Source organism: Natrix helvetica (genome assembly GCF_964273705.1).
Source record: "Natrix helvetica genome assembly, chromosome: 3".
Classification (NCBI taxonomy): domain Eukaryota; kingdom Metazoa; phylum Chordata; class Lepidosauria; order Squamata; family Natricidae; genus Natrix; species Natrix helvetica.
In genome coordinates this window covers 84,440,993-84,671,116 of record NC_138549.1, presented here as the reverse complement: position 1 = coordinate 84,671,116, position 230,124 = coordinate 84,440,993, and the positions used below count along the sequence as shown (strand labels likewise).

The 230,124-nt window shown below is 39.9% G+C and overlaps 3 protein-coding genes across 3 annotated transcripts; 2 read left to right on the top strand and 1 right to left on the bottom strand.

Annotated features, from left to right (window-relative positions):
• The first annotated feature begins 16,804 nt into the window (after positions 1–16,804).
• On the top strand, positions 16,805–57,189 carry ALG14 (ALG14 UDP-N-acetylglucosaminyltransferase subunit). The gene is made up of 4 exons (XM_081947207.1): positions 16,805–17,161; positions 19,581–19,732; positions 27,563–27,694; positions 54,658–57,189. Exons 1-4 carry the CDS (start codon positions 17,023–17,025, stop codon positions 54,886–54,888), a joined length of 654 nt encoding a protein of 217 aa, XP_081803333.1. The 5' UTR covers positions 16,805–17,022; the 3' UTR covers positions 54,889–57,189.
• Positions 57,190–84,135: 26,946 nt separating this feature from the next.
• On the top strand, positions 84,136–123,881 carry CNN3 (calponin 3). The gene is made up of 7 exons (XM_081947203.1): positions 84,136–84,642; positions 115,428–115,549; positions 116,131–116,197; positions 117,161–117,298; positions 118,269–118,385; positions 120,918–121,064; positions 122,747–123,881. Exons 1-7 carry the CDS (start codon positions 84,586–84,588, stop codon positions 123,092–123,094), a joined length of 996 nt encoding a protein of 331 aa, XP_081803329.1. The 5' UTR covers positions 84,136–84,585; the 3' UTR covers positions 123,095–123,881.
• A 3,640-nt stretch (positions 123,882–127,521) lies between these two features.
• On the bottom strand, positions 127,522–171,959 carry SLC44A3 (solute carrier family 44 member 3). Its single transcript, XM_081946297.1, has 16 exons — positions 171,641–171,959; positions 167,913–168,020; positions 165,114–165,256; positions 164,569–164,705; positions 162,390–162,483; positions 161,674–161,843; positions 160,021–160,110; positions 157,678–157,802; positions 155,923–156,109; positions 152,786–152,951; positions 140,524–140,680; positions 138,254–138,337; positions 131,655–131,792; positions 130,613–130,849; positions 129,432–129,527; positions 127,522–127,721 (listed from the first exon to the last, which is right to left on the bottom strand). The coding sequence occupies exons 1-16, from the start codon at positions 171,665–171,667 to the stop codon at positions 127,716–127,718; spliced, it is 1,965 nt and encodes a 654-aa protein (XP_081802423.1). The 5' UTR covers positions 171,668–171,959; the 3' UTR covers positions 127,522–127,715.
• Between the last annotated feature and the right edge of the window lie 58,165 nt (positions 171,960–230,124).

The following is a 230,124-nucleotide window of genomic DNA, read 5'->3' as shown; positions in this document are numbered from 1 at the left end:
AGAAACAAATTATATTGATTGTATTGATGACGTGAAGAACAGTAATGGTTCACAATGTAAAAGGACTGAATGGCCTTCCACCTCTGGAACTAAAATGATTTTTTTTTTCATCCAAATTGTTTAATTAAAACAATTGGCTCTGACTTCAACTGGTAGGTTCTAGGATTCTACAAATAGGGAAGCTTTCTGAAGCTTTTATACCATTATTATAATGAGTAGAATTTGTGCTGGATATATTTGATGGGAGAAACAGGGAGACACAATCAATATGCTTGGCTTTTATTTTGCACATTGGAATCAGCTGCTCTTATGTCAGTTAACGGAAATTTTATTTTGCACTACTGTTCCAGTGAATTGCACAAATATTACTATATTAAAGAATCGGCTCAACCACCGATCCTCTAAAATGAGTTCTTCTTAGCCCCATAGGGTCCAGGCAATCCTTTGTGCTTTTAAAGAACTGAGAAAATTAGGATTTTTCTTTTTATTAGTGTGTTGGGCCAAAATGGTAGCTCTTTTCCAGTTGAGAGAATGCAAATTTGTTATTCACAACTTCAGTTATGTTTTAGGGTATGGGTTTATTGGTTTGTGCCTTCAAGTCAGTTTTGATTCCTGGCAACTACCTGAATCACTCCCTTCAATTTTCTTGGCAACATATTTGAAAGTGGTTTTTATGTATGAATACAGTTTGTTAATTTAGTTTTATATTATTATTTCATCTGGTTGGATTGTTTTTTTTTTTTTTTTTACAGATGTATGCCACTCTGAGTCACAAATTATGAGTTGGATGGCCTTAAACATTGAAGGAAGGAAGGATTAAACAAATAAATACTCTTTTTATTTTTAAAACTTAGTAGAAACCCACTTTGGGCATAAACTCTATTGGATTATTTTAACTCCAATGTCAAAGTAATCCTGGGTTTGCCTTCCTTGCTTCTCAGTAGACAGACTTAACAAATATATCTTTCTACCAGTGCTTGAAGGCTTCAGTTTCTTCCTTAGTTCCTTCATCCTGTAATTGCATTCAAATGTATTAATATGAGAGTAACCATGCCTGTTCAGATTGCTCTTGGCTTAGTTCTCTAGACCATCCACAAGGATCACAACAAGATTCTTTATTACCACAATATTCCAGAAAACATCAGGGACACACTGCCTCAGCTTCAAGGTAGAAGAAAAATAAGACACTAAGAAAAATAAGGTAGTGATTCCATACAAGGTTCCTAGAAGGGAGAAAAAGGGAAATATCAAGGTCTTTAAAAGTTTTGTTCCAAAATGTAAACCAAGGCCTCACACTGGTCCATTCCCATCCCCCTGCCCGAATACATGTGTTGCATTTTCCTAAAGCCTTTGGAAGGGAAAACTGGATGTCATGAAACCAGAAAAATAGAATAACAGAAAGGCCTCCTGCACTAACCTGGAAGCCAAAACGAGGCATGGGAGTGCCTTATGCAGCCCTCCCGAGCTCCATTTTCACTGGCAGAGGGTTGTATGAGGCAGCCAGAAACAGAGCTCAGGAGTCTGTTTCCGCTGGTAGAATGCTCAGGTCACCACAGGCACACACACCCCACGGCACAGGTGACATTGAGCTTATCACGCCCACCCCGACCACACCCACCCCAGCCCCCTGAGGTCAAACACAACCCTTATGTGGCCCTCAATGAAATCGAGTGTGACAGCTGTGCTAGATGCAACACCTTAGTAGATAGGACTTACTTACTTTCTTACTTTATTTGGATTTTTAGACCGCCCCCTCTCCCAAAAGGGACTCGGGGCGGTGTACAGTCAAATTAAAACACAAGGAATACCCAGGAATAAATATAATAAATACACAGATCCTTAAATACTTAGATGAGGAGGCTATAAACTGTATCTTAAAGTAAAGCGATTAAAAACAATATTAAAAATAACCCCTAAAAATACCCCAAAAAAAGTTAAAGTTAAAATAATAACCTAAAAATTCCCAATTAAAAAATATCTGCCAGGAGGTGAGATAAAACTATGAATGGGCCAAGCCGGCTAGTCGAAACAGGTGAGTCTTTAGTTTTCGTCGAAAGGAGAGAAAGTCGGTGGTGGTTCTGATATCGGGGGGGAGGTCATTCCAGAGGGTTGGGCCCATCACAGAGAAGGCTCTACTCCTAGGCGCCGCCCGTTGGCATTGCTTGGTGGACGGCACCAGGAGGAGTCCCTCCCTGTGAGAGCGAATTGGTCGCAGGGATGTGTGCGGTAGGATGCGATCCCAACCTGCAGGACCTGCAAAACAGTTCTGCCCCATCTGGTGGGATGGGTAGATGTAATCAGGAAGAGTCCCTCAAGTAACCCAGCCCCATGCCATGAGATTGAACTGGATTTGGAAGTAAACTGATAATATACTTGTGGAACAGACATATAAAGTGTGCAATTTTAGGAGCATAGCACTAAAATTGCGCATACTACTGCATATTGCATCTGCCGAAGCTTTCAGATACTCTTCTAGGGTAGCTCCATGCAGACTGCAGTGCATTGCAATAGTTCACCTAGAACAGGGCTGTGAAACTGGCGGCCCACAGGCCGGATGCGTCACACACTGGCCACACCCATGCCCGGTTTAGCAAAAGGGGGGGGAGAAGTTGTGGTATGTCATGTGACGATGCTGTGATGACCTGACTTTTGACACCCCTGAGCTAGGAGAAGGTCATGAATGACCATGAGCAGAGCCTCCCAATCAAGTGTTGGAAGAAATGTCCATCTGGGTTCAGTTCCAAATAGGGGAAAAGACACTGGATTCATGGAAGTTGCTTGGAGATAAGGTTTTAATGGTGGACAGGATCACATGCCTTGAAGATGTTGGGTGAAGGAAAAAAAGGGCAGAGATGCTTGAGAGTGCTTGAGTTGAGCCTTGCTGGGTGAGGTTATCTTTACAGGTGCCATGTGATGAGATGGGTAGAGGGCTAATCCTATCATGTCCTGAGGGCCATGTCTTAATCCCATCACCCTGGAGCTGAAGAGGGGTGAGGAAGGGAGCTGCAGGAAGCTGCATTATCTTAAAAAACACGTTTCTCCTTTTCTCATCCAGGGAAATATAATATTCTGCCTTTTTAATATTTCCTATAATGTTTCATTTTTCTAGGAGAGGGGTGGGTGCTAACTTCCTACACAAGGAACAGGAACAACTGGCACACCATAGAACTGTGCAAAAGTCCTCCTAGGCCCTCCCTCATGAAGCAGGAATCACAAGTTTAGGAAGACCCTAGGTTGTGCATAAAAATGATCTCAAAAAGAGCACATACCAGTGTTCTCCCATCTCTAAGGTGCAGCAAGCTCTAAGCCGTGATAAATTATCCAAGAAGTGGTCAGGCTCATTTCCTTCCTGTATTCTGAATCCTAGATTTTTCCACAAAAGGTGCTGCAAGTGTTGGATGAATTGTGGCAGAAGCTTTCCACTCTCCATTTTCTCTACTTGTAATCTCCTCTTAAAAGGACATGGTGGCTCAGGGGCTAAGACGCTGAGCTTGTCGATCAGAAGGTTGGCAGTTCAGCGATTCGAAATCCTAGCCCCGCATAACGGCGTGAGTTCCCGTTACTTGTCCCAGCTTCTGCCAACCTAGCAGTTCAAAAGCATGTAAAAATGTAAGTAGAAAAATAGGGACTATTTTTGGGAAGGTAACAGCATTATGTCCGCCTTCTGCATTTAGTCATGCCAGTCACATGACCACAGAGACGTCTTCAGAAAGCTCTGGCTCTTGGGCTTAGAAACGGAGATGTGCACCACCCCTAGAGCTGGAAAAGACTAGCAAGTATGTGAGGAGGAACCTTTACCTTTATCTTAATCTCCTCTTCTGTTGTCTGCACCTTCAACCCTTTAAATGCCAGTTCGTTTTAAAGGGTTTCCTCCATTTTTAAAAAGATGTGTCTCCAGTTCTATTTTTTTCATCATTCTACAGTTCCATTCTTTTTTTTTTTTTACTGCAACTATATTTCCAATTTTTTAGTTCAAGAGAGGCAGTAAGTCCAATTGAATGATAGTCTCAAAGTTGGACATACTGGCCCTCAAGATGTCTACTGCTAACTGGGCATGTTAAGATACTTTTTCCATTCCCAGCAGCATAAAGGATAACTATCTCAACACTAAGCTAGTTATCTTGCCAACCTGGAACTTACAAAAAAAACCCTATTATGTGTGCAAATCTGTTAAAAACAATTTAGAAGAAAGAAAGAGAACGCGGGGGAAGGCTGCCAAAATCTCTTAGGTCCTTTACCTACCTCTATCCCAGGCACAAAACAACAGGTGCTTTGAAAATGTTTGAAGGAAAGATATTTTTTTTAAACTCCAGAATGTCTTATGTTGTTCACATAACTTACCTCTGCCACCATGTAGTAGACCAGCTGAGCCCAGAAAAGAGAAGATGTTTAAAACATCCTCTCCCCAAAGGCCTCTAGGCTACAAACCAGGCTGCCATCTCCTGCTTTGGGATAGTTAATTGCTAGTCTCTGCTATCACCTTTTTTCCCTGAAGCATTTCACTTGGGATCCTTTGCGTAAGCCCAGTGTGGGAAATAAGGCTTTTGCAGCCTAAGTTATTTTTTATGACTAAAAAGCCCCCATAAAAAAGAGGGTTTTCTCCCCTAAAATACAGTCATCTATCTATATAATAAACAGGCATGTTGTTCTAGAGCAGTGATAGTGACCCTTTTCGGTACCGAGTACCCAAACCAGTATGCACATACTGGAGTACTGGAAACCTGAAGACCAGCTGGTTGGCACGTGCATGCCTGTTTTTTGGCCATTTTTCAGGCTGTTTTCAAGCTGTTTTTCAGGCCAAAAACAACCTGAAAACAGCATTAAAATCACCTGAAAAAGGCCTGGAAACGACCAGAAAAACAGCCTGGGTTTGTTTGTTTATTTATTTATTTATTTATTTATTTATTTATTTATTTATTTATTTTAGATTTCTAGACCGCCCCCTCTCCCCGAAGGGACTCGGGGCGGTCTACAGGCATAAATTTAAAAAACCATACAAACAATAGTATACATAGCTAAAATTAGATTAAATAGCCCCTGTACGAATTTATAAAAATTAAAAACTTAGACCATAAAACCAATCATAAAAATTTAGAAATAAAACTGAGGTGGGAAAGCTGGAATTAGGCCAGGCCGGCTAGCTGAAACAGGTGGGTTTTGGCTGTTTTCAGGTCATTTTCCGGTGCTCCGGCACTCCGGCGCTCACAAAGACCAGTTGGCTGCACCAGAAACAAGAAGAGCAGCTGGCGATGGCATGCGTGCCCACAGAAAGGGCTCTGCGTCCCACCCCTGGTACGTGTGCCATAGGTTTGCCATCACAGTTCTAGAAGTTTTGTCCCTTCTTTCTTTCCCCACAATATCACAGGACTTCAATGAAGAATTAAAAGAAATGATAAAAGCTTTTTTATCTTTTGATTTCTAATATGTAAGCATTCAGTCTTGAAGGAGATATATACAGAGACGCCTTAATGACAACTGCTGCTTCTGAATTAACTGAAAAAGAAGAAAATAAGATGCAGTGCTGCAATCATACCACAAGGTGGTATCACATTAAAAAAGAAAGAAAAAAGGAACCAGCTGTAAAAAACTTTGCAATAGGATTTCAGGTTCTTATTCCAAATCAAGATTTTAAAGAGAAACGATTTACTTAAATGTGCATCAAGAGCTAGAATACACACACGCTATAGAGGAATGTGGAGCTCACCTTGATGAAAGAATGGAGGAGCCATTAAAAGAAGAGAAACGACACTGTCCTGGGAAAGGGGTACGTGTGGGAAACAGACTTAAAATAAACCCATCTTGATTCGGTTTGATACAAGAAGGCAATTCGGACAGGCTTTCCAGACTTGTTATGGTAGCAATCCTAATAAGACTGAGCAGCTGTGGGTATTTGGACCAAATCTGGAGATATTTCAAGGTTGACTTGGAGATGCAGCAGGTCCCCATTAAAGAGTAGGGCACAATTTGGTACTCTTCCTGGACACACAGCTTCTACTTGATGAGCATATGGCAGCTGCAGCCAGGATGGCTTGTGCTGAGCTATATCTGGTGCTCTAGTTGTTCCTCCTAAATTAGGGAGGGGGGTCTTCATTCAGTCACTCACACCTTGGTTACCTCGCTGCTAAATCTAGACCACCTGGAAGCTTCAGCTGATGCAGAATGCAGCAACAAGAGCAGTGACATTTACTAACACAAGCTTTTTGCTAAGTTGGACAAAAGTGAATTTGGATTATTAGTTGGGTGATTAGATCGCTGCACAAGGAATACACATGGCTCCTGAAAAAGTACAATCCACACTTTCATGATTGTCCCCAATTCAGGTCTGAGCCTGGTGCCGAGGCCGATGAAGGATGCCAGACACAAGGTGCAGGTTTTTGTTTCCTTTTATTGAAGCACTCCAAGAAAAAGGGCCCTGGCCAAAATGCCAAGGAACCTCAAACAATAAAATTTAAAAAGCTTTACACATTTTCACTAAAGCAGAAGATTGGATAAGGCAGGATATGTAAGAAATATTATCTGATAAACATTTTAGTAATGATCTAACAATTATTTTATTGGTCTCTAGCTGTCCCTATTCCTAAGCCTTGGCTAATGAATACTATCTAATACACATTCTATTTGCTCCAGGCCATCACTATTCCTAACTTTTAGTTGAGGTCTGCAAGATGCCCAACTCGTTGTTACTTTTATCAGCTTTCTAACCACCCAGGATTGTGACAAGCTTTACACGTGCACGTTCCCTGTAAATAAGCATTCTTTGTTCTTGCCAGACAGACTCCACAATTACAGGGTTCCTGTCTCCTTTCAAGTGTATGCCATAACCTTGCTCTGTTTTAACAGACAGTCCATCAAAGGTACTGATAAATATAAAAGATATTTACACAAAACCTCTCTCTCAACTTTTTTTTTAAAAAAGGACACAAATTTGGAGTGTCTACTGAAGAACAATCAATTTTTCAGAACTTGAAAAACCCTTCTCCCTTCCTAGGCAATGCTCAGGTGTGCAAGTGACCATTCAAAGTTACAATGGACTCCTCCAAAGGTAAATTACAACTCAGTTTCAAAGTAATGATGGCCATACATACCTTGTAGCCCCACAAAATTGTATTTTGGATGCTTGGCACCTGGCTTATCTTTACAGCATCCTGCAGTGACATGACTGTGATTTTTGATGTTTCTTTGAACTTTCTGGCGTTTATTTCTAACTTCTAGCAAAAAAGGCCCATTGGCAGAGGTGGTATTCAGCCAGTTCCCTCCAATTTGGGTGAACCGATAGCAGTGGCTGCGGGAGGCTCCGCCCACTTGCCCCAACGTAATGTGTGAGCACTGCACATTCGCAGAAGGCGATGGGCATGCGCAGACAAGGTGTGTTGAGCGAAGTGCACTCACATTTGCTAACCGGTAGGGAACATAAGTGAATCCCACCTCTGCCCATTAGATAAAATTGATTTGATAATGTGCGATGTTCATTGAATGACTGCTGTGAAAAACTAGGCATGATCATGTGGTGACCCACAGAACAACTGCAATGATTTATGACCATAATTCTGGGCCCAGTTACGACCATACATCAAGGATTATCTACAAAAAGCATTATATTTCCATTCCTTGAAAGGCAACATACTGTAGTAGATAAGATAAGCAGAGATAAGATATAGAACTTATACCAAGGCTTTATGTGTTACTCCCCCAAATAATCCCTGTATGGAAAGAGGCAGGAAAAAATATTATTCCTATTGCCGAGACAGTCTTTCTTTCTGAATATAAATAAAGATATGAAACAATTTATTGTGATTATGGAAAAGCAGTGGAAAAAGAGTAAATTTCATCCTCCTCAGTCATAATACCTTCCATTCCTTAAAGAAAAAAGAAGCTTCAGATTGTTCATTGACTCCCAGACATTCATTATAGGAAAATATTTAATTAATATGTTAATTCATAGAATTATTATTATTATTATTATTATTCATCGCACAGTCAGCCAGATGATCAGACTGGGTTTGGCATATTTGTCTACTTATCGAGTCCTTAACAAGGACCTGGGATAGGCAAATTTGGATGTTTGACGGTGTTACAGATACCATCGCAGGATGGAAGCAGTTCCAAGTAAAGCTGCCTTCTGCAATTGACAGATGGCAAATTTGTCAATGCCTTTGGTGTTCAAGTGGTGCTCCAGTTGTTTTGGGGCTGCACCCAAGGCACCTATTACTATTGATACTATCCTTGCTTGCCTTTGCTATAGTCATTCTATTTCTATTTGTAGGTCTTTGTATTTTGTTATCTTCTCCAGTTCTTTTATCTTCCATTCTGTTGTCTCCAGGCACTGCCACATCCACTATCCAGACTTTTTTGTCTTTCTATTGACAACTGTTAAGTCCGGGGTGTTATGTGGCAGGTGCCTGTCTGTCTGGATGATGATATTATTATTATTATTATTATTATTATTATTATTATTATTATTATTATTATTATTATTATTATTATTATTATTACTACTACTACTACTATACGATTGTATCACAGCAGCCAGTTGTTTCGCCGGATTTGGCATTGATTACTAGTTGGGCCCCACCCAGGGGCCTAGGACATCGTAACGTATTTTCGTAATATACATGCAGATCCAAGCAGTGCAGCTTTTTGCATTTGACTGATGGTGATTTTGTCAAGTTTTAACTGTTTTAAATGTAATTCCAGTGCTTTTGGAATAGCACCCAGTGTGCTGATTACCACTGGAATTACCACTGCTGGTTTGTGCCATAATCGTTGAATTTCAATTTTTAGGTCCTGGTATTTCACGATTTTTTAATGTTCCTTCTCGTCGACCCTGCTATCACCTGGTATTGCGATGTCTATAATTGTAACCTTATTTTTCTCAACCAGTGTGATGTCTGGTGTGTTATACGCCAGTATAACCAGGATTATTATTATTATTATTATTATTATTATTATTATTATTATTATTATTATTATTATTATTTGGTTAATCTTTGGTGAGATTCACAGCCTTTGGGGCTGGTTGGTAGCCTAACAGCTCGAATCCTAACCAAGGACCTAGGAACTGTTAAGGTAACGTCGGAGGATATAAGTTGTTCCAAGTAGGGTGGTTTTTTGTAGAGTCAGAACGTTCAAGTCAGGTAAATTTAGAATTTTCAAATAACGAGGTAGCCCTTTAGGTATTGCTCCAAGGGCCCCAATTACAGTTGGGACAACACATGATTTCTTTTTCCACAGTCGCTCAACCTCAATTTGCAAGTCCCGGTATTTTGTGATTTTTTCTTGCTGTTTATCTTCAATTCGTGCATCACCAGGTATTGCAATGTCAATGAACCATACTTTTTTCTTTGCAACTATTATTATGTCAGGTGTGTTGTAGGCCAAATGCCTGTCAGTCTGAATTCTGAAGTCCCACAAGATATTGACTTTCTCATTCTCTAAAACCTTCTCAATCTGATGGTCCCAGTAGTTTTTGCTGTACTCAAATCCAAACGTTTGGCACAATTTCCAGTGAATGATCTTAGCAACGGGGTCATGGCGTTGTAGGTAGTCAGTTTGCAAAATTTTGCTGCATTCACTGATCGACTGTCTCATCTTTCTCATTACAGAGGCGACATTTGCTGTTGGTGCTAACATGTTGAATTTTTGCCTTCATGCAATTTGTGGCTAAGGCTTGTCCTTGAGCTGCCAAAATAAAGCCTTCTGTTTCTTTTTTCAGTACTCCTGATCTTAACCAGTTCTTTTCAAGTATTGGCCATGCATAGCTCTGCTTTTCCAATTTTCAGCTCACTTCTCAATTACTTCTTTCTTATATTCAGCTTTTGACTTAGTTGTCTTCAAAAGGCCTCCTTTATTTACTTCCTTAATCATTGGTTCTTCACTTTTCTGGATGTAATCATTCAAGCTGTGTCTTTCCTCTTCCACAGTCTGCTTTACTTATAGGAGTAATGCATTAAGTCAGAGGTCTCTAAAAACCCCAAGTACTTGTAGCCTTCTTCTAGTTTTACTCCCTTTATCAGTTCTTCATTCACAAGTTCTATCCCATCATCTTCTATGACCTTGCCTGCTTTGGTTGCCATTATTGCACATTTGTCAATTCCAAACTGCATACCAATGTCTTGGTTAAATTCTTTTGTGCTGTCAATTAATAAATTCAGTTCAGCTTTTGTTTTATCAAACAGCTTCAAATCATCCATGTATACCAAGTGTGAAATTTTCAGTCCTTTCTTGGCAAGTTTGTATCCACAGTTCACCTTCTTCAAAATGGTTGTCAGTGGTAGCATTGAGAGTATAAAAAGTAGGGGTGAAAGGGAATCACCCTGGAAAATGCCTCGTTTAATTTCAACTTCACCCAGTTCTTCTCCATTAGCCATAAGCCTCGTTTTCCAGAGGTTCATTGATGTTTCCATGAATTTTTGTATGTTGCTGCTGATGCCAAAGATTTCCAGGCATTTCTTGATCCAGTTGTGGGGAACTGAATCAAATGCTTTCTTATAGTTATCCAAGCCATGAACATGTTGGTTCGTCTTTTCTTTGAATTTTTTAGGATTAGTTTGTCAATCAGCAGATGGTCCTTTGTTCCTCTTGAATTTTTTGCAGCATCCTTTCTGTTCTACAGGAAGCAAGTCATTTCTTTCCAAGTATCCGTAAATTTGGTTTGCAATGATATCAGTAAGGAGCTTGTATGTTGTTGGCAAACAGGTGATTGGCCTATAGTTTCCAGGGTCCTTTCCTTTTTCTTTATCTTTTTGGATCAAAAATGTCCTTCCAGTTGTCATCCATTCATCATTTTCAGGTGTTTTTAATATCTGGTTTATTTGGGCTGCCAATCTTTCGTGCATACTTGTAAGTGCTTTTAACCAGAGGCCATGTAGCTCATCTGGTCCAAGTGCACTCCAATTCTTCACTTTTCTTGACTGCCTTTGTACCATTTATTTTGTTGTTGTTGTTGTTATTATTATTATCATTATCATTATTAACAGATTGTCCAATCAATGGATAGTTCAATCAACTTGCTGGTCCAATCACTTTGGAGAACCCTGCTCAAGATAGAAGAGGAAAGGCCATTGGAAGTTGCGAGGACAGCTTAAAGTTGGAAACAAAAAAGAATGAGGAAAAAAGCACTCCAGTTGCGTGAAATTGAAACAGCCTGAGTGTGATTATTGTACTGCCTTGTGAGATCAACTGTGATAATACATTTAGAAATACCGTACATTTGTTTGCAAAAGGCACGCCCTGAATATTTATAAGTTTGCTGGGAGGATTAGCTATAGGCACAGACCTCCCAGTCAAGCAAAAAGATAAAGACAACTGATCTACTACTTCAACTAGAGTCACACCAGGTTGTCATGCCAGCTGACTACTTTATTCAATCAACATAGTCAGCCCTGATGCAAAGGCAGCCTTCCAGGGAGGCTGTGCTTGAGAGTTCACAACAGTCTCAGGCAGAGTTGTTGCAAGGCTGAGATCTGAAAAGGGGAAAGGAGATATTGATCGAACAGCTCACAGCCAGGAATGGAAAATGTTTGAACCTAAGATCTAAGAACCCAGCCAGAGGTAAACCTGCAGGAAATTTTGGGGGCTTTTGCAAGATCATATACTATGTAAGGAAGGCAATAACACACAAGAAGACTTTTCTTACAGTTTGGGAATACTGATTTTAGCTTTTTTTTTTTAATCTGAACGTAATCGAGCTTGTAGATGCTAAGCTTGTAGGGCTGAACTCAGCTTCCTCCCTGGAATCAAAGAGACCAAAGCTTTCCTTGTCTTGAGAAGACAACTATTAGAATGCCTTTGCAGCTTTGGGATCTCAGCCCAGAAGGGGTTCCTAGGGGCAAAATAATAACAATTCCAGGGATCTCCAAATATTCCAGAAAGGACAGTGTGATCAGTAGTCAGGATTAAAAACTAAAGGACAGGACAGGTAAGTTATAGCATGGTTGGGACATCAGGAACTTACAGTATAAGAAAAATGGATGAGAGAATATGCTAGCACTCAGAAAAGTATTTTCGGACTAAAATATATATATTACATTTTCCACTCCAAAGACAGAATTAGTCTTCACCAGGGATCCCCATACTTGGCAACTTTGAGACTTGTTGAAGTCCACAAGTCTTAAAGTTGCCAAGTTTGAAGACCTGTTAGAACAAATGTCCTTCTGGGTTCAACTCCAAGTGGGGAAAAAGACACTGGAGACATGGAGGCTGCTTGGAAAGATGGTTTAATGGTGGACAGGACCACATTGCTTGAGTCCTGAACAGAAAAGGTGATCACATGCTTCAATGTTGGCTGAAGAAGAAGAAAAGAGACAGAAGGGCTGAGAGTTCCTGGCTTTATACTCTCTGTTTGGCCCCACCTCTCTGTTTCCTGTTCCTATGTAAGAAATGTATTCTGATTGGTTGTCAGACTCCCATGGTGCCATGCAGGGGCAACTCTCTAGGCTTTGTTTTGAGTCCATGTTTGAGCTTCCAGATGCCATGTGGGGAGAGAGGTAAAGAGCTCATACTATCATGTGGTCGTAAGTCAAGCACTGCCTATACTATTTTTCCTGAACATTATGTAGGATTAGAATAGATCAGTGTTTTTGAAACTTGACAACTTTAAGATATGTGGATTTCAGTGCTCAGAATTCCCTAGCCACGATGATCCTTATGGGGCCCTTTTGGTCCAAAATTCCATGCTCCTAGGGATGCAATGGCTCATTGGCTAAGATGCTGAGCTTCTCGATTAGAAAGGTTGGCAGTTCGACGGTTCAAATCCCTAGCGTCATGTAACGGAGTGAGCTCCTGTTACTTGTCCCAGCTTCTGCCAACTTAGCAGTTCGAAAACACTTAAAAAATGTAAGTAGAAAAATAGGAACCACCTTTAATGGGAAGGTAACAGTGTTCCATGCGCCTTCGGTGTTTAGTCAAGAAGCCACATGACCACGGAGATGTCTTCGGACAGTGCTGGCTCTTGGCTTTGAAAGCGAGATAAGCACCGCCCCCTAGAGTCAGGAATGACTAGCACATATGTGCAAGGGGAACCTTTACCTTATGCATCCTTTGATGGAAGCCATCAGTGGTCCCTTTTTGCATCATCAAGCATATATATACAGCAGCTGGTTTTAAAGCAATACAAAAAATCTGAAGAAGATACACAAAATATAGGCTAATGCCCAAGGCACAATTATACTCTGCTGCGAAACCTTATAACCTACTTTATGGATCACAGATTTTGCCAACTCTCATTAAAACAATTAAAACGAGGCCTGGATGTGTGCCTGAAAGACAAAATCAGAGAACAATATGGTCCCAGGTTCATGAATGTTAAATGATGTATAATTGGGTTTGATTACTAGGCACAAACATCCTGGTACCGGAAAAAATTAAATCCACCAGATGGTCAATAAGTCAATACATACACATTTTAATTACCAAAGAGGTTGAAAGAGGCTGGTGCATTTATAACACAGATAAGGAAAGAAGCAGAGCAACAAAGGCTAGGCTTTAGGTCTGATGTGGAAAAGCAGGAGCAGAGGAACTGGCTGAAAGAACAGCCTACTCATATTTCTCTACAAACAACATGCCAGGTCTGAAGAAACAGATCACTTCAAAGATGAGGAGCATTCTCATCCATCATTTATCAACACTGCTTGCTGTCAGGGAGCTGTGGGTACTGTTAAAGCCCTGTACTGTTGAAACTACTGTTGCTCTGTCTGTCACAATCCAAAGAAATCTATGGATAGGGATCAAAGTTAATGCAGTGGGCCAGGAGGGGGCTGAATTCAAATCCAGACTACATTTAGAAGTGTCAATCACATCCTGCATATTCAGTTTGATCAAGCACGTTAACTAGCAGAACTACTGAGGTAGCTTTTAATCAATTTGAAGGAGGAAAAAGAGAGAAGAATCAAAAGAACCCCCGGCTGGTTGTTGGTTTTCCTTTTAATTACATTCTAATTTCCATGGATTATACCATGTCTGAGCATGTACAGACAGCTTTGTGGCAAATCTACCACTATAGGTAGTTGAAATGTCAAGCAGACAACAAAACGAAAAAGAAAAGTCAAGATAGTGGATAAATAATAATGTTTCCCTATTTCAAGATCTGAAAGGTTGTTACTGCCATCATAAAACAATAACAAAACACCTGTAAAAATCGAGCCTACCCAAGGTTATTCTTATTATATATGGTTTGCACGGATCTGCAATCCAAAGCATACAATTTATATGGAAGAAGAGATCCGAAATGCTCAATGCATATCAAAATGTATATTAACATATTGCATAGGTTTTTTAAAAAATCCTTGTAAATTCAGCACCATCAATGAGTAGGTAACTTTAGAAGCTTCAATTATGAACAAATAATTCAGGTCCCTTCAAAAAGACAAAATAATTTCCCTAATTTCATGCCCACTTGTATTACAATACCGAAATTCACACACAAACTGGGTCCATGTTTGGTAGCCATTATAGAAGCTTTTAATGCAACATATCAGAAGACAACTAGATATGGAAGGGAAGATAATTCAACAATTTCAGTTTGAGGAAAATAATAGAGATAGAAGTCCTTGAAAAAGAGCCACCCAGAGTTGCCCCGAATAGTAAAATGGGTAATATATAAATTTAATGAATGATAACAATAAATAATAACAACATAAGATCAGAGGTGGGTTGCTCCCAGTTCAGCCCGGATCAGCCAAATGGTGGTAGCGGCGGCGGGAGGCTCCGCCCACCCACCCAGACGCTTCTGTGCATGTGCAAGCATTAGCGAACCTGTAGCGTCGGGATTTGAAGCCCACCTCTGATACAGATACCCTGAAACAAATAAATGAAGTATTCTATCCAAACCAAACTCGTCTCTACCTGACATTTATATTTTAAATGCAATTGCATTTTAGACAACATTTTAACCACTTTATATTAATTTTGTGCATAAAACCAATTGACCTTTGTTTACTGGCAAATTTGGCCCTTAAACCTAATGAACACAGGCAAAAGTATTCTCTTTTGATAGCAGCACTGTTTATGCTACACCAATAGGAATAGGAGCTTAAAAGTTATCTTAAAAGCCTACTTCTAATTCTCTGGTCCCTGTTTTTCAAGATTATTGAGAGGAAATACAATTAAGCCTCACCCAGTGCTTCAGATTAAGTTAAGGATTAGGCAAAGATTTTCTGAGAAGTATAAATTACAGGTTTAAGGGGAAAAAATGCATTTGTTCTTTGAACCAAGGGTTGCCTGGGCCTTGAAAAGACTGAGGCAAAAAAATAGAGCAGTCCAAACAAAAGCTGTACTTAATTAAAACAATATTTCAGTGCATTAATTACAATAGAATGTATTTAATTTTAATTAATTTAAAAGATTTAATTCTCTCATATTTAATAATTTCTGTGTTGGGTAACTTAAAAAGAACAATTCAATAGCAAATGTGGGAGAGCTCTGGGGCCATATCTGAGGCTTTTGAGGGGATCATGTGGCTTCATAGTCTCAAATTATGGGACTGTGATTCAGACCTTAGAATATTGAACTAAGATAAAAGTATATAGTTATGAATCATCCCTTGGCTATGGAAGATACTATACACAGCATGAGTCTGTCTAATCTATTTATCTATCATCTCTCTGTCTCTCTCCCGCCCCTCTTCCCTCCCTCTCTACAGCTCCTCTCACTAATCTAGCTAAGGACAATAAAAATCCAACCTAACACACCAAAAAATGTTGATAAAGGCTGCATTTCACGCATATAGTTCCAATTACTTCATTTCAAATGTTCATATGTCTAGCCAAAGTATTCATTGATCAGCTATTATAATGCATTAAAATTTCTGTTTTCCTATGTGTATATGTTGTGAATTTTTGTGAGGAAGAGATATTGAGTAGATATATTCTGAATACCACAAAGCACTTCCTATTCCAGATAATTCAGATAATTTTGTAATTGCATGCACCACCACTGGAAGATTCGGAGTGGGCCATTCCAAAGAATATCAGAACGCTGTTGTTGCTGTTGGGATTCTGGTGTTGGATTGCTTTTTTATATACATTCAGAAGAAAGCTGCTCCTTAAATAGATATAAATTTATTACTGATTGATTTGAATGTCTAAGCAAAAAGAAGAAAAATATTAACCAGGCCAAATTATGGTCAGACTTTCCACGGAGTTGAAAGAAAGCCAATTCATGGAGAGGAAGTGAATGCATGCATTCCATCCAGGCTTTTAGGTCAGCTATAGATTTTTCATCAATATAAAGTAATATTTTTAGCAGCATCCCAAACAGCAGAGTCTACAGCAAATCTTAATGATGCCAGAATTAACACCCCTTTAGTGACATTGTGATTCAATAGCTACCTCTGAATTTGCTGTTTTTGACACAAGTATGTGGCCATAGTATTTGTATTGATTTCGTGATGAACTTTAATCACCTGGCACCTTGGCATTATATTTAAAAAGGAAGAGTCTGCCTGTCCACAATCCATTCCATATACCTTGTAAATTATAATTTTTTAAGATACAAGAATATATGCAGTTTAGTATTGCCTAGCAAAAAACAAAACCAAACACCAAACACTAGGACAGTCATATCTTTAGTAAACGGACCTTCTTCAATCTTAGGCTCCTATTAAGGTTGTTTCGTTTCACTAAACACAGAACACAAAAATGATGACTGCCATTCTCACCATAAACTAATAGAAAAAAAGCACCTCTGTCGTAAGGGTAAAGGAGTCCCTGCGGATTTTACTCCGCTAGTCGTTACCGACTATAGGAGTCAGTGCTCATCTCTGTTTCACCTGTCGTGCACTTAAAACAACTCTAGACCGTGCTGTCTCTTTAGCCATTTCGAAAATATTTTCGGTTTTTTATTTAGACAAGCATTGCAACTATATACAATCAACGGTTGCAAAAACAACAACAACAACCCGGGAACGGTGACGAAAACACATTCGACGAACGAACGTTTCTGCCGTATTTTGAACTACTTCGGCTCCCGTAACCCCCCTCCAGCTTCCTACAACACTGGAGAGGTTTGTCGAATGACGGTCTGGATATGGAATGGTCGTTTTGGGCAAAGCTGGGCGTCTCCATCTCTTTTTTCCCTTTGCTGATTCTTTTCGTCCTGCGGTTTGTAAAACGACGTCCTGTCACTCCTGATGCTGATGTCAAACTCCTGGTGGTTGCCGGTTCTGGTAAGACCAAAAGCTAGAAACCAGTCGATTACCATGGGTTGCTGTGGCCATCCGGACTACATTACCCAGAAAGCAAAGCAAGCCGTTACAGCAAGGAGGCGTTCTCGATGCTGATTGCTGTGCTTGCTAGATAGGCTGGGCATTGTAGGTGATTGGAAGAAATTTTGCTCGGAATTGGGTGATATATATTTGGAGAGGAATCGAGGGTTCTCCGGCTAATATTGTAGAGGCAGAATATCATGGCTCCATTCGTGATTTTAATTCTTCATTCCAATTGCTTAATTCTTCCTTGACAATAATTGTTAAAGGCAGGAGATTCGCGTGACCCAGGGTAATCTGAACCTGGTTGTCCCCAGTTTTATACCAACCCCGGTTCTTTGGTGTAGTCCAGGGGTGTCCAAACTTGGGAACTTTAAGACTTGTGGACTTCAACTCCCAGAATTCCCCAGCCAGCTGCTGGGGTATTCTGGGAGTTGAAGTCCACAAGTCTTAAAGTTCCCAAGTTTGGACACCCCTGGTGTAGTCTGATGGAAATATTACAATGGTGTCTTAGTAGAAATATCTTTACCTACCTAAGTGTTTGAAAAATCATTTTTAATACTAGACTTGCAACAGTTCGTTTAGTGAGAGTTCAAAGTTATAACAGCACTAAAAATATGATTTACGACCACTTTTCACACTTATGACCATTGCAGCATCCTGTGATCATGTGATCAAAATTCAGATACTTGGCAGCTGACTCATATTTATGACCTTTGCTGTGTTTCCGGGTTGTGTCATCCCCTTTTGCAACCTTCTGACAAGCAAAGCCACTGGGGAAGCCAGATTCACTCAACAACTGTGGTAGGAAAGGTCATAAAATGGGTCAAAACTCAACAAGTATGTCGTTTAACAGAAATGTTGGGCTCGATTATGGTCGTAAGTCAAGGACTATCTGTAGAGCCACTTTAGAATTCCAGAGAGAGTTCTAGTCTGCTTTTTTTCTTTGCTCTGCAGCCAAAATTATAAAACAACAAAGCTCCTTCCCCCTCCCATTGCCTTTCTCTTGAGTTTGGGAACCAGGAAAACCCATAAAGAAAAGACAACCTACCTCAACCAATTTCGTTGTATACATGATGTACAATGACAATAAGGCTATACTATAATCTTCTCTCTTGCACTGAGACAGGGAGAATTTTCCATTTAGAAGCAGTGTTCTGACTGGTATTTGGTCCTCTTTTCTTGCTGGGGAGGGGAAAAAAAGCAGCTAGCTCTTTTATACTTGCTAGTAAAGTTCACACATCATATCAAATGTGGTTGGTTGGTTGGTTTGATTTTGATTCAGTACCTAAATTCAGAATTTGCCTTTTGTAAACCATGGTTTATGGTTTAGTTTGATGTCACACTAGGCCAATATAATGTACTGAAACTGGTTAAAACTAATCACAGCTTAGCACTACACTGGCATTCACTTGCACTATCTCTCTGTAAAACAAATTACATCTTAGTACTACATGGGCATTCACATGCCCTTTGAATTGGCTAGTGTTCCACCTAGAAGTTGATGGTGAGCAAAGGGAAATCTGCTTTGCCACCTCTTGCTTTCTCTTCCTTCCTCTCCCTCCCATACAGTGAAATAAAACAGGTAAGTTGGTCACTCTCTCCATTTCCTTTGGTGCAGACATTCTTGGTCCAGTCATTCTGTTCCATTAGCCCTGTCAGGGGAAAAACACCCTGATGAAAAATGAGGTTTATGGACCGGGCTGATTCCCTTCAGCATATCATTGAGATGTTAAGAAAATAAAATAAAAGTCTTTGAGAAGTATATTCTAATTAATAAACAAACTTTAATAAAAGTAAATAAAACAGAAAGTTAACTAAATTGTTACATTTTGATAATGAAAGCTCCGTCTGCCAACTTGGCAGCCGGACAAAAGAACAAAGGAATAAGTTCTGGAATGTGTGAAGCATGCGCAATTAATCACTTTCAGATAACATTTATGACCTGCGCAATAAAGCTTTCTTAGTTTAACTCTTGAGTGTCAGTTTCCAGTCAGTTCATGTCTAGCAAACTTTTTAACATCGTGACAAGCCCAAGACAATATTCTAGCAAACAGAATTGGATTGGAAAGGTGAGTAGCTGGAGACAGTGGCAACTATTACTTGCCTGGTCTTGTTGTTCTAGATATCATAGTGAACCACAAACTAACAAACTTACATAGTTTAGCTTGTTGAACAAGCCCTTGTGGTTAGTTTACCGTTCAGTGGTCAAGGAAAGAAAGGATTGGGTTAATTAAGGAAACTGTATTTAAGTTAATTGTGGATAAGTATGGTTTGTAAAACCCAGCCAACAAAAGGTACATACTCAAATCAACAGCATGAGTAAAATTCTTACTCTAAATCTGTGGAACTTACAGAATTTAACTCTGTGTATTTTCAGGAGGACATACTACAGAAATCTTAAGGCTGCTTAACAGTCTCTCCAAGAAATACTCTCCCAGGCATTATGTTTTGGCTGATTCAGATAAGATGAGCGAAGAAAAAATCCGTTCTTTTGAACAAAAAAGAGCTGCAAAATACCCCAATTCCTCGGTGAGTTTTTATACCTATTTTTCTGATTATTCATATTTTATTAAATGTCACATTTCCTATTCAAATACTGTAGCTTTCTCCAGTTTGCACTGAAGTTCCGATCCTAATTTTTTTACTTTTCTCACTAACTTGGGGGGGTGGGGGTGTCTTCCATGCAGGCCAGATAAAGCTTCACTAAGCACCTAACTCCAGAGGAAGGGAGCTGGCTTTGAGATAATCTTGAAGCATCTATATCAGCGATGGCGAACCTTTTTTGGCTCGCGTGCCATAAGTGGGGGGAGCACAGGGGGGTAGTATGCGGGCGTGCCGCACCCATAATGCAAATCGCGACCCCCCCAGTGCGCATGCACACACTACAGGCACTCCCCCCCATTTTTTTCATGCTTTTTTTGCCCTCCCCAGGCTCCAGAGGCTTTATAGGAGCGCTCCGAAGGCTTCAGGGACCTTCAGGACGTTCCCTGAAGCCTCCGGAGCAGTCAAAACGACCCTCCGAGCAAACCGGAAGTCCGTTCCCGAATTTCCGGTTTGCCCATAGGGGCGGTTTTTTGCACTCCGGAGGCTTCAGGGAGGCTCATGAAGCCTTCAGAGGGCCTGGGGGGGCGGGGGGGCTCTTTTCGCCCTCCCCAGGCTTCTATAAAGGCTCTGGAACCTGGGGAGGGCGAAAAATGACTTTAAAAAAGGGTGAACTCAGCTGGCCAGCGCACGCATGCGTGCTGGCCAGCTGACAGGGCAGCGCCTCGTGTGCCCTGACAAATGGCTCCGCGTGCCACTTGTGGCACACGTGCCATAAGTTCGCCATCACTGATCTATATCCTCCAAATATAAAACAACATAGAAAGGTAGAAAGAGCTGTCTTTCTAGAAAAGGGGTGTCCAACTTTAAGACTTGTGGATGGTGGGTCCTCCATGGCTGATTGGGGAATTCTGGAGTTGAAGACAACAGGTTTTTAAGTTACCAATGTTGAACACTTTTGTTCCAGAAATTTTGGCTCTGCCTTATACATCTAATCCGTACTGTATATTGAAATGGGATATGTTTGATCACTAGGCCAAATGGAGTGAGGTTTCCTATTTCTTCCCAAGTTCATGAGTAGGGAGCATTTTCTTGAAAAGGTTGCTGCTGGGCGACATAAATCCTTTTCTCAAGTTGGGATCCCCTTTATGCTTCCATCTTTCACCGTGCAGTGAAGCTTTCAATATACATGGTGGCTATTTAAAATATTCTCTGAAACCTAGAAGGTTGGGACATTTTAGAACAACCTAAGGGTGAAACTTCAAATGAATAGAATAGAATAGAATAGAATTCTTTATTGGCCAAGTCTGATTGGACACACAAGGAATTTGTCTTTGGTGCATATGCTCTCAGTGTACATAAAAGAAAAGATACATCCGTAACGAATCATAAGGTACAACACTTAATGATAGTCATAGGGAACAAATAAGCAATCAAAGCATACTAGGAAACAATATAAATCGTAAGGATACACGCAACAAAGTTATAGTCATACAGTCATAAGTGGGAAGAGATGGGTGATAGGAGTGATGAGAAGATTAATAGTAATAGTAATGCAGACGTAAATAGTTTGACAGTGTTGAGGGAATTATTTATTTAGCAGAGTGATGGCGTTCGGAAAAGAACTGTTCTTGCGTCTAGTTGTTCTGGTGTGCAGTGCTCTATAGCATCGTTTTGAAGAAAGGAGTTGAAACAATTTATTTCCAGGATGTGAGGGGTCTGTAAATATTTCCACAGCCCCCTTTTTGACTCGTGCAGTAAGCAAGACTCAATGGAAGGCAGGTTGGTAGCAACTGTTTTTTCTGCAGTTCTAATTACCCTCTGGTCTGTTTAGAAAATACATTTCCCTATTAATTATATTACTGAAATGAAGGGAAAATAGTAAATAAAAGTTGGGTTCTGTAAGGAGAGATCCTCAGTTCCGTCAGTCCAGTTATTTAAAAAAATCCTTGGGCTTAATACTCTATAGTTCAAGGGTCTATCTTTTTTATCAAACTGCTTGATGAATCCTGGGTCCTCATTTAAAAAAAAGATTCCACAAGCCTGAGATCTGCTTGCCTTTATTCTAGCAATACAAAAAAAAATGTTAAAAGTGGCATAGCCTAAGCATCAGAACAGATTGGCTAAGCATTGGGGGTTTGCAATGTCTTACATTGTTGAACTGGCTCATGAGTAATTTCCATTAATTTCTCATTACACATTTGTCACTGTGTATTTAAGATTCTTGAGATAATCACTAAACATATTCAGATATTTTTTTTCCTTAAAATTTCCAGACCAAAGTGAAACACTTGACAGGGCTTCAATTGCTCTGGGTTTGGGTTTGGAGGGGAACAGGATGGAGGGACTGTAGCCATAATCTTTTATATGCTTCAATTTGTTTCCCAGTTATAGTTCATTATTCATGGGGAAGGAAAGTGAACTATTGGAAGTATTCCAAACCACAAGGTTGCAATCCTATATACATTTCTTGGAAATAATGTCCCTTGGAACTCAGTGAATCCAAGTAAACTATGTAGGATTATTATCTGGCTCTATTCAAACATCATGATTCACAAGATAAATTAGCATAATGTGGAAACCCAAAAGCACCAGATCACGAGAACAAGGCAGATCAGTTTCCAATCCAAAGCAACCTCACATTTCTTTAGGGCTCAACTATCCTGTTCAACCATAGCTCTATAACAAAAATATGGGCTGACATAATGTGAACTCTCTCTTCGGACTGCTTTATATAGAGATAAGAGTCAAGAATGCTTTCCCTCAAATAATGCTTTTCTAGCTCTTGCAACTTCATTGTTTTGTTCGTTTGGATTACTCACCCTGGAGATACATAGAATATGCCTGCAGCTTATGCAGAAAATTACATTTGTGTCCTGGCATCATGATGCTTTTCTACTAGCAAGATTGGTAGCCACATTTCAAAATTATGTTCTCCAGCCTGACGCTTCATAGAAGCGCTAGACATCTATAATCCACCAACATGACTATTAGCAGATGTTTAGTCCAGACTATTGTAACCTGATGAGTTCCAGATGAATTGAACTCCAACTGCTATAATCCTCTAGGCAGCACAGCCTTTGGCCCTGCTGGCTGAAGACTACATTATCCGATCCAACCCATTTGAAGAGCGAAAGATTGAGGAACTCCTGTGTATATTATCTAGCAGGCCGCTGGAATAGGATGTTACACAGACATCTCTAGTTTTGTACCTTGTTCAACTCACATCCAAACTTGTTCTCCTTACAGCTTTGCCAGCACTTCTTTCTTACTTGAATTAATATGGGACGTAGCTAATTCCCAATTCTGCTTCTACAATGAAGATAAACTGGGAGGCTTGGAGGTTGGTGAACTGAAGATCCATCAAAAAAAAAAATTTTTTAAAGTCTCAGTGCAGAATTATAAAAAAAAAATACCCTTTTCATTTCTTTCTTTTTAATTTTTTTAACTCCCTAGCAGGATAGGTGGCAAATAAATTTGACAAATAAATAAAACATCAGAAAGAAGAATAGTGTTTACCTGATAGCTTATTATATATATATTATTCTGTTTTCTTTTATGTTCAAGGTATCAAAAGGCCAAGAACATGAAAGCTACAGTATGTTTCTATGGGACTGATTTCTAAAGTTTCCATTTTTACTGAAACATTTTTGTGTTTGCTTTCCATTGAGCAGGCATTGTCTCTGACAATTGTCTTTTGTAGGATTTTGTACTGTCCCTAAATTTGAGTCTCAGTGTCATAGCACCCTCTACTGATCAGGAAATAAGTTACTGCTGTGGATAATGTGTACACATTCTGATTTTAAATCAGTGGAAGCTGTGAATGTGTGTGGAAAGCGGGGAGTGGGAAATGAAGATGAAAAATTCTTGATTCATACTTCATCACATGCGCATGTAGGTTTCTTGAGGGTTTCACAGATGGATGTAGTTTTCTTAAGGGAGTAGTAAAGAACTAGTTTGCCACTGCATTCTCCTGAAATGTTTTTTTTCAACTTCCCTATCTAGTCTTCAGTGCTGGTAATTACCAGTCCAAGTAGCAACTAAATCTAATCCTGTTTCACATTTTCAGTCAACTATAGTTGGATACATGCTGCCACCTGCAGTAAGTTGGGGAAAAATAAATTATTTTTGAAATTATTTTTAAACCCAAACAGAAGTGGAGTAGTAGCATGTGAAAACTACTTCATAATATCAATGTAAAAGTGTCTGTGAGGAATGTGTGAATTGTTTACTTTTTTAAAAATTTAAACGATTGGGTTCTTTTTGGCCTAAACCAGGGCTGTCAAACTCCTGGCCCATGGGCCGGATGTGTCACGCACTGGCCACACCCATGCCCGGTTTAGCGATACATCACGTGATGCCGCTGTGACAACGTGAGTGTGACACTCCTGGCCTTAAGCCACTCATTTTTGAGTATAGCCCTTGGACTGCCACAAAAGCTAACACGGCCTCTTTTCCATGGGAATCAATATTTAAAGCAATTGAATAACAAATAGTTGAAATAGAATTGTATAACTATCAATGCAACATTCCGTTGAGACAATTGACTTATTACTGGTCACTTAGTGAGCTTCAAAGTTATGAAGAACCCCTGTAAAAGCTACTTACGACTCAGTTCTGAACTTTCTCAGTGGTCACATGACTGCATTTTGGGGCCTCAGCAACTGGCTCATGTTTACAACTGTGTACAGCGGTCTGCAGTCACGTGGCTGCAATTTATGACATTTTTCCAGAAGTTGGTGTTTCCTTCTGGTTTCTGGGGGGGGGGGGGGGGGAATGCTCCACAGTGAACAATGGGTTTGTTTAACAATCATGTTTGCTTTAAGACCATCACATTTGCTTAACAACCACTACTAAAAAGGTTGTAAATTTGAATCTGGTCATGTGATGACTGAGTTTACAACCATCACAATGTATGATGGTAATTGCCAGTCCCATTTATGCTTATAACTAATAGGGCTATGTGTGTTACCTCTGAAAAGAACAAAATCATAACAATCCAAAAAAGATACCTTTTATGCAAGGCGCTGTCTCCAGAACAAGCTCTGAATGTTGATGGTCTCTAAGTAACCTTCTGCCGGAAGGACATCTTAATGGGCAAGGTGCACCAGCCACATTTTCTTCTGATCAGCTGGAAATGATGTAGACAGAAGACCAGATACCTGTCTCATGAGACTGTCAGCTTGTGATAGTTATTCGTTTTACAATACAATACAATATACAATACAATAGCAGAGTTGGAAGGGACCTTGGAGGTCTTCTAGTCCAACCCCCTGCCTAGGCAGGAAACCCTATACCGTTTGAGACAAATGGCTATCCAACATCTTCTTAAAAGACTTCCAGTGTTGGGGCATTCACAACTTCTGGAGGCAAGCTGTTCCACTGATTAATTGTTCTAACTATCAGGAAATTTCTCCTTAGTTCTAAGTTGCTTCTCTACTTGATTAGTTTCCACCCATTGCTTCTTGTTCTACCCTCAGGTGCCTTGGAGAATAGTTTGTCTCCCTCTTCTTTGTGGCAACCCCTGAGATATTGGAACACTGCCATCATGTCTCCCCTAGTCCTTCTTTCTATTAAACTAGACATACCCAGTTTTCCGTAGGAACTTCCCCAGGCTAGATCTTGAGTAATAAAATATGGTTTTGTGGTTTCGTCTGACTGTTATTACGTATGTATGTTTGATTCGCTTTAGGTCTGATTGCAAAGATGTGTTTTGATATGGTTCTGTTTTGTACTTATGGAATCTACCTGAAACAAATCTAAGATTAAACAATTAAACAATAATGCCAAGTAATATTCAAAGCGTGGCAGGTACTTCTAACAGGGTATGAACTCAGAAGATGTAATTTCATATTGGTAACCCAGAAAATGGACTGAGAGATGCGGTGGCCTAGAGGTGAAGATGCTCGACACACAATCAGGAGGCTGAGAGTTCAACCCTAGGCAACAACAGATGTTTCTCTATCAGGGCACAAAGAGAAAATATCTGCTGCGAACTTCATATAGGTGTTAGGAAGGGCATCTGGCCAGTAAATGCTCCACCCCAATAAAACGGATTATAGGGTCATAAAAAAAAAACCAAGTGGACTAAAGGTAGATCAGAATCTACAGACAGTTATTTGTAATAGCTCAAGAAGATCTTAAACTCCCATTTTACACTAAATACTCATAGAGTTAGATGGGTAGATGCACAAACAGATATGGATGTAGGTGTGTAGTGGGAGGGAGAGAGGAGAGACTATTGAAATGAAGAAAATTCATGGTAACTCACATTAGGATTTTTTTTCTGAAAGACTGAATTCAGTTCTGAAAACAAATTCTTAAGCTCAGTGTCTGCTCAGAGATAACCAAATGCCTTGATTTTAAGTGTGTGTCTTTGGATGATTTGGGGATTATAAGAGGAAAAGCCTGGAGTCTTGCTAACAGTTGTCCACCAGATGGGGCACTTGATCTAGTGCTGTGTGATACATCTATGCCAATCTTCCCAAAACCACTCAAAACTGACTTGTTTTTAGTAACCTGGAGAGGCTGGTTGCATGCTAGCTACAGGAAAGGTCACAGCCTCCATGGCCCTACAGAAAATGAAATAGTCTACCAGAAAAACAAACATAGATTCCTGCCAAGGAAGCTGTGGGAGTTATTGCAATAAGTTTCTGAGAAACAGAATCATAGAGTTGGAAGGGACTTTGGTGCAGGATAGTTTTTTTTTTAACCTGTGGAAATTAAGCAAACAGCAGGATATACCAGCCTGGCTACTCCTTGTAGAGATAATACTTGTAGTTGCAAATGAGCTATTAACTATAAGATTGGTCTACTCTAACTGCCTAGCTCTATGTTTCTCAAGGTCTTACCAAAAGATTTTTCCTGTATGCTGTTTTGAAGAAAGAAAAAAGTCTTGGCCACAAGAAATTCAGCACGGATTATTATTTTGGTTACCTGAAAGGAAGATCTGTTTCTTTTTCAAAGAATTTACCTTCGAACTGGAAAGGTTGTCTTCAATTAGCTGAGATTCTTGCCCTGTTTTTGGGAGGGTGGGGTGGGGACCTTAAATGTGGATTCTTTCTCCTTTGGGTTTTTTTTTGCAGAATTTGTTGTGGCTCGCCAGCAGCCAGCCGAGCAGATTCGGACAGTGAGGAGGTTGGGGAGGAACATGGGCCAGTCCTGGAGTCTGGGGAAAGCTCTGATGAGGGCTCTGTGTTGGAGGCATAGAGGGGGCCAGAGCCGTATGCCAGTTATCAGCTGCCTTCAGAGGCAGACGAACAGCTGGAGCCTGTTCTCAGTGTGGGAATGTGCAGAGTTGCCAGACGAAAGGATCAGCTAAAGAACAGGGGTCGACTTGGACAGATGGACGATGAATGGCCCTCCCAGAAGAAATAAAAGAGGAGTGAAAGGGGAGTGGAGTTTGCAGGAGAAAATTAGTTGGCTTAATTGGTTCACGACAAGAGACTTCTTGCCAGGTTTTGCAGATATCAGCCTGGCAGCTCTCCAAACCAGATAAGGTCTGTGATTGTAAACCGTCTCTTGAAAGACTTTGCTGGATGTGAATGAGCAGAATTCACAGTAAATTAATAAAATATTTTTTTGTCAGAACAAGGAGTTTGCTTCATACTCTTGGGAAACCTAGGTCAGAACAGAATTATCTTCCGTGGCTCATGACAATTGGATGCTAGAATGCAGTGAAAATAAGCAGGAGCCGGTTCAAGTTGGCTTGTCTTCTTTATCTATCATTGTTTATATTCCCGCGAGTTTTACAGTACAGGAAATAATGTTTAGTATATCCGAGTGATTCTTATCTGCAAATCTGTCAATTCTCCCCAGGAATTACAGTTTGCCCTCCATCGCATTCCCAGAAGTCGAGAGGTCCATCAGTCCTGGAGCTCTTCGCTGCTAACCACCATTCGTTCCTTATTTTATTCTCTTCCTTTGGCCTTCAGGCTCAACCCAGATGTGGTATGTAAAGTCACTAATGTAATGAAACAGTAAAGAAACTAGCCAGTTCCAAAAGATATGGCTAATTGAAAATAACAGGTCTTTGGTACATGCAATCCTCAATTTACGGCCACAATTGGGTCCAACATTTATGTTGTTAAGTGAAAAAATTGTTAAGATTGTTTTGCCACATTTGTTAAGTGAATCACTGCAGTTGTTAAATTAACAACATGGTTGTTAAGTGAATCTGAATTCCCCATTGTCTTTGCTTGTCAGAAGGTCACAAAAGGCTATTTACATGATCCCGGGACACTGCAACAGTCATAAATGTGAGTTAATTGTCAAGCATTCAAATATAAACCATGTGACCACGGGGATGTTAAAACAGTTGTGTGAAAAAGCCACTTTTTTCAGTGATGTAAGTTTGAACGGTCACTAAATAAATTAATTTAATTAAATTAAATAATGTAAGTCAAGGACTACCTGTACATATATGAATATATTTAGGACTGGTTTTTTTTAGGATTTTTTTGCTATATTCCATTTTATGTATCTCCAAATTATAAATTATCACAGGACCATCTGTCTTCAGGAGGTTCCAGACCTTTTTCTCTTGCCTGTAGACATGCTTATCCACTACAGAAAAGTAGAAGCAAATATAGAGAAATAGCCATAGCTTTGGCCTATCCCTCTCCAGGTCTCTTCAGAATTGCCTTCTCAACTCAAACAACTGCAAAGCAAAGGAATGGTTTTGTAAAACCACCTCTGTTCTATTGCTTTCCTCCCTCTATATTGATTTTCCCCTGTTCATTAAAGAGGAAGTGAAATGCCTTAATTCTGATTTTAAAAGACACAATATGAGGAAAGTACATTAGAGCATTGGCTTGTTAGAGAGATGGTTTCATTTCATTAGTATTGACTCTATCGAGTTTTCATCGTAAGAGAAATTGTCTGGAAAATCAAACAGAAAGCATCACTAAGATAGGCGGAAAAGTTTAAAGAGAAGTAATATAACTCTTAAAACAATATTTCGTTTAGAGGAGAATACTCTTGTGGCAGATGCAAGGAATAGTGACAAAAGTTTGCTCCCTGGTAACAGTTTAACTTTTATGCATTTTTTTTTTCCATTTGAAATAACAGTGCCAAAAAAAAACCCCTCCCAACCTCAGAACAGTTTGCCAAATGTTACATGAACTTTGCACTGAAATTTATTTTATGATTTAAAGAGGTATATAGCCACACAGTAAATCTGTATCTGTCGTTGTGGCAAATCACGGGTTTATCAAATTATTTTCACTTCAGTTAGTGAGTCAATCACACTCGGGGACCTAGATTTAAATAGATAGCGCACTGGTTTGTGAGCTGAATATGGTAGAAGTCAGCCTGAGCTGCAGTTCATAAGCCATAATTAATTTTCTCTTCAACTATACTCTTTCAGGAATGGGGAACCTATAGTTCTCCAGATGTTCTGGCGCTGTTGTTTCTAATATCCGTCACTAATAGCCATCTTGTATGAGACTGCTAAGAGTTGCAGTGGAGGCAAATCAGGAGAGTGCAGGCTGACTACTCCATACAACCACTCCATAGTTTAGATCAGGGGTGTCAAACTCTATTTCATTGAGGGCCGCATCAGGATTGTGTTTGACCTTGGGGGCCAGGTGGGCGTGGCCAGGATGGGTGTGGCCAGCTCACCGTCACTCATGTTGGAGCTCGGGTCGCATGCTGCCCTCCCGAATTCCCTTTTCACTGGCAGAGGATTGCAGGAGGCCATCACAGCCTCTCGAGATCCGTTTTTGCTGGCAGAGTCACCACAGGCTGGTCCTTCGCTGTTTCCAGGGTGGCCCTGTGGGCCAGATCTAAGCACCCAGCAGGCCGGATTGGGCCCACAATCCTTGAGTTTGACACCCCTGGTTTAGATGGTAATTGTTGAGAGATGAGAAGAGGAACAGTGAGCAGAATCCAAACACATTTGCTTCATTCATACTTCCCAGTTTATGGGCAAGGGTTGACTTCTGAATGAAGCTGAAGCTACTTTCTTTCTTCTCCAAAAAATAGTTGCCTGATGTATTTATGATTGTAAGGCAGCCAGAGTTACCCAGAGATAAGATGAGAGGCCAATAAATTTTGTAAATAAATAGATAATATTTATTTCCTAGCAGCAATAGAAAGTGTTCCCCAACATTTCCAGCTTTGCAGACTGGTGGGAAGGGGATGGTTCCACGCAAGCAGTGGGGCCACCACTTCCGCAGCTCCATTCCAAATGGCTCGTTTGGATTTAAAATGAACCCAAAGGACTTTATGTAGCCCAAGACACATCCAGCTTGACGTGCCCATCCCCACAATTTCTCCTTTGCTTTCTCTTTCGCCTCTTGCTGCTAGATTAGGAAATCAGTGCCTCTGTTCCAAGAGGCCGTATCCTTTAGCTAACGATCTTTGATTAAAAAAAGAAATCATTAATTTGAAAGGTCAACTGATTTGCCTCATGGGAGACGTGAGCTACTTCCTTTGACTCAAGTCTCTCTGGAGACAAGCCTCATAATAATGGAAGGAGAGAATTATGCAACATTTGATCATACTTTCCCCAAACAATTTGCTTCATTAACTGTGCTTTCTTTAATCTCATTATCGTATAGTTTATCAGAATCAGACCAGAGTACTAGCTTTGATCTTAAAACAGCCCCCACAGCCTCATATATTAATCTGCCTTTGGGTGAGAGTGTGTTTACAGAGCCACTAAGCACCACATTCTTGGCAAATCACCAGGTCCCGTAGGTTTGGAAGAGAGAAACAAAAAAGCCAGTGCTGAGTTGACAACATTTGTCAGAGATGCCTGCCAGGGAATTCGACAATTAAATGTTTAAAATAGGAAGTACCCAGAAAACCGACAGACAAACCCAAAATTACATAGCTGCCATGATGGAATTTATGGAGCGTTTCTGGCATTAATCAGCGTAGGCAGAGTCATTTTCCTGTTCATGTTTCTACAATATTGTTAATAAACAACAATGTAGGATTTTTGGAATGCTTTTAAGGAGTTCCTTGTATAGATTAAAAAACTGATCTTGCAAATTCTTGGGTCCTCCCAAACTGCTTTTTTAACTGCAGACGAGAAACCCTAGGAACCTGAGAAATGTTAGAGGGAGATAATAAATTAAAATTTCCATTGCTTTCACCTTTTAGGAACTGGGGGCAGAAAGCAGAGGCCATCAGTTTGAGCTTTGCTGGTGGGCTAAGATAATTACCTAAAGATAACCGCTAAAATTAGGCTGTTGCACCACCATGTTTGCGTTCCAACCACAATAGATGAGCTACATTTAATGCTGTAAAGAAGATTGGTAGGCCTAGTATTTATTTTGTGTTTTAATTTTCAATTTTCATTGTTTTAAGCCAAAACTTTCAATCACTTTTATGACTTGGTTGGTACAACATATGAGCCCATCCAACAATTGCCCCCAAATTACCTTTGTATTGCAACATGGTGGCCCAGGTCTTTATAGGTAGTTGCTTGCTCTTTCTTTTGTCAACAAAGTAACCAGTCAAGCAAGAGTGCTAAAGTGATCTGCCGAGCTATTTTACTAGCCTGCGTTCTCCCTTGCTCCATCCTTAACCATGTGTAGTTTAATAAAAAGGGGAAGCGTGAAAGAAAGGTGAGATCCTTTGAGAGCTGCATGCAACGAAATTTCATTTTAATGTATGCCAATTAGCGTACGTTCAAAATGACAATAAAGTTATTTTAAGTTCTAAGTTTAAGAAAGAAGATAAGGACGAAAACTAACATTGGTGTTTTGCTGCCTGATGATCAAGAGACCAATCATTTTCAAACCGTCTCAGTAATTGGGATCTATTTTGGCACAGAAAGTAGATCTCAGGAGGTTTTTTATTTTTTAAAAACCCCTAGAAAAATCTCATCAGAACTATACCGGAAATAAGATTGGATTTACTTTTAAAATTAATTTCCTGGGTAGCCAAAGATTCTTTTCTCTTAATTTCAGGAGGCACCAGGATGAAATCTACACACCTCAAGTGGGGCAGGTGCTCCTATAATTACAAAGGGGTTTTTTAAAGCTTAAAAAGATTTTTAAAATCCTCCCCCAGCCACTTTAGAAATGTTAGAAAAGAAATGCCACCTCCACCTGTTTCTGCCATATTTTGTTTCCTGGGAAGGGCAAATGCTAGCTAGGTGGATTTCATTTTGACTTAAGCGTTCCTCCTGCCATGGATGTGCTAGCAGCAAACATCCCAGTTCTCTTCAGACATGATTTGGTGTAGAATTACTTTTAAACTCTTTTTTTCTGGAACCAGGCAAAGGCTCCAGAGAGTGAAGCAAGAAGTGGAAGAACCAGTGCTGTACGAAAGGTTGTGTGCTTTAATATTTTGGCTGTCTAGGTGCTTTGATGACATTTTTAATCATCTCAAGGGATCAATCCTATTTCTTCTGTTTTCTTTTGTCTAATTCTTCCTGTTCCATTGCTATGCCTGAGTAACAAGTTAGGCATGCATGGTGAGAGACAGAAATGGCCCAGAAGCCAGGATGATGGTGATATGAAGATGATGATGATATAATCCTTATACTTAACATTTAACATATTTTAAAAGGAGCCTAAATATTGAATCAACGATGTTATGACAGCTTTGGCAGCTAGGCCAAACTGTAATTGCACAAATGAGTAGGCACAGTTGAATTCAGTGACACTGTCAGAGGAAAAGATACTTGGCTCTAGGCCTCCACAGAGGTTTCTAACTTAGGCAAAATTTAACTTTAGGGCTTTCTATCTCTTAGTCTTTGTGTGATTAATTTTTAAAAATAATTTAAAAGAAATTCATTCCATTTAGGAAATGCCTCCACCCCCCCCCCCATACACAAAGACCTCATGTCCCTTTTTCTTCAAAAGAGCTTTTTAAATAACACGTGTATATTTGCCACCCAATTTGCTAAAATACAAGAAAAGATGAAAAGTTTCTCACAAATCTCTTCAGAGTTTTCCCACCTCATGTATCAGAAAAAGTCTGGTAACACCTTTTCAGAATAGCACAATTATGTTTTTTAATCAAATGGGTTAATCTGAATAGGTGCTATCAGATTCCTTCTAATTTTTGGCTACTATAGACTAACACACACTCCTCCTACAATGTCTGCCTTCAGTAAGTGAAAGAGTAATAAAGTAAGGATTGCATTTTGTCCCCTAAACTTTCATGGGTTTCAGGCTTGTTTACAACCAGATGGGTAGAAATAGCCAGCTGACTTGAGTCTGACAACAATAACGATGATAAAGGATGCAGCCAAGTCATTCAGGCCACGTGATTACTATATATCTTAAAAAACATCAGATTAGGTATTATAAATGGAAAGTTGAAGGAGGCATCCCCATATTTTTATAACCTACTTTTGGAGGTAAGTAAGCTACATGCCAAATTAATGTGCTTACAATCACTGTTACAGCTACATTTTGTTACAGAAACATTCAGACATTCAGAACTATATTAAAAGAGGTCTTTATTTCACTTAGCTAAGACTTTCCATTCTCTCTCCAGCTTTCAAAATGTCTTAAGTTCATTGCACTTCAGTAGCGTGCTAGAACAGATAATGTGGCATTGTTCCTTTCTATTACAATTCACATTAGACGGTCCTTTCTTTTTAGTGGTAGGGTAAGACCAGTATGCTGAGTTATATTCCAATATATTTTCACATTCTTGTGATATATATATATATATATATATATGTGTGTGTGTGTGTGTGTGTGTGTGTGTGTGTGTGTGTGTGTGTGTATATTACATAGGTAACTTAGATAGGTTGGGTTTTTTTTCAATTGAAAAAAACACAAATAGCAATTGCACTTAGACTTACATACCGTTTCACGGTGCTTTACAGCCCTCTCTGAGCGGTTTTTACAGTCAGCATATTGCCCCCGACAGTCTGGGTCCTCATTTTACCGACCTTGGAAGAATGGAAGGCTGGATCAACCTTAGTTGGCGTAGTGGTTAGAATGCAGTACTGCAGGCTACTTCTGCTGTCTGCCGGCTGTCAGCAGTTTGGCAGATCGAATCTCACCAGGCTCAAGGTTGACTCAGCCTTCTATCCTTCTGAGGTGGGTAAAATGAGGACCCAGATTGTTGGGGGCAATAGGCTGACTCTGTAAACCGCTTAGAGAGGGTTGTAAAACCCTATGAAGCAGTATATAAGTCTATTGCTATTAAACCGGTGAGGATTGAACTGCCGAACTGCTGGCAGTCAGCAGAAGTAGCGTGCAGTACTGCATTCTAACCACTGCACCACCCCGGCTCTTGATTATATTTATTAGAGGGAATGCCTAGTGTGAGATTCTTCCCAGAACCTCTGGGCAATACCTACATTTGATTTGATACTTCTTTTTCTAGATGGAGCAGGAGCAAGTTGTACTTTTTTAGAGAATACACATTTGATATGTACAGTCAAATAATTTTGCATTTATAAATCTTGTAATTTTAATCATATTTCTATCTAATGCATGGGTTTTCTCTGGCATACTTGATTTTTCCCCCCTCAACAGAAAAAAAAATCTATTTTTACTAACACACAACATTTTGGCAGTAGTAGCCCAAGACATAAAGGAAAGTCATCTGCCATTTCCTCCCGTTACTTCTCCCTATGACCTTTGGCAGACCCATCACTATTATGCCTGGGTCAGGCCAGCCAGCTGATCCCCTTATCGTGTCACTGGAGAATATCCTCAAAATAACTCATTGTGAGGTTGCTGTAGTCTGCACAAAGTGGATTGTGATCTTCTAAAGATTGTTACTCTTACGTTCTTCTCACAGTGGCACATATTGTGTAATCTGCTATGGTAGCAAGCCACTCAGGAGTTTTCCACATTTTAGGAACAAAAGCATCTCTTCCAGATGTCTTCAGGAACGTAACAATTTCAGTTTTGGCTGGTATCCAACACCTGACTTCTTCCATTGCCTGAAATTGGGAGTCTATTGAATTGATTGCCAGTACTCTACTATGAGACAATAGCCCATAACAAAATGAGAAATAACTACAAGAGAGCTTCATTCCACCTAATTATAGAAATGATCCTGTTTTTCTAAGCAACTCTTGATCATTGAATTGCATAGTTCGGAAAGTAAAGGCAATTACCAGGAACACAGTTGTATTTGGGTTTCCATATTGGCTTGAGAAACACGGATTAAGTAAGCCTGCATTAAAATGCTAAGCAAACACATTCCTAATACCGAAGGCGCACGGAACACTGTTAACTTCCTACCAAACGTGGTTCCTATTTTTTCTACTTGCATTTTTACATGCTTTCAAACTGCTAGGTTGGCAGAAGCTGGGACAAGTAACAGGAGCTCACTCTGTTACACAGCACTAGGGATTCAAACCACCGAACTGCCAACCTTTCTGATGGACAAGCTCAGCGTCTTAGCCACTGAGCCATCACATTCCTACCGTGTTTCCCCAAAAATAAGAGACTCTTGTGACCCATGAAATAAGCACTCGGCCTTATTTTCGGGGGGGGGGGGTCTTATTATTTTTGAGGCACAGGAGGTGACGAGCCTAGTCACCTCATGGCTGCTGCTGTGTTGCAATATTTTTGTGGAGGGCTTATTTTGGGGAGAGGGCTTATTTTAGCCCATGCGCTCAAAAGCCCAATTGGGCTTATTATCCGGGGAGGTCTTATTTTCAGGGAAACAGGGTAATTATAATAATCATAAGGCATTATTAAAACCCAGTGGTAAAACTTACCCTCTGTTAAGTAGGCAATAAAGCATTTTTTTGCCTACTGATAAAAGCATCACAGTAGAAGCTACTATTTTACATTCCCTTATCAGGGAATTTGAGAACCAATGTTGAGCATTACAGAACTACAGGTGGGTTTCTGTAAAAGCTTCCATTCCTTTCTTCTCTACTCACACAGTGGCAGCCTGCTCTAGTGAAACTTGTAATCCCAGCAAATTAGGAAATCAAAATTCCATTGGTGGATGGACACAATCAGCTACAGTTTCTATTTCAAATGAGCATAATTTAAAGGAGTTAAACTGTCCCATTGAAATCAGTGAAACGTCAACGTATTTCATCATCATAAAATACCAACCAATTTTAGTTGTTGAATTAAAATAAATTAGACAACCTGCACTAATTTGCAATATCAAACCATGCAATACTGCACAATAATACAATAAAACCTAGATGAAGAATACAACAGCTAATGCTGAAAACTATAAATACCGAGTCACTCATTTTGTTCTGCAGAGAATCTGTTTATGACAATGATGGTGAACCTTTTTTGGCTCGTGTGCCAAAAGCGGAGAGAGCGCAGGGGGGTTGTGTGTGGGTGTGCCACACCCATAATGCTTTGCGCATGACCCCAGTGCGCATGTGCCCACGACCAGCCCTCCCCCCCATTTTTGGAATGCTTTTTTCACTCTCCCCAGGCTCCAGAAGCTTTATAGGAGCCTGGGGAGGGCGAAAACAGCCTCCCCCCCCGGAGGATCTCCAGAGCCTTCAGGGAGCCTCTGGAGCGCAAAAAACAGCCCTACAGGCAAATCAAAACTTCCTGTTTGCTCGTAGGGCCGCTTTTAGCCTTCAGCGGCCTCCAGGAGGCTTCCCTGAAGGCTCTGGATAGCAAAAAATGACCCTACGAGCAAACCGGAAGTCACTTCCGGGTGGCTCGGAGAACCGGTTTTATCCCTCTGGAGCGTTCAGGAGCCTTCCCTGAAGGCTCCAGAGGGCAAAAAATGACCCTACGAGCAACCAAGAAGTGACTTCCGGTTTGCTTGTAGGGTTGTTTTTTGCCCTCCGGAGGCTTCAGGGAAGCCTCCTGAATACTCCGGGAGGCTAATACCAGCCCTACGAGCAAACTGGAAGTCTGTTCCTGAACTTCCGGTTGGCCCGTAGGGCTGGTTTTTCGCGCTCCGGAGGCTTCAGGGAAGCTCCTGAAGCCTACGGAGGGCGAAAAATGGCCTCAAAAAAAGGCATGCGCTGGCCAGCTGACACGGTAAGCCTCGTGTGCCCTGACAAATGGCTCCGCGCGCCACCTATGGCACCGTGCCATAGGTTCGCCATCACGGGTCTATGAGATCATTAAGATTTAACTCTGACTTGGTAGCAATCAAAATCATCTCTCTCTCTCTCTTTACCTCCCTCCCTCTCCCTCTCCCTCTCTCTCATAAAGCTCGGATATTTAATGTTGAAAGATACAACCAGTTTACAGTCATCCTTATATCTTACTCAGGTTATTACTAATAATAATTATATAGTGTTTCTATTTTGGCAGGGACGATTAAATTTTTATTTGACTATATTTTAACGCTGAACTTCTTCTGAACCATTTAACCCAGTGCTACCATTTCAAGCACCCCTGTAGCAAACACAAACATGGCTAACTGCAGTTCTGCGTGTGGTTTTGGCTCATTACCTCCCAGTACTTCCCTGCCGTCCCATGCTGTTTCAACTGGTTTTGTACAGTGCTCTCCTGAAGTACAGAGAAGGGAAGGCAATGATACAATCTCCAGAATTCAGAAAGTACACAATGTGGCTAACAATTTTCTAAGCAAAGATATCTGATCATGTAAGAGGGAGCTGTGTGTTCTTCGTTTTGTCAATAATGGAGAGTGCATTCTTTTGAATGTTTGCTTTGGAAATATTTAGGCTTCCTTTGGCTAGATATTTTTTTAAGGGGAGGAGGGAGCAAGCAATATTTAATTTCTCTGGTCATAGTGCACCCAGCAATTGTGAATTGATTAGCCAAAAAAGCAGGGTGATAACAATATAGTAGTAAGCAGGGGTGAAATCCAGCCAGTTCTAACAGGTTCTGGAGAACCGGTAGCGGAAATTTTGAGTAGTTCAGAGAACTATTGTAAAGAGTAGTTCTGCAAATACCACCTCTGACTGGCCCCAGAGTGGGGTGGGAATGGAGATTTTGCAATATCCTTCCCTGCCATGCCCACCAAGCCACGCCCACAGAACCGTTAGTAAAAAAAAATGAATTTCACCACTGGTAGTAAGGTACCTTTCTATCTCCACAGTGCTCCCTTGGGGTCTGGCACAGTGCATTCTGCCTAGTATTCTGACATGTGACGTTGTTAAAATCCAGCCAGTCTCTCCTCTTAGGCTGGTTCCAAGTTCTTCTCCTTGTCCGTTGAGTGTGAACTTTTAGAGGGGGACATTGTGAGTAGCATGTTTTTTGGCTTCAGGTACCTCAGGCTTGGCAATGGTAATGTGCATGACCGAAAGGAAAATATTTGATTAAAACGGCCCTTAATTTGATACATTTGACCATACTCCAAGAACAAGATCCTTTCTGGCTAAGAGCAAATGGTAGTTTAATACATGTAAGAAGGTCTCAGCTTTGGGAAGGGTGCAACAAAGTTGTCTATGTGTACAGCACAACTGAAGTATTAAAGCTTCCCCATCTGACTTATACCTACATTTGCTCTGACTTCTATACAGCTGTTGAGTTTTTCCCTAAGCAATTGAAGGAAATCCAGTATCCATCTTGCTTTTCTTTCTGTTAATGCCTTAGTTTTGATTATCTTTCTGATGTTGATATGAATGGAGCAATTCTGATATGAACGGAGCAATTCCACATTCTGAGCAAGGTCTTTCTGATGCCAGAACAATATTCTTAACCTTTGTTCAATACGGGTAGTTCTCAACTTATAACCAGTTGCTTAACAAGCCATTTGGAGTTCTGATGGACTCAAAAAGTTATTGATGACTCGTCTTCAAAGTTACAACTGCCACGCCATCCCTGTGGTTATGCGATTCCATTTCAGGCACTTTTCCATTTCATCTCACGTTTATAACTGGTTACAGTGTCCCCCAGTCATGTAATCGCATTTTGCCATGGGTTTTTTTGATGTTTTCCAGCACAAAACAACAACAAAAACACCCATTAGATAAGCTAGATCCAGACTTATGACCATGTGATTTGCTTAATGATCATATGATTCACTTAACAACCGCAGGGATTCCCTTAACTGTCATAAAATCAAGCCTGGTCAGTGATTCAACTTATAATTGCAACAACCTATAATTGCAACAACGCACAACCAAAATTCTGCACAAAATTGAGAACTACTTGTATGTATACAGTATTTATGATGCCTGGAAAATTTATTCAGAACTTTTTCTAACATATTAGCCTGTTCATTAATACCAATGTAGAAAATGTAACATTCATTGTGACTTGCCTTGAACATCGTCACTTTAACAATCTGTATGTTTCCTGCTTGTTTCATATATAGGTTAGGTCCTCAACCTAACAACAGTGCAGTTAGTGACCAGCTGAAGTTACAATGGCATTGAAAAAAGTGACTTGTGAACCATTTTTCATTCTTAATCACCATTGTAGCATCCCCATGGTTATGTGATCAAAATTCAGATGCTTGGCAAGTGACTCATATTTGAGAGGTCCCTGGTGCTCACTGAACTTGCTTGTTTTCTTGCAGATGTTGCATTACGTAGCACGGATGATGTGACCTAGTTTGGGTAATGCAAACTCCAAGAGAACAAGCAAGCTCAGATAGCACCAAGGACCCCTCCCGTCAGCCTTGAGCTGAAAATATTCTCCTTTATTAGAGACTCATATTTATGACCGTTGCAGTGTCCCAGGGTCATGTGATCATCTTTTGATGGCCTTCTGACAGGCAAAGTCAATGGGGAAACCAGATCCACTGAACGGCCATGTTGCTAACCTAACAACTGCAGTCATTCCTTTAACAACTGTGGCAATAAAGGTCGTAGAATGGGACAAAATTCACTTAACAAATGTTTTGCTTAGCAACATAAATGTTGGGCTCAATTGTGGTCATAAGCCGAGGACTACCTGTAAAGTTCCCACAAACTCAACCTTAGGTGTCTTTCATGAAAAAAAATAATATAAGAAAATAAAACTGTCCCTTAGAAAAGACAGGATATCTACATAGACCTAATATTTTTGTTGCTCCTTCAATTACTCTTAAAGTGGTGCATAATTTGGATGCTATTAATATGGGATTTTAGTTTGCAATTGCAGAGAAGTCCTTGAGGAATCTAAACACTTGAGTGGCATCTTAATTTCCTAATCTTCCAGAATTCCCGACTTCCTCTGTATGACCTTTTTCTCTTTTGTTTTTGAAGAGATAAGTTATAATTGTGTGGTTTGGTTCCTCCATTTCAAGGTAGCTCTAGCTTATTTACACAAAGCACTGAAAGAGTATAGAACTGTAAACCAAAGAAATTAAAAGCATGAAATGTGAAAAAAAGGAACAGAAACAGAGTTAAAACTGGTTTACAACAACATTGTTCACTATATCTCTTTGAATCCATTTAAATCTACTTCTGTCATATCCATATATCATATCCATGATTCATATATTGCCTTTGGTTCATTAAACTTCTCTTTTCCATGAACTCGTCAACTTCATCCAGTGACAGTTTTGGACTTTCCCTTTCTTTCAACCATTCACTCTTCACATATTTCTTTGCACTTTGAGCCTAATTTACATTCTGCATGACCAAAAACCCCTCATTTTCTTCTTTCTTATTTTTGAATTCGATCCACATTTTCTCAGCACCCATTCCTGGCCCTATCTCCTTCCTTTGCAATGCTCAGTTCTTAAATAGCCCATCCCTGTTGCATTCAACTTTGCTTGATGTTTTTCCTAATTGTACCCTTCTCTCACTTCCACATAACAAAGTAGCAAAAGCACATACCTATCATTTTTCACCATTGTGCGTAAAACCTGCTGTGGGTTCATTCCTAATTTCCTGTGAAATACCCATAATCTTAGCATTTGAACCCTTCAATACATCATGGCCTCTGTAATGTTTGGATTCTGATCTAGAACCATAGCATCATCTACATACCAAAAGACATGTATAATACATCATCACATGTACCAGAAGTACCGTATTTTTTGGAGTATAAGACACCTTTTTCCCTCAAAAAAGAGGCTGAAAAACTGGGTGAATTTTATACACTGAATACAGCATTTTTTTGCCTCCTGAAACCCCGCTCCTTCACCAAAATGGCTGTGCATAGCTTGTAGAAGGTTTTCAGAGAGCTCCTGGGGAGGGCAGAAATGAGCAAAAAATGGGCCATTTTTTGCTCATTTTTGCTCCCCCCCCCCCGAACACTCTACAAGCCTCCTAAGGGCTACTCATGCCCTTTTTGGGGGGGAGGGCCCATTTTGGGAGGTTTGCAGAGTGCAAAAACTTTTTTTTTTAATTTGCCTCTTCAAAACCTTGGTGTGTCTTATACTCTGGTGCGTTTTATACTCCGAAAAATACGGTAATCCTTGAATTACTACCATAATTAGCCCGGCAATTAACAATTGTAAGTTGTGATGTGGCTCACCATGTAACTGGACCTGATTTTAATTCCCTTTTTCAGCGTGGTTGTTAAGTGAAAACCCCAACCTGCGGCCGATTCGCTCTCACAGAGAGGGACTCCTCCGGGTGCTGTCCACTAGGCAGTGCCAGCGGGCGACGCCCAGGGGTAGGGCCTTCTCTGTGATGGGCCCGACCCTCTGGAATGACCTCCCCCCCGACATCAGAATGACCACCGATCTCCGCTCCTTCCGCAAGAAACTTAAGACCCACCTGTTCAACTTAGCTGGCCTGGCCTAACCGTAGTTTTAATCTTTCTAGCCTGTATTTTAAATTTTTAGGGGTAGGTTTTTAGGTTGTTTTTTAATTTTTATCACTGTACAGCCTAACATTTAATCTGATTTTAGGGGTATTTAAGCTTATTTATTCTGTATATGGTTTTTATCTTGTCGTCTGTACACTGCCCCAAGTCCCTTCGGGGAGAGGGGGCAGTCTATAAATTCAATAAATTCAATTCAATTCAATTCAATCATTAAATGAATGCCATGGTTGTTAAACAAAGCCATTGTTCTCTATGGGTCAGTTTTGGCTGGAGAGTGGAAGAAAACGCCAGTTTCTAGCAAATCCATCATAAATCAGTCACATGCCTGTGGGGTGCTACAAATAAGCCATACATGTGGGCCATTGACAAGTACCCAAAATGCAGTCACATGACTATAGAGGGGCTCCAAGATAGGATCTTCAAAGCAAATTGTAACTAGCTTTTTTTTGGGGGGGGGTGTCTGTCATAACTTTGAACTGTTGCTAAGTGATCGATCATAAGTTGAGGACTACCTGTATGCACTCATTTCTCCATACGTACATTAGGCAGCCATTACATAGCCTTATCTTACTTTCTGCTCAACATTGAAGCATTTCATTGAGATTCGTGCATGTTTTATTTCCATCTTATTCTGCTCTTACATTCAGTAGCTGATCTACAACCGTTTTGTCTCACAATGTTTCCATAATATACAGCCATTCATTTTGCCACATGCTTTCTCAATTGACATACAGTAATGTTTTTTTCTCAATCACACAACTCTCAGTAACCTTCTGAAAATAGGAATCTGATGTACACATCCATATACCCTCCATAAAAGTTGCAGTTACCAAATTTTGCTCATTGCTGTCTCTTGTTCCTTTACAACTAGGATTCTACCAAATATCATCCCAGGAATACTTAACAAACCGTTTTCTCCTAGGTTTCACCTTCCCCACTAACTCTAAATGGCAGCCTAATCCTACACATGTTTATTTGAGCTAAATTTCCTTTAAAATGCATGGAATTCATTTGTATTGAGTTTAGAATTTTAATGCCATCAGCTACCACAAACGTAACCCTGAAATTTGACCCATTCTTTTTACTTGAGGTTACTTTGTTGTAGGCCCAATGCCACTCTTACCTGAATAAGCTTTAATTTTCCCAGTAGGACTTGTTTTTCAAGTAAGACTATTTGTAATTGAGCTCTGTGTGTCAGCCTGGACAAAAAAATATTCTTTTCTATTTAGTATTTATCTTTCAAAGAAAAAGAAAGAAGGAAGGAAGGAAGGAAGGAAGGAAGGAAGGAAGGAAGGAAGGAAGGAAGGAAGAAGGAGAGAGAGAGAAAGAGAGAAAGAAGGAGAAAGCATTTCTTTTCTGAAGAATAGCAGATATGTCAACTATTTCTTTGTTCTTCAGAAGATCTGCTCTTAAAGATATGAAATTAAAGGACTCGTTTTAATTTGTAAATCTTTAAAAATTAGCAAAAATTATTTAAACAGCAATCCCACCCAGAGTACAGTGCAAGCATAATTAAAATTAACAAGTTAAAAATTATCAACAATTAAAATTAGAGATAAAGCAATAAAGTCGGTTATAACATGATACATTTACAGTTACAGTATTATCATTTATAAAGTATAGAAGTACCAACTAGTATTAATATTGATCTTTATGGCTGAATTTATTGAGACTATTGAGAGCCAGTTTGGTCTGGTGGTTAAGGCCCCAGGTTAGAAACCAGGAGACAGGAAGTTCTAGTCCAGTGATGGTGAACCTATGGCACGCGTGCCACAGGTGGCACGCGGAGCCATTTCTCAGGGCACACGAGGCGCTGCCCTGTCAGCTGGCCAGCGCGCATGCCTTTTTTAAAGCCATTTTTCACCCTCCCCAGGCTCCTATAGAGCCTGGGGAGGGCGAAAACAGCCTCCCCTGCCTCCCCGGACGCCCTCCGGAGGCATCAGGGAAGCCTCCGGACAGGCCCTGAAGCCTTTGGAGCGCTCAAAACGATCCTCTGAGCAAACCTGAAGGGTCGCTTTGAGTGCTCCGAAGGTTTCAGGGACCGTCCGGAGGCTTCCCTGAAGCTTTCGGAGTGCTCAAAACGACCCTCCGAGGTTTGCTCGGAGGATCATTTTGAGCACTCTGAAGGCTTCAGGGACTGTCTGGAGGCTTCCCTGATGCCTCCGGAGGGCGTCCGGGGGGGTGGAGGAGGCTGTTTTCGCCCTCCCCAGGCCCCTATAAAGCCTCTGGAGCCTGGGGAGGGCGAAAAAAGCATGTAAAAATGGGGGGGGTCGCGCCTGTAGTGCGTGCATGCTCACTGGGGGTCACGCATTGCATTATGGGTGCGACACACCCGCACATGACCACCCTGCGCTCCCCCCACTTATGGCACGCGAGCCAAAAAAGGTTCGCCATTGCTGTTCTAGTCCTATCTTCAGCATGAAAGCTGGCTGGATGACTTTGAGCCTGTCACACTCTCTCTCAGCCCAATTCACTTCATAGAATTGTTGCTGAGGAAAAAAAGTAGGACGAAGGAGCATTAGATATGTTTACCGCTTTAAGTTATTTATAAAAATAATAAGCACAGAATTGAAAAGTACTTCACCTATGGCTTAATGAATTCAGTCTTAATTGCCTGGCTTTACTTGTTCATTATTGGTCACTATTTACATGGGACGTGTTCATATACAATACTAGATGAAAATATGATTGGCTAGTTGGTTGCTCAGCCAAAATGCAATGAATAAAAGAGATTAATATGTGCTTTCCTCTCTGCAAGCCATTTTGCAAATTTATCTGCCACGGCAAATTTATCTGCTACGGCAAAACAATCTTTATCTCCTTAAATAGATTATCTTTCCACCAGAAATCTGCTGGTAAGGATGCCACCTTTGGGGGGGAGGGGTTCCACCTTTGCATTTGTTCCACAAATGTAAATGACAGATTTGTTCTTGGAGACAAAGAGAGTCTGTAATAAAATTTTGGAGCCACTCAATCTGTGGCCTCTGCCTTATTTGATAGACCCTAAAATTAGGCACCCTCTAGGCCAGTGGTCTCCAAAGTCAGCAAAGTCGGTTGAGGAACTCTGGGAATTGAATCCACAAGTCTTAAAATTGCCAAGGTTGAAGACCTCTGCTCTAGGCCACTTTTCTTTTTGGCCTCCCCTACACGTAAAAATTAAAACAATACTGCCTAGACAGGTTACAGTAAATCTGGTCTAAATGATCAAAATTGGTAAGGGTAGAATTGAGAGGATAGATGCATAACTCTCCTAATTTCTCATTTTTCCTTGTGCCTGCAAAGTCATTTATGCATTTAGTATCCTACCTTTATTATTTTTATAGACAACTCAGGACGGTGAACATATATAATACTCCTCCCTCCTCCTGTTTTTCCCACAACAACAACAACAATCCTGTGAGGTCAGTTGGGCTGAGAGAGACTTGAAGACTAGATCAAATTGACTCTCCAGTTTGGGACATGGACAATTAGTAGTCTCACTTTTGCTCTGGGATATCCACATCCTCCCCACCATTCCACATATTATCAAGACAATCTAGGTAGGACATTTGGACTGTGTAAAACTGTAGGTATCCATAAGGAAATTTCAGAGTGGCTGGTCACACAGTTTGGGAAAAGTTTTCAGTGACCTTAGCATAGCCAACAGCAATGGGTGGCTGCAGCTGTTTGCACGCCCTGTTTACAATGGAAATAGGATTTGACCAGTAATCCATGAGCAAAGAGAAATGACTGGTTCTGCTACTTTCAGTTTTTTAGTCCTCTTTAGTGCAAGGATCAGATGTTAAATGAACGCTTATTGCTCAATGTAGTTGACGGGTTAGTCATAACATTTGCAGCGCAAAGCAGGTTTTTATGAGTCTCATCGCACTTCCCTTAAAATATAAAAATACCTGCCTGCCTATCTGCTGGGGCATCTTTGCAAGGCTGCTAGAAAAACTTGTTTTTCTGCATCACCAAAGAGGGTGAGAACTTTTGATTTCTCTAGAGTTGCTAGGATACCTCTTGTTATAATAAATTGATTACCTCGGTGTCGTCGCTGGTGTGGTGGCAATAGAAGCAGACATCCTGTCTGTCTCCTTGTTCTTGAAGCTGCCAAACTCATCAGGGTTTAGAAGAGGGCACAGCAAAAACTAGCAGGCAACTGGGAAACAGAGAATATAAGGCAGTGGGGTGTACGGTAAGTACAGTAGAGAAACCCAGAAACCAGTTGAGTTATTGGTGCTCAGGTTACTCGGTATTTTATTTTATTTATTTATTATATTTTTGTCCTGCCTTCATTAAGTTATAAGTTACCCAAGGTGGTGAACATACATATTATTCCTTCCTCCTCCTATGTTTACCCACAACAACAACTCTGTGAGGTGGGTTGTGTGAAGAGAGCATGACTGGCCCAAAGTCACCAGCCAGTTGGTATAGGATAGGGCCATGATGTTAAACCTATGGCATGCGTGCCACAGGTGACACACAGAGCCCTCTCTGTGGTCACACTAGCCATTGCCCCAGCTCATCTCCACCACGCATTCGCATGCGCCTCCCACCATCAATGTTCCCTCTAATTTTTTTTCAGTGTGAGCAGAAAAGTATAGTGTTTGAGCGGCACATTTTTATGCCTGAGCACCTGAATTTTTTTCACAAATGTCACCTAAGACAACAACGAAATCAGTATTATTTGTAACTCAAAGTTATGTTTCTTCAAGGTACTCGCTTAATTAAAAGTGTTATATAATGTCAGTGTCACTTAACAACGCTCCTGCTTAGCAACCAAAATATTTGCTCAGGAACTCTGGCATTTGAAGCACGCAAGTCTTAAAGCTGTCAAGTTACAAGACCCTTGCACCCCTAACCCTTTAGGAAAAAAAACCCCCAGGGGTCTTCAAACCTGACAGCTTTAAGACTTGTGGACTTCAACTCCCAGAATTCCTCCTCCAGTCATGTTGGCTCAGGAACTCTGGCATTGAAGTGTGCAAGTCTTAAAGCTGTCAAGTTGCAAGACCCTTTGCACCCCTAACCCTTTAGGAAAAAAAAACCCAGGGTCTTCAAACCTGACAGCTTGAAGACTTGTGGACTTCAACTCCCAGAATTCCTCCTCCAGTCATGTTGCGGCGACGTCATCTGCGTGGATCCATCTTCGGCTTTTTTCACAGGGGGCAGGGCTGCTGCTGAAGAAGCCGACGAGCCCCTGCCGCCACCAGAATAACAGCTGCCTCCTCCTCCTCCTCCAACAGCACCACTACATTTGGAGTGAAGCCGCCAAAGCTCCCGCTGGCGTCCCCCTCCACTCGGAGCACCGCGTTACCCCTGCTGCCTTCTCCGCCGCCGCCATGCTTTTGAGAAGCCATGAGGCCTTTTCCCCCTGCTCCTGACCCCGCCGCCGCCTTCCTACTGGCTCCCGCGGCCTCATGGCTCCTCAAAAGCACAGCAGAGGAGGAGGGGGCAGGGTAACGCGGGGCCCAGCTCAGGTGCTCCGAACGGAGGGGGAGGCGCCGCTGCCATGGGCGGGGGCGCCGGCGGGATCTTTGGCGGCTTCACCTCTGCCGCAGCGTCGGGTGCTGTTAGAGGAGGAGGAGGCGGCAGCAGATATTCCGGTAGCGGCAGGGGCTTTACTTTAGCTGCAGCGCCGGGCGCAAGCAGCTAGGATTGGCCACCCACAAAGGACCTCCTCCCCGGGCTTGCTTTCCTGGCGTCAGTCGCCCCGCGCTCACCAAAACAAGTCCGGGGAGGTCCTTTGCGGGCGGCCAGTTCTAGCCGTCTGCAAAGGACCTCCCCAGCCTCCGGCGCCTGTGACAGCAGAAAGCACTGTGCAGCAGTTGGAAACTGCTGCGCGGTGTTTTCTTGCCACCTGCGCGGGCGCGCAGCCGCGCACCTTAGAGGGAACAGTGCCCACCATCCAGCTGGTCTGCAGGTCTTGGCCAGGCATGCACAGGGGGGGCAGGGATGCATGCATGTGGGGCGCTCGCATTGCATTTTGGGGCCTTGCACAGTATCCCTGCGCCCCGTTTTGGCTTCCAGGTTGGTGCAGGAGGCCTTCCAAGGCCCAAATGGGAAATGGGGGAGGGGGGCATTTGGGACCTGAAAAGCCTTCTGCATCAACCTGGAAGCCAAAAATGAGCAAGGGGGGAAGGCCGCATGCACAGGGTGGAGATGGGGGTCACGTGTGTTGCATTATGGGTGCAGGTGTGCTTTCTGCACATGACAACAAAAAGGTTAGCCATTACTGAGATAGGGCGAAGGCACCATATACTAATTATTCTGATTTCTACTCACATCAGAAGTTCAGTGTGGCTAAAATGATGAGTTTGTACTCTCCCATCTTATTTTCTGATTTTTTTCCTTAGTTGATTTTTCTTGATGAGTTATTGCATCAGCTCATTGTCTGTCTCACAACTAGCAATTTTGTGCATTATCTTATTACTGTCTGTATATTCTTTTTTTAAAAAAAATCTTGTTGTGGGCGGTTTGGCTTCCACCCAACCACAGGTGTGTTATAGATAAAGCACTTCTCTCAACATAGTATTGTGTCTAGCCAAAGTGGCCTACAGTCACTGACAGCATCTATCCAGAGCTTTTTGCTGATAAAAAAAAAGTGCTTTGGGGCTGTGGAGGAGCAACTAAAGCAGGGATTCGTTAAAACATCCAGGGTTTTCCCCAGGAGTGCACAGCTGCCTTGTTAGTCCAGGACAAGAGGCATTTCCAGACAGGTGTGACACACATTTCCTTATGCACTCCAAAGCACTCCCCCCTCTCTTCAAATTTGCATTTATATTCAATTTGCATATCCTTAGAAACATGTTATGTTTATGTTCAATATGTCTCAAGAACAATTTTAATTAACAGGGCGAAAACACAGACATATACACATACCAGAACATCTTCATAGAACCAGTTTGGTCTAGTGGTTAAGGCACCAGGCTAGAAAGTAGGAGACCAGGAGTTCTAGTCCCGCCTTAGCCGTGAAAGCCAGTTGGGTGATCTTGGGCCAGTCACGCTCTCTCTCAGCCCAATTCGCCTTACAAGGCTGTTGTTATGAGGAAAATTGGAGGAGGAGGATAGGTTGGATGTCTTCGCTGCCTTAACTGATTTGTAAAAATAATACGGGTGGGATTCAAATAAATAAATAAAATTGAAAGCTACTGAGGATTCTGAGCACAGCCAAAATATCAAAAACAGGAAACAACTCAGCGGAAAGTTGCAGACAATGAAACATTCTCTACCAAAAATATTAGATCTGTGTTTACTAACTGGGGATTTAGGCCAGTGGTGATTTTGCTTTTACACTTAGATACTTGATTTGATACTTGATTTGATGCGTGATTTGATACTTGATTAGAACTACCTTTTGGGTGGGAAGATAACAGCGTTCTGTGCGCCTTAGGCGTTTAGTCATGCCAGCCACATGACCACTGAAATGTCTTCAGACAGCGCTGGCTCTTTGGCTTTGAAACGGAGATGAGCACCGCCCCCTATAGTTGGGAACGACTAGCACATATGTGCGAGGAGAACCTTTACCTTTACCTTACTTGATTCTTGCCTTTGCATTGATTTAAATGCACACTATAGCACATTTAAATGCACAGCTTACTGTAAATGCTGCTTAATACAGCTTGAGCTGCTGTAATGGGCTTTTAGAAAATATTAAAACAGATATAGAACCCATAACAAGCATACCCCTTTCCTAAAGTCTGAGAAAAGTTTGGCCAGACTTGCATAAATATCCTAAGACCCATTGAAACTGGACATGCATAACTAGTAGCAGGACTGCCTTTTAAGCAACATAGCTACATACATACCCAGCATTGTAGTTATTTTGCCACGCTGATTCCTTCTTGGGAGGGGTGGGGTGGGGGAAACCCTTGTAAATTGAGCTGTGTCCTGTAGGCAAAGAGGGAATACAGAGATGTTTGTTAGGTGCCTTTGTGACTCGCTGCCAGAATTCAGGCAATTACTGAGCTACAAAGAAAGGCTCTGGCACAGAATGTGGAAATAGATTGTTGCGCTAGCCAGGATTTTGCTCACAAAGACCAGCCTCACTAATAGGCCTCTGCTCCAATGAAGACCTCAAGGCTTCCTTCAGCAAAATGGCAGGGCATTCAAGACAAGTCTTTGCTGGAAGGATTTGGGAACAATGTCATTTTCCTGTTTCATTTTACTTGGGAACATCTAGAGATCTTCAATTTGTAATTAAAACGCACTGGTTTTTTCTTTTTTTCCATCACCATGATGTGTCTGAAAACTGATGTTTTCTTCCACGTTTAGCCTCTTTGGCTGACATTTAATCCCTTCGAGGCTGGAAATTCTGTTTTTTTCAGTGGAACCAGTAAATGTCAGTTGAATACATTTGCTATATTCAGTAGACTGAAGCCGCTTTCATCTGGAGAGAGTTGAAGTTCATAATCTGCCATGGTTGGGGGCGAGGAATGAGGAAGGAAAAATGATTTCGGGTACTTTTCTCCGGTCTTCCAGGCAAGGATTGAATATATGGTACATTAAAGAGCTGTTTTGTCTCTTGGTTTTTAGGAAGCACATTAGATGTTCATTTGTTTGTACAAAATTCTGCTCTATCTTAAGGAGGTTGCGTAATTAATTATTTTGGAATTTTGGATGGCTCAACTCTTGTGCGTGTTTTTTGTCAGATAAGTTCCCTGGATTCACTAAGGCTTACCCCCTGAAGTTTTGGGTTGCACTTTTAAATGTTCACACATATGGTCAATGCTGTGCGTCACAAAGAACACAGGGCTTCAAGAGAAGACATATGGATGATGTGTAATGCTCTGTAGGTAGATGTTTTCACAATTTGTGCATCCTCCTTGGATATTTAGTCAGCAGCATGTGCCTTAAAATGCATTTTAGGAAATCAGGATCTGAAATTCAGAATTAGGATCTGGATATAGTCAATGTTGTTACCAAAAGTCAAGCTGAGCTTGAGGGAGACTTACCATGTGTATAGAGGTTTTATTAAAAATAGGAGCATTGCCTGGTAAATTTAATTAGTTTAAATTTGCATCAATCTTCAGACTAGTGTTTCTGAAGATCAAAGGATATTCTTTTGTATTTATACACTCCCTGGACTTGTCACTACAGGTGAGTGTTACAAGAAAGATTCCTTTTGGTGTGAGAGCGAGAATATGTTTTCCCAGGTAGTCCTTCCACCTGCAATTTCTACATCTATGTTTACAGTGTGTTGCTTTTTTACTTGGGGTGCTTCCTTGGTCTATTTAAAAGATTTTTTAGCTTTGAAAAGAAGAAAATACTAGTCATTTGGAAAAATATCTGGACAAGGTCCTGGAAAGTGGCAGTGGATTTTTTGGGATAGGAATTGCTAGAGCCGCTATCCCTCTCTCTCTCTGTCTCTGTCTCTCTCTGTGTGTATACATACATACATACATACATACATACATACATACATACATACATACATACATACATATCCTTATATGCTGGCAACCGAAGATGGGGTGGGAATAGTTGGTATACTTGCAGAGCAAGATCTGTCTCATATTTTGTGAGATTCAGTCCAGGTGTTGCCAGTTTCTGTTTCTTAGGGTAGATTGTGAAAGTCATTCGTACTAAGTTATATTTAGGAGAAAATGTAATATAGAAAGGATAAATAGCACAAAGAATCCTGAGATAATGCTCTGTTGAGTTAAAAATAATTCTCAACTGAGCCTACAGAATAATAATTATTGTAGAATTCAAGAACTGTTCCCATTTATTGCCATTAGAGACTGTTATACAAGAGTCTAAGGTAGACTTAAACCAGACCACTGCTGTTTTTCTTTCTAGCTATTTATCTCCCCCATGACCTATGAATGTAATTTTCTAAGGCCAAATTATAACAAATTCATGGATGACTCATGCTAACCACATTCTCAATTCCTCTTCTTCCCACAGAAATCTTGGATGGTCCCAATGCACTCTGTGCTTTCCCCTGCTTTTGTCTGAAAACACTGTAGGAGGAGAAAAGTGTTAGACCGTGGTGGAAAAAAAACCCAGGCATCTGGGAATATTTTCCCCCAACTAAAAAGGATATATTAAAAGGCATAAGCTTTTTGTGAGCTGCATCATCAGATGAAAAAAAAACGGCAGCTCATAAAAGCTTATGCTTTTCAATACAATTTGTTAGTTAAAGTCATCAAGCAACCATATCCACTCGTGAAAGGTTCAAGTCAGCAATGTTATTGTGTTATGCCTATATTACAAGAATCTTCCCTGGGCTGTTTGCCTTCCCTTGAGAACAACCAAACAAGCTATGCCCAGGCATGAAATCCGCTTACCTTCGCTACCAGTTCGGACCGGGAGCTCTCACACGTGGCGCTTCTGTGCATGCACAGTGTCCATGATGACATCTGGGCAGGTGGGCGGAGCTTCCCACAGCCTCCACTACCGGTTCACCTGAACCGGGGCAAACCGGCAGAATACCACCTCTGGTTATGCCATTCGTAGATGCGCAAAGACTCAAGGCTAGTTCCCTGCTTGACCCCTCCTCCCTGCCTGGCTGGGATTTCACAACAGTTGGAAAAGGGGCTACCAGACTCCTTCTGAGGTTCTGTTTTTCCTGATTTTTTTTCAGAAATTCACACGCATTAGGCTCTTATTGAGGGATACATTTTTCTTATGTGTAAACAGTTTTAGGAAGGCCTAGTTTTTTTGTTTTTTTTAAAGTGGGGAAACATGCCGTTCGTCAAATCTTCAGAATTTATGAGAGAACCTGAATTGCATATTAAGGGAAGTGGATCTAAGAGCAGACATCGCATTCCCTTTTTAATCTGTTCACCGTCCCCCTCCCCCCAAAAACTCTTCATCGAGTACCTAATAACTTTGACCATCTGCCACATGCGGTGTGATTAGAAAAGATTGGCTGCAGTCTTGTTGTTTATCTTTCTACAGCTCTTAATAGTGATTTTCTTAGTTTTATTGCGTGCCCCCATCCACTTCTCTTTTTCCACATACAGTGCCTTCCTCCTTTCAGCTAAGTTCACATTGTCTGTCTTTCTATAAGGGAACGGAATAGGATTTTTTTGCCTATCCCAAATTCCTTACAGTATATCACCTTATGTTTTTTTCGGTAAAGAAAGGCAGCTTCTTTTTAAATCTTTCTTTTATGGGAGTGTATACAAGTACTCCTCAATTTCCAACCACAATTGGGAATCAGAATTTGATTGCTTGCTAAGCAAGGAGGTTGTTAAGTGATTTTATGCTTGATTTTATGACTTTTGGGGCATAGTTTCTAAGTGAATTACTGCAGTTGTTAAGTGAATCATGCAGTCTTTAAGTGAATTGGCTTCCTCCATTGACTTTGCTTGTCAGAAACAGGCTGGGAAGGTTGCAAAGGGCAATTCCATGACCCCAGGAGGCTGCAACCATTGTAAATACATGCCAGTTGCCAAGCACCCGAATTTTGATCATGGGCATTCTGTGACAGTTGTAATTGTGAGGACTGGTCTCTTGTTTCAGTGAGGTTGTGACTTTGAACTGTCGCTAAATGAACGGTTGCAAGTCGAGGACTTCCTGTACTCAGAAGCTATTCACCAGGGATCAGAATGCAACTGAGATATTTTAATTAAAGGGGAATTAAACACGACATGTCCTAGAGCAGGGGTGTCAAACTGGTGTCCTGCTGGCCGGATGTGTCACACACAGGCCACACCCTCCCCAGCTCCGCGAATGGAAAAATGTCGTGAAACGTCGCATGAGGGCAACGTGACGCGGCAAGTTTGACACCCGTGTCTTAGAGTAAATACGGACCACAGAAATAGCAACCACATATGCCTCAGAAAGGAGATTTTAATTTACTGAGGGAGAAGACAACCATCCCATGAAAAACATTAGTGGAGAACTCAGTGGGTGGCAAAGAGCAATAAAAGGAGAGGTAACTTTCATTGGAGAACTATTTATTGAGGGATATGGCATTGAAAGGAAGCACTATTAAGGGGACAATACTATGAAAATATGAAAACATTCACAAAGCACTCAGTAGTGGAACCAACGGTCAGTGGGAAATAGCATTGAAAGGAAATGTAGCTTTCATTGGGAAATAGCACTTAAAACAATAAGCAGTATTGAGGGGTGGAAGTGAACAGCCCTGGGGGGGGGGAGGTAACAGTGGAACAGCCTGTACAGTGCACTTTTAATAGGAAGGGAGAGTTCAATATATGTTCTGTATTGTGGTAGAGAGGGAAGGAGAGAGCCAAGTGTGATTTTTGGAGAAGCCAGATAAAGGAGAGGTACAATGTCTTAAATGTGGTGATTGGGAGTTCAGAAGAAAGAGGGAGGGGGAATGGGGACTGAGGACCTTATGTTATGTAACAAATCAGGGGTAGTGGAAGAAGACAACCATAAGTTAGGACAGATAGTCAATTAGAAAGGAGGAAGGAAGCGAAGAGACAGGTGTTCCTTTTATGGTGCAAAGATGGAGAATTGGTGATGAACATGGCCTCCAGACATTTACAAGAGGAGGAGAAGGAAGGAGGTCTTATAGAGTACTTATCTCTTCATTTGAATCAACTTAGGACTCTCCTTGCCTTCCTGAACTCACAGGATCTAGGAGTTTGGATTAGTTCAGGGAGTAGATATTGGTATGTTGCTCCTTTGTCTAATCTGGATCCAACTGATCAGACAAAATCAGCTACTTCTTCCAGGCTGTGAAGTCCAATTAAGCTACATCTGTGCTAGGAACCTGGAAAGGTTGTACGCCTGAAGTGTAAGGAAGCATAGGAAGGAGGAAATTAAAGTGGGAGGGCTTAGACGACCATCTTGAAGATGAAACTGCTTATCCAACTCATTGGGAAATCAGAGCAGGCCTCTGCCCATAGTCACCAGCCTCATGTCCGCGCAATTAAGGAGTGTGAACCTCAGGCTGCTCAGAGAGTTCCCTGGAATAAATCGAGTTTTCAAGGAGGAAATAAACTCAAGACCTTGCCGCCCAGCTTCTACATTTATCTCAAGTAACTTCAACTAAAGCACGAGGTTTCTCTCTTCCTAGTTGTCCAAAAATTTGGTTTTTTAAAACTGCATTTCCCAATGTGTTATTCAGAAGGGCAGTGAATCATCTCCTTGCTTAAGCCAAAGTACATAAAAGGCATCCCAGTTCTGATTGGCTGACAAATCTGCTTTGGCCTGCTTAATTCAGATGATGAACATTGATTAAATCTTTGATCCAGGCACCTTTTCAACTTAATGCTAAAGTGCGTCTTTCCAATGTTTAAGCGTTACTCATATGTCAACATTGCCTTTTTTTCCTTTTCTTTGTATTTTGTGTTAAACCTGGATTCATTTCGAATGTACTGTGCATATCTACTAAACCTACGTGTTGCTAATATATTTTTAAAGATTTCTGGAAGGTTTGATGAGCCCTTTTTTTTTTCTTTTTAGGTGCTGTGCAATGGCCCAGGAACGTGTGTCCCCATCTGTCTATCTGCTTTTTTACTCAAAATACTGGGACTAAAGAAAATAACCATTGTGTATGTTGAGAGCATCTGCCGTGTTGAAAACCTATCTCTATCAGGAAAAATTCTTTACTACTTTTCAGATTACTTCTTTGTCCAGTGGCCTGCTCTAAAAGAAAAATACCCCAACTCTCTGTATTTTGGGAGAATAGTGTGACATGTTACGGACAAATACAACTAGTGCCAGTATGACCACTAAACATTCTTTGGACTCTGAATTTCTTGAATTTCTTTCAAGCTAGACCTGATGGTAAATCAAACAGACCGTATCAGAGGTGGTATTCTACCGGTTCAGACCAAATCACCTGAACCAGTAGCGGAAATCGTAGGTGGCTCTGTCTACCCGCACCTGCCTCTATTGCATCCCATTTAGGCCCTTTTTTGCCCAAAGTGCATACGCGGAAGGATCTGCGCATGTGCAGAGATGACACGTGTGAACAAAGCGAGCGTGCATGCACATTCACATTTGTGAACCGGTAGGGAAGGTAAGTGTATACCGACCCTGGACTGTACGTGTGTGCCATCCAAGGTCATATAGTTGGTACCCTGGGAATACTGCTGCTTTGATGCTAGTTCCTAAAGGCTCTTAGGGTGGAGCTGAAAGGCAAAAGGGAAGCAGTATGCTCCCTCCCATATTTGGGCATACCTGGTGCTTTGACATAACACTACACACACACACACTCTGTGTGTGTGTGTATGTATATACATACATACACAGTATATATGTGTGTGTGTATGTATGTGTGTGTGTATGTTTATTTTTGTACTCTACTATAATTGCTTTTAATTTTTTTTACTATTGCCATCCAGAGTCACTTGTCTGAGATGGGCAGCTGTAGAAATTAAATAAATAAGGATGAATCAATTAATATGACACCAGTACTGATGTGTTGTGACATGGCATTAAAATATTAAAACAAAGCTTGGTATGTGATGTGAACTGAACTAGCATCTCGGAATTGAGAAATTACTGCTACATTCCCATTTCTTACTCTTGACTAAACTTTTCCCCCACGAAGTTTGCAAAGTTTTGACAACAATAGTTAAGAAGGCAGTATACAGTCCCATTGAGCTTTATATGGAAAAACTCAATTGAGAAGATGCTAGTTGGAGCAAATAGAGATTCTTCCTGCCGATTATCCCTTATTCCCTCCAGAAGACTACTATGTTTTAAGATTCAGATCATACAACCTCATTTCAGAAGTCAATGATATAGATGTGTGTGAGAGAGATTCTTGCTCTGGTGTAACAGTGCTTGTTTCTTGTACTCAAGCAATAAAATATAGGTAATCCTATACAGTTCATTTAGTTACCGTTCAAAGTTACAACGGCACTGAAAAAAGTGATTTACGATCATTTTTCACATTTACTAGCATTGCAGCATCCCCATGGTCATGTAATTCCCATTCGAATGCTTGACAACTGACTCACATTTATGGTGGTTGCAGTGTCCCAGAGTCACATGATCTCCTTTTGCAACCTTCTGACAAGTAAAGTCAATGGGGAAGACAGATGCACTTAATAATCATGTTAAGTAATTTAAGAAATGGAAGGGATTCACTTAACAAATGTGGCAAGAAAAGTCGTAAAATGGGGCAAAACTCACTTAGCAAATTTCTCACTTAGGCAATGTAAATTTTGGGCTCAATTGTAAGTTGAGGACTACTGTATCTGTTGGCTATTTTAAGCATACAGGAAACAAATTAACTGGGCCCCACAACAGTTTTCACTCTGCTGCTGCTTTTCCCAAACTCAAAACAATCTGCTATCCTTTTCTTTTTATCTTTTGGCCTAACAGTGGCCCTGTGATTTAAAGTGCAATTCTTAAAGCCTTGTGTTGAATTGTTAAGAAATAAAAGAAGTACTGGATAACACAAACAGAAGCATCATTTGTTCTCAAGAAAGGCAGATTTTCCAAACTAACCATTACATCTTTTTTACCGTGTTAAATTTCAGACAAGATACTTTCATTAGACAAGCAACAAGATTTTTTTTAAAGTATTCTTGGTAGCTTCATGTATAAATATTTAAATGATGGTTAACAATGCCAAAAGAGTGAGGATGAGAGAGAAATTCAAGAAAAATACTACTTTGTCAGCAAAGATGAGTTTTGTGTATTTAGGTTTTGTTTGTTTAATACTTCCAGATGTGGGTTAGTACTTGAAATCCTTTTCCTTAAATCAGAAATGGCATTAAATATCAAACACTATTGAAAATAATAGATTTCAGGGGGGACTGGATTTTCTGAAATGTGTTGTAGTTGTCTGAGATTGTCAGGCAAATTCTAGTCCAATATTATTCTGTGTATATAGCACACTAAAAACCCACTATTCTGTGTATAAAGCACTGAAAACATATCAGTCATCGGTATACAGCATTACGTAAGTGGACAGATTTAGCAGAAAGACAAACATTGGAGAAAATAACAGAAAGAAAAATAAATGTGCTACGTGATCCATCTATGAAGCCTAACAATAGTCTAAACCAGTGGCGGGCAACCTTTTTTTTCAACTGAGCCAAATCTCACCAAAACCACGATTGAAATTTACTTTGAGAGCCACATTTTTAAAACCGAAAATACATAGGATGGTACACTGTTTTTAGTTTCAATAAGTTTTTATTGAGAATATTCTGCATGCAAGTATCCACATAGGTCGGGAGGATACAAATAACACAACTAATAAAACAAAAACTTTAGAACGATATTATTTATCGATAACGTTAAATTCCGTAAAATTTGCCTTACAATGTAGAGAAAATTACATCCTGACATTGACTGACAAAGTCACAACCACTAATGTGAACATTGGCCTTGCATTTCCTTGGATAGTTTGAGTAAGTCAGGTTTGTATGTTGTTGTTTTTAATTTCATCTCTCTCTCCCACTTTCTTTCTTTTTTTCTTTTTCTTTCTCTCTCTCTCTCTCTCTCTCTCTGGCTCTTTGTCTCTCTCTCCCTCCCTCCCCCATCTCTGTCACTCTGTGTGTGTGTGTGTGTGTCTGTCTCTCACTCATTCACTTAATCACTCACTCTGTGTGTGTCTCTCTGTCTGTCTATCTTTCTCTCCCTCCCTCCCCCTCTCTGTCTCTGTGTGTGTGTGTGTGTGTGTGTCTGTCTGTCTGTCAGTCTCTCTCTGATTCCCTCCCTCACTCCCTCTCTCTGTTCCTCTCTCTGTCTGTCTTTCTCACTCACACACACACACACACACACACACACACACACACACTATGGTCACCTTGTTGAGTGTTCCAATCACATTTGAAACACTCAACAACTGGCCTGCATTTATGGTATTTTGCAGCATTCTGCAGTCATAGGACCAAAATTGGTTGTCACTCGCCCGGGCTTTTGCAGAAGCTTCCCTCCGAAGCCCGAGAGGAGGGAGGGGAGCGGGCACCCGGCACACAGAAGAGCCGCATTAAAGGGTGTAAAGAGCCGCATGTGGCTCCCGAGCCGCGGGTTGCCCACCACTGGTCTAAACTGTATCTACACAAGTTTGCTACTCTTATTTCCTTCTCTGATTCTTTTGATTGAGCTAGAAAGACAGTTTCAAAGTGTGCCTGCACTTTACCCATGTGATAAAATCAAGATGTGTACTTAAAAAAATATATATGCATTTTTAGTATGCCAACTTGATGCTGTTGGATGTTTGTGTGAAATTGGCTGGAGAAAGAATATTTTCTGAAGGCTTTCCTTAGTTTGATTGCAAAGTAAGTTTAATATCCCGTGAGATTTTTTTGAGCAGCTCCATTTACATTTTAACTGAAAAAGTGGAAATTGGCATAATTATGATGGCACCATAGTAATCAAATTTGGCTTGGCAAAGTCTTCTGATGACACTGACTATTAAAACATAAAAAAATAACAGACATATATTTCTGAATTTTGTGGAGAGAGGGTAACTGAACAGTTGAATGGAATTCAGCTAGGACCAGTAGTGTAATTGAATCTCCTTCCAAATGTGTCTTATGGAATAGTACAACTGAAGCAAGCAACTCAATAATCTCCAGATATTGTGGATTTCCACCCCCATCAGTTCTCCATTAGCCTGGTCAATGGGCTGTTTGATTTGTAGTTCAGTCTGATCTGCATTGTATTGAATATTTGTAACCCCTATATTATCCCCTAACTCCTAAATGTATACTGTATGCATATAATTTGGTTTTTTACCACTTCCATTCAGTTATATCTAATTCTCAGAGACTGCTGCAGTTGTCTTGGAATACTGTAATTTCTTAACAAGGTTTTTCAGATGTGGTTTGCCATTGTCTCCTTCCTAGGGTTGAAAAAGAGTGACTGACGCAAGGTCACCCAGCTGGCTTCGTGCCCCAGGTGAGACTAGAATTCATGGTCTCTCCATTTTTAGCCTGATGCCTTAACCGCCACACCAACCTGGCCCTTTATTATGTGATAACCAGAATTCAAATTAGACTCATGGGGATTTTTTATCTTTATAAACAGTGAGTTCACAGCATTGTATTATGGCATGTGTATCCCAGTGCAATGCATACATCTGTGCAAATACGTCACCTCTGGCTTCAATAGAATTTATTTTCAAATATGTGATTATAGGACTTCATTTTTATTCCAATAACAGATTATTGTAGGGAATTCTATGAAATTTGATAATTTTAAATAAAATATTTGACATTTTTGCATCTTCCCTTTTTAAGCTAAAGTACATAGTTTTTGTTCATTCCCAGTTTATCTACACAACAATCGTGTGAGGTAGGTAAGGCAGAAGAATGGTAAATTAATTGTGATGAATGAGCCAGGATTTTTGTTAGCTTCAGTCTAATCCATGAACACAAATAATGTTCAGGGCTGCAAATCTAGGTAAATATCACTTTATCTTTCCAATAAATTTTCCTACCTGAGTTCAGTTCTCTTCGTTGCCACTTTTTTGTTTTGGTGGGCAGTTTGCTGAGATGTGAGGTAATGAAATATTAACTAATAGTTTAGCTAGACCAGAACCATTTTCACTAATGAATTCCTTGTGAAAACTGAAGGATTTTATTGAAAGCAACTTTGTGGAATATCTGTGAAGGGCTAAATAACCATGGGAATGACCTGACCCCTAGTTTTGATTCATGTGTTCTAGCTTGTTTCCTAGTGGCTTAGATGAAGGTTAAACTATCAGGACTTTTTGTAAAACTGTATATTGTTTAGTAAATAAGGAATATCATCCACTGATTGTTATGACTGAAGCTCTTTCAGTTCCTAGGAGCATTCATTTTTGAGGCAAATTTACTGCTACTTAATGTACTGTATTCTGCAGTCTAAAAAATTCCTCTCCCATACTACAACCTTTTTCTGCTCAGTGCCCACCAGAGCATTTGGACCGATATTTTCACCATTCCAAATCAGCATGGCAATTGGATATAGTAGGTATTTTTAAGTTTTTCATGTGACCAAGGGGCTACTATGGCAGCTGCAACTTTGCAGATTGATACTAAATTCCCCTTATTTAGCACCATCATAATTTGGAAAAGTTACTGAAAAAGTGATTGTAACTTGAGGAATATCTGTAGTTCTATGAAGAAATATTTCAAGCTTCAACCCCCTTCTCAGAATCTTCTCCTCATTGTTTCTTGCCCTATTCTTGGGTGTTACAGAGAATAAATCCACAGCCTCTTCCCTATGACAAGTACTGGGAGATGGTTATAATTTCCCTTAGCTTTAAGATTAGGCTTAGGTTTAAGCTAAAACTATCTAGTTCTTTTAACTGTTGTTCAAAATTGGAATCCAGTTTTGGTTACCACAATACAAGAAAGCCAAGGAGCTGGAAATAGTGCAGAGAAGACCAACAAGGATGGTGGAGCAGATCCACCACCATCCTTGTTGGTCTTCTCTGCACTATTTCCAGCTCCCTGGCTTTCTTGTATTGTGGTAACCAAAACTGGATACAGTAATCCAGGTGTAATCTGACCAGTGTAGCATAAAAGCAGAATTACCACTTTCTGTGATCTTGATATTACACCTCTACTAATGCAGCCTAAGTTTGTGTTGACCCTTTGGGCAATTGTAACACACTGCTGACTTACCTGCGATTTACCAGGACATCCAGATTCTTTTCACAAGTATTATTGAGAACCAGGTGTCACATAACCAGATGTAACTTTACCTCTGATTTTTCCTATCTAAATGCAGAGCCCTGACTTTCTTGCCACCGAATCCAATATTCAAATCTTTCCAATTCGTTTTGAACCTTGGTCCTATCTTCTGACGTTTTAGCCTTCTCTCCCAGCTTTGGGCCACCTGCAAATTCAAACCCAGCCAAACATTCCTGAAAAGCACATCCTTCTTTTCATTCCTAGCCTATAACTGAAGCCAGCTGACCTTATTTTTTCTGTTCCATGCAGAAGGCATGATATCTATCATTTTTCTAACACAAAGCTTTCTATTACGTATGGCCCATGTCACTTTACAATGACGACAAGAATGTTATATCCCCAGCATCTGTTTACTCCTTTTGGTGACGTGTCTTTCCAGTTGCTTACTTAATTTCCTTCCATTTACATGGCCACCCATTTCAAATTCATGGCCCTGGGCAGCTAACAATATTTTAAAACAGCATGCAAACATAAACCCATAAGAACATAAAATCAATAAAAAAATAACATCACAGATATAATTCACATCTGAAGAGGTTAAAAACCACCAACACGAATCAGCACAACTATTGGATGGAATCTTTCTGGATCCCAAGGCCTAGTGACTTCCATCCATGGTTACTTTGTTTTGTCCTGCTGGGCTGATTTGACACTAGAAGAGAGCAGAAAGCCCATGTTGCTAGAGAAAGCGATAGGACAGGGACCCTAAAGCAAACAAAACATTCTGACAGATGGCTAAACCCACCACTCTAGCTATCTGTCAAAACCTGCCTCCTCCCCATATCCCAGTCCACATTAAGGGAATGATTGATTTTTGTTTATCCCAGCAGCTGGGAATTCCACCAATCCCCTGCACCATAACCTGCCCTGCAAGCTAACTTGCTGGCCTCATTACCAAAGCAGAGTAGAGACATAAGCAAATTTAGGCTGGCCTAACTTACCGGTATGTTATCTCATGGACTGAAATAAATCTTATTAACTGTCTGAATGTGTTTTAAATAGGGTGGATTTTTTTTTTGACTTAAGTAAATGGATCAGAAAAGTAAGGACAATTTGCATTTCTGACAAGGCAGTGAATAGGAGATACTGGACGAACAGAAGAGAATGAATCAATGCATGGGTTCAACTGTTGAAGAAACACAGCTACACAAGTTCACATAGAAACCAAGAGTTGCAAGGAACAATGAAGAGGGTTCACAGAACATACTGTATTAAAACCAAGTTCACATCAAGACTTGTTCGAAATCAGCTACTGATTTACCTGATTGCAGAATGTCATTTGCTTGGAATGCTGGTTACGTGCTTCCTGGCTCTACAGCAGGTTATCTGCATCCCAGTTTGGTTAAAACCGGTATTTCGGAGGTTTCGCAAACTTGGAGACTGTGGGCAATCCCTTTCAATTGGCTGGAAGTCTGTCCTAATACTACCCCCGGGGCTTCTGAACAGTATTTCCTTCCCCATTTCTAAGGGGCTTCAGCAGCCTATATTCAACTGGCCTCCTACTTTAAATGCCTAGTCACGCCTGCAGCTACTGAGAAAGGAAAGAGTTTGGTTGCAGAAAGTGCAGATATTGCATTTTTTCCCACTACTCTAGCTCAAAGTGAATTCTACATTTCATGGAGTAGCAGTGACTTTCAACCAGTCCTATATGCTGCTCTGGTTTTTCAGCCAATGGCCAAACAAATGCACCGAGTTTGTCCTGAAAGGATAGATGGAAGAAGCAGATCTACCATTTATTTCAATTCTTCTTCTCTGTAATATATAGTAGTTGTTTCAGGATTGGGCTGCCTAAGCAAGGCAGCCTTTGATCTTTATGCTCCCCACCCCCAATCTCCAAGATGATGGTTCCACAAGAGCCATATGGGTGGAGAGATGAGTTGTGGGGAAGCAGTTGGGATATAAGCTCTAAACCTTTTAACCTTATTGTCTTCACTTCATTAGTAGATTAAAGTAGAGCAGGGATCCCCAAACCCTGATCCATGGACTGGCACTGTGCCATGGCATGCCAGAAACCAGGCTGTGCAAAGAAGCAAAGTTCCATCCGTGGGATGCAGAGGCAGCACATGAAACCTCATCCTCTCCAGTCCAGGGGAAAAAAACCTCTCTCCATGGAACTGGTCCCTGGTGCCCAAAAAGTTGGGGGCTGTTGTAGTAGAGGAAGGGACCAAGTCAGGAGATCCTTTCTTGCTTCTTCATTTTTCTTCACTGCAAAGGAAAAGTTGGAAACCAGGCATGCATACATGCATTTCAGAGTTACATCAAGAAATGTGGGTGGAGGAGGTGAGAGAGATTACAAAAAAATCCAGATCCTTGAACAACTTGGAGGCAGGGTGGTGTAGAAACGCAGTGCAGGCATGAGACACTGGCTTAGTTAATTATACAGGAACATATATTTTTCACCTTCTGTAATCATGCTCCGTCAATGGGTGTACACTACGCAACTTGATTGTCCCTAGCAGGGCTGCCCAGGGCACGTTTTTTAAATTCATAAAATCAAAACCAGACTTTGATGAGCGCTTCAGTTTCATAGGCAGGTACTTTACTCACAATTTTTAAAACAGGTTTCTTGGAATTAAAGGAAATGACTGGGACTTGTTTCAGCGTGTTTAATATTTGGTCTTGAAGATCTTTGATATTTCAGGGCATTAGCATTTTACCCAAAACTGAGAAAACGTTTCATTATCAGTGAGATAGTAAAGCTTTACGAATGGAACCAGCTGCTTCACATCAAGAAGTGGCCAGGGCAATCAATAATACAGTATAAAGTAATAGCTGTGCAAATACACCAACACATTTAACTCAGAGAGAAATTACCTTAACCTAGCTTTGATTAGGATGACCCAGTTGCTGCTGAAACCACAAATCACAAGGGGACTTTAGACCCACAAAAGGTCATGATGTTAATTTCTGTTAAAACTCGAGAGGGGATCTGGGAGCTCTTCAAATATTGCTGAAATAGCACTTCTTGCATCTCACCATTGGCTGTACCGTCTGGCTGCTATCGGGAGCACTAATCAGCGACAATTGATAAACTCTTAACTATTTAAGTTGTATAAAATATCATTTCCTTTGAATCTTTCAGTGCAGAAGTCGAAAAATTAGCATTCATCCCATTATTTTCCACGTCTGGCTCTGTTTTTGGTCAAAAGAATACAAAGCTGCTGTGGTTATTTTAAGTGAAAATGCATTCCTTTGCTGAAATCAATACCAAAGAAGAATATAGCTATTGTGATATATGATAGGAATAGTCAATAAAGTAATTAGCATGGTATTAATTGAACTCAGGAAGCATGGGTTAACCTCTGAAATTAGCTGAATGGCCTTGGAGGTTTAATTAGCAAACTCGCAAGAATGGCTTTTTCTTAGCACGGTCAACCAGAGGTGGCATTCAGCCGGTTTGGACCAGTTCTGGAATACCAGTAGTGGAATTTTTGAGTAGTTTGGAGAAGCAAATACCACCTCTGGCTGCCCCCCCCATTTCCTATCCTATATTCCCTTGTTTTTTACTCAGTTGATTTGTGTGGCAGAGCGGATTGCTGCACCTCAGCTGAACTAAACAACAGTGTTCAACTCAACAGTGCTGACACCAAGGATGATCTTTGAGCGCTGTGCGCATGCAGCCGCGAAGCGTTCTCTCATAGAACTGGTAGGAAAAGATTTGGAATCCCACTGCTGCGTTCAACCAACCATTTACCAAACAAGCCATTTTGATTCTGATTGTTGCTTTCCTCTTAGCTATACACTGTATCACAACTGGTAGCAAATATAAGACTCTAGTAGAGTCCAAGGCGTAGAGGCAATCTAACAAATCAATTTTAAAAAAAACCACACCCTTTGGTTTGCTGTGAAAAAAAACCCCCATGTTTGGCTTCCTCTGCAGTTCTCTGCTTCTCACGTAGGTGTGACACAACTTGATTCTTCAGCAAACCAAGAACAACTGCTTGAAACTTGACTTTTTACTGTCTTGCTCTCAGAGGTAAAACCAGGTGATTCTAGATCTTAGATTTAACATTCTCACTGCAGAACAGAGGGGATTTAGATGATCAGATATATTGCTTCAGCCATGGAAAGCTTTCTCTATGTGATTTACAACTACTTCTTTAAACACAGTGTTAGAACAACACAAAATAGAAATGCCAGGAAGGAAGAGCTTGCAGTAGGATCTCAAGAATAAACGTTAACTTCTGCTGCTCCAATGTGAAACACATGGCTATTTTTTTTCATAGCTCACTCAGTAAGGGTAGCTTTTAAACAATGATCTGTTGAACAAATTACTATCCTGGTGTTCATAAAGCACTAAAAGTATAGTAACCGCTCTTGGCACCAGCATGCCCATGTTGGGCACTTGACGATGCAGTTGCTAACATCTTTGTCATTTCCTGTACTCTAGGTGGTCATTTGGGAGACAGGATTCACAGTGGGTGCTTTAGGCTCTGAGGTCCAGCCCTCAAGCACCAATTTTGCTTCTGAAGATAATAAACAATATCAGCAACTAGCTTCCGTTCCCAAACGGAACCACAATCCAGTGAATTTGGATTTGTTCCTTTTTGCAGGGCAAATAAGAGACTGTTCTGCAGCAACCACCAAATAATGGCTTATTCAGTGCCATTTCTTTCTCTACCTTAATAGATAGATCACATGTGCTAAACTATCCTAGTTTACATAGAGTCCCAGAAGGAAAGATGTTTCAAAGTAATTGATCATGAAAAGTCATCTCAAACCAATGATTCTGTCTTCAGGAAACTCTCTTCTGCGAGTAGCTAAATAATAGAGCTGTTATGGACTAAACATGCCAACAAAGCCATTTGGTCATTCAGGCTTTTGTTGAAAATTAATCCAGAAAGCAAAGATACATTAGAAAATAGATGCTTTCAAGTGAGACTTTTATCATGATATTACCCTGCCTCAGCCACAGAATGATATGAGGGACCATAACCAATGGTGGGATTCAAAAATTTTTTTACTACTGGTTCTGTGGGTATGGCTTGGTGGGCATGGCATGGCTTAGTGTGCATGATTTGGTGGGCATGGCTTGGTGGGCGTGACAGGGGAAGGATACTGTAAAATCTCCATTCCCTCCCCACTCCAGGGGAAGGTTACTGCAAAATCCTCATTTCCTCCCGATCAGCTGGGATTCAGGAGGCAGAGAATAGATGGGGGTGGGGCTAGTCAGAGGTGGTATTTGCCGGTTCTCCAAACTACTCAAAATTTTCGCTATCTGTTCTCCAGAACTGGTTAGAACCTGCTGAATACCACCTCTGACCATGATCCTCATATGTTGTGTCATTCTCTGCTGACAGCAGCCTCATCCCGACCGGGAAATTTTCTACCATGTTTGCTGTCATTTTTGTTCCCAAAAGATGGAAAAGTTTGATTAACTACAGATACTATCCCATGATATCTTAACGCATCTCTTAGTCATCACTGTGGCAATATGAGTTATACAGTATACAATTTTTATTGTAAAACTCCCAGAGTCACCCAGTTGAGATTGATATAGCAATGTGATTGATATTATAATGTAATAATGCAATATAATATGTTATAAAACAATACGTACAAGAGCAATCCTCAACTTATAACCATTCATTTAGTGACTGTTCAAACTTACAACAGCATTGAAAAAAGTGACTTATGACCAGTTTCCACACTTATGACCATTGCAGCATCTCCAAAACAGGATCAAAATTCACATGCTTAGCAACTGGCATGTACATATGCAGTTGCACTGTCCCGGGGTCATGCAATCACCGTTTGTAACCTTCCCAGCTGGCTTCTGACAAGCAGTTAATGGGGGAAAGCAGATTCACTTAAAGGCTACATGTTTCACTTAACAGTAGTGATTCACTTAGCAATTGTGGCAAAAAGGATTGTAAAATGGGGCGCAATTCCCTTAACAACTGCCTCACTTAACACAAATGTCAGGTTCAATTGTGATAGTAAGTTGAGCATTGCCTGTAATATTGTATTATATCGCATAGCATATAATAATATGGTATGGTAATGTATTTTAATGATTTATTGCCTTTACATTGGCTGGGTAAAATTAGAAAACATTCCTGGTGAGGAAATAGACAAATAGTGGAATACTAGCTGTTTTAACCTAGGTTTTTTTATCAAGATGACCCTAATTTTGATATTTCCATTACTTTTTAAATGCTCAAAACATTTTCTCATTTGTGTAGATCAGGGCTGTCAGACTCCTAGCCCATTGGCCCGATGTGTCACATGCTGGCCACACCCATACCCAGTTTAGCGAAGGGGGTAAAAATCCTGATACATCACATGGCGACCAGAGGTGGGTTGCTCCTGGTTTGGCCCAGATCGGGTGAACCAGTAGTAGCAGCAGCAGGAGGCTCCACCCACTTGCCCGGACACTCCGCCCACTTGCCCGGACGCTTCTGCGCATGCACAGAAGCGTTGTGCACCTGCACGCGAGCGAACCGGTAGTAAAAAAATGGGAAACCCACTACTGATGGTGACGATGTGACAATGTGAGTTTGACATCCCTGTGCTAGATTAATTCAATACTTGACTTTATTTTCTTTTTGGGGAGTTACTGCTGACTAAAAACATATTCTACTGAACTGTAAAAAAACAAAACAAAATAGGATTATATAGATAAGACTATACACATCCATTGCCTTGAAATACAGGAAATACTAAGAGAGACAACTCCTTCGCAAGGCTCTATTTGTGCTTTGGCTATATAAACTGACTGTATCAAGACAGATAATGAACGTACTCTAAATTACGACATTTTAAGGGCAGCTTTCTTGATAAGACATTGAAGGACTTGAACAAGGGCTGTTGCACAATCTCTTCACAACAATCCAAGTATTGCCAGGGATGTTCCGCTTAGATTCAACCCCAGTCTTGTCTTAAAAATCCTAAATTCCACCACTGTGCATGAATTGTATTAAATGACCGCAAAATTATAATCTGCTTTGTGGCAAGCCTTCTAGGGCAAAAAAAGAACTAGGAAAATGCTCTCACCTATTTCATCTCTGAGATTGTTTTTTATGTTATGAATTGATATTCATCCTTCTCTTGTTTTACTGCTAATTTCTTAATGGAAACATATTGAGATAAATGAAGTGATACATGTACAATCCATTAATTAAATGACAATTGGATGGATTTAACAAGACATGTGTGATGTAAGTTTAATCATTCCCCATTTAATTAATATTAGGGACTTACTGCTTTCTCTGTTATGTCCCCAGAGCCATTTTAGTAGCCCAATAAGCTGAAACATAACTTAATTTCTTCTCCCACTGGGAGAAAAACTCAACACAGTTTTTTCTTTAGAATAGAGCTCAGATTTTACTTTAAACATTAAAGTAATGATTGTTCCAATACACTTAAGAAAAAACTGATTAAAAAACTGTCAAAAGTCTCATTCAAGGCCAATGTTCTAATTAGCCATTTTAAAAAAGTTTTAACTATCTGCTTAGAAAAAGCTTTAATTTTATCAAGCCTGAAACAACTATTCATTATAAGCAGTTATACAATGTTTGAGCCCATAAAAAAGCTAAGTCACTTTCAGTTTATTTTTTTTAAGTTCAGTTTTTGTTGCCTGTGCTTTTTCAGATTCCTACCTTTTTGTTCCTCTATCCTAAAGAACTGCTAGCATAAATTACTACATTCTATTGTAAATAAGGATTTTTAGAGAAGCTAGCACTGCAGAATTTGCATTCTGTTATAAATTAATCCAGCTATGGCAAACACTTAGTGGCTGACCCTGGTACGTTAGATAAATCAAGGTTAATCACAGGATTATCTGATTTTGGCAAAATTCAGAATAAAAGGAAACCACAAACTAATTTCATTACTGCACTGAAACAGCCCGTAGCCTATCAGCCTGTGAAGCACTATCAGTCCCTAATTATAGTGCCAAGTAGAAGTAATTTAGATAGCCAAACTGAAGCTTTCCATTTTTATTTAAGCAAAAGTTTGGATAGAAAAGTCTTATTCAGTATAAATAGCGGCATGCAGTTTGTTGTTTGGTTAAATATAATAAGAGGACCAAACAATTGCTGTTTGGCAATAATATCTAATGCAGCATCCAGAAATATATCAGTTCAATCTGCCTTTGCTCCCTTGTAAGAAAAAGATTCCAGTCACAAATTAACCAGAGAAAATAAAATACTAGTGGAGAGTGAGCAGCTGCAGTATTCCCAATGTCAACTCTAATGCGTACAGTGGTGGCTAGCCGGCGGTACGCACCGGTACGGGTGTACCGGTGCCTGTCTGGAGCACCGGATACCATTCTGATACGTTGCTACAGAGGCCCACCTGCCCGCCTGTCTTTACCTGTCTTTAAACTCTTCGGCACCTCCACGCACAGCACGTACAGTGCCTGCATGATGCTCCACCGAGCAGCTGGAGGCTCACGGAAGTGTCACTGGAGGGTAAGATGCATGCGCAAGCTGCACGTGTGTGCGCATGTGCTGCACACGTTCATGTGGAGGACGCCAGGCCCCGTTGCAACCGTACTGGTTGCAATGGAATCCGGAACCCACCACTGAATGTATACTATTTGTGCCTCACTCACCTGAGAAGTAGCTACAGCATTATTCTTTAAAAAACAAAATAAGAAATCCTTCCAAACTCAATTCATTGGTATTATTTTAAGTAGAATTTTCTACTGATTTAGCAATTAATATTTCCTGCTCTATCATAATACTGTCCAACTATTGTACTAAAGTTTGCAGATGGTACAACAGTCATTGGTCTCGTTCGAGACAATGATGGGTCTGCATGTAGACGAGAGATAGGTCAATTGGCCCTTGTGGTGCAGCTGGAACAATATGGAGCTGGACACTCTTAAAACTGTAAAGATGATAGTAGGTTTTAGAAGAAGCTCTCCTATTCTACCACCTCTTACAATATTAGGCAACACAGTATCAACAGTACAGACTTTCAAGTGTCTAGGTTCTATTATCTCTAAGGAAATGGTCACCTAACATTAGAGCCATCATTAAAAAGGCACAACAAAGAATGTTCTTCCTGGTTCAACTCAGAACGCTCAGATTGCCCAAGGATCTGCTGATACAGTTCTACAGAGGAATTACTGAGTCTGTCATTTGTACCACAATAACTGTCTGGTTTGGAACAGCAACCAAACAGGACAAGTACAGACTTCAATGGATAGTTAGGACTGCTGAAAGAACAATTGCAATCAGCCTGCCTTCTCTTAAGGATCTGTATATTGCATGAACCAGAAAGAGGGCTGAGGAAATATTTACGGACCCTTCACATTCTGGACATCTATTTCTACTTCTCCCCTCCTGATGCCGCTATAGAGCATTGCATTCCAGAACAACCAGACATATCGTTCCCCCCCGCTTCCCATGCTATCACACTGATGAACATTTAATTCTCGCGGCACTGTCTCATTTCTCATCTTTTCTCATCTTCTCATCTTTCCTACTATCTTTTCCTATTGGTTTCTAATTATTTATCAGTTGTTGTTTGTAGCTAATGATTAATGATTTAACTATGATTTATGATCTATGACCTATTATTTGCTTCTATATGTACATTGTGAGCTTATGCGCTGGAGATACATTCCATATGCATCCAATCACACTTGGCCAATAAAGAATTCTATTCTATTCTATTCTATTCTATTCTACTCTACTTCTATAATTCTATTCACTATTTTGTGTCATGCCTTGTAACCTTGCTTGCAAACTATACTAGTATAGATATTCCTCAACTTACAAACCTAATGGAACCTGCCCATTATGGTCACTAAGTTATGACAGTCATAAAGTGAATCATCATGTGACCAACCCCATTTTTGTCTTTTTATGGTGGCTGTTAAGCAAATCTATTGTTCGCTAAGGCTGTTTTTGCCAAAACCCAGACATGAACACTGGTTTTCAGGAAAATTATTGCAAAGTATGGTCATATGACCATGGGAAACTGCAAACGGCATAAATGCATGGCGAAGCAACCAAAATGTGGTCACATGACTGCAAGTGGGGGGGCAACCACTGTAGCTTCAGAACTAGGTCAGGAATACTTTTTGAGGGGTCCTCCATAACTTTGAAATTTGCTAAGCATAATTATATTGGGGAAAATCTTAAATCTTCATAATATTCTACACTACAAAATTAATTTGCCCACTGTGCTGTAAGAAAAAGGAAAAAAAATCCAATGCAATCAATGTTAATCAGAGGAGCTCAGTAGCAGAACAGATCCAATGTATCACTGACTTTCAGCAAGATAATTGGCTGAAGATTATCTGGCTATTGTCTACTATCCTGAGATCTAGCAGAAAAAGAGATTTAAATTGATTTGTTCTATGCACCATTTATTTGCTTTCTTAGCTCCATAGCATTCTCCATCACCAAAGTTCAGAATCCTCAATATATGGTATTTTTTGACATGCCCCCCCCCCAAAAAAGTCAGTTACTTTTATTGATACATTCTCCCTTTCCTTTCCATTCCATTTCTATTCCCAGCCACTAGCCACAGTTTAAATATTTGAACTTTGCAACTATCCTGAGTAATTGTGGTTATTTCTATTTGAGTCCTAAAAATCATACCTGGAAGTCTAAATCAGAAATAGCGCCCTGCTTTATTAGGCTTCTATTATGGATATATACTATCAATTGTACCATTAAGCATGTTCTTACATTTTTATCTACCAGTCTGATGTAATAAGTAAGGCATCACCTTTTCAATGTTGTGCTAGGTTTATTGTTGCTGCAACCAAATTATATCTTAGCTAATTGTATCATTTCTGCTTATGTTTTATAGAATTATATCTAACAGAAAAGTCTCTGGTTTCGGTTCAAATGTGTTTTTTTTTTAAACATGTTTTACTTTCTAATATTTTTGGATTTTTTTCTCTGTGACCACAAGATGTGGTAAAATATTTTTTCATTGTTATGCCACTTCCAACATTCTTGTTTTTGCTTCATTTATCTTAACAATTGTAGATGGTGTTATATACCACCTTTAGTACATTTTATACTATTTCCCCCTAAATTGTAGCTGGAGTAAATGTTCTTGATTTTTTCCCCCAAATCCTTTTGATTGGATCATTGAAATTATTTCTCTCAAATTTTGCATCACAAACTATCACTATTTAATTTGTTCTGCCTCTGGATCATATTCAGCAACAATTTATAAAAAATAATAATATATTTAGTTTTGTTTTGTGTAAGCATTTCAAAGCTAGCTTGGTCTAGTGGTTAAGGCACCAGGCTAGAAAAAGGGAGACTATGAGTTCTACTCCCGTCTTAGACATGAAAGACCAGGTGGGTGGCTTTGGGCCAGTCACTTTCTCTCAGCCCAACCCACCTCACAAAGTTGCTGTAGTATTATAATAATAATAATAATAATAATAATAATAATAATAATAATAATAATAATAATAATAATAATAATAATAATAATAATAATAATAATAATAATATTAAGTAAGTTATTATTATTATTATTATTATTATTATTATTATTATTATTATTATTATTATTATTATTATTATTATTATTATTATTATTATTATTATTATTATTATTATTTATTAAATTTCTAGACCGCCCCCTATCCCCGGAGGGACTCGGGGCAGTGTACAGGAATAAATTTAAAACATACAGACAATCATACAAATAGATAAAAATCAGATTAAACAACCCCTGTACAATTTATAAAAATTAAAAAACAGACCCTAAAACCAATCTTAAAAATTTAGAAATAGAACTGAGGTGGGATAGGTGGAACTAGGCCAAGCCGGCTAGCTGGAATAGGTGGGTTTTAAGTTTCTGGCAGAAGGAGCGGAGATCCGTAGTCATTCTAATGTCGGGGGGAAGGTCATTCCAGAGGGTCGGGCCCATCACAGAGAAGGCCCTTTTCCTAGGCGTCGCGCCCTGGCACAGCCTAGTGGACGGCACCCGGAGGAGTCCCTCTCTGTGTGAGTGAATCGGCCGGAGGGATATAGAAAATAGGAGGAGGAAAGTGGCATTGGATATGTTCGGCAGCCTATTTGTAAATATAATAAAGACAGGTTGCAAATGCATCAATAATAAAAACTCTGATATCTTTCTCAAAGTCCCTTCTTTTTTGAGATAATGGTTTTTTAAAATTTTTCCAGTTTGTAAATTCAATAAGCATGGTAAACTACCCCTTTTATTGTGCAGTTCCTGATGTATCTTTAATCTGTTTCTCAAATCCAGATATATCATGTTAAGCATATGTACTTGAATCTTTTTTTACTTAAATTAGCCTTCAAAACCATTTGTTAGTGAGGCTAGAAGTTAAATTGCCGGACTTGAAAAGATGTATTTTCAAGTACTGACCCAGTACTTTTCAACATCTTCATCAATGATTTGGATGAGAGAATAAATGGGGAACTCATCAAATTTGCAGATGACACCAAGCTGGCAGGAATAGCCAACACTCCAGAAGATAAAGATACAGAAGGATCTTGACAAACTTGAACATTGGGGACTATTTAATAAAATGAAATTCAATTGTGAAAAAAGTAAGGTTTTACATTTAGGCAAGAAAAACGAAATGCACAGGTACAGTATAGGTGGTATCTTGTTCAATAGTAGTAACTGTGAGAGGGATCTTGGAGTCCTAGTGGACAACCATTTAAATGTCAGCCAGCAATGTGCAGCAGCTGCCAAAAAAGCCAACACAGTTCTAGGCTACATAAACAGAGGGATGGAATCAAGATCACGTGAAGTGTTAACACCACTTTATAATGCCTTGGTAAGGCCACACGTGGAATACTGCATTCAGTTTTGGTCGCCACGATGTAAAAAAGATGTGGAGACTCTAGAAAGAGTGCAGAGAAGAGCAACAAAGATGATTAGGGGACTGGAGACTAAAACATATGAAGAACGGTTGCAGGAACTGGGTATGTCTAGTTTAATGAAGAAAAGGACTAGGGGAGACATGATAGCAGTGTTCCAATATCTCAGGGGTTGCCACAAAGAAGAGGGAGTCAAGCTATTCTCCAAGGCACCTGAGGGTAGAACAAGAAGCAATGGGTGGAAACTAATCAAGGAGAGAAGCAACTTAGAACTGAGGAGAAACTTCCTGACAGTTAGAACAATTAATCAGTGGAACAGCTTGCCTCTAGAAGTTGTGAAAGCCCCAACACTGGAAGTCTTTAAGAAGATGTTGGATAGCCATTTGTCTGAAACATTATACGGTTTCCTGCCTAGGAGGGGGTTGGACTAGAAGACCTCCAAGGTCCCTTCCAACTCTGCTATTGTATTGTATTGTATTGACTTATTCTTGGTTTTTTTTAAAAAAATCACTTTTTAAAAGGCTGCGTCTTACTGCATGTACTTTCAAATTCTTTTCTTCTTTTATTTCTTCCTATCACATAATCCATGAAGTTTGACCTGCCCCTTTCTTTTAATAATGTTCAGTTCTTCAGGGATTTTATCTGTTCTGTTATCCACGATAGGGAGTTTTCTCTAGAGGACAGTCTTGGATTGGAGAAGGCTAGTCCGCCTCTTTTATTTTTTTAATCCTGTATAATTTTATGTCTTCCTTTTGTTGGGGCTTTTTCCCCTTCTCCATATGAATCTGTTGCTTGTTCTTTAGCAATTCTGCAAGTTTTTGTCTGAAACTGGAAATGTTGCCGTTTGGAATAGAAAGTTCATTTGAGGTAATATATTCATTTTTATGATTGTATTAAATCCTAGTCAGGAAAGTTTCAGACCTCTCCATATTTTTAGAACTTTCTTTCTTTCTTTCCATCATTTGTTGTAATTGCTTTGAAATATATCTTTATTGCTTCCTGTCAGATGGAGTTCTTGGTTAACCAAAGCTTTTGTTATCTCTTTGCAGGTCTGTTTTTTTCCACAGCATTTTCTTCACCAGAGGTTAAGTGCCTTAGTTTTCTTTTCATTAATTTTGGATCCAGGAAAGCAACCAAAGTCATTAATTACTTGTTATTAGCCATCCTGCAGAGCTCCGTAATTGCATAATTCTTAAAACTATATCACCAGCATAACATTTCACCTTGTATTTTTCTCCTTTGATTTTAATCAAAGTTTTTTTAAAAAAAAATCCGGTTTGCAAGGACTTGAAAGCAATTACAGATAAATAAGGGACAGAGTGGGCACCATTATACTTTACCTATGGGAAACTTAGAGAGAATATCTCTTTCACTATAATCTTCAGTATTTATTGTTCATATGCATTCTCCTCCCAGGCTTTTAATTCTTCTGTGGTTTCATTTTGTATAAAAACCTTCAGTAAAATAACTTTTCCAAATTCTCAGAACCTTTTTCTTTGTCTAAAATTATTGTTGTTGCCTTGTTTTTTCTTATTGAAATTGTCTAGTGCCATGATGGTGAACCTATGACATGTGTGTCCTAAGTGATACGCGAAGCCACATTGCCTGGCATGCATGGCATCACCCGTTCTTCTTCTGGGTTTCTGGTGCCCATGTGCCTGTGATGATCAGCTGGCCTTTGTGCGCGCGGCAGTGCCAGAAACTGGAAGAGCTGGTCTTCCGTTTTCTTGCCTGAGCATGCATATTGGCAGCTGATTGTCGCGAGTGCATGTGCACCAGAAACCTGAAAGACTAGCTGGCATGCATCCATGTGCCGAAAACCAGAAGTTTATTTTTGGGCATGGGCATGTGCCCTGGGCAGCTCCTCTTCCAGGTTGCGGCCTAGACGAGCGTGCACACTCGGTGCCTAAAAGGTTTGCCATGACTGGTCTAGTGACCTATCTTGGCGGCTGAACAAACATAAAAATACAAATACTGCTCACCGTTGTGTGCTACCCCCATTCCTCCTCTCCCCACATGCCCATATTGGAAGGAGTTCTACAGGTATTTATTCAACCCCTGCCCCCAAACAGATCTTGGGAAAGCACCCCTTAATGTGGGTCCAGATTCCAAGCTCAGTACAGCCAGAGTCATTGGGTAACTGAGTCCAATGGGCACACATGAAGTCCAGGAAACCAATTCGGGAATTGAACAGGTCAGGATACAGGGCACAAGCACATAAGGCACAAAACTGGGCACATTGCTCCAGCAGCTCTCAAGTCTTCAGGGCGGGGTTAAGTAGACAATGCTGGTGCAGCCCTTCCTAATCGAGGTTGCCTCCTCATGAATTATCTAGCTGATCAGTATTGTGCCTGTCTCCTCTCTGCTCTACATGTCCTTGGATCAGGAGGAGGTGTGGACTCCACCTCATTGCCAATGGGTGGCAGCTGCTTCCGGTCCTGGCCTGCAACCTGGTAGCCAAGTTGCTGCATCTGTGGCTCACCTACCTCAACCTGTCACTGGTCCAATTGATCCAGCTGAGGTGGCTCCATCAGGTGAACATTCTCTGAGTCCCGATCCTGACCAATACTCAGCTCCATGGTTTCCTCTGCAGACTCAAACTCTCCCTCCTCTGAACTCCCATCTGGAGAGAGGTCCAGGGGCAGATCCATGACACATTGGCACTTGGAATGTCTGTATATTTTTGTTTTGTTTATTTATATATCAAAGCCCATCTTTCTCATGGATGATTTTGGGCAATCCTACAGCAGACAGGCCAGAGACAAAAATAGCTCAAGTTACCAAAGAGCTTGCAAGGTTACACCATTCACTTTGCAGCCCTGAGTGAGACTCATCTTGCCAATGAAGCTCAGCTGGTTTAAATTAGAAGTGGACCAGAGGTGGGTTGCTACCAGTTCGCACCAATTTGGGTGAACCAGTAGTGGTATTTTGGCCTTGATCACAGAACCGGCAATGACCCAGGCTGGCCATGCCCCTGAACTGGTTCCCTGGTCGCTGCTGCCATTGCCAGCATGTTTTTTAGTAATTTTTCCGTGTTCTGCACATGCCTATTCCCCCACAAGGAACAACCTGGATGAGATGAAAGGCAGGTTCCATGAAGAACTAAATGCCCTACTATCAACAGTGAACAGCACCAATCAGCTTGGTGACTTTAATGTAAAAACAGGGTGCAATTCTACAGCCTGGCAGGGAGTCACTGGGAGACGTAGAACGGAGAAGTGTAACAGTAATAATCTACTCTGTGTAGCATATTACCGCTTCACTGCTAGAATGTTCTGCCTACCAAGTCTGTAACATGACTTCCTAGGACGGTGCACTGCCACTCTTAGCATTGGCATCTTAATGACTATGTCCTTGTCAAAAGAAAAAAAAAACAGGCAGAATGTCAGAATGTATGATGCTTACTATTGGACAGATCAAAGACACATTGTCTTCAAAATGAAGACATTAAGAAGCAAGAGGTGACCATGAGGAAGTAAAGCCATGAAAATAATGAATGTGGGCAAGCTAAACATCTCCACCCAGCACAGCTTCAGCATCAGCTGAAGGCTTAGAAACTAAGCTTGCTTACCTACACCTTGCTGGCAGTTCTGAGGACAATTAGGAATGCTTCAGGGATGAAATCCATTTATCTGCATTGAAGAAGCTAGAGCCCTCTACTCATAAGCAGCATAACTGGTTCAATGAGAATGAAGACACAGACTTCGCTACTTGTAAAGCATCACATTCATCACGTCCATCAGAATGATTTATCATTAAATGACAAGAAAAACATCTTTACCAGTACTAGTAGGTTAGTCCAGAATAAATTGCATAAAATGCTAGATGTCTTGACCAAGGCAGACATAATACATGGATATGCTGATAGAAATGACTTGAAAATGTTCTATGAAGCCCTTAACGCACTCTATGGACCTCAGACTCTTGGGAGTTCTCCTCTCCTGATCATAGATGACACAACTCCCATTACACAGTAGGCTCATATCCCACAGACATAAGCTGAACAATCTGTAGCAGTCCTCAAGCAACAGTCATCTATTTACAATGCAGTGATAGACAGAAGTCTATAAACGCCTTCAAAGATAAAACAAGGAAGCCCAGTTCCTGAAAAAGCACCTTTGGGACAGTGATATAGAGGATTTCCCCCATTCAGTATCAACAGCTCCATGGATGATCCACCAATAATAACTGAAGCCATGGAAACTGTCAGTCAGCTATTCAATAGCAAAGGGGAAGATGCCTTACCTTTAGAGATATACAAAGTTGGTGGTCCTGTATTTCTAGAGAGAGGCATCATTCTGCATGGCAGTAAATATCAAGCTGGACAATGTGGGTACAAGCACACAGCACATAACCCTATTTAACACTATAGGTGACTGGGAGGATTTTCCACCATCCACCATTCTGGCCATTGTGCTTTCATGGGACTGGCCTACCATCTGAATGAATCTGATGGGGCAGCCAAACTTTGATACAATCCTACACAGGCCTTGTTGATTGATGGTATCAAAGGCTATCTTGAGGTCTACAAAGTTGTATAGAGGTCACAATTGTATTCTTAATACTTATCCAGAAGTTGGTACTCTGCAAAAATGTTCACCTCTGTGGAAGCCAATAGGACTGGGGTAGCAAGGCCAGCTCCAGATGATATATAACTCTTACAACAACTTTATTTCCCTGCAATAGAGAGCAGAGATATTCCTTGATGGTTATCACATACTTTTTGGTTACTCTACTCTTGAGGTGCACGATGGATCCATCATTAAGTTCTTGAAGAATGAATCCTTGTTTCCAGAACGTTGGGAATAACACAGCGAATTTCTCTAGTCAACTTATTTCATGTTTCACCGTATTGTGCTTTCCTAAGTACATTCTTCTTGTTCTCCACTGTAATTGTTTTTGACACTTCAGTTTTTCTTTTACTGCAGGTCAACTTAGGGTCCCAAAGCCTTTAGTCCAGTGGTTCTCAACCTGTGGGTCAGGACCCTTTAGGGGTCGAACGACCAATGTTCCCTCTAATTTTTTTTCAGTGTGAGCGGAAAAGTATAGTGTTTGAGCGGCACATTTTCATGCCTGAGCACCTGAATTTTTTTCACAGATGTCTCTCAAGACAACAACAAAATCAGTGTTATTTGAAATTCAAAGTTATGTTTATTCAAGATACCCGCTTAATTAAAACTGTTATATAATATATGACTATGTAATATATATAGTAAGTTGAGGACTACTTGTATTCAAGTTCAATGGATGACTCTCTATGGGAAAAGGATCTATCCACATTTTCATACTATGAATTACTTTATATGCTTCATACTTTCCCCCTTACTATCCAATAGTCTGCAGTGATATTAGCAAGTGATGAATAAATTACTAATTGATGTAGATTAGCAATTGGGGTACATAAAGAAACAAACCTATTATTTATTGAGTTGCATGTATACAACATTTATATATTGGCTGGCTGTAAAATATATTTAACCATTTGTTTTTATATGATGATCCAAGAACTGGAACCATTTGCTGTATCAATACTATGGATGGTATCACCTAGCTGACCATGGCTGATCCCCCCAAAACTAGTAGAACAAACTGCCAAAACAAACTACATGGAGGTTAGCCAATTTGAACTTGCTAAAGAAATCTGATCAGTCACCTTTGAGAGGATGAACCAACAGAAAATAAAGTTGGTTTTCAATATATTAAATGGCTCATTTAATATACAGCCTTTTCATACGCAAATGATATAATAATGCATGGAATGTGTGATGAAATGTTGATTTGTAAGTACTAATTTTCAGACTTTCAGACAAAGATGCATAAAAGAGGCAAACCAATACATTAGGTCAGTTTTCTGTTTCCTGAAAATTATCCCTTTCTTCTCTGGTGCCATTGGTAAAAAAAACAGAAGACTAATTCAAAGCATTTAAAAAGAAAATAGATAATGACAGCATGCAAGTGTCAGCAAAGCCTTCCCCTGATAGATAAGGGAAAGAGGTATATGACCCTACACTTTCAGAATCAAACAGAAAGAAATCCCCTCCCAGACTAAATGTGTGTGTGTGTGTGTGTGTTACGCGCCTATACTTTTCAATAGATATGTGCAACAGACCGATCGGTAACCTGAAATCCAACCGCTTCCCCAAAGGCAGAGTGCTCTAATGTGCTTCCAGCAGCCCTTCAGGGCCGGTGGTCCTGTTCACAGCTATCACAAGGAAGCCCCTCTCCGTTAAGTGGAGATTATTTTCAGGAAAACAATTTGCGGACTCGCTGCCTGCCTTACACGCTCAGAGCTTTAAAAGCAGTCCTGGTGCGGAGGCCGAGTCTATCCCCGAGGGCCCGGGAGACACTTATTATTCATGACCGCCTTTAAGTTGCTCATGCGGTGATTGGCTGGGCCTGCTGAAAGACAGAACTGGCAGTCACTCCGCGACAAGCTTGAACGGAGACAGGGGTTGCTGCCGGTGGTGGCGGCGGCAGGTGGGGGGGGTGTTTACCTGCCCAGCTTGTTGATTCCTCTTGGTCCTGAATTGAATGGTATCATTTCGGCTTCGTTGCTCTCCCCGGCTGGGTAGTTACGTTTCGGGGGAGGAAGGCAGCTGGCAGAGCCGAGGATTTGGCTCTGGATTCATCATGCTAAAAAACACTGCACGGAAGTTGGAAGCTACTGCGCGGCGTTTGTTTTTCAAGTGCGCGCTAGCGCAGCCGTGCAGCTTAGAGGGAACGTAGCGAACGACCCTTTCACAGGGGTCGCCTAAGACCACCAGAAAACACATATTTTCGATGGTCTTAGGAATTGAGAAACCAATTTTATGGTTTGGGGTCACCACAACATGAGGAACTGTATTAAAGGGTCATGGCGTTGGGAAGGTTGAGAACCACTGCTTTAGTCTATTCATGTCATAAACACCAATATTATTATGATAGATCCTCAGCTTTTCTTCAGTAGCATGTTGAGTGCCACATGACCTATGGCAAGGGTGTCAAACTTGATTTCATTGAGGGTGGCATCAGAGTTGTGTTTAATCTTGGGGGGCTGGGGTGGGTGTGGCCAGCATGATCTCACTCATATCAGGGGCACCTGTGGTGGCCCAAGCTCTCTGCCAGTGATAACAGGCACCTGAGCTCCGTTTTCGGCTGCGAGGGCCTCCTGCAGCCCTCTGCCAGTGAAAGCAGCTCGGAGGGTGGGGGCTGTGCGTGGCTCTTATGAGCTCTGTTTTTGGTAGCAGAGGCACTGCGGACCAATCCTTCGTTATTTCCAATGCAGCCCCTTGGGCTAGATCTAAGCAGCCGCAGACTGGATCCGGCCCCTGGGCCTTAAGTATGACACTCCTGACCTAAGGGGCCTACCATCTAGTATTATATCATTAGTTATTTATCTTATCTGTCCATGTGCTTTTCTTGATCAAATACAGAGGTGGTTAACCCCGCCTTCTCTGACCTGCACAGTATAAAACATTACTGTTCTATTGTCATTGAAGCAGAGGTGGTATTCAGCAGGTTCTGACCAGTTCTAGATAACCAGTAGCAGAAATTTTGAGTAGTTTCAGAGAACTAAATACCACCTCTGACTGGTCCCGCCCCATCTATTCTCTGCCTCCCGAGTCCCAGCTAATCAGGAGGAAATGGGGATTTTGCAGTAACCTTTCCCTGGAGTGGGAAGGGAAGGGAGATTTTACAGTATCCTTCCCCTGTCACACCGACCAAGCCATGCCCACCAAGCCACGCCATGCCCACAGAACCAGTAGTAAAAAAATTTGAATCTCACCACTGCAATGAAGTTACCATTCATTTACAGTTTCTTTTTAAAGCACTGCAGCCAACACAAATGCAAAGTTGCTTTAGCTGGACTATTCATACCTTGAATGACCCTGCTGGGATTAAATAGTCTTTCCATAGACACGTGGCATTCTTTGCTCATCCCTGCAAGGGACATCCACCTACCAGGATAAGGCATCACAATAAGAGTTGAGGAGATAAGATTTCATATAGCACCTTTTAATGGCCATATACTTTATCCAAATACAGTACTTCAGAGCACCTCTTTATGTTTAACAATCTCCATGCCCCACATGATTTTCTTCATTTATAGACTGTCTAAATGATAAAAATAAACGGGAAGTACTGCACTTTGAAACAAAGTTATGGTTAAGCACACACTTTCTTTTCAAGGATGCTTCTCAGCCTGCAAATTTATTTTAAAAGCAGTCTCGGAAAACAAAAACAACAGGGAGCTGAAATTTAGTCTCTGTTTAAAAATGCAGGTAGCAGAAATTATCCAACAAGATAATAGATGATGGCCAGCAGGAATCTCTTAGTTCTGGTACTTAGTGATTCACCAATACTATGATGGTAGCCATGTTGTGTGTGTTATGTGCTCTCCAAAGTTAAAATGTGACAAATGTGGACTTTTGGCTTAGTAGGATTTGGGTTACGTCACTTTTTTTTTTTTTAGTTTGGCTTTTCAAGTTAAGAGTTTTATAAGTGAAAGAATCCAAAATAAACAGGATGGTGAAGTCTAAAATTATTTCAACTGAACACATTACAATAGTGGAATCCAAGTAAAAGTCCCTCTTTATAACTACATTTGTGAAGAACTAAATACATTGCTATCAGAAGACTTCTCCTCCTCCTCCTCCATCTCTCTGGCATCCAGGTAAAGGAGACTTTACATATTACAGACAAATACTTCTGATCTAATATTTTATGATGTGATAGAAGCAAAATAGTAAATACTGCACTCTTCTAAGTTCTATGTTCTGAGTCTATCTGGGCCTTCCTTTATTAAACAGAAAAGTGAAATAAGAGAAAGGAGAACCGATGATCTTCAGCTCTTTTCCTGCAACGTTTAGTCTCTCCTTGAAATTTCATTCCACACCTTTTTTCCATGTTTCACGGTCACATTTCGGAAGACTCCAAAATAACAATAGGAACATTTCCTATAATAGATTTGTTTTACCATAAAGGCCCAGCAAATTCACAAAAACAAATAAAAGTTAGCATTCCACGTAAACACATGGGAACTCAAATAAACTTAGAATTCCATGTAAAAACACAACCACCCACACACCTATATCCACACACAACAAACCTAGATAAGGAGACATTTTCGGCCTTGAGGTTTCCCCCTGTAAAGGCTGTATATAAATTCTATTCGCATACAAGACATTTTATGGCAGCTGACCAACAGGACATTATCAAAACTTTTTAAAAAATTTTGGCAAACAAAACCCAATACACTACATTTATCCAAATTATATGCATCTAAGAGAGGCAGCAACAATCAGTTATGGGGTGCATTTCTGTCTGTCAGAAGTAAAGAAACCCTGCTAAAAGGACAAAAAGAAATAGCAATCTTATTTATAAACCCATAATTCCTGTGATCCAGGCAAAGGACAGTCTAAATACAGAGGGATTCACATGTGTATGCTTAGTTTATATACAAATATTGTATAAGTCCGGGGGGGGCGGTGGGGGAAGCTAACCCAGTATTGATCCAGTTGGGAAACTTTAAAAAAGATTCTATCCCTTCTATAGCATGTGTTAAAAATTAGTGGCCATTTCAGGATTCTTAAAACAAAGTTTCCTGCACATTATTTTTCCATAATGTTGCTACAAAATTCTGAACAGCAAGTAATTCCTTCCTGCTTTCTTTGATGTTTCTCTCTTGGCAGAAGCTAAGCAAACTCCCTTCCAGTCATTAACAACTGCCAATTCTCCCTCCAACTACCCTGAGGCTCCAATGATCCAAATGCACAGCTTTCAATAGATTTTCATAATAACTTTTTGCAGTTATCCATAAGAAAAAGTTATCTTCTATCCAACTGTACCATCTTTCTCCCAGCAACATCCCAAACTTTCTAACAGCCCCTTCATCTACAATACAGCTTTTGTTAAATGCATTCCATATAGCTTGTTTATAATAGGAATAATTCCTCCAAAAGATAGATATAGATAGAAAGGGGGGTAGATGATAGGTAGGTAGGTAGGTAGGTAGAGGTGGATGGATGGATGGATGGATGGATGGACAGACAGACATGTGTTGGTGGATGCATGGCTAAAAGAGAATAAAGCACAAATAATATTTCACATGTTTAATTACATCCATGTGCATTTTAAAGACTTCAAATGACGAAGTTTTCCCATGATAACTTATGCTAGTTTATATGATTAAAGGAGCAATCCTAAACATACTTGCTAGGTCCTTGCTCCTTCTGAATCAAAACACTTAGCAGTTTGCATTTAGGATTAGGAGAACGAACCACCATTCTTTTAATCTTTAACAGCTTTCCCCATCAGGTGCCCTCCAGTTTGGTGCTACACCACAACACCCATCGTTCCCAGCCCACATGGCCAGGCAAGCCACTCAAGGTAGGACTAATAGCCTACCACCCCGAGCGCAGCGCACCCATCCTTCAGCGAGTGATTGACCTGGCGCATCATTAACGAGCAAGCTGCGATTGGTACGTGAGAGCGGGCCGTAAATGGATTTATTTGACACGGGATTGATGAACGGGCTTCCACGGTTTAAGCCAGCATTATCAGAGGTTTCGTGTAGAGCTCACGCGGGAGAAACGACTGGTAGCAACTGGCCGGTCCTTTGAAGGCTTTTCCCAGGACTCCAAAAGCGGGAGACGCGGCAAGAGGAGCGGGAGTTCCCCTGCCCTCCCGGGTGCTCCTCCCGCGGCCGGGAGAGGAATGGCTGTTGTTGGGCTTGGAGAAGGGGCGCCAAGGCTGCTCTCTGGGCCGGGGCGGGACTAGAAGTTTCGGAGGCCGATCTAAGCCGCAGCGGGCGCCGTCAGCCAGCTTGGCCCCCACGTCCCTCCCTCTCCAGGCCGGCCCGCCCTCAGCGCGCTCGCTCGCTCGCGCCCCACTGGCAGCCCCGAGCATCCAGTCGAGCGCAGACAGGAGAGCTTCAGCCGCGTCCCCACCTCGGACACCGACCCGGCGCTGTTCCCACCGCCGCCATGACCCACTTTAACAAGGGCCCCTCATACGGGCTCTCCGCCGAGGTGAAGAATAAGGTAAAAGCACCGCCGAGGTGGGGAAGGGAAGCGCCGCGGTCAAAGCCCAAGCGTCAGCTCCGCGGCTGGCTTTCTCTCCCGCTTTGTTTGCGTCGGGGAGGGGAAGGCGTGGGATGGAGGCAGGCGCGGGAAGAGTTGAGGGAGGGAGGGAAGGAAGGAAGGGGGCCGCGGCGGCGCTTCCCTGCGCGTTCCGTTATTGGGGGGGGGAGATTGGAGTCCGGCTCCTGCCCCCCCTCTTTTCCCACATAGTTTCAGGTTTTGGAAACCCTACTCCTGTTTGGAGCGTCTTTGATTTTCTCGGCCTCTTCCAGCCCCCCCCCCCCTCGCTCCATTGTTTGGTTTAAGTGGGGTGGGGGCGCAAAGAAAGGGAGGCTTCAGAGGAAGGAGTTTCTCACGTACCCTAAGCTGGTCCTTAAAAAGAAATTGGCAGCTTGGATTTGGGGAAGGGGGGGAGGGAGGATATCGTCCCGGTCTTATCCCGTGGGTTGGAACCTGGGTGAGAAATGCCCTCTCGCCTCTTACTCGGTTTGTGAGGAAACATTCGCGCAGACGCTGAGGTACGCGGCCCGGGGTCATAGCCAATGCAAGGGGGGAAAAAACCCCAAACCCTACCCTGGTCTTTCTGAGGCTTTCACTCCTGGACACACGCGCACAAAAATGGGCTCCCTTCTCTCCCCCCCCCCAATAGAAACCCTGCCGGTCTTTCTCGTTTGCTAAACGTTCTCCCTGCGGGGTTTACTCATAAGCTAGGACCAGGCGCACCTTTCTTGTAAGAGATCCAGGACACCCAATAGCCGCCTCCCCTTCCCTGGTCCCTTTTAATGGAATGCATAGCGCGCTCCCCGCGTCGTCCTCTTCATAAGAACATTTACGCTTACCCCGCGATTCTCCTGGCGTCCCCTGGCTTGCCAGCCCCCTCCCCTCCTTTACTCGGCTTTCTCTTCCGACCCTCCCCACCGCCCGCTTCTCTCTCTCTCTCTCTGTGTGTGTGTCTCTGTCTCTCTGTCTCTCTCTTTCCCTCCCTCCGTGTGTGTTCGTGTGCAGAGAAGAGATTAGGGTTAGGGTCTTCCCTCCCCGGGAGGTTTCTGTTGGCTTGAGCGGGGGTTCCTCTATTGCGGGTCGCTTTTCCTCGTCACTTCTGCATGGGCTGGAGGAGACCTGTTCGTCGCTTGTCGGGGTCGACCTGAGCGGGGAGACGAGGAGGCCTTCTGCTTCGCTTTAAACTTTTTCTTCTTGGCCTCTGCGCTGCCTTCCTCCCGGAGTGGAAAAGTACTTTCCCAGAAAGGAAAGGCGGGGAGAAGAAGAAAAAAGGGGGGCCCTTTCCCTCTCGTCCCCTCCTTTCTTTCCAACCACTCAACACTGCAGATGCCGAGGGTTAATCTCAGTCCGGCGAACCGCTGAAGGACAAGCTCCGACTGCTGGAAAGAAGAGAGACAAAGGCAGCGAAATGCTTGCTTGCCCAGTGGCGTTTTTTTGCTCGGGACTTGTGCACTCTTGAGACGGACTTGACAAACGGGGGAAGGGGGTGGGTGGGTTGGGGAACCCCCCCTCTTCCTCCCTTGTTTGGAGGACTGGCTCTCCTACTGCTTGCCTGTGGGACCCACCCAAGCTCGGGACATGGCGGCAGCGGGGGGAGCGGGAGGTGCTCTCAGCCTACGTGGCTCCGATCGAGCGCTAGCGAGCGCCAGGCGAGGATGGTGCGTTGGGGAAAAGACGGATGCGCCGCCTGCCTTTCTGTCCTCCGATTCTGTGCTGCAACGGGCTTTGGCTCGGGGGGGGGGGGGACCACTCTTCCTGACGGCCAAGGAAAGCGATCCAACAACACGACGGAAAGAACGAGCTCCCAAAGCCCACAATAGTGATTTTAAAAGCCCCCGAAACGGTTGTATTGAGGGCAGGCTGGTTTCTACTTTCGAACCCTTGCGGTTTTAAGATTGCTAGATTAAAATGCCAATAGAGTAGGGTTGTTGTTGTAAACTAGTAGAGCAGATCTGCAGACAACAGCAGGACCCTGAACATCCTGCTGGCCCCCTCCTTTCCCTCCCTCCCCCAGCACTGTAACTCATTTAAATCCTTCCATCATAGCCTGCTAGTTTAGGGATTTTTTTTAAAGCAACCACTTTTTTTAAAAAAACCACTTATTTGATATGTTGCCTAATTTATATTCATTTCCTGTCTTAGGCAACAATATTTTCCCAGATAACAGTGATGTACTGATTCAGGAATTGGAGCGTGTTCTCGGGGATTTAAAATGAACCTTTCCATCCTAAATAGAGCATATAGGAAAAGGTAATGAAACTTGGCAGATCTACCCGGCTCTGTCATGTTAATTTGCTGAACCTCTTTGCTCTGCCAAACAGATGAGAAGTGTCACCTAAATCTCCCTCCCCTCCCTACACTTCCAGCTCAAAACCCCAGCACATTCCAATTGCATTACATCATAGGGTATTGGGGGGGAGACCAGCCAATCCATGTGGGTGTTGTGCACAGAATATTCATTGTCTCCATACTGCTCTGAAGTCCAAAGTGGTGGGGAGGGATGGGGGAAGATACACACAAAGGAAGCTTCTGCGACTTGGGCTTAAGTTTCCCTTAAGTCTCCTGGGAAATGAAGTATATTGTGAGATATTCCCAGTCTTCCTCTGGAAAAAAGTGCAGTGTGCATGCGTACCTACTTCCTACATGGTAACATACTCCTGTCATAACAGCAAGGTGACCCAGAGGCATAGAACAGTATGAATTTCACAAGTTTTTTAATGTTACAAAATGTAAGTCTTTGGTGATAGAACAGAAAACTTAAAAAAAACCCTACTTATTTTATGGTTCTCCAATATTGCTTGATCCATCTTGTTTTATTCTTGGATCACCCAATTCTGTGCATTTTTACTTGTAATTCAATCCCAGCTATTTCAATGGGGCTTCCTCCAAAATAAGTATGGATAATTCTCCTTCCTAATTAAACTTCCCAGTGTAGTTCTTTCAATTGTTACCTGTTTAGGATCAGCTGTTTTTGTTCGTTTTGTTTTGTTTGCGTTTTGCTTTCTGGGCTACCTGTTGGAACAAACATCACTTCTGCTATTGCTAACTTTTAAGATGATTAATTATGTATCTAAGTTTCTAACGTGGCAAATAAAATGGGTTGTTTCCAATACTCATTCCAAAATATAAAGTACTTTCAATGATTAGTAATGTAGTCTCATAAACCCTTAATTGAAAAATAATTTATTTGTTGGCATGTATTGGAAAAGGAAAGATATGTACTCAAAACACTTTGTAAAGATTAATACACTTTTGAGAATTGAATGAACGCTCTTTATTATTAAGTGCAGTAGATACCTAATACATAAAACATTTAGAAAATGATACATGTAGTATTATATTTCTCCTTTAAACCTAGGCATAGAAATTCAAAGCAGCTACTACAAGAAATATAAAACACAAGTAGGTCAAAATAGATCAATCCATTAAGTCTTTCTCTCCTGTAGACAGATGGACAGGTAGCAAAGTTAGGACAACTGCTCAGAAGAAAATAGTGTAGTTCAAATTTTCTCTCTTTTAATATACAGGGATTGGCATGATAAAAGAGCCAGAAAGGCTTTATTATGGTCTTAGATGTTTTACCACTCAATTATATGTCCTGTTTTCTTCAATAGAATATAGTTCTTACTCTTCAATAACTTGATGGTCTTTTCCCATTTTCTATGATATTGCACTATTGCATGTTATTAGAAACTAACCATAGAAGGGCAACTCTTGAATAAGGTCAATATTATATGCATAAGCATTAGCAAATTAAAAGGACAAATTCCACTAAGACTAGTTTCTTGCCCATCTGCTTCTAAGTTCTGTTGACATCTATTTCTAACTAAGTCCATTTGCTCTGGGATTCAAAATTCCTCTTATTCAAAACCAAAAATTATGGGAAAAGCTTATTATTTGTACAAAGTATCTAACAACAGTGCAACAAATATTGTCAAAATAGCACAATCAGTTAAATTTCTTAAGATTGCAGCCCTTTATGTCACAAAGCAAACTATTCTTCAGTTATGAGAAGACTTCAGTTAGAATTTATATACCAGTAAAAATATTGGGAGGTGCTGATTAAAAGTTTCCTACTTTCAAGCAGGGACAAGAAAATTTGTTATCATATACTTTGCTTTCTTATTTCAATATTTTATAATTATTAAACATGCATTATTAAAAATTATATTTAAATATAGTGATGGGTTGCCAACCACATTAATCTTACGAATTCTCTCCTTTTAATAGAAAATGATGTCTAGTAGACAAAATTTCTGCCTTTATCCATTTGTAAAGGCTCCTTCAGCAGGATAAATGTATATGCTAAAGAAACAGAATGTATAAATCAAAGAATAATTTGGGGGGGGGGATTTATAATTTATACCTTAAGCCAATGCAGACTGCAGTGTGTGGAAATCATTAATTTCAATAACATTAGCCAGATCCCCTCTGTCAAACACACACACACACTCACACAAATGATACAGTAGATTACAAAACAGAAAGGGTTTCAAAAACCCTTTCCAAATATCTCCTAACTTCAGTAATTTGGAAATCCAGTTTCAAATATTGTTACAAGCAGTGGTGGAATTCAATTTTTTTTACTACCCGTTCTTTGGGTGTGGCATGGTTTGGTGGGCATGGTGTGGTGTGCGTGGCAGGGGAAGGATACTGTAAAATATCAATTCCCTCCCCACTCTAGGGGTAGTGTAGTGCAAAATCCCCATTTCCTCCCGATCAGCTGGGACTTGGGAGGCAGAGAATAGATGGGGACAGGGCCAGTCACAAGAGGTATTTACTGGTTCTCCAAATTATTCAAAATTTCTGCTACCAGTTCTCTAGAATTGGTCAGAAGCTGCAGAATAGCACCTTTGGTTACAAGGATAATCATTTGAAGTATGGTTATGTTAGTATAATGTTAGGCCATATGTCATAAAAGGACAAGGTGAATCCAAAAAAGAGTTTTATATACAACGTAGGCTGGAGTTTTTTAGGCTAAACTGTGTGTCAAGCTTATTAACTGTGATGAGTATTTAAAATATTTCCAGGACCATCTTCTTCAATAAAATCAGCTTGTCCAAGCTTTCTTCCCTAGAAAAATTGCCAGTGGTTATTTTTTTGGTGAGGTGAGGAGGAATGAGTCCTAGTTGTGTTTCCTGTTGTATGGAGCAGCCTTCCTCCAACAATTAGATAAGTTTTGACTGTCTTCCAGAAAATGTTGAAAACAGAGTTTTTCCAGAGTGTTTTCACAATAGGATGACACCATCTCTGTGTTTTTGTGTTGATGAAGCTGTATTACATTTATTTTGATTTGAACTCTAATATAATTATGTTGCTGTCTCCTGCAGATATTTTTATTTTCTTGATGTATATATGTAATTGTTGTTAATTGTCAGGAGTCCAAGGAAATTGTGGCAGTTTGCAAGCTTGATAAATAAAATGAATATTTTTTCTGAAATGTTGAATATATGAGCAGGTCAATAAAATACCCAGTACATTTAAATAATTGTAATATTAAACTAGGATTTTCCCCCCTTTCCTTTCCTTTAGAAAAACCCTTTCTAAATAACAGGAATGTTAGGGAAAGTATTTGCTAGCAACTTATGAGGGCTCTCTAACATTTTTTCAGTTGAATCCATATATTTAAGTAGCGATAGCACTTAGGCTTATATACCACTTTACTCTCTAAGCAATTTACAGAGTCAGCGTATTGCCCCTAACAATTTGGGTCCTCATTTTACCCACCTCGGAAGGACGGAAGGCTGAGTCAACCTTGAGCCTGGTGCGATTTGAACTGCCAAATTGCAGGCAATCGGCAGTCAGCAGAAGTAGCCTGCAGTACTGCACTCTAACCACTGCACCACCAAGAACTCTGTTGAGTGGTGTAATATACAATACTTCATTTGGACAATTATGTAGTTTTCTCTTGTTTTTATATATAATAGTTGAAGCCTCCTCCTTGATGATTATAGAACCAAATATCAAAAATAATTGTAGAACTAAAAGGGATTTAAAGTCTAATGGTCCATTTCAACTGTATTATAATGTACAGTGAATAGAGAGCCTGTCATAAATAAATGGAATGAGAGAGGTTTGTACCAGGAAACATCCCACAGTATTTGCTTGATTGAATAATAAAGGAGTGTCTTCCAATATTATTTAACAGGGCTCTAGAAGGACCATGTAGCTTGCTTGTGGTTGGATGATTAACCAGAAGAAGCTGAGACTAGATTATATCAGTTTAGGAAGTAGCCTGTCCTGAATTGTTTCCAATTTAGGAAGTTGAATCCAGAAAATTGAATTCTATTTGCAAAACTTTTAAAAAGAGCTTTTCAACCTAAAAAAAAAAGAGAAGCTTGTCAGGATTATGTACTTTTTCTTGGTTCTTTAACTGAGAAAATAGCCAAGGCCAAGCACCGATAGGCTACTAGGCCTCTTTTCATTCTCCATTCCAACACACACATTTTGCCAAGCGGCCAGCTCTTCAAAATTTCTGAAAAGTTATTTTGGTATTGAGATGCTGATATGGAGTTTTTGTTTTACAATTTGTCTTTTCTATTTGACTCTGTAACCTAACGAGTTCCAAGGCTGTACAGGTTGGGCATTTTCTGAGGGAAGGAGCAAAAGTTATATTATGATACTACCTGCATGTTGTTCTCATTTAGGATAGCAATAGCATTAGCACTTAGACTTATATACCGCTTCACTGTGCTTTATAGCCCTCTTTAAGCGGTTTACAGAGTTGTCCTTAACAATCTGAGTCCTCATTTTATTGACCTCAGAAAGATGGAAGGCTGAGTCAACCTTAAGCTGGTCAGGATCGAACTTCTGGCTGTGGGTAAAGTTAGCCTGCAATACTGTATTCTAACCACTGCTCCATCAGAATATCCCATACCCCCCCACCAGCACCTGGATGTTGTTCTGATTTAGGAATAATAATCTTGCAGTGTCCCAACCAAAGCATGGCCATTTTCCCCCTCCCACAAAACAACAACAAATGAAAGAAATATACGGTACTAATTTAATAATAATTTATTTTCCTCCAGTCAATTGGTTTCCTCTTTATGATTGTTTTTCTGTGCTTGATATTTATTTATTTGTTTATTTATATTTGGTGCTTCTAGACCGCCCCCTCTCCCAGAAGGGACTCGGGGCGATACTAGGACTGGAAGTGCTGTAGAGTACTGATCATATCAGAACTTGTCTAAATAAATTTTCCAGGTTCTGAAGTTAATACAGAAAGGACATAAGAAATTGATTATAATGAGTGGTTGACTCCAACTGGGAGATTCATAAGATTCAAGTCACCAGTCAGTTATGAAGTTTACTGAATGGCTTTGGGCTAGGATAAGTGGATAAAATTAGAGGGGGAATATTATGTGTGTTGCTTTTAATTCCTAAGGAAAGGCAGGATATAAACACAACAAATAGATTAGCTCATTAGAAAGCTCAGATTATATCCTCCTTGGACATCCCTCAAGAACTTGCAATTACATAAGCTGTCCTAGAAATGCTCTTAACAGTATTAATAAACTTCTGTCCTATCACAGGTAAGCTGCACCACATTTTGGACACTCACATGTCCAAGGGAATAAATAACTATTCTTGTAGTTTCAAATGTGCATTTAAAGATTAGTAGTGATAACCTTTTGTAGTTTTAAGCTTCACATCCACATACATTTACCCCAGGAAAGATCTTTGCTCAGACTAGAGTTCTAAAGGTATTTTGGTGTGTTCCCACTCAAAATAAGAGAAAACAGAATAACAGAATTGGAAGGGACCTTGGGGGTCTTCTAGTCCAACCCCCTGCTCCACAAAACAGAATAGAAAATGGACTTCCGAGGCCCCAATTGGATTCTGAAACAGTTTCACAAATTTATATCCCAAAAAGAAGTTGCTTCTGAAAGAGGGACTAGTGAATAAGGACCAGTGACTCACTTGTATAAGAAAGAAATTTCTTTATATACTTCAATCTCAAAGAGGAAGAATGCAGAAACAACACGATGAGGCCTGACCATAGGCAGTCTTGATGATCATTATTAGTAATCTTTTCTTCCCATGGATTTTAAGTACAGTAGCTGACTGTTCAAAAGTCCGATGTGAGCATAAGATCTGAATAAAAAATCATGGTATTTCACTATTGAAAAAGGAAATCAGGAAAGGAATGGGTGTTAGCTTGATTTTATTTATTTGCCTCAGGTGTATTTATGACATACAATGTCAGAGAAATCTACAACACTAGACACGATGCAGTCCCGACAGGGTAAATTGTACTTCATTCCTGTTCTGTGCTTAGTGCCTATCCTTGGTGCCCTGCAGTGGGGAAAAGTAGCTTATCCCAGCTGGCTAGCGGTGCTGGCTCCTCTGGGCTTCTCCACTGGTCTCCTTGCTTCACATTGCATTGCCTCGGGTCCAGCCAAGTCCAGGGCCAGCTTCCGCTCTCCACACACACAAACACAGCTAGGTTTTCCCCAGTGAAATGGAACCCATATATCAACTCACAATATTGCATACTTTTGAACTGCTGGGTAGGCAGGAGCTGCGGAGCGAGAAGCAGGAGTTCACCCCTTCTTGGGGAGCCGGGCTCAAACTACCGGAGTGCAGAACATTTCCGGCCACAGTTACAGGATCATCAAGCCTCTGCACCACCGCATCCCCCAGGACTGCAGAAAGTAGCCATTAAAGACAGTATCTCTTCCCTCAAGAGGTACTTTGTAGATTCTGAAAAGTACAAAATGAAGACAACAAGGAAGAACAGCATTTTCCAATTATCTCTTGGAATCAGTGATGGGTTCCTACCGGTTTGGCCTGGTTCGGCCGAACCAGTAGTGGTTTGGCGGCCTGGGTTGCTGTAACCGGCAGCAACCCAGGCCTGCCACACCTCTGAACCGGTTCCCCGGGCGATGCTACAGGTGGCGCCATCTTGTTTTTCAGTTTTGCGCATGCACAGAACAATTTTAATTGCACTGCACATGCACGCACAGCGCACATCAAGTGCATACATGAGCGAACCAGCAGTAGTGCATGCCGGGACCCACCCCTGCTTGGAATGACATGATTTGTGAATTACAGGGGTATGTGCTTAATGTGTAGCTTGCAGGTCTGATGTCTACTGGTGGGAGAAAAAAGGGGTGGGCACTACTTTGCAAAACCCTATAATAAAAATGAACCTTCTGTTACAGCAATCAACCAGCAAATCTTAATTTGGTTCTCTTCATTTCCTATAAAGTACCTGCTTTTACACTACCTTCTCTCAAGCCAGTGAAAGCCATCAAGCTTCAAACTAAGAGAGTGTAAAGGTAGCTTTCAACATACAGCAGTAATTGAGCCCAGAATTGCTGACCATAGTAATAATGTATGGTCATAAGTTGAGACATTATGTCACTAGAACCATTTTTTTACATTTTTTTGCAGCAGTCATTAACCAAATGCATTTTTCCCAATGGGAATCCCCCCCCCCTGAAATTGGAAGTAAATGCCTGAAACTGGCCAGAAAACTTGCAAACGGCCATAAAGATGAGCCAGTTGAGGGGAAAAGTATTATATATATTGATACATACATACATACATACATACATACATACATACATACATACATACATATATTATAATTATAAATGAGCATGTTAAGGTTAGAAATTAGAAATAATATATATATTATAATTATAAATGAGCATGTTAAGGTTAGAAATTGGATGATAAAAACTATATTTAATTGTATTATTGTTAGCACTGAGGAAAAAAATGTATTGACCCAGTCATTACGCTGTCCACAAAATATGTTGGTTTTTAAAGGAAAACTGCAAATAAAACATATACCCCCCCCCCCCCAAAAAAAAGATGAACCAGTTGTCAAGTGCCCCAAATGCAGTCACGTCACCACATGGAGAGTGCAGGGTTTGTAACTTCAAAAATGGGTTACAAGTAGCTCTGGGGAGATACGTTGTAACTTTGAATAGTTGTTAAGCGAAGAGTCAAAAGTTGACAATTACCTGTAGTTCATTTTTAAACCGCTAAATATTTGTACTCAGTTTATGTATAATATATCCTAAAAGAAAGAAAGAAACTCTGAATAAGAGCTTAAAAAAAAGGAATGCATTCTGTCAAAATAAATGGCAACCCATCACTGGCTCAATTAAATTATTGGTTTTACTTCTATTTGGTGACAGTCACTAGCACTTGATTAATGTGGCTACCATGCTGCAGCTGACTGGATTACAAATTATGCACACCTGAGATGTAAGTATACACTTATTTTACACAACAGCAATTGTAATTTGTAGTTATCAAGATAATTGTGTGGTTGCCTACATGCAGTAGTGTCCCTAAGTGCATTTGCGGTGTATCTGCCTATTAAAGTAATCACATTTAACTTTACATAGATCCACTCTGTAGTAGTTTTTTCTGTGCTGTTGAAGAGAAACACACGACTTACTTGATATACATGTTTCTGAACTTCAGGAGGATTATCCCTCTTGAATTGGATTCTTTTGGCTAACAGTTCTATATCTGTTTATACTACCCATTTATTCTGGTTTCCCAAAAGATGGCAATGGGTATGTCTGGTGTTCATACTTTCAGTGTAGCTTCAATACAGAAATCTCAAAAGAAGAATCTCAAAATTAATAGAATGTACAAAATGGTAAAAAAGGCTTATCTCAAATAAAATGTTACTTCCAAAGTCATGATGTTGCTTGACTATACAGGAGCTAAAACACACTTTTTAATTTTTAAAAATAATTAAATGTAATAATATTTTAATACTTTTTAAAAATTATTTATTAATTTATGTAAACTAATAAAAATCTAGTCTGCCTTGCCCCAGTAGCTTGTTTATATTCTTTATATAGCAACATTACATTCATAGACCCATTTCTGTATTTGTTTCATTCCTATTATGTGAGCCAAAGCATTATGGCCAGCTTCTCCTCTGTCCCCCAATGTACCTCTTATCCAGTCCAATGAAGCATTTTTTCTTGTGTTATTAAACTCAAAAATAAGGGTGAGAAGATCCGTGTTGTATAGTATCTAGGCAGGATTAAGGCGGCAGAGGATTAGCTCTCCCTCTCGGCTATGGACTTTTTGGGTTATCCTTAATCAAGCATATTTCAAAAGATTGTTGTAAAGATAAAAGTCAGAAGTTGTCACTGGAGGTTTTTAAGAAGAGACTGGACATGGTATATTGGCATTTGTCTGAAATGGTATACTGTTTCCTGCCTGAGCAGGGGGTTGGACTAGAAGACCTCCAAGCTCTATTCTATTCTATTCTATTCTATTCTATTCTATTCTATTCTATTCTATTCTATCCCATTCCACTCCTACTCCTATTCCTATTCCTATTCCTAAATCTAATCTAATACAAAAAGAGACCTCCATGAATGCTATGGGATAAAAGACATTGTGATATAATTCTAAAAATAATCATAATTTTTAGAATTATTTAATAATAAAACATAAGAGTTGGAAGAATTCAACTACATGTCTCTGTTTTTTGGTATCTCAACTAATTTTAATAAAGATAGCCCACTAGATAAGGGGTGTCAAACTCAATTTCATTGAGGGCCACATAAGGGCTGTGGTTGACCTTGGGGACCTGGGTGGGTGTGGCCAGCTGGGTGGGTGTGGCCAACTGGGTGAGCATGACCAGCTTGATACCACTCCCCAAACTGCTGACATGTTTCTTCTTCTCATTGGGTAGACTGGGCTGAAGCTACATTGGCCTGATCACCGGGCCGAAGCTACGCTGACCTGATCTTTCCTCTTCGCACAGCATAGACTGGGCCGACTGCATTGGGTAGAATAGGACGGCCTGTGGACTGGATCCGACCACATGTAGCAATTATATTGCTACATATTGATGCATTTGGGAAAAAGACATTCTTATCTAGTACAGGGATGGCAAACCTATGACATGCTAGCCCTCAGTAATCCTCTGGAAAATCATGCGCGAGAAGGCCCTGCTCTTCTGCAGCCTTAGAAGCCCCCCAAAAAACATGTGAGAATAGGACTTGCTTTCCTGTTCTTTTTTGGAGACTACAAGGCCATAGAAGAGCATTTTCTGAAGTTCCCAGGTCTCACACAATCAAGAACTGCCTCCGATAGGAACATTATTTACAATTATTTAAGTATTTACATATTAAACAATAAATTTGAACAATTTATTACTCTTTATTGTCAATTGTTTCTCTCTCCTCCCTCTTTCTGAGAGGAGAGAGAGAAGAGATGGAAATGAGAGAGAGAGAGAGAGAGAGAGAGAGAGAGAGAGAGAGAGAGAGAGAGACTGAGTCCAAATGGTTTTCCATCATTCTAAAAAACTGAAATGCTTACACTTGACTATAGTCTAAACCTATAGGCCAGCAATGCTGAGGGAATATTGGGGTTTGTTTTTTTTGGGTATGCAAATCAATACTTTTTCTTGATTAATTGAGGTAGATTAGTTATGAGGTGCTGTAGTTCCCAGGAGTGAAGTGTTGAGCTATTTGTAGCCAAGGATATTGCTTAATATTTATGGCCTCAATGTGAGTAGAGTCATATCACCCCAAAAAAGTAGCGTTTGTTCCTTTTCAGTGATTTTGGGACTTTTGTTTGTTTGGGTTGTTTTTGTCTCTCTCTCATTATGCCTATTTTGAATTTTATACTGCATTTATTTCTCATCCCAAAATGATTTTTAAAAATGGTTTAATTGGTTTTCAATATTTATGATTAGGGAAGCCAATATGATGAGAACTCAGAAATATGGTTACATGAATATCTTATTTTATTTTAATTCATTTTATTAACAAGTCTTCATCTGTATTTCTCTCTATTGCTTGTGCATCATAAACATGCCAACATCATAAAAGCACGCTCTGCATAATATGTTCTTCCATATTTTAAATGTTCAGTAACCTCAGTTGAAGGGCAGTAATAATTTAATAGATGTAGCATCTGTAAAGGATACGAAGCCCTGAGAAAAACTTGGTATATGGAGCCAGATAATCGGAAAGCTGAATTATTATATCTTGTACAACATAACTGGGATGGGAAACTATTTTGTTGGAGAAAATTTCTAATATTTTTTAAAACCCACAAGTTATTAACAGCAGCATTTACTACGATGTTGAAAAGTAAAATTCAGAAACATTTTGCTTTAAATTTGATGTCTTGTGTTATATTTGTGAGGAAGGTTTAGAATAAAATATAGGCATCTGGGAGGTGTTGGACAAAAATAGGTAAAATGGAAAACTGATTGATGGGGAAGATGAGAGGTGATTTTGGCCAACACCAAATCATAGGAATTATGGTAGATGGTCTAAATCTAATTGTTTTAACTCAGTTGAATGTGCAAAGATTTTACATTTTCTTGTTCAATTTATACATAACGTATTGGTTAAATTGAATGGTTAGGGCATCTCTATTTTTCCTAAGTCATGTTTAATTTTCAAAGCCAACATCTGTAGGTTAGTACTTGAAGATAATAATGGGATGCATTTTGTTTTTCAGTGTCCCATTTGACAAAATCATGTTTTAAAGTTATCAAATGATCTGATCTTGGATATTGCTATATGTGATTGTCAATTAATGAATGTTGGTTTGTTGCGGATATAATCAATAGCAACCTTAATTCTTAATTGTGATTAAATGTTAGCTTTATAAGAAATTGTCATCTTTCAATCTTAAGAGGAGAAGAAAGGAACTGAATTCGGACTTGTAGCCCATATGTTCAGTTTTTAATTAAATAATGATTTGTGCATATTTTTTAAGGTCATGTGATGATATCATAGTAATCATTTTTGGGAGCCAAAATGACAGATTTTCATTTTAGAAGCCTAGATTCTTCCTGTACCCTCTTTAACTACTTGTGTTTTGTATCATCTTCCCCAAAATTCCAGTGCTGTTGGGTGTTACCTCTTATTGAAGGGTGATATGGGAGAACCTATGCTTGAAACTTTATAAGAAGTTACTGTTGAGTGTATCTCCTCCACTTATTTTTAACAATTATTCTGGAATGCAGTGTTAGAGATGAGATTTGAGATATAGAGATCTCACCTCAAATGCTTTCCATATTTGGTCGGCACACATATACACACAGAGCGATTCCATCCAGATGCTTGATACTTTTATAAGAGAAGATTATGTTCCTTTTTCACACACAAATTGAGAGAAGTGGTCATTCTGTTACCAGTTACATGGCAACTAGCTCATATGTTTTTGGCAGGATTATTTTGACCCTAGCTCTTTTGAATGTCTTTCCACTTGTCATTTGAGGACAATTGACCCAAAATTGTATGAGGAAAAAATAAAGGGAAAAGTCTGAAATATCATAGTTCCGTATTCTGAAATATAATATAGAAAGTGTTTTTTCCTTCAATAATTTCAGACTGTGATTGACATTTATAGATCTACATAGATATCTATATAGATATAGAAGCATTTGTCTAGAGAGAAAGCAGAGTCCAGCTAAGCCTGGGAAACTCTGATTTCAAGAAACTAATAAAAAGTAGTTTTATTTTTTCTTAGGCACTTTTAAAAAAAGAAGGAGGCAGATCTATTTTTCTTTTAGATTTGAGTCGTGTTGTGTTGCTGACTACACTAGCCCTGGAGATTTGCGCTGCTTTATATACTCCTTATTAGATATTTTTGGCTGGATTGAATCTGAGACAGAACAGTTTCTATTAACATGCATTTTTCACTGAAATCTTTAAAAAATGTCACTGAGTTCAGTTCTTTTGCAAATGTCATCAGATACCAATTGGTTTAAACGTTTTTTTTACAAAGTCTGGAATGGTATGTCTGGCAGCTTTTAGGTGAATTAAATGGGTAGCATTAATAATCACTTATTAAATTTATATGCTACCTGACTTCCACTAATCTTGTGTGGGTTAAAATTGTTAAAACATTTAAAAGCAAAGGACAATGCAAAAAAATGTAAAAATAGCACAAGAAAAACAACATTGTTGATTACCTGTAGCCATCCACAAGTAGTTTAGGACAGCCAAAACCTGGGCATCCACTAGATGTACTAGAAAAGATACAGAAAAACTGTAACTCTTTGTTGCCATTTAAAAAAAGATTATCTAGATTTTTTGCAGTCCAGATCTGATGGCGAACCTATGGCATATGTGCCACAGGTGGCACGCAGAGCCCTCTCTGCTGGCATACGAGCCGTCGCCCAGCTCAGCTCCACCACACGTGTGTGCCTCCCGCCCGCCAGATGATTTCCAGGTCTCTGCTGCGCATGCGGGAGACATGGGCACATACGTGCGGGTGCAACAGCCCTCTGCGCCAGGTGTTTGGTCCCAGGAGGCTTCAGGGAGGACTGCTAGGCTCAAAATCGGCTATGGGGGGTTTTGTCACGCGCATGTACAGGGTGGTCACATGTATGTGGGAGGGGCAGGAGTCATGCGCACGTGCACAGGCGGCAGGGCACATTGCATTGTGGGTGTGCACAATTTCAGCATGTGAGGACAAAAAGGTTAGCCATCACTGTGATAGGCCAACGTGATTAGCAAACAAGCTTTGTGGGATCTCTTCTATGTGCTAAATCACTAATTATCTATCATTATGCACTAACTGTAACTGCCTGCAATGTAACATTTAACATGCAAAATAATTGATATTTTTTGTTTTTTTAGCCCAGCAGAATCATAAGTGAGTTATAGAAAGTACTTCATCAAACTTTTAATAAAGTATCTGAGTGCTTCATTTCAGGAAAAAAATAAATAAATCTGGATATACCGTAATACAGTTTAAGGGTTTACAATATCAAACAAAGCAGGAGTTGAGTGCATAACTCTTTTAGCTACTAATTAGTACTATTGTGCATATGTAATATACCAAATGATGTTACTAACACACATGATTTTCTATATTTAGCAGACATTCAGGAGTAATGGACCCTTGCTTTACGTGTCTCAGAATGGTCTGGTAAAGCAAAAGTTTACTGTATTTTCAAATAAGTTATCTAAAATATTTTTATCACTAGAGATAATGAAGAATTCTTCAAATACAAAACATTCTGGCTTGAAGGTGGCCACTTTGAGTATTCCAAGTATGAAATAAAACAGCTAGGAGTGGGGGGGGGGGAGGTGCGCCAAATACTCTTCAGGTTATTTTTCAATCTGTTTTCAACCTCAGCAGCACAACAGCAGGAGTGGTCTTGTCCCTGTGTTTGATTGAAGTTGATTGAATGACTGATAAAGGCTTTGACAGAAGACACCTGCTAAAGCAACTGCAATTTTAGCAACTTTATGGGAAAGTTAGAATTTATGTGGGGGGAGGGATGGATGGATGGGTTGCTAGTGTTGTATTGTGGAGTTTTCTCCCCCTCTCAGGCAGATAGTGCAAAGATGTTTGCATGCATATACAGCCATAATGCACACTCAAGTGTTGCTGGTATGTTCAGGGTTAAATTTTGAAATGCATGTAACATCTCTGCATGCTTTTGTGTTAATTGGATATTGAGTTTCAGAGTACATTAAAATACAATGAAATACATATGAATGGGACTGGTTTATTGAGATGCATTAATAGGAAAGAATATTAAAGTGACTAGCTTGTTCTGTAATCTGCTAGCTGAAAGGGTTTAAAGAAACTGAAAAACTTGCCTATGCTCTCTTTTGAGAAGGTGGGGAAAGAAAGATTGAGAACAGTTTCTGACCCAAATAGATGATTTCAGTAAATGAAAGCAGAACTATACTGTAGTATTAAAATTGTTTTCTGTAGGGGTTATTTTGGTGTTCAGAAATGTTTTTAAAATAATCCCTCTGGCCAAAATTTATGATTTTCATGATTTGCAATGGACTACAGTTCTACCTACTGTTTCATCTAGGTTGAAAACAATGAAGCTGTAACTTGCCCCATGTTCCTATTTCTTCATATGGAACTCAAAATCTTGCCAGTTTTTGTGAGGTAGGCACAATCCTATGGACAGAACTAAATATGTTTACCGTATTTTTCAGCGTATGAGACACATCAAGATTTTGAAGAGGTAAGGTTTTGCACTCTGCAGGCCTCCCAAATCCTCTGCAGACCTATTTTTTGTGTGAAAAACAGGGCATGCAGAGGGTTTGAGAGGCCTGCAAGTGCTCTTGGGGGCTGTGGAGGAGAAATGAGCAAAAATGGCCCATTTTTCACGAAAATGGGCCTGTTTTTTGCCCCCCAAAAGGGCACGCATAGCCTTTAGGAGGCTTGTAGAGTGCCCCTGGGGGTTGCGGGTGGCAAAAATGTGCAAATATTGGACCATTTTTTGCTCATTTTTGCTCCCTCCAGTCCCCAGGAGTACTTTGCAGGCATCCCAAACCCTCTGCACATCCATTTTTGTGAAGGGGGCAGGGTTTCGGGAGGCCAAAAATGCTGTATTCAGTGTATAAGGTGCACCCAGATTTTCACCCTCTTTTTTGGGGGGGGGGAAGGTGTGTCTTATATTCTGAAAAATATAGCAGTTTAAAGAAAAGAAGAGGGTGGGGTGGGGGATAAGAGGAGACATGGTAGCAGTCTCCCAATACTTAGCCACCAGTGGAAGGAGAGTGTGGATTCATTCTCGGTAGCACCTGGGGGTAGGACAAAGACTAGCAGGTAGAAATTTTCCAGAGATCCAAGCTCAAAATAAGGAATTGTTTCCCAATCACAAGAGCTATTAAACGGTGAAATAGACTGCCTTCTGGAGTTGTTGGTGCTCCATCACTGACGTTTTTGAAACAATGGGCAGCCATTTGTCTATGCAGGACAGTGGGTTGATTAGAACAGCAGTCACCAACTGGTGGTCCGGGAGAAAATTTTGGTGCAGAAAAATAATTTGCATTTTTTATATTGCACTAAATCAGGGGTCCTCAAACTACGCCCCTCAGGCCAGATGAATGTTTGTGTTGCTGCCCCTTCGGGGTCTTTTTGTGTGGGTTGGAGGCGAGAAGAAATTCTGACTTGGGGTCTGCTTCAAACTCCTGGTGCAGGGCTTTGGGCAAAGGCTGGAGGGAACTGCCACTTGTGGCGAAGAGCTGGAGGGCCTTGTTCCAGTGGGACTGTATCATGGCCTGGAACTGGCTGACCATCTCCAGGCGCTGGTACCTGGCCTCTGCTTGGAAAGCCTATGCTCATAGTCCTCAGTGAGGTGCTTCTGCTGAGCCTCCTCGGTCAGATCCAATTTGAACTGTTTTGCCAACTCATTCTCATGGTGGCTGCTTAGCTCCAACAACTGCTTCCTGTTGGGGCCCTAAGGAGCCCAGGTGAGGAGGCAAGGAGTGGCTGGGAGGGGAGGGGTGACTAGAGGCCAGTGAGGCATCCTTCGACATGAGTGACATCATGTTGGCCACACCCATCCAGTCACGTGACCACCTAGCCACACCCACCTAGCCGGTCATTAGGCAGATCATATTAGTGGTCCATGGGATTTAAAATTATTAGTGGTCCATGGGATTTAAAATTATTAGTGTTCCCTGAGATTGGTGACCCCTGGATTAGAAGATTTCCTAGGTGGTTTTGATTTCATGCTTTTAGTTGGCTGATCTTGAAATAAGTGAAGAAAATTTTGACTTGGTTAATACCACCATAAATTCAGGGCTGTAGACTAGAAGAATCCTGGAAAGAGTTAGTGCTTAATCACTTCCATATTGTTGTCAAGAACACAAGTTGGACATGCCCAGCTTGTCACTAGCAATTCAGCTTTAAGAGCTGAATTTAAGAGTTTACCATATTTTTCGGAGTATAAAACGCACCTTTTTTCCTAAAAAAAAAAAGACTGAAAATCTGGGTGGTGCTTATACATCTAATACAGCATTTGTTGCTTCCTGAAGCCCCGCCCCTTCACCAAAATGGCCGTGCATATCCTTATGGAGGCTTTCAGAGAGCTCCTGGGGGCTGGGATGGGCAGAAATGAGCAAACAATGGGCTGTCCCCCCCCCTCCCCCAGTCCCCAGCAGCACTCTATAAGTAATGGTGGGTTTCAAAAATTTTTGGAACCTACTCTGTGGGTGTGGCCTGCTTTGTGGGAGTGGCTTGCCAGCCATGTGACCAGGTGGGAATGGCTCGCTGGCCATGTGACTGGGTGAGAGTGGCTTGCCGGCCATGTGACTGGGTGGGAGTTGCTTGCCAGCCATGTGACTGGGTGGGAGTGGCCAAGACGATGTCACTGAATTCTTTGCCCCAATGGATGATCTACAAAAAGAAGATATAAAAAAGGAAATTGATTATTTTGTGCACTTACTACTTAAATAAGATTAAAATAAGTGCACAGAACAATAAAAGAGCTACTTACAGAAGGTAAGTAGCTACTACTTACTACTTGTATTTCAAAGGGAATTCAATACATATTTAATCTTACACATGTTAGCAGCTGCTGGAATTGTGTTTGCACAACAGTGGAAAAACAGAGATATGAAAATGAATAAATATTAGAATGTGCAGGAATAAATAAATTGACAATTAAAATCAAGAAGGCTTTGAATACTTTTTCACGTGGGAAAAAGCAATTTAGCAATTGCTAACTAACAGAAACAGCAATTAGAAATCTAAAAGTATGAAAGAAAACACCAATTACGTAAGGAAAGGTCACTAAAATGCATAAGGAAATATTATTAGTACTTGATCATTATTAATGTGTAGATAACTGCGGGACATTACACACCCACACACACAAACTATGACAGTGCCAGGAAAACACCAAAAATCAACAATTTCCCCCCAAAAGATTGCAGATGAAACCAGTTTCTTTCCCTAACCCGAAGGACAGGAAAGACAAAGCCACTGGAATAAAAACCATCAAGGCATTGTGGGAAATTATAAAGGACAGTGCCAGGAAGCTCACAGAACCAGCAACCACCTCACAATTACCTAAACAACCAGGTATCACACAGAAACACACAAAATCTGGCAAAGCTGCCTTGCACCAACCTGGCCTGCCCATAGAAAAGCAGCCACTTTGAGACACATAAACCATGCACCAACCTGTACACTTAAAAGCAACATATTGCATCACAAAACATTTGCAAAAAGGAATAACATTTCTTGTAAGAAACATTCTATAAACAATAAATAAATAAAAATTCCCTAAAATAATTTTAAAAAAAGATACACATAATAAATTAAAATAAAACCATTAAAAATATTCTATACACAATAAATAAAATTTGAGATTGTGGAGATGTAATTCTAAGGCTGGTCATTGTGGAAGGTCCTGATGAGATCGTGATGACCACGAGGCAGGAGGCATATAAATTTAATAAATGAAGAAATAAATGCCCTGTGGTCTCGATGGCTTGCTTGCAGATATTTTATTGTCATTGGTGTGATATACCTAGCTGGGTCATGAAATGTCTGCAAGAAAACCACCAAGCTCAGGAAACACCAAGGACCCTACTGTCGTCTCCCCCCACCTACCCCTCTTCCACCTCTCAATATATCCCACTCTTTCTAGCACTGATGATGCTACCTAGTTTGGTAATGAAATGTCTGTAAGAAAACCACCAAGCTCAGAAAGTAGCAAGGATCCCACTTTCCCCCACATCCTCTTTCTTCTTCTCTTTCTCCTTTTTGTCCTTTCTCCTCCCCCCCCCCCACTCCCTTCTAGCACTGATGATGTTACCTAGGTTAGGGTTACTGGACAACGTGTGTGTGTGTGTGTGAGGCTGGAGTTATGCCCCCCCGCACCCTCCCTCCTGGGGGTCGAAGCACCTGAAAGGGACAGGCAGGCTGCCACAGTTCCACTGAGAAGACATTTGTGAGAAGAAAAACTTCTCCGGTTGGGCTGCACCGGAGCTGGTGGAGCGCCGGCAACAGCCTGCCAGTCCCTTTCAGGAGCTCTACTGAGAAGACATTTCTGAGAAGAGAAACTTCTCCGGTCGGGCTGCAGCCATGCGATCGGAGCAACCACGCGGCTCACCTCACTGACTTTTTCCTGGCGACGGGCTGGCGGTCCACCAGGTTGGGTGCAACCAGAGAAGTTTCTCTTCTCAGAAATGTCTTCTCAGTGGAGCTGTGGCAGCCTGCCTATCCCTTTCAGGCGCTTCGACCCCCGGGAGGGAGGGTGCGGGGGGGGTGTAACTCCAGCCTCACACACACACACACATGTTGCCCAGTAACCCTAACCTTCGCGCTCTTATCTGTGCTCTCCTCGGCTCCTCACGACTGCAATAGATGTCCAGAATCTGCTTTTGGGGCTAGGGTTTCCGGGCCCTGCTGCTTCTGGACATCTATTGCCGTCGCGAGGAGCCGACGAGAGCGCAGAGAAGAGCGCAAAGGTTCTTGGCGCTCCAGGAAGACGGGAAAGTGGCTGGGAGAGGCGCGCGACTTGGTTTAGCCTCCCTGGACATCGCAGCAACAGCCCCAAGTGCACCGATCTCGGCATTTTTTGCATCAGGGCATGCTGCAAGAGGGGGGGGGGGTGAAGACCTTTTTCAGCTGGCGCAAAGGACTTCCTCAGACTTGCTTTAGTGAGCACGGGCCCGCACCTCCACCACCAACAATCTGTAAAAGGTCTTTACTCCCTCTCTCTTGCAGCATGCCCCGATGCAAAAAACGGCAAGGCCTTGCAAGATCCCCGAACTTGGGCCAGCCGCGCCGCATAAGCTCCCACCGCAGTTCCCACCCCCGCGCTTTCTGGCAGCCCTGCATCCCTGCGCAATAAGCGAGCCCTGGATCCTTGCAAGGCTGCAAAAGGTCACCGGACTCGCTTATACTGCAGGGCCACGGTAGCCCCCCCCCCGCCCCACATTTAGTTGTAGCTTATTTACCTCCTCGGAGTTGGCAGGCAGCAATAGAGTGCCAAACAGGAAAAAAAGGTAAGTGGGTTTAGATAGGGTTCTTAGAGGCGGGCGTGATGATTGGTGAGGTAGCCAATCAGTGAGCGGTGGGCGGGGCTAGGATAGTGCAGACGGGCGGGGGGAGTGAGCAATGGAGCGGCTTCTGGACAGGCAGTGGCGAGCGAGCGAGTGACTGACGGGCGGGGCAGGAACTTACTTCCGGGTCCATTGACCAACCGGTTCGCCTGAACCGGTGCGGACCGGCAGAAAATGACCACTGTCTATAAGCCTCCATAAGGCAATGCATGCAATTTATTTGACAACGGGCCCTTTTTTGTGAAAAATAGGCCGTTTTTTGCTCATCCCCCGCCCCAGGAGCACTCTGCAAGCCCCCCCCCCAAGGCTATTCATGCCTTTTTGGGGGGGAAAAGGGCCGGTTTTTGTGGAAAATGGGCCGTTTTGGGGTGGTTCGCAGAGTGCAAAAACGTTTTTTTTCCTTTTGGAAAGCTCTTTAACTGATTGATGAGAATTACATTGATCAAGTGCTGTGCCAGCAGAAACACCTACCTATCTACTGTATTTCTATCTATCTCTATTTCTCTCTACATATCCCTCTACCTCCCTACACACACTCACTCTCTCCCTACCTACCTACTGTATTTCTCTATCCCTTTATCTACCAACCTACCTAACTACTCTGTCTCCCCCTACCTATCTACTGTATTTCTCTCTCTCTATCCCTCTACCTACCTACCTACCTACACACACTCTCTCTCCCTACCTACCTACTGTATTTCTCTCTCTCTCTCTATTTCTCTCTCTCCTATCCCCTTATTTATCTAACTACCTACCTACCTACCTACTCTCTCTCCCCCTACCTATCTACTTTATTTCTATATCTCTATTTTCACTCTCTTTCTCTATCCCTTTATCTACCTACCTACCTAACTACTCTCTTTCTCTGCCTACCTACCTACTGTATTTCTCCCCCTCTATCCCTCTATCTACCTACCTACTTTTTTAAAAATTGGCCTCTTCAAAACCTTGTTGCGTCTTATACTCCGGTATGTCTTATACTCTGAAAAATACAGTAATTTTTGTAATGAGAAGATTAACAAAATATGCTGACTACAACAGGGCAGTTGGATCTTATCTGTGACGTTGCCAATAAAGTGGAATTATGTAGATTTCAATAGAAGAGAATATTTGTAGCTCAGAATTAAATTGAGTGCTCTTTGCTGCTCTCTGAGCTTGGTTGTTTTCTTGCAGATATTTCATTACCCACCAGGTATCATCATCAGTGCTAGAAGGGAATGCAGTTTGCTCTATGACAGAGAGCAAGCCCCATTCTTCTAGCACTGATTATGTTACCTAGTTGAGCAATAAAAAGTCTACAAGAAAAAAACAAATTCAGAGAGCACCAAGGACCTCATGCAGATTTATTTTGCTTGTCTTTTATAACAATACAACCATGTCATAATAATTACATTTACAAGGGCTTCAGCTTAAATCACATCTCCACGCTACCTATTGAAGTTATCAAAAAAATTTCTATCATTGTCCCTGCTTAGTATATGTGTACTACTTTTGATAGGCATTTAAACACCATTGATTTGAAATTTGGATCCATTACAGAATGACAGTCATTTAAGTCTAAACTGAATAGAAACGAGTATAGTTTCAAATAAATATAATTCTGCAAACAGTTCTAATTTTGTATGAAAAATAATTGAATAGTACTACCCGCATAACTCTTGGAGACTCTTAAAAGAAACATGTTTGTTAATTTTTCCTAATCTAATCTAGTTTGTTAGCATTGAAGACAAAATAAGCTTAGAATTTGCTGATCTTGTACTTTCAGACATTGCAAATTTTCTCAATTGTCTGAGATTACTTAGAATCCATTTATACTTGTTACCTCTACTCAGACCTTAATAATAAGTAATAATAAGTTTGAATTTATTAGCCGCTCCCTTTCCAAGTAGGACTCGGGGCGGCGTACAATGGGGCATATAAAACACAGAAAATATATAAAACACATAGGCGTACATACAGAACATACATACAGATACACAAACACGGACTCGGAGGAGGTAAACAATTTACATCATATAGACAGTTAAAAGACCCGCATTAAAATACCCCAATTGTAAAAACCCGATATAAAATTAAGATTTAACGTTTAAAATACAATTTAAAAACAGTTAGGAGGAATAAGAATAATTACGATTGAGCCAGGCCAGATAATTGAAAGAGGTGGGTCTTCAGCTGTACACGGAAGGAGCGGAGATCGGAAGTAATCCTGATGTCACGGGGGAGGTCATTCCACAGGGCTGGGCCCACCACAGAGAAGGCTCTGCTCCTGGGTGTCGCCCCCCGGCACTGTTTGGCGGACGGCACCCGGAGAAGTCCCTCTCTGTGTGAGCGAATTGGTCGTAGAGATGTGTGGGGCAGGATGCGATCCTGCATATAACTAGGCCCTGTGCCATGAAGCGCTTTAAAGATCATAATCAAAACCTTGAAACGCACTCGGTAGACCACAGGAAGCCAGTGCAGCTCGCGCAGGAGAGGTGTTACAGGGGAGTACCTAGTCCTCCCCATAATCACCCGCGCGGCCGCGTTCTGGACCAACTGTAGTCTCCGAGTGCATCTCAAGGGAAGCCCCATGTAGAGAGCATCTTCACAGAGGTGACCCCTGAGAGGAGAGAGAAGTAGGCCTATGTCTACAATATGGTATATCTTGCTTGTTCTATTTGCCAATCGTGTAAAACTGGAGTGAGCAACCTGTGATCCTATGTACTTTTTTCTTTCAACCTCAAATCACACTTTAATTATGTAGAAAACTGGCAGTGAAATTTTCTGCCATGCTGAGAAGAAACTTATTGGAGATATATAGTGAGTGCCTAAAAATAGGTCTGTCACAAAACGAATCTCCCCTCCCCCCCCTAATGATCCCTGAAGCTATGCCTATATAGAGGGTGTACTCCTACCCCCCTCAATTTTAAATTTGATCTTTGGCCACCAGAATTGCACCTTCTGTTGTTGCATATGTACAACAATATCCAAATAGAGCCTTTTTCAGACTTTCATAGGATAAAATAGGAATCAGAGAGATTGGTTTCATTCTACTTCCCTTCTTCTCAATATATTCGCTATACATATACAACACGCTTTGAAATACTTTATGCGTGTTGTTGCAATCATAAGATTTAAAAGCAATGAAAAATAGAATCTCAGGTTTTGCTCGCTCTCTCCCATAGAAATATGGTATGTAAGCAACCCATAAATTGGAATGCCATTTGGGAGACACATTCACTAATTTATTGATGGAACTTTCCCCTTGTTTTCCATCTTATATTGAATCATGAATAAATATGTCATCCTCTTGACGTAATCCCATACTATATTTCTTATTTGCAGATTAAGCTTCTTGATAACATACCATGATTACATCCATTCTATATATCTGGGAATGTACTTAAATTCCAGTATAATTATTTTTTTAAAGATCTTGTGCATGTATATAAGCATCCGTATATTGGTTATGACAAATAATATATTTGGAAGAAAATGTGAGTTAGGTGGGACAAGTATTGAGAAATTTAGCATATATGTTGTCATGACATAACAACATGTCAAAACAGCAAAGAAGTATCTACAGATGATGAGCATAATGGGAATGGATGACTTGAGTGTTATGTTGTAATTTCAGAGAAAAAGCAGCAGTTTAATAATAATAAAAAACACATCTTATGCCTAAACAATTATTTTGTGTACATTTGAGTCTCCGAAGCTCTAATCTATACATGGAGAAAATTTAGAAAAATGAGTAAAGTTTCACAACACAGCTTGTCTGATATTGGAATTACTATATATATATATATATATATATATATATATATATATATATATATATATATATATATATATATATATATATATATATATATATATATATATATATATATATATATATATATATATATATATATATATATATATATATATATATATATATATATATATATATATATATATATATATATATATATATATATATATATATACACACACTATATAAAGGATTTTTTAAAATCCTTTAAAAACATTTCAGCAATATTGTAGAAAACAAAGAAATTAATATATAAAATTAAAATACATATTTGCAGCTTTTGGTAGTATTTCCATATGTTTAACTCAGCATTGTTCTCTTTATTTTTTATATTTAATTCATTTTATTGTAATTGGATAGTTATGAGCCACCTAAAGACATTGAGAGTCAGATGGCATACAGATTTACTAAGCTACTATTATTGCTTTTATTGTTGCTGCTCTTGCTGGAACACTGGTGATAAAATGCATCTCATCTAATAAGCATTTTGTTCCATAATGGAAATATTGAAATTCATATGCATACCAAACTAGCAACATGAATATTGAAAAAAATCATTTTCCCAATAGGTAGGAGAGTATGTACTGTATTTTTCGGAGTATAAGACAGACCAAGATTTTGAAGAGGCAAATTTAAAAAAAGTAGGTAGGTAGATAGAGGGATAGAGAGGGAGAGAAAGAGAGAGAAATACAATAGGGAGGTAGGGAGGTAGGGAGGTAGGGAGAGAGAGTAGTTAGGTAGGTAGATAAAGGGGGGGGGAGAGAGAGAGAAAAAATAGAGATAGAGAAATACAGTAAGTGGGTAGGGAGAGAGTGTGTGTGTGTAGTTAGGTTGGTAGGTAGACGGGTAGAGAGAGAAATAGAGAGAAATACATTAGATAGGTAGGTGGAGAGAGAGAGAGAGAATAGGTAGGTTGATAGGTAGAGGGATAGAGAGAAATATATATAGAGAGAAATACAGTAGATAGGTAGGGGGAGAGAGAGATTAGTTAGGTAGGTAGGTAGATAAAGGGATAGAAAGAGAAATAGAGAGAGAAAGAAATACAGTAGGTAGATAGTGAGAGTGAGTGAGCGTGTGTGTGTGTGTAGGTAGCAGTGGTGGGTTTCTGCCAGTTCGCACCGGCTCGGGAGAACCGGATGGTGAAAGTTACCGATCCGGTGAGAGGAGGTTTGACCGGTAGACCCAGAAGTAACTTCCGGAACGCCTGCCCCGGCCCTCTCGCTCGCTCACTCGTTCTCACTATCCTAGTCCAATTAATGTCGAGTCCAATACCTGGGAGTGGAGGTAGTGAACTGAGAAGCATGGAGAGGTCCAGCGGCACAATCCACCAGACAGCAGCGGCAAGCTCAGGAGTTTTCTCCTGGATTCCACTCTGTCCTTCCAAAGTACTTTCCCTAACGTGTGATAGCTTTCTCCTGGATTCCCCTCTGGCTTGCCTCCTCCGATATCCCAAGGTTCTTTCCCCAGCGTGTGATAGCTTTCTACTGGATTCCTCTCTGTCCTGCCTTCTCTGATCTCACTAATTTCAGTCCTTAATCCTCCAGTTGTCTATTTGTGGGAGGTTTTCCCTCTCTACTCCCCCCCCTTCGTAGGAGTCCCCAAAAATGTTGCACTCTGCAAACCTCCCAAAAATGGCCCGTTTTTCCCAAAAACGGGACCTTTTTTTTTTTTTAAAAAAAGGCATGAATAGCCTTGGGGGTGGCTTGCAGAGTGGTCCTGGGAGGGGGAAAAAGTAGCAAAAAATGGCCCATTTTTTGCGAAAACTGGCCCTTTTTTGTCAAAAAAATTTGCATGCATAGCCTTATGGAGACTTATAGATTGCTGTTGGGGGCTCGGGGGGGGGGGGACAAAAACGGCCCATTTTTTGCACATTTCTGCCCTCCCTAGCCCCCAGGAGCTCTCTGAAAGCCTCCATAAGAATATGCACTACCATTTTGGTGAAGGGGCGCAGCTTCAGGAGGCAGAAAATGCTGTATTCGATGTATAAGATGCATCCAGATTTTCAGCCTCTTTTTTGAGGAAAAAAGATGCATCTTATACTCTGAAAAATATGTTAAGTAAATAAATAGGGATAGAATTGATTATTGGGTTTGCTTTACTAACCAGATGAAAATATTGCTCTTTGTGGTCTTCAATATGGAATTAATCTCCTTCAAAATGCCTCTTGTGTTGACATTCTCTTTTAGCTCTGTATCTCTTTTATTAAAAAGATTCCAAGCTGACAAAAAATGACATTGATTTATAAAAGAATTATACAGTAAGGTTTTGTATTACACTCAAGACAGAAACAGAGATTCATTGACTCTGAATGCAGCTTTTTAGTTTCTATATTCACCCTTTCTATATTCACTGACTGTTTTTGTCCCATATCTGTGCATGTAGAGAAAAGGCTGGTAATGATTCCCTTTAAAAGACAAAGTGAGTTCAAGATCAACTGTAGAGAATGCAATAAACTGAACTGAATTACTTGTGGGACTTAAATATGAACAACTGGCCGGCTTGTTCTATGCAAAATATACATTATAATGAAATGTTTTGAATATAATGGCGTGGCTGTAATTTACTTCCACAGAAATCTTGAGTAGTGGAGAAATAAAAAGCTGCTTCTTGGCTCCAGTGAAAATCCATTTTGTCTGTGCAGTTCACTGAGGAAGATATTTTGCTATAAAGAAGCTCAAGTATGACAGCTCTTTGATTACCTAACATTTTAATTGAATTATTTTTTTTGCTTAGACACTGGCCATAAACCTAAATTCAAACTTTTTAGTTTGCCGTGGAGAAAGCATCTCAACTGGGAGTAAGTTGGCAGAATTGCCAAGAGTGAAAGGTGTTGATTGCTATTATGCACGTACCTCAGTTGTGCATTAAATTAAGGATGTGCATTTCAATTTATGATAATTTCAAGGTGGGATAGCAAAATCTTAATTAAATTGAAAGGTTTTCCCAGTGGGATAGATATGCTGTGCCCGATTCTTATTAATTAAAAGCAACCACCCTATCTGTGAACCCATTAGAGGATCTTCTGATTTGCTTAATCCAACTTTTCACCAGCTATAGAAAGAAATATCAATCTTAAGCCATCACAACTTCCTAACAGTCATGATATTCAGTTTTGATGTTTGGAATAGTATTTGATTGTCACAGTGGTTTGCAGTGACATTTTTCTTGCATTTGGCAAGTATATATATATATATTCACTTTTCAAAATGGTCTCCTACATTATTTTTCTCTTGGCCCAAGCGTGGCATTGCCAGAAATAGAAAGTCCTTCGAAAGGTCTGTTATATTTTGTGACCATTCCTTTTATCCTGCTGAATCCATTGTGCCTGGTATAGACTGTCAGTAGTTTGTTTGTTTTACTTATTGAAAACCTGCTGTGTTCTGGGCCTAATCTTATACAGCAGGATGTGATTTAATTGCCTTTCTTCTGGTTGTTGTTTTTTGCTGCCTGCTATGGTGCCTTTCCGTAGTGTATTGTAATGATCCTGGTAGCCAGGAAGGCAAATCATGATTACAGTACTACTTAAATTCTTAGCCAATAACCATCTTTTGTCCATTTTCAATCAATATAAAGCAGATGTTTAGGTCAAAGTTCTGTAATAGTATTTAGCCTCTGCTTAGCTTCCTCATCACTGAAAGTGTTGAAAGGAATATTTTTTTCTAAATACAAAAATACTGTATTGCTCTCAAATGTGGTTGAACTCAGATAAACATTGATTCTAGAACAGTGGCTAACCTTTTTGCCATCGTGTGCCAAAAGCGGGGTTTTTTTGTCATGCGCGCATGTGTCCACACCCATAATTCTATGTGCCCATCCCCCGCGCATGCATGAAGCCTCTGGAGGGTGAAAAACAGCCCAACTCACAAACCAGAAGTTTGGGAATGGACTTCCAGGTTGCCTGTTAGGCCGTTTTTTGCCCTCTGGAGGCTTCCCTGAAGCCTCCAGAGGGTGAAAAATGGCTGAAAATGAAGGTAGAAATCAGCTGGCCAGTGCGCACATGCATGCTGGAGCTGACAGGGCAACGCCTCGCGTGCCTTAAGAAAAGGCTCTGCGTGCCACCTGTGGCACACGTCCCATAGGTTTACCATCACGGTTCTAAAATCTATATTCTAGAATTGTGGGTAATTACTTTTTGCCATTCGAAGCATTGCCTTGATAGTCATTGGAAAGGGATGATACATTTCCACTCTGTTTTTGATATATACCCATCTTAATGCCTGAATGCTTTGTAATCATTTGTTGTTTTCTCTCTGTTAGATAGGGTGAACAGATGAGACAGGACTCAGGCTTCAGTGACAACAACAGCTCTTTATTCAGCAAGCTATGTACAGATCTAGCGCTGGCCTTTTATAGGGAGCTGTCAGACGGCTCAGCCAATCGGTTTTGAGTATTTTCCCGCCGGAATGGAGCCTATTGCTCCAGTCTCAATATGTAACTCTCTTCCCATTGTTTCTATGTAGAAAAATAGAGGTTTTTGAAGTTAGGCTAAGAGTCTTACGTAGCAGCAGAATAGCAGTTATTTGTCATTAATTTAATTCAGCTGAAGGGTGGAATTGCTTATCCAAATAGCCACTTCTGATTTATGCACGCTATCAACTCTTCAAAGCCATAGCAAGAACATATATGGATTTCATTTGATAGTGGTTTTTATTTCATTTTATTTGAGGATGGTACTCATACAACCTCTTGAGAATCTGACAGATGCTTTTGCCTTGGTAAGAGGAATGGATCAGAGCCTCTGGTTTTGCATATTAAGCTAAATACACCATATATGTTTGTTAGTCATGCTTGCTTGTGACAGGTTCCTCTGGGTATATTCAGAAGAGTTTATATCATCATAATGCAGACTGGTTCATTGTCATACAGTCTAGAAAGCCTGATTAAGAATGAAGTGCAAGGAAGAATGATATGTTATGTTTTAAACTCTTAGAAGAAAATCACATAAATTCTAAAATATCCATTAGTTTAATTCATAATTTAGGGGAAAAAAACTTTAGAGATAATTACACATTTATTTTTATACAGATTAATAAAGTCAATGCTTAAAATAACATCTATCCATAAAAGGGAGCATCTCAAATATAATTGCTTAAGCAAATGGAAAAAGAATTAAATTTAGAGAAGAGACATTAATTCTTTTTTTCCCTTTTGTTTTGTAGATTGCTTTGAAATATGATCCACAGGTAGAAGAAGATCTCCGCAACTGGATTGAAGAAGTTACTGGCATGAGCATTGGCCCAAATTTCCAGCTGGGCTTAAAAGATGGCATTATACTATGCGAGTAAGCAATGTTTTTAAAATTCTCCTTCAGGTAGATCTGTTTAAATCTAAAACACCAGCTGCTGGGCGTAGATCCAAATTTATAGTTTCCATTTTTAAAACGTTATGTACACATGCCTGTGTCTTAGAAAGGCTATACATGTTTTTCTAGAGATGTTATGTTACATAATTGTTGAAAGTGCAGGTTTGAAGAACTGAACCTACCAAAATAACTCTGTAGTTCTTAGAAACAACAAAATATAGTTCTCCTTTATAACTGTCTCTTCAGCTGAATCAACATTATCAACATTTTGTGCATTTTTTGTTCTCTATGAAATAAGCTTCCCTATACCCTATAATTTTAATGTCAGGTTTTTAAAAATTGGAACTTCAAGAAATTTCTTACATTTTGCATACAGGAATATGCAGTATAATGGTTGAACAAAATTATAAGTTAGCTTAGTCCATGGAAAATATGAAACTTATGCAGCTTGATCATTTTCTTATATGAAGAAAACATAAAACCCCTTTGATGGCAGGATTAATAAAATAGATTATGGCTTTGAAAGTAGAAAAACGCCCTTTACTTCATCACTTTTGCAGGCTTATCAACAAACTCCAGCCAGGATCAATAAAGAAAATAAACCAGTCCAAGTTAAACTGGCACCAGGTAAGCTACGGTTTATTTTTTATTTGTCTTTTCTTTAAGGAGAATTGCAATGAATAAATGTTAATGGCCAGTGGTTTTCAAAAAGAGATTTGTTTTTCAGGAACCACAAACAGGTTAACAGTATTAACTTCTGTAAAACACCAATGTTTGTGCGACAGGATTACTAATTTTAGAAAGTATCATCCCTGTACATATATTTCCTGCAAATGGAAAAGCAAGGAGGAAGGTAGTTCTTAAGAGAAATCAGAGAAGCAGAAGTTTTGTTAAAAGCTTTCTTGGGATTGGAGAAATTTCTATCTCTTGGCAGTTTTTCTCTAAATTTTCATAGCTGAAGGAATCTGATAACGTGCACTCACTTTCCAAATAGCAGAGCCCTGTAGTAGTACAAGAATGAAAATCAATAACTGCATCTTCTTATTTCTTATCCCATTTTCTAAAGGAAATGATTTTTCACATTATATGTATCAGGAAAAATTAAATGGATGAATACCCACATCCAACAAAGCAAACCTTCAAATGCAACAGATGCTGAAGCAAAATTATTTTTTGCAACAGTAGTATAAATATTATGGGATCATGTAGCTGGGCACTTCAAGATCGAAGTTGAATAAAATAAAATTACACTGATCTAATGCCATGTTAGTCACTGAAATATTCTCTTCCTGTTTTCTGTTATGCTCGTTATGCAAGCTTCATTTAAGTACTATTTTCCTCAATTTAAAATATCTTATTTACAAATATATGCTCCTAAATCATAACTATCATTAAAAAGAGCCAGAACAGTGATTTGAAGGAGGTTGCTGGCAGGTAGCATTTCTCCCATCGATGTGAATTCCACCTGATTTATTTTCTCAAACAATAGACCTCCACAATTACTGGTTCCAAGTAATGTATAATAGCTCCACTTTAAGTAAACAAATGGTAACAAGTCGTAAAAATGTGACTTCCTACATTTGTTTTTAGCTGGAGAACATTGGAAATTTTATCAAGGCCATACAACAATATGGCATGAAACCACATGATATTTTTGAAGCAAATGATCTCTTTGAGAATGGAAATATGACCCAAGTTCAAACATCATTGGTCGCTCTAGCAGGCTTGGTAAGTACATTGATCCATGGAGTCCAATGCACAATTTACAATCCTTAGTAAATAACAAACTTTATAACATTGGTTCACATCATTTGTTACCTAAAGAAATGATAAACAGGCATGCCCATGAATTTCACAGTTTGAGTTTGTATTATGGCTGCCTTAAGAATTAAATTAATGAATCCCATTAATTTGTCTGCACAAAAATCATTACCTTACCATGTAACGTCAACAAAGCAATAGGTCAAAATGTCAAATCAAAGACCTGATCATTGATTTTGAATAAACATTGCAAACCTTAATTCTTTCACAGAGCCTGACAATCATACAAATGCCATGCTTTACTTACTGAAGTTGGCTGTTGTGCGACTAGGGGTTTTGGGGGACATTTGCACGATGCCTTCATTTATGCCATAATTCACCACCACTATATTGGATATTTGTATCTTAACAATAAGTGATTAGAGAAAAGTGCAAGAAATACTAAGGGGGTCACTGATGCTCTCTGAGCTTGGTTATTTTCTTGCAGACATTCCATTACCCAAACTAGATAACACCATCAGTGCTAGTATGGCATGGGCTTTGCTCTCAGTTTATGTTCTAGTGGCTTGCCCTGTCCGTGTTGGTGGGAGAGGCCTTGGAGGTTCTTTGGTTGGGCTCTTTACTGTTAGCATATTTGGAAGTTCCTTGATTTGGATATTGTTTATTACTTATTGTTGGCCTGAAGTTAATCAAGATTAACATTAGACCAACAATCAAGAAGTAAACAATACCTTTGTTTGGGGTATTGGATAATATAAACTGAGAACAAGCCCCACTCCTTACTACCGTAGCACTGATGATTTTACCTAGTTTGAGTAATGAAACATATGCAAGTAAACAATCAAGCTCAGAGAGCACTAAGGATGCCTCATTTCAACTCAAATATTCTCTTTTATTGGTACAAGAAGTACTAAGTGTAATTTTAACTTATACCTAGGCAAAAACCAAGGGATTCCACACTACAATTGATATTGGTGTTAAATATGCAGAAAAACAAGCAAGAAGTTTTGATGCCGGAAAACTGAAGGCTGGACAAAGTGTGATCGGTTTGCAGGTAAGCAGCAAGGATAAAGGCACTAAATTAATATGCAGAGAAACCTTTTGGCATGTAATTGCCTATGATTTATACCATAGCCCCCCAAAAGTAATGAGATTTATATTATCACGGAACAGTTTTCCAATAGTTCCAACTTGAGCTACTTTTAGGCCATACTTGGCAATAAGGCAACTTTTTATAAAAAGGTGCTCCAGGTAGATTCTTCACCTCAGAAAGTACAAGCCACAGTAAAGCAGTGATTTATTCCAGCATACACTATTTTATTAGGAATCCAAAGTTACGGATGTTAATGTTACTATAAAATTACAGTAATAGAATCTTGCAAGTCCCCCCCACCCTTATCTTCATGAGAACTAGGGGTCATGTCTGGGGCACTTTCTTGAATTTCTGCTCTAGACTAAAATTTCTGTCATCTGAACTGTTTTCTTGGTTGTTGCTTCCTCCTCTTCCTCAAGCTTATTCCTTATGCTAGTTGCATTTACAATCATGTTTACCAGATATTAGACTTTTTGCATATGTAAGATTGGGACCGGGAGGGTGGGGAGAGCAGAAAATGCAACCTGTGTTCACAAGGAGACAGTTGACTAGTCCAACATGGCTTTTGCTTCATATCAGATGTATAGATATTATCAAAGTACAGGGGTGGGCTTCAAAAATTGCAGCAATGGTTCGCTGTCCTGTTGCTGGATGGGCGTGGCCTAGTCGGCCTCCTGCACCATGGCGGCAGGGAGGGGAAGTGTTTTTCACCTTCCCCAGGCTCCGGAGGCTTTCCTTGAGCCTCCATGAGGGCGAAAACTGCTTCCCCCAGCTTCCGGAGGCCCTCTGGAGGCCCAGAAACAGGCCCGTTTCTGGACTTCTGGAACCTCCGCTAGTCCCATTCCCCGCTCTCCAAGTTGGCATGATGAACTGGCCGCGTGAAGACTCCTGGGAGGGGAGGGGAGAGGCAGGGTGGGAGAGGAGGGGCAGGGTGGGCGGGGCCAGCCAGGAGTGGGATTTGGGGGTTCACTGAACTGCACAGAATCTTTGCTAGAGAACCCATGCGAACACCCAGCAGCCCACCCTTGCCAAAGTATATCCAAAATTGATTTTACCATAATTTGGAAAAATTCCAACATCATCACAGAGACATGGAGGTTGATGGTTTTTTGTTTTAGTATATAATTAGGTAATGTTTGCCCATGAATACCATTTTTGTGAGCTGCCAAATATGGGAGGCAGCATAGTCCATAACTCTAACTAAACTAATCTAAACATAAAGTCAAGAATGTTAACTGTACCAGGGAACAGAAACGCTAATGGTATAAGACTTTGAGGTAGAGGTGAGAACATCCTGAAATTTTAAGATGGTGGATATGGCAAGGGGCAGTTTTTGTTTCTGTACAGTATATTTTGTTCTAAGCCTTATTTTAAAAAAGGCTTTTTTAAAAGTATATTTTGTCTTTTTCCTTTATATATATTTGGCATCCATGATGATCTATTTTGTTTCTATTACTATAGGTACATGTTATATTTTTGCTGAATTTTTTCTTGCCTTGTTTTTTTAATGGATATCCATCACATGCTTTTGCATTCTTTTTCTAAACATCAGTTTCTGTAATATAAATTTTTGGGCATGGCTACTATTTATGTATCATTTGGGACTGCAAGCCATCCCCATCCTAAAGTCAAGTTCCTTGGCTTCAGTTCTTTTACTATAAAATAGTAGTCCTCTACTTAACAGCAGTTCATTTAGTGACCAAAATTACAATGGCTCTGATTAAAGTGACTTATGATCATCTTTCATATTTACGACCATTGCAGCATCCCCACGGTCACATGATTTATGTTCGGATGTTTGGCAACTGGTTCATATTTATGATGGTTGCAGGGTCCGGTGTCATATAACAATCTTTTGCAACCTTCTGACAAGCAAAGTCACTGGGGAAGCCAGATTCACTTAACAACCATGCTACTAACTTAACAACTGCAGTGATTCACTTAACAAATGTGGCAACGAAAGTTATAAAATGGGAAAAAAACTTAACAAATTTCTCACTTAGCAACATAAATCCTGGGCTCAACTGTGGTCATAAGTTGAAGACTACCTGTACCACTTTACTCTCTGTAATTCATGCTTATTTGGATATTAGTCATACTTATCCAGTGGTGGGTTTCAAATCCCGTTCCAACTGGTATGGTTGGAACAGGCCGACGGCGTTCTCATGGACGCGTGCAGTGCGCATGCACATGCGCGCAGCACCCAGATGCATCTTAGTGCCTCTGTGATGCGCCGCAATGCTCCAGTTGCTCCGCGGAGCTTTGCGCAGGCGCTGTACACGCCATACCCGTGTGCAGCAGCGCAGAAGCTTTAAAACACAGGTGAGCTCGGGTGGCCCTCCGGAGCAGCGTACTAGAATGGTATCCAGTGCTCCGGGCTGGCTCCGGTACGCCCGTACCAGGGCGTACCGCCTGCAACACACCACTGTACCTATCACAACAAACATTTGCGGAATTTTTTTCTTTTAAATTGTATTCTCTGATTGATTATAGATGGGGACTAACAAATGTGCCAGCCAGGCAGGAATGACAGCTTATGGAACTAGGAGACATCTCTATGATCCAAAGATGCAAACAGACAAGCCATTTGACCAGACAACAATTAGCCTGCAGATGGGGACTAATAAAGGAGCCAGTCAGGTAAGGAATGTCTTCTCTCTGATCTAGATTTCCATACCTTCTCTATTTAATAGTCTAATTATTGGAAAGGACTGACTCTGGTTTAGTCTCAGTGCGTTTTTTATCCTTCAGTTAAATCTTGGGGAAAAGAGGTGGGATGGCTGTGGAGAACGGACAGGAAGTTGGCCATGCTGAGAAGGTAATTGCAAAAGGAATTAGGGGAAAGAGGTCGAATAGGAAGTCAGCCATGCTGGAAAGGCCATTGACATAGGAAGAGGGACAGACTGGAAGTTCAAAGAGTCATGCAGTAAGTCACATGGTTTGTTTGGTGCTCATTTTTAGTACCCATCGCACCACCGGAAACCAATTAACAACAGGTACCAAGGTACCACTGTGTCTTTAAATGGTACAACTAGGATCCATGTGAAATACCATAAAACTAAAGTTCATTAAACAGTGCTGTTAAATAGCTCTACACAGAACACGGGGAAACTAATTTGTTAGGACTCTTGTTGCTTCAGTACTTAACAGTATAATGTAAAGAATACAAAGAAAAGCCTTCGGACTATCCTGCTTCCGATCATAGAGTGTCAAGTACCAAACAAACGATGAGTACTGGGACATTTTCGCATCAAAATGTGTTGAATACCAAATTCAGCAAGTTTTGAAGCAGTAGAGTACCGAGGTACCACTATAGTCCTCAACTTACAATTGGGGGCCCAAATCCCAGTCAGAGTAAAAATAAGATGTCACATAATTACTTCACTCATTGACCACAATCTCAGCACTCCTGTTATGATCATTAAGTGATCTTGCAGATTGTTAAGCAGAGTCCCAGGTAAGTAACGTGGTATGCCTTGTGAAGGTGGGAGAGGTCTGTCGCAGGCCGCTTGTGTTTCTCCTGTCAGGAGCTGAAAAATCTGCTAAAACCTAAGCAGAACTTTTAGCCCAAGCAGGAACAATTCATGTACAACCTGCACTGGATCAAGGCCTTCTCCACCCTCCAGCACCTCACATGCCTTACCTTACTGCCTTGCATCTCCTCTCTGGATCTGAAAATCCTCCCACCAATCAAGCAGGATTTTTAGCTCAAATGCAGAGATTTCTGCACGTGCTGGGCTGGGCTTTCCTCACCCAGAAGCACCCACATTCTTTACTTTAACATGCTGCCTCTCCAGTCAAGAACTAAAAACCTTGCTTAGATTTCAGCTCGCCTTTCTCTCTGAGGGCTGGCTGAAAGAAGATCATCCTATAGGATTTCAGCTCTGTGGCTGCTTGGATTTGGCATGGAGGTTTTCAGCCAGCCCCCAGAGACAAGAGGAAGTCATCTTGGCAAGTGGCAGCAACTTGTATTGACTTTTTGGGGAAACCAGAGAAGTTTGCAAACGACAATCAATGTGATCGCAGGATGCTTGGCAACCAATCTGAATCGCCAACAGGTTGTCAGGCACTTAGATTGTGATCATGTGACCAGGAAAGTAATGCAATAGCAGAGCTGGAAGGGACCTTGGAGGTCTTCTAGGTCAACCCCCTGCTTAGGCAGGAAAGTGATGCGGTGCAACGTTTTGCGATTGTTAGAGAAACCTGTAACACTCCCTTTCTTGAGCTAAGGTTGAATCAACCTTAAGTGGACAGTCTTAAGTAGTAACTATATTGCTAGTAGTTACTATAATCCCTGAAATATTTTTGTGTTTGTTTTTTAGGCAGGGATGCCTGCACCAGGAACAAGGCGAGACATCTATGACCAGAAGGTCACATTACAGCCCATTGATAACACTACAATTTCACTACAAATGGGCACCAACAAAGTGGCTTCACAGAAGGGGATGAGTGTATATGGGCTTGGACGGCAAGTGTATGATCCTAAGTATTGTGCTGCACCAACAGAACCTGTCATTCATAATGGAAGCCAAGGAACAGGAACTAATGGATCAGAAATCAGTGATAGTGATTATCAGGCAGAATATCCAGATGACTATCACGGCGAATACCAAGACGAATATCAGAGAGATTACCACGGTCAATATAGCGACCATGGCATTGATTACTAGATTTGCCTCAAAAGCTCAGTATTAGTTTATTATTTTATTCAAGAAAAACGAAACTAGCCTTGTGGAATTGTTACCCATCCTTTATCCATTATGCTTCATGTACTTAAGGAAATATTGCCTTACATAACATTCCTTTTTCCTTTCTTTGCCCTTTTCTTCTCTAGTTGCCTTTAGTGCTGTAACATTTGCGGTCTACAGCATAACCAATAACAGCATATGAAGTAAAAAGGAATACTGTGAAAGGGAACTTCTCGTATACAGCCAGGTCTTTTAATAATAAGGAACTATGCATTTTTTTTTTTACAATCTTGTTCTGAAATAGGCATTTTGCATACTATACCAAGCTTTTCCTTTAAACTTTTTTTTATTTACAGCTCCAGTCTGTGGAAGACTGTAAATGCTTTCATTCATAAATTTAATTCTGGACCATACCATCAAAATAAAGGTTTTAGTTAATAGTTAAAAATGTTGGTTTTGTACTTGCTTGCTTATCTCCTGAAGTCATAGTAGAAATAATAAATGTGCATTTGTGATTGTGTATGTTTCATCACAATGTCTAAATTCACCAAAATTCTAGGAAAAGCTTTCTTCTTTTTTTTTAGAAAGGAACTAGTATTAAGTTCTGAGCCCACAAAAATCTTTACATTTTGAAAGTCATTGACTTTGTTTTCTGTGCCATAATATATCCATGTAGAATTGCCTTTCCTTTGAATTGTATTTATTGCCACATTTCTCATCATCAACTGATCTTGTTGTATTTTTTATAAATAAATGTTGTTTTCTTGAAGACGTAGAACATGTATTATTAAAAAAACAAATTCTAGTGACAGAAGTCATCAAGGAGTCATATGGAGACAAGCAACTTCAAAATCAAATTAAGTAAAATTATAATAAAGTAGTAGAAGGCAACTGCCTACATTATGGGCGTCAAACTCGCGGGATCACGTTGCCGTCACGTGATGTTTCAGAATGTTTTTTTCCCTTCAGAGTTGGGGTAGGCGTGGTCTGTGTGTGATGCATCCGGCTCGTGGGCCACCAGTTTGACATCCCTGGCCTCCAGTAACAGATGCCCAACCTGAAAAATAGAAATTCTATGTTGCTAGAAGCGCATCACTGAAATAGGATTCTATTTAACTAATATTGCTGCTGATTAAGATGTCAATTTTGCCTATTAGAAGATAGTACCCTAGTTAAATCACTTCTTTTAAAAAAATAGTTTTTCTACTAATATTGGGTGTAGCGGCCACACCAGAGGTGGGTTCCTACTGGTTTGGCCAAACCAGTAGTGGTGTGCCGGCCTGCGTCACAGAACCGGCAGCGACCCAGGCTGGGCATGCCTCGAGACTGGTCCCCTGGTCGACACCGCCTTTTTTTTTAGTTCTGCGCATGCATGGAACAATTTTCATTGAACTGCGCATGTGTGCGCAGCGAAGAGAGTGCACGAGCGAACCGGGAGTAACGCTTGCCAGAAACCTCCCCTGGGCCACACTATCAAACTTTATAATGCCATTTTCTATTGCTACCAAATGATTTCTCCGATACAGCAACCATCCTTTGGGCTCAATTGCAGGTTTAATAGAAGACACATTTTATTGGATTCTATTGGTAATTTTTTTAGCTTGCCTGTTATATTGAAAATTTGAAACTAATATCCCAGAATTTCTACATGAAGTACTAAGGGGCTGCAAATACCTACTTTAATTCAAGGGCAATTTTGATACCCTGGGCATTCCAAATCAGTTTTTCCCCCAATGTCATATTAAAGTATTTTGTGGGTAAACAAGTATCTTTTCTCCAAATCAAATCAGATTCGACTCACATAGATCTATAAACCCATCTTTCATGCAGAATTTGAAGAAAATTCTATCAATCCCCTTCAGACTTTATATTTCATTTATCAGATTGTCCAAGGGGGGGGAAATGGTCAATCTGTTGGGAGGAGTGGATTGGATTTATGAAAGCATACATGTGGGGCCCTCACAAAATGGCTGTTGGGTGTGTGTCAGAAATTACCTGTTTATTAAAAGCCAACAGATTGCATTTTTGTTCAGTTTATCACCCTCCTTGCCACTGGTGGTCAGATATGCTTAATTTAAGTGGTTAATACCACTTTATAATGCCTTGGTAAGGCCACACTTGGAATACTGCATTCAGTTCTGGTCGCCACGATGTAAAAAAGATGTGGAGACTCTAGAAAGAGTGCAGAGAAGAGCAACAAAGGTGATTAGGGGACTGGAGACTAAAACATATGAAGAACGGATGCAGGAACTGGGTATGTCTAGTTTAATGAAGAAAAGGACTAGGGGAGACATGATAGCATTGTTCCAATATCTCAGGGGTTGCCACAAAGAAGAGGGAGTCAAACTATTCTCCAAAGCACCTGAGGGTAGAACAAGAAGCAATGGGTGGAAACTAATCAAGGAGAGAAGCAACTTAGAAATGAGGAGAAATTTCCTGACAGTGAGAACAATTAATCAGTGGAACAGCTTGCCTCTAGAAGTTGTGAATGCCCCAACACTGGAAGTCTTTAAGAAGATGTTGGATAGCTATTTGTCTGAAACGGTATAGGGTTTCCTGCCTAGGCAGGGGGTTGGACTAGAAGACCTCCAAGGTCCCTTCCAACTCTACTATTGTATTGTATTGTATTGCTTCCAAATATAGTAAAACTTCAGCATAATGAAAAAGTCATAGGAAGGCTATGTAAGTTAACTCTGTGTATTAAATCTAACTTTGTTTCCTTCAATTTATGTCATTTGCCTAAGTATGGGGTTAAGTAAATAGCATCACTTGTTCTAAAACATTTATGTAACAGACAATGCTTTCATGATATCTGAAATCTGCTAACCCAAGGATTTATTTCAGAGAACTTCAGTCATCCATCCTTTATTTTCTATAAGTGACTTTGGGGTCACCAAGGGTCCCATGACATTCTGGTAAAAAACATCCTTGGTATCATACCAGGTTAGCATTTATTTTATTAAAAGAATTTTTACAATACACAGGCAACCTCCTACCCTAGGCATTCCTACAGTGTCTTCAATGTGTACTCAGCAGATATACATATGTACACTATTTTTGCAATTCTGCAGTTTCTGGTGCTTCTACAGTGTCTTAGAACACATTCCTTTTCAATGAATAGAGACTTAAGAAATGATTGCACAATCGTCTTGATTCAACTTGCTGCTTAGCAAGTTTTGACCAGGACACTACATATTTGAGGTGGACAACTCAAGGGGTCTTCCCAACCACATAGCCCACCACTTTTTGCTGTTGCCAGACCTGTCTTTAAGAACAGTCACTGATATTCAGCCTCAAGTCATCAGTTTTATGTACTACTTTTGTTTTTTAAGCTTGTATGTAGCCAAAGGCTTGAAATTCCATACTCTCCAAAGATGTTACTGTTCCAACACGCTTACGATCTTTAGAAACACTAGAAAGGCTGTCTATTCTAGACCCATAGAGCGGGATTACTCCCGTCTGTCTTCTGCATAGTTACAAATAAAAAACGTGTCACTCTCGTAGCCTTGAAAATTAGGATATGATCAAGTTGAAATAAATAGTGAAGTACAGAAAGTCCTCAACTTACGACCATAATAGAGCCTGCTATATATCTCACTGTTCCCTACAGGCCATTTTTGCCAAAACCCAAAAGTGATGCCGGTTTTCGGCAAAAATATAAAACACGGACCAGTTGTTGAGTGCCTGACATGCGGTCGCCTGACGGGGGGTGGGGGGGGGGCACATCCACCAGAACTTTGGAACCAGGTTGTAAGTCCTGGAGAGATCTGTCGTGACTTTGAACAGTCTCGAAGTGACCAATCATAAATCAAGGACTACCTGTGCAGAGTTACATCTAAATATTCAGAAAAAAGGCATATGAATAAACATATTACCTTTGTGATATTAAAGCACATGATCCTCCCCGTGCAATCTCTCTTTTGTTCATACAATTTATAGCAAACTGGTTACATTTTCTATAGGTTCTCTAATTTATATCTGCCCATTTCACCAAACAAATGATTCTGGGCAGGTGCAACACGTTCTTGGTTTTTAACATTAAAAACCTCTGAATTAAAGTTTTCATTTTTGGGATGTCTGAAAATAAAACCAGGGTTCCTACTGAGCTGCTCTTCACAAAGGATGTGCAATTAAAAAAAAATCTACATGGTCATTTAAAAAAAACCATCTTGATCTCCCCAATGCATTCTTTAGTAGAATAAAATGGTTGCTGAGCCACTGTCTGAGAAAACTGCAGAACCTGTGTAGCAACGCAATCCCCGCCTCTTATGCACTTGGATGCAACATTTCAACTGAAACAAGAGAGAGTGGAACTTGTGACGCTGGAACAGATGTGTAGTCATTTTGGCAATGTAGTTAAGAATTGATACCAAAGATCTAAATGAAATATACAAAATGGGACACTAGAGTTGATCATTAATATACTTTAATAAAATATCTTAAATAAATTCTTAACAAAATCATAAAAGCTGAAGACATTTTTTTGCACAAAGTGGACCAAATCATTTCTTTTAGTGCAAAATATACAAATCAATACAGGGAATTTGTTTTCCCTGATCTTCACCTTATCTTTGCTGCGTGTAGTTTTAAAGCCATCTCAATTTCAGCTCTACAAATAAGGAAAATAAAATATGAAATTAGCCATAATAAGAAAAGCATCTGTAAATAATGGGGGGGGGGAGTTTAGTATAACAATATTTTTGCATTCTGTCACTGCATATGTTAACTTTTTGAAGATTTTTTGGATGTAGGCAAAATATACAAAGAGCTACATATGATAAAATAAGCCAGAGGCATATATAAACCTAATCAACTTAAAACCACAGATTCTCGGCAGCACAACCGCCTACTGTATACTATTTCCAAACTTCTAAAAAAGGCCCAAGGACCTAAGCCTTCCACAGTGTGCAGCATGAACAAAAAAATAAAATAAAATAAAATCCAGAAATATGACCCCTACGTGCAGATTGTCTTTTCTGGCATGAATAATTTTGGCAGAAAAATGATGACTGCTACTGGAAATCCCCTGACAGCAAAATGATACTTTGGAAGCATCACAATGACTTATTTTGCTCAAATGCCAAAAAATAAAAAACATTCTGCACAGATGTTATTTTAAAGATTATATTACTATTTTACAGTGAAATTATGTATTTGAAGTGGACTTTATGACACTTGGGAAAAGATTAATGCAGCCAGCAATGCAGTGATCATAGCAGTGTTAATTTTAACAACTTGATACTACTGGAATCTTGTTATTTTTGCCTTCTTGTATTAATATATCTCTCATAAATTTCCAAGTAACAACTTTCAAAATCCCCAGAAATCAAGGAATTCTGCTTCCAGTTCATCCCACTGTGAATTCTTTCTACCAGATACTTAGGTTTGGTCATTCTGGTTAAAAATGTACACTGGAGCAATTTATTTTAAAACATACACCTATGTTCTATTCCTGTGATGGCGAACCTGTGGCATGCAGCGCCCTCCTTGTGGGCACGTGCACCATCATCAGCGGCTCTTCTGGTTTCCGGCACGAGCACACATGTGCGTGCCGGCCACCCGGTCTTTGGCTTTTTGGCACTCCGGCAAGCACAAAATCTAGCTGGCCACCGCAACGGAAACCAGAAGACTGGGTGGCTGGTGCGTGTATGTGCTCCACTCAGCTGGTCTTTGGGTTTCCAAGGGTCTGGCACAAACATGCGCATTCCGGTTTGGGCACTCAGTGCCGAAAACGTTTGCCATCACTGTTCTGTTCCATCCAGATTTCAGATGAAGGGAAGTAATACAGGTAAGTCCTCAACTTACAATCGCAATTGAGCCCAAAATTTACATTAAGTGAGAACAATGTTAAGTAATTTTGCCCCATTTTATGACTTTTTTCACCACATTTGTTAAGTGAATCACTGCAGTTCTTAAATTAGTAACATGGTTGCTAAGTGAATTTGTTTTCTCCATTGACTTTGCTTGCCAGAAGGTCGCAAAGGGTGATCACATAATTCGGGGACACTGCAACCATCATAAATGTGTCAAGCATCTGAATGCAAATAATATGACCATAGGGATGCTGCAACGGTCATAAGTGTGAAAAATGGTCATAAGTCATTTTTTTCAGTGCCATTATAACTTTGAACGGTCAGTAAATGAACGGTTGTTAAGACGAGGACCACCTGTACCACATATAAGAACAGATTCTCCTCTCTGCTACTGACCCACATTTGACTGAGGGGTTTCTGTTATCAAATGTTTAGCTATAATAGAACAGTGCAACCCAGGGCAATCAGCAGTATCACCTGATGTTTAGAATTGGTTTGTCTCTTACCACAAGCTGCAATTCAATGCTGTATTCATTGTTATAAAATATTCTTCTATTTCTTTCTTTGATCTTTGCAAGCTTGCTGTTCTGATAGACAAAGTTCTAAAAATAATAGCAATGCATTATCCAAACTTATTATATTTAATACTATTATTATTTGAGCAACCTCAAATCAATTGATTGTCAAGCCAATATTAAAATTTTAACATTACTAAATTTTAACCAAAAGTTCTTTGTATTCTGGGATGAAACATATATCCTGTAGTAAATGAAATTATGTATTCTTGATGGGTAAAAGAATACATGAAACAAAAACAGTAACAACTAATTTCCTATAAAATGCTGTTTTATTTGTCCTACAAAACAAGTACATATGACATATTTTGTTGCACAAATTTAAAATTAAGATAACTTTCCATCAATATAGAAAATATATAATTAAGCCACAGTTCTAGGTAGAATGATTCTTGAATTCTTAACCTATAGATTGAATCTATAGGTTAAATATAATTGAATCTATAGTTTTGAGAGCATAGGGTAAGGCTTTAAATCAGAAATCCTAAGCATACTTAAAAGAAATCCCACCTCCCTCTGGTTAAATGGGAGTTATATGTAATTAATGCTATTTAGCACCACAATTATCATGCAGTTTAAAACAGATGTTTAGAAAATCACGTTAAATGCCTAGTCTATAAAGACATAGCATTTGACATCAGCAGGAAAAATCTTTTCATTAATACATTTTTTAAACCGTTCTAATAAAAAATGGCTCAATTATCTGAAAAACGTTAAATAAATTCTGTTAGAGTATAATAGTAAGCTTTAGTTTTTGGGGAAAATATTTAAAGGAATATGAGATGAGAAGAAAATAGTTGTGACAATTGTGACTGATGGGCTTTTTTAAAGCTATAGTTTAGTAGGGAACATTCTTGAAGTTTACCTTTATATCACTGAAGCATCTATTCAACTCTAAAAATCTAGAATACATTCTAATAGAAACTCCTATTAGAAAGTGGAATACGTTTCACAGTATATTTTTCACCTTTCACCATGTTTCAACTGGAAAATAGAACACTAAACTCGATAAGAATGCAGGTGTTTCCTAAAAATGTTTACTATCAACTTTTGACAGAACTACCTCATTTTAAAGAATTAAGGCGTTATAAACTGCTTTTGGGAGTGCTTACCATTAAATCTTGATCCATTAGGTAGGGTTTATCTGAAGAGCCATCATTTGTTTCTACATCAACAGCAAAGCAAAGGAAAAGAACATCCACTGTAGTCTGAAATACTGATAAGAAGTTATGGGCAATGAAATAAGCCAAAACAGCAACCAGCAGCAGTGGCAAGGCCCAAACTTTTAATTCCTGGTGGTAGTTAAATGCCATCAAGCCCCCAAAAACGGTGAAACATGCTACGAACACCTATATCAGGATAAAATCAAATATGTTTTAAAAGGTAACTCATCCAAAGAAGGTACCAACTGTATGCAAATGCTTAGTATTAGGGTTGCTTGGATAGTGAGATGGACGACATATAAATTTAAATAAATAAATAAGTATTAAGATTATGACTATTTTAAAAAAATCTGCTGGGACATTTTCACCTAAACCTTCTACGTTGTCTCAATAAATATTGGTCGACTATTTTTTTCTCTTTTGTTTGGCCTTTCAGTCCTGCCATATGTTGCTTTAATTTAACTGAAGAAAATATCTTCACTGTTTTATTTATGAATGAATCTGGCTTTCCCATGAAGAGGCATCTCTTCTTCCCATCACTTGAACAACTGGTTATCTTCTTTGAACTCCCCATCCCCCCCAAGTCACAGATTTCCATAGTGATGGAAGCGGCTACACTGTGGTGCGGGACCCACTGGATGCCACCGTCAACACCTGTCTGTACCAACTGTAGGTCTAATTTGGCTATAAACATATGTAACGATCAGATGAATAAAAAAATTAAGAGAGGGTTCTGCCAATAGGGGGATCCAAAACTAACATAACACCCCAATGCACACTATACTTTGACACAATTACCAACCCAAACAATACTTTTTTGCTTGCTCAGTAATCAAGTCCTAAACATGGTCATGGATATCGTACATATTTACTAGCTTCCAGAGAACAATTTAATTTCCATAAAATTTGAATTTAACCTTGAATTTGACTGATCCACCATATGGACTAAACAGGATTTATAATGAGGGGGAAAAGGTTAATAAAGTTTTACCTTTGCAAGAAAGACAGCAAAGTCACTGAAGCAGTTGATTGTCATGGTGTTAGTTACGTTTTTTGATAAAATAACACTGGCATCTTTAGCCGAGGTACAAAAATTTGTCCCATTTATGATAGTTGCCACATATGCGTTCTGCAATCAGAACATTAATTGGTAAAATAGCAGAAGTAACAAGACAGAAAATAGGATATCTAAATTCATCATACTGTGGAAATTAAATTACTTGCATAACTTTTAATCTAATTGTCCAATCCTACATATCATTCAATTAAAAATATTTTTAATATGAGGACAATCTTTTCTCTAGTTTATTTAGAAGTGTGGAGATCAGTAAGCTTCATTCCTCAAGAACCAAACTAATTAAGCATATAAATAGGAACACCCAAAAGTCTACAATTACTTTTCCCAATAAGCTATAAACATCCTTATTTTATGTAGTGAAAAATGAGCCATTCTTGTCCTCTTTAAAAGAAGAAATTTCATGTTGGCATATTAATAAGTACACAACTCTGCAAAAGTTATTCTTAAAAAGAAAAGGTCTGCAAAGATTATTCTTAAAAAGAAATGTGTAGTCTTCTAATGCTTGGAATTAAAATTCTGATTGTGGGCATGAATGGGACTGAAAATCCTCTCAGCATCTGTTTAAATACATCCTTCAACAACCTAAGATTAATATTCTGTTCTTACTTTTTTCCTGTGCTTAGTCCTTTGGAACCTATGAAAATTAAGTCAATGTACACAATGATTTATTTTCACCAGAGAGTTGGGAAATATTAATACAGAAATATAAATCCAGATGTCTATAATAAATCAAACCAAAATAATACAGTGTAAAACACACATACATGAAATCAGTTGTAATCCATGAAACTTCTACATAATATTTATGCTGCCATAGGGGGTAATATGACAATGACTTCCTGAATATAGGATACGCACAACATATCAACAATAAAAAAAACCCAATCTCCCCCACTATGTAGAGAGCTCTCCTAGAGACCTAATGGAGCAGCAAAATGAAAAAAACATCATCTAAAATATTGTACTATTAACCAGCTCAACTTAATTATTTTAGTACTTTAAAAAAAATACATTCCAACATGGAGCTTTAATAGATATTATTCATTCCACAAGGGATGATTTAAAAAAAAAAAGAAATTTGTGGGGGTTTTGTCTTCTTCCTAATACAACTGCTTGCAATTTACTCCCAAGGACTGAGAACATCTTATTATAGAACGGGGCAGAGGATGAAACAGCAAACAAGGGATCTCTTCCCATTTAAACTAATTTTCTTTTCTCTCTAATTGCCTTCTGCATCCTAATTCAGGCTCCCAACCTTGGGAGCAGATTCCAGGTGTGCATAGTCAGAAGTCAAGAAAAGCAAAATAAATAAATAAATAAATAAATCCTAGCATACAAATCCTTGAACTCTAAAAAGCTATCTAGTAATAATTACAATTCTCTAGAACTAATACTTAAGTACAATCTTTTGTAAACTGAAGCAGCAGTCAAGATAAACACTGAAAGTAACAAACATTGATTCACCCAATAATTGGCTAAGTTAAGGATATTTTGTTAAGATTTAAATCTTTCTCTAATTTATGTATCATAAACTAAATATCTTGATTAAGGGAACATCACAAAAAAGTAAGCTTCAGATATTGACAGCTTATATTTCAGAGTAAATTACTCTGGATTTCACTCTGGTTTTTTTGCATTAATATGCATGGGAACCAAAGAAACAGATAAATAAGGAACAGGGTTGTTTACATACTTCAAGTTTAATAGGCGAAGAAAATGTTTAGGAAAAAATACGTCTACACTTCCCAACACAGACAGAATGTCAAAGGTCTTGGAAAAACTGACCTGACAGCTCCATGAGAAACGCTATATGGCACAGGTCCAGCACTTTAAAAATCCTACTTGTGAAAAATAATTGCTACTTTGCGTCACAGCCAAATTCTATCTTCCATTCTAAGATTCTAAAAATTATCCCAGTGAGAGGAAGAGCACCGTAGCAACAGAATCTTCTTTGGAAAGAAACCGAAAACAAACCAGGCACACAACTATGCCCAGCATCCAATCCACAGCCTGTCTGCATTTTTAGAGTGGTTGGCCATTTCCCACTATGTAGAGAGCTCTCCTAGAGACCTAATGGTGCAGCAAAATGAAAAAAGTAATGATCCAGAGACTGTGACAGATGGAAGCTGTAGAAGGAAGTAGGTTTTTTTTTTAATAGCAGTAAAGGAAATATTAATGGGATAATAACACAACCTCTTTCAGATACGCGCAGGGAATAAAACGGCTTTAGCTGGAAATAGCCGGATTATTTGTCTTGTCCCCTGCGTACAATGTGAACATATGCACCTATGGACAGTTCTTAATTGCATAATGTGGCTTCTTTTAAATGTTCCTTCCCCGAGTTTGTAGAGATGCCAGAAAGTAGAGCTATTTGGAGTGTATGACACTGGAAAGAATACCAGACAATACAGCTCCCCAAAGTACTCATAAATTGATACATCCCTGCGGCCGATTCGCTCTCACAGGGAGGGACTCCTCCGGGTGCCGTCCACTAGGCAGTGCCAGCGGGCGACGCCCAGGAGTAGGGCCTTCTTGGTGATGGGCCCGACCCTCTGGAATGACCTCCCCCGACATTAGAATAACGACTGATCTCCGCTCCTTCCGTAAAAAACTTAAGACCCACCTGTTTAACTTAGCTGGCCTGGCCTAACTGTAGCTTTGTGTCCCTCTAGCCTATATTTTAAATTTTAAATGTTTAGGGATAGATTTTTGGGGTTATTTTAATTTTTAAATGTAACTGTACAGCCTATCATATATTTTGTTTTAATGGGTATTTATAATTATCTAAGTTGTATATTGTTTTATTGTGGTCTGTACACCGCCCCAAGTCCCTTTGGGGAGAGGGGGCAATCTATAAATTTAATAAATATACATAAATATATAATATATATATGATAGACTGACTTTAAGCGTTGTCAATAAGCAACCCCTCAAATTAAGAGAGAACAAAATAATTGTATCTCTAGAACAGAAGCAGGAAAAAATTATACATAACCTACAAGGTAACAAATTTCTGCTCTAACCTTAAGTAGGTAATTTTTTTCCTCTTTTGTCTTAGAGGGTCCCCGATGCCTTCCAGACATTTAATCACCATTAATATGTAACCTTCCCTTGCTGATGCCTGAGCTAGGCAACTCCAGGGGCAGATGGAAGGGCTATAAATTAAAGTATGCCTAATTAAAGTATCCCCCTTTGTGATTCAGATTCCAGAGACAGTCCCCACTGCTTGGATTCACCAGGTTGGGATTTGAAAGAAAACTTGGTGCAGTAATTATTGGGAAAAGTTTTATTAAACAGGATTCAGTTTATGGGCAGTCCTGGTGTTTTCTTTCATGTCTTCCAGCTTCAGTACCTGTTCTGCAAATTCTAAATTTTCCAGCAACATAGAAAATTCAGAAAACAAGATTAAATGATGTAACTCATCGGGCTGGTACTGCTTAGAGTAGGCCAGGGGTCGGCAACCTGTGGCTCTAGAGCTGCATGTGGCTCTTTTATCCCTCTGCTGCGGCTCCCTGTCGCTAGTCGGCTACACAATTGATAGGGCTTTCGATTAGGATAGGTAGTGGAAAAAGGACGCCGCGCTAGGAGGAGACTCTATGGTGGGGGACCCGGACTTCCGTTCGGCTCCAGAATTGAACGGGGAGGGGGGGGGCTTCTAAATAGGATCTTTGAGGGTCTTTGAGTGTTTAAGGTTACTGACCCCTGGAGTAGGCAGTCTTGCGGATATCCACGGTCTCAGCCATAAACCAGCTTAAACCAGCACCTTAAATTGTATCCAGAAACCATCTGGTAAACAATGCAGGATCTGCAAACTAGGTATCATAAGGTCCTAATGGCAGAAGCCAGAAAACATGGAGGCCATACATTTTGGACCAACTGTGGTTTCCAAGTTTTTAAAGGCATACTCAAATTGTGCAATTTACAATGGTCAAATTAGGTGGTTATATCATGCCATATATGTACATAAAGTCCCATGATGATGGATCTAGAAGCATCCCCAAGCCATGAAAGTCATTACTTGTGGATGGGGAGAGCAGCTGGAACCCCTTTATAAAAAGCACCACTCCTCCACACAAACCACCCACTGTTTCAGTTTATTGCCCTGTATAACACGGCACGGCACAGCACGGAGACGGCCTTGGTCGCATTGGTTGATGATCTCTGGAGGGCCAGAGATAGGGGTTGTTCCTCTATCCTGGTCCTATTAGATCTCTCGGCGGCGTTCGATACCATCGACCATGGTATCCTGTTGCACCGGCTAGAGGGGTTGGGAGTCAGGGGCATCGTTTTACGGTGGTTTGGCTCCTACCTCTCTGACCGGACGCAACGTGTGTTGGCAGGGGAGCAGAGATCGACCCGGAGGCCACTCACATGTGGAGTGCCACAGGGATCGGTGCTCTCGCCTCTCCTGTTCAACACATACATGAAACCGCTGGGCGAGATCATCCGTGGTTTCGGGGTGGGATATCATCTGTATGCTGATGATACTCAGCTATACATTTCCACCCCGAACCACCCCAATGAGGCCGTCGAAATGATGTCCCGGTGTTTGGAGGCCGTACGGGTCTGGATGGATGGCAACCGACTAAAACTCAACCCTTCCAAGACGGAGTGGCTGTGGCTTCCGGCCTCCCGGTTCAACCAGGTGCTTCCATCTCTGGCCATCGGGGGCGTGCAACTAGCCCCCATGGAACAGGTGCGCAATTTGGGCGTCCTCCTAGATGCCCGGCTGTCCATGGATGACCATGTAACAGCCGTGGCAAGGGGGGCGTTCCATCAGGTCCGCCTGATGCGCCAATTGCACCCCTTATTGGACCGGGATGCCCTACGCACAGTCACCCATGCGCTAGTGACGTCTCGCCTGGACTACTGCAATGCTCTCTACATGGGGCTTCCCTTGAGATGCACTCGGAGACTACAGTTGGTCCAGAACGCGGCCGCGCGGGTGATTATGGGGAGGACTAGATACTCCCCTGTAACACCTCTCCTGCGCGAGCTGCACTGGCTTCCTGTGGTCTACCGAGTGCGTTTCAAGGTTTTGATTATGATCTTTAAAGCGCTTCATGGCACAGGGCCTAGTTACATGCAGGATCGCATCCTGCCCCACACATCCCTACGACCAATTCGCTCACACAGAGAGGGAATTCTCCGGGTGCCGTCCGCCAAACAGTGTCGGGGGGCGACACCCAGGAGCAGAGCCTTCTCTGTGATGGGCCCAGCCCTGTGGAATGACCTCCCCCGTGACATCAGGATTACTTCCGATCTCCGCTCCTTCCGTGTACAGCTCTTTCAATTATCTGGCCTGGCTCAACCGTAATTTTTCTCACTCCTCCTGACTGTCTTTTTAAATTTTAAATTTTAATTGTACATTGGGTTTCTTACAATTGGGGTATTTTAATGGTGATTTTTAACTGTCAAAATGTTGTAATTTGTTACCTCCTCCGTGCATGTGTGTCTTTGTATATATGTATGTTTATGTGTTTGTACACATGCTTTATGTTCTATATGCTCCATTGTACGCCGCCCTGAGTCCTGCCTGGAAAGGGAGCGGCTAATAAATTCAAATTATTATTATTATTATTAACAACTATCATATGGCCAGATATTAATTAACATTTCTACAGCTTCAACTGAAAACAGTGCCTTCCACGATATAAGCTAAAATTACTTCTAAGCTTGCCTTCATCTTCCAATTGTCCTCTCCCCTACTTTCCTTATTGCATTAGAGAAGGAAATGATGTTTCATTCACACGAATACTGAACATGCTGCCTCAGTGATTTTAATTTCTTTCCCGCCAGAAAAAGCAACATGAAAATGTTTCCTATTATATCAAATAATGGCAAGCACCAAACTTTGATCAAAATAAGAGGAAGGCCTGCAACAAACCAATCTGCCCACTTGTAAAAATCAGGACTCAAAGCAATAATTATATCACTATATTAATGTGTATTCCACCAAAATGTAAAATAATTCTGGGGAAACACACCTGAAAAAAATGTATGGAACACTACTATATATTCCCAGATTAGAACAGTTAAGGGTATGATAGAAATAATGCCATGAATGACATTGATTCCAATGAAGGAGTTTCCTTTTAGATTTTTACAGAAGCTGATTATATTCGCATTTTGCGGACTATAATTCACTAGGTGCTTATGTCTGGCAGAATGAAATAATAAGATTTAGATGCATTCTAGTTTCGTCACATTAGTTAAATCGGTCGTTATAAATCACAGTAATTATTCTACCTCCCATGTACCAATGAATAGGCCTATTGAACTCAATGTGATTTATTTCAGCTAAGATTTAAAGCACAGTCCTGCATGCTTTCTATAAAATCAGCTGGAATGAAAGGGGCAAAGGGTTCTTAAATAAAGATCATCTTTCTTTGCGCGTTGTTACAAAACTGGGATAGTAACTGCCTTGGAAACATTACTGATCAGCATAGCATTTCTTTTTCATGTGACTTTCATTTTTATGCATGTGATATTATCCAATTTATATAATATACCTGGTTTAAATATCCAAGAAATCTTTCTAGGCACCAGAAACTGCAAAAACAGCATTTGAAAATACACCTTGCACATACATTCTCCTGTGGAAAAAAGCACAAGTTGTAAATTAATTATCAAAGATGCCAGAATTTTTAAAAAAACAAGTGTTTCAGATTCTTCTAACACTTCACACTTCCCATGCACAGAATACAAGATTCATATTCATCAATTATATTCATGATTCATGAAGTAGCTTGAAAGGACCTTGGAATCTTGGAATTAAAGTTCCTGCAATGATAAATAGCAGCTTTGGTGTTTTATTTTATTTTAGAAATACAGGATATTTTTCAATCTCGGAAATACATACCTAGGATTTTCAAATGTAATTTTCCCTTATCACAACCATTTTCAGCAACAAGTGTACAATTTCTTTGACATAAATTAATTAATTAATTTTACTTATTTATTTTTCCACATTTCTGTCCTCTCTGTCTCCCTCAAAGAGTTATAATCTTCTTTACCATTCATCACCCAAACTAGATATGCGTCTACGTTGCAGCGATACCAAAGAGACTTCTGTTTTAATTTTTAGATTAATAATAAGCCTTGAACTATAATATATAACATTTCCCCTTTCTCACTGAGAAGTTTTCTTCTTTTTTCCCTTTTCACTGCACGGTTTTTCTTTTCTAAGGTGCTTCTGCAATATTAACATCTTTTATTTTATTGCTTCTTTCTGAGGAAGTAAGATAAGCAATTAAGTTATGTTTAAGTGAAGTAAAGTCAGATTTAATAATGGGAACATCATTGATCAGAAATCAGAAAAGTTTGATGATAGGATGTTTAAGTATGTTTAAGTGAAGTAAAGTCAGATTTAATAATGGGAACATCATTGATCAGAAATCAGAAAAGTTTGATGATAGGACACTATATAGAAATGTAAACAATTGCACAGTTATTCTTGAAATACATTTAAGGGATCTTTGAAAAGTTCCAGCAATATATAATGAATAATTTTGGTTCGTCTACAAATCATTTCACTCATTTGCTAATGAACCAGAATAAAGAATACAGTATCTAAAACACTAAAGGGAGTTTTTGAGTTAGGATCGTAATGGAGTCTGCCCATTATGGTCACAAGTAATGATTGTAACACAGGTCATTCATGTGATCAACCCAATTTTACATTTTTTTGCAGCAGTTGTTAAGCAAATGCAGGAGTCGTAAAAAGAACACTGTGTTCATTAAATAAACAGAGGTTTGCTATGGGGGTGTAGTTCTGACAAAAACCAGAACTGCTGGTTTTCAGCAGAAATGTCACAAACTTCATCCAAGATTTTGCAAACAACCATAAGTGTTCTGGTTACGTAACTGGGGGTGGGTGGGGGTTGTGGCCCTCTTCTTCCTGACTGGCATCCAAGTAAACTTCATGAGCTCTGTCCAGCAGCTCTCCCACTTAAGTTTTTTAAAACCTTAAGAAATAGATGCAGAGTACCCCGATTATGGCCAAAATTACCAAGAAGGAAAAGCAAATGTCTAATCCTCCCTTTGCTCTCCCCCCTCCCCCCACCCAAGTTAAAATTCCATCATTTACACTTATGGAAAATGCCAATGATGAAGGGGAAGAACTAGTTTTGATTTGTGACAATGATACAACCAATCGAACTACATCATTATTTGCAAAATATTATCAAAGCATACTTGTCTTTCCTTGACACCTAAATTATAGCAACATGAAGGACAACATAAATGAGAAGGATGAAAGCCTGCACATTTTCCTGCTACTTTCTGGTTAATTTGATCTATGCGTATAAACCTAATATTGCATACTTGTCAGCCTTCCATTTTAATATATGAAGTTCTGGAAATTTCTTTCATTTTGTCTCACTGGAAACTTAAGCACTCAAGGGGTCATGATACCTTACGAACAAAGTTGAAACATCAATCCACATACCCTCCATTTCTGACTCACTCATAATATACATTTTCATCTTCCCCTCAAAGATAGTTAGCCTTAGCCTAAGTTTGTGCAGTATTTTTTTCTAGCTATCAGGGATCAGGAGCAAATCATGAGGATATGAATGCTTTTCATAGTAAATCTGTTACAATGGAATTTATTGCTTTTTAAGTTGTTGCCTGCTGAGATAAGGCTAAGTAATAAAGTCCAATATAAAAGTAAGCAAATAAAGAAAGACTGCATTTGCATTCCTTACTTAGATATTACATTTCTACACTTATTTGCCCAATTGTTATGCTGCAGTGTTAGAAATCAAAAGTAGGAGCCTACCTTGTTTTTCAGAATGTTATAAACAGACAATAAAAAAATCCTTGGGACTCTCATGATAGAGATTATAAGGGACCCCTTCACAACAGTTCCCAGATGATAACAAAAAAGAACTGATACAGAACACAGGATTGGATGACTTGATAGTTTACTCTTATTTCTACAACGAAAAATAAGCAAGCATGAAAAACTGTACAGAAAATGAAATATAAACACAATATAACTATCAGAATCTTCTTCCAATAGTTTGGAAATACTTTCAAGTGTTTACAGTACTCCATTTTCCAATACACCAAGTATGAACTGGAGTTTTATCCTTGCAAAAAAATCAAAGTCACTAAGAGTAAATTGGGCGACCATATACATTTTGTTAATAAATAAATAAAACAGCACTTTTAATTTACTTACATTTTGTATCATTTTATCATTTCTGTTCATTTGTCAATTCAGAAGTTACACTATACAGGTAGTCCTCGACTTACAACTGTTTATTGAGTGACTGTTCAAAGTTACAACAGCACTGAAAAAAGTGACTTGACCATTTTTCACACGACTGATGTAGCATCCCCATAGTCACATGATCAAAATTCAGATGCTTCATATTTATGACTGTTGCTGTGTCCCAAGGTCATGTGATCACTTTTTGTGACCTTCTGACAAGCAAAGTTAATGAGGAAGCCACATTCACTTAACAACCATGTCACTAACGTAACAACTAAACTGATTCACTTAATCATGGCAAGAAAGGTCATAAAATGGGGCAAAAGTCACTTAACCAATGTCTCACTTAGCAACAGAAATTTTGGGTTTAATTGTGGTCAGAAGTCAAGGTCTACCTGTATACTCCTATTATACTAATATTCTTCCCCTTTTTCAACAGACCGAAAACAAACCTCAAGATATATGAAAACCTGTTAAGGCAGATTTAGAGGCCTTGGAGTGAAGTTAGATAGCTAGCAGTGATTGAGAAAGCAGGAGAGTTGACTGTCGAAGGTTTACTGTTTCCACACAAATTATCATGGGGCAAATCTATTCTTTACAGACAGCTTTCATGGTAAGGCTGAAAAGAGAGAGAAAGTAGCCATATGCAAAGACAAAACAGCCAAGCCAAGAGAGAAAATGCCAACTAGTGTAATTTCCACTGCACCTATCATCAAGTAATCTCACGTTAGTCATGAACAACTGGGTAGCTGTGAGAGCCAGTCACTCCCACTCAGTACAATTCACCTCACAGGGCTATTGTTGTGGTAAAAATAGAAGGAAAGAGCTTCTCAGAGTCACCTTGAATAGCAAGATGGGCAGCAAATAAATTTAATAATTAAGAAAACATGCCCTTCATCCTTGCAATAAATTTAATATTTACAAAAGAAAATAGGTGAGCATGGAATGTTCCAAATACATCAGAAAAATAGAGTAATAGAAAATGAAGAAGTGCTCTAGGACTTTAGAATTCAAACAGGCAGCACCTGCCACATAATACCCCAGACTTAACAACTGTTGACAAGAATGACAAAAATGTTTGGAAAGTGGTCATGGTATTATCTGGAAACATGAAACAGAAGAGAAAGAACTGAATAAAATCATGAAATACAAAGACTGCAAATAGAAATAGACTGACTGTGGCAAAAGAAAGCAACAATAGCAGCAATATGAGCCCTGGTGGTGTAGTGGTTAGAATCCAGTATTACATGTTGACTCTGCCCACAGACAGGTGTTCGATCCTGACCGGTTCAAGGCTGAGTCAGCCTTCCATCCTTCTGAGGTTGGTAAAAGGAGAAGCCAGATCGTTGTAGACAATAAGTGACTCTATAAACAGCTTAGAGTGCTATAAAGCAGTGGTCCCCAACCTTTCTGGCTCTATGGAATAACAGCGGGGGCAGGGATGGTTTCATGTGTGGAACCTAATCCTGTGCATGCGCAAATGAAGCTTCACGCACTCGCCCGCTGCTTGTGAAGCCTTTCAGAATATTTTTTATAAAAATGGTAAAAGAAAAACAAATTAAATAAAGTTAAAAAAACCAGAATTTAGAATTAAACACCATCCTATTTAGCCAATACTGAATACTGCAACATAGTGAAGTTAACTAAACTAGATTCAAGAAAACTTATTTTGCCAGGGCAAAAGAACACCCACTAAAATGCCTGTTCTAACATAAATTCCCAAGGACCCACAAAAATTTCTTACTGCTACACTACAGCTAAATGGCTGTACTGCTTTCCTGTGTTTCAGTATTTTCAATAGGAAATACCATAAAAGTGGTATGCATATATTTTAGTTATCCAGCCTACAAGTCTATTTAAGGGTAATGACTGGATTTTTGTATACAATAATTATTAACATATTTCAAATGGTTCTCTGTCTGAAATAAGTTTTTTTAAAATCTCAGCTTCAATGGAGATAAATCAAAATGCCTCTTAATAAGCACTCACATTTGAAATTTCATGTAACATCTGAAGGTATTATGATTTCATAGTTAAATTAGTATAGAAACCAAGTGTACAATATTTGATATATATGAGGGATTATGCATTCATTAGTAGTTAATTTCTTACAGACATTAAAAGAAGAAACTGTCTTTGCTTGATTACCTTTTACTTGTAAGATTAGATAATTAAGGTGCACAAACCGAATGTTCTGAAATGTCTAGGAAAAGGTCTAGAAATTCTTTGATTCTAACCAATAATTTCTTTGCCTCTTTCTTGGCAAGGAAAAACGGGAAAAGACCTGCTATTATATTATTCTTTGTATCTAAAATAAAGCCAAATATACAAAAGGTATAAAGCACCCAATCTTTAGCAAAAATAATAGGGACTTAAAGAATGCCATCAGCTGGTCTACTGACACATATAATCTTCTCCAGCATTGCGGATTCAAGGTCATATAATATGCTGAGGCTAGAAACTAGGGCAATTCTCATGGTGTTTCTAGTAGTGCAATCATGTAAATATTGTATGACATTTAAGAGGGATTGAAGGAAACACCACTTTGAGAAAATGCTTCGGGGCTGCTGTTTTAGCAACATTTTCCTAAACTGTCCTCATGATTGATATAGCACAACTACTCTTATATGCGCTTTATTGTTCTTGCTGTTACAATTTTTAAAAACACATTAGTGACGTTTGCTCTTTGTTTAAGTCTGAGAGGTACCTAATCCCATAGCAGCAACTTTACAAGTTTAAAGCTAGCGCCCAGCATTTCTACTACTGATTTTAGTAGAAGAGAATTATACAGTGCTTATTTTCCTCCTTAACAATCAAGCAATGCTTTTGCTACAAAATAATACTGGGAAGAATACTATTCACATTTTAGAAATGGTGATATAGGATAAGAGCCTCCCCACCCCCCACCCCGAGAATCAATGAATTTGATAGCTGAGTTTGCACCTCGGTGCATGTTTATTGAAGTACTCTGCCAAACAATCAAGTTTCCAAAAATGTATTATCTGTTAAAGTAAAATTCTAGCTATATATTTGAATATTCAAAGCCTATTTGCACAAACTATATATATAGCATACTGTTATCTGAATCCCTTGTTTTCATTACCGTTTTTAAGGAATGCATCTTTCATCAAAAAAAATTTTTTAAAAACAAAGCATGTTTCATTACTATTGTTTTAGGTCAAACAGATGTCTCCTGCAATAGGTAATCTCACAACCCTCCCCAGTTTAATTCTGCTTAGGAGAAAAGAGGAGAGTGACTAATGGACTGCATAGTAAGGAAGCAGATTTGCAAAACTAAAGTCTCTCCAGTTTCCTGTAACTGTTTACTAGCTAAAAAGGAAAGCTTTATACAGACTGATAAACAAAGTTCTTGTTCACGTCCCTCCCACAAAATATGTGAATAACATTGTTGTTTTTTTCTTTTCTATATTTATAACATTGTTCTACTATATTGATTCATCTCATTTTCTACACGCTGACAATGCAAATAATAGGAAGAGAGATCAACACCAGGGGGACTTCACATTTCCCTCTGGAAGTGTAAGGTTTTCAATTCAAACGCCTATCGTGTAACTCAGGGGTGTCCAAACTTGGGAACTTTAAGACTTGTGGACTTCAACTCCCAGAATTCTCCAACCAGCATGGTTGGCTGGGGAATTCTGGGAGTTGAAGTCCACAAGTCTTAAAGTTCCCAAGTTTGGACACCCCTTGTGTAACTTTTACAATTATTAGTGGTATTAAGAGAGTCAAGTTTAGTTCTGACATGATGCAATCATATTTGAAAGAGATTCAAACAAATGGCAAAAACAGAAAGGTATTCATTAGAGGAAATATTGGTCAAATCAACATTTCTTGCCGAAACTAGTCCGAAATTATTTATCCTATACATTCTGGTTAAAAGGATTTAAAGGATGCAGTGTTAAAAATTAATGTTTTATGAAAAATTTTCTATAATTCTGTGTGTTCTAAAAGTATCTTAAGCAGTATTTGTCCTGTGTAGATGCTCAGAATCCTTAGTTATGTTCTAAAAAGAACGTGTCTGAAAAATGAAACTCTTTTTCAGACACAAGACATAATATTTACATTTCTTTGCAAACTGAATACAAATCTAAATTACATATTTTGTAGCAAAACAAAGCAAAAACATTACGCATCACTGGATATAATTAGTGTGAATTCCTTCTTTCTCTCCTCACCAAGCTACTGAAAGTAAAATAATTACACCATGTTGACATTTTATGAAAATTATGAAGTGGAAAGAATTTAACCAAAATCCTTCATATCTAACAGGGGTGAGACATCCCTGCTATAAAAATAACTGAAACTTATGAAGTAGTGATTCTGTAATGCATGAGCTCAACCCCTAGGGCATTTTGTACGGAAGCAGACAAATAGCAACAAAACTTTACCAGGGTTCTCTTTTGCATCTTTTCTTACTTCCCAAACTTAGTTTACACTCCTGGGATTGACTGGTGATTCCCACTCCTGGGATTGACTGGTGATTACGAATGAGCTATTGTGCCACGTAAGAATATTTAAAGACAGAACCACCTGTCAAATGAACCTAATATTCCTAATCCAACAAATCAACTCCCTACAGACTAACTATTCTGTGTAAGCCAGGAAAGTTAATTCAAACACACAAATCTGTTTACCTATGCAAGGGGATGAGAAATACAAGAGAAAATCTAAATGTATTGTTTCAAAACACATTGTGCTATTAACCAAATAGTAAAACATAAAAATCAGAATTCCAGTTCTAATTGTGGATAATCTCAAAGTTTCATGGAAACACTGGAGTACTGTGAAGCCAGAATATTTCAGTATTTACAATATTTAATGAAAAAGAAGCTTTTAGGGACTGCTATCTGATAAATTCTTCTGATAGTACAGGTAGGCCTGGAGATATGACCATAATTGAGCCCAAAGTTTCTTTTGCTAAGCAAGACAGTTGTTAAATGAATCACTGCACTTGGTAAGTTGGTATCACGGTAGTTAAATGAATCTGGCTTCCCCATTGACTTTGCTTGTCAGAAGGTGGCAAATGCTGATCACATGACCCTGGGAAATTGCAACCATCATAAATACATACCAGTTGTCAAGTGTCTGAATTTTAATTACATGACCATGGGGATGCTACTATGGTCATGTGAAAAATGGTCATAAGCCACTTTTTTCAGTGCCACTGTAACTTCAAATAGTCACTAAATGAATAGTTGTAAGTGGAGAACTGTGTATAATTTCTTGCAGGCTGAAACTCAACAAACCGTTGCTTGGATTGTAGCTTAATTGATGCCAAAGGCACTGATTTCCCTATTCCATTTTGATAGAATTTCTAAAACATAGAGCCTTATCACACACATTCACTCTCTAATAGATATACACACATGTAATACACATGCTAAAAAAACAAGCAACTTATCGTACATTAAACAGACCATTAGAAATAATTTAGGTTTTTAATTTTTGTTAAGCTTTTATATAGCTCTTTTAAGATATTAAATGTGCTGTGCATTCAGTGACCTGGTTTATGCTTAATATTAAGCTCTAATATGTTTGATTTGTTTTGGCTTACTGTGAACCAAGCTATTATGGCCTATTCAAAAAACCATGGCCAAAAAATAAATTCTTGTTTAATGTTATGTGTGAACCATGCCACATCACCATAATCCCAACAAATCTTATAGATTAGTTAAATATTATTATTTCAAAATGAAACAGCAAGCTTGATTGATTTACCGGTAATTCTAAATAACTGCATGTATTATTTATGAGTCTGAATTCTCACTTGTAAGTTAAAAGCATCTACTTTGGTTTTCTACTAATTCTTGTTATGTTTCAAAACAATATGCAATTATTTTAGATGAGAAATGATAAGTAAACATGAATGGCTAATTTATCATACTAGAATTTTCTCAAAGAAAGTGAAATATAAACATAGAAGATTTGGCAATAAAAATTTTACTTATCACTGGTCTTCTTAAACAATTATCAGAAGTATCTGAAGTGAATAAAAGATTTGATTGTTTGAACATAGGATTGAGTTTGAAATAGAACTATGTATTAATGATTAAAATGTTATTGCTAAAATGTATAAACTTTTGTTGAAATATGTGACAAAAGAACAAGTAGAAGAACATTTGATAAAATTGATTAAAATGTTTGGTTATTATATATTAAATGAATCAATTGGAAAATACGTGGTTGAAAGTACTGAAATTTGCATTATTCTCTAATATTAAAACAGAATTTTATAAAATGATTTATAGTTGGCATTTATCACCACCAAAATTATCTAGAATGTATAAAGGTGTTTCAAATGTTTGCTAGAAATGTGAACAATGTGAAGTGACATTTTATCATTTGGAGGATATGTGAAAAAGCTAAAAAACTTTTAGATATGAATAATAATGAATTCAAAAGATTTTGAAGATTAAAGTATTATTGAAACCAAAGATAGTATCTATGGTTGACTGGAAACACTTCACAGATTTTTTTCATGAAACAGAAAAGAATGCACTTATGATTTGTTGATTTGATTAGAAAAAATGGGTAAAAGAAAAAAGTAAGCTTTTTTTGATAACTTTAGAGCAGAGGAAATCAAAAGCTTCCTCATATTTTCTAACTTTTGTTTTTTCTTCCTTTCTCTCTTCTCCTTACCCTGTATAAGCTTGTTAGTTTTATATTCTTTTAAATTATATATACTGTATATATGCTGGTCTTGTTGTATTCGGGTCTGTTCCCATGTAAGATTGAGATTGTCTTGGCAACGTTTCGGTGAGGTCTCACTCGCCATCTTCAGGCTGGGTTTTGGGCTTAAAGCGTGGTCGGGCTGCCATCTTTCTATAACTCTTGGTGGGGTGTCTGCGGAGTGCTGGCTTTGTTTCAGTAAGTGGAATGATTGGTTGTGTGGTTGTATCATAATTGGTAGATTGGTGCTCATTGGTGCTGGCTGTGTGTCCGTTGTTGTTTCGTGTTGTAACGGCCTGGGTGGTGGGTGGAGCTCATTTGTTGACTAGGGCTGGTAGGCAGGAGGTATCGTCACGTTTATTCATGTTATGGGAGTGTTTCTCTATTTCGATAGCTTCCATAATTATTCTCTTGTTGAAGTGTTCAGTTTTGGAGATTAACCTGGTTCCTTCAAAATTAATTTCATGTCCTGTAGCTTTAAGGTGCTGGAAAAGGGAGGAAGTTTTTTTTTCTTACTGCATTCTTGTGTTCTGCGATGCGTGCATTTATTCTCCTGTTCGTTTGTCCTATGTATGTTGCAGGGCAGATTTTGCATGGTATTTCGTAGACTCCTTGGTTTTCTAGCTGGATTTTGTCTTTGGGGTTTCTTAAGATGTTGGCTATTTTTGGTCAGTGTTGAAGGCTGTCTTGATATTGTGTTTGTGGAGAATTTTGCTGATTTTATCTGTGGAGCCTTTGATGTAAGGGAGGAGGGTGATGCCATTGTCCTGTTCTGTGTCTCGGTTTTTTGGGGGAGTCTCCCTTTGGATTAGGTTGGTAATTGTTTTTCTTGTTGGTGAGTGCTTTTTCTTGTTGTTGTTGTAAGTTGCTTCTGGGTGGATTACTGGAAGGCGTTTAGGGACGACTGCAAAGTTGAATCCTCTGGAAAGGACAATGATTTCAGCTGTGGTGAGGGTTCTGTCTGATATGTTGTGTACTGTTTGTTTCCTGAGTTGCTGTGGAGGGGGGTTGGGCTTCTGTTGTTTTTCTAGTCTGTGGAGTTTGTTGGTGTGTTTGTCTGTCTTGTAGGAGGTTTCTGTTTCAGCTCTCCAGAGGGCTAGTTTTTTCGATTTGTCCCAGAGTGCTGGGTGGATTTTGTTGCCGAGTTTGAGGTGAAGAGTGAGTAGGTCCCGGTTGGTTTGGTCTAGTAGGAAACGAGGTCCTTTCCAGAGGATTCAACTTTGCAGTTGCCCCTAAACGCATTCCCACTGAAGACATCATATGTGGAGTTGAAGCTACACTCACCAAAATCAACCCAGATGAAGCCAATAAAATCAGACTGGCAGTCAGCAACGTCCTTTGCTCCAGTAATCCACCCAGAAGCAACTTACAGAAAGAAGAAGAAATAGCACTCACCAACCTGAAGAAAGACAACAACATAATCATTCTCCCAGCAGACAAAGGTAACGCCACAGTGGCGATGAGCACATCTGACTACCAAGCCAAACTATCCAACCTACTCCAAGGCCCCCCTTACAAACCTCTAAACAGAGACCCCACCACCTACCTGGAAAAAACCACCAAATCCAAAATAAAAGCCTCTCCCATCAGTGAAGAGATCCAGCAAAGAATCATCCCCACAGAGAATTCTTGCAGATGCCCCAAACTCTATGGCCTCCACAAGATACACAAAGAATCGATATAGTTCACTTGGACTTCAGTAAGGCATTTGATAAGGTAGACCATAACCTACTACTAGATAAAGTAAAAGAATGTGGGTTGGACAACATCACCACCAGATGGATTCGTAACTGGCTGACGAACCGCACTCAACGTGTAGTCCTCAATGGAACTGCATCTACATGGAGGGAGGTATGCAGTGGAGTACCCCAAAGCTCTGTTTTAGGGCCAGTACTCTTCAACATCTTCATCAATGATTTGGATGAGGGAATAAATGGGGAACTCATCAAATTTGCAGATGACACCAAGCTGGCAGGAATAGCCAACACTCCAGAAGATAGGCTAAAGATACAGAAGGATCTTGACAAACTTGAACATTGGGCACTATTCTAACAAAATGAAATTCAATGGTGAAAAGAGTAAGGTTCTACATTTAGGCAACAAAAACGAAATGCACAGTTACAATATAGGTGGTACCTTGCTCAACAGTAGTAATTGTGAAAGGGATCTTGGAGTCCTAGTAGACAGCCATTTAAATATGAGCCAGCAGTGTGCAGCAGCTGCCAGAAAAGCCAACACAGTTCTAGGCTGCATCAACAGAGGGATAGAATCAAGATCACGTGAAGTGTTAATACCACTTTATAATGCCTTGGTAAGGCCACACTTGGAATACTGCATTCAGTTTTGGTTGCCACGATGTAGAAAAGATGTGGAGACTCTAGAAAGAGTGCAGAGAAGAGCAACAAAGATGATTAGGGGACTAGAGACTAAAACATATGAAGAACGGTTGCAGGAACTGGGTATGTCTAGTTTAATAGAAAGAAGGACTAGGGGAGACATGATAGCAGTGTTCCAATATCTCAGGGATTGCCACAAAGAAGAGGGAGTCAAACTATTCTCCAAGGCACCTGAGGGTAGAACAAGAAGCAATGGGTGGAAACTAATCAAGAAGAGAAGCAACTTAGAACTGAGGAGAAACTTCCTGACAGTTAGAACAATTAATCAGTGGAACAGTTTGCCTCCAGAAGTTGTGAATGCCCCAACACTGGAAGTCTTTAAGATATTGGATAGCCATTTGTCTGAAACGGTATAGGGTTTCCTGCCTAGGCAGGGGGTTGGACTAGAAGACCTCCAAGGTCCCTACCAACTATGCTATTGTATTGTATTGTATTGTATTGTATTGTATTGTATTGTATTGTATTGTAAGGAACACCACTCAGACCCATAGTCAGCTCCATAGGGTCACCTCTACAGAATCTTGCCAAATTCCTTTCCAAGCAACTCCAACCCTACGCAGAATCCCTTACCTCACACGTACAAAACTCACTCCACTTCATAGAAACAATAAAGAAACAAAACCTACCACCCAGCGACCTACTCGTGAGTTTCGATGTCATATCCATCTTCACCCAAGTGCCTATAAAAGAAGCCTTGATAGCTATCCAGAACAAACACAACCCCTCTAAACACATCCTGGACCTGACCAACCACTGCCTAACCAACACATACTTCATCCATAATGGACAAAGATACAAACAGATAGAAGGAGCACCCATGGGATCACCCCTCTCACCCGTCATCGCAAACTTATACATGGAACATTTTGAAACTAATGCCTTAGATAAATTTGAACACAAACCCAAACTCTGGCTTAGATATGTTGATGACACTTTCATGATTTGGCCAAACGGGAAAGGAAAACTGGACAACTTCCTCACACATCTCAACAGCCTACACCCCAAAATACAATTCATCACGGAAATAGAAGCAAACAACCAACTTTCCTTTCTGGATGTCCTAATCTACAAAAACCCCAATGGCTCCCTAGGACACACCATCTACCAGAAAAAAACACATACCAACCGCTACCTAAACGCACAATCCCATCACCACCCTGCACAGATCAACTCTGTAGCCAAGACCCTCATCTCCAGAATCAAATGCCTAGCCGACAAACACCACCTGAAAACTGAATTACACACTCTCACAAACGAATTAATCTTCAACGGATTCCAAAAAAAAAAACCAATTACCAACCTAATCCAAAGGGAGACTCCCCCCAAAAACCAAGACACAGAACAGGACAACGGCATCGCCCTCCTCCCTTACATCAAAGGCTCCACAGATAAAATCAGCAAAATTCTCCACAAACAGAATATCAAGACAGCCTTCAACACTGACCAAAAAATAGACAACATCTTAAGAAACCCCAAAGACAAAATCCAGCTAGAAAACCAAGGAGTCTACGAAATACCATGCAAAATCTGCCCTGCAACATACATAGGACAAACGAACAGGAGAATAAATGCATGCATTGCAGAACACAAGAATGCAGTAAGAAAAAAAGAAAAAAACTTCCTCCCTTTTCAAGCACCTTAAGGCTACAGGACATGAAATTAATTTTGAAGGAACCAGGTTAATCTCCAAAACAGAACACTTCAACAAGAGAATAATTATGGAAGCTATCAAAATAGAGAAACACTCCCACAACATGAATAAACGTGACGATCCCTCCTGCCTACCAAACATCTGGAAACCAGCCCTAGTCAACAAACGAGCCCCACCCACCACCCAGGCCATTACAACACGAAACAACAATGTACACATAGGCAGCACCAATCAGCACCAATCTACCAATTATGATACAACCACACACCAATCACTTCACCTACTGAAACAAAGCCAGTACTCCATACCCCCCACCAAGATTTATAGAAAGACAGCAGCTCCGATCACACTTTAAGCCCAAAACCCAGTCTGAAGATGGCGAGTGAGACCTCGCTGAAACGTTGCCAAGACAATCTCAATCTTACCCGGGAAAAGACCCGAATACAACAATATATATATATGTTGTTGTATTTGTACTGATAAATATATATATATGCTGGTTTTGTTGTGATACACACACACACACACACACACATCACAATCTGCACTCATTTAACTATGGTTTAATAACAACCTTGGATTACAAACAAGATTTGAGCTTTCTGGATAAAAACAAACCATTAATTTAAAGCCCATTCTAATTTATATCCAATGTAAAACTACTATTAGTTGAAAAACAGCAAACGTTTCTCATCTTTTCTCCAAAGTCATGCCAGAATAGCATAAGTAGTGTGGGAAAGTCCAGAAGTCTGAACCCTGTTGATGTACTACTAAATTATACATTGTGTTAGGCATGAATGCAGCCACTAAATTAATGAGACAAGTAAGATTTGAAAGAAAGCCACTTAGTTCACAGAATAGAACATCAACCAATAAAGATCAACTGCTCTCATCACATTCCTCAATAATTATATAATCCTGTTTTACTTACAGGGAAAGGAATCCACTGACTTCAAGAGGGCTTGTTTATATATGCTTACAGGATTGTTTGATCTCCCTCCCCCCGTCCCCCCCCCAAAATCTCTTAAAAATACAATAAAAGCAAGCTAAGAAACAAGGTTTTTAGCAATTAGATTGTTGTACATACCGGTTGAAGAAGCAAGTAACTACAGTCCCAGCTACAGTCATTTGCTGACATGCTAGAATAAATTCACTTGTCCAGATAAGCCCCAGTAAATGATACCACCACATGTAGCGGATTCCAAATCGAATTTTGTATTTCACTTGGCCTCCTGGAATGACTTGCACACTGCCTATAAATTTAAGGCACAAAGAATAGAAATCAGTATTCTTTTACTGTCCTTTTTTAGCTTACCCAGCTGTTATTCAACTGATCATTTATTATATTTTAGAAACAATTTGTAATGAAAATATTTGAAACAGATTGTAGATAAAAAACAATCGACAATAAAAATGAATAAAAAGATAAATGTCAGACTAAAACACGATGTTTATACTAAAATTAAAAAAAAATGGATAGATTTTTTAAAAAGGAATGAAGTGCAGCCACAAAATGTTTAAGTGACATCAAAATGAGCTACAATTATAAACTTTTAAAATGCTGAGACAGCTTTGTACCTATATAGGTAGGCCTCTCATAACTATTAGGTGAAGTGAAATAGCAACGAAATGGTAATTAAATAAGAACTGCCTGTATCAATTATAACTTAAGATATTAAATACAGCTAACATAAAGCTCAACATTCCATGGAGAGAAAACAAAGATTTATAAAATTAAAAAGATTTCAAAAGCTGACAAGAATATGCATCTGTACTAGAAAATACAGACATAGAGAAAAGGGTAATGTATTCATGTTGTACTTTTTTTCCCCCTGAATATCTTACCCTGGGAAAGAAATGCAAAACAAACAAGAAAAACTTTCTAACAGATCTAGTGGCTGTTACCGTTCTATCAATTTCAGACATAAATGTGTCCATTATGAATTAGAAGCTCTAACTGCTTCCTAATTGATGCCTGGGCAGGGACTGAAAGAGAAAAAAACTTTCACTTAGTATTCTAAGTGAAGCACATTGTCTAGGAAATATGTGACCTTCAAGTCACACTCCTACATATAAAGGTTAGCCAGCTGTCTTTTCAAGGTTATAGAAAGTGTTTCCTTGTAATCTAACAACACAATAGTTAAGGTCAGCTAAAGGAAAACTGCACATGACCATTGATAATGCTAATTTTCTTTTTCAGTCACACATATCTACTAATTGTATTTCCATCTTAGAGTGACATAACACAATAGTGTTATATAGTCATTTTAAAGTACCTACTAGAGCAGGGGTGGCGAACAAGTTCGACAAAAAGAGCCAAAATTTTAAACTGTGAGAGTCAGAGAGCCACACCACGCGCTCCCTTTCGGCGCTAAACCTGGAAGTACGGTCTTGCCCCGCCCCTGGTGACGCGACGACGCTTGCCTGCGCTCCACCAGCTCGGCTGGGAACGGAGACGTTTCCTCAGCGGAGCGGAGCGCCTGAAAGGGACGCAGGCTCAGCTTGCCAGGCTGCCACCACTCCACTGAAGACATTGCTGAGCAGAGAAACGTCTCCGTTCCCAGCCGAGCTGGTGGAGCGCAGGCAAGCGTCGTCACGTCGCCAGGGGTGGGGCAAGACCGTACTTCCGGGTTTAGCGCCGAAAGGGAGCGCGCGATCCGGGTTTAGTGCCGAAAGGGACAAAATCCAAACTTGGCAAAGAGCCACAGTATACAAAATAATGATAAGAGGCAAAGAGCCGCATTCATTTTGGCCGGGAGCCGCATGCGGCTCGAGAGCCGCGTGTTCGCCACCCCTGTACTAGAGGTTTAAGTGGTAGAACATAAAGAACAGCTTTAATGTTATATTTCAGAACCCCCATTTCAAGCAATGGTTTGGCTTAGATTCTCATACAAGGAGCAAACAACATCCATTAGGTTTGTGGGCCCTGAGTCCAGAGCTACTTGAATCCTGAAACCTAAACCAGCATCATCATTAGATTTGGATTGGATCAGAGCAAGGTCACTTGAAGATAAAGCTCACACCCACCAAATGACTAGTTTTGTGCATCAAAGTCCACATTTTTTTTCAGCCGGATGGTATCTGCCAGGGAAACCTACATAGATATAGGTTTCACTGTAATATGGACAATAAATGTCCATGCTATTTTACAAATCACCCTATTTTCATTATCTTAATAATTCCCAGATTGTAATAAAATAATTATAATGCTTCACTTCAATCCATAGAGTATTCTAGAGTCATTTTTAAATATCAACAAATAGTTTCCCTCGTGGCTTTTATTCTTGCAGAATGGTTTTATTATTTAAATTTGGTATTTAAATCCTAGCATTGGCATTCCTTTTGGAGAGGGACACAGCGGCAGCATATAAAACTAACCTGCATGGATCAAGATCTATCTCACACAATGTAATTTTAATAAGCTGGGGAAAATGAGGAAAATTTCATATAGCAAAAACAATACTAATGGGCGTATCTGTTCAGCTGCAAATTTTTGATAACAGAAGAGCATCATTGTGACTTTATCCCTATGGTTTTTTAAAATTTTTGGGAAGGTTTGGGGATGTATCTACATCAACTGAATAGTTTTTCAACTAATTTTTCATTCTAAAGTTTTGCAAATAGAAACAAAATTAAGTAATAATTGTTTCTTCGTACTAAAGAGGCACTTAGTTGGCTGACTGTTAATTTTTGCATTGATATTGTATTCTCATACAATTGTACTCATACTAATCCTTACCTATATGATCTGTGGACTTCTGACCCTCTCCTTTATTTCCATAGTCGAAACAAAATACTGCCTTCGCAGGTGTATTAAATTATAGAATTAAAATTATTAAATTTCCTTAATTCAATACTATACTATTGATGAACTATGGGTTCATCAATTTAACATCTTGACTTAAGACCATAAACACCCAAGCCTCCTTAATCCCAACTATTTTCTCTTTTTGCAGGAAATGCAGTTTCTATCTTAAGGTCAAATAACAGGAGACCAAGAGAAGAAAATACACATGGCTAGGATATGCTGTTGATAACATGACAACTTAAGCCAATCTATGATAATCAGGTAACAATCAATGTAGGGTCCAGCTTGGTTCTAGAGCCCTTGAGACAATTTGGGGACACCTTGTCCCACACCTTGGGAAAATTTTAATAACTCTTGATCATCAGGGAAAAATGATATATTTATGTAGCAAAGAGAGTTGATGTAACATTACTGACCTGCAGTTCCTAAGCTAAGGAGCACAGCCACCCAGTACATCCAGAATAAAATAAGTATTACAAACGTCCAAATAGGCTGAACATACAAAAAGGGGGCTTTGCCAATTATTTTATTGGCAGCCTGAAAAAGCTGAATAATCAAGTGAATCTTCTTCCTTAATAATACTATCAGGACAATAAGAATCACCTATATAAAGAAAAATAATGCATTAGAATGTTTCTATTACCAAATGAGAATCAAGTCTAGAAATTGTACTTAATTTTTCATTTGTCCACTAACCAAATAATTTTTAGATGGTAGTCTTACAAATCTACATTATAAATGCACCACTACAGAGATAAAAATTTCAATACAATTATCACTGTTTTGCACCATACTTCTGCCCAAGAAAATGTGTAGAAGATACACCATGAAAACCACAGATTCTATACAGAAAAGGCTCAAACATAAATTCAACAAATGAGTAAGTTCTGTTAGATACTTCTTTTTTTAAAGTTTTTTAACTGATCTAAATATAAACAGCTACAATTATACCAGTATATGTATGATTAAAAATGAGGTGGTTTGTTTGATTTGTTACTTCTCATATGCTGCAAGATACAGTGCTAAAAATGTTAAGTAAAAGTTTATTCAAAAGATATTTTTGTGTAATGTTAATGCAGCTGTCTTCCTTGAGATATCTGCTGCCCCCTTGTGCCAGCAACTGGGTATAGTGGTTAATGAGGCAAAAACATTCCTACTACTGATGTTTGGGCCCACAATTCTCTATTAATTGAATCTGATGATTGACACAAAAGCCTAATTCACATTGGTACAATTCACAAGTGCAGCAGCTGTGTGTTTTCTCTCTCTCCAACTTAAATATGTCCTATTCCATTGTACCCTGACATTCATTAACTGGTAGAATCAAGAAATTTGTTTTTAAAAATGAATACATTCCTAGCCTGATTACTACAATGTTCGAGTCAGTTGTGTACAGTGTATTTTACATCAAGTTCCATTACTGAACAACTAGATCTTCTGTCTTTACTAAAGATTCTGAAAATTATAGATTGATTTTTTTTAAAAAGCCGCATCCAGGCATCCCTGAAATCTGACTTATTTGGATATTATGAATGATGCTATTAATTTTCATGTATCAGTCCTCTTAAATAATTAAATCTTAGCAGCAATTATTATAAGAAAGGTATAGTAAAAACAAATGTGTCAATCAAATATAATTTGAAAAGTTTAGATTGATGTAGATGAGATGTGTTTATGACTTAAAACAGCAACACCTTAGGTCAGGGGTGTCAAACTCGCTTCGTCACGTATTGGGACTTTCCCCTCCCCTTCGCTAAACCTGGCGTGGGTGTGGCCAGTGCGTGATGCATCTGGTCTGCAGGCCACGAGTTTGAAAGCCCTGCCTTAGGTGGATCCGGTATTCACAGCAGGATCTAAGGTAACAGGACAGCACCATCTTCCCTAGCATTCACTAGTGAGCAACAGATAGAAGACAGAAGGTGCATGTTTCTATGTTATTGTTGTTCAATAATAGCCATATCAAGGAAGTATAATTTATCTGCAGCAAATGCAAATGTATGTTCAACTGCACTAACACTGGCTTCTACAGGTTATGTAGATCTATTACAATCAATTTAATTGCTAGAAGTAACTTAGGCTTTCAGTTTAGCAAATACTTTTGATAAAGTCCTATCTTATCCTATATTAAATAAAGTATCCATAGAATATTAATGATAATATAGATGCCTTACCGCAATAACTGTAGATATAATAGAAAGTCCATATAATAATTTCATATTTTCTTTTTCAGTTTCTAATTCTAGGATGGGCCCGCTGCTGTTGTTGTAATAAAGCCACCACATAACACCTGAGACAACTAGAACAAACACAGAAATCCAGCAATGTTTATTTAATTTAAAAAAGAAAAGAGCAGCACTGACATATTAAGCTTATCATCAAGCATTTACTCAGCACAATTCAACTGCAGTTCCAAAGAGAGAAGAAGAATAGGTTGATACAAAAAAAGGTAACACAAACTAAAATTCTACTCTAGTTTGCATTTTTGTGAGATAATAATGTTGATGCATATTATCTTCTACTCCAATTACCTGCTAAGGAAGTTTGATTGTAACTGAGTTCGTATGAAGGCACATGGGTTTGCATCTCCTTAGAGAAGGGGTGTCAAACTCGCGGCCTGCGGTCCAGATGTGTCACGTGCTGGCCACGCCCATGTCGTTTAGCAAAGGGAGGGAAAGTTGTGATATGTCATGTGACAACACCGTGACGCGAGTTTGACCCTCCTGCCTTACACAATCTTCAGCTAAGGAATTTCTGCCATTGAAGTCTCAAAGAATATGCTTTTCTGCCATGGCTCCTGCCCTCTGGAACATCTTGCCCCGTGAAATCAGATCTGCTCCTCCCCTTTTGGCCTTGAACACCTGGTTGTGCCAGCTAGCCTGGAGCCCCAATTGGGGTGCGGCATTTTGGAGGTGACTAATGGAGTAGATAACATCCACTCTTCCCTGTGCACACTTTGTTCCCTCTCTCTCCACCCTGCTTAATTTTAATTTAATTGATTTTTTTAAATGTAAGCTCTTTAGGTATTGTTTTAATATTTTATATTGCATTTTAATCAATGACTGTAAGCTACCCAGAGTCACCTTTGGTGAAATGGGTGGCATGCAAGTTTAATAATGAATAACGGCAGTTACAGATCATTATTGAGTGGTAGAAAGATTGTCGGAAAGATGGTAGGAAGAACGACTAACTGGTTTAAATGAAAATCAAAAACAACTTTTTGAGAGGAAACTTTAGGCAGAAAATCACGTCCTCTCTTTAAACTGTGTGGAACTGAATGTCCACACAAGAAAAACTTGCAAAACTGATGTGAATTTCAATAAAACAATTTCCCTCAATTTCCTACAGTTCTTACTGTAATATGTGGTAGTTAGGTAAGATTTCAGGTTGTTGGTAATGTAGCATGTTTTTTGGATGCTGAAAAAGCTGATCTATTATACCACAATTTAGCAATAAGGGAAAGGTTCAATTTGTGCCCCCCCCCATCCCATTTTATTTCATAGAATGGGGCAATCTATCCCCAGTGATAGCCCAAGACTTATCTTATCCTGTATTCTAAGAGACAGAACAGTCAATTGTCTTGAATGATGGAGCAGAGGGTTGGACTAGAAGACCTACAAGGTCGTTTGGTTTTTTTGTAAAATGGAACAAAATAAATATATAAATAAAAAGTGAAATAAATAGCTTGGTTTTTGGAACTTTGGAACTAGGTGTCAGAAGAATCAGATCTATTTTTTCATTGAATCACTTTATTTATTAATGGTTTTTGAATGAAATATAGAAAGAACTATGAATGTCCAAGTATTTTCTTCTGCAAGTAGCTCTTTACATAACATAATTTCTGATTACGTATTTTTCGAAGTATAAGACGCCCCAAGATTTTGAAGAGGCAAATTAAAAAAAAAGTTTTTGCACTCTGCAGACCTCCTAAAAACAGCCCATTTTTTGCGAAAATGGGCCCGTTTTTTGTCAAAAAAAGGACATGCATAGCCTTTAGGATGCTTGTAGAGTGCTCCTGGGAGCTGGGGGGGGGGGGAGGAAATGAACAAATAATGGCCCATTTTTCGCAAAGATGGGCCCGTTTTTTGTAAAAAAAAAAAAAAAAGGTGGGGCATGCATAACTTTTAAGAGGCTTACAGAGTGTTCCCAGGGGATTGGGGGGGGGGGGGGAACGAGCAAAAACCAGTGCGTTTTGCCCTCCCCAGCCCCCAGAAGCACTCTGGAAGCCCCCTAAAGGCTGTGCACGGCCATTTTTGCTAAGGAGGTGGGGTTTCAGGAGGCCAAAAATGCTGTATTCAGTGTATAAGACAGACCCAGATTTTCACCCTCTTTTTTGAGGGAAAAAGGTGTGTCTTATACTCCGAAAAATACAGTATGTTTTTTCAGGGTATGGGAGATTTTCATCAGGATGAAAGGAAGTGAAAAGTCCTTATGTTAATGTAATAGTTGATAAAAGAATTTGGCATGAATGCCAGGTTTGCTAAATTGTCCATTAAATTATAACTATAAATACTTACATAATATTCCGAACACAAATAGTGTAAGAAAAATATGGACCACAAACATATTGATGCATCTGAAGGCTAACATCATTAGGGCAGACAAAACTGCAATGAAAATAATGAAATAGATTGCTTATTTTAATAAGACAATTAAGTGGATTACATGGAAAATTTCTTTGTATCTAGAGATGGAAATTGCATTCCTTGCCAACTTAATTGCCAAATATTACAGGATCCAATGGCCACCTCACAGTGTACATGCTGTCTTTGATTTTAACAATAAATTCTATATATCTTCATGCAGGTCTTATCATTTTGAGATAGGAATTAATGCAATTTCTCTCCCAATTCAGTACCATATTTTTATTTAGATTCTACTATACTCATTATTATTGTTTATTTTTAAGGATACATGATCAAGTTTCCAAGTTTCTTATGCTGTTCATTTCATTTTCATTGCATTTGCAGAATTATTTCCCTTTGTAAAAACTGAATTACATACTGTAATTTTAAAATGTCATGTATTAATCTTTCTGAATAAACAAAAAGTGTACATGATAATCATTCATAAATATATAGGTGCATATGTGTGTGTGTAAGAAACATGTGAGTATTTACATTAGCAGATTATCAATTGCTAAATTCTGAAAGAAAGTAAAAAACATAATTTAGAAAAAGGGTCAGTATATTTTAATAATGATTAAACTACAGATAGTCCTTGTTTACCAACAGTAACTGGGGCTGGGAATTGTAACAAATGCTAGTTTACCATCAAATGAGTCTACCAACTTATTATAGCATTTCTGATAGTCTCAGTTGCAGCTGTTAGGCAAATCCTGTGTGTCACAGCTGATAGCCATTTGTAACCTCTTGTTGGCTTCCCCCTTGTTGAAAGCAATCAGTGAAGGTTACAAATGATGTTCACATAATTGTGAGAATTATGTGAACATCAAGAAATTTAAAAACACAACACCCAGTTCTTGAAGAGAATTCTTATTATTAAGAAGCTTTTGTTTTTTTATTAATTATATCAATTAATATTGAGATGTGTTTTCTTACAAACTACTGAATGGAACTATATGCTTGCAAGCACTTCACATATATACCTGAATGTCATTTGCTTCTCATTTCTGAATGCGTTAGAATGAAACATTTTGACTGGTAATTATTATGCACACCATATATGGTGTTTTACGAACAAATATTGAAAAAATTACATCAACTCCTATTCTTCGTTCTCTACTCCATTTTTTAAAAATATACCATTCAGAGAAATTTCTGCAGAATTCAAAAGTTTGCACAGGCTTCTGGGTTCATCTGGTCAGTCTTATAAAGGCTTGGCTATGATTTTGAATAGATTTTATCTCATTTGTGCAATGTTAATATGGGTATTTTTTCTTTAGGATAAATATTCTCTACCTTTTATATACTTTAATAAGAAAATCCTCTATTACTCATTGAAATACATATTGATATGGAGAATGGAGAATTTTTCAACTAAATATATGATCAGGTATATTTTCCTTCGTGGGGAATTTTGCCTTTATTTGTTTGAGGATAAATAACAGAGCAAAATAGCATATTTCTTGTAATGCACTAATAACTTTTTAAAAGATAAATATAAATAATAAATAATGTTTACATGAAATAAGCTGAGACTCAACTTACCTAATGAAAGGATGCACAGTCCCGTTACTGTATCTCTTCCTGCCATAAGCCCACCCAGAATACGATGAAAGAAGTCTACCTCATTTACCACATCTATTAATACAGATGCGAAATTGGAATAGCATTTGTGGTTCCGTGGAACACATCGATTAAACAGCGGAAATGATAAACTGGGACAATTAAGAAAAATATATATAATAAATGTTAAAAAGTGAACACACTGGAATGAAAGTCATACACTTCCTCGTACTTTCATATACAGTTTCCATACTATGCACAGCTTCTCATGCACCCTCAACCTTCCCCTGCACCCCTTCTCAATCCTCCCCCACCTGGTAGCAGCCACTTATTGCCTAAGAACCTGGGACTTGCAACTTCCTCCTGGGTTTCCCATTGATTGTGGGAAGCTGGCAATAAGTTGTTTCGTCTAACAATTGTAGAATTCAATGAACGATAGCAAGTGGACTGCAGAGGTTGCCATCTCTAAGCAATGTAGTTCGATTGCTAAGGAATGTTGTACAACCACATTACTTAACGATGGAAAATCCAGTCACAAGTGCCATTGGGAGTCAAGAAATACATGTAGAGTGCTTAGAATATGCAGAATATGTTAAATATTCCTTCCTTGAATACTAAAAAAGAGCAACTTTTCAATGCAAAACTAGTCAACTGAATGTGTTTCATTCTATGTAAATAATACCCACGGTTGTTCTTACCTTGGTGGAACTGGTAGGGTGGGACAAAGTTCAGATGCTTTGGATCCGTGTATACAACTACTAGCATTCAAACTGTAAACACAAAGGCAAGATCCTACAGAAAACAAATCCATAAAATATGTTCACAATCATGTCCACAGTATTGGAATTATTTTTACTGATTTGTTTCAATTTTTTTTAGGAAAATATAGATCACATTTCATAATTTAGTAAGATTAAACATATAGCAAAACTAAAATATAATTAAAATTCACACACACACACACACACACACACACACACACACACGAGAAAGCAGAATCAGTAAACTGGGCAAAATATTCATTTTATTACAAAAATCTATATAAATTGATAATTTTAAAGCCCATTTTAATTTTTGGAAATTTTAATAAGCAATTGGTTCTATAACTCTGAACATCTTAAAGAAACTATTCTGTGTGATGTACAATGGCAATAAAATAATGTGGAAGGGCAGAAATTATTTTCAAACATGTTTATATGAAATCAATAATTTTATTCAATCTTTTATTAATTAATTATATTTTACATATATAATTTTATATAGAAGTGAGTACACCCCCTCACATTTTGTTGCCAGCAGTTTAGACATTAATGGCTATGAGTTGCATTATTTTGAGGGGACAGCACATTTACATTCTTATACAAGCTGTATACTCACTACTTTACATTGTAGCCAAGTGTCATTTCTTCAGTGTTGTCACATGAAAAGATATACTTAACTACACATATTTACATATTTACAAGATGTGAGGGTGTGTAGTCACTTCTGTGATATATCCCATATTTTTCGGAGTGTAAGACGTAACTTTTTCCCTCAAAAAAGAGGGTGAAAATCTGGGTGCATCTTATACACTGAATACAGCATTTTTTGCCTCCCGAAACCCTGCCCCCTTCACCAAAATAGCCAAGCATAGCCTATAGGAGGCTTTCAGAGTGCTCCTGGGGGCTGGGGAGGGAAAAACTGAGGGAAAAACTGGCCGTTTTTTGCTCAATCCCCCCCCCCCCCCAGTCCCCAGGAGCACTCTATAAGCCTTCTAAAGGCTATGCATGCCTCTTTTTTGACAAAAAAATGGACCTGTTTTAGCAAAAAACGGGTCGTTCTTTGCTCGTTTGCGTCCCACCCCCACCCCCACCCCCCAAGAGCACTCTACAAGCCTCCTAAAGGCTAGGCATGCCCTTTTTTTGAAAAAAAAGGGTCCGTTTTCACGAAAAACGGGCTGTTTGGGGAGGTCTGCAGAGTGCAAAAACTTTTTTTTTCAATTTGCCTCTTCAAAATCATGGTGCATCTTATACTCCCAAAAATATGACATATGGTATGTATATGTATGTGTGTATATGTATGTATGTATGTGTGTGTGTGTAAGTATGTGTATGTATGTGTGTATGTATGTATGTATATGTATGTGTGTATGTATGTATGTATATATACATATTTTTGTATGTATACATACATATGTATGTATGTACACACACACACACACACACACACACACACACACACATATATACATACACACACACACACACACATTTGGGCATACCAGGGGTTGTAAAACAAATACATACCTATTTCCCTGGCTCAGCTGATAAGGAGGAGAGCCTGTGGCTTAGTGGCTAATACAACTGCCTAATATGTAATACAGCCCTGGTTCGAATCCCAGTAAGGGTATGGCTAGCTGATGAGAGCTAAATAGCTTGAAATAGATCTATACTAGTCTCCCTTTATTTATTTATCAGCACAAATACAACATATATATATGCTGGTTTTGTTGTCTTCGGGTCTTTTCCCGTGTAAGATTGAGATTGTCTTGGCAACGTTTCAGCAAGATCTCACTTGCCATCTTCAGGCTTTGGGCTTAAAATGCGAACGAAGCTGCCATCTTTCTGTAAATCTTGGTGGGAGGGGATGGGGTGCTGGCTTTGTTTCAGCAAGTGGAATGATTGGAATCATTTTAAGCCCAAAGCCTGAAGATGGCAAGTGAGATCTTGCTGAAATGTTGCCAAGACAATCTCTATCTTACACGGGAAAAAACCCAAAGACAACAAAACCAGCATACCTACACCCGTGAAAATCTACGAAAACATATATATATAAAGTAAAGATAAATATATACACAAAACCTTGCATATAAAGGAACTCATATATTTGGCCGCATACCATTGTTATTTGCAAATAGCTGGATATCTTCCAAATAATTAAGTTGCTCCTGCGGACAGCTTGATACACATAATGCAGTTGAGTTGATGTTAACTTTTTTTGTTTCCAAACCACATGAATTCAAATAGAACACAAATCTAAGGATGGGAGAGAAAATTTATATTTAAGAAGCAAATATGTGTTTTACTTTACCTACAATTTTTACCTAGGCATCGAAAGCAGATTTTTAAAAAAACTGAAACAAAAAATGATTTTTTATTTAATATGTTTCATATTGCATACTACTTCAATTTTAGTCTGACCAATACTGTATATATATATAAACTCTAATAATATATTAAACAAAAAGATGATTGTAAGGCTTAAGAGGATTTCCAAACATACTGAATGTTAGCAAAATATTGTTGTTGCTTTAGGATATTCATGCTTTTTTTTCTTTGCGCAAAATACCTGTAGCCACACCAATTATGTATTTCTGAGGAATCAAATTTCACTTCAAATATAATGAGATAATTTTAAAATAGTATAAATAATAATTTGCTCACTTTCTGTTTCTCATATCTTGTCCTGACAAAGGTGCACCAACCACAGGTGTGTTCCTCCGACCACAAACATTTCCATAGCTATCATATCCAAATATAAGCCTTTCTGTAGCTCCAGCTGTTACAGCATAGCCTGCTATAAACATCTGTAAGCACATGCACAATACTAAAGTGACCAACTTTTTTACAATGAAAAGGAGGACAAAACACGTTCTATTGTCCAAAATGCTAAGGTGACCAACTTTTTTACAATGAAAAGGAGGACAAATAAATTGGAAAAAATATATCGTAAATAAATATTTTATTCATTGCAACAATAATACACTAAAATATGATATATACATAATAAAAACATTTGCAACATTTTATATTGTAATTATGCTTACATGCCTGTTAATTATTATTTAAATGAGTACTTTTCCATTTAATTAATATTTTTTGTCAATGTATCATCTTCTAACAATATATTGGAAATATCTGAACAAGAAATATCCTTCATATTGAATTTTACGGTAAGTGCTGCAGCTAGAGTATCAACATTCAATCTCGATTTCTCACTTGTCGAAAAATCATTGGCAATTGAAAAAAACTCTTTCAACTGCTGCATTAGTTCCAGGGCAGCACAACGTAAATTGAACAAGTATAAATAAATGTTCACATGAAATATGTTCATTTTTGAAATGGCTGAAAATATCCACCCATCTTTTATCAATTTCAACATGTTGATATTCCCATTTATTAATTTTTCAGAATTTAAATATACATTCAGTCTTCTAATTTCTTCAAAGAGACAATTGTTGTCTATTTTAATGTCTAGCATTTCTTTAGATAAAAATTCAACACAAGATTCAATATCTGTTCAATATATTTGCGATGAAGTAAAAAAAACACCATTAAAAACTGTTTAATAAAATACGTCACATAACGCACAACAGATTAGCCTTCAAATATCAAAAAGGAGGACATGTAGGAGGACACTTTTCGAGGGAGGACAGAACTTACAAAAGAAGGACTGTCCTCCCTAAAGGAGGACGGTTGGTCACCTTAACAATACTTTATTCTTGGAATTCATATTGATCTGCCACATTTATTTCATTTCTTCTAATGAACATTATGGGTTAACTATTTCAACCCTTAAGTATATGTACGATTCCTTTATAATGCAATTATGTCAAGTGAAGCATTTATCAGAAGCTGTAATCAGAATATTATATATGTATTTGGTGTATACTTTTCCCTTACCTTCTGGTTTCTTCAGAAATATACAGTGCTTTTTCCAACTCAAATTCACAAGCCACTTAAGTGACCACAGTAACTGATAAGATCAGATTAAAGAATCCCAGATAATCACAAACAGTAAAGTTACTGACAACTGGATTCTCAACTATTTCCAGGAGTCAGTGATTATACTGAAAAGCAATTTTGCTTTACATACTTAGTGTTTACAATTCCATAGACATTTTGGGAAGAAACCAGAGAGGAAAGATAACAAAAGTTCTGCTTACATAGGGAGACATATGATAAAGTTAAAACATTTTCTTCTCTGCTAATATGGAGAACTTTAACATGCCAGGAAAGGCAAAGAATATTTATTGATACCCACAAAATCTCTCCTCCAAATGAAAAGAGAAATAAAATCTTCAGATTAGTAACCAGGCCCAATTTAACAATAAGTGACTGCCTGTTTTTCCTTCCCTTCCTGAACTTGCCCCAAACATGACCTTAATATAACTAATGAAGGAGAATATCTCCTTTATTATATTAAATATGATATTAAAGAATACCCCCTTTATTGGTAAATTTAAGGGGGGACAGCACAATGGAGATTGTTTATTGAGTAACAGATTCCACCTCTCCCCACTCTGCCCTGCCCTTAATTCTTGCTTTTATTTTTAGGCATGTATGTATAATGACTGTAAAGCCACCCAGAGTTATCCTTACCCAAACTAGGCAACATCATCAGTGTTAATTAATAGTAGGGTTGTTCTCAGCTAATATTCTAGTGCAGGGTGTCAAACTGGCCGGATGTGTGGGCCGGATGCGTCACGTGCAAGCCACTCCCACCCTACAAATGGGATAAACATCACGAAAAGTCAGGTGACGGCAATATGATGTCACAGGTTTGACATCCATGTTCTAGTGACTTGCCCTGTCAGCATTGGGAGAAGGACAGTGTTAAAAATTAATTTGGTTGGGCCGTTTACTGTTGGCTTGTTTGGCCGTTCCTTATTGAGATATTGTTTACTTGATTGCTGGTTCTGAGGTTAATTTTGGAGTTAATTAATCATGTTTTCTGACTGCTAGTTGGGATTCATAGATGCATTCTGTCAGTCTTCTGCCTGTTTGTAGTGAGTGTTGCAGCATTACACTATATCACGAGTGTCAAACTCTCTGAGTCACGTGACATTTTGGGACATTTTCCCCCTTTGTGGAGCCGGCGTGGGTATTGCCCGTGTGTGATGCATTTGGTCTGACCGCCAGTTTGACACCCCTGCACTATATTTTGTAGATGACGCCAGTTTTTTCTTCTGGGGCTACTAGGTCTTTTGGCTTACTTAGGATGTTTGAAGGGCTTTAGTTGGCTTGTGTTCTATGCTGATTCCATGTGGTTGCAGTCAGAAGACATGATGAAAAATCTTTAATTTCAAAACATATGGACAAAATTAACCAAACTTTCAATTGAGAAACTGTGACCATCCTACACCAAGCCAAGTCCAAAAGTGCTATAAGTCTCATACCCTGACAAATTCAATCACATCTCATTCTTTTCAGCACATTTATTTCAAAGGGAATTCTACTTACCAAACCTGCCCAAAAGAGGAAAAATATTAGCAACCAAAATTTGTCTGTGCATTTCCTATGTATCAATGGTCGCCACTTTCTCGATTCAGGAAATCTATCTTCGGAAACCTAAGATTCACAAATAGGACATATTTTAAGATACATTAAACATTAAGGATATTTAGATAGACAATCTATTCTTTTGCATGGCATCCAATGGATAGACCTTGGTCACTTGGTCATTTTAGTTTAATCTGCCCAAAGCACACAAGGATCAGATTATAATCATTTTAGTTTAATCTGTACCAAGCACACAAATATCAGATTATAAACTTAAATGTTACGGGTATTAGCAAAGAAATTAACTTTGCGTCCCTAAATGAACTGGAGGAATTACCTGAAGAAGTAACTTCTCTAATAGTTATCCTATATCTGTAATGGCGAACCTATGGCACGCGTGCCATAGGTGGCACACAGAGCCCTCTTTGCAGGCCCGTGAGCAGTTGCCCAGCTCAGTTCCACCGCTCATGTATGCGCACCTCCCGCTAGCCAGCTGGTTTTTGGGTCTTTGCCGCGCATGCGTGGGAGACAGGATACACATGCAGGGTCATGCGTGCATGCGTGGGAGGTCTAGGCATGTGCATATGCATGGGGGTCATGTGCACATGCGCGGGGCACAGGGCTCATATGCACCTGCATGTGTGGGTTGTATGCGCGAAGTGTGCAGGGAGCGCATGGATTGCATTATGGGTGCACATGCATTCTAGCCATTTCATTGTATGCCTTAAGAAGTGCTATTTAGATATATAATACATATATAAATGACCGATAGTCATGGTTACTTAGAACTTTTTGTGATTGTTGTACATAAGGCTAAGTAAAACATCAAAACACATGCTTGTAGTGCATAAACTGAGATTTGAAAGAGACACCTCTAACAGCAGAAAAAGAAAGGGAGAAAGGAGGAGAGAATGAGAGGAAGAGGAAGGAAAGAAGAAAGAGGTAAGGAGAGGAGGGTGGAAGGGGGAGAAAGAGACGGAGAGAGGGTAGGAAGGGGAAGAGGAAGAGTAGGAGTAGGGGAGAGGTAAGGGAAGAAGGAAGGCGAAGGAGAGGAAGAAGGAAGAAAGTAGAGACGGGAGGAAGGGAGAAAAGAAAGGGAAAATAAGGTAGTGTTATAACAGGCGGAAGGGATGGTAAATAAAGCAACCCAAACTGTATATTATAACCTATTAAATGGAATAACAAACATATAAGAATGACAAATGTAAAGAAGAATAACAATTATGTGAATGTATACTTACAATGGTATGTAAGAGAATAAGAAATAAAAAAAATGGCAAAAAAACCCCACATGCATGTATACAGCAAATATTTTGCTTTTCTCTCCTGCAAGAGCAAAGTAGCAGTGAATAGTTATCCAGTATACTTTAAGCTCCTTGTCTCCCCTGCATGCATGCAAAGACATATGGGAAGTACTTCTAAAACAGCCTTTCAAAACATGTAGCTGCTATAAAACTTCAAAGGTTTTGTTGTTGTTGTTCCTACTGATGTTGCAAAGCACCTCTTTCAAATACTGTGAACAGCTTTACTGAGTTGTATTGCATAATTGCTCAATACATGTTACTGGAACAAACAAGAACTTACAAGTAGTCCTTGACTTATGACAATTGAGCCCAAAATTTCTGTTGCTAAGCAATAGTTAAGTGCATTTTGCCCTATATTATGACCTTTTTTGCCACAGTTGTTAAGTGAGTCACTGCAGTTGTTAAGTCAGTAAACACAGTTGTTAAGTGAATCTGGCTTCCCCATTGACTTCACTTGTCAGAAGATACCAAAAGGTGATCACGTGACCCCAGGACATTAAAACCATGATAATAAATACATGCCAGTTGCTAAGTGCCTAAATTTTAGTCACGTTACCACAGGGATATTGCAACAGTTATAAGTGTGAAAACGGTCATAAGTCACTTTTTTCAGTGCTGTTGTAACTTCAAGGTCACTAGACAAATGGTTATAAGTTGAGGACTACCTATACTCTTAGGACAGCATTCTCTAGGACACAACTGATATGACATCATAAGAAAATGAAAATAAAATTACAGTGATTACATGGCATGTAAGTGTTTGGACTAAAGTTTCAGGGCAAATCACTCCACTTCCCACTCGTGACCAAAAAGAACTAGAGATCCTAGTTCAGATTTCTCTTTATTTTTATTAATTTTATTATATTTATATGATGCCCACCTCATTCTGAAAAGCAACTCTGGGCAGTTTACAATTAAAATTTAACTGTGGGGGGTTCTTGGTGCTCTCTAAGTTTGGCTGTTTTCTTGCAGAGGTTTCATTACCAATCTAGGTAACATCATCAGTGCTAGTAGGGAGTGAAGTTCGCTCTCATTTTATATAGTCTCAAGACCACTTCCACCAACACTGACAGGGCAAGTATATAAAACGAGAACAAACTATTCTTACCAAGCACTGCTGATTTTACCTAGTGTGTTAATGAAAAGGTAAGAAAACAACTGAGCTCAGAGAATACCAAGGACCTATAGTTCAACTCTGAGCTACTAATACTGTACTCTCTTTTATCGGCAAAAAAATACTGTGGGGGTAAGACACCGCTAACACCCCTCGGGGGTGTGTGGTCTGTTAAGATACAACCTGTTGTGCCTTACAATGGCTTCTACTGTTCTGCCCTAAAACTTCTACTGTAAAGCACAGTGGAGTTGCTGTACTCCACAAGTGGGCTCCCTCTGGTAAGGGGGAAAATCCAACATTAGAAATTACATTTGGTCGGGACATTTCCCCTATAAATAAATGGCCAGGCAACGCTGAATTATTGGCTAGTGGATAAATAAATAAGCTACACAGGTCATGATCTGAATGGAGTAAATGCAAATGTTTACCAATTACATTATTTTTATACTGTGCCTTCCCCAAAACAAGGCAGTGTAAGTGGTACTTAACACAATACAATAGCAGAGTTGGAAGGGACCTTGGAGGTGGTCTAGTCCAACCCCCTGCCTAGGCAGGGCACCCTATACCGTTTCAGACAAATGGCTATCCAACATCTTTTTAAAGACTTCCAGTGTTGGGGCATTCACAACGTCTGGAGGCAAGCTATTCCTTCTTCATTCTATCAGCACAATTTTGCTGAAATGATTCGTTTGAGCACTAACGACGGACCCAACGCCATTCAGCGACTATCCCAGCTCAATGGGACCTAATCACAGATCCACCGGGGTGCAAGCAGACCAAACCTTTTCGCCCCGGGCAAGGCAGGGCTCCTTTTTTAACGATCCCTGAAAACAGTCGATCTTTGCTAACTGCACCCAATTCAGATACGGGAAGAAACTCTTGCTTTTCCTCGCATTGCAACTTTTTTTCCCATTCAACTCGCCAACCGAGCTGAGTTTCCTTGCAAAACCAACGGGGCTTGTCCCTTCGTCCCGCGGTACGAATGTATAGGGGGGGGGGGGGAACCGTCGCCCCGGGAAAACGGTGGCAGCGATACCGTCTTTCCGTGCACCTGTCGGCTTGGGAGACACCCCAGTCCGCTTTCGAGGGCAGCGCCGCCTCACCGGTGTGTGTGTGGGGGGGGGGGGGAGAGAAAACGCCACTTTCTCGCGTCGTTAGCGACGTCCCGACCTGCCTCCAAAGGTCCTCCTGCAAGGGTGAGGGGGGGGCACCACTCCATCCCCCCACCCCTCTAAGCTCCCCTCAGGGAAATACCTCGCTTGGTCTCTTACCGAATACTCGCCTCTGTAGCACGCCATGCTGCTCCCTCCTTTCCTACCCCCGCCGCTTTGGGTGCTGGGGCAACCTGGGCGGCTCCTTCCTGCTTTGCCAGCCCCGGGAAGCCAGGTCGGGAAGGCTGGGCTGGGCTGGAGCTGGGTGAGGGCCACAGGTTTAACCAAGGTATCCCAACCTCGGGTTTAGCACGCTGCAGTCCCGGTCCGCAAACCGGTGGCGAGGGGGGGAAGGTCGGAAGTGCCTCGCTGCAAGAGTCGCCGCGCTCCTTTGCGCCTGGCCTTCCCCGCATGCCTTGCCTTTGTTTGCCTTTCCGGGAACAAGGTGCTCGCGGCGAGTGTGCAAAGTTTTTACCACAACTCCGCGCTGGAGGGAGGCGCGCGGCCGGAGCCAGCTCGGCTCGCCACCGCGAGATGCGGCGGCGCGTGAATTATAACGCATAAAAGAAGAATAAATGGAATCTTCTTGGCGAAGGGCAGAAGGTTGCGCCTTTCCCATTCTCGTGTGTGACTGGACTTCAACGGGTCTGTCGTCGGCGAGCAAGGCTTTTTTTCCCCGCGTGGAAGATTCCCACGTTAGGTGTGTGTGTGTGATTGAAGCACCTGAGCAGGTGATTTAAAAAAAAAATTCCTCTTCCCGTGCAAGCGGCGGAAAAAAGGAAATGCCCACCCAGTTAGTAAAGAAAATCCTTTCATAGCCTCCTTAGCATTTCTCATTGCACCCTGGGTCAAAACAAGCATTCTGGCGTAGTGATTCAGGTGGGCAATACAGAAGGAACGGAAGTCACCAGAGCTGCCGAGTTTTTCCTCTTGAATGTTTTTATGGTTCTGTGGCTCTTCTGTAATTGGGTAAGGGGAGACAGTCTGCTCTGAACTGTTCTACAACTGTCCATGTGCCTTCTAATCTTTTTATTTTATTTTATTTATTTTATTACAGGCGGTCCTCTTTAGATTAACAGAGTTGGAAGGGACCTTGGAGGTCTTCTAGTCCAACCCCCTCCTTAGGCACACCACTACACCACCCTATACCACCCTGCACCACTTCAGACAAATGGTTATTTAATATCTTCTTCAAAACTTGAAGCACTTACAACTTCTGGAGGGAAGTTGTTCCACTGATTAATTGTTCCAACTCTCAGGAAATGTCTCCTTAGTTCTAAGTTGCTTCTCTCCTTGATTAATTTCCACCTGTTGCTGCTTCTCATTGCTTGACTTACAACAGTTTGCTTAGTGACCGTTCGAAGTTACAACAGCACTGAAAAAAAGTGACATGACTATTTTTCACACTTATAACCATTGCAGCATCCCCATGGTCATGTGATTTACATTCGGATGCTTGAAAACGGACTCACATTTATGACGGTTGCAATGACATGGAGTCATTGCTTTTGCAATCTTCTGACAAGCAAAGTCAATGGGGAAACCAAATTCACTTTACAACCAGGAAACCAGGTTCACTTTAACAACTGTAGTAATTCACTTAACAAATCTGGCAAGAAAAGTCATAAAACTGACAAAAATATTCTCACTTAGCAACATAAATTTTGGGCTCAATTGTAGTTGAAAGTTGAGGACTACCCCACAACAACCCTCTGAGGTCGATTGGACTGAGAATGATTGGCTCAAAGTCACCCAACCAGCGTTCATGCCTCAGGCAGGACTAGAACTCATGGTCTCCCACTTTCTAGCCTGGTGCCTTAACCAGACTGGCTCTCTTTTAGTGCTTCACTATTAGAATAGTCCAGAGATGGCGAATCTTTTTTGGCTCGCGTGCCACAAGTGGGGGTAGCGCAGGGGGGCGTGTGCGGGTGTGCCGCACCCATAATGCAATGCGCTACTCCCCAGTGCGCATGCGCGCACAATAGGCGCAACCCCCCCATTTTTACATGCTTTTTTCATCCTCCCCAGGCTCCAGAGGCTTTAAGGAGCCTGGGGAGGGCGAAAAGAGCCTCCCCCGTCCCTCCAGAGGCTTCAGGGACCGTCCGGAGGCTTCCCTGACGCCTTCGGAGCGCTCAAAACGACCCTCCGAGCAAACCGGAAGTCACTTCCGGTTTACTCGGAGGGTCGTTTTAAGCGTTCCGAAGGCTTCAGGGGCCGTCCGGAGGCTTCCCTGACGCCTTTGGAGCGCTCAAAACGACCCTCCGAGCAAACCAGAAGTCACTTCCGGTTTGCTCAGAGGGTCATTTTAAGCGTTCTGAAGGCTTCAGGGAAGCCTCCGGAGGGCCTCCGGGGGGGGCGGAGAAGGCTCTTTTCACCCTCCCCAGGCTCCTATAAAGCCTCTGGAGCCTGGGGAGGGCGAAAAAATGGCTTTTTAAAAACGGTGAACTCAGCTGGCCAGCGTGCACATGCGCACTGGCCAGCTGACAGGGCAGCGCCTCACGTGCCCTGACAAATGGTTCTGCGTGCCACTTGTGGCACACGTGCCATAGGTTCGCCATCACTGGAATAGTCCTTGCAGTTTTCATGACAAGTTTTTTGCCTCCTTCCTAGAGTTGATAAAAAATGACTAGATCAAGGTCACCCATACTGGCTTTGTTCTGGTTTTTAGCTTGGTCATTAACCACTACACCTCTCTTCTAATCTTAGTTTGTTATTTTAAAGTTTGGCAGGAAAACATTTTGCACCAGAATTATTTACTGAAGATCCCACTGTACTTTTGCACTTGGAATAAAAAGTATCCTAGTTATGTTTGGCTCCTAGTGACTTGGTGGACATATCCATGTAGTTTGAATGTGGATCGCCATTGCTTTCTTGAAACAAAATGTTCTTAAGTCATGCTGGATTTCTTACAGTTTTGTTAGTACTGTTCAGAAGGGAGTTGCCATTGCCTTCCTCCAGGATCTCCCCACAAAGAGTCTCCTAACCACAATTTATGATGAGTTTTTTGTCCAGAAACCAATGTTCACTTCTGATTTCCAGCAAAAATGCCCACTGTAAACAATGGGTTCACTTAACAACCCCAGTGTTAGCGTAACAACTGCTGAAAAAAAGTTTTAAAATTAGGTCAGTCAGGTGATGACCTGCTTAATGATCGACATTATCTATGACCTTAATTATGGTTTAATTATGGCTGTAAATCAGACTACCTGTAGGCAAAGTGGTGAGGTAAATCTAGTGTGAAGTTTGATAATATTCTTGTAAGCCTGACCTGATCAATTAAAAAAAATATTATCACCCTTCTCAGTTATTTACAACACACAGTTTGAGAATCCCTCCATATACTTGGATTCTGCATAATATTTTTAAAGGTTTTATCTGTCTAAATATCACAACTGACTTTACTTATAATTGCATTTATCACTGGAAGTTTTTCTCAGAAAGTTAAATTTTAAAAAGCAAAGTAAGGAAAGTGTTCTGTAATTTGAAATTATGTAAGTTGATTGTGAAAGCACTTACAACATGTAGAGTTCTCTCCCTCAGAGCTAGGATCTGTCTTGTCAAGATACACACTCCCCCAACGTAAAACATTAAGATGTACTGTATATTTATAACCCCAAACTCGATAAAGTGCATTTTCTTTTTCTGAACTTTGACATCATGTAAAAGAAAGTGGAATAGAGGCAGTCCTAGAACATTCAAACTGCAATCTGGTTTTAACCTCTCCAGCTAGAGCAAAGGTGCAAGATATGCATTGCTTGATAACATGAATCTTTGCAGTAGGAAGTAAGGTAGCAAAACAATCATCTCTGTTTGTTTAGCATCAAGTTACTAATCATTCATGCAGTTTAAGCAGAAACCAAACACTGCCAATTATAAAATTAAGCATACTTCATTTAAAAAACTTAATTAATATGCATTCATTTTTATGTGCATTTTATGACTATAATTTTGCAACATATCTAGCAATGCATGTTCGGTGGTATAATCCAATGTTTTCAGGAAAATGAGATTGTATACTGCCCAGTCCTTTTTTGAGTGAGATGGGCAGAAATATGAAAAAAAAGAATGAATAAATAAAATGGAAAATGTTTTTTTTTGAATATGGCAAAAAAAAAAAAACCCAAAGATTTTAAAGAAAGTAGAAAAAGCTTAATGCTGCAAAAAGTGGAGAATGATCAGCATCAAGGAAGATGGACTCAGTTACACTAGCAATAAGTATACAATTTGGAGATTTGAAACAACAGATTAGGGACAGGTTGTCATGTGGGGGAAATCGATGTGGTCACTAAGAGTTAAAAAATGACTTAATGGCACATAATAATAAGCAGAAGAGAAGAAAAACTGGAGAAAATTGCAAAATACAAAGACCTGCAAACAGAAATAGAATGACTGCGACAAAAGAAAGCAAAGATAGTACCAGTAGTAATAGGCACCCTGGGAACAATCCCAACATTTCTGGAGCACCAGTTGAACAGCATCAGCATTTTTTTTTGTGCGGCGAACTGGCAGTAATGCCAGCAGCAAACCACTCCTGCTCCCAAGTCCTTAGGAAGTATTCAATAGGTAAATAAAAATGTCAAATCCAATCTAAACATCTGGATGACAGTGCAGTTGAACCATAATAAATAACAAGAGTGGTTATCAGCACACACTGATACCAAAAAATGTTGAACAGCACTTAGAAAATCTGCATTGACAACATCTATGCTTGTCAGTTACAAAATGCCATTCCGCTTGGATCTGGAGATATACTATACCAATACATTATGACATCCTAAATTCTTGGGAAGAGTTTGATGTGTATGAAGGCTAACACCAGCTAAAGAACTGACCAGTGGATTTCATGTTGTGTATATTATAATAATAAAAGGTAAATGTTTGCAGCCTAATATCCATTGAAATTTATGAAAATATAGTTATACATGCAAGTCAAGTTGATTTCTATTGTTTCTGCACAGAACTTTTTTTTTTATCTTTGCAAGCTTTGAATTCATATGTAGTGAAATGAAGTTTAAATATATGAAATATTTTCATGTTAAAAACATACCTCATTCTGACTCAACCTTGTAGAAAACTGGACATTTCTAAATAGTGCACTTTTATGTAAAATAATTATTACCATGTGTTTATTAGAATATTTTTCTGCTAATACCATTATATTAATGTATTCCATTTGTATCTCCCACTAGATTAAGTGTGTAGAAAAACTCAGGTTTTGTTAAACACTTGTATTCTGGGTTTTCTTCCACAAGATGGTGCTATCTATCATAGAATATCTAGCTGTTAAACTAGGTTGGCAAAAAAAAAAAAAAACAACAACCCAGCAAAGGTTTTTGTTCCACTAGTTCCACTAGAATTATAGGACTACGTTCAACATATTTAGGAAGGATACTCCTTTGCAAAGGGAAACAAATTCATTTTGCTGACAAGTGCTGGTCCATGATAGACATATTCCATGATATTTCATAATCCCCAATCTGGCATAGAATTAAATAGACATTTATTTGCATTGATTTTGACTCTCCTGGGTAATGGACAGTTATTTGAAACTAATTTTCTATTTGCCTCTGAGTTCTGAGTAATGGAAGCAATTTAAAATGCTGATGTCTTTCATAGAATTTTGAAAACTTGTCCCGGATTTTATTTGCCAGGTTATTTTTGAATCTGTAAATATCATAGCAGGTGGTAGTAACAAAGTTCAAGCATGACTTGGAGAAAATTCCCAAGTAAGTTTTATGGCTGAAAAGTAAATACTTCAGCAGGAGTCACTTTTGCAAACACCGAATGTTAGGATTCAAGATTTTATTAGCAATGTAATTTGTGTGGAAGAATTTTATCTAAGCAAGTGAGCAGTATTGAAAGTGCCATCGAAGAATACAACAATCTGTGAAAAAGCAAGCAGCTTGCCTTTCAAAGTTCTCATCTCTTTGTAACATGAAAATCTGACCATGTTCATATTTTGTTTCCAGGTAAAAAGCTGTTCAGTAGATTAAAGAGGTGGTGAAATTGCTCCCCAACATCTTCCCCAAGGTTACAGATTATCTAATTGTGCCCAGATGTCTGTGCATGGATTTGGGGATGTCTGCCAAAAGCAATTAGTCTTTATACCCTCATGGAAGCTTACATGGCCAAAGTGTGACAGAGCATACCAAAATATGAATATGAAGTTTTTCCTCTGTGGAAATTGCCCAAGATCTCAGAAAAAGATGCTACTCTTGCAAACAGGAGCTACATTCATGGTCTTCATGTTTGAAGCATGTTTTTGGAACTGACTTCAAAATACTGTGCAGCTCTGAAATGCACTCCCTATAATTTCCCATCTTTGCAGATAGCATGCATCTGTCATAATCCTGCATTTGAACATGACAGTAAATGTGTTCCAAACAAGCTAAGAGGTTTGTTTTTCTCTTTCTCGTTTGACACTCTACTCATTTAACTGTTATCACTTTTGTTTCTAGAAATCCATCATGTCAATATCCATTTTAAAACTGAAAACGCTAAATGGGAAGAGAAATCAGCATGCAGGCAGATGACACAGTATCCAACTGACAACTACAATTGGGACTGGAATTTCCATCGTTAAGTGATGCAGGTGTTGAGTCGTGTCTGATTTTGCCACCTTTTTTTGCTGCAGTTGTTAAACAAATCCCCATTGTCTTTCTTTTAAAGTAAAAAGGGGGGGGGGGAAGCACACGAACCGCAGATGCCGCGATCATCAAAAATGCATACGGGTTGCCAAGCACCCAAATTTTGATCGTGGGGACACTGCAACTCTTCTTAAGTCCCAGTACCAATTGCAACTGAAGGACTGTCATAACTTTAAACTGTCATTAAACGAATGGTTGTAAGTTGAGGATTACCTACAAATACAGTTAGGGGACAAGTGAAATACAAATCTGTACCCTTGGAGACAGCATCTTTCTTTAAATCCTTAAAGACTGCTTTCTCTCTCTCTCTCCCCTCTCTCCCCCCTGCCTCTCTGAATGAAAATTGGAAGCTAACCGATCTTTAATATGCAGAGGTGGACATGGGAAAGTGACCTAGAAAAGAAGCCAAAACAGGCTGCCAAGTGCAGACCAGCTACCCGCACATTCTCTGACTATATCCATGATACAGGACAAGGGGTTCTTGTCTGATAATTGAGTAGAGCTTCTGTAAGCCAGTACCTATATCAATAAGTATTCATCTCAAAGGAATGCAGCTGAACTGGACAGGCACCAGCCATTCGGTGACTGCTTCTTAAGTAAGAGAACAGAAGAGGAAAGAAGTCGTGTACTTAAATGTAATGGTTTTCATTCTTCGAAACAAATTATTTTCCTTTAGGTGTATTCATCCAATGTCTTTTCACACATAAAAAATGGAAAATTCAAAGCAATTACTTAGCTTATAAAACATTTGTGTCAATAGAAACACCACGTACCACAAACACTGTGATTACAGACTTTCCCCAGAAGGAGCCAGCACAGGGTAGCTTTAATCTGTATTAAGACGATTTTGGATATCTATTTAAGATAGAATAGAATAGAATTCTTTATTGGCCAAGTGTGATTGGACACACAAGGAATTTGTCTTTGGTGCATATGCTCTCAGTGTCCATAAGGAGAATAAAAATACATTCATAAAAAATAAAAAGATACAGTACTTAGTGATAGTCAAGCTTACTAATAAGCTATCAAATCGTACTAGAAAATTAAAAAAAAAATACAAGCAACATGGTTATAGTCATAAGCAGGGAGAGATAGACACTAGGAAGGAAGATAAGAATAATAGTAATACATTCTTGGTAAATTATTGACAGTGTTGGAATTAGTTGTTAAGCAGAGTGATGGCATTCGGGGAAAACCTTATTGTGTCTAGTTATTCTGGTATGCAGTGCCCTATAGCCACAGGTGGCACACGGGGCCATATTTTCCAGCATGGCAGCCCTCAGCTTGCCGCACATACCGTACTGGCCATTTTCTCCCTCCCCAGGTTTCAGGAAAGCCTTCGGAGCCTGGGGAGGGCAAAAATCCCCCCGTATGAGGGTGCACGCACATATGCAGCTGGGTGGGGCACATGTATACACGTGCGATAGCGCATGCACAGACAATTTTGGCATGCCTTTAGGAAAAGGTTAGCTATCACTACCCTATAATGTTTTGAGGGTAGAAGTTGAAACAGGTTTTGTCCGGGATGTTAGGGGTCTGTAGATATTTTCACAGCCTGCTTTTTGACTTGTGCATTAACATTTAAGAAGTACTTCTTAAGGTTTTTCCATTTTTGAAAACAGAACTGAATTTAATTTCAGGAACAATGCGGTGAGAATTTCACAATTGCTAAACAAACAGGAACTCACGGGGGTAAGGAAGGGTCACTTAAGAATCAAGATTAATGAATAAAGAATTTAACCACTCTGGCTCTCCTAAAAATTACTGTTTCCCCAGGCTATTGTTTCAACAGGTAGACTAATCTCCGATCCAGAGACAGTACCTGACCAGAGTAGTGGGAAACCTCTCTAAATAATTACTAGAAGTGTCCCTTCTTCCTTAGCAACCAATCCCCTGATTGAGATCAGCAACCAAGTCCTACTTGTGATTAAATTTGTGCGTCTGAGCTGGAATGTGGTGATTCAAGATACTTTTCAAGACCTTTCCATTCTCTATTAGTAATCAATACTAATTGTAACAGGCAAGGACTTACCTTTCACATTTCGGCAAGAAAAAAAAATGCACAGGTACAGTATATGTGGTACCTTGCTCAATAGTAAGTGTCTGTGAGAGGGATTTTGGAGTCCTAGTAGACAACCATTTAAATATGAGCCAGCAGTGTTCAGCAGCTGCCAAAAAAGCCGACACAGTTCTAGGCTGCATTAACAGAGGGATAGAATCAAGATCACGTGAAGTGTTAATACCACTTTATAATGCCTTGGTAAGGCCACACTTGGAATACTGCATTCAGTTTTGGTCGCCACAATGTAAAAAAGATGTTGAGACTCTAGAAAGAGTGCAGAGAAGAGCAACAAAGATGATTAGGGGACTGGAGGCTAAAACATATGAAGAATGGCTGCAGGAACTGGGTATGTCTAGTTTAATTAAAAGAATGACTAGGGGAGACATGATAGCAGTGTTCCAATATCTTGGGTTGCCACAAATAAGAGGGAGTCAAGCTATTCTCCAAGCACCTGAGGGTAGAACAAGAAGCAATGGGTGGAAACTAATCAAGTAGAGAAGCAACTTAGAACTAAGGAGAAATTTCCTGATAGAACAATTGATCAGTGGAATAACTGGCCTCCAAAAGCTGTGAATGTTCCAACACTGGAAGTTTTAAAGAAGATGTTGGATAATCATTTGTCTGTAGTGGTGTAGGGTTTCCTGCCTAAGCAGGGGGTTGGACTAGAAGACTTCCCTCCCAATTCTATTATCTATTCACTCAGTTTTTTGTTGCTATGCTTTTGGTTATGATTTTGTCTTATTTTCTGAAAATGCCTTTTATTTCATATGAAGGATAAGTAAAAATCTATAGCAAGATGGGCAGCATAGAAATCAAATAACTAAATAAACAACAAGCAAATATTTTTACTCTGTATTATAATCTACTTTATGATTATTTAAAAACAACTTAAAAGCAAATAAATGCAATTATAGCGAATAAATTGAGTCTCATAGTTATTCTCAGTAAAATCTTCCCCAGCTTCTGGTTAGTGGTTGTATGGAAATGCAGAGTTAAGGACCTTGTACTTCACTGCTAATGTTCTGTCCTCCCACCTAGGATTCCTTCAAGATGGTACAACTTCAGTGAAGTTGGTTGTTGTAGTCCTAAGGATGCAATAAGGCATCATGGTCAAATCCTTGGATGCTTTACAGGTGTTCTTTATCATTCATATTTCAGAATGGAGGAAAGAACAAATGCCTTGGACTACCTGTAAAAATGTTTATGAATTTGAGGAACATAATTGTGGTTCCACTCTTAGGTATTTCTTCTTAAAAAGTCAAGTCCATACCTTGACACTTAGGATATTGGTATCTGTTAGATCGGGTAATGGAGAGGCACACAAGGCTTAAGGCAACAACAGCTCCTTATTGTAACAGAACAAGTATGTACAATCCAGCGAAGGTTGAGTCTGACAGCAGCCCTTTTATAGGGAGCTGTCAGACCCTTCGACCAATGAGATTAAACCTCTGTTCTTGCTGGAACAGAGGACCTTGGTGGAAACCATTATAACTGTAGATAGTATCTGACAGTATTCTCCTTGGTATAGTCCAAATAGTTTGGACTATAACTCTCATCATTTACTGTCAGCAACCACTTTAGCCCAGACTGGGGAAGGCTGCCATATTTACTTATGTATGAATCAGGGATGGGTTCCTGCCAGTTTTACTACCAGTTTGCAACAAATGTGCAACACACATGCGTACTGTTCAACTTAATTGTTCTGCGCACATGCACAGAACAATTTACAGTGAACTGTGCACGCGCAGTCACTAAAATCCAAAATGATGTTGGCCCAGCGATGGTGAGGGAACTGGTTCGGGGACGTGGCAGGCCTGGGTTGCTGCCGGTTCTGCAACCCAGGCCTGACTTCCACTATTGGTTTGACCAAACCGTGCCGAACCGGCAGCAAGCCACCTCTGGTATGAATGCAACCTAGTAGCTTCCGTTAGAACAATGAAGGCGTGATTGAGACTGAATAGAAATCATATTGCAGAGAAGCAAAAACCTTATCATTTTACACTGCTAAATTTTCATACGGTTTAAATTTCCATTTACTGATTTGTAAACTAAACTGAATATTAGTTTTGCATGTTTCTAACAAATCCTCATCTTGGTGTGTGTGATCGTCTGTGTGTGGTCATGAATTTTACACAATATATTTTACAGGAAATCTATCCAGAGAGTAAGATTTTCTAAAGAGGAAGCTCTTGCCTTCAGCATAACGTGCTTTTTAATAGATATATTATTTTTGGTAACAGGATGTTGCATTGCTTTTTATCCCGTTTGTTAACCCATGGCAGAACATTAGAGCAATGGGTACTGATTGCCAAGATTGCCACAGTCTTGGTTAAATCATCAGAAAATGACGCTGATAAGCTCCTGAGAAAATTCTGAAAAGCAGTAACAATATAAACCTCATAAACCCCCTGGACTCTGTATTCTTAATCATGCTAAAGTTTATTATGAAGGAAACCACTCCATTATGGGAAATGACTAGCCTTCATGAACTCATTCACCTGCACAAAATGTTAATCATGGGGATTTTTCCCAAACATTCTACACAGGTTGCCTACTTTAGTACCCCATTGGGAGGGTTATCACACAACGGCAAGCGCAGGACAGCTGCTTCCTCATTATGAATGAGGGGTACGAAAACAAGGGTGGGATGGAGGGCCTCCATTAGTCACGGCTTTGAAACATTATTCTGTCAAACGGAGAAATTCCAGCCTTTTTGTAGAGAGAGGATTCAAAAGAAATGTGTCAAGTCGAACACTCCTCTCTTATCTCTTGATGTCAAGCATTTTCCAGGAATCTTCAGTGAAGCAGAAGGGTTGGTTGGAACATCTCCCCCATTTGTCCATCACATTCTCTTATTTTGAAGTCATGGTTTCTTTCTTTTTCTCTCTCACTCAACCCAGTTACCTCTGCATCTTGCCTCATCTTTTTTTTTCTTGTTTTCCTTAGCGTTATTTCCCCCCCCTCCCCCAATTTCTTCCCCTCACTCACCCCATCTCCATCCTGATTTCTTTGCTACTTCTGATGGAAAGACAGAGGGGAACGCATGAGGATATATCTATGTGGGAGAGAAAATGGTTTGTGTGCATATATCCAAATGGCAAACCAATTTTACAAATCTGGTATCTTATTTTATTGGCAAATATGATTATTCCTTATTCAAGCATAGATGGGTCTCGGCCGATGACTGTAATGGAGCCTGTCATAAATCATGATGGTTGTAAAGCAAACATTATGGGACCAGATGATAAGTGGATCATCATGAATGTTAAATGATTTTATGATCATTAAGCAAATCTATTGTTCACCATGAGGCATTTTTGATAAAAAATGAAAGTAAATGCCACTTTGATAAAAATGTCACAAACTGTGGTTACATGACTTTTGAATAGATAGAGTATTCTAGTGTTCTTCATTAGGATCATAAGAAATATGTTAATTGAAATAAACACAAATGTAAGAAAGTCCAAGAGCCATGGCTAGTGGTAGTTGGCTATGAGGCTTTTGGTCCAATATATTTATACTCAAATAATGTAATTTATAAATTGTGTAATGCAATAATGTTATGTATTAGGTAATGTACAATTGTGAGCCAGTTTCCTGTAGTGGTCAATGTCACTGGACTAGAAACTGGGAGATGGTGATCCTAGAACTGTCTTAAGCATGAGTGACCCAGGGCTAGTCATTCCCTCTCAATCCTAGGAAGGAAGTAAAGCACTTCTGAAAATATTGCCAAGTAAACTGTTTGCATTTACTTATTACTTCTATTTAGACTCAGTAGACTTTATGGGAGCTAAAGTTGTACAGCACTATTGTTTTTCTAAAACTGTTCAGCATTAAATTTAGTATCTATACATTACATCTGATGTTGCCCAAGTGTATATCCAAGAACAGGTAACATGGCAATGGGACATGTTTTGTTTCTCACAGTAACAAGTTGACTGCTGCTTCATCCCAACCACCTGAAGGAACTATGCTAAAAAAAACATCATGCAAAAAATGAAATCTAGAATAAGACATGACATGGAAAGACAACAAGAAGATGACATAGATGTCAAGATCTAAATATAGAACATAGAATAATAGAGTTGGAAGGTACCTCAGAAGTCTTCTAGTCCACCCCCCTGCTCAAGCAGGAGACCCTATATCATTTCAGACAAATGGTTGTCCAGCATAAGTGGTATTCACTCTGAAACTGCCTGAGAATATGGCTCTAGTACTCTTGTGCAAGTCCATACATATGTAAATCAGTTTACATATAAAGCTGCGCCATATCAGCCTTTCACCAATAGGTGAAAAATAACAGTTCCCTTATCGAGGTGCAGACTCCTATTGATTTTTGTCCTGCATCCTCCTATAGAGTGTGAAGGTACAGATAGCATGGAAGGCATACCTCACTGCTTTGTAAAAGTGGTAAAGCAGCCTCCTATGCTTTGAGAATCCAACTCTTTCAGGGAGAAGAGAATGGGGATGGAAATCATCCACGAACTAGAGGTGAGAGGATACATCTGCATCAGCCTGAAAGTTAGCTGATCCTACTTGCTACAAGTCATCTGGACATTGATGGTATGGTCGATGAAACACATACTATTTTATAGGCTTTGCAACTGTCACTGAAGAGCAATAGCACTTAAACTTATATACCATTCCGTAGTGGTCTACAGCACTCTCTGAGTGGTTTTTACAGAGTCAGTATATTGACCCCAAAATTTGGATCCTCCTTTTACCAACCTCATGGAAAGCTGAGCCAATGTTCAGCCAGACAGGATGAAACTCCTGGCAGCGGGCAGAGTTAGCCTGCAATATTACATTCTAACCACTGTGCCATCATGGCTCATGCTGTTAAGTTTAAGAGAGAAAACGGTGCTTTGACATTAGTACAGCTAAGAATGTTTTAGGAGAATTTTCTTCTCTGGTTAAAAGGAGTGTCATGAGAACAAACCATAAAAAAAGATGTACTAGGCACCTTTGTACCATGGGTGGCAGAGTGACAAATTTGCAAAATTTAGAGTATGTTTGAGAACACGGAAGCATTATATTGTCCTATGTATCTTTGTAGCCATTCAGTAGTTATTGGATTTATACAGCGCATATATAGTAGCCTTAATGGTTAGCTACAAGTGAAGAGAGTCCATAAGCACAATTAAAGATAGTTTAGGGGGGTTGTCCTTTAGGAAGACCCTTAATACATAAAGCCGAAGGTTACAAATTCCCCACTTCCACATGGAAGTATAGTATTAAGGAAGGACTGTTACCATAAACAGATGACTATTTCATTTCCTTTCTCTTAAAGCAGCAGGCAAACCACTCCTTCCCAAAATTATCTTCCCACAGTCAAAGAATCTAGTGCAACAAGACCTTAGGGGAACACATCTGGTGTGGTTAAATATGATGCTTTAGTGTTGACACAGCTGTGATTCCTGAAAGAACCAAACACTCTACTCTTTTCATCACGCTCTTTATTCAATGATTGTGCATAAGCAATAATCAAGGCAGGGTCCAAAATAAATATATTAGCATCTCTTCAGCAAAACATATATTCAGTATGTAGGAATCTAGCTGGAAGAAACTCAGAGTTCTGGTATCCATCTTCAGTACCTTTGCTAAACACGACTGTGCTTCTGATCTCTGGAGCAGCAGTGTTCTAGTACCATGTTTTCACGAAAATAAGACAGGGTCTTATTTTCTTTTGAGCCCCTCTTGGCCTTATTTTTGGGGAGGTCTTATTATTTTTGAGGTGGAAGAGGCGGTGAGCATGGTCACCTCATGGCTGCTGCTGTGTTGCTGTATTTCAGGAAGGGCTTATTATCCGGGGAGGTCTTATTTTTGGGGAAACAGGGTAACCTCTTCCTGAAATGGTCAAATGTTGAATATTTTTACATTTTTCCAAAAATAAATCCATCCTACAATTTATACAATACAACTATTGCAATGGGAGCACTCTGACCAAACAATTATAATGTATTTAATTCACTTAATAGGTTTTCTTGGAAATTCATTTTTCTTAATTTGATATTTGAGTAAATAATTTAGCAGGTTAGGAGAGCATAAGTGCTGTTACTTCTTGATCATAGTAAAGATATGCCTTGTATGGCACAGGATTAATTCTTCAAACATTATACAGTTACAATTGTTCTTTTGTTCTCATATCAGATGAAAGAAGCTCATGTGTGTTAATAGCTTGTTAGAAAAACAATGCTCAGTAATGTATACAATTTCAGTAATTTAAGAATTCTGTCATAAATGACTACCATGTGTGATGTGCAAAAAAAATCCAGATTATCACAAGATGAGATCAAAAAGATTTTTTTGCAAGAGTAAATCATACTGTAGTTATCTCAGAACTCTTAACGATAGAAATGTTAGACATTACTAGGTTTTGTTTACTGCAAAATCCAGCAAACACTAGAGATTAAAGAGGTACAGAAAACTTTGCCATTATCTGATGATCATCCAGATTTTGTATTTTTATATATAGTAACCCTAAATTTCAACTATGACCAAAAATGTTTTCACATGAATGAATACAAGCATGCCAACTCTGTCCATTCTTTGAAATGATATACAGGTAGTCCTCAACTTGTAACCTTTCATTTAATGACAGTTTGAAGTTGCAATGAAAAAAGTGACTTATGACCGTTTTTCATGCTTATGACCATTGCAGCATTCCCATGGTCACCTGATCAAATTCAAACTCTTGGTAACTGGCCCATTTATGATGGTTGCAGTGTCCCAAGGTCATGTGATCATCTGTTGTGACCTTCTGACGAGCAAAGTCAACGGGGAAGCCAGGTCCACTTAACAACAGCGTTACTACAGAATCTAGTGTTCCCCTGGTCTTTCCCCGCAGCCATCCCATTCCCAACTCGCCTCCAAAAAAGCTCTCTAGATCTTGGACATAAACATTTCCAAAAGCCTAAGATGCAGCAAGTTTCAACTCCTCTAGGAGAGAATTCTTCAGATCCATCTTTCTCCTGTGGAAGGAAGTCATCCTCTTATCTGAAACGACTACCCTGAGCACAGCTCAGTTCTAAGGAGTGTAGGCCACAGAGAATGCAAACATAATTAATGGCTGGGAAAGGCATGCCTATCTGAAAAAAAATATGTCTTTGAGAGTATTTATTTCCTCAAAACTAAATATTTTCTTGTCAGTATACAGTAATTTCGGCAGATGACCCATAATTAAACCTTGGTGGTTTCAAGAGTTCAGGAATGAGCCTTCAATTTCAGACTAATAAAACTATCCAATTTCTCTGCCTTATCCAGCCATTTTACTCATCGGGGGAAACAGAAATCTGTACAATCGTTGAACGTTTTTCTTTAGTCTTTTACTTTTATCTTGTGATTATCCTGGATTAAGCAGCTTTAGACCTGGTAGCCTAGCTTTGCCATTCCAAATTTTGGACTTTTCTCCTTATCAGACATGGTTCTGCCCCAATCCCTTCAGGTTTAGCATCTAGATTTTTAGCATCTGCCACCTTCATGAGGTGGTTTCCTCATGAAGAGCTACCCCACAAAACACAGTAATTTGGAAATATATTCCACTACTTTTGAACTGGCTTTTCTTCTTTTATTGTAGACTAGCAGGGTGTAGTCCTTCTGCAAAGAAGCAGAGACAGCTCAGCACATGGACTTATTAAAGCTGGCCAGATGATCAGTGCCAGGATGAAGCCCTATACTAGAGAGGGAGAAGTTGGGCAGTAGCAGGGGTGGGCTGCTATAGGTTCATCTAGGTTTGGGAGAACCCGTAGCTAATGCTATGGGCCGGAAAACCTCCAAATCCCATCCCTGGCTGGCACCACATGACCCACCCCTCCCTGCCACCCCACCCCACCCGTCCCAGGAGTCTCCATTTGGCCCGTTTTTGATGTATCAGTGCAGGGCCCACATGGAGTCTTGGGGAGGGGAAAAATTGGCCATCCAGAAGGCCTCTGGAGCCCGGGGGAGGAAATTTTCGCCCTCCCAGAGGCTCAAGGAAAGCCTCTGGAGCCTGGGGAAGGTGAAACACCCCCCCCCCCCGCCATGGTGCAGGAGCCAACTAGGCCACGCCCATCATGGCCAGGCCCACCCAGCAACCGAGGAGGGAACCCGTGGCTGAAATTTTTGAAGCCCACTCCTGAGGTGTAGCATAGAGTCGGTATTCCCCTCTGCTTTTGTAAACGTATCTGCTTGCAACTTTTCATTTTACTTTGATGGCATTGTCCTTTATATTATGTATGCTTCCCTGAGAGCTTTATATATAGGGTGGATCCTGTTGCATGGGGGGTGGGGGAGACTCTCTCTGTGTGTTTATACATGCACTTAGGAAAACTCGGCTGCCAGTTTTTGACTCACTAAAGTTGAACTGTTTAGTCTGCAAAACAACGTAAATTAAAAAAAGAAAAGAAAAGAAACAAGAAAGTGGGCAGATGAATGGTGGTCTTCTCAGCTTCCTTTATATTCTTTGAATTGCATTCTTCCTCTGGTGAGGTCTTTTGGAGCTTTCTGTCAAAAGAAAAAAAAAATAATGATGCAAGGGAAACAAAGGAAGGGATTGGGAGTGAAGAGGGGAAATGGATACTGATTCATCTCCAGTTGCATAATATCAAAACTTTCTCACCCTCCTCACTCTCCCCTTTTCAATAAACTCTAAATGCAGATAGTATTTTAAGAAGTAAAACTTGAAAGTGCTGAATAGTCAACGTGATATTCTGTAGCTGATTTATTCACAGCAAGACAGAAGAGCTTGAGTTGAACATGCAATCATACATTCAATGTTTAGTGTGTCTTCCTTTAAATAGTTACCCGCTAATGATGTGCACGTACAGCAAAGTTAAAGCCTACAAAATCTAGACAGGGATGGGATACTGTGTAAAAATCCCAGTCTTTGTACAACGCTAGTAAAGATTTCCCACCAGAAATTAGTGTTTCTTTCCAGTGAAGGGAGAAATTTCAGGGAGGCCTAGCATAGGCTGAAAAACTAACCCTTTGTTTTTGTTTTTTTAAACTAGGACTGAATCTTAACCTATGTTTGGAAATGGATGGACTGTACGGGTGGCCCTTGACCGATGGCCACAATTGAGCCCAAAATATCTGTTGTTAAGTGAAAGATTGGTTAAGTGAGTTTTGCTCCCTTTTGCAAGCTTGTTTGCCACAGTTGTTGAGTGAATCACTGAACTTGGTAAGTTGGTAACAAGGTTGTTAAGTGAATTTAGGTTTCCCCCATGGCTTGTTGGGAGGTTGCAAAAGGTGATCACATGCCCCCTGGGACACTGCAACAGTTATAAATATGAACCAGTTGCCAATCATCTGAATTTTGATCACATAATCGTGGGGATGCTGCAAAGGTGGTAACTGAAAAAAGGTTATAAGTCACTTTTTTCAGTACCATTGTAACTTCGAACGATCACTAAATGAACTGTTGTAAGTCAAGGACTACATGTACTATATTTGTTTGTTCCTCAAACTCCTATAATATCTGTGTACCTCTGGGTGGCTTACAGATAACAGTAAAATGATATAAAAACTAAAGTTAAAAATCAGGTTAAAACAAAGTTAAAATGAACAATTGCAAAATTAAAAGGCAGAGGAGGTGTTTTCAGCCCACCAAGCACCCCAAGGACTGCATGGCACCAGGCCAGTTGGCAGAGCCCGGTCTTAATGCTCTTCCAGAAGGCCAGGAGAGTGGGCCTTCTACTTCCAAGGGCAAGTTATTTCATAGGGCAGGGGTGATAGCAGGGAAGGCCCTCTTCCTAGACCCTGCCAATTGAAATTCTTAACCAACTGGACCAAGGGTGGGCTGCAACCAGTTTAAATACTGGTTCAGTGATTGCGCACTTGTGCGCCTAACACGCTTGAGCACAGCATTCAAAATACAGCAATTTGAAGCTCAGCTGCTTACCTTCTAAGGAAGCTCCGGTAAGGAGAACAGCAGAGGCGCAGAAATCAGCTGAGCCAGAAAGAAGGAAATATAGGACAGGATAGGGCAGGCGGGCGGAGGGGGGGAATGATTGTTGGAACTACTGGTTCACCCGAACCGGTCCAACCAGCAGCAGCCCACCCCTCACATACCCTAATGCTTTTGCTTCAAATCATTCTGACTAATTGAAATTTATATTTTCTATTCTAAAATTTTATCATGACAGTAATGTTGATTGTAACACAATTCTAGTACCAAATTGCTGTTGGTAGTTTATATATAAAGAGTATTCATTTGGAGTCACCCAAACAAACCTGTCCTTTCGCAATCACTTTATCATGCAATTTCAACACAGTTATTACATTCTACTTTTGTGTTTATCTTTCTACTGGTTCCAAACCAACCGTGGGAGTTGCCTTTCTCCCCTCTCTTTATTTAAGATCACTTTTCATTAGTGTTAAGACAGCTTGCCTATAAAACCTGTAGGAGTCCTGACTGAATATAACCTCAAGACTAAAATGTAATAATCAAGTTAAAATTACATGACAAAGTGATTAAAAAGGACTGCTAATTAACTTCTTTCCTGGAAGAAGTAATAAATATTTTTCTCCAGATAACTTTGAAATGCGAGAGGCACTTTCCGAATTTTTATTTACCAAAAAATACTAAATGTAATGTTTGTCTGGTTAGGGAGGTATTTTCTTAAAGTAGTAGTTACATGCAAGGATGGGTTTCAAAAATTGCAGCATCGGGTTCGCTGTCCCGTTGTTGGGTGGCGTGACCATGGTGGGCATGGCCTAGTTGGCCTCCTGCACCACAGCGGGGTGGCAGTGGTGTTTTTTGCCCTCCCCAGGCTCCAGATGCTTTCCTTGAGCCTCTGGAGGGCAAAAACTGCTTCCACTGGGCTCCAGAGGTCCTTCGGAAGCCAGAAACACTCCCGTTTCTGGACTTCCGGGATCTCCGGCAAGCCCATTTTCCTTCTCCCTGAGCTCCAAGCGGGCCCTGCACTTACCTACTATGATGAACGGGCCGCGTGGAGACTCCTGGGAGGGGAGGGGTGTGAGGGGTGGAGTGGGCATGGTCAGCAGGGGTGGCATTTGGGGGTTTGCTGAACTGGGCAAAATCCTAGCTAGAGGATCACCCAAACTTGTGCGAACCCCCAGCAGCCCACCCCTGGTTACACGTTGAGTCAGTATACAACCTACGTTTCATAATCATATGTTTCATCAACTCTTCACCCTTAATTCACATGGCCATACTCTCTGAAGGGCTGGCATACTATTATTATATCTACCTCTAAGGATATTAACATGTGCACCAGGATCTCAGGGCATGAGTTAATTTAGTTGACTACAATATGTTTACTACCCACATTGAAAGTTCACACGTAGGCTTTTTGTAGTAACCACAGTACAAGGAAAGAAGCGAACATATGAGCTATTCAGCCCACAATTTGGAAAATGTGCACTCAGATCTTAATAGATCTTATGGGGCTTCCCATAAACCACCAATATAGAATAACTCTTGCACCGAATAGAGCAGTCATCTTTGGGAAGACTAGCTGCCCCATCTGTCCGTGCGCTCCATACTTTCTGGAAAAATTTAATTTCAGGAATTTAGAATCTTAGGGATATGGGTGGCATTCAAGAATATCTGTTGTAATTACAGGCACTTGGACGGTTCCTCTGATTTTTATTGGGGAAACTGGTGGTTTACAGAACGGGTAAAGAAGTGGAAAATTCCTTCTTAGATTAAAAACAATTGGGGCACTATGAAGAGAAGTAATAAAAGTAAGCAGGGACTCTCTTCATGTTGTGTCCACAGGACTTTGAAATGAGACTAACTGGCTACCTCTTCTTCCTGTCACCTATTGTATATTTCTGAAAGGGGGGCAATAAAAGTAATGGACACTTCTAGCCACTGTTTTGTTTTTAGGATACAACTTTAGCTTCCTTTGATATTATTTCTCTGCTAATAAACTGCTAATGTTCAGAATGGATCTTTTTTTTTAAAGAACGCAGTTAAGGAGAGCAATAACTGATCAAGGTGTAAGAAAATGCATCTTGATAGAAATAAAAACTGTTTGGATGTGCTTGAAAAGGGCTAAACAAGGAATTCCCGGTGCAGTAAACAGAAATAAAAATAAATATTTTAGACTAAATGTTACTATTACTCTTACTATAGAAATCAGAAAAACATGTGTTGAGAATGAAACAAAATATCATAACAAATCAACTTCATAATGCAGCATCTGTTTCAAAGTCCATTCTTGTCTGCATAAAACAGATTCAACATCTTCCAATAAGGTGATAATGCAAAATATTTGTGAATTTTCAGATATTTCACTAGGCTAATTCTTTGAATATGTTTTTTCATTGGGGCCAACCCAAACATTTGCTTATAAGAAGACTTAGATCTGCTTGATGTATAGGATTAAAAGATAAATTCAATAGAATATGTGCAAAATACGTGGCCACTTCCAGCATGTATAACATGAGAAAAGTAAACATTCCCTTTTTAACAGCTTAGCCCTGTGATGGCAAACCTATGGCATGTGTGCCACAGGGGGTACACTCTGCTGCGCATGCACGCATGCCTCCAACCAGCCAGCTGGTTTTTGGGTCTCTGCTGGTGGGAGGTACATGTGCATGTGCAGCAGGTGGGGCGCATGCGCAGGGTTGTGCACTCATGCGGGTGCTGCATGCGAGGGGTTCTGCACACATGCAGGGGGTCGCACAGACATGAGTGGGTGGGGCCCATGGAGTCAAGCATGTATGCGCAGCGGTCACAAGGGGTATCATGCGCACATTGCATTATGGGTGTACTCATGCGCGCACGTGCCCTCAGCACTCCATGCTGAAAAGGTTAGTCATCACTGGCTTAGCCGGATCCACTGTATTATTTGATGCTTACTATTTGCTTCTGCTAGGCAGCAGATTAATATTAGCTACAAAAAGGGTTATTCTATATTGGTGGTTTATGGGAAGCCCCAACTCTGTTAAGATCTGAGTGCATAGTTTCCAAATTGTGGGCTGAATAGCTCATATGTTGGCTTCTTTCCCTGTACTGTGGTTACTACAAAAAGCCTACCTGTGAACTTTCAGTGTGGGCAATAAACACGTTGTAGTCAACTAAATTAACCCATGCCCTGAGATCCTGGCTGGGGTAACACTGACAGCAAAGGAGCCAAGCAAGGAATCCAGAAAATATGAAAACCACAGGCTTGTCAGCCTTAATGAAAATGAGTGGTTAGTGCAAAGAGAATTTATGGCTAGAATTCAAGGACAGAGGGTGGACATGAGCAAGCACCTCATTAGTAGTTAGCTATCCAGAATGTAAGACTCATCAAAAACTCAATGCCTTTTTATGATTCTGCTCTCAACCATTAGAATAGCCGAACAGAGTACTTTGTGCTAGCTCCAATCCCATGTTAATCACCCATTTCTTTATTCACAACAGCAATGTTGGGCCTTCAAGTTCCAGGACCTTAAACAGACTTAGAGGATGTGATTAATACCTAAGTTGTGTTCCATCTTTGTCTAGGAAATAAAGACAGCTTTCAGCTGGTCTCTCTTCATTTTGTTCTCACATCCATATTTCTCTGAGGTGGATTTGGTCAAGAGAGAGTAACCAGTCCAAAACTTTCATGCCACAGGATGGACTTGAACCTGGGTTTCCCACGTGCAACTTCAGGTAGCCCTTGACTTATAACCAATAATTAGTGATTATTCAAAGTTATTGCAGCCCTCAACAACCTGATTTCAAAGTTCCTACAGCTGCGAAACTCTCCCCAAATCAGGTGATTGCATTTTGCGGGCTTGGTAGCCTGTTCACTTTTACACTTGTTTACAGTGTCCCACAGTCATGGGACCATAATTTTTGACATTTTTTTTAGTATGTCCAGTTTCCAGCAAAAAATTCCCACTGGATAAATTAGATTTTCTTAACCACTGTGTTTGCTTAATGATCACTGCATTCACTAAACACCCACTTCAAAAATGTTTGGAAAGTCAGAATAGAATAGACTATACTAGACTATACTATACTAGAACAGAACAGAACAGAATATAATTTTTTATTGGCCAAGTGTGATTGGACATGGAATTTGTCTTTGGTGCATATCAGAGGTGTGTTGCTGCCGGTTTGGCCTGGCGGTGAGAGGCTCCGCCGACCTGCCCAGATGCATGCGTGGGAGCATGCACAGGAGCTTGCATGGGAGTGCGCCCGAACCGGTAGTAAAAAAATTAGCAACCCGCCTCTGGTGCATATGCTCTCAGTGTACATAAAAAGACAAGATACATTCATCAAGAATCATAAGGTACAACACTTAATGATAGTCATAGGATACAAATAAGCAACCAGGAAACAATATCAATATAAATCATAAGGATACAAGCAACAAAGTTATAATCATGCAGTCATAAGTGGGAGGAGATGGGTGATAGAAACGATGAGAAGACTAATAGTAATGCAGCCTTAGTGAATAGTTTGACAGTGTTGAGGGAATTATTGTAATCAGGTTTGATTAATTATGATTGTTAAGTCAATGACTACCTGTGTTAACCGTTCTGGCTCTTAGATGATATTTTACTGTGTTTTTGTCAAAGCAAGCAAGTTGGTTGTAGATCATTTTTTAAAGCACCTCATATATTCCTTTGCATGTTCCTAGCCTTATGGGAACCACATGGAATAGTGTACGTATACCAGACATTTGAATCCCTGTGGTTGGCATATTGTGAAAAATGTCTGTTTAAAACCTGGGACATCAGGTATCAGTGGACGGAGATAGATCACTGGGGGTGGAGGGGGGGGGAGCAGAGGGAAGTTGCATATTCAACTTCTTCTTCCTACCTTATTAACTTTCCATGACACCAAGTGGTGTTATCATGAGATCTGTAATAAGATAATACCAAAAGCATGCTTGACCATTGATATATTCACAGTAAAATTATATTACCCTCTCATCTTCTCAAGGATTGTTAGGCTGAGGAAGAAGCTGGGTCCTGATCCAGAATATCCTTAATCCAAACTGAATAGCATGGTTTAAACCTCTGGCTATAGTGTTATATAACTGACTTCAATGCAACCACGTTTCTTTTCTAAATTTAGATGAGTAACAGTCTTCACCGAGAAATACTCTAGAGCCTTCCTCAGAATGAGCGTTCTAATTATGAAAAGTTTCTCTGAGCTGCCTTCTTCATTATATGAATATTTAATTCCCCCAAGCTCAGTTATGCTGTTATCAGTGGTAAATATCTAGTCTATTTAAAATACTTCAGCCCTATGTTTACACTAACAACATCACTGTTTACTTTAGACAAACACATGCCTTATTAGGATGAAAATGTATTTCCTTTTTAAGAATCCGAAGGAAGTTTGAAAGGATAGTCCTGGGCGTGGTGGATCGAAGTAAAAACCTCTGGCTACATAGCAAAAGAATCAGTTCACCAGTCACAAGAAAAATTACATAATCATTTTGAGTAGGCAGACAAACTTCTAAATGATTCCTGATGTTTAAATATCAGAAGAGCTCATTGCGAACAATTTTCTCAAGGATTTAGCTGGAGAAAAAATGGGGATATTTTTGAATGAAATGCATTCTCATCTAAATACTGAAACCAAAAGTAAATTAATACTCATTCTGCTTCCTGAAACAGTAACGAATTTCAACTGTGCAGTATTTATTTATTTAATTCTATCTCACCTTTATTATTTTTATAAATAACTCAAAGTGGCAAACATACCTAATGTTCCTTCCCCCTCTCATTTTCCCCACAACAACGTTTGTGAGGTAGATTGGGTTGAGTGGCCCAAAGTCACCCAGCTGGTTTTCATGCCTAAAGTGGGAATAGAACTCACCATCTCCTGGTTTCTAGCTTGATGTCATAACCACTAGGCCAAATTATAAGGATTGACTCTTCTTTTAGATTTCAGACATTGTGATTTAAAGTGTTCTGTAATATATTAGCTTATTTACAAATATCTATATTGATAGCAGGCAAAAGCAGAGCCAGAACATTCTAGTCAAGTAGTCAAATCCACTCTTTCACATCTAATAGCCATATGGTAACTACCAGAAAACATTTGATTTCTACTGCGAGATCAGAAATAGAATGCCTCCACAAGACAATAAAGATAACAGACACAATCATCCATTCCAGTAATTACAACACATCAACACATAACATGCTCAGCCAAAGAGTCAGAGATGTAAGCCAACTGGCAAAGCGCAAAGCATTTGCAGTTCTTTAACTGTTTTTTTTTACAGAATCACAATAAAAGCATAAGCTAACCAACTCTATACTTGAGTTACTTGCTCTATGCAAGAGGATTAATGCTGGTTTCTGCTACCTTGAAATCATAATAGTAAAAATTAATTCTTGATCTTTAAAAAAAAACTGTGTAGGCAATCTCTCAAACTCAGAACTGGTGTACTTCATCAGCCACTTCCCACAAAAAAAAAAAAGATTTCCTACAACAGTAGAGTAGTAATGTTGGGAACTGTTCTCATATCTGTAGCTGCTGCTTGGCATGGAATGTTTGGTGGTTTGAAATTAAAGCTAAACTCTTAATGACAGATTGCGCAACTGAGTGATTCAAACCCATCTGCAAAGTAAATCTCTTACATGCCTCCCCCACAGAGTTATTTAGTAATCTAAACAGGCACAGTACTGTAGACAAATATACAAGCAAACAATACTCTGGGAAAGCAAGACAGGAGACTCAGAAAATAAATCCCTGTGCCATCTGACTCATGGAAAAGACAAAAATGGAAGCAAGAGGGATTATATAAGGAGGAGACATCTAGCACATTAGACATAAGTAGAAACAATCCTATCCTCTTGGACCACATATTCTCCAGGAAGCTTTCTGAAATCTATATACATAGGGGATTTTTGGCTACAGAAAAGGAAGTGCTGTAAGCAAGCCATAAAATGTTTTGTTGCTTCCTGCCATTTTGCCTTAATGTAGTTTATTTCCTTTTCGGTTTCTAATGACGATGGAATTACACATGTCAGTCCTGAACTGAAAGAAGCCCAGACAGTCAAGTCCAAAAGGGAGCAGCACTAATCTCTGACCAACAGAATCAGAAGGGAGCAGTGTTGGTGGGCAGTAGATCTCTTTATCCTGCTCAGCTTCTGATAACATTTATAGAAACAGGAGGGGAGAAAATCATATTTCTGAGAAACTTCTTCAATCAGCCACAAGCAATTGAGTTTTGAACCTCTTCGGGTTCTGAGAGCAAATATGACCTAAACAAAGTGTTTGAGTGTGGAGAACATGAGAACCTTCATTCACCTGTCATATCACCCTGTGTCAGTTTTGCTAAAACTGAAAGCCAAATACATGTCTGAAACATTCTATTGCCTTGTCATGACCTAAACCTACTGATATTGTAACTAGTCAGGAATTGTGTAATTATCCAATTACTAAGGCAATTAAGATTTAGAGGTTCACAGGGAACATAACCTGTCTTGTAAATTGAACAGTTGGTGATCTGCTAGCAGAAGAGAGGCAGAGCAGAAACATCTGTCTGTAAAAATCCTGCTCATATATAACACCACATGCCTTTATTAGAGACCTTGCTGTCTGCTTCAAGGAAATACGCAGATTGCCTTTGTTCAACACAGCTATGTGTCTGCCAACATCTGAATCCAAATAACTGATTCGGGTCTCATCTACTCAGGCTCCCCTGATACTGCTGTAGATATAAGATAACATCTTGGCTCTTTGGGTTGATTGTCTGATTTGTCTCTTTCAGCTTTGGTCTCACAGAATTCAGAGAAGACCACAGCACACATTCTGAACTGACCTTATATATCAGTTGCTTCTATCTATGAAATCCAGCCAGTCTGCATTCTTGGTTGTATCCATTGCAGATACTTTTCCAATGGAAGGTATTTGCCAGCACGACTCAGAAGATTGGTGCCACTGTTTACCTACAGCCTCTATTTGTCTCCTAAATCTCATCTTTACCAGATCACCAGACCCTGCAAGTGGGAGGTAGAATTCCTGAATAAAAAGTCTCTTTTCCCATTGCAATCAAAGGTAGCTTTTAATGCAGGGTAAATAGAACTGGAGGTCTCTGTGACCTCTAGAGTAAATATAACCTGACTGTGGAGGTTGGCAGCTGGACTCTGACCTCCCGATCCATGTTTCATGATTGCACACACATTTTTTTGAAATTAATGAGTCAGATAGACATTTTAGAATTTAAATATGTTTTCGGTTCTCACATAAAGCCATTAATATCAAAAGTGCTAAGAATTCTCTGAAAACAACTGACTGATTTAAGGAGGGTGGTGGCAGGGAGAATAATGATTTCTTGCTCTGGCATATTTCCAAGCATTTTAAGTATTATACTAATATTTAAACTGTGAGAATTTTTGAGGTTTTATCCATTTATGTGTTTCAGTGTAAAGCATTCAGGACATCCCACAAATAAAGAATGACAGAGGGACATTAAAGTTTTAAAGCCACCATTGAATAATTGTACATAGTATGGAATAATGATAAGTAAATAAAAAGCATCGGGTCCCTGTAGAACATTTTGAATCCAAAACATTGTTTTTAGCCATTCTAAGAAATGGTAATGTTCCTTTCTATTTCATTAGATATTACGTCTAATAAAATTTAATATTCAGCTGCACGTAAGGTAATGTTGGACTTGAATGACACATTTAGAGTTACATTAATTTCATAATGCTAATTGAACTTTTAAAAATTATAAAAAGGAAGCCAATTTGTGAACTAGCATGCAGTTAGACTATGTAAGAGAAGGCTACTAAATAGTTCAGTAAGAGACTGAAATTCACATTGTAAGAGAATGAGTCACACCTTTGAGAGAGACTTCTGTGAATGAATCGCCTATTAGATTTCTCTGCAGTAATAGAGAGGAGTATCCTTTGAAGAGAAAATTCTCAGGACAACATGTTCCCTTTGTGTGTGTGTGTGTGTGTGTGCACTGAAGAGATGGCTTGGCTAGGATGAAATATGAAGTCCTCCAGATGTGCATATTTCCATCAGTCAGCGTCTTTGGTAAACCCAAAGTAGACTCATACTCCAAGATGCTATTATCCAAGGCTTCGCTCAGAGCTATAAATAAATTGGTTGCTATTAAAAAAATATTTCAAACTGTTGTGAAAGGTTACCACTATTAGCCTGTTACTTTTCAAGACCATGCTTGATTCATGTCCTGTAGCAGTTTCTAGATGGGTGGTCAAGATAATTTGAAAACACAAGGCCAAAATGTCTTACTGAAAATACAAAGCTTAGTAGCTGAGTAGGTTGTAAAGCAACACTTTACGTGTATTACATTCTTAAAGTATATATTGAAGATTAAGAGTATCTATTGGAGAGTTTTAAAAGGTCAAGATAGTGCCTATGATGATATGATCAAAACTCCAATCCTTTTGAATACTGTAGACAGATGTTTTGATCTTGGGCCAACATATTGACAAATGCAAGACACTCCTATTTGAACTCTTTATGAAATTCCTTCATTTCACTATGAGTTATCTTAGATGTAAATCATGAACGATGGAACAAATGTTTCAGCTGGGTTGGAGGATATACAGATATACAAGTGGTCCTCGACCTATAACAGTTCAGTTATTGACTATTCAAAGTTAAAAGTGACTTATGATGATTTTTCATACTTATGACTGTTGCAGCATCCCCATGGTCACATGATTTACATTCAGATGCTTGACAACTGAGTCACATTTGTGACAGTTGCAGTGTCCTGGAGTCATGTAATCCCCTTTTGCAACCTTCTGACAAGCAAAGTCAATGAGGAAATTAGATTCATTTAAGAAATGTGTTATTAATTTAAGAACTGCAATGATTCACCTAACAAATGTAGCGAGAAAAGCCATAAAATGGGGGAAAACTTACCTAACAAATCACTTGGCAACATAAATTTTGGGCTCAATTGTAATCGTAAGTTGAGGATTGCCTGTACACCTCTGTCTTGACTTGTATTATATTCGCACAGATTTAATCGCTCTTCCTTCTTTATTCCTATCTTCCTCAGCTATGGACCACTGAATTCAGATTCTGAAGATGAAATTAGACCATTATAAAGGGTGTGACCAAAGGCCTCTTGACAAGCAAGTAGGGAGGGATGGTTCCGGGCTGTTGAGATGATCTTGAAGGTGTAACCAGTGGCCTCTTAAAAGGCAAATTGGGAGGAGTTATGATATATGTCTGTGAAACGCAGGACTGTGTATCTATGGAGGAAGGATAGAGGATTTCACAGGCTGGGCTAGAGCATGGGACCCCACTCAGAACGGGATAGTCATGGTTACTAAGAATAGGTATCCTTACATATGAATGGAACGTTAAGAAATGAGGTAGAACAGGTCTGTCCAATAGGCAAATTGACTCAAAAATAATTATAAGAGATTACGGGCTTATATGAAGTCTTTCTAATTGTTGACTGGAAGACATCAGCGTAACAAAACAGGGAGGATTCTCTATTAAAGTGATCTTTCTGAGTCCAGCTTGATTCATTGACTTTCGTGGAAGATGAATAAGCCAATGAACTTTATAACCTGAGGAAATGAATCCCAACATCAGAAGAGAAAGAATGGATGCAACATCACCAGTTTTAATTCTTGACAGGGAAGCTTTGGATCTCAACCTGAAACCAACACCCATCTTACTGGTGGTGGTATAGAGAGAGAGTAATTTCACAATGAATTAAATTGAAAACTTCAAATCTTAATAAAATTGATTATTATGATTAAAGGTCATCATATTAAAAATAAAATTAAAAATAAAATAAAATTAGTGATATGAGTCCAGACTGACAATTTTTGTCACATTTGTACCAGTTTTTTTTTTCTCGCTGCAGCGAAAATACAAAATTGGGCTGCTGTGTGGGTAGTAGCACAGAAAGAAAGAGAATGAGTCAAAGAAAAAGATGAGTGTAATTATGCTTCTGTCCTTCCTGGGAGATGTTACAGTAGGGGTGATGTATCATCTTTGCATAGATTCTTGTAGACATGACAGAGAGGCTGAACCCATTGGATTGTTTCTATTTACTCAGAATCACATGGGCAGATGTGATCTATTAGTTTTGCGGAATCTGCCCTATAATAAAGCAGAGAGACATTATGCCTAGCGGCCCTAAAACTCTCCTTTCTTAAACTGCAGATGATTAACGTATAGTTTGCAAATTACCATAAGTCTATCAGGACTCTGTTCCAGAAATGGATGCTCACTTCAATAACAGAAGGCTTTGTTTATCATCCTACCTTATGATTCAGAGTAAATTAATATATTTGAATTTCTTAAAGAAATGAAAAACAGTGCTAATTAACATCCCTAAATACACATTTCAATTATATTCTGTATGTAAAGGCAATTAGGTAGCCATCATCATTAGCCATAATGAGAGAACAATTGTTTTTGTATATGGGGAAACATGAATGATGCATGTGAAATATTTCTGTCACGTTCTGTAAGACGACGCCTCACTCGACCGGCTGGTCTGCGGCGTGAGAGATCTGAGGCTGCAGCTGCATCTCTTGGCAAAGACTGACCTGTCCTTCCAATCCGTGTTGGATGAAGCCCGCGTGACGGAATTAGTGTCGAAATCCCTGGCGGCTATCCAGCAAAACCATGCTTCGTCCACTGATGACAAAATTGGAACCGCCAGCATGGCCTCAGTCCATCAGGGTGAACTGAGCGAAGAATCCGAGCCTGAGGAGGCGGGTGACATTAATCGCCTTAACAAGGCGAACAAAAAGAGCTGGCCAAGTGGCAAGAGCGCACCTAAATCTGCATGTATGGGTTGCAGAGGCAACCACGAAAGTGCTGATTGCAGATTTAGACAAGCTCTTTGCCAGCGTTGTGGCCGAAAAGGGCACATTGCCAGAGTGTATCGCGCCTCTCAGCCGATGACAGCCCCAACATTCCCAGCCGCCAAAACTTGGGGTCCACAATGGGCGCTTGCCAAGCCGCCCAACCCTAGAAATGACTGCCATGCCATTCTTCGCAATGCCTCCAGCTCTGAATCGATCAATTGGCAATCTTGCAATAGCATCAAGAAGAAGATCCAGCTGACGGTGTACATTGAAGGGGCACCATGCCAGATGGAACTGGACACAGGCTCGGCTACGTCTATTGTGTCCTGGAGCACCATAAAAAGACTGATACCGAAATTTGCAAAACGCCGCCTTCAAAGGTGCAATCTAACTCTAAGGGACTATCAGGGAAACCTGATTCTTATAATCGGCACCAGCAAATTCAATGTCCAATTTAAGGGGTTCAAAGGGAGGTTGCTTCTAATTGTCGTAGAAGGGGCGTTGCCCAGCCTCCTGGGACTTGATTGGTTTGAATCCCTCGGCCTTCAAGTCAGCGGAATACACGGTGTACAACAAACCGATTTGGACATTTTAGTCAAATAATTCCCCGCTGTGTTTGATGGCCAGCTGGGCACTTACAAAGGTACCCCTGTCTTGTTCAACATCAATCCTACAGTGCCGCCCACCCATATGAAGCCTCGTTGTGTGCCATTCGCCCTCAAGTCGAAGGTGGACGCAGAGCTGGACAAGCTCATCGAGCAAGGGGTCCTCGAACCGGTGAAGCATGCGAGATGGGAGACCCCCATCATAACTCCTATCAAGCCAGATGGCAGCATTAGAATCTGCGCTGACTACCGTTGTTTGATTAATCGCATACTGCTGTCTAATGCCTACCCTGTGCCAGTCGTTCATCATCTGCTACACACCCTGGGCGAAGGCTCCATCTTCGCAAAGCTGGACTTGGCACAGGCTTATTCCCAGGCTTATTCCAAAGCCTAATGGAGTGGCTGCTCCACGGACTCAAGGGCGTCATCCCCTAGTTTGACGACGTCCTCATTTCCACATCCAGCCGTCCTAAACTTATGGCCAGACTTTGTGCAGTCCTTCATCGTTTCCAGCAAATGGGGTTAAAGGTCAAATGCGAGAAGTGCCCGGTTGCTGTGCTCCAGGTCGAGTTCCTGGGGTATCTCGTTGATGCCATGGGGCTCCATCCGACAGCAGCCAAGACCAAGGCAATCGTGGAGGCGCCAACTCCAACCACGAGAGCCAAACTCCAAGCCTTCCTTGGGTTGCTGAACTTCTATGCACTGTTCCTACCCCACAAGGCTTCTGTGGCTGAACCACTGCATTGCCTGCTAGACCAGAAAGCCCCGCGGATTTGGGGCCGCAGGGAAGCCGCTGCGTTCAAAGCGGTAAAGCACCTGCTGGTATCAAATGCTGTTCTCTCGCAATACAACAAAAACTTGCTGCTGCTTCTGGCTTGTGATGCTTCCCAATATGGGGTCAGCACCATCCTATGCCACAAACTGCCAAATGGCACTGAGGTGCCAGTCGTGTTCTTTTCAAGGACTCTGTCTCCAGCCGAAAGAAATTACGTGCAAGTTGACAAAGAAGCTCTAACCATTGTGGCCGGGGTTAAGCGTTTCCATCACTACAAACTGCTTCTCGGCCTGCTCACTGGAGACAAGCAAGTCCCGCAAGTGCTCTCTCCTCGCATGACCTGCTGGACAGTGTTCCTGGCTGCCATGACTACACTCTACTGCACCGGCCAGGAAAGCAAATCGCCCATGCAGACGCGCTCAGCAGATGCCCCCTCCCAGCTGTAATTGAAGACCCAGCACTGGCTACGGTTGTCCTCTTGATTGAGGACTTTAACCTACCGGTCACTGCTGCTGACATCACCTGGCAATCCGCAAAACACAAGGTAATCTCCCGGGTCTTAGATTGGGTGAAATGGGGGTGGCCACGGGATGCCATAGGCCAGATTTCCTTCCATACAAAATGCGTCTGCAGGAGCTCTCTGTGCAGAGTGGCTGCCTGCTATGGGGTCACAGGGTAATTGTCCCACCCCCTCTGAGAGCCGCAGTTTTGGATTAGCTTCACTGTGGACATTGCGGAATCATCCACACGAAGGCGTTAGGGCGCAGTTACCTTTGGTGGCCTAAGTTAGATCAAGACATCACTGCATACATCTCAGGGTGCCCTCAATGCCAAAGTTCACAGGCGTCCCCGTCCAAAGCCATACCATGCGAATGGGAATGTCCCAGCTCTCCATGGTCCCGCATCCATGTTAATTTTGCGGGCCCCCTCCAAGGACAGGTGTTTCTCGTTGTGGTGGATGCGTTCTCTAAGTGGTTAGAAATCGAAAGAATGCCATCCACCACTTCAGACGCATTGATTGGGGGCCTCAGGAAGTTGTTCGCAACTCATGGGCTCCCAGATGTGCTAGTGTCCGACAATGGACCCCAGCTTAAGTCGGCCAAATTCTAGGGATTCCTGGTGTCCCTGGGGGTTCACCACGCATTGATTTCTCCATTCCACCCAGCCAGCAATGGCCTAGCGGAACGCATTATGCGCTCCTCCAAGGAAGCTCTCACCAAGATGGGTCCGGCCAACTGGCAGGAACACATAGACGCTTTCTTGTTGGCCCATCACACTACGCCTTGCCCAACTACCAACATTAGTCCTGCTGAATTGTTGATGGGCAGGAGCCTTAGGACCTGTCTAGATAGGCTTCACCCTAATTACGCCACAGACAAACTCTTGGGCTCCATTGGGGGCACCTGATCTTTTGCCCTGGGGGAGGCAGTATATGTCAGAAATTACATAGGCCATCCCTTGTGGTTGCCGGGCATTGTGGTTGACCAGACGGGATCCTGTTCTTATAGGGTGAAGCTGGATGACGGCCGGGTGTGGCGGCGCCATTGCGATCAGATGCGGGCCAGACGGGGCCAACTAATACAGAAGCCTGAGCAGTCCCAGCCAGAGGCCAGAACCGCAGGCAAGAGCACAGCACCATCAGACGAGCCTGCGGCTAACCCGGAAATGCGGGACACCGACTTACCATGGGAGCCGGTCCGACCCCTGTTGTTTCCATGTCCGTCGCCGCCATCATCCTGCGAGTCTGGGTCCTTGGAGAGTCGTCCATCCACTCCTGACGTCGACATTGAGCTGCGCCATTCAGGCCGAGTTAGGCAGCGCCCGGCCTACTTACAAGACTACGCTTGCACGAACGTGGTGGGAAGGAGTGTCATGTTCTGAGCATGCTCACCATGTCGTGTATTGGCAGGAGAAAGCTCCCGCCAATACACGACATGGTGTATTGGCTGACCATCTGACAGCTTCGAGTATAAAAGGGAGCTGTCAGGTGGGAAGCTCAGCTGTGCCTGTCCCGGAGCCGGTTACTCTGTTAGCTTGTTACTGTTAAGGAATAAACTTGTTAGCCTTTATTCCTGTGTCCACCTCAGTCATTCTGGCAGCCACCCATCATTCTCAGTACAGAACAATTTCATTTTCTAAAAATAGATAGTCCCAATTGTAACTGAATTTAAAATATTATTGTTACTACTTGTTTACAACAGCTATTAATACTTGAAGTAACACATGAATAGGATTTTTTTTAAAAAATGATCCTAATCATAATGTCTCTAAATGTCAATATCCCCAGCATAGAAAAACCTGGAAAAAGAGAGTATGCTAGTGATAAATGGTATGCTGCCATGTATAAGAAATATATTATTGAATTTGCCTTTTCCAAACTAATCTGGCTTCCTCTGTTTCTTGGCAAATTTTTAAAAACAGTCATAGGTCAAAGGATATTTGCCTCTTTTCCTAGAAAAGTGAAGCTTTCCAGTTAATGACAATGGCATGTTATTTTAATTCAAATGGTATTCTTTCTGATTGGCTGGGAAGTGAGCATTGTTCTGTGATGGGATTAGAATATAGAGACACTTGAGGCTTTGCAAAGGCAACAGCTGATGTTTATTACTGTACTCATTCACATCGTTGCACCAGACAGAAATTCTGATTGTATTTCCTGAGTGATAAGCTCATCTGCTTAGAAAACAGACTTTCCCCCTTGTTTTTCTCCTTTATGCATTCATTCTTATTAAAGCCCTTGGATTAATATTGAACTAAGCTACTCCAAGATGGTACTGAATACAGATGTTGCAGAAAACAGAAAGTGTAGTTTGTAAACAAAACATCACCTCCTGAAAGATTCACTGAACCAGAGATGGTATTCAGTCAGTTCTGATAGGTTCTGGAGAACCAGTAGCGGAAATTTTGAGAGTGGGGAGGGAATGGGGATTTTGCAGTATCCTTCTCCTGCCATGCCCACAAAGCCACACCCACAGAACCTGTTCTTATAGGGTGAAGCTGCACCATTGAATCGCACCATTGCTGTGGGTGATGGTGTAGCAGGACAAAACATATATCTTTTGAGTGGGGTGGACTATGTTAAATTTGAATGGATGGATAAGGTAAGAAACATTCAACCCTCACAGCTGTGGCTACCTCATCTTCCATTTGAGCCATATCCAGCAGGACTCACCACTGCCTAGACCCTGGGAAATGCTGAGATGCACTACAGTAGATACTCTTCTTATTTTCACTCAACCCCAATGCATGGTGAGGGAGGAGTAAGAAGCATGCACTCATGACTAGAACAGAAGTTTAAAGTAAAATGGGCATCACCGATTAGATTTGGACACTTTCTCCTTTTATCAGTGATATAAGGAATGTATCACCTGCTTGCTGGGAGGATCTGGTAGAGAGAGAAAACCAGATAGAGGAAACGCTGGAAATCATTCTAACATGTTGAATGGCTGTTAATACAGAGCCATCATCTAAACAGCACCATGTGTCTCATCTGATTTCTTTGGACCATCTTGCCACTTGTTGCCTGATGGCTACTTCCACCTTTCCTTAGAATTACCTTACTCTGCTTGCCTCTTCTTCCATATTTAAGACATCGACTCAATTGAGTCATTCAGTCACTCACTGGAATGAATCTTGAGCTCATAACAGCATTGTATTGCAATCTGATGCATTCCTCAAATGCCCATTACTTTGTTCTAAACCTCACCCAGGCTGAGCCAATAGAAAGAAAAACACGAATTCAAAGATAATGACAAGAAGCAGGGCAACTTTTTCACATCACCCAAACCTGAATTCAACCCTTTCTATTCCAAACAACTATGTTTTAGGTTACATTCATATGAAAGCATTATTGTTCCGGTTCATTTTCAGATCAAAGCATCTGAAAGATTTATTCCATTTTGTATGTAAACCACTCAAACCAGTCCCATTCTTAAAAATCCATATTGAATTGAATTTCCTTAATAGTAAGGAATATGGGGTTGCCGCATGTTTTAAATTAGTAACCTAATAGTTCTTTTATGTTATGCCTTTGGGACAATTTTTTTTAGGAATTACAGTAATATTGATCAAAAGAAAAGACAATAGATGTGTGTGAGAATATGCTTCTGCTCGATGTCTTAAAAGATGTGGGAGCTGAGTTTACCAGGTAAAATGTGATAGTTGAATGCAGTGGGGAATGGGCACCTTAAGAAAATCTGTATGTGTGGTAGTAGAAGTAAAAATGGGGTCAGGAGTGAATAAATGATAAATGAATGTCCACTTAATGCAAACATTGATGACCAGTATAAAAGAGGTATTGAGTTGAATTGGTCAGATGTAAAGAAAGAATGAAGACTAAATTACAAAGAAATATATGAAAGAAGAGTGAATGAGTTCAGAGAAACTGAAAGAAGAAGTCATGACTGAATTAAGTTGATTAGATTCCCAAAAAGGAAAAGGTAGTGAGTTTAGACACAAAAGTCAGCAGATAAAAGGAGTGGGTGAAAGCAAAAATGGTTATAAAACGGTTACATAATAGTTTAGAGAATGAAGTTGATTTAAACTAAACATAGCTATATTTCCATTTTTTTCATATCTGCCATTTTACATTTCTTTTGCTTAGTATTTTTAAAATCATTTTCTGCACTTTGCAAATTTTTGCCTACTCTGAAAAGGAATAGGGTGTTGGGCGTAAGAGGCATGAAAGGCATATTTCTCTAGAAGAAGCAAATGGACTTTTTTTTTTTAATAAGAGGGGGTGTCAACTTATTTTCCAAAGCACCAGAAGGCAAGACAAGAAACAACGGATGGAAACTAACCAAGGAAAGAAGCAATCTGGAATTAAGGAGAAACTTCCTAACAGTGAGGATAATTAACAGTGGAACTTTTTGCCTTCAGAATTTGTGGGTGCTTCATCACTGGAGATTTTAAAGAAAATATTGGACCGCCACCTGTCCGAGTTGGTACGGCTTCCTCTTGAGCAGGGGGTTGGACTAGAACAGAGGTCAGCAACCCACGGCCCTGGAGCTGCATGTGGCTCTTTCATCCCTCTGCTGCGGCTCCCTGTCGCCGGGCGGTGCTAGGACGACACTCTATAGTGGGGAAACCGGACTTCCGGTCTGCTCCAGAATTGAATGGGGGGCTTCCGTTTAGGACCTTTGTGGCTCTTTGAGTGTTTAAGGTTGCCGACCCCTGGACTAGAAGACCTCCAAGGTCCTTTCCAGCTCTATTCTGATTGATTGATTGATTGATTGATTGATTGACTCCTTCTATTGGCAACTATTAGAATGCCTAGAAATCCTGTCTGATTATTTCCTCATATCCTGCTGGGGGAAAGTACATATGATTATTTCCTCATGTCGTGCGATAATAGAATGTATCGGAAAGTATATTTCAAAATGTAGCATTTTGGGGAAGAGCTTGCAGAGAAAACAAGCAGGTGACATGCAACAAAGTCCAGTGATGACAAGGGGCCCCAGTACCTCAAGCAAAGGGTCCCATTTAGACCACTTAGTGGCAAGAATTTTCCTATCTACTTGCATGGAATCAGTTCGTGATCATTATAGGCGAGCAAATACATAGATATTTGCAAGCCTAATTTTAAAGCTTTCCCAAACTGTATCTTCATGTGAGCGTGCCATTCAACAGCTTGTCTTGAAAAATACTTGGGGAAAGTCAGTGACTTCATTTCCTTTTGGAAATTTACACATTTTAAAACAAAGAGGAAATGTTTTTATTAGTCATGATGTCATCATCACTGTTGGATTTTTTTTAAAAATAGAAGATATTTCCTAGATGTGTTAAGTATTTTAGAGAGCTACAAAACAATTCTATGTAAAACGAAAACAAAAAAGCCCCACACAGACACACACATCTGGCAATTTGGAAAATAAACTAATTATAAGTCAAAAACCTCTGGAATTAACTCAAGGCTGAATCCAAAGCAAAATTTGGAAAGTCAAAAATTTTTGCACCTCACTTCAACTATCATGCCAAATATTTAATAAACTGGACCTTTGTTGCTGATTTATTTATTGTTTACTTTTAATAGGTTTGTATAAGGTTCCAGGAACATTTGATCTTTCTGGGAAAATACAGATAGTACTCGACTTAGAACAGGTCTGTTCTTTATGACCTGGATTCCAAGTTCTAATGGCAGCCCCCCACCCCGGCCAAGTCACGTAATAACATTTTGCATTCTCTGCAACCAGGTCCCATTTACAGCATTCCACAATCATGTAACAACAATTTATGACAATTTTTTTTTGCCAGAAACTGATGTTTATTTCCAGTTTCCAGGAAAAAACGTCAATTGCAGAGAATGGATTTGCTTAACGACCGTAGCATTGGATTAATGACTGCTGCAAAAAAAAAGGTGGTAAAATCAGGCATGGTCACATGGCACAACCTACAACCATAAATTCAGGCTTATATTATAGTCATAAGTCAACATGTGTAACATTTCACAGATATTTACTATACTGGAATTTCCCTTAAATGTCTAATTTTTTTCAATACATAAATAAAATAGTTTTCATTGTATTTTAACCAAATAACACTAAGACACTTTTGTAAAATGTCGTAACATGGAATAGATATGGAGGGTGAGTATGTTCCTGGAACCCCTTGTCAAATTATACCTGTTTTTTTGAACTCCTACTGCAAGTCGAAATGTTGATGCCATAGCCAATGTTCTTCAAAAAGTTCATGGCCACATTATTACTTTAGTTCAGCCAGATGTAAATGCTGTTCAAATCAAATCACCTTTACTAATGCTTTAGGAATAGAATAACAGAGTTGGAAGGGACCTAAGGAGAGAACCTAAGTTCTAAGGAGAGAAGCAACTTAGAACTGAGGAGAAACTTCCTGACAGTTAGAACAATTAATCAATGGAACAGCTTGCCTCCAGAAGTTGTGAATGCCCCAACACTGGAAGTCTTTAAGAAGATGTTGGATAGCTATTTGTCTGAAACGGTATAGGGTTTCCTGCCTAGGAGGGGTTTGGACTAAAAGTCCTCCAAGGTTCCTCCCAACTCTGCTATTGTATTGTATTGTATTAACCTTGAAGGTCTTCTAGTGCAAACACCCTCCCCCCCTTAGGCAGGAAACCCTACACCACTTCAGACAAATGGTTGTTTAGTCTTTTCTTTAAAGCTTCCAATGTCGGAGCATTTACAACTTCTGGAGGCAAGTTGTCCCACTGATTAATTGTTCTAGCTGTCAGGAAATTTCTCCTTAGTTCTTAAGTTGCTTCCCTCCTTGATGAGTTTCCACCCGTTGCTTCTTGTTCTACCCTCAGGTGCTTTGGAGAATAGCTTGATTCCCTCTTCTTTATGGCAACCCCTGAGATATAGAAATACATAAACCTATAATTATTGATAAGGCTAAAAGGGAGACATAAAATAGAACAACACTCATACAAATAAATTAACACATTAACAGTAATACAGATAAATAGCAGTCATCAAAATTTGTACTAACCTTTAGGTATAGATTGGTTATACATAGTACCAAATCAGGCAACCTGGGAAAGTTATGTCAGGATCCTGGTCAAGTGGGGGGGGGGGGATCAAAAATAAGCATTGCACTTTCTACCAGAAAAGTTCTTCAAAATCAGATAATGTATCTCTTCCAAGGTGCCTGATAAAGAGAGCCACATGGAGGATGCGGTTTAGGGATTCCACCGAACCAACCCATGTAAGCGTAAATGCTGCTGAAGCCACCCGGGATCACTGACAATGAGATGAGCGCAGTGACTGAGACCTTTGATCCAAAGATGCTGTCTATTCCTGGTATAAGGCATTGCCCATCCTGACATGATCTACACTGGGTACGCCAGTTGCTTGGTGGACAGTTGAATGCAAAAGACCATTTAGAAGAAAGACTGTGAAGATAGAATAAAGTTTGGTTGGAAGGATAAGAGAGAATAAAGATAAAAAACATGAACATTTCTCTTGCATTATTTATGCATGCACGTGCACACACAAAGAGACAAACAAACAAACAAATAAACAACTTTTAAATGCTGTTATGTGGACAAACAAATTAAGGAATCTCTAAGTAATTGTTCAATATGATTAGAAAGTAGATCCATTGGTTCATTTTTCTTCTGCTTGCTTCTCTACCTCTATCTCATCCATGATGATGATGATGATGATGATGATGAGAGAGAGGGGGGAGGGAGGGAGGGAGGGGGAGAGAGGGAGAGAGAGAGAAAGAGAGAGAGAGAGAGAGAGAGAGATTAGCACAACACACGGTCTCTGTAGTGCTTTGGTAGATTCTCTTTCTACAGTGAATGCATGAATTTCAGAAAAGTTATGATTCACTTCTAATAATTTTCAATGCATTCCACTTTTACTCCCACACACATCCCTGTGGCCAATTCGCTCTCACAGGGAGGGGCTTCTCCTGGTGCCGTCCACTAGGCAATGCCAACGGGCGACACCAAGGAGTAGGGCCTTCTCTGTGATGGGCCCAACCCTCTGGAATGACCTCCCCCCCGACATTAGAACCACCACTGACTTCCGCTCCTTCCGACAAAAATTGAAGACTCACCTGTTCCGATTAGCAGCCTGGCATAATTATAACTGTTACCTCCTGGTAGACATATTTTTAACTGGTTATTTTAGGGGTATTGCTTTTAAATTTAATTTGTGTGATATTTTTAGGGGTTTCAAAATTATATTTATACATACTTTACTCAGCTGTACAGTTCTTTTTAACTTTCTTTTTAACCTCCTCCATATTTAACTCTACCTATTTAATAATTTTAATTGTTCAGCTATTTAATTATATTATGATGTATTTTTTGTATGGACTGTACACCGCCCCGAGTCCCTTTTGGGAGAGGGGGCGGTCTAGAAGCGCAGTAAATAAATAAATAAATAAATAAATTTGTCAAAATTTATCCAGAGCAGAAAAACCCAAATCACATCACTCGGTGTCAGCCAACAGCTGCCTAGGTGAATCCATGTTGATTGTTCCCTATTGTTCTAAAACAGGAATCTTACTCTCCCAATGACCATAAAGAGATGTCATCAAGAGGCTACCTAGTGATAAAACTAATATCTATATCATTTTGTTAGCTGCCCAGAGTTACCATAACAAAGAAATGGGTGTATACATTTAATATTAAGCTTACAAAAGAGATATGGTGAGTATTCCATAAATGTAGGCTTTCTCTGAGCTAGTAATAACCTTGCTTTGTTTTTCAATTAAAAGCCTTTTTATAACATGAAAAATTGGCATGTTTTATATTGCTATATATTATGCCAGGTCTCCTCCATTAAACAATGTCATCTTAAAAGACCTCAAAATATAACTTCTGTCATAGTGCTTGCGCTCTGGAACCCCATCCACTGTAGATATGTACAGTTTCCACCTTGAAAAGATCAAGCTGTTATTGAACTCCTAGTGAGTGAGAGAGAGAGAGAGAGAGAGAGAGAGAGAGAGAGAGAGAGAGGAGAGAGAGAGAGAGAGAGAGAGAGAGAGAGAGAGAGAGTGAGTTGGTAGTATTTTTAGATATTTTTTTCTGGACATAGAGTACTGCTTTCCACTTGTTTTAAAACAAAATAATCTGTTTTACATACATAAACTCTCCAGTCATTCTAGAACTAGGCAGCCTTCTAAGTCTAAATAATTATGATATGTCGTAGTCAGCTGGATGTTTAAGACTGGATTTTCCATTTTTATCTACCTACTAAGTAGGATGTAAGTTGTTCCAAGTAAAGCTTCTTTTTGCAATTGTCTGCTGATGATTTTGTCAACGCCGATTGTTTTCAAGTATTGCTCCAGCTGTTTTGGAATTGTAGTACCAATTACTATTGGTAATACAGCTTTGCTTTCTTTTGCCACAGTTGTTCTACTTCTATTTATAATTTTCTCCAGGTTTTTCTTTTCTTTTCTGCTGTCTTCAGATATTGCCACATCTACTACCCAGACTGTTTTCTCTTTCTTATCAACAGTTATTAAGTCAGAGGTATTCTCTATTTGAATTCTAAAAACCTAGAGCACTTTGGTTTCTTCATTTTCTGTTACTTTACTTGTCTATTTGTGGTTTCACCTGGGCTCGCTTAATAGCATTTCTTATATACCTTCCAATGTACTATTGTTGCTTCTTTTTCATGTTATTGTTTGTAGTCAAGTGGTGTTTTCTTGTGGCAGATAACCAGGTAGTCCAGAGTTTTTTCACCTCTTTTGCCGAGATGACACTTGCTGTCTGTTGCTGTTTTCTCAATTCTGGCCTTGCATGAACTTGTTCTGAAGGCTTGGTCTTGTGCAGCCAGAATTAGCCTCTCTGTTTCTTTCTTCAACTTTTCTGCTCTTAGACAATGCCATGCCTTGTTTTTATCTGCTTTGCCTGCTGTATTTTTTTTAATGGAGTGACAAATGTAATACTTCGCCTTACCATTACCTTTTTTCTATTCTTCATTTGATCTTTCTTGTAGATCAGTTTGGCTCCTACAGATTTAGTAAGCTTCCCTAGGATGCTAGCATCAGTGCATCTTCTTCGCTGTCCTTCAGATATTCTTCCAGTGCCCTTTTTTTCCCTTCAGCTCTCTGGTGTACTTACAACATTCCACACCCACCTATTTTCCTTGGTAGGTAGAGTCTGTCAACGTCACTCCAATGGTGGGCATGATTCGTTGTCATTCTTTTTCTGATATTTCTGATATCCAGAGCTTTTATTCCCATCCATTATTCCAGCTCTGCATCTAATGACTGGAATTGCCCATTATGTTAATTGCCTTAATCATATTTCATCCACTTAAGTTGAACCTTAATATCTTCTTCACTATGTTGATGGAGTCACTTCAGCCAGGGTTCTCGATGTGATTTCCATAGGACGATTTCTTCAGTTTTCATTATTTTCCCCTAGTGTGGGTGGCACATTTGAAAAGTCTTGCCCATATATATATATATGGACAACGTTTAGCAGTGATTCTATTTCAGATGGTTTTCTATACAGCTTTAGATCGCCTATTTAAAGAAGGTGGAAATAGCCGAGCAGATATATTTGATGTTTGATAGCTGTGGCATGACTTATTTAGTATTGTTGACAGGGGAATCAGTGCAATGGGAAACAGTAGTGATGATAGCATTTCTCCTTGATAAATTCCTCACTTGATGGTAACCTCTTCCAGTCTCTCACCATTGACCAGCAAGTGTGTCTTCCAGTGCCCTCGATCTTTGCACAAAGCTTCTGATATTTCTACTGAATCCTGTTACTTTTAGGCTCTGATTATTTAATTATGTAGCAGGGAGTCAAATGCCTTCTTCCTTCTCTTCCAGTTTTCCAGCATCATCTTGTCAGTTAGGATCTGATCTTTTATTCCTCTGCTGTTTGGGAGATTTCCTTTCTGGTCAGGCGGAAAGAGCTTCTTTTCAACTAAAATGCTGCTAACGTACCACATTGTTATAAAAATGCCGAATCCATTCAAAACTTCTGACTGCGATAAATTAACAACAACAATAATACAACCATTATGAAATAAAAAACCTTAGTTTTTTTAAAAAAACCTTTAAAGCCTTAGTTTTTTAAAAAAAAACTTTAAAAAACCTTAGTTTTTTAAAAACATCTTTAAAAAGCCTTAGTTTTAAAACAATATTCACTAAAACCTTGTTTTTAGCAGTTGTCTAAAGTGAGCAGCTAAGAGCCCAATCACTTCTATTTTCACACTGAATTCTCTGGGTCCTAGTTCATTGTGTGTGTGTATGTGAAATCATTGTAATATTGTGGTGAAACTTCTGTGAATGAGGATGTTGAACTTCTGTGACTTCTAGTCTACTGGAGGAAATCACATGGTTTATTTTAAAACTTTTGTCCTCTAGTTAAAAAGCGGTCAGAAGGGAGAGCTGTTATCTGAAGCTGCCCATGCTAAATCCTGAGTAAACTTAAATGGTTTAAAGACAAAACAGGACTCTTATCAGCAGTTGGTTATGCAGACACACAGTTTACAGTTCAGGTTGTGCAATCACAGAAAACTGGGTTAACCAGTTACATTAAACTGGGTTAACGGTTACATTAAAGTCAGATTGTAAGCTTTCTCTGCCATGTTTCTGGTGTTGCGGATTGATTCTGACATTGTAATACATACTGAGATTGCAAAGACTTTCAGCAGAAGTATTAACAGAGATCAAGTACTAACCTAAAGCTGCAAATCACTAGATCGGTGGTTCTCAACCTGTGGGTCGGGACCCCTTTGGGGGTCGCACGACTCTTTCACCGGGGTCGCCTAAGTCCATCAGAAAACACGTGTTTTTGAAAAAATACCGAAAACATAAAATAATTTTATAGTTAGGTCACCACAACATGAGGAACTGTATTAAAGGGTCACAGCATTAGGAAGGTTGAGAACCATTGCACTAGATCATTTACTGATTCCTATAGCAAATTTCTCTTGCATCAAAGCTTGGGTATGTGTAAGCCATAATGACTTTAATGGCAGTCTCCCTACTTTGGAGGGCAATGTTCACATGGATTCTTTATACACCTTCCTTTACGACTTCAAATTCAGCAGTCTTTTCAATTGCTTCTCCTACAGCAGAAAGGACATTAATAGTCACCTCTACAAACCAATGCCAAGTAAGACAGTAAATATTTTCATTGCAACAGCTACAGTAACAATCCCTCCCCTACCTACATCTCAGTATGAACTAGACAGGGGCTTTCCTTAGGCTTTTTCTCAGGTGACTTTCTTGGCCTAAGCTCAACCCCTCTTATCTGATCATTGGTAGTCATTCTTCCTCCTATCCTTCAAGGCCACTCTGCCTTCCCTCTACATTAGTGGCACCGCAACAATCTCTTTCCTTCTTAGGAGTGGCTTTTGCTGGGGCACACATTCATCATGGCTGATGATTGCTTTTAATATAGATTAGGCTTGCATGTTACAGCAAGCCAAAATCTTTATTCACGGCTTGTTGAAAAACCTACCCACTCTTGGGTGTGCATAACTTGCAAAATACAAACTGTACTTTAAAACCACCACAGGCAATGTTTTGGATTAAAACCATAATATACGAGCTATAGCCTATTTCTGAACTGCTGATACAAAAGAAGGCAATGTGCTAGTAAAGGCTTCAAGCCTCTCCAGTTTTCCCTGCCAAACAAGAAAAAAATAGGTACAACAGATCTTTTGCAGTTCCAGATCAGTATATTGGAGCTGGATTCCAAATGGTAATTTTTTTTCAGGGCAGCCAACAAACAGGCAATTAAACGAATTACATCTAAGAACAGCTTTACGTAGATCACGGCAACCAAAAATAGAAATTTGCTACAGTACTTGATTCATCTTCTTCTAAATGAAGATCTGAATTTATACCACCCGTATAAATTGGTTTCCCAAATGGCAGAGCCAATTTTCTGACAAACACTTTGCCAGTGAAAACTTAAACAGTGTGTCATTAAGTAATAACGTGGCATCTGTTACACTTTGTTCTCAGAGCTTTCAAACTCTTCCCCATGACCCATAAAAAGTCATGAGCACCTCACAGGTCTTACAGAATACCAAATGGAATGCATAACACTTTAATCTAGCACCTAGTGAGGTAGGAACTCGATCTGTATTAGCTCAGAGATGCTGAAATACGATAGGATCATTATTTTTGGTTTCAATGTTTCATCATATTGTTTAATCACTCTGAGCCAAACGAAACTGTCATCTAAAGAATTATACAATTGTAAGGATGGCTTTTTAAAAGCAAGGCTTGCAGCTAAAGGAGGACTGGCTTCAGGTTGGATCCTGGCAGTTCAAATTCGTATTTGCTTGGAAGACCTTGGCTCACAGAGAAAGAGAAAAATCATTCCAGAAAATGACCATAGAAAACAAATAGGACTGCCAAAAACCAAAGTAAAACTACATGGTTATGTCTACATAGTAAGCAGAAGGACTCTGCTTAATACATAGAAACAAAGGACTCTCTACACTTAAATATGTTTTTATTTCTTTGCCAGTGAGAGGCTTTTTTTATTCAGTGAAAGTAACAGGTATAGGACCTCACTCACGCTCACAGGACATCAAAGCCTATCTCTAAAAATCAGGAACGTTGGAATTTGTAATTGGCTTCCATGCAGTTGTTAACTACATTGTTGACGTTTAGCCCGGTTTTATTTTGAAAACTCAAATTGAAAATCTCCTTTGGAGAACTAACCTTAAGACTATTTTATTCTGACTCAATGATCAGATGGTAAATTTCTATGGACCCATTGATGTGCCTCAATAGATTAGAGACCCCTCACAATTTCACCTTATTATTGCAGAATTTAAACTCTGTTTCTGGATAACAGAAAGGATTTTTTTAAACTATACTAACAAATACAAGACCGAAAGGGGTTCATAGGCAAGATATACAAGGAGTACAGTAATGTTGAAATAGATTTGGAGATTAGCATGTACCAATCAACAATTGGATTGCACTATAGCAAATAGCCAAGAAGCTATTTAAGCCTTAATCTGGGCAGGCTTCTGAACATGAAGGAATTAAATTCATATGAAAGTTCATTCCCCACTCCCAAAAAGTATTTTTTTCATTATATTTTTAAAGGCTCAAAGTGGATATTTTTGCATTACTATTGGACTCCATCTAGGTAGTTCACTTATCTCATGGTTCGGTCTTCAAGCCCCTCTAGGTTAGTCATAATGTAAAAAAAAATTGTTACATATATTTAGAAAAAAATTATGTTTTGCAATCTCATCTATTACAATAAAGAGATTAGGTTTTGTGAGTACTGAGCACTATATTTTTTAAAAAACAAATCTCAGATATAATAATGTGATTAGCAGACATCTGTGCATGTCCCTGAAATACATAGACTCAACTAATGAAGGAAAATTATTTAAATTGCAATCATAAATCATTTTAAAAGAGCATGGGAAAATACTGTAATTAATTTACTATTGCCAAATAAAATTTCTCAAGGAGAAGAAAAGTGGTGGGAAGAGAGAGAAGAAGGAATGTGACCAGGGTCAATTTTAACTGCCCAAAAGAAATGGATTGATGTTCTACCCCATTCCAAACCATTTCAAATATGGATTTATATAGTAAGATCAAGGACTCCAGGCAGAGGTAGTATTCAGCCAGTTCTGACCGGTTCTGGCGTACCAGTAGCGGAAATTTTGAGTAGTTTGGATAATGGGCAAATACCATCTCTGGCTGCCCCCCACCCTCATCATTCCTGCCCCCACTCTTCCCTGTCTTACATTCCCTTGTTTTTTAGCTCAGCTGATTCACATGGCAGAGCAGATTGCGGTGCCTCAGCTGAGCTAAAAACCAGCTCAGCTCAGCAGCGCTGACACCAAGGGCGGTCTTTGAGTGTTGGGCGCACACGCTCAAACACTCTCTAATAGAACTGGTAGGAAAAGATTTGGAATCCCATTGCTAAGTCCAAGCAAAATTAAAGATCAGCATGTGAGAATGGAATAAAAGAAAACAAAGTATAATTAATTTATTGTTGCACAAAAACACGAAATAGCTTCCCACTCTCCCAATATATTTATTTTTTACTAGCTGTTCTCAAATTGACTTATAGCTGCTACTTAAAAATGTCCAAAATGTCAGTGAAGATTTACGGTAATTGTGACTCTTATATAAAAAAATGATTTTGGAACTTTTATATATATTTATGAGCATGATAAGAGTTCAGAAATAGTAGCTTGGCAGTAATCACAGATATAACAAGTATGCATGCATTACACAAAAATCACATCACTTAGACCACAGAATCCAACTCCATGACCAGCATAGAAATCCAAATTAAAGCATCACTGACAAATTGGTATCTACTATCACTACCCCAAAAGGAACCCCCACTTATCTAGGTATCTAGTTTCACTTTTATACTTACTGTTCTTAGTGTTGGAAAGTTTTTTTTTAATATTTAATGAAAATCCCTAAGTAGAATTCATTATTCTGTGTCCTGTAATTTGGAATTATGAATAACAGTTCTTGCCCAAACATTCCAGATATCGATCAATGTTATCACTGACTCAGTCTTCTCAATACTAAATAATTTCCAATTCCTTCAATGTTTGTTCATAGTTTCTAGTTTCTAGGCTCCTAACTATCTTTTTTGCTTTCCCCTTAATTTGTTCTAATTTGTCTGAATCTTTTATTACCGTAAATGTGCTACCCAGATCTAGTCACAACACCTGCAATTCAAAATAAAGCCTGACCAATTCAAAATAAACTATACTTTATTTAGAAACAATAGACTTTGCTTTTGTTTTTTTTAAATAAAAAAACAACAACATATTTCTGTCTCACTCGGCAATCAACTACTATTCTAAGATTTTTTTCCCCACAAGTACTACTACAAAACCAGGTATCTCCATCCAATAACCACAGTTTAGATTTATTTTTATGTGAATAACTTTGCACTGACCTCTGTTAAATTTAATTGTTATTCTCAGCTTACATCTCTAATTTATCAAACAAGTTACAAATGTTATTTCTTTCCTAGGTTATTAACCTACCCTACCTATCTAATTATACTGTATGTCATCTGCAAATTTGATTTACGTATTCTTGCCATCTTTATACACATTGTGGAAGAATAAAAAATGCTGAAGAATCCAAGGATAAACATGGTAAACACCATTTAGTTGAAAAATAGTTAATAGATACTCCTGATTATGATTTTTTGGGTGAACTAGATAGCCACATAAACATCATTCCATTCAATCCATATTAGCTTGCTATTCAAAGTATGTGATAGCATATCTTGTTAATACTTTGCTTGCCATCATTTTATCTACAATATTACCACAATCTACTGAAGAAATTACTTGGTGAAAAATAAGGTAAGCTTAGTCTGGCAATATGTGCTCTTCAATATACCTATGTTTTGACAAACCCATGCTGACTTTCCACATTCTTTTCAAGCTTGTTATAAATCAATCTTTTTTATGAATTGCTTTAGAATTTTCCCCATGTGTTCATGTGATGCTTGCCTGAGTCTTCCCCCCACCCTTTTTTTTGAAGACCTGGATAATATTCTGTCTTTTCTGGTCATCTGTTATCCAAGATTTCACAAAGAAAATATTTAACATTATACTATGTATTAATATGATAATCAATTTGTACTGGTTAAGGTATCAGGTTAGAAACCCGGAGAATATTAAGTTCTAGTTCCACATTAGGCATAAAGCCAGTTTGGGGATCTAGCCAAATTTTTGCTAACCATGGCTCTATCAATCTCAATCTAGTTCCAACATTCTGCTGTCCACAGTTGAATGATACATAACATATCCTCTTGTGGGAGAAGACTGAGAAAAAAATAGGAGTTGAGTAGCTCTGTCTTTTTTTGTTGTTGTTACCTGTTAGCGCAGGCAACTCGTGGCCCGCGGGCTGGCTACGTCACATGCTGGCCATACCCAGCCCCAGTTAGGAAAAGGGGAAAAAGCCGTGAAATGTCATGTGACAACAACATGACACTGCGAGTTTGATACCCCTATGTTAGCATATTGTGTAATAAATTGCTATGGTAACATAATTATTTATACTATACACACATTTATACTAATGAACATGACACATACGCCAGAGCTATCAATTTAATATATCTTTATGCCACATTTCATTTTTGGGCATCTTGTTTTTCCTTGAAGAATTCCAAATCAAAAGAGGATATATTCTGATATATGAAACTTGAAAAATCTACCTGGCTGATACAAAATGAGGAATTGCTATCTGATTAGTAATCATGCCTTCTTCTTCTCCTTGTGCCATATCTGTCATCGGACATTGGCAATCATGTTGGCCAACAGCTATTTTTATCAACAGCCGCACGAAAAAGTGCTGTTGAAACATACCTACAGAGAATTTCTTCATTCAGTTATTGGGGGGGGGGGTGTTGTGTTTCTGTGATAGTCAAAAACATTCTAGTAGAAGGGAAGGATCTGCTAAGCATCACTTCTAACAAGAAACTGTCTATTTTATAATTTTGTATCTCACAAGTAAGTTTACATATATACATACACCTATAAAATAAAATGGAATTTTTAAAGCTAGCTGTTCTCATTTATGAGATGTTATCCTCCACAGTTGAATCCCATAAAAGAGAAGTGAAAGAATCTCCTGTCACTCAATGGTTGCATTATTTCCTAAAGCCACAGTAAAGAAGATCAAAGTCAAAATGAGGCAGAGTGAGAGTCACACAAATACTGTATAGACTCTCAGTCTCTGTCACACACACAGAGATCTTCCCTCAGCTCCAGAATTATCAGCAATCAGACCTGAAAAGGCTTAGCATTGAAACTGGTTTGCCATCTAAATGCTTTCTTGCCGAGTTTCAACAAACATAGAAACAAAAGAAGAGCTCTTCCAGGGCCCATTTCAATCCAATATTTTGTTTCTCAGAGAGTGTTCATATGAACGGTTTTAAAATTCTCCTAATGCATAGAAGCTTAAATGTAGGCTTATGCTTTTAAAAGGATTTGGAAGGAAAATGTTTATTTTATTTGCAGTCAATGGTTACCACACCCTGGTTTATGTAACCAAATAGAATTTGCCTACTTTCTGAATCTTTAAAATAGTTCTACGTCCTTAAGAAACACTTGATCCTAGTGAAACTAGTTGAATAATGCAGATTTTGTTTGCTTCTCCTCTATAAAAATTGGATTAGAAGTGGATTTAATGGGTCTAGCAAGAACAATCTTTAAAAGTTGACTCAGTTTTTTAAATATAAAAAAAAAACATTTTAAGTTGAATTCCAGCACATATGAGTTGTCATGTTATCACAACCTAAGAAGATTATGCTGTAGACTTAAACATAGCAACCTAGAAATATATTAATCAATTACATCTATACTCTAATCAAGGTTTAAGATTTCAATCCTGAAAAATTGTTCCAGTCCTATGAATGCTTTCTAGTGAAACCAGATGCTGAGTCATGTCAAAATAACATTTCAAAGTAATCTTAGTTAAATTACGCTATAGGGTTATCTTAAAACACCCTTACAAAGACTTAATATACAACAAATTTCATCTTAGCAAGAAAATGAAATGTTATATACAACACACTAAAATATGAGCAGTTGAATAAATTGAACTAGTAAGCCAATAAGAAACATTAAATTTACAGAAAGGAAAACATATGGCTACCAAATCTAGACTTTAAAATTGTAGATAAGTTGGAAGCAGTGAAATTCAAAAACTTTAACTCCATGTGGTGGTTTGGATTTTCACAGCCCAGATTTGATAAACTTAATGAAAATAGCTTCCATTTACAAATTGTTTAAATTGTTATTGTTATCTAACTTTGCTGTTTTTACCGAATTTCAGATCTTTGTAGTTGTTTTTATTTAGCATTTAGACTAAATTACTCATGCAAAATACCACTTAATGTTTCATTAATTTCAATGGAACTATCTAACTAGCCATGAAATCTAGAGACAAGTTATTTGAAAAGAAATCTTTAAATATACTGATTAAATGCATTTATTTCAGTATAATATAGACTTAAAAAGTAAGATAGTTGTATTCTACTGTAATAATCTATTAAAGTTTGAAAAGGCAACCCCTATGATGGAATTTTCTCCAAGTAGCAAATAGGATTTTTACATGCTTTCAAACTGCTGGTTGGCAGAAGCTGGAACTAGTAACAGGAGCTCACTCCGTTACGCAGCCCTAGGGATTCGAACCACCAAACTCCCGACCTTTCTGATTGACAAGCTCAGCGTCTTAGCCACTTCTTCCCTGTTCCCCCAGCAGATTCCTAAGTGCCCTTAAAATCCACAGTAAAGAGATCCTCCAAAGATCTTTTGAGGTTGCATATATCTATACACCATCAGTAGAAACTGTTTTCAGGGGTGGGCGATCATAATACAGGTAGTCTTCGACTTATAATCATTTCTTTTGTGACCATTCAAAGTTACAACAGCACTGAAAACAGTTACTTACGACCATTTTTCACACGACCCCTATAGAATCTCCATGGTCACATGGTCAAAATTCAGGCACTTGGTTTATATTTATGACAGTCGCAATATCCAGGGGTCATGTGATCACCTTTTGCGACAGTCTGACAAGCAAGTCAATGAAGAAGCCATATCCACTTAACAACTGTTACTAGCTGAACTATTGCAGGGATTCCCTTAACAACTGTGGCAAGAAAAATGGTAAAATGGGGCAAAACTCCCTTAACGACTGTCCTGCTTAGCAACAGACACTTCGGACTAAATTGATAGTAAATCAAGGACTACCTGTACTGAGTTGCTTCATTTATCATCATTTTACAAATCCATGCAATAATTGAACATGTCTTTTTTTTCAAATCCTAATTTTAAAAATAAAAACAAAAACAAGGCACCATAGATTAAACAGTATATTACATATTAACTTTATAAGTTTAGGTGCTTTAAACCTATTTTCAACCTGATATGAAAGACTCCATAAGTCAAATTCTTCATTTAAAATTAATTTAACGTAATTCTGAGTTGGTATTTTAGTCCTAAATCGAGGGCACCAAATAGTCGCTTTTCAATAAAACCATGGATAAACATTATTTGACGTCTCCAGTTCACTAATTACTTAACAGGCTGCTGAAATCTTTCCATGCTAAATTCCTAAAGCATTATATTGCTCTGATTTATATCAACATAATTTCAACAAGATGCCTGAAGGCATATTAGTATTGATAACAGGTACCAGTATCAACTTTTCTGAAATTCTTAAGCAACAGCATTTTTCAACTAGTTTCAACTTAACATACTTGCTCAAGTAGAGTGTGCTTATGAGCATTCAAAAGAAAATACTCAACATGTGTTATCACCTAGCCAATGCACATAACTGACTGTTTTGTAACTTTATGGCTATACTGTCTATACCAGGGGTGCCCAACTCAATTCCTAAGAGCTGAGAATGATATTGAAGTGGGGAAAAATATTCATTACTAATCTCTACAAAAACATTTGCTCCCTGTTTCTCTGATCTGTAGGCAAACCGCAAGGCCTTCTATCTAGTTAAGAAATGGATGGAGCAGCTGGCAACTATATGCAGAAACCGTATAATGCAGATTTGATTAAACGTGGGCACCCTAGGATGAAATGCCATTTTTTGTAATAGTTGTTTCACCTGGTCAACTGAGAGTAATGCTGTGAGATAATAATAGCTCAATTTTAAAAAAAAGATGAGTTTCCCTGAGGGTGGAGCTCAACTTGGTGTTTCTCAGGCATTATCCGACATCCCAACTATTAGATCATTCTGGCTTTTAGTTCAATTGAAGGCCAGATAAGCACAACAATAATTAATAACATTACTGACACGAACATTCTAAGAGGAAAGGAATCCATGATCTCTATTCATGCAATGAATTCATATACATCTATGTAAATAAAAAGCTACCGGAAGCCATGTGGCAAAGGGAGACAGGGCTAGAACACACACACACATACAATAGAATAAAATTAAAAGTAATGAAATTGACAAAATTAATTAATTTAAATTTATTAAATCAATAAAATTAATTTACATTTATTAAATTATGAACATTGATAAAATAAAATATCCTAAATTAGACTGACATTTTAACTTATAGGCAATTTTAACATACTCTTCCCATTCTCTGTCATATATATACAAATCCTGGTCATATGTACTTTACATACATATTCTCCTCCCTCGTTTCAATAAAGAGGGGGAGGAAAATATTTTGAATAGGTGTTAGATATTAGCATATATCGGGGGAAGTCTCCTCTCTGGTCCGCTGTTACAGCGGGAAACAGGTATCGTTCTGATTGGTTGAGGGGCGTACCCGATCCCTATAAAAGGGGGACCCTCCGACCACAGAGCAAGCTGGATCACTACTACTATTAATAAAGAGCTGATAAGTCACTCCGTGTCCGCAGTCTGTTCTCTCGTTGCCCAGATCCAACAATGGCGACGAAGGTGGGATCGAGAGGCAGATAGGACGAAGAACGCTACCTCCAGAATCTCCGGATTTGATCCAGCCCAGGAATTCGGCAGAAATTCCGGCAGCCATCTCAGGTCACAGCAGCGCGGCAGATTCAAACGAAAGAAGATGGCGATGCACACTCCCCCCGCTCCATTCGACCCAGCGAACGACGAATGGGAAGCCTTCATGATTCGTTTCGAGTGTTTTCTCGAAGCGAACGAATACACGGGGATCACCGACGCCCGGAAGAAAAACATCTTCCTCGGCTACTGTGGGAAAGAAGTCTTCAACACGGCCAGAGACCTCACCGCGCCCACTCCAATACAGGCAGTATCATGGACGGCGTTGCAACAGGCTCTACAGACCCATTACGCGCCAAAACCTTCCCGCCATGTTTGCCGAAAAGAATTCAATACGCGGAACCAGAAGGCGGGAGAATCAATCAATCAATATGTTGCAGCCCTACGTAAAGCAGCAACTCACTGCGAGTTCAGGGATCTGGACGAGCATATCTTAGCGCAGCTCATCTGTGGGTTAAGAGACATTTCACTACAAAAGAAGCTGTTGGCAAACCCGAATTTAACCCTACAGATAGCTCTAAACGAAGCAAGAGCGTCAGAGTCAGCAGAGAAATCATCGGTAACCATACAACGAGGGTTCAGCGTAAACCAGCCAGTACCAAGGCAAACCAGAGTTCACTACGAGGACACAAGCCCCGACTACGAGGATCCCGAGTTCGAGGACAGCCACCTGATGCGGAGCAGTCACATGAGGCCTGGGGGGAGACCCGGATCCCGTTTGCCGCCCTGCGCAAGCTGCGGAGGGAATCACCCCAGGTCTACTTGTAGGTTCAGGAATGTTGTTTGTTCGCACTGCAACAAACTTGGGCACATCGCACGAGTGTGCCGGAGCGAAGTCCCTGCCTCACGGCAGCCACCCATGTACCGCCAACAGAAGCCCAACCCAGGGGCTTGGTGAAATCAAAAAGGGCGCCCAGAGAGAAATCCACAAGTGTTTACCCAGAGAGAAAATTCCCAAAGAGCTGAGCGAACGTATCCCCAGAGAGATTACACACAAAGAGCTGAGAGAGCGTTCTATCAAGACGCTCAACAAGAGTATTTTCAGAATACAGATGATGAGATAGAGTTGACCCAGAGAGAGGAATTGCGAACGTATCTCACATCAATAAGCCAGGTCCGCACCAAGCGGCCTAAAAAGCTGAAAGTCACAGTCCTCTTGGAGGGCTCACCTTGCGAGCTGGAAGTCGACACAGGATCATCCCTGATGATCATTTCATGGGCATCCATGAAACAGGCTATCCCTAGCCTCAAAAAGAGCCAACTACGCGTTCCAGACATCCTGCTACGAGACTACCAGGGGAACCGAGTCCCCATCGTAGGCCAAGGCACGTTCCAGATCCGTTTCAAGGACATCGTAGCCCAGCTGCCCGTGACCATCGCCAGCGCACCATTATAAAACCTCCTAGGACTGGATTGGTTCGAATCCTTGGGGCTAGAAGTCACCGGAATCAACGCCGTGGAAAACAGCAGCGCTGAGCAGATTTTTAAGGAGTTCGAGGATGTGTTCAGCCCCGGTCTTGGTAAGTATGTGGGTAAACCGATATCATTCAATTTAGACCCCAAAGTGGCGCCAATCCGACTTAAACCGAGACGAGTGCCCTTTGCACTCCGCCCAAAAATAGATAAGGAAATAGATAAGTTAGTGGAGCAAGGAATCCTTGAGCCGGTGGATCACGCGCGCTGGGAAACACCCATCGTGACCCCAGTCAAACCAGACGGATCAGTCCGCATCTGCGCGGACTATAAATGCACAATTAATGTCGCGCTACAACAGAGCGCATATCCTGTGCCTGTAGTACAGCACTTATTGCACTCGTTGGGGCCAGGAAAGGTATTTGCTAAATTAGACATGGCACAAGCTTACCAGCAACTGCCAGTTGATAGCGCCACAGCGGAGGCCCAAACTATAGTGACGCACAGAGGAGCATTCAAATGCAACCGGCTACAATTCGGTGTGAGTATTGCCCCAGGATTGTTCCAGAGCGTCATGGAACGACTTTTGCAAGGGATACCGGGAGTCGTCCCCTATTTTGACGACATCTTGGTGTCCGCTGCAAACGAGGAGCAATTAAATAAAAGAGTCAGAACTGTTTTGGCCAGAATCAGAGAAAAGGGTCTCTGCCTCAAAAAGGAAAAATGCCAAATTAACGTGCCTAGTGTAGAATTCCTGGGTTATAGAATCGATGGTCAGGGAATACACCCCACTTCAAAGAAAATTAAGGCGATCCAGGACGCCCCCACACCACGAAATCAGACCGAGTTGCAGGCCTTCCTCGGACTACTTAACTTCTACAGCGTTTTTCTGAGGCAGAAAGCGACCATTGCTGAGCCACTACACCGTCTACTCCAGAGGAACGCACCATGGAAATGGGGACGATCCGAAGCTGCAGCTTTCGCCGGAGTAAAGCGCCTGCTCACCACTGACTCACTGCTTGTCCAATACAGCCAGACCCTACCGCTGGTATTGACCTGCGACGCATCACCCTTCGGAGTTGGAGCAGTCCTCAGCCACAGGATGCCCGACGGAAAAGAAGCACCCATCGCCTTCTACTCCAGGACTCTTTCATCGGCCGAGAGGAATTACAGCCAAATGGACAGGGAAGCGCTAGCTGCTGTAGCTGGAATAAAACGTTTCCACGAATACCTCTATGGCCGCGATTTTGAACTGATTACAGATCACAAACCGCTGTTGGGGCTTTTGGCGGGAAACCGCCCCACTCCGGTCTCCCTTTCTCCACGCATGACCAGGTGGACTGTTTTCCTGGCTGCATACTCCTACAAGTTAATTCATCGACCGGGCTCCACTCTCGGACACGCAGACGCACTCAGCCGTTGCCCATTACCCGACATTCTGCCAGACCCCACTCCAGAAGTACCGGTATTGCTCATTGACTGTTTGGACTCTGGACCGGTTTCTTCATATGACGTTGCAAGGTTCTCCTCTAAAGACAGTTTAATAAAGCAAGTTCAAACTTGGGTTTGGAGGGGGTGGCCGAAGGGAAACGTGGGTCCGGAATTCAAAGTGTTTTGGTCAAAACGGGACGAACTCTCAGTGTTACAAGGTTGTTTATTGTGGGGGGATCGAGTTGTTATTCCGTGTGCTTTACGTAGGAATGTATTAGATGCTTTACATGTGGGTCATCCGGGGATTGTTAGGATGAAGGCGTTAGCAAGAAGTTACGTTTGGTGGCCAAACATGGACAAAGAAATAGAGGAGTGGGTGGCCACTTGCGACCCATGCCAGGAATCGAGACCAGCACCCCCGGAAGCGCCCGCCACAGAATGGGAGAAACCTAAAGCACCCTGGTCGCGAATACACATCGACTTCGCAGGGCCATTCCAAGGTCAGACTTTCCTTATAGTTGTGGATGCATACTCGAAATGGCTAGAAGTAGTCCTAATGACTTCAACCACGGCAGAGGCAGTCATTAAGGTTCTACGGCGACTTTTCGCCACTCATGGCCTGCCCGACCTCCTGGTCTCCGATAATGGGCCCCAGTTCACGGCCATGCAATTTGAGACATATCTAGCAGGACAGGGGATTCGGCACGCCCTCATCGCGCCATTCCATCCGGCATCAAATGGACAGGCGGAGAGAATGGTGCGATTCGCAAAAGAGGCCCTCGCTAGGATGGGTCCAGGTGATTGGCAAACACGCATTGACCATTACCTCTTAATTCAGCATATCACCCCAAGTGCAACGACGGGTAGGAGCCCCGCTGAACTACTCATGGGCCGCCGTCTACGGTCTCACCTGGACCGTCTTCACCCAAATTACTCTGCCACAGCTCCCCCAGACTCCACAAGCAAAATTCGGTCTTTTAGCATAGGGGATTCAGTATACGCCCACAACTATGCAGGGGGAACATTGTGGATGCCGGCAAAGGTCATTGGCATCACGGGTCCACGATCGTATCTGCTGGAGCTGGAAGATGGGCGGAACTGGAAAAGGCACATCGATCAACTTCGGGGTCGCCTAGCACACTCAGACCTTCGAAACGAAGATGAGAGTTTCCTGCCAACGGAAAGTCAGCCACGCGAGAGCCCCATCATAGAGAACTATGACACCTGCGAACCCAGGTCGGAACAAGAGATCGAGCACGACGCAGAGCAAACCCCAGACAACGCAACCAAGCAGACTCCGGAACGCCCTAGCAACGAAGGCACGAAACCTCCCGAACGTGAAACAGAAAAGGCATCCGATCCTGCAACCACTTCTAACCAACCCGAACTGCGACGCTCCTCCCGAGTAAGGCAAACCCCAACATACCTAAAAGACTATGTTACTAACCGCAACGTTCCGTCTAGGAGGGGAGGGGTGTTAGATATTAGCATATATCGGGGGAAGTCTCCTCTCTGGTCCGCTGCTACAGCGGGAAACAGGTATCGTTCTGATTGGTCGAGGGGCGTACCCGATCCCTATAAAAGGGGGACCCTCCGACCACAGAGCAAGCTGGATCACTACTACTATTAATAAAGAGCTGATAAGTCACTCCGTGTCCGCAGTCTGTTCTCTCGTTGCCCAGATCCAACAATAGGGAAGGGCCCTCTTCCCACCAGTGCAGAATCTGATTTTTTTCAGGGAAGAAATTTCAGGGAACAAATGAAGGGAACAAAACTAGGCACAGATGTGAGCAAAGGAAAAAAAATGAAATTAGGGAATGGATGAAAATAAAAAAGAGAAGCCGTATTTAGATCAACAAGTGGATGAAAGTTAATCTTCAAAGGCATTCATGCTTCAGATGTTTGCATCCATTTACACCTCTTACATATTCTTATATTTTCAGTCATTCCAGAGACACCACTCGCTCAAAACTCATAGAACCTATGTGGGGAGAAACCTTTCAATAGGAAGG

What these genes read in the sequence shown, in the direction of transcription:
- ALG14 (XM_081947207.1), top strand. Translation starts at nt 17,023, where the DNA reads ATGGAATGGTCGTTTTGGGCAAAGCTGGGCGTCTCCATCTCTTTTTTC. An exon ending in CCTGGTGGTTGCCGGTTCTG is followed by an intron (nt 17,162 to 19,580) that starts GTAAGACCAAAA and finishes GTGTATTTTCAG; the next exon opens with GAGGACATACTACAGAAATC. An exon ending in TCAGGCTCAACCCAGATGTG is followed by an intron (nt 27,695 to 54,657) that starts GTATGTAAAGTC and finishes TTTTCTTTTTAG; the next exon opens with GTGCTGTGCAATGGCCCAGG.
- SLC44A3 (XM_081946297.1), bottom strand. Translation starts at nt 171,667, where the DNA reads ATGGCGTGCTACAGAGGCGAGTATTCG. An exon ending in ACTGTGCATCCTTTCATTAG is followed by an intron (nt 160,111 to 161,673) that starts GTAAGTTGAGTC and finishes TTTTCATTGCAG; the next exon opens with TTTTGTCTGCCCTAATGATG. An exon ending in ATTTGTGTTCGGAATATTAT is followed by an intron (nt 157,803 to 160,020) that starts GTAAGTATTTAT and finishes TGTTTGTTCTAG; the next exon opens with TTGTCTCAGGTGTTATGTGG.
- CNN3 (XM_081947203.1), top strand. Translation starts at nt 84,586, where the DNA reads ATGACCCACTTTAACAAGGGCCCCTCATACGGGCTCTCCGCCGAGGTG. An exon ending in TGGTCGCTCTAGCAGGCTTG is followed by an intron (nt 117,299 to 118,268) that starts GTAAGTACATTG and finishes ACTTATACCTAG; the next exon opens with GCAAAAACCAAGGGATTCCA. An exon ending in CTAATAAAGGAGCCAGTCAG is followed by an intron (nt 121,065 to 122,746) that starts GTAAGGAATGTC and finishes TTTGTTTTTTAG; the next exon opens with GCAGGGATGCCTGCACCAGG.